Source organism: Lemur catta, chromosome 14 (assembly GCF_020740605.2).
Source record: "Lemur catta isolate mLemCat1 chromosome 14, mLemCat1.pri, whole genome shotgun sequence".
In the NCBI taxonomy this organism is placed as follows: domain Eukaryota; kingdom Metazoa; phylum Chordata; class Mammalia; order Primates; family Lemuridae; genus Lemur; species Lemur catta.
This window is the reverse complement of record NC_059141.1, coordinates 7,955,385-8,179,502: the sequence shown is the minus strand read 5'-3', so window position 1 is coordinate 8,179,502 and position 224,118 is coordinate 7,955,385. Positions and strand designations below refer to the sequence as shown.

Here is a 224,118-nt window from a genome sequence, read left to right as displayed (position 1 = left end):
CGAGGGCCCGGCGCGCCCCGGACCGAGGATGCCGCGGTATCCTCCGAATAAGGCCCGGGCCCGCGCCCTGCGCCACCTCCTCCTTCCCTCCCTGGCGAAGTGGGCCGGCCAGCGTCTCCCGAGTGGCTGCGTTACGTTGTTTTGTGTCGAGTTAGAAAACAAATGACACAACGCTCTCCCCCAAAGAGACTAAAAGGCGTCCGCATGGTGCTGCGGGGGAAAAACTTAATGACTTAATGCAACTGAAGCTTACAGAGGAGAGGAAGCAACTTGAGAATATTTGCAGGACAGAGCATTTTTCTGTCCTTCTAAACAATAGAAATGAGGAGGGGGAACGGATTATTTATGGAGGCCCTACTATGGGCGGGGCACACTAAATAGATGATTCCATTTAATCTGCACGACCACCTTGCAGAGTAATAGTCTCAGTTTCTGATTTAAAAAACTGAGGATCAGAGAGGTTAAGTAATTTGCCCAGAGTCACACAGCTGGCTACTGACAGAGCCTGACTTTGAATGTGGCTCTTAGAAAAAGTCAAAACCTGCAACAAAAATGTGTTGTTTAGTAATACAAGTTTGGATTAATAAAAAATTCAAAAGTCTAAAGACTGAACTGTGCCATAAATAGCTGTATGATCTGGAGCAAAGCAATTCCTCTCTCCGAATCTTAGATTCAAAATCTTAGATGCAAAATCCAATTCTTCAACTGAATACCAAGCTGTAACTGGTGAAAGTTCATATTTTCCTTTTACCTTTTCACTAAGCTGTGTCTTTAGGATAATTTATTTTTAAATATATTTTTTCTCCTTCATCCATCCCCTGATCAGTCAAGCTTAGGTTCAAGACCATATAGATAAAAAACCTTAATTATTTTTCTTTAGAAAAGGTCTCTAAACCCTAGATGGAGCAGTGAGAACAAAACTAACCTGGCAAATTGACTTTCCTGCATTTAGAAATGCAGTTGCACCTGGGTCACTAACATTGCACACTTCATAATATTGACGGAAATATTTTTTCAAGGCGCCACCTGATTAGAAAATCATTTTTATTCACAATACAGCATAGAAAACTTACATGCAAATGACTTAAAAGCCAGAAGCAACAAATCCATTGAAATGCCTCAAGCAAACAGTTACGAAGTTGTATTTTGGAAATTGAACAACAAAAATAATAGTTTGATTCTCAGGCAAATTTATCCATATATATGCTTGGTGGGAGAAGGATGTTCTTGCTCAAGTCCTCTAACCTGGATCAGTCCCAGAGCCTTTTAATTAACATATACCTCAGCCGGTGACACTCGGCTATTCTCTCCCAGCTGGGTGGTTCTGACCATACCCATGTGTTTTCGAAGTCTCAGAAAGGGGACATGGCTGCATGTCTGCCTGCTCAGAGGCTGGCACCTACTTCTTTACATTTCCCACCAGTGGGAAACTCCGTGTCCCAGGGCAGATTCCTTTCCCATCCTGCAAGAGCCCATCAGCCATTGAAAGTGCTGTTAACACATTCTCACATAAATTAATGGTGCAGGAAGCTGCTGTCCCTGTCCCCCATTCATCAATGGCTTTATACGCTGAATGGAAAGGAAGCCTTCCCCTGAAAATGACAAATAAGAACACCTACTTTAATGTCCAGACACAGTTTGCAGAATTTACCCTTTATAGAGAGGAAAAGACACCAATCCATCAAGAGCCCCTTAGTGTCTCACAAGCGCTCATTGTGACGGGAGGGACACCCGCAAGCCCACAACAGGAAACTCTTCAGTTTTGAGAAAAACAAAAGCATGTTTGGAATTATTTTTTTAAAAAATCAATTCTGTCGTCATATTCAGTCTTCAAGTGACCTCAGACGGTCCAGGAAAGTCTTCACACCAACGAGCCTTCTGAATGAGAAAATAATCTCTTTACAGATTTTTTTCTCTTCCCTCTTCAAGTAGCTGGAACCCCTTTTGTCAATGGCCTCCCATGAATGGTGTTGCTAATAAGCCTATTAATGAGCTTCCACGGCGGAGTGTGAATAGGTAAATAAGCCCCAATCTGTTGAGGTTCTGGGGAGAGGGCAGAAAAGCCAGCAAGAACTAAAGGTGACAGTTTGAACTGAACGACGAACGCCAGCACCAGGTTTCAGCTGAAAGAACCGCCAGACAAGGCCACATTCACAGCCCCTGCACCCCCTACTGAGGTCCCTTTTCTTTGCAATTTTCCCCCCTTTACAAAATGTCTTGAGTAGTCACCCTTTTTTTTTTCAAAAGCCCTCGAGACGCCCTTCTTTTTTCACTCTAGTAATGATACATCAATGGGAAGGAAGAAAAATGAGGACACCAGAACTCTGATGTCCCGAAAGTTTCAAGAAACAAATTGTGCTGCAGGCTCATTGGTTATGGGAAGAGAAAAGGGAAGGGGTGGGAACGCTCGCTGCCACGGGCCTCTCTTTTTTAAAGATTTGGAATTTTTCTTTTAATAATTTGTTTTTTAATGGGTGGCTGTTCCTTCACCCGAGAGAGAGAGTTCGATGAATAAAGGCTGCTGACATTAAGTGCTCGTGAGCCTTCCAATGTGGACTCGAGCTCCCTGCAAACCTAGGAATTCCATTCTTTAAGCTACAGCTCAATAATGTCCACGGCATAAAAGAAGCTCTCAAAAGGAGGGGTGAAGAATATTCCAAGGACTATGGTACGAGTCCCCTCATTCCTGGGATGAGCAGAGGGGCTGGATCCCCTGACAGCCAGGGCCCATCTTCAGAGAGCTTGTGGCATTTAACTGAAGCAAAATCATTGAGCCCTCTACCGAACATCACCCAGATTCTAAACTTAGAACAGGGCCTGAATCCCAAAGCCAAGGCTTCCCTGGAGACAAAGTCCTTCTGGAAGTACCGCCTCCCTTTGAGGTGAGGGGGCAAGGCTTTCTTTAGATGAAAGGTTAGGTGCCACCATGCTCTTCACTCAATAGCTGTGTGACCTGTGGCCAGTTTCGTGAGTTCTCTTAGTCTTCCACTTTCTCAGCTGTAAATGAGGAAAATAAGAGTTCCTATCTCGTAGCTATTTAATAGGATCACTAAGAAGATTAAATGAGTTAGGACGTGACAAGCACTCAGACATTTTTATTCAGATGCTCCTCGTGGTTTTGAGAAACTTCTGGGCTCATGAGAAAGGCTGTGTGTTTTCTCTGATTATCGTTAGCTGTAGACAGGGGTCCACCCTTCCGTGGACTTCCCCTTTGCACGGTTTCAGTTACCCTCGATCAGTTATCCGAGGTCAACCGTGGTCTGAACACAGTGAGCACAGTACAATAAGAGATTTTGAGAGAGAGAGAAAGACCATATTCACATAAATTTTATTATAGTATATTGTTATAATTTGTCCTATTTTATTATTAGGCATTGTTATTAATCTCTCACTGTTTCTAATTCATAAATTAAACCTTACCATGGATATGTGCATATAGGGAAAAGCACAGTATATACAGGGTTTGGTACTATCAAAGGTTTCAGGCATCCACTGGGGGGTCTTAGTATGCATTCTCCAAGGATAAGGGGGGACTGCTGTGTTATTCTTTCCACCTCCTGGGCCCACTGGGAGGACTAAAGTGATTCAGCGAAAAGCCTAGAACCTACTAGCACCACAATACCTGGTTGTTATTATGGATCTGGTTTTAACATAGTCTGGAGCCATTACTGCTGACTTCCCCATCCCCTCTCGTGGCCCAGCTGAACGGCCTGACAGTGTCTACCCAAGACCCCCGGAGAAGAAATGCATCCTGGGAAGGCAGTCTGAGTCGTCCAAATGGAAGGCACTGCAGTGCTCTCTGGTCCCCACTGCGCCCCTGGGGATGGCGAGGGTAGGGCCGAGCAGAGGCACTTTTCCCACTGGAGGACAAGTTTGTGCTCAAGGAAAGAGCTTCTTTAAAACCATGAGGAACATTTGAATAAGAATTGCCAGTATGCCCTGTTATGACTGTTCACTGGATTTCCCAGTGGCTTGAGTGGCATGGGTTGGTATTCCCAAGGGGAACAGGCCAAACACCGAGGAAATGCATGTTAAATCTGAAAGAGACCATCAAGTTCAACCCCTGAATTTTACAAGGAAGGAAAGCAGAGCAGAGAGGGGACACAATGGGCTCAAGGCCACTTCGCTGGTTAATCGCAGGGAAACCCAGAACTCTGCACTCCTGACGGCTGGGGTTCACTGCAGTGGCCACTAAAGCAAGTTAGCCATGCCAGGTGATCAGGCTCCTCATAGGTGATTCCACTCCTGCAGAACAGAGATATTTTGAGTAGCAGTCATTACCTCCCAAAATGTTACTATTTCCAGAAAATAATTCCCTATACACCATGGGTTCAGCCCACTTCTCCTCCTTCAAATGCTCCAAAAAGAATTTGTGTGAGGGTTATTATTGCTGTTACTGTTTCAAAGAGCTTTCAAGTTCAGGTGCATATTCAGGTGCATAAGATTCTCAGACATCTCTTTCACACACTTACAATTTCACCAGCTGAATTTGCATAGTCTTCAAAATAGGGGAAGAATTCAGGGCCAATTTGTGGTTCATTTAATGATTCTTATGAATAATATAAAAACAAATAGAAGTGGAAAATTCTTAAAAATTGCTAAGGCTTGCTTTAAAAACAAATGGAAGTGGAAAATTCTTAAAAATTGCTAAGGCTTGCTTTTGAGAAATTAAGACTTAAAAGTCTATGACACATTTGCCATTTGCAAATGCGTAATTGGGTCTATTGCTCAAAATGCAATGGAAGGGCAATTTGGGAAACTTGATTACACTCTAGTTCAAAAAAGTGAAAAATCACTATAAAAGATTGTGGGGAGGAGATAACGGGGAAAATTTTTATATGGGCCAGATATGAGGTAATATTAATATTAGTGATTTTTGCTAATTTACTTAGGTAACACTATGGCAGGTTGGTTTTGTAGGAAATTTTCTCTGTTCTTAGGAGATCCGTGCCAAGGCTTAAGGAATTGAGTTTCTTGGTGTTTGTAATTTACTTGCAAGTAGCTCAGAAAAAAAGGGCATGAACACATAGATAAAGTATGGCAAATTATCAACTCTTGACACTATATAGTTGTCAGCATACAATGCTTGTTACACTATTCCTTCAACGTTTCTGAGTGTATAAATAATTTCACAATAAAAACCTGGGAGAAACTCCAGTGGAGGATATTACAGACTCTGGCCTCAGCACTGCCATCCCTTGGTCACAGGCAAGTTCCTTCTTGTGGCTCCTGGAATCTGCCAATCTGAACATACGAAGGGAAATTGACTGGTCTAATATCTGTTTGGCCAGACCAGCTAGATGTAATGTCTACAATGCCCAAAGTCTCAAAGCGTCTGACAAGCAATGCAGTGCGGCAGAAACAGCACTGGCCTGGGACATCCTGAGTTTTCATCCCAACACTGTCAAGGGTTAACTATGAGATTCTGGCAAAGTCACTGAACATGCCATGCCCCACCACCTCCCCTGGCCTCACCCTCTTTTACTTAATCGTGGTGTCCCCCTTCTAGCTTAAAAGATAAATATGTCTATGATCTCTGAATATTCCCTGCCTCCACTTAGAGGTCCAAAGAAGATAGGAGTTGTCATTTACCCATAACTGAGGGCCGAGCTGGTGTTACAGGAAGTCAATGTCTACTTTAAAGTATTTGGAAACCATAGTCCAGGCACCCTGCTGCTGACCTCTGTCTACTGGTAACGAGTATCTACCGGAAAAGTCCTCTAATCCCTGGCCCATTGCTGTTTAAGGGCAATTTATGGCATGTCATTTCTTGGCTGCAAGACTCCATGGCCTTCCATCAGCCCCGCCCTCCACACATCGTGACCAGCTCCACCACCGCAAGGCCTCCCAGCGCACTGCAGAGAAACTATGCAAGTGGCTTCAGCCAGCGAGGGGCAAATTAGGATGAGACTAGCAATGACGTCTCTTCTGTTCCCACCCCACTCGTGCCTACATCGCTGCCTGGAGCTGCGCTGTCCCATATGGTGGCCACTAGCCAATGTGATTATTTAAAGTTAAGTTAATTAATATTAAATAGAACTTGAACCTCAGCTCCTCAGTAGCACTAGCCTCCTTTTAAGTGCTCAACAGCCACACAAAGCCAGGGCTACCAAATTGGACAGTGCAGCTATTATAAGGCATGTTCACCATGGCAGATGCTGTGTTGGGCTGTGTTGGAAAACGCCCCCTGTTTCCCACCTCCTCCTCCAAGAAGCCCTCCATAGTGGGAGGAGTCCTCAGGAACAACTCCTGCCTTCCTCCCCTGGGTCCCAGCGTCACCGTGCCCTGGACATGGGCATCTTGCCTTACCAATGGGGTAAGGGACGAGAACTCTACTCCTTAGAATGAGAACAGTGCCGGAGATACACAGAATAGGTCTCTGTGCAACACAGACAATGCTTACTGTTGACTAAATGAAAACGATTTGGCCTGCAAAGTCGCTTCGTGATCCCGGGGGCCCCCTTGAAGCAACCCCTGTTCTCAGTGGAAGTTGCTGTGGGCCCTAAATTCCTCTCTGCAAGGATTACTGCTCTCTCCAATCCTGAGAAACTCACAGCTGCGAGCTCTGAGCTGTGAGCCCAGAGGGGGAACAGCCTGCTGAGTCAAGACGACCATGCCCTTAGGGAACGTCCAGTAGAAATTGACCTTGGAGCACAATTGTGGTGGAAAGCAGTTCACTGGGGACAACAAAATTGTAAGACCCAGAAAGGCCCAGCCTCCGTCTCCCATTGCAGGTTTCCCAGGGCCTGGCACTGCCTGGGTAGTTGGGGGCAGTTTACTGAGCTGCATTTGGATGTGCAGGCCCTCAGCAGGTACTTGCTGATTGCTGACGACTGTAACTTGGCCTCTTTGGGGGTTTCCTAATCAGGGCAAAGAAGCACAATCACAGGGTTTTGCATACAGTCAATGAGGTCTATTTAGAAGTTAGGGAATAAAAGCCATTTTGGGGCGAGGCCAGTTCAGCTGCGTGTGGGAAGTTACCTTTCCCTGCAGGGACCTGATTTCCACGGTGCTTTCCTTCCTCTTTTCTCTTGATTTCTGCGTTTGGGTTGTTGCACTGTTTCCCGAGGGCGTGTGTCTACCCCGTCCAAATGTGAAAAGAAGTTCACTTTAATAAACCAAAGGGGAGAAAAACGATGCTGCCAGGATCCTGGTAAACTCGGGGAAGGAGCGGAGAATACAGAGCAGCACACATCGTAAAACCGCAAACCCAGTAACCCTTTTAGAGTCCCAGAGCTCTTGTATTTTGTCCCCAGGCTGGGGAGAAAGGCCATCAAGGGGGAGCGATTTCTTTAACAGATTTCTAAGAGCAACGTTGAGTAAAAATTAACTCCTTCGCGGGGGCCGGATGCTGGCCTGGCGCTGGGGCCCGGCGCCCGGGAAGCAGGTGGCTCCAGGTGAGGGAGGCCCAGGTCCCCGGGCTGCCTTTGTTCTCCCGGCCGGGCGCGGGGAGCGCGGCGGGCGCCAGCGCCCCCGTGTGGCCGCGGGCGGCACGCGCGCAGAGGGCGGGTTGAATCCGGGGGTGGCCGTGCCAGGGCGAGGGGCGGTCCTGCCGGCCCCCGGCCCAGCCCCGCGGTCGTTCCGGCGGTGCAGGCGATGAGCGATCGGGTCGAGGCGTATCTGCAGCAGGCGTCCAGGTGCTTGCCCAAGCACAGCTGGGACGGAACGGAACGTCCTGCCCGACCGCCGGAGCGCAGGCCCCTGCGGGGACCTGGGGTGGCAATGGACTCCAACTGGGCCTGGCATGGCTACCTGGGGCTGCTTCTCTGTCCACAGTGTGGAGACAGCCCCGCATTTTCAGCTTGAGGAGGCATCTTTCCACTTGGATCAACAGCAAGGCTGAGACACCACTACCCCCACCCCCAGCCACCGTACCCTCCCACCAAGGCCAGTGAGTGCCCAGCTCTGGGCCGTCCTCTTGTGAAAGCCACCACACCTCCATCCTTCCTTGGCTCACTGAGGCTGTCCCGGATAGGGACCTGTAGGCTTCTGAGGCAGCTTCTACCTCTGGTCTCTTCTCTGCGGGTCACCCTGCCCAGAGGTCCTGCTCGTTCATCAGGCCACTGGGAGCTTTGGGGGCTCACCATTTCCAGCGCAACTGCCCTCGTCGCAGAGTGGGTGCTTGGTGGCTGACGTTTATCAAGTGCATACTATGTTCCAAGCAACCATGATCCCAGCTTTTAATGGGTTGTCACATTTCAATCACAAGAAGTCTGAGAGAGTCCTACCATGACCCCCATTTTACCAATTGTGCTATGGAAACACTGAGAGCTGGTCCAAGTTCGTCCAGTCCCCAGGGTGGCCGCCTGCCTTTGGCACCTGTGCTTAGCCTCATGCAGCCAGTATTTATTCCCCGAGTGAGTGATGGGGCCCGGGCTAGGGCGGGGCAGTGGCTGCAGCTGAGGAGTGGTAATGTAGGCCAATGGGGCCGATACTTCTGAACCTTCAGAGAAGTTGGCCATCCCATCCAGATGGCTACAATTGTTCCAAGTGTTAGATGTTGGCTCCTTTTTTAAAAGTGGGCCTGTTGGTCTGCAGGTTGCGTCCTCTGCTGTCCTATAGTGGGGTATGCAGTCCAGCCACCTGCTAGGGGCCTTATGTCAGCTCCTTCTTGCCACATTCTTATCTGTAGAATGAAGTGATCCCTGCTTAACAGCGTCTGTGCAGACTGAATGCAATACTTCTGGTGACGCAATTGGTTCGTGGCGTGTGATCAATACGTCTTGGTTGGTATTATTTTCTCCAGAGCAGAGGCATGTAGACCTCCCGCTCTGTAGCCCTATCCTAACCCTGGCTTTATTTCCTGCTACTTCTCCTTGCTGTGTGACCTTGGGCAAGTTACTCAGCCCTTCTGAGCTTCTGTGTCCTTATTTGTAGCCTGTGAATATTATCTGTAACCATCTTCAAGGTTCACCCCCATAGTATTGATTGCAGTAGAGCTTACAGTGTCCAGGGCAGAGTACTTGCTCTCTGTCTTCTAAAGGCCCTCTCAGTATCATTCCAGTGTGGGCTCGTCTTGACAGACAGCAAAGTCTTCATTTTATCCAACTGAGGCATCGTTTGCTTTAAATTCTCGTTTGTCTCATCCTGTGTGGACAAGGAAAGGATCTTGTCTCTCTTTGTTTGTAAATATCCTCTCTGTGCTTCAAAACAGGAATTAGGACAATTGTTACCCTCATCTCCTCCAAATAAAACAAGATACCATTTCAGAACACTGCTGGGTTGGGGTCGCCAAATTTAACTGATAAAAATACAGGATGCTCAGTTAAATTTGAATTTCAAATAGATGACAAATAATGTTTTATGTATAAATAGGCCCCCAATATTGCATGAGCAAATATTGTATAGGACATACATATATTAAACATTATTCATTGTTTACCTGAAATTCAGATTTAACTGAGTATTCTATATTTTATACAGCAACCCTATGGCGGTGGAAGCCACACTCACAGGCTGACCAGTTGCGGCCAGTCCAAGGGCGGCAGGCATTCTTCCGGCAGAACTAACTGCCTTCTCCTTCCTCCCGGACCTATGCAGGGAAAAGTCTCTTAAGGATGGGGAGGGCTGACCAGAAACTCTGTAATATTTTCCTTGGGATTGGTTACCAGGGCCACTGTTTGGCAGCTTGGGCCTGTTTTGTAGTGGTTAATTTGTGTATTGACAGAGCTATTTGAATATTTGGTGGTAATTATAATCATCTGTTATACATCTGTGTTTGCCCCTGAATGAAGTAATGACCCCACACGGTTGAGCCCACGCTGTGGGGAATGATACTCTACTTGGTCATCAAGTGTACATGTGCAGTGTGCAGCTGTGGTCAGTTCCCTGGGCAGTCTTGCCACAGTGGACCCTCTCCATGAGACCCCGACCATTTAAGGCACCAGTTTCGCCAGGAGCCAAACAGAGCGGTCAGAACCAGCAGGCTGTTGGCAGCTGGTCTCTGGTGCCTGCTCTGGAGTGGAAGCCTGGCCACCATCCACTTCTCAGAGCCCAGGGACCATGTCACCGGGAATGGTGTCTCTTAGGCCTTCCTGGTTTCTGCCTTCCTGCCCAGGGTTAGCGTGAGGGTCTTGGAGGGGTTGGCAACCAGGCCTGTGATAGCAGCCACCTCTGCCACTGCGGCTCCCTCACCCCAGTCTCTGCCATCCTGTGGGGAGTTGCTGGTTGAAATGGAACCTGTGGTCCAAGATGGAGGCGGACAAGCCACCTGCTGCAAATGTTGCCCCCTACTCGCTCTCTGGCTGTCCTCCAGCTCCAGCCCTGCTCTCTGCTCCACCCCAGGGATTTCTCAGGACCAGCAATCCCTCAGTGTCAGCTGTTGGCTGTTGGTACCACCCCTATGCCAGCACTGGGGGCCTCAGACACCCCTGCCCACCCCTCCTTTCCTCTCAGCTAGCTCCCTGTCATGTCACATCAAGTGCCACGCTCCGTGTCTGGACTCTGTTTACCTTTGCCGCACGTTCCTTCAGCTTCAGACAGGTAGGTCGTGTGGACTCTGGGTTCCCATGGCAGCGTCTCTGCTGACCAGCTCTCTGACCTCGGGCAAGGTGACCTGCCTCAGTGCCTGTCCCCTGTTGCTGCATGTGTTTCATGGATGGTTTATTCCTCTCCTACAACACACATTTGTTACCTCACGGTTCCGCAGGTCAGCAGGGCTACGTTCCTCACCGTAGGCAGAAGCCATTCCTGGGCAGTAGAGCTCAGGCCCCGCTTCCCTGCAGGTGTCAGCGGGGAGCCTCTCTCCGAGCTCCTCCTCCGTGTTCAAACCCAGCGAGGACGCAGAGAGCCCCCTCACACTCCGAGTCCCTCTGACTTCGCATCCCTCCTCCAGCCAGAGAACGCTCTCTGCTTTTAGGGGCTTATGTGACTAGATTGTCTCCACTCAGATAATCTCCCTGTTTTAAGATAACTTTAATTCCATCTGCAAAGTCTCTATTACCAGATTCTGGGCACTAGAGCAAGGATGTCTTTGGGGGGCCGTTATTCTGGCCACCACAGATGGGGTGACAATGTTGTAGTATAAAACAAGGTGTATCAGTTGTCCAAAGTGACACAAACCGGGTGGCTCAAAACAATAGCAATGTACTGTCTCCTAGTTCTGGAGACTAGCAGCCCCAAATCAAGGTGTCGGCAGGGCCACACTCCTACCGAAGCCTTAGAGAGGGACACTTTCTCTCCTGCTGTGGCTTCTGGGGGTTGCCGGCAAGCCTCTGCGTCCCCTGGCTTGCTGCTGCTGCATGTCATTTGCTGCCTCTGTGGTCACCTGGCGTTCTCCCTGCGTGCCAAGCCCGAACTTCCCTCTTCCAGTAAGGACACCAGTCGTATTGAATTAGGGCCCACCCTAACGACCTCGTCTTAACTCGATGACATCTGCCAAGATCCTGTTTCCAAATAAGGTTACATTAGATACTGGGACTGAGAACTTCCACATACATTTTGGGAGATAATTAAACCCACAGCACAGGGAATGCTGGAAAAGCACTTAGCACGGGAGCCTGGCCTCTGGCTGGCTTAATAAACAGTAGCAGTTGGCAATGGGTGAGTCAAGTCTCATCTCCTCTCTGGGTCGCTGTGGGCAGGGATCCTGATAGCAAGTGCATGTGGGAGAAGGGCTTGGGACACCATGCCTCCCCTGGCCTGCCTTCCTGACTCCCCGCTTCCTGCTGTGAGCAAATTCACCTCCAGCCCTTTACTCTGCCTGTGCCGGCCTCCCCCTTCTCCTGGGCTTCCAAATCCACATCGTGGCCACTCTTCAAGTCTCAACGGCTCTGGGAGGCCACCCCTCATGGACTGCACCATTGGCAAGGTGGGCCGATTAAAGACGGGGTGGAGGGGCTGTGCTACTCAGCTAGCTGGAAATAGAGCCTATTAGGAAACTCAGGTAGAAAACTCAACTCTGCCAGGGAGAAGTGAAGATAAAGCCAGGTGCCCAGGCCATGGCTGGAAGTTTCAGAAGAAGAGCAATTTTCAGGCAAGAAATCACACACCCTCTGTCTCTCTTGGTGTGATAACAATCTGCCTTGTAAACATGAACTGCTCTTCCTAGAAAGAAAAACAATAACATCCAAGCACTCTTGCCAAGTTAGCCTTCCAGGGGCTATCATTCTTTGGGGTCTGCATTGCGTGGAAGATTCTGGGTATTGGCTGATTACCACCCTTGTGCATTCATTAGGTCGGCCTTAAAATGCAAAGGAGGAAAGGCTTGCTAGTTTCCATCAGCGGTCCAGGAATCTCACTCTGTTTTTTTTAACACCTCCACATTTAATAAATTCGAACACGTGCAGACACAGAGCAGTCCCCAGCCACAGGCAGAGTTTAGCAGAGAGCAAAGGCCTCAGCAGTCGTTCTGTAGGATGTCTTCCAAACACTTCAGCATCCTGACCTCTCCTCATTTCCGGAAAAGTCCTTAAGCTCACTTCCCCAGGCACAGATGGGAACAGAGCTTAGAGGACAGGGGACAGCTGTTGCTGCTGGGGGAACGGAAGCACAGGCGGGCTTGTTTAGGGTTGAAAGATGCCCCAAGGGATGTCACCGTCCCCCTCAGGACACTGCCCCTCCAGGCTCTTGCCTTGGTGGTGAACGTCTCCAAGGGGCCGGTTTGATCACGTGGGAATGGCCAGAGTCTAACACGGGGCCTGGGAAAGATGAATCAGGTTTTGAATGAACAAAGAAATGAAGACCTGGAAGTGATTTGAGGCTGCCAGAGAAGATTCTGGAAGCCGCCCCCACCTGCAGTTGAGGCTTGATCTCAACCCCACCCGGGTAAGCAGGCTGTCTACCTCCCACAGGCTCACCCCAAGGCCCGGCTAAGGGCAGCGCCTTCAAGAAAATGAGGCCACCCTTCCGCTGCAGAGCGTGCGGCCCCGCGGGTCAGAGTTTAGATGGTGTGTATCTGGAGGATAAATAAACTTCATTTTCCAGGGCTGCCAGTCTCTAAACATGCAGAAATATACATTCGCTCAGAAACTTAAGAAAATAAACAAATGTGGTGATGTTTGACTGCATCTTCCTAGCGTCAAGCCTGGCCCCGACTCGCCTTTCAGCTGGTTAATAAACCTGGTTTATGGATCCCTCCCACGGGCCGGTGTGTAAAAGTTCTGCTCTGAGGAAACGCTCCCTGTGAGGACGTGGGGGAGGGAGAGTCCACGCAGCAGATCCTTCTAGTACAGCAACCGGCTGATTCCAGGCAGGCCGGAGGCACAAGCCAGGTGACTCTTCACATGACCTGGGAGAGGCGGCCCCCAGCCCCTGCCCCCGGCCTCATCGCAGCCGAGTGCAGGTAGGCCAGGTGAGCCAGGTGAGAGGCTCCCTGAGACTGTTAAGCTGGGATTGCCTCTTTACTGTGACTCTGAAGGACCTTAGGCAGGCATCTGCCACCTCCCATGCCTCTGTCCCCTCCTGGGACACGCAGAAGAAGAGGAGATTTGGTTCTAGGCTTCGCCCTTTCTCAGTCTCAGGGTGGACGAAGGTACCAGGGGACTTCATCCCTTCCTGCCTTGATCTGAGCCACCGTGGAGAGGGTACTCGTATTCCTGCAGTGCCACTCACAAGGTGCCTTCCCCGAGCCCCCTGGGAGCCCTCCAAGGCAGCCATCCATTCACTCGTTCGTTCACTCATCGGGTGCCCGCTGGTGCTGGGCCAGCTCTTGGTGCTCACTGGTCACGCACTGGTGAGCAGGACAGTGGCCGCCTGCCTTCAAGAGGCCTGCAGTCCAGGGGGCACAGGGGCCAGGTTTCAGGAAACGGAAACCCAGAGATGTCTTGGGGTCTCACACAGTAGGTGACAGAAAGGGACGCAGAGTCTGGGTCTGGTTCCGGGTGGAGGGTCATTCTACCATTCACTGGGGTGGCATTAAATTACAGTTCAGAGTTTTGTGCCAGGAAAGGGTAGAGAAGGGAGGGAGAGAGGGGGGAAGAGAGAGGAGGGGAAGGCAGGAGGGAGAGAGGGGCAGGCAGTCTGAACGTCATCCTAGGCCACAGTCTGCCCTGCAGCAGTGACAGAAATCGGGAATCAGGGATCACTATTCTCTCCAGCAGGTTCCTGGGCGCTGGCTGCAGTGTCAGCACCTTGGCACTGAGGTGACAGGCTGGCTCCCGCGTCAAACCAGCCACTGCACTGGGGCTCACAGAGCGAGATCAGCTCCAGCCTGGAGGAAACCCTGGCAGTGGAGGGCTAAGGAGAAACAGCACTGTCTCCAAAGCCTCTCCAGAGAGTTCCAACAGTAATTCTGACTGAGCAAGGTTGTTGCCTTCAGTGCTGACCTTGGACCCTACCTGCTCTGCCTCCCACAGGAGAAAGGGGCTGCTGTGCCCCCAACACCCTGAGAGAAGTCCGGGCCTGTTACAGTTCTCACGTGCCCTCTGCCAGGAGCCCTGAGAGAAAAGATAAATGGCTGTGACTCCCGAGCTCCTGGGGGTAAGGAGCTCGCCCTGCCAGCTGCTGTGAGAGCTGGTGGCAACCACTCTCTGCCAGGTCCCTTACGGGGCATCCCCTCTGCTGAGGAGAAACCCCTGCCCTTCCCGAGGCCCTGCCTCCTCCCAGGACAGCCCATGTCCAACGACACTTGTCCATACGGTGACCAAAACTGTCCCAGTTTTGAGACTGAAAGGCCCATGTCCTGGGAGCCCTCTCAGTCCTGTGACAGTTGGTCACCCTAGTTGTTGGGGTTGGGTGGGGGCACAGAAAGGCCTGGCCCCTCACCCCAAGAGAGACAATTTTGAAGATCCACAGTAGTCCCAGGAGTGCCTTTGCTGTGACCAAAGCACAGTTCACTTCACTCCTCCATGGCTGGGGATCCCAGGAAGTCCCCCCAGGGAGCTCCCTGTGCACAAATCTCCACCTCAGAGTCTGCTTCATGGGGGATCTGCCCTGAGGCAGTAGCAAAAGTTGAATTTTGGTTTGGTGGCATCTGGCTTCTTAAGTTTGTTCAGCAGAAGTGGCAGCCAGGCTCATCCACAGCCAGCCAGTGGCCGAGATCCCTGTGCACACGTGTCCCTCTGTGAGAGGTTTCCCATCCATCCCTCAGGGCCTCCCTTCCTGCCCCAGTGATGGAGGTTTGCTTGAAATAACAGTGGATTAACATCCCTTTAGTTCCAAAGGCTCTAGGCATCCCTGGAATGGGCAAGGATGCTGGGGTGTTGCTAAAATGGGGCTCCCAGATGTGAGGCTTAGAGCAGCCACAGGGAAATCAGCTGTGGGAGGCAGCCTGGGTTCCCCAACCCTCTCTAGACTCTCCCTCATGTCAAAGATGAATAAAGACAACCTTTGGCATTTTGTCCATATGAACCAAGATTTGACTGTAAAAAGCATCCAGATGTTGCTGGTAGGTTGGAGGTGGAGGTGGGGAAGATATGCAAATAACATACAATCCACACCATGAAAATAGCTTGCGAAGATCACCAAGGGAAGAAGGGCTTTGTAATGCCAGAGTGAGGACAGGGCTTGCCAGGTTATGTAGGGGAAAGGAAGGTCACCTGTCTGTGAAATGAAAGGTAGGTAAGGTGTCTGCTAGGGTCCCTTTGGTTCTAACATTGAAGAAATCACCAATGAGGTCCAGTTCTCATTGGAAATTTACTTCTTGGCCAAACACTGCACTTTATAAGAAATGAGAAAAATACATTCTCTGTCTTCAGAAATCTTGTTAACAAACCCATCTCTAAGTTTCATAGTTATCCATTCTTTTATAACTCCTAAAACATAGTAGCTTAAAACAACCGCCATTTATTATCTCTCACAATTCCGCAGGTTGACTGGGCTCAGCTGGGTGGTTCTTCTGTGCTATGCTGGTGTCACCAGGGTCTGCATCATCTGGAAACTCAATGGGCCAGAATGACCACTCTCCCATCTACTCACATGGCTGGCAGCTGAGAGCTCAGGTGGGCTGTCAGCAGAAACACCTCAGTTTCCCTCCATATGGCCTCTCTACCAGGCTTGAGCTTCTCACAGCATAGGGCTGGGTCCTAAGGAGGAATATTCCAAGCAAGTGAAAACAAAAGCTGCAATCTCTTAAAGCCCAACTTTGGAAGTTACCCAACATTACTTTTGGCACATTCTATTGAGCAAAGCAAAGTTAGAGGTGGAAAGAGCCTTCACACCTTGATACCATCTTTAATTCACCACAGGTGGTCATGGTTAGGAGGATGGAGAATGATATTCCACTCTGGCCACATCATTATGGTGCTAAAGACCCCAGTTTGTGGGCTGAAGACAACAGGCTGGGCAGGAGGATCAGTCACATCACAACTGGCAGGGAGAATAACAACCCGGGGCACAGAGTTGTGGAAATGGGAGAAACACCTTCCTCATGTGAGAGACTGTGATGGGGTGGGGGCTTGGTTTTGAAGTCCAACTGACCTGGTCTAGCTGCCTTTTTCTTTTCTCCTTTTGAGTTTGGATGTCCCTGATGCAAACAGAAGTCTTCACTGATTGCAAACTCCTACTTTGGGTCTCCTGGTGAGACCAGACTAGGAAACCCACGTCCTCTCTGTAGCTCTCCAAGCTCCAAACACATTGTTCAACACCTGTTTTCCATGAGAAGTGACAATGCTGTGAACTAAATAAAGTTGAGCTTAATCCTGTGGTTTAATTCACATGTAAGTTAAGGCTACATAGGTAGAAAACACACAGGAAAGAGAGAGACACATACTTTTATTTTTTAACTCATCTTTTAAAACCTAAAAAAAATTTTTTCCACCTACCCCTGCCTGATTTCACATACCTAGACTGCAGATCCTACATCTTTAGCCCAGCAGGCATCTCCAAGTTGGACCCCCAAGCACCTCCCTGCATACCTAGGCAGCCAGTTCCATCAATTCCTTGGGCAAGGAGGGGGAGGGGTGTGGATGTCAGAAATAGCTTTAAAGCCTCCCCACCGAGTAATGTGAAACTACAGCAGATTTCCAGAACACAGTCTCTCACTGACAAGGCGATTCCAGTGCACATGAAGGCAAAGCTAGAGCCGCAGCTCCACGGCACTCGTGCATCTCCATAACGTAGCAACCAGCTGTCTCCGCGTATTTTTCTGCTTTCTTTCGCAAGGTGTTCTTAAAGCAAATTGAAAACCAAGCAGAAGGAAACGGGAAAGATGGTCAGTTTCCACATCAGGGCACGTCAGGGAGGTTATTGGAGCATTTGATAAAAAGACATTGTGTGGACAAATCTGCAATAACTAACCAAGAAACTCCAGACAAGTTTCACCAGATTGTATAATAGATTTGTTTGTTCGTCCATTCAACCAACATTCATCAAGCACCTGGTACGCCAGAGCCAGGGACAGCAGCCAGTGGGAGTCTTGGAGTGTGCAGCCGGGTGGGAACACAGGTGTTGAACAGGCGATTACAAGTGTGAGGAGGGCCATAGAACAGGCCCCTTCCCGCAAACGTGACCATGTTATCCATTTTGTGTATCAGGAAAAAGTCACAGTTTTGATTCTGCAGCTGTCAACCAAAGTCCTATCTGAAAGAGTATTAATAATATATTATGAACAAATGATTCAAGGGCCAATGCTGTCTGCTGTGGTGTTTTGACTGCACACGGTCCCACACTTGTGATGGTGACCTCACCACCAAATACCTACAAAGAGTTGTCAGTAAATGGACACTTGACCACAGAGAAAAACAAGTCACCCCTCCGTGACTTGGCCCCTCGAGCCCATCAGTCTAGTGACTCACTGTTGCTTAGCATTTTTCTTTTGCCAAAAGACAGGACCAAACTAGGGTGGGGGGAGAGCCTGCATCTCCCAGGGGATGCAATTGCCACCCCAGCTCAGCCACTGAGGAACCAAAGGCAGGTCACTGCCCCTCTCTGGCTTTGGTTTTTCCATTTGTGAAATTGGGTAGGAGGGATTTACTGGCCCTGCTTTCTTCAGAAGCACCAGGGAGGTGCCTGGGGCTGGGCAGTGTGGGCAGGGAGATCCCCTTAGGGAGCAGGCTCTGGTGTCCCAGCCACACTGCAGTTCTAGGGACCCTGCGCTGTTACCTATTTAGCAGGACAAAAAGCTCACCTGGTATGGGCCAGGGAAGGTTGCTGGGCTCCAGGGAGGACTCAAGCTGCTGCCCCCATTACTGCAAGCCCAGCCCTGTTGGAGGAGCATGGTTGGCCATGGCGTCACCATGGTGAACCATCGAGCCCCATCATGACAGAGGAGATGCAGAGAGGTTTTGTGCGTGCATTCTAAAGAAGGTGAGAGTCAAAACAAGAAGGATGGAGGTGAAGGGCTGCCAGGGCTGGCCCCCAGAGCAGCCCAGGAGAAGGACCCTGTCCCCATGCAGGTCAGTTTTGGGGGTGACCCCGAGCCGGGCATGTCAGTGTCTCCTGATCTGGAACCGAAGGCAATGAACACCCAGTTACATGTGTCATCTAAGTCGGGTTTTTGCATCAGATTTAATTTACAAAAGAGTTTCCCTGCTAAAATAAATGTGATAACCACAGCGCCAAGTGACTGGAGAATTCTTCCAACAGCTCTACACCCCTTCCAGTCACACTCCCACTAATGGTAGCCTGTGCCATTGGAGTGCACAGAAGAGTGACAATGACAACAGCAGCCTGGACGGAATTCAGGACAGGGACGGCCATTGTGTCCGCCAACCCGCCCACCTCTTTCCCTCCTCATTCCACTTTCTCCATCTTCATTTGTTCATCCATTCATTCATTCATTCACTCAAACCACCAGCCAATCTGCTAATGTTTTTTGAGTACCTGCTTTTGCAGGGCTCTGGGGGAGGCTCCAGGGATTCAGCACTGAGCAAGGCAATGTCTTTGGCCCCCTAAAATTTACATTCTGGGGGAGACAGATGACAAACAAGTAAATAAACAAGACAATTATAAATTACAAGGATGAAAGAAACAGGAAGTGATGGAGGTTGAGAAGAGGTGAGGGGCCTCGTCCTTCTTGGCCTTGGATCCTAACCGTCTACAGTGGGCAGCCGCGGGCCAAGGCCTGTCTCCACTCAAACTTCAGTGTGTGCACGGAGCTCGTGGGAGCCTCGTGGGAATGCACAGGCTGACTCAGTACTTCTGGGTGGGCCTGAGATTCTGCATGTCTAACTGGCTCCCGGGTGGTGCTGGGCTGCCAGTCCAGGGGCCACAGCACATGGAATACCCCTTGCTGAGCCCAGATGATGACAGGCCCTTTCCCTAAGGATGGCATCTAAGGGGAGCAGGGAGGGGCCTGCAAAGACCTGCAGAACTTCAACCCCACGGGCAGCTGTGCAGCTCGACCTGCAAACCCAACCGAGTGGCTTCCGCAGGAGCTGTGGTAGAGCTCAGAGGTGTCTCGACCAGCTGCCAGAGCGGTCATGAAACCTAAGCAAATAAATCTGCCTCTGCCATTAAAAAAAAAAATTCCCTTCCAACAGGGCATGCGGTGTGACAGGGACAGGACAGCTCTAGGATGAAGCTGGGTTTGAGATGGACTTGACCCGAAACCATGAGATATGTCTCTCATCCAGCCATTTCACACACCTCGGTCCCACCTCTTCCTTCCTGAGTCCCTGAGAGCTGCACCCAGCCCTCAGGTCCCCAGGGTGCTGTGGAAGGAGCACAGGTTTGGATGCGATGGCACCTGAGCCCTGGCTAAATCCTAAAGAATATCTACCCCCCCATCCTTGGTGGTTCCCTCTGTGCACGGGGCCAGCAACGCCTGCCCTGCTTTCCTTGTGGCCCCCTGATGGTGACCAGAGGAAATAGATGGCGTTAATATAATGACCGTATCAGATCTAGCAGCCTGGAGTTTACCCAGCCTTAAGATAGACAGACCAAAACCCTTAGTTGCGGGTTTGGGGGGAGCCCACCGAGAGTGGCCTGTAGAGTGGGGACTCGAGACAGCGTCTGCAAAAGTGCAGCAGTGAGAGCGAACGGTAAGGAGTCATGGAGAACGAAGCCTTCAATAAATATCATTCAAAATCAGTGTCTAGAGCAGCGCCTGACACGCAGGGGGCTCTCCTTAAACAACCACAGGTGAGCGCAGAACCTACGCCTCCCACCTCTCTCCCACCCTCCGACAGGATGCCTTACTGTGCTCCCTTGTCTCGAAGTCCCTGCGTTGAGCAAAGCAGTTGTGCCTGGAAAGGCTGTGCTGCCTCTTCGAGCCCCTCGCAGATCTCTGGGATTCTTTGGCATCAGGGTTGGGCATCTCTGGGAATCTGACCCACATCTGTGCAGGATAAAGAACAATTATCAGGCCGAAACATGCCCTGCACCCAACACACCTACTTAATTGGTGCTTTCTTAAGCTAATGTTTCAGATTAGCTTGGCCTCCCCAAAGTATCACGTTGAAAAGGCAAAGCTGGTTTGCTGCGGCGCTGCCTGGTGCCTGACGAGCCGTGTGTGCACCGCACATGCACGAGCGTCTTCCAGTGTGTGCCACGGGCATGGGCCTCATTAATGATGCTTTTAGCTTATTAGCAATAACCAACTTCATATGCAGAACTTTTTGAACTTGTTTCTGGAAAACTCTTCTGAACCACAGGACTAGAATAGAATAGCAGACACTCTATAAATATTTGCAGAGTGACTAAACAACGCAGAGGTGGTAAAGCGTAGTGGCTGAGAGGGGCTAAGACACTGGCGTCAGGTGGATCTAGGATCTGGGTCTGTGAATCTGCTCTATTTGTGTGACCTGAGGTGTCTAAACTTATGTCTTCGTAAGCTGAAGTGGTTAAGTACAATCATCTTTATAAAGCATTTTATCTGGTAAGGAGGAAGTACTTGAAAAATGTTAGCTGTTGAAGGTGACCACGTACACTATTGCCTAACAGGGACACTTTCAGTAGTGACTAGGGCACTATAATAATTAGACCAGAACAGCAGATATATAAACCAGGACTGGCCCAGCAAATGCAAATGTGGTCAGCCTAGCTATTGTTGAATAGAGGAAATCCTCAAAGGTCATCAGACCCAACCTATTTATTTGACATATGAAGCTAGCGACCCTTGAACAGGTGGAGAGTGAACTGAGTCACATTGCCTATCAGTGGAACACTGGTTCAGGGTCACGTTGGTTTTGACCCCGGGCTCAGGGTCGCACTGCGGGTGCTAAGCTTCCAGCTGTTTTCCCCATGAACACTGCTGAAAGGGGGTATGAGGAGGTGGCCTCAAACCCCCACCAAGATTCTGTAAGGTCCTAATTTACAAAAGATGGCAGTGAACTTCAGAGAAGTTAAAAAACTTGACTGGGGCCACACAGCAGCAAGTGCGGTTGCCGGCATTGGAGTAGTTTGTCTCCCTCAGGCCAGAACCATGTGGTTTCTTACACCATGGATGGTGGTTAGCATCCTGATTTTGGTGATACCAACAACTTACTTTCAGTTCACCTGTCTTCTTGCAGTGTGTTTGTGTCAGCGCTCACTGGTTCATCCTGATTATTGCCACACGATGCCAACATCAGGGGCAGAACTAACTGCTCCCGTTCATGGCCCTATCATAGTATAATGACATATTTATGTCTGTTCTAGGGACTCAGCTCTTTGGGGAGATGCTGTGCCTGACACAGTGCGTGGTGCACTATGGCTCCCAAATAAACATTTGCTGAATGTCATTGTTCCCTACCTGTCATACCGCTTACCATCCAGTGGGAACTAACACTGATCTAACTTCCCCTGTCAAGACATGAAAACCCTCAGAAGGGACCCAAAACATCTCTGCTGAATGAAATGTCCTGCCTCCAGTGAACAATGATGAGTGGCAGCACCTGCTAAATACCTGAACCTAGTTTCCCCCTAATAGGTTTCCCCATTCACGTGCTTTTCCCTGAGATGCATTTCCATGTCTCTTTTACACCCAGGAGAATCGCTGTGTATCTTGCACATGTGCTGGAGCAGAATTCAGCTCCCCCTGGTTCACAGGAGCCAACTGTATGTGTCTCTTGCCCAGGCCACGTTCAGGGAAGTCACACGGATAGACTGAAATCGGCCACTGCGGGAGTATTTACACCATGGAAATTGGCAAACGCTACAAATCAGGACTTTTTTTTTTTTCTTAGAGAACCAGGTCAGCATTTACCAGCACACCACTGCGTATGTGCCACCAAACCCTCCTTCTCCTCACTCTGCCTGCTTGCGTGTGTCTTAATTCTCTTTACCCATCACTTGGTCTCCCCAGTGTCTACCACTCCATCCATTCTCTCCCAAGACCCACCTGGGTGCCTCTCAGCTCCTCTGCTCATCCCTGGCCATCGCGGGCAGGCAGCACACCGCGGTCACAGAAGAGGTATTATCTGTAACAGAATTTTTTACAACCAAGTTTCCCCCTGAAACGAGTCAGCTCAGTATGCCACTTGTAAAAATGTGTTTACAGAATTTCTTTCAGATCTATGCTTGACACGTGCCTTTACTTGCTAAAAAATTATCCAATTCCGCTCCACTCGCCCCCTCCCATGTCCCAAACAAACTGTGATCATCACATTTTTTAATCTCCAGCATGCCCTGGGTCTTGTCAGGCGCCCGCATATGGACTGAGTTTCTTTTAAACAGGCTAAAGTTTCTCATCTCTCAATTTAGTCTTTATGGATCTGACAAGGGCAAAAGGCATCCACCACTTCCAAGCCAGGCTGCCAAGAAAAGGCTCGGCAGAGCCCCCCAGCTAAAAAAAAAAAAAAAAAAATGCCTCCTTTTGGGGGATGCTGATTTACAGAATTAAGTTACTGCCAGACTTCTCAAACGAATGGTCACAGACTGTGGCAAAACTCTGAGGCTGAAATGTGAGCTGCCGTCCTGCAGCATGTTGTGATTTTTAGCAAAGCCGGCTTAAATTGGGAAACTCTCATTGCAGCCCTACCTTTTGCTTCCATCAGTTTCCACGCACTGGGGCTTCTTTCTTTCAGGAATGATACGTAAAGCCTGGGGCTTTGATCCGTTTTCCCCATTGACATTTCTTGACAATGGTTTTAAAAATCAGAAGTCAAGTTTTACCTTGAAGAAAAGTCTTACATAAAACTCTATTGCCCTCACTGCTCATTCCAACTCTGCTACATGAGGACTGGTTTGAGTCCTGCATGTTTCCATGAGAAGATGCAAGCCTCTTAAAGCCATGAGATGATCACTTCTAATTAATTTAGCTGTAACTCAATTATTTTGGAAACAAAACAAAGAGAGACTATGGAAAATCTTGCTAAAAATAGTCAATCAGTGAAGTGGAATAGTTGGTTTTAAGACAATTAATTATGCAGCAGTAATGTTCTTAATCATCTCTAAAGGAAACTATTTGCTCATAGTACTAGAAGAAATCAAGCAAAGACCTTGCCAGGCACCCTCTAGTCTAACCTCGTCACACACTGCCTTCTGGGCCTGCTTGTGACTTACTGGTCTCACTGCGGGAGTCCCGGGGCAGGGACAAAGGGAACTGGAAGCCATATTTTGGCCACCTGGGTATTGTGAAGAAGAAACACTCCAAGCAAGTTTCTTGAGTTGGTGGCTCCCTTCAGCAGGGAGGACAATGCTAACACTTGTCCGATTTTCCCAGCTTGTCACTGCACAAAGTTCCTGTGCTAGAACACACAGGCAGGTAGACTCTGCTTTCAGGAATTGATGTGCGTGTAGTGAGTCAGGGACCCACAGTGCACACACCCAGGAGAACCCAAAGTGCACACAGATTCTGAGCTTTACCATAGATCTTCACCACTATCTGGTTCCCACTCTTCATTACGGAGATGACGTGCATTTATTGAGTGATTGCTGCATGCCAGATATTATAGAATTCTAAATGCTGTACACACACCCACTCTTTTTTTATTCTGTGGTCTAGCCCTGCCCCAAACTGTCCAGGAAATAGTTCCTGAATTAGTGTTCTGGGGTAAAGTTGTGTCCCCCTCACAAAAAGCAACATGTGTTATGACTCTAAAGCAGGACTTGGCAAACTTCTGCAAAAGGCCATTAGAAATTATTTAGGCTTTGAAGCCACATGGTCTCTGTTGTAACTAATCAGTTCTGCCCTTGTAACAAAAGCAGCCATAGACAATACGTTAGTGAATGAGCATGGTTGTGTACCAACCAAACTTCATTTATGGACATTAAAATTTGAACCCATAATTTTTACTGTGGCAAAATATAAATAACATTTTATCATTTTAATAATTTTAAGCATATAGTTCAGTGGCATTAAATACATTCATTGTTGTGCAACCATCACCACTATCCATCTCCAGACATTTTCATCTTCCCAACCTGAAACTCCGTACTCATTAAATACTAAGTCCGTTTCTGCCTACCCCCATCCAGTCTATAAATGTGACTATTCTAGGCACCTTATATAAGTGGAATAATATAATATTTATCCTTTTATGTCTGGCTTATTTCCCTTAGCATAATGTGAATTTCATATTCCTTTTGCATGTCACAAAATACTATTCATCTTTGATTTTTTCAATGATTTAAAAACACACAACTATTTCTTACCACACAGGCTGTACAGAAGCAGGTGGCAGGCTGGATTTTGCCCATAGACCATAGTTTGCCTCCCCTTGATCTAAAGGTTTTCACCTTAAATGTGAATCTGACCATCTGCTTTTTACAAGTGTTTCAACTAAAGCACAAAGAGGCTAAGCAACTCATCCACAGTAACAGAGCTGCAAAACAGCCATACTCAAACCACAATCTGGGCATCTACACCCCCAGTTTGGTTTGGGAACAAAGGAGTCAAGCTCAGATCCCCCAGTGTTTTCACCAAAAGTGGTTCCATGCTGGCTGACATGGTTAGAAGTCACCATTGTTGCTGGTGAACACACAGAGGAGGTTTCTACAGCTTCCCATGCTGGAGAGGGGCTTGGCAACGCATTAGACACTCTACATTAGAAGAAATGTCAAGTATGCACTCGTCCTCTGACTGTCGTTCAAGTCAAACAGACCGGGCCAGACAGTGAATAGTCCGCTTTATTCACTCAAGCCCTCCTTTCATTGGAGCATGCATTACTTTTATATACGGTGACTTGCCAAATGCTTAAAAGACACATTTTAAAGAATAACAAACACTACTCTGTTCCTTTCTGGTGGCAGAGGGGAACTTGGGTTTACAGCACGGGGCTCTCAGGAACTCCCGGCCATGTTCTTTCTTCTCCCCGGGAAGTCAGAACTTGCCCACGTGGGCTTTTCTCCAGGCTGGCCCTGTTGATGGGACCACAGGCAGGGGACCTGGGGAAGGCCCACTGAAGGGCAGAGGCCAGTCTCACCCAAGACCATGCAGCATGCAGCCTGTGCTAAATATTAGCAATTGCTGCTGCTAATCCTGTAACTATGCTATGAATGTGGTCACACGTCATCCTGAAGGGTATTCCTTCTGCAGGAGGTGCAAGCCAAGTCCTGCATCAGGTGCTCAAGGGATTCTAAGGTGAGACTGGCCCATGGGTTTACAGTCCAGGAGAGAGACGATGCCTGTATATTAACAGCTGAACACAAAGCAACGTATTAATACGCTGAAGAGCAGCAGGTACAGTGCTGGGGATGCTCTGAGGAGGAGGGTGCCCCAAGCCTGGGGAGGGGTAAGAGAAGGGCTGGAAAGCTACAGGGCCAAGTGGCTCTCGTGTGAAGTCCTTTCTGGCAGCTGGCTGTACCCTGACCACCCCCTGGTGCCCGGACCCAGGATGGGACTCTGTTGCTCAGGATCAAGCTTCCTTAACACTCACTGTCAGACCCTCAGCCCAGGGCTCTCGGCTGACCCCACAGGTCCTGAAGGACCAGAGCATCACGTCACTTGCCTCAGGCTTCCCAGAGGTAGAGCCCAGACCCAGGCCACACGCCCAGATGTCAGAAATGTCATTCCAGGCACCCACCTGGAAGAAAGGCTGCCCATGCAGGAGACTCCTGTTGGCAGCTGGGGCAGCTTTCCCAGCCCATCTTAAAACCCCAGCGCCCTGATGGCTGCGCCTCGCCTGTCCGCAGGGCCTGGTGAATCGCAGGGGCCCCAGACAAGAGGAATGGATCACGGCAGGTCACAAATACCCCAATGCAGGGGAAAGACAAGAGCAAACTGCAGCGAACCAGAATAATCTGAAATCTCAACAGGAAGAAGAGTGCCTAAAAGTCAAATATGGGGCTTGGTAAAAAAGAAGTCCAGTGTTTGAGCTTTCCCATTTTCACTGCAATGAAATAGAAATTTTTGTGTATTGCACTATGTAATGATTCTTATGTCTCTTAGGAGAATTTTGACAAAATTGGCAACAGAAAGAAATAAAACTTCTGCACAAAGAAGATCATAATCCAAATTAAATGTCAAGCCAGGAAAATGATCTATAAAATGCATAACAAAGGGTTACTATCTTTACCACGAAATCAACTAATTCCAAAGCAAGAAGAAACAGATGCTCAATTTTTTTAATGGCAAAAAACATGAAGAAGGAGTTCTTAAAGTAGAAATAGAAATGACTGATACATATTTAAAAAATCAACTTCCCTAGTAATCAAAGAATTTCACGTTAAGGCAACTTCTAGATACAATTTTTTACCTGTAAGAAGGCTTAAGAAACTAAAAAAATACCTTTTTAGCAAGTTGCAGGACAAAAAAAACACCCATATATCTCTGGTGGGACTTAAATTTGGTCAACCTTTCTATTAATAGGTGACAGTTTTCAGCATATGTCAAACATCTTTCTAAAATGTGTTTAGCTTTTGTCCAGTAACTTTACACATACGATTTCTTTTATGGAAAGACGTATGGGTGTGCACAAGAATTTATATATAAAGCTACTCACTGCATTATAGATTATAACAGAGAAAGATAGGAAACCACCTCAATGACCAACAGTGAATTAACTAAAAATAAAGATTCAAACAATAAAACAGTACATACCATTAAACTTTTGAAAAAAGTATAATGACATGGAAAGATGTTCGGAGTAAATTAAGTAAAGAAAAGCAAATTGTAAAACAGTGTGGTATGGTGACATTTTTGTGAAAAAAGAATCCCAACTGGTATTTATTAATACGTAGAAAAGCATCTGGAAATATGTACTCTAAGATGTTAATGGAAGTTTTTTCTGAATAGATGGAATTGTGAATTTTTTTAATTCTTTTTTTCTATTTATTAATATTTATATTATCTGATATTTTGTCATGATTGTATTTTTTTAACAAGAAGAAAAGATTATTTTAATAATAAAGATATATATACAAACGAGACTGGGAATAACATTTGCAGCAAAAAAAGTGTTGAAGACAGCAATGGTAAAAAGAGCACATACAAATGCATATGAAATGAAAAATTACATAACAGACATTTCAACAAACATGAATATATTCCTAGTTAACAAAGATATGGAAAAACATTCAGCATCATTAGTAATGAAAAAAGTGCAAAATGAACAAATGAGAAGGAGTAATTCTTCAATTTCCAATTAGTTAAAACCCTCAAGTTTTTAAAAAAATATAACTTTTTAATTGGAAAAGCACTACACATGTGCTTTATTTAAAAAGTTTAAGCAACATAAAAGGTTCAAGTCACATGTTAAATCCCACCACCCAGAAATCATAGCATTAATATTTTGTGAACATCATTCTGAATTTCTCTAAGGAATGAATGAGCTAAATAGCACCTCATGATAATGGCATAGAAGAATAAAAAGAATTTAAGCTCTTTTTAAAATTTAAATGAATTTAAATTTTATGGAGGATAAAAAAGCTGAAGGGATTTCTGAACTTCAAATAAATTTTTTACTTTGAAAAGAAATATGGTCAGCCTTCCATACCTGTGGGTCCCGTATCCGTGAATTCAACTAACTGAGGAACAAAAATATTCCGAAAACAAGAATTCCACAAAGTTCCAAAAACCAAAACTTGCATTTGCCACGAGTACTATGTCGAACCCATGTAAATGATGTGTAAGCATTGTATTAGGTATCATACAATTATTATACATTATTATGCATCTAGAGATGATTTAAAGTATTCAAGAGGCTGTGCATAGGTTATATGCAAATACTATGTCATTTTATTACCGGGACTTGAGCATCCTTGAATTTTGGTATCCGAGGGGGCATCCTGGAACCAACCCCCCACAGACACTGAGGGACAGCTGTATTAGTTCTTAAAAAATTCCTCCATGGTTTAAAAAAATGGTGATTAAAAGTCGTGAAGTGATTGGAGTCATTAAGCTTTTTTCAAATTTTTAATTTTGATTTCTTATTTTTAAAAAAGAAAAAAGGAAATTTATCCTCATTTTCTCCCATCCCCTTTTCCCCACTCCCTGGATTTTGTTAAGTGTATTACATTTCCAAGTTTTAATTCCTTTGAATTCACCTTTCTGGTTGGCTGGGCTTTTTCCCAGAGGGGTACCTGGGTGCTAAATCCCCTGACTTCTTCCCTGTTTCAGTGTCTGCCCGCTGCTCTTTGGCTTCAATGACAACTCGCATCTGTTTAATATTTTTGGATTTTGCTTTCTTTCCTTCAGAACCGTCTAGACATTGCTCCATTGTCTTCTCTTAACGAGTCCGGGACACCTGACTTTTTTTCCCTTGCAGGCTGTTTCTGCCTGGATGTCTGAAGAAGTCTTTGTTTATCCTCCAAGTTCAATATTTTAACCAGGATACAGCTTAATGTCAGTCGTTACATATCACTTTTTTTCCTGATGCCCTTTTGATCTAAAGATTTGTGATTTATTTCTGATGATCTATGTCTCTGAGCATATTTTTTTCCTATTTTATTTGTTGAGTCCCTAATTCAGACACATCAATTATCATTATATTGGATCATCATTGTCCTCCATAACCATCATCTCCTCTAACCCACTGTAACCTTTGCCTTTTTCTTGAGTATCTACCATGAAAAATTTCAGCAATTCTTCCCTGTCAATAATTTGATTTTTCAGTGGTATCTTTACTATCCCTTACTTCTTATTTATGCATTAAATCATCAATATTTTTTGAGCTTATCCATGTGTTTCCTTTCCTCTGAAATCTTTTTAAATCTCATTCTATTATTTTATATCATCTCACCTTTGAGGGCTTGTTTTACTGAACTCATAGTCTTATTATTAAGTGCTTCTATTATACAAAATGTTTGTAGGTATTTCCTGGAATATGTTTCCATCCAGGATGGGTCTTCACTGGTTTTTTGCCAGCCCCGTTCCCTTTCTTTCATTTGCTGCTGCTGTTTTCTGTGATGTGTTTGCACGATTGTCATACCAGGTCTTATGTCATGTTCAAGTTTAATGGATGCAACTCTGTATGCATCTCGTAACTCTGAAACAGTGGGAAAATCTTCCTTGACACCCCTCTCACGTTATCTGGGCTCAATGTCATCTGGGCTACAGTGTGGAGTGGATTTTACTAATTCTCCACTCTTTCATAGTCTGGGGACAAGGAAATGGGGAAGGGGCAGGTTATGGGGGAGGGGGCTTGGCCAGTAGCCTTCTCTTGGAAGCTTGGGCTCTGCTCTCTCTTTTGGGATTCCACTAAATGTCACAAATTAAGGTCCACTCCATCCAGCCAAGGCTGTGTGACACTTCTGTGCATTTTGGCTTCCTGAACAATGACAAGCTTGGCAACCCCTTCTCTCTCCACTAAGGTTTCCAGGTGACATTTAGGGCCTTCCAAACTCAAGGGCTCTTTCCCCTGAACTTTTCACAGGGCTGCCTACTCTTGTCCTCTCTACTAAAGATCCTGTTTCTCTCTAGACTGAAGAATATCAGGAAGAATGCGCTGAATTTCATCAACCCTCTTTCTTTTTTTGAGAGAGGGGTTTGAGCTCAGGAGCTACATTACATCAGAATTTCCGGAGGCTCTCCAAGGTCATGACTTTTCTAGACACAAAGGAAATTCCTTGTTTGGTTACCATTTGTGCTTTTTTGTTGCAGTTTTGATTTTGTTTTTGTTTATTTATCTCACTAGGAATTTGTGAAATTTGTTTATTTCACTAGGAATTGGGGTGGATGTATATACAGTCTTTTACCTTCTGGAGCCAAAAATCCATCCCTCCTTTATCCAGCAGAACATACTGAACATAACTTTTCTGATAACTCAGTGGCCTCCTTGACATAATAATCACCATCCTTGATGTGGCTGCAGCCCCAGCTGTCCCTGAGGCTGTCGTGGGAGGTAGTGAAGCTGGGGCCTCATGACAGGGCCCAATCTTTGATGCTGGCAGCTTCTCACTCCTTTTCCTATCTCATACGGGTGAGACCACCCTGTAAAACTACATGCCTCTCTGACCAGGGGGGGAAAAGGGTACTTCCCAAATTTATTGGAAAAGTCAAGCAGAAGAAGCTTCATTCCCAGGGGTTTTCCCACTGCAACTCATCATCCTTACCCCCGCTTTCAGGGTCGTTTGACGCATCACCGCTTATTAAGGAGTGATCAGTGATGCTGGCATCACCAAGACAAGCAACTGAAGCTCTTCCCTGTCACCTGCTCACTGTCTACTGCCACAGCCCTAGCAGGTGAGTTGCACCATTTTGAGACTCGAGGACGGAGGCTCTACCAGTTAGGGTTTCTTGGTTGTGAGCAACAGAGAGCAACTCTGGCTAACTTAGCAGGGACAGAACTCATTTGGAACTTAGGGTGTCCTTTATATATTTAAAGAAAGACTGAGAAGCCAGGCCTAGAAGACAGGGGACCAGGGAAGCTCCAGGAACCCAACAGGCAGGACACGAAGGAGGCCCTCTTCTCAGCATTGCTGTCGAAGGGAATTGGTGCAACCATCCTCAGACCTGATGTCGATCTACTCAAGATTTAAGTTTGTGCAGAGAGAGGTTCTGACAGCCCACCCTTTGATGACGAGAGAGCAGAGCACTTGGAGAGAGAGTCCCTCACAGCAATGCCCAGTTGCTGCTCAAGAGAAGAGGGCCTGGATGCAGGGCAGGCGGAACCACAGCCGCCTATAAACTTAGCACCAGAAGATGTTAAGTAGCGGCTGGCACACCACCAGGCCACTTTTCCCTTCCGAAAGCATTTGACTTTTGACAAAATGTGAGACACAAGAAAACAATAAAAATTGCACTTGCAATATTATATGATCGGTCGAATTTTCTCAGAAAATTCTAAGCTGTGGTAACATTTTCTAGTGGGAATAATACACCCTGGTGCTTAAGTTAAAGCAGGGAAGGAGTCTGCAAAGAGAGAAGGCTAAAAACCACTAACCTTGCCTTTGTAAGGGAAAATGCCGCACCAGAGTTTAGCACCAGAATAGCTCGTCCACCAGCAGATAAGCCAAGAACTCTGCAGAGCAGAAAAACGTACCCGGCCGGACAGGTGCTCTGGGCCCCTTGCTTGCTGCTCGGTGTGGTCTGCAGAGCAGCCTGTCAACACCGCAGACTCTCAGGTCTCACCCCGGACCCACTGGGTCAGAACCTGCATTGTGACGAGATCCTCGGTGACCTGCACACACGTGAAGAGACGAGAAGCACAAACTCAGAGAGCAAACGCTGGCGTCGGGCCGCCTGGGTCAGCAAGCCATTGATGAACACAGATCGGAAGGACAGGACGGAAAGCCACCGTTTGGCTCTCCCTGGTGATATAAGGGACCTTGACAAGACGCGTCATGGCTGCTAGGACAGGTAGAAGACACGGTGGGAGCTGTGTGACGACGTGGTCAGGCTGACACCACCTGACCCACTGGACAATCCGCACATCTGACACGGGGTCACCAGACGGCCCGTGCGCTAGGCAGGAAGAGTAGCACCAGGAAAGATTCCTTCCAGAAAATTCAACCTGAATCAGATCCACCTCTAGCACCTCTAGCTCTAACTCCCAGTCTGAAGGAAAGATAGCGGACAGAGGAACATGCCAAATGGTACCACGAAGATATAAACAGCAAAATCCAGAATACAGAAATATTTACAATTAAAAGGCAGAGGGACAAATGTGGGGAACTGCTGGGATTAAAAGAGACTGAACACATGGAGCGAATGCAGCGCTGGGCACGTGTACCCCGAATCCAGCATACCAACGGCAAGAGGACGTGTTTAAGGCAATTAGTGAAAACTGGACATGGATCGGGGATTAGAGGATGAGAAGGGATCATTTTGGGGGTGCGATAACAGTATGATGGTCATATGAAACAGAAAAAGCCCCTATCTGTCACATATACTTATGAAAGTATTTCCAGGGGAAAGATGTGATATCTAGGATTATGATACTCCGGAAAGCAACAACAAATGTGAAGGAGAAAAATAAAAGAATGTTGATAATTGTTCAAAGCCGGTGATGGACACATGGGGGTTTATTATGCAATTCTCTCTATTTTTATATATGTTTAAGATTTCCCATAATATAAAGGTTAAAAAAAAACTTCCTGGGCTCATATCCCAGCTCCAACAGTCCTTTTCTGTGTGATTAAGTTACTGAAACTTTCTGGGCCTCAGTGGCCCCATCTATAAAGTAGGAACAATAATAGTACCTGCCTCACAGCCTCGTCGTGAGGATTGCATGAGGCGATACCTGTAAAGCACATTCAACCATATCCAGCACATAGTAGATACTCAATAAGCACCCACCATCAATTCAATATTAATGAACCAGCTCAGGTTCTGCACAGCGACAGATCCAGACAAGGCATCTCTGAAAGCCCTGAGTCAATAAAATCTTCTAAAGGCAAAGCTCTCACCCTATGGGGATATCAGCAAATATAAAATCTTTCAGCCTGATTTGATTCTGCTTAAAAGCAGAGGAGCTTGAGTCACCATCCCCTATCCATTAAAAGGTGACATGTACCGTTTGTACATGCTGATTCCAGAGTTATGAAACCCTTCTGGGTTTAGTCCATACTCAGAAATCAGTGGCCTGAAGAATCCACAGGCTGCTTCTCGGGGTCATCGACTGCTATTTATAGCGCTATCATGGATGGTACATCTCAGTTTGTAACACCAATGGTTCTTTCTGAAAAATGGCCACCAGCACATAACCCAGCCATGTGGCCTCACCCCACTGTGCCCCATCTGGAGGGCTCGGCGAATCAGAGTGCTAGAGATGCATTCTATCTTTGGGTAGCCATGCCATGGCTTTAGATCACCGCATCTGTCAAGGAGCCTCCATTTTTGCATCTCTAAAATGGGCACAACATCCCCTCTCTTGCATGGTCTCTGTGAAGATTGAGGAGCATGCCTGTGAAGCTCTCACATCAAGGAAGATCCTTGGCATTGGCTAGTTCCTTCTCAGAGGTCAAACCTCCGCTCCTTGGACTCTTTTTGCCCTGCCCTTGCTCTGGTAAGAAGCCCCACATCTCATTCCCACCAGCCTTCACTCTGGCAACTCCGCTTCTATTTCCCACCAACCAAGGAGGTCCCCGAGGGGCCCCAGCATATCGGTGCAGCCATCTCCCCGAGCCCTCACACCCTCCTACTGCCCAGGAAGCCTCCCACGGCCTTTCTCTCACGTCTCAGTCCCTAAAAGTTACAAAGCATAGTCTGTAGGGTTAGAGTGTGTATTCTCTTCTGTCTTTAGAATGTTCCCTATGCCTTAGTGCCCTTGGTAGTCACCACAGTGAGACCACTCTTACGTAGACGCTGCAGCACCAGCTGGGGCACAAGATGTGTCAGGATGTGGGCAAGGTGGCCCCAGGAGGGGGAGTTTGTCCCCCTGCTGCCCCCCTGCAGCACAGAGCAGCCCACATGGCAGGAATGTGAGACCCAGAGTCACGCTGTTTCCACGTGACTGAGAGCAGAGACTAAGGCAGAGCAAGAGAGGCCCCGACCCCACACCCTCCCCTGATCCCCCCAAGCAGTCCCAAGCTCCACGCAGATGGGCTGAGTCCCCCCACCAGCCTGCGCTGTGCCCACGAGGCAGGAGTGGCTCCCATAGGCTCAGCCCACAGGGCACCTTCTGTCCCATGTCACTGGCCATTAGCACAGCAAGGTCATGGCTCCTCCCTCTGTCGGTCAGGCTTGTCACAACAGCTGGGATGTCCTATCCTAATGCCATCAAGGAACAGGGTTCTACACCAAAGGGGCACTAAAGAAGCCCTGCTAGGCATTTTCTAGATGCTCCCCATGAAGGCTGAGCCGGCAAACACACGGCCCAGCAGGGGAGTAACACGTGCAGGGCCCTGGGCCCCGGGAGTGAGCACCGGCAGCCCCGGCCACACCCAGGAGCTTATTAGAAACACAAATCTCAGGCCCCGCCCCGGATCTGCAGAATCTGCCTCTGCACTTGGACAAAATTGGCAGGTGATTTGTAAGCACATTAAAGTTCAGGAAACACTAGTTTATGAAGTTTGTTGCGTTTCAGCCAAATCATCCAAGGTAGCAATCAGCTCCTGCTGTGATATCATTTAAGGAGAAGTTGGCTCTACCTCAAAGCCACTTGGGAACAGGATGTGGGGAGGGGAGCCCTGACAAAGGTTGTGTTTGGTTTGAATCCAGTTAAATGTGGGCTGCAACCCGGCGCGTGAGCACCAGCTCCTCTGTGTCTGTGGCCGATGCGGGGGTGACAGCAGCGCGGTTCGTGGCCTGGGTGCCACAGGTGGCCGGCTGCGTGGTGCCACTTAGCTCTAAACCAGACAGGGCCTCGGTTCCCAGCTCCGCCCCATGCAGGGAAGCTGGAATTCACTCGGCAGACAAGAACAAACCAGCCACATTTTTGTACTGCTTTTCCAGTGCACTAAATTATGATATTAATAATTATAGTTATTGTTATCATAGTATTAACAGCTACAGTTACTGAAAACTTACCATGAGCCGGAAACTGTAGGAGATTAACTTATGTAATTGCCCCAGGAGCCCTGGGCCACTCACCCTGGTTCATACCGAGCATCAGAAATTTCCACGTGGCAGGTGGAGGGAAAACAAGCTGGAAAACCCAAAGCTGGATACCAACCCTGCAGCGGCCAGTGCTGCAGAACGAGCACGAGGAAAGCAAGGGCCGTGGGCCTGCTGAGGAAGTGGGCAGATGGGACGCCATGGGGCATCTCATCCACAGAGCCGGGGTGAGGAAGAGCCCTGAGGGGGACACGGGTAGGGAAGACAATGAAAGCACTGACTCCATCTGCAGCACTGGCTCCAACGAGAGCAGGTCAACCAGATGACTGGGTCCAACCAAGGGCTCTTGGGCCACGCACCCAGCCACCTGCCAGGGTTCTGAGGGTCCTGGGACACAGGACAGGAGAGTTCTGACCAGCAGAGGGGAGGGGAGAGACCCCAGGCGAGAATCTGAAGGTGACGCTGCAGTGAGGGCTCAGGGCCGGGGGCAGAAAGGAGGATGGGGCACAGGCTGAGGGTTGCAAAGGAGGAGAAGGAAGGAAGTGGGAGGGGGAGAGAGAAAGAGAGAAGGGGAGGAAAGGAGGGAAGCAGCCGTGACACTCACGGCCCAGGAGCAGCCTGTGCAAGCCCAGGGCTGCCATCCTCGGCTCCCTGCCCGTCACTCCCTCTGTGGGGACTCAGGCACGAGCCCCACGCCCCATCCCTCCTCTGCAGCCACGGCTGGCACCCCAGTGCTCAGGGTGTGAGACAAGGGGGCAGCCTCCTTGCTGGCACCAGAAGCCACACACAGCCAACTCACCACTGCCCCTTTGTGTGGGAACAGTGGGGCCCCAAAGAGCCAGCCCTGCCAGAGAGAAGTTTCAGGACAGTGACCCCCTGCCCCCTCTCCTTATCTGCCTGGAAACGGGGGAGGGAGAGATCCTAGGGTTTTGAGGTCTCAGTGGCGCTGGTGACTCCAGCAGACCTGAAATCTTACCTGCAAGTTATAATCCGTGCCTGCCAGGTGCTCGCCTTGTCCCGTCTCTGCCCAGGGCGCCAGCCCCACGGACTGTACCTCCAAGGCAGGGTCCTGGCGGACGCAGACACCGCCTCCCACAGCACAGGCGTGCACCCTGGCGTGCTCGGCCCACGCCCCCACCTCCGCACTCCACCTGTGTCCAGCTGGGGCTTTCTAACAACACGCACCTGCGTCAGTCTGCCGGGGCCTCCAGCACAGAGGGCTCAGGGTAGGAGCTTAAACAACAGACAGTGATTTTCTCCCAGTTCTGGGGGCTGGAAGTCTAAGATCAGGGGGTCAGCAGGGTTGGTCTCTCCCTAGGCCTGTCTCCTGGGTTTGCAGACAGCTATCTTCCTGCTGTGGCCTTTCCTCTGTGCGCAAGCACCCCCGTAGTGTCCTTCCCCTTCGTACAGGGACACCAGTCCTGCTGGATTAGGGCCCCACCAGGATGAGTTAATTTAACCTTAACTACATCTTTAAAGATCCGGTCTGCAGACACCGTCACACTAGGGGTCTGGCTTCGGCATAAAGTTGTGGGGACTCCATCCAGTCCTTGACATCTCTCTGCATCACTGGTGGTGCATGTCACCTCCCCAGAGCTTCTTAGCATGGTCTGCAGAGTTCCCCACACCACAGTCCTCATGGGACACCTCAGCCTCATCTGCTGTCCCGTCTTTCTCAGAACTCAGCACTGCCGGGCACTGTGGTATATATATCCTGACTCGCTGTCTGAGCCCCTCGACTGAAACGCAGACTGTCTAGCTCGTGCAGCACAGAACTCCCCGGAACAGGGCCTGGCACTCAGTAGGCGTCGGTAGATATTTGTGGAGGGAAGGAAGGATTCTCCCGCTACTTCCCACACTGCACTTTGCTCTCTTCCTGCCTTCCCTGCCTTAAAACTCTGAGCTCTGTTCACACTGTTCTCTGGGTCTAGAACACTCTTCCAACCCGTGGTCGGCCAAGGCAGCTGTGTGATCTGTTCTCCAGGATCCAGCTCCAGGGCTTTCTCCTCCAGGCACTTGCTGTGCAGCCCAGTGTGGCCTCAGTGCCCCAGGACAGGCCAGCCAATGTGCCATATTGTATTGAAAGAATCTGCTCAGACACTACTGTTTTGTGTCCACTAGACTGGAAGCTCCTCGAGAGCAGGGCTGTGTCTTTTCTGTCTCCACAACCCCCCCCCCGCCCCCCACACCTCACAGGAGCCTGGATCTTTAAAGCAGCATAAATCTTTTTGGATGTGCATTCAAATGAAATATCATGACTCATCTAAAACCTTTATTCTCTCATTCATTTATCCAACAAATAATGACTGAGCACCTGTGACAGAGTTTCTTATCCTGGAGTCGGTGGATTTGGGGAGTCCGTGAATTTGGGTGGAAAGAATTTACATCTTTAATTTTACTAACTTTGAACTAACATTCAGCATTTCCATAAATTATGAACATAGACCCCAAACCACAGTAGTATTAGTAGTTCCTGTGACTTTTGTCACCAAAAGAAATTTCAGTTAGTTTCATATCACATTACAGTTGTGGCAGACATTGTAAAATAGCATTTCCTCTCTCACCACCTTGAAATTTCAGTAGCTATTACCCTTGGATGGATCTTGTTATTTTAAGTGTTGATAATGTAGCATATACATATGATAGCACTTTTTTATATTTTGATAACTGTTTAAATTATTATATATTTTAAGATACTTGGTTTCCATTCCAATCCTATGTATTTTACTGTGTGCATTAGAGACATCATTCTGAGAAGGACTCCACAGGCTTCAGCAGGTGACCAAAGCAGTCCCTGACCACAGGGGCCAGCCCTCTCCTGAGGCCTGGTCTACAAGCACGCACCAGACTGAATCTCTGCTCCACAGAACTGCACTCCAGCGGGCAAGACGGAGAACACACATGTGTGCAAGTGAATTCATAGTAGAATCTCACATCGTGGCTGCTATAAGGAAAATACAACAGGGGCAGGGGTCCAGAATGACCGAGTGGGGGACGAGGGGCTGTTTTGGTGGTGTGGCTGGGACAGGCTCTCAGAGGGGGTATGTGAGCAGAGACCTAGATCCTCTGAAGCCCTGCACTGTCAAAGTCCCCTCATTGGCCACGTGGCATGTCCCGCCTGCTCTGCTGGTCACCTTCCTTGCATTCGTCCCTCCTCTCTCCAAGTGGTGTCCGTCCTTCAGGGGCAGGGGTGGCTCCTCCCAGTCCTGCTATGCCCCCTCCCAGGTGCACCGTGGCAGGAAGGGATTCCAGGGCGTGTCTGGATGGATCTCAGATGTCATCCCACAGTAAATCCGTGAGTGTCCTTGGGGCTACCAACAGCTGGAGCCATTGGTTTTGAAATCTTTGCTTGGTAGTCTCCCAACTTGAACATTAGTTTAAAAATACTGAGTTATTATGAAATATGACATTTTAGAGTGTTTGTGAACTTCTGAAATTCTTTTAAGGGTATTCTGAAGCCATTTAAACCAGAAAACTCACCACTGAGTTCCACGAGCAGCACAGATGGGTGCAAAACCAAGGTACAGCTTGGGTGTAACTTCTTCGGGTCACATTGGCAAGACAAAATGGGGGGTTTCCTTTTGAATCTATGCCTCCGGGTCTACTATGTCCTCGTGGCAAGGGATGGGATAGATGGTTCTCCATGTCTCCAGAGATGTTGGTTTCATTCCCTCATAGCGACCACAGGACACAAATCCTGGAGATTAGTTCCATGTAGTAGTCTTTAATCACAAGGGTGTCTCAGTTTTCCATAAACACTGCAACGTGCTTTTCATGCTCAGCATGGATATTTCCAGTTGCCTGCCAGATTAGAAATGTACAGCTTGCTCTCAACAACCCACTACAATTTTTGTGGTAAAATACAACCCTAAGAATTGAATGCTGGCAGGAAAACCAGTAAGTTCAAAAAATGCATTCTGTTTGTACAATAAGAACTCCCTTGCACCCCATCTCAAGTGTCCACAGAGCTCTGAGCTGGCTTTGGACACACAGATTCAACATGGAAATAGAGCTGCTTCCAAGGATTAAAGATGGGATACTGTCACAGCAGCTCTGTAAACTGAGGCACGCTTCCACCCAGTGCTCTGAACTGGTCTCTGATGGAGGGGGAGGAGGGCTATTAGAACCATGGCTCATTTGTGGATGCAGCACTTCTTAGGCCCCTCACCCAGGGACAGTGTTTGGGGTGGGGCAGGTGCCAAACTAATGGCTTGTTCTCCTGCAATCGACTCTCCCTCTCTATAGGAGGTGAGAGAAATTCACCAGCACCTGCTTCCTTGTGCCGTGGTGGGGATGGACAATCGCTGGCCCCCTGCCCGGTGATGGAGAAGGGCTTCCGGGAGAGCCTGGATGAACATGGCAGATGCGATGATTCCGATTCTCACCTCGGTTTTGATGGATCTTCAAAGTAACATAAAACCAGCACAGGCTTCAGAGGAAGACACAAGCAGATTAGAACCCACAAAGCCCATTTTTGCCTCGGGCAAGTTTATGACCTCTCTGAGTCTCAGTTTGCTTATTTGTAAAACAGGGCCAAGACCTTTGGGCCAGTCTGAGAAAAAGACTAAACGGTTGTGTGTTCAGAGAACCATGCCTGGCACACAGCATTTGCCCAATAAATGGTAGCTATTAATATTATGAAGCAAGATCCAAACAGTCATGGGAAGATGTTCGGCACTCCAGAGCCGCACCCAGAGAGGGAACGGCGGCGTCTCAATCGCTTGGGGCAACCATGAGCACCGGCAGGCCTAGAACGATCCCAAGGAGATGTATCTGCTAGTCTTTTTCATGGCTCACTCCTGCTATCATTTCGCAGGCCCCTGTGTTTGAACTGTGCACTGACCCGCCCGCCACCAGGCCTGTGCTGCGCCCGCAGAGCCGTGCAGAGCGGAGGGGAACGCGAATGCCAGGGAGAGGGGGCATTGATGGATGTGAGGGAGACGGAGCTTTTGCAGGCCAGATAGATTTTTGCAGCCTATTGATTTTGGAAGCCCATTTGCAGAACTCATTTGAGGGCTTGTCCAGGAGGCCTGCCCATAGCACGGCGCCTGGAAAAATGAAGCAGAACACTTGTTAATTCCTTCTGTGGCTCTGGGGCCACCGGGCTGTGCCAGCCCCTGCTCCACTGACCGCGGGGCCCATTCCACTCCTCTGCTCCTCCAGGCTTCCGGGGGGGCTCATGTGGGGCAGCAATTCCCTCCCCAGTTTACAGAAATGACAAGTATACAGACAGGGAAGCTGCTGGGCTGTAAGTGATGCTTGATTCCATTGTTTTATCTGCATTTTTCCCTATGCATAAAAATCTGTTCCCTAATATTTAAGAGGGGAATAGGACAGGGAGTCTGATAAATCTTGTGAACTGTTTGGACCTTTAAAATATACCAATCACTGAACCCAAGCCATCAGCACCCATTTAGAAGAAGGACCCCCTTGGTCAGTCATGCTGTTGTCACCCAAAATCTAAATTCCTATTAATACATATTTCTGTAGGGATGCAGCAGGTTCAAGTGAAAGGCAGCTGAGATCGTCAGATCCATTCTAGGTTTCAGCTGTAGACTGTAGTGTCAGTTATTACCTCGGACTTGCCATCTTCGAAAGAGGCATTTTTGCTTCTATTAGCTAGTTAGTTAATCAGACCTAGGGTTAAAGCTTAACTTGGCCTACTAACTGTTTGATCTTGAGCAACAAAACCTCTCTGTGTTTTGATGTCGTCATCTGGGATGGTTGCCCACTTCATAGGATTGCTGTAAAGCTTCTGTCACTGACTCTAACGGGGACCATTATTGACCCATTATTGAACTAAGAAAAGAAATTGCTATCAATCAGACCATGACACAACGTTTTCTTATCACTTAGAATCGGGGTTGGCAAACTATTTGGCCTGGTTGATTGTCATATGGTTCATGAGGTAAGAATGGCTTTTAAATTTGTAAATGGCTCCTCCAAAACCCAAGAAAATGATACTATTTCGTGATACATGAAAATTATATGAAATTCGAATTTCAGTGTCCACAAACAAAGCCGTATTAGAACAGTCATGCTCATTCGTTTACACAGGATCTACAGCTGCTTTTGCGCTACAATGGCAGAGCTGAGTAGCTGCCACAGAGACTGTCTAGCCCACAAAACCTAAAATATTTACTTTCTGGCCCTTCATAGAAAAATTTTGCCAATTCCTGGCTTAGAATATGTATTTTATACTTATTAAGAGAATTCTTTCAGACTTATTTGGACATAGTTTTTAAAAATCATATAATACTCTTTTACACTTTTGATGAAATGGGAAATAAAATTGGCTGAATTAAATTGGCTAAGGTAATCCCAAACCTCCTTCTCATTCAACATCTTATTCTTCTCGATCATCATTTTTTTTTTTTTTTGAGACAGGGTCTTGCTCTGTCATCCAGGATAGAGTGCAGTGGCATCATTATAGCTCCCTGCAACCTCAAACTCCTGGGCTCAAGCGATCCTTCCAAGTTGTTGGGATTACAGACGTGAGCTACGGTGCCAAGCTCATCAACCATTGTTTTAACTAAGAGTTTTCCATGTTTTGCCACATACTATTGTCCTCTGTGCCTGCTGGAGATATAGCATGCTCACTCTGGTGGTGACATAGCTTTTCTTAAAAGAGTGCTCCTCTATCATCTCTGGGACTTTTATCCAAGTCACTGACCACACAAATGTTGACATTCATGCACAGACAGTAACATCTGCATCTGGTGTGAGTGACAGCTGGGATAAAATCATGCCAGGTTTTGAAAAGTTAAAATGTGTGTGTATTGGGGGAATGTGCATGTTGGAATCTATGAAACACAGGACTCAGCACATTGCCTGGCATGGAAGAGTATTTGATATGCGTAAGGGTCCCCTGTCTTGACCCATTTTTACTGTCCCCATGTCTCTGTTCTTAAAGAAAAGTAGATGAGATTCTTTGGTTGCAAGCAAACCAAGTCCAGTAGACTTACGGAATTCTTCATCAGCTGGAGGGGTTTGCAGAACTAGAGGACAGGCCGAAGTTGTGAATGTTGGACTGGAACCAACTCAACTCTTGGATCTAAGGAATGAAGGCCAAGGGACGTTCACTTGCTGATGTCACATCAGCCCATTTGTTCAGACCTGATTCAGGTCAGAGAGTGGCAAAGCAGGGCCCCCACTCGGGCTGTGGGTGGGAGAGGGAAAACGGACACATCTTGGATGAACAGTCTCAGGGGGATCCTTGGCCTCCCACTGAGGGAGCTGAAAGAGGACGCCCACGAGGGCATCTGATTCCCCAGTGAGCAGAACCAGCTCCGTGGGTCACACGCACTCTGCAGATTCAAGTGATGGCCACAGGCAGGCCTGTCTGTCTACAGCAGGGTAGGAAATAACATAGATAAAACGACCTGGCTGCAAATGTGATCAATCATCAGGAAATATGATGATAGCATTATGGGGTTCCATTCAGTGCCCTCGGGGAGCAAAGAGACCCCCCACCTGGAAGCAGTTTGTACCTGGGCAAGATGGCAAGGTGTCCTTCTGGACTTAGCCGTGAAGCTGTCCTGGCTGGGTTAGAGGGCTCTGTGCTCCAAAGGCACCTTGTTCTTCCTTCACTTTCCATGTGGCACCATTTCTGTGGACTGACCCGGCTCCCTCATTGTATTAGTCAGACATCTCCAGAAAAACAGAGCCAGTAGGATATGTGTGTGTGTAAATAAAATAAATATATATAAAGAAAATAAAATAAATCTATATGTAGAGATTTATTTTATTTTAGAAATCTATACATATATATAAATACATATACAGAAGGAGGGAGATTTAATTTATGGAATCGGGTCACACAGTTGTGGACGCTGGCAGGTCCAAAACCTGCAGGGTGGACCAGCAGCAGAGCCCCGGCCACGTCTGAGGCCACCTGCTGGCGGGGTTCCTCCTGCCCAGAGGAGTCAGTCTTTGTCCCGTCAGGCCTTCAGCTGCTGGGTGAGGTCCACCCACACGACGGACGGCATCTGTTTTACCCAAAGTCCACTGACATGCATGTTAATCTCTTTCAAAAACGCCCTCACAGAAACATCCAGAATCGTGTTTGGCCCTGTATCTGGGCACCGTGGCCCAGCCAAGTTGATATATTAAATTTAGCATCACACTCGCCATATTGCGAGGACTTGTCTGAGGGCGGGAGCCAGGAGACCTTTCACTCCACACGGGTGGGTAGTTGCTAGCTTGGGGTGGGCGGTTGGGAAAAGTGAAAGGAAGAATACGTGTGGTGTGTCAGACCCAGGTTCCGACACCCGCCGCCGGGTCTCAGAGCAGGGAGCAGTTCCTGGGGTGCAAAGGACTCCAAGAAACCTTCACGTAGGAGGGAGCTGGCCCTGGGTTTTGGAGGAGCCCTGGGGTTCAGGGAGGTCGAAAGCACCCACCCCACTGGAAGGAGCGCATTCCTGCAACGCCTGTTCCCTGGGTGCCTACCACGTGCTGGGTGCTGTGGGACCCCCGGGGGCCAGGATGGTGGGGCGGAAGGAGATACGGGCGTGGGGGTGGAGGCCAGCTTCTGGAAGGCCTGAGTGTAAGCTGGAAAAGTTCTCCGTTTTTACAAACAGAATCCCGTCCAACGCTCTAGAAGGTTTGTTTGGTTATTCTGGCCCTGACTTTCCTCAAGCTGGGGTAGCCAGTTTATTGGGTGGACCTCCAAGGCCTGGTCTCCTCGGCTCCCCAGATGGTTCCTGTCTTCAGACCCGATTTACAAGCCTCGACGAGGGGTGTGTGGACGCCCACTCCTGCCGCAGCCTCTGAGAGGCAGAGGCTGGGCCCCCGGGAAGGACGGCTCCCCGGGCAGGAAGATGCTGGGAGGCCCGGCGGGCGGCCAGCCTGCCTGGTGGTATGAAGCAGCCCAGAATTTCCGTGCAGGGAGCCAAGTCTGGAAGCAGCCCTCGAAGCGTCTCTTCCAACCGTTTGGGCAGCCAGGGAGCACGGTGCCAGGGACAACACTGACAGAATGACCCAGAGGAGCATCGGAATCAACACTCGCCCCAGGGGCCTGGCCGCAGGTCAGCAACAACACAGTGGGTGCGATCGATCGCAGGAAGGGGCTGGGAGTCCGGGGGAGACTGGAAGCCACATCCGCTGAGCCCACGCAGGGCGCAGCCTCGCGGGCGGGAGGTGCGGGCTCCCTCCCCATGCACAGACCGTCTTTGTGCCACTCTGAGGGGCGTGCTGTTTGTCAGGAGCACAGGTGCTAACCTTCACAGGCTTCTCCGGGGAAAAGGTGTCTTCTGGTACAAAATGCTGCACATATTGATCCAATTCCATTGAGAAGTGACTCCTTCCCAATAAGAGTAACATTAAAGCTCTCATCCTCTGTTGGCCCTGCAATGCAGGACACACCAGGCAAACCTGAATTTATGGAAGCCCGGGCCACCCCCTGGCGCTATCTTGGTCCCAGAACTGGGCAGGGGCACTGCTGTGTAAACCATGCCCTCTGGAAAGTCACAGGACTTTTCTCTTTGGCTTCATAAAACTTCCTCCCAAACCAGTCTCTCCTCCTGATTCTCCAACTCTGTTAATTCAGTTCAATTGGTTAACACGTATTTGTGGTATTTGTCGAGCACCTACTACGTGCCAAGCACTGTCGTGCGCTTTTGGCATACACCAGTGAACAAAATCGATAAACAGGTCTGCCTTAACAGTGCTCGTCTTCTAGCTGGAGGTGGGGGCGGGGGAGACAAAATGAAAACAAACATAATAAATAAGTAGATCATACAGCCTGTTAAAAGACGATAAATGCATCTGGGGTACTGGGACAGGGAGGAGAGGACAGGGCAGGTTGTATAGCAGAACAGGGTTGGCAGGCAACTGTGAAATGCGCATCTCAGACACAGCTGGGCTCTGAAATCCACCTGTCTTCGGGACAGGCCTCCCACTGGCTGCACTAGCCCCGTGGCAGGGCTATGAGTCAGGCCATTCCTGGGAGACGCAGGGCCCCTCTGATAGGCCACTTTGGCTCGAGGGTGCCCCAGGGCCTGGCTGACTTTCTCAGAGCCACCTGCAGATTAAGACGCCCCCACCCAGCCTTCCTGTCTCTCCTTGCCAGCGTTGCACTCCCATGGTGGTCTGACGACACTGCTCCCTGCGCCTGCCTCCCTCTCCTCTAGACTTGCTCCTGAGAAATCTCTCAGCAGCCAATCCCAACCTGGCACCTGCTTCTTGGAGGAGCTGGCTCCCACATCGTGTCGGGCCTCGCTGAGAAGGTGCGATTGGAGACTGGAGCCCATGCGTGGAGCCAGGGATTAGCCGAGTTACCGTGCCACATCCTCCCGGTGGCGATGGAAGCTGCTCCCCGGCTCCCTGCTCTGCTCAGGGGTAGCCAGATCTTGTCCCTCACCTCTGAAAGGCATTTAACCCCTTTGTGCCTTTCCCACCATCATATCCCTTCAAGGGTCCCAGTGTGTCCCCTAGACCACTGCCCTGCCACCATCCTCCTCCCCCTCATCCCCACGCCTTGCTCACTACTTCCAGGTGACCGTCCTAAGTCATGCTCTGATCTGGGTGCCCCCCTGTTTGGACCCCTCCAGTGACTCTCCAGAGCTGACGGGAAAACCCCAAGCAACTTACCTGACACTTGAGGCCATCCACAATCTGTCCCCAGTGGGCAGAGAGACACAAGCGTTAGGGCTGGAAGGGATGGGGCCACTGAGTCCTGCCGCCTCTATCCAACTCCTCCGCATTCCTGCCAGGCAGCCATCAGGTTGTGCTCAAATGCCCTCCGTGACGGGGACCTCACTACTCCCTGCTCACATCTCCCTGAAAAGTCTTCACACCTTGGGCTGTGAGGAAGAGGACCCCTGGCCCTCCCAGGAAGCCAGCGGGGCATCCCTTCTCCGGGGATGACCTGCCTGTGTCAGCTGTGTCTCCCGTGGAACCCTGTCAAGTCCTGGCCACACTGGCTGCTCTCCACTGAAGACACTTGTACCAGTCGGCTCCGGCCGCCTTAACAAAGTCACAGCCTGGTGACTTAAGCAACAGAAATTTATTTCTCACAGTTCTGGAGGCTTGAAGTCCGAGACCAAGGTGTCGGCAGGTGTGGTTTCTCCTGAGGCCGCTCTCCTTGGCTTGCAGACGCCACCTCTTGCTGCGGCCCCACATGGTCTTTTATGCCTGGTGTCTCTGCATGTCCAAGTTTCCTCTTGTTATAAGGGCACCAGTCATATTGGATTAGGGCCCACCCCACTGGCCTCATTTTACCTTAATTCCCTCTTCAAAGGCCCTGTCTCCAAATGCAGAGTCTGAGACACTGCGGTTAGGCTTTGAACATATGAATTTTGAGGGGACAAAATTCAGCCTTTAACAGATCTCTAGTCCGTGTGCCCCTAAAAGTGTAGCACCCCAAAGAAAACGTAGCGACCCAGGTGGTTGCCAGTGTGACCAGCCAGGCCTCTGTGTTCTCTCTGCACAGCCAGGCCCAGGCCTGCGTCCAGGGCTTCGGCAACCCGCCATCCTGAGCCCCAGCTGACCAATGGTGACCCAACTGTGGAGTCCCAGGGACACATCTGAGCCTGTCGCTTCATTCCTACACTGGAGCAGTGAGGTTTAGGTTTGGGGCCATGTCAGAAGTCACCTTGTTCGTGGGCTGCCTTGCTCCTGCACACCTGGCTCTTCCTGGATCCGGACAGGGTGCTGCAGTTTCCCAGCCTCGTCCTCCCAGCTGACACCACCCCACCTTGAATACGCACGTGCCACTAGGTGCGGTGTTGAGGGTACCAAACTGGAGGTCACCCACACAGGCCCTGGGAACCCCCTCCAGACTACCCCTGGCTGTGGTTCATCAGCTAAGAGTCCAGCCAGCCACTCCCTATTATGCATGGATCCCCCACCCAGACAGACCCCGTTACCAGCACCCTCTGAACACTCCACCTGCCTTTCCCTTTCAGGGCCTTGATTGGAACAGGCCTTCTGGGAATTCCCAGCAGAGGCCAGGGCTCAACAGGACATTCTCTGGACTCTGGCTCCCTGGGTTCGTCCCATGTCTGTGCTAGAGTTTCCCCATCTGTAAAATAGGGACGATAATAACCTCAGGGGGCTTTTATGAAGATTAAAAGAGTTGACACCTGTGAAAGTTCTGGAACCATAACTCTTCATACTGAGCACACGTTAAGCATTAACTAATGTTATCAGAGGCAGTGAAGCACAAGTGCTGGGCAATCAGCTCTGGGCCCAGACCGCCTGGGTTCAAACCCTGCCTCTCTGTGGACCACCACAGAGCCTGGGCCATTTGTTTACTTCCCTGGGCTCAGTTTCCCATCTGTACAATGGGGGCAATAACAGCACCTGCCGCATGGGACTGTCACCGAGATTAAGTGAGTCCATAAGGAAAAGCCCTTAGCACGGTGCAGGCACATTGCAAGCCTGTGATTGTTGGCCAGTGTCAGCGATGCCCTTTTCTCTCCCTGTCGCTGCCTGTTGAAACCGGAGCTCTCCTCAAGGACTGGCTTAAATGTCACCCCAGCAAACACTAAATGCCTACTTTGCTCAAGGTGCTGTGCTGTTTGCTTGTTTGTTTTTAACTTTTTATTCAGAAATAATTTCAAACTCACAGTAGAAAAGAAAGTTGCGAGAATAATACAGAGAGGACCCTCATGTACCTGTCACCCCCATTCATCAGCCTTTGCCACTTTGCACTTTCATCTCTCCCGCCCCACCCCCTCTTTCTCTCTTTCTCTCTCTCTCTCGATTGCAGGCATCATGGCCCTTTGCCCCGTGCACCCATTTGTATTTCCTAAAGAATAAGCACATCCTCTTAGGTAACCACAGGACAGTTGTCAAATTCAAGAATTTAACATCGATGGGTTTTATCTAGTCCACAGCCCATGTTGAAGTTTTGTCCACGTCCCAACCATGTCTCTCATGGCACTTTTCCTCCAGTCCAGAATCACCCACTGCACTTGGTTGCCACACGTGTTAGGAACTTGTGATTCAACCACGAACAAGGCACAGAGCCCGTCTCTAATATTTACAGCCCTGGGCAAAAGCGTACTGAAGGGGATCCATGCATCATATGTTACGGTTATTTTTTTAAAACTGTAACTGAAATTATGATCTCTATGCTCAAGAGCTTCAGTCTAAGGGAGAGACAGATAGTTATAATCCCGTGGGTTCGGAGCTCAGGTGGAGGTGAGCCCACACCTACCACACGCTCAGAAGGGCCCTCTGCTCCCGCTCAGCTGCTAGTCCTTCGCCACTCCTCCCCCACGGCAGCAACCTTGCCGTCTGCACATGAATATTTGTCCGTGAACCATCGCCCTCCTTACTGGACTCGATGGCAGGAACCACGCCTTTGTCTCTGCACATCTTAGCACTTAGTGCAGCGTCTGTCACAGACCAGGCACTCAGAAAACAAGGACCGAGTGAATGAACACGTGCACAGCTGGGTCACTGACGGGGCGGGTGGGTGGGTGGATGAGTGCGGTGGGTGGACGATTCGAGAATGGTCGATTTGATCTTTCCTGAAGAGCACAACAAGGGAAGGGGAATGAAAGCCCTGTCTGACCTAGGAGGGGCCTTGAAGTGTTTATGTGACTGGCCAAAGTCACCAGAGGATGTCAGCGGCAGAACTGGAATGAGAACCGAATGTTCTTGACTCCAAGAATCATGACTTTTGCTGTGACATGGAGCAGCTTCCAACCTACAGCACCGTAAAGCCTGGTCCTCCCCTCCCCGCGCGTACAGAACCTTCCGCTGGAGTTGCCAGTGTTCTCCTGGCTGCTGTGTCCATGACGTCCCCCTGTTTTGTTCAGCTCAAGCACCCGTCTCCTCTGGGAGCCTCCACCGACCACCCCCCCTCTTCCGGCCACCCACAGTGGCATGTAGGCGTGAGCATTGCTTTCCTGAACCCCCACTTAGCGTGGACACCTTTATTCCCACTATCCACCTGCACACTATGTCTTATTTTCTCAACTGGACAACAACGACTGTGTCACCTGTAGCACCTTCCCCAGAACCTCCCACCTGCCCTGGGCACAGCCAGTGCTCCGTAAACCCTTGATTGATTGGGCTGCAGAACCAGTCAGGTTGCAACTCCACGGGGCGCGACACTGGGTCACCTACAATCCATCTCTCCAAGTTTTCAAGTGAAGCCTCCTGCTACACGCCTAAGAATTGCAGCACTTAAAAAAAGAATTCTCATTAGCCATCCCTGCCGTGGCAGCTTTCAGCAAAAACTTAGAGCATAAAAGCCAATCTACCACATGCTTCAGAACGATTCACAGATTCGAAACAGCAACAAAGACTGGGAACCGGCCACGTGCAATAAAAAAAAGACAGAGAAGATTAATTGCCTTTGGAAATGAAAGATAATCATCGCAAGCACAGTGATAGTCCGCGCCAGTGGGAAAGCATTTTCAGAAACACCATGTTAGTCATCACAGAGAGCTGGGCCGAGGCTCCCACTGTGACATCAAAGGGCCGGTAACAGGGATGGGGGGAGAAGTTCTAATAATAGTCCTGTTCTTGCTGGCTTTGCACATTTTGGCATCAAAATGTCCTCACCAGGGGTTGCCCCTGGGGAGGTTGGCAAGCAGCCAGGTGACTCCTGCCACCTGCTCAGCTTAGGGGCTTCTCGGGCCTGGGGTAGGACTGTGGGCCTGGGGGACAGGGCGTGGCAAGTGGCCCGCATGCTCACCCAGAGAGAGCAAGAAAAAGCAAAAAAAAAAATATATATATATATATATATATATATATATATATATATATAGAGAGAGAGAGAGAGAGAGAGAGAGAGAGAGAGAGAGAGTGTGTGTGCACACGTGCTCATGCACACTCCAAACTCTCTCCCCTCCCGGATCCCTCCCAGGTCTCTGGGCCAGGTCTCCCCACCCCCACTCCTCCCTCCCGCTGGGACTGGCAGCCGCTCTCCAAAGAGCAACCGCGCAGGAAATGGCTGGGTGCTGGAAAGCTGGGCCACAGGAGGCTGAGCACGGGAGGAAATTTGTTTGGATATGGGACCCAGATGGGGTGGGGATGGGGGGGGTGCAGAGGACAGTGAGGCAAGATAAGAAGATGCTCTGATTCAACTGGAAAGGAGGAGGGTGTTGGGGGCTAAGAGTGCTAAACCGCTCTCAGCAGCTGCCGCAGCCCCCTTTCCTCCCTCTGGAGCCTGCCCCACACCTGAGCTCTCCAGGACGGACACACCATGGCTGCACGGGTCTGTGGTCTGTCACTGCCCTGTCCAACACAGCAGCCACGAGCCACATGAGGCTGTTGAGCATGTGAGATGTGCCTCATCTGAATCCAGATGTACCGAGTGTAAAATACACTCCGGTTTCAAAGAACTAATATGGAAAAAAGAATGCACAACATCTCATTAATAATGTTTGTATTAATTACACAATGATAATATTTGCATACATGGATTAAATAAGAGACATAAAAATTCACTTCACTGTTTCTTTTTACTGCCTTCAATGTGGTGACTAGAAACTTGGAGATTACACGAGTGGCGTGTATTTGTGGCTCACATTATATTCCCACTGGTCAGTGCTGGTCCTCATTCAATACTTCCAGCCCCAAGTTTCAATGATTCCATTCAATTCAATAAATACCTGGTTGCAGGGTACATTGAGGATACGAAAATGTTCTCAAAATGTCACATATTAGACTCACCTATGGAGTTTTTAAAATTACCCCTGCCTGGCTGCACCCCAGACCGATTATGTCAGAATCCCAGGCGTGGGGCCCTGCATCAGGCTCTTGTGGAGCTCCCCTGGCGATGACAACGTGCAGACTGGGAAATGGGGGCTTCACATAGGGGACGGCCCCTTGGGAGCTCGGCATTAGGTGGGACAGACAGATCTGAAGTACCAGGGGAGGCAGCCACTGCAGGGGGAGTGAAGAGCCGGGGAGGATGGAGAGGAAGACACAGCTCTTGGGAGTTACGGCCAAGTAGGATTTTGATACAGCCTTGACTTGGGAGCTGTGCAGGTTGTGGTGGGCTGAGGGTGGGGCGGGCTTCTGGGAAGAAGATGCCACGGACAAAGCCCCCAAGGGAGGAAGGACAGTTGGGAGGACAAGGAGCCTCTGGTTTATCTGGAGATCAGGCTCATGGAGGATGGAAGCTGGGAAGGCCGCGGGGCAGCTCCCAAAGGCCTGGAAAGCTGAGACCCAGGGCTGCGAAGGCCTGGCGAGGCTCTGAGTGAAGGAATTGTGTGACTGGATCATGACGTAGAAGGTGGCTGATTTGGGGGACAGGTTTGGTGGATAAGAGGAGAGGAGAGGATGGGGGCTGGGGGAGTGTCAAGAGCCAGCGCCCCTGTGTGCAGCGGCCTCTGGTGAGGTGCTGCCGGCCTGGCCCTCCAGCTGGGCCATCGCCCTTGAGGGCAGTTCCAGCAGGCACCTGAGAAGTGAGCCAAATGCTCAGAGTTCCAGAGATGCGCCTCTGCAGCAGTCTGTCTCCCACCTGCCCCCACAGGCAAGGAAAGGTGAGAGTGTGGCCTTCGGTTTGCCCAGCGTTCCCGGGCTTTTCCCTCCATGAAGCAGCCTTTGAATGCAGCAGCGTTCGTGGTGGTCCGCTAAGGGTCCACCACGGCTCTGAAGGGCAGGCCTCACAATGGCGCCCTTGCCCTCCATGTTGTGGTCCCCACTGGCTGCTCTTGGCGCTGCCGGAGCACCACGATCTCCATTTTCCAGGGCTTTGCTGCTTGTCCCCACTGGTGGCAAAGCCAGGTCTGCCCATCCCACCCTGTTCCCCAGCTCTGTGTGTCCTGACTTACTGACATGTAACAGCTCATCCTGCCATAAAATAGCCCATTTGAGTCCTCTGTGCATAACTTTGATGGCAATCAAGGCATGAAGGAACTCTCTGCCCCAACTTGTCGACGCATTTAATAACGCCTCTTCCAAGAAAAAGGCCTCAGTGGGTCTCTAAAGGCGGCTGTCAGTCCACCTCAGGGTAAGGCCCGTTCCAGATGGACATGGGCTCTTCCGCTGCCTCGGGGCCCAGCGAGCTGACAGCTCTGGCCCAGCCTGAAGAAGTAAATGCCAGACCTGGGGGTCATTATGATCTTTAATGAAAGCTTGTTCCTGTAACCCATGGGCTGAGTTCAAAGAAATATCTATCAATTGTAAATCTTTTGCTGAAACAACCACTCCCCTTGGCGGCAGGCTCTCTGCCAAGGAGGCATTTATCATTTCTTGAATGGCAGAATTCCTCTCGGAACACCTGGTTTTTTTCCGGAGGAAGCCGAGTCTTTTCCTCTGAAGCTAGCCCCTCTTCCATGCTGGGTCTCCAAGGCCTGAGCAGAGACCCACTCAGGGAAGTGAGTCCTGGGGGCTGCTAATAGGACGTGGCCTAAAGGACAGAGCCCTTGCCACGGGGGCCGAGACTGGCTGCCCGCCCTGGTCTCAGCAGTCCCGGCCTCTGGCTTTCCTTTCTTCCTCTCTGTTTAATGCATTGGTTGCTGCAGCAGAGAATGGTCAGGGCCGGAGCAAAGGAATTAACTTTAAGCCACTCAGCCCCAGTTAACAGTAAAGGAGTCACTGGGGGAGGTTGGTATCATCTACTAAAGCAGGGACAGGGACAATATTGCAATTCCATTTGTCCACGTTCTACCTGTGTCAGAAACTGAGACACAGATGGAGCCAGCCGGGTTGTCCCAGGGCACAAGACATAGCCTGAGAAATGATCAGTCAAATGCACAGATTCTCAGCCCATGTGCCCCAGGGACGGAATTTAAACTCAGAATATAGCTAACCTAGTGAACTTTCCTTGAAGTGATTTACAAATACAGCTGATTCTTATTCTTACTTTATAGATGGGGAAACAGCTTGGAGAGTTTCCCGTGGTTTAACTGAATTCACACAATGCAAACTGCCCCCTGGCTGTCCAATCACCACTTATTTGCAAACTGACGTGATGCAACGTTGTTCCTTCTCTTTCAACTCCTTCTCTTGCTCTTTTCCCTGCTCTATCAGAACTGCCTATGCAGGGTCAGCAATGCTCACCGCTGCAGGGTGCAGTGCCTGCCAGGTGGCAGTCGCTCAACAAACGTTTCTGAATGAGTGAGAGAGAAGACAGGGTCTCAAAGACCAGTGAGGAGGGGGCATATGAGCAAACCACGGCAACGCAGCGTGGACGGTGCTGTGGCAGGGACGGCCCCAGGCTCCGAGGGGAGGCAGGAAAGGCTGCCCAGAGAGGGAATGGAAGCCTGGCGTTGGAGGTACTATAGGAGTTTGCCCAGAGCTCAAGGCAGGAAGAGCATTCAGCGAGAGGAAAGCAGCTGCCATGGCCCAAGAAAGCCCTCCAGTTTCAGCCAAGGAAAGGCAGTTGGTTCCCACCTGTGATCATTCACTGGGGCCAGCGTCACCTTCCGAGAGGCCCAAAGCATGAACGGCCACTGTCATGAAGCTCTGTCTAGGCCTGCTAATGTTCAACAGTGCACTGGAGCTGATGCGGTGCGTGGCCAATAACTGACTGCAAGGAGAAGGCAATGTGCCCCGTCTCTCCAAGGGCACCTCTGATCTCCGCAGGCCTCAGTCTGCAGACTGTGCGGGCTCCAGCTCCTAGGAAGACCCCTCGTACGCCAGGTAAGACCCCACTCACCTGGCCCAGGCTGTCCTTCTACTCTCACCTCAGGTCCTCCTGCCTGGTCCCCTCTGGCCTGGGCACACAGCCAGGCCTTGTGCTCTTAGCTCCATCACACTCCGGCTGGTTCCTGGGCCCAAATGCCTGCCCTGGCTTCTTTGCCTGTTGAATAAGCTCCTGTTCCTTCTTCAAGGCCCATTTGCATTTAATCTACGCTCTGAAGCTTTCCTGAATCCAAGATCAAGGAGCAGGTTCCTTCCGAGCACCGTGGTGAGGGAAGGACCTGTTCCACGCCCCTCTGCTGGGCCTGCAGGTGGCCGTCTCCTCCCTGTATGTCATCATCTTGTCTTCCCTCTATGCCTGTCTCTGTGCGAGTCTCTCCTTTCTATAAGGACACTAGTCATACTGGATGAGGGTTCACCCAAATGACCTTATTTTAACTCGATTTCCTCCATAAAAACCCTATCTCCAAATAAGGTCACATTCTGAGGTGCTGGAGGTTAGGACTCCAACATGTGAATTTTGAGGTGGACAAAATTCAACCCAGAACAAGGGCTTTACATGCTGCCCAGGTGCTGCTGCCCTGCAGCCAGGTTTAGGATCTTGCTGTACGCTGAGGTGACAGCAGCACTTGGAGCACGTTGCTGGGAACACGCAGGAACTGTGTCCAGCTCTGAGAACCACAGCTTGGCTCAAACAAATTAGGTTTCCTTTTTCCTGTCTCCAAGAAGTGCAGAGGTAAAAGTCCTGGCAGAAATCCGTTAGACTTTGGGACCCCTCCCAAGATTTAGTGATTTCATTTTATGTTTTGTATTTTTTTCCTCAAAGAAGGCCTTCTACTCTGTAAAAGCCACAGGCCCCACAAAACCTGGATCTGTGCAACAAAATGGGTCCAGAGGAGGTAGGACCACTTCACAGCATCCTCAGGGACCCTGTCTCTTTCTTGTTCTTCTGGGACCACCCCCAGTATGTGGCTTTGATCATTAGAGTTGGTGTATCATGATTCTGTTCCCATTTAAGCAGTCTCCCCAAAAGCCCCACCCAAACTTGTGTTTAGATCTTATTAGTCAGAACCGGGGCACATGGCTCCCCTAGCTGCAAGGGAGCCGGGGACTGGACTTGTTGCCTCCCTGAACAAAATGGTAGACAATTAGCAGTGTCTGCCACAGTGCTCCACGTCTGTGGTGTCTGGTTGGTCCCTGCTCATTCCCTGGACGACACAGAAGCCTACCTAAATGTGACCTGTAGCTGGGAACTGAAGAAAGGATAGCATTTTGCCACATAACTGAGCCTAAAATCTTGTTCACTCCCTCAGTTACTCATTGTGTATATCGTATGGAAAACACACCCAGCCTCATTTACTATAACATATAGACCTCCTGAAGGTCTATATTTGGGAGGAAGGGAATATTCTATGGGAATAGTTTCTCTATTAAGTTTATTACCCTCTACATTTCCCTCTCTCCCTCTCTCTCTCTCTCTTTCTCTACACACACACACACACACACACACACACACACACACACACACTTCTGATGACTTAGAGAGCAGAGAGTGGCTTTACTGGCTGGATGTGGCTGGACTGATCACTCTCACCTGACAGCTTTCTTGGAGCTGAGCCATCAGCAGAAAGTGCTGCAGAAATTGTGGGAAGTTAAGGTAGACCAAGGACACAGCCAGGAGGCCAGGAATGGGGCACAGCTCTGCTTTGGTGGGGAACAGATGTGGCCTGGCTGGTCCTTCAGCCTGATGCCATCTCCCCATCCCAGCTCACGGCTGGGCCAGAGCTAGGCAGGTGCCCAGCCAGGCAGCCTCAGGAAAGAGCCAGATATTATAAAAACTTTCAGTAATCTCCTCCCTGGCTGAGGCCTGAGATGAGCAGGAAGGTAAGGCACACCTGAAAAGGAGAGGGCTGAGCTAGAGGCTCACATGGAGGGCCTGTCCTCAGGCTCCTAGGCTGCCCAGTGTCCTGGGGACCCAGGACAAAAACTGTCCCACACCAGGCTGAGTCATCGTGCAACTTAGGTGGAGTCAGAAAGTCTCCCAGGAGGCGGCTAAAGGCAGAAGCAGGTACTAAAAGGGTTCTCTCTCTCCCTCCTCCTTCAGAGCTGTCTGCAAGTTGGAGAGTTTCCAGGAGGAGTGGAGCAAAGCCTTCCCCCCTGGACAGGCTGCTCTGACAAGCTATGAATTCATATGCTGAATTCCAGGGAACACCAGGGGCGCCAGCAGGGCTGAAGGGAGAAAATACCCCTTTTATGGTATTCTCGTCCTTTTACAGACAGCCAAGCTCCAGGGTGCCCACGCTGCCCATTGGTGAACAGGTGCAAGGGAGTGCAGGTGAATGCGACTCCGGAGCAAAGGGGCTCCCCTCAATGCTTAATGCAATAGCTCTTGCAGCCACCATGCGAGGTAAAACTGCCCCCTTGAAGAACATCACTGGCAAGTGTGGCTGTGACCATAAGACAACTCAAGATGGTTCTTCCTGGCTGAAAATGCCCATATTCCAGAGCCAAGGCCTCTCCTACACTCACCAGCCTGAGATGCACTTGCCTACCCACCTGGGAGGTTGTACAGCATGAAAGTTATGGCCTGGATTCAAATCCTGATTGCTGCTGTGTGATCCTGGACTCCTTGTTTGACCTCTCTGTGCCTTGGTTTCCTCATCTGTAAAACAGGAGCTACAACAGTACTGGCTTCACAGGATGTTGAGCTGATCAAAGGCAATAATGCATTTAATGTGCTTGGCATACTCCCTGGCACATGGTAGATGCTCCCAAAAAAATTAGTTGCTATTTTTATTAATACTATGTTAGAGAATTTGAGAGATGCCCTGGCTTAAGGAAAGAATTTTCTTCTATGGAAGATAGATGGCCAATTGTACAATCCTGCCAAGGAGCATCTCTCCCTGTTCCTTCTTCTAACTCGGAGGATTCTCCCAGCCCTCCTGCAAGCCTTCATTGGCACACAGCTCACACATCAACAGCTTTCAGGGTTAAGGAAATGTGAAGGTGTCTCCCAACACAAAGATCCAAAAACCTGGAAGCAAAGACTTGTTCAGCAAATGCACAGAGAAGGCATATAAATGATTTCACTTAAATATAAAGAGATTCTCAACATCCGTCATGAAGAAAAAAAAAGGCACATTTTAAATTATGTTAGACGCCGTATTTCACATTCCAGATTAGCAAGATTCAAAAAGGCTGAAGACCATGTAAATGTCCATTTAGGGCTGGTTAGTCCATTATGGGTCACACAGACCATTAAAAAGAATGAGGGAAAAAAATGTCTGAGGAATTTTCTTAACAAATCAAGTGCAAAATCCTAAGTATAATACGCTACCATCCAGGGAAAAAGGGAGGAGGAGGATGTTTACATGTGGGATTGAATGGGTATAGAATATCTCTGGAATAGTCCCCAAATCAACCAGGAGCAGTTACGGACCAGGTGGGTCTGCATACTCTTTGCTGCCTCTTGGGTTTCTCCTTTGCAAACTTTTATCTTATTGCACTGGGTGGTGAGATAAGAACAATTTAAATATGTTAACCTATGACAGCAGTAGAATAATAGAATGAGCACAGAGCTAGATTTCAAAACATGAAACCCTGGGTTTCTTTGGCCAGCAAAATAAATATGACACAACAGCCTATTCATGTACTGCAAGATCAAGTCTGTGCCAAAACTCCACTTCCTTAACGTAAAGTCTGGCAGGCAAGAAGCAGAAACCCCTCGCCTTGGGACCAGATGGAAGTTTCTACTTTAAACTCTCCCCCAGTCATTGTGAAGCCAACTTTCGAACTCACATGGGGCTGGAGGGTGACACAAGATCTCGAGTGTTTTCCAAATCCAAGCAAAATACAAGCTGGGGCACTGGGAGAGATCAAACCTTCAGATTAGTCTTGAGGATTGGCTGGCCCTGCCACACCCACAGGGACAATTGTTTTAAGTCCCCTCACTTGTTAGAAACTGTTGCTGTCATGACCACAAAGTGTTTCTCTAACTTCACTCTTAGCTGACAGAAAAAGCTCGTCATCCAACTGGCCTCTCTGCCTCAGGTCCCTCTCCCAGGCCTCTCCTACCCTGCCCGTCTGGGGGCAGGGCCCATCCAGCCTTGAGCCCAGCAGAGCCAGATGCTCATGCAGCCAGGCCTCAGGAGCCCAGGGCAGCCCCAGAACAGGGTCCCACTGCTGCTCCCCCACCCACTGCTGGGGTCACTTCCCTCCAGTGAAGTCCTGTTAAAAGAACAATTTTAGACAAAATAAATTTAACAAAGGTTTGTTTTGTTTTGTTTTGTTATTTTTGAGAATGAAGGGATTCATGAATCGGGCGGCACTCAAAACCAAAAGAGGTTTAGAGAGCTCTGCTGCAGCAGCCGCGGGCAGCATGCATTTATAAGCTGAATGCAGAAGCAAAGTAATGGAATCACTTGATTGGCTACAGTCCACCGGTTGCCTTTCTGATGGGAAGTTCTTGGCTAGAGACTGGTTGGCTGTTTCTGACTGGTTAAACGTAAGTTTCATTTTACTATTTCCGTTAGGCTTCGGTTGCCCACGTAGGAACCCAAGGCACAGGAGAGGACTCAGCCTAATGGCCTCCCAGTTAAATTTTTTTAACAGTTCCAAAAGGTGGAACTCTTGAAGCCCATAAAAGCTACGGAGGGAGAGAGAGAGAGAGAGACAGAAAAAGAGAGAGGGAGACGGAGAGAGACTCAAAGTTGGCGTGCCCCCAGGGAACAGTTTACCTTCAGGTGTGTGTGGATTTGTGGTTATCAGAAACATTTTGAACTTCAGAGCAAAGACCCAGAGATCCAGGGTCACTTTGGCTATGCCAGCGTTTCCCCCAGTGGATCATCCTGAAGGACGTTGCTTTCCTCTGACTTGGCAACTACTGGGGCTGGGGGGAGGTGGAAGAGGAGTCAATGAGGACCCCAAGGTTCCCAGCCTTCACCAAGAGAATGGGGGTGGGAAGAGGAGGCAAGAAGAAGCCACTGGTTTCCTGGGGATGGAGAGCGGGTGGGAGGTGGGACATGGGCGTGGCATTCAAATCCAGGCACGCGGGTTAAGGTACTGGGCACGTCAGGATGGTCAGGGAAGATACTCAGTAAGAATCAGAAAAATGCGAGGCAGCTGCCCAGAGGCCACCTTGACAGGCGTGGACTGAGGCCCTACAAGGGGTGGGGACGCGGCCACCTCCAGCACAGCCGCCGGGGCAGAGCAGGGCCCACGACGGGGATCCCCTCCCCAGCCTGCGTCTCCCAGCCTCTCCCACTGCCCACCTCTCCCTGCCTTCCCTCCACTGGAGAACCCCAAAATAAAGAGCAGGAGGAAGGAGCAGAGAAACCAGAGCCTGAATCCTGCACAGCCCCTGGCCAACCTCTCTGAGCCTCAGTTTCTGCACCCATGATATGGGCATAAAAACATCCTCCCCCAGAGAGTATGAGGTTTAAACCAGTTGATGTATTTTAAAGCATAGTGTCCAGGACTTAATAATGGATTAACAGCTTAACAAAGATTTCCTTACTATTGAATGATCAATCACTGCATAGTGGTTAAGAAGGAAGACCCTAGAGCCAGACAGTGGGCTCAAATCCTCTTGTGGTTAAATCTCAGTTTTCACCACTCTGTGCCTCAGTTTCCACATCTGTGAAATGGAGTCGTCATGAGGATTAAATGAGCCAATGCGTGACAAGCCCACAGAGTACAAGTGCTACCTAAGCGTTAGGTAGAGTTACTGAGCCATGTGCTCCCACTCCAGAGAGTGAAGTCAGACAAGGGCTTTAGCGAGAAGAACCCCCCAGCTGTCTGTGTGGCCACCCTCCACCTCCGGAGCGTGAAAGGCGGTATGGCCTCCCTCTCTCTCCCACCAGTTCTTAAGCGAAGTTGGGCTGGTTGGACAAAGGCCCTACTTTTTTTCCACTTCCTCTTCCTGGGAACATCCCACTGCCTCCTCGCCCCATGGGGATGTGCCTGCACCCTCCAGCTGCCTGTGTCCCCCGGACTGGGCAGCAACCTGAGGACAAGGTCTGTGGTGACCAGCCAGAGAAAGTCCCCGCTGCAGGTGTGCCCTCGGCACCTCCCGGTCAGGGAATCCTGGCCATCCTGCTCTTGGGGGGCTTGCGGTCCAAACCAGGAGCCTTTGAGGGGGGGAAATAAACACACCAACCTTTATCCCCAAAACACAGCCACGCCACGTGACAACCAGTCAGCCCAGATCAGAGGCCGAAATTCAGGACACAGCGTCAGAACAGGTGCCTGGCCATCGGTGGGGCAGGACTCACAGGAGGTAGCCCAGGCTGGGCTGGGAGAGGGAAGGATCTCATCACCTACCAACCAACAGGCAGAGAAGAGAAAGACAGTGAAAACGGCTCAGCGTGGAGAAGACAGGCGGGGCCGCCGAGGCATCCACATGCACTGCTCTCCAGGAGCGCAGAGTTACCCTGACAACCCCACAGGACAGCAGAGGTGACACGGGGGGGAACTCTGGACATCGGCACTTGTTTCCTGGAGCAAAAAAACTCCCAAACACTGAAGCCGAATCTGAGTGAGCTGGAGAGGAGGGTGTCCCGCTGATGAGGAAACAGCTCCCTGATCCCTGGCCGCTGCCTCTGGAATTCCTGGGCTCCTCTTCTTGCGGGTAGGGGGCTCATCCAGAAACACTGTGACAAATCAGCCCGAAACCCCGAGGCATTCCAGCCAGATCTAATCCACACGGCGTGTCTGCTCCGCAGCTGAGCCGCGGCGCGCCAGGCGAGGGATTTAATTACCGGTGTCACGATGCGCCATCGTGGTCTGCTGCCCCTCTGGAGAGGCCCAACTCCAAAGGCTGGGATTTGGGGCAGAGAAATAAATTAGGATCCAGAGTCTTGGTTAGGTAAAGGCGGTCAGGCTAGCACTGTAAACGCACCCCCTGCAGGCTGGCCACATAAAAAGAAGATATTTCACAGGCTTTTCAGAGCCTTCTGAAGATGACAGCCTCATGTGTCTGGAGCACGAAGAAGGATGACAGACTGTTTTGCTGCAGCCCAAGAGCTTCATTTCCATATTTACCACAAGGCCGGTTGCTCTGGGTCTCCAAGTGCCTGGCTACAACCCCTTCTCCCCGCAGTGGTCCCCACGCAGCCCCTCTGCCCCGCTCACTAGCTGCTCTGTTGTGCACACTGGCCCACCTGTCCTGCCTCTGAGCCTCTGCTGCTGCTGTTCCCTCCACCTGGGGGTCCCTTCCCCACCCCCAGAGACACCCACGATTCCCCAGTTAAAGCCTTCCTGGGTTTCGGGAGAACTGGACGAAATAGCATACGGAACTTGCCCAGCGGGGGACTGATCTGGCGGATTCCTGAAAGGCCAGGCTGGGGGGCCGTGGAGTCTCGGGCTGAGTGTGCTGAGATTTATGAGAAAGTAACATCAGGGCTCCTAAGGAAGCAGCTTCCAACGTCCCGGCTCCAGAGCAGGAAAGAGAACCCCAGTCGAGGGAAAAGGGCGCAGGGGTGCCCAGCGAGGGGTCAACCTTGGAGGCTGACAGCGGGCTCCTTGCGGGCGTCAGCTGGCGTCCACGCTCTCCAGTGCAGGGACACACAGCGCGGCTGAAGGAGCAGCTGCAGTACCCTGGCCTCTTAAACAATGGCGTCTTCAAAAATTTTTTATTTTGAAATAATTATAGATTCACAGGAAGTTGCAAAACTAATGCAGAGAGGCCCTGTGTACCCTTCATCCAGTTTCTCCCCTACCCACGACGGTTACATCTCACTAAAGCACAACATTGAAATCAGGAAGCAGACACTGGGAGAGTCCACAGACCTTATTGATTTAAACAATGGCATTTGAGCACCTGAAAGTGCTCCCAAACACGGTATCACCGGGAATTCCAGCTCCGCTCTCCAGAATGGTCTGACACAGTGATCAGGGCCCCAGCTGTTCAGAGAGGCTGCGCCTCCCCCTGCCATCTACCTCTGACAAGAGCCGCTCAGGCAGGTGGGAAGAGACAATTCACAGGGAAGCCAAGGAGAGCAGGGGACAGAGGAGCAGAACGAGAGCCCCAGACAGAGCCAGGCAGCAGGGTCTGCCTGCCTCGCCCCGTCCTTTGGCGGACTGTCTGGGCTTTATACAAAAATAACAAGCAGGGGACATGAAAGTGGGGTTGTTTAGTCTCATCACCGCTCCTTAGGAAATGTCCCTGGAGTATGTGCCATTGCCTTTAGAAGGGCCTGTGCCCCAGTTTTCTCATCTGTAAAATGGGCCCATAACCAGAACCTACCTGACAGAGTTATTAGGGAGCATTCAGTGAGGTGACATTTGTAAAGAGGTTGGAACATGCTTGGCATACAATAAACCTACATCCGTGTTTGATAAATTAATACTCGAAATAAAATAAAATAACTGTAAATGATTTCACAGGAAAGCAAAGCTGGTCCCAAGGTTTTTCCAAGTGCCTGGAGTGCATGCAGCCTTTGAGAAGCATGGAGGTCTTTAATTTGTATGGGGGATGCTTTTTGCATGCAAAATCAATTTGATATGCAAATAAACTGGAGTTGATTGAGGACTGTTAACCACTGCAGCTTTGAATAGCGGTTGTGTTTGAGAACAGCCGTCACCCACCCCCACCCCCCCACCCCCCCCCCACCCCCCCCCACCCCCCCCACCCCCGCCACCAGGGCCTTGTTTTTCTCCACATCCCAGCCCTCCTCCTTGTGGGTTTAGTGACACCTAACCCCGCCAGGTCTCTAAAGTAACCGCAGGTATATCCGCAAGGCTGGGGCTAGATTTGGATGGTTGTTCAACACTCCCTCGTTTCACTGTTAGAAATTCTGCAGGCCTGAAAAGAACACTGGCAGAGCGTTATTGGGGAACGTGTAACTGTGAAATGAGGAACCCTTTCAGTGACCATCTCGGGACAACCTGCCAGAACTCTGTCCCCAGGCAGGAGGATGGCTAAGACTTGCTGGAAGCTCTGAGGCCGGGTCACCCCCTCAGCTGGGCTACACTCGCCCTGGGGCCATTCAGGAAAAGCTGGAAATCTTTTTCTCCCCAAACCACCACTGCTGGGACAGAGAAACGGGAGGTTAAACAGATTATGGGCTCAACAGCCAGGAGCGACTCATAGCCTATTCAAGGGGACATAAGGCCCAAGGATTTTGTACTTTATTATGGAGGTTGGAAAGAAAAGCTGAGATTTGTGTGTGTGTGTGTGTGTGTGTGTGTGTGTGTGTGTGTTAAAATGTATATAACATAAACTTTAGCATTTGAAGCATTTTTGGCTGTACATTTCAGTGGCATTAAGTACATTTATAATGCTGTGCAACCACCACCCTATCTATTCCCAAATTCTTTTCATCACCCCAAACAGAAACTCTGTACCCAGTAAGCAGTGTCTCTCCAGTCCTCCCTCCCACTTGCCTCCTGGAAAACCCTGATCTGCTTCCCGTAGAGACAGAAATTTTGTCTACACTGGGTGTTTCATATAAGTGGAATCTTACAATATTTGTCATTTTATATCTGGCTTATTTCACATAGCAAATTTTCAGGATTCACCTCTGTTGTACCACGTATCAGAATTTCTTTCCTTTTTAAGGCTAATATTCCACACATGGCTGTGCCGCAGCGTGTTCAGCTGCTCATCCCCTGATGAACACCTGGGCTGTTTCCACCCTTGGCTATTGCGAACGGTGCCGCTATGCACACTGGTGCACCAGGTGTGTCTGAGTCCCAGCTTTCAATTCTTTGGGGTATATAACAGGTCTGTCCAAAAGTATCCAGCCATAATTCTCATAATGTTTCATATTGCATGGCTGGACACTTTCCAGACAGACCTCGTATACCTGCGAGTGAAGTTGCTGGGTCACGTGGTAACAGCTGTGCTTTTGCTTTGCTTTCTTGGCTAAGGCCGGGTCTAGCTCACCTAACAGGAGCCACGTGGGCCACACGTCCTACTGGCTGTGCTTGCGGAGCCATTGTTGTAGTAAATGGCACCTACCTTCTGCTTTGACCACAGGATGAAGGAGAAAAGTGAACAAGGTGAGGCAGGAAATGAGGGTGTACATCTTCCACGTGGGCCTCGGGCACAGAGGTGGGGTCAGAAGCAGGGTCCTCTGCCAGAGATCGAAAGGGTAGGCACGAGTACTCCTTAGAGGTTACTAACACTTGTTTTAAAATGGTCATTATCTTGCCAGCGCCATCTGGCTTTGTTTCACTTATTGAAACGCCACTCGTTCGTGTGCCACTTCACGATTTAGGCTGAGGGGGTTGGTCTCGATCTGTCACTGAGCACACCTGGCGCTTCTTGGATAGGACAGTCCTTCCAGGTGTCTGGGGATAATGACGTTGCCTTCACTTGCACTAAATGAGTTCATTGATTAGAAGCACCTAGAACACAGCCTGCACGTAAGTGCTTGATGAATGTTCTCATGGGGGAGATGACTATTACTGAAGGGACACAAAGAGAAGCCAGGCCCCTGTTTTCCTGGAGCTCACAGCCTAGGTTTCTGGCCCAGAGTTGAGGAATGTTTCAGGAATCACCGGAGATGCAGCATTTGAGCTGGATCTGGAAAATGGGTGGGATTCCAGGGGGCTTAGATGGACATGAAGCCCAGCCACAGGGAGTGGTGAAGGAGCCTTGGGGTTGGGGGTGATACATGTGTCAGAGTGCCTGGGGGCGTGACTGATGGGCAGACTCCCTGGGCCCCTCCCCAGAGGGTCCCATTTAGGTGCAGAGTGGGGCCAGGAGGCTCCAATTGTAACCAGCTCTTCAGGGGCCTGGTGCAGGTGGTTCTCGGAGATGGTTTAGGGGGTTGCCAGATTGGAGGGGAGAGAATCAGGAGGAATCAAGTTCAGATGAGTGAAGACCTCATAAGGTCTTGAACCTGAGTGAAGGTGGGAATAGGAACAGAAATGCAAGGAAGACAAAATACCCTCAACTCCAGAGCTTGGGATAATTATTCAGCCATAAAAAGGAATTCCTATTTGATACATGCTACAACACAGATAAACCTCGTAAACTTATGCTAAGTGAAAGAAGCTGATCACAAAAGGCCACATATTGTACAATTCCATTAATATGAAATATCCAGAACAGGGAAATCGTAGAGAAAAAGCTGATTAGTGGTTACCAGGGGCTCAGGGGAAAGCAAAATGGGGTGTGACCGGTTAATGGGTGGGTACTGTGTTTCAGGATTAATAAAAATATTCTGGAAGTAGACAGTGGTGATGGTTGCACAACATTGTGACTATACTAAATGTCACTGAATTGTTCGATTTAAAATGGTTAAAATGGTAAATTTTATAGTATGTGTATTTTTCCACAATTAAAAACATGGTAGCTGAGCATATACTCATACGGATTCCCTTTACAATGAGTAAAAGCTGACTTTTCCTCCATTCCACCATCGAAAATGCAGTTGGGGGTCCCAACCAAACAGTGCTGCAGTGTGTTTTAAATGTATTATTTCAAAAGTGGTTTCTCAGGACCTCTGCAACAGACTTTTCCTGCAAAAAAAAAAAAAAAAAAAAATTCAAGAGAAATAATGCCCCGGGTGTGAAAGGTACACCGAATGCATCACAATGCACACATGAGATGTGCACAATCTCTCAGCCCTGGCACACGGAGCTGTCGAGAGGGAGGTCCAGCATCAAAGCCATTTCCCTCTCGTGTTTTCACTGGCACGAGAGAGCAGGAGGTGGAGAGGAATAAGAGCAGGCTTCGGGGCCTTTCCGAGCAGAGCCAGCACTCTGGTTAGCAGCGAAGAGGGGAAGAGATCCTGGGCGACGGAGGCCAGCCCGGAAGCCTCCAGGATGTGGCTCTCGGAGCTTGGGCTTGCCACCAGCCCACCAGCCTCAGGGGCTAACGCTCCCACTTCTTTGAAGGGAGCAGAGTAGAGGAATCCATCCCAAACCAAGATGCAACCCAGCATCTTACAACCCAGCAAGAGGAAACCCAACTAACAGCCTGGCCCTCCCTCTGCCCCAGCCCTCATGGCAGATTCTCAACTGCCCAAGGAGCCGGCCAAGACAAACAGCTCAGGGGGCTTTCAAAGCAGCCTCTAAAAGCCATGTGCACAAAGCGCCGGGTTCCCGTGCCCACCTGAAGGTGTGAGAGCTCTACCCGCCACCTGGGGAGATGCTGCTCTCCCACACCCCCACGCGCAGAGGTGGGCTTCTTCAGGAAGGAATGCGGCCAGAAATATTAGTTTAGCTGCGGGCCTCGAGGGGCAAGAATGCTAGAAAGCTCAGTGGATAGAAAGGATCTGTGTGTTTTCTTTTTCTTTCCCCACTGTAGGATACAAGCTCTGATGAAAGGGTGGACTTTGATCCCGCTCTCACTCAGCCATGCCTGGGGAAGGAAAAGCCAAGGAGATCTACGAGAGCCAGAAAAGCCAGGGGCCGCCATGGACCATGCAGAGTCAGCACAAAGCGGTCTCCTCTGGATGTGGAAAGAAACTGTTACGTGCGACTTACTGAGCCCTCTCAGAAGGTTACCTGTTAAGAACTGCCATGCCTGAACGTTCTGCTTTGGCCCCAGAAACCCAGAGGAACCCTGGCTATGCATTCTTCATTTCAGAGGTTCTCAAACACTGCGGAAATGGCTTGGTTTGACCCAAATTCATTCATTCAGGGTCCGTGGAGTATGTTCTCTGTGTGTAGAACTGGGGGCCCAAACCCAGAACCACACTCAGTTCCCATGAACAGAAGACACTAAATAAATGTCTGTTGAACACAGTAATGAAGGAATGAAACTTTACCTTCAAGAAATTCATGATCCCTTTTGGATGGCCAAACATACACTTGAAAGGTAAATGATATGAAATGAATAAAATCATGACACGGAGTTTATGGTGAAGACTCAAAGCATGTATAGGTAGTGTACGCTTGTGAAAGAGAGTGATGCTGTTAGCTGATGGAAGAAAAGCGTAATGAGAGAGCTTAACCCTAAAGGAGTTGCAATGTGGGGATGGGATGACGGAAGGCACATGAGGATGAAGACAAGCATGGCATGTTGGGGAGATAACGATGGACCAGTCTGGAGTAGCAGGTGTGAAGAATGTGCGAGATGAAATTAGGGAGATGGGAGGGCAAGAGTGCACATCTCCTGCAGGCAGGGCAAACACGAGAGGCTGTTAGACACTACAAGACATGAAAATAGGCTTCGGCTGGATTACGCTAATGCAATACACGAGATGGGCTGGACGAAGAAAGAAATGGAAGGGAGGAAACCACTCAGGGTGATGGTGGTGACTTCTTGGCAAGTCCCAGACTCCAGTGAGAATCCATTCAGAGCTGTAAGCCCTCTCCCCACCAACATAAATCTATGCACAAGCAAAACTGTGCCTATGATCTCATGGGGTGGTTTGCAGCCCTAAAACCCATTCCAGGACTTTCTAGCATACAGGTTCCCCTCTTTTGGGAGAACTACCCTTTTCTGAATGCCTATGTGATCCAAGTTGGATTCTTTAGAGGGGGTTTTGAGAATGATTTTACAGTAGGATTTATCTGAGGGTTGAAAGGGGAGGAGCAGATACTAAGGCTTTTTGCACTGTGTGGATCAAAGCATGGGGAGCTCCAAGAACAACTCACACGGGCCCAGTGCCTGCCGGCCAGGGTGGGACATGAACAGAAACATCACGGCTCAAAACAGAAGATGCTAAGGGCACTTTTGCCACAAAGCCTGCAACACAGAACTGAGCAGGGCACTTTCTGGGCAGGACTGGGTAGAAACATACAACGTTAGAAAACAGGAAGACATGATAAGCGTTACGCATGTTAAAAGGTAAAACTATTGAACATGTTGTCTTTTTGTTATTAAATCAATGCCATTCTAGGTAAATACTTTTTCTCAAATGCGATACATACTTTTTTTTGGAGAGTTTTTTTTTTTTCCTGAATAGCCCAGAAATCTCTGTGGAAGTTTGGTTATTGTCTAACATGTACGCCCACGTTATTCATGGCGTTAGGGAGAATAGTGTGGTGCATGGTGTGCCCAGACATTAATCAGTACATAAGGACTTACTCTAAAAAGAAGAATGAAAGAGTTTAAAGTTACCCAGTTCATATATAAGCCCACAAAAAAACGGGTAAGAAAAGAGCAATAAACTAGAATTACACATGCACAGACATACACAGGAAGAGCAGATGGATTGATTGCCCACTTGCTTTTTCATTGCATTTTCCTTTTCCTTCTGATTCAGAGGCATGGGGGTATATCATCTCATGGGGAAAAAGTAACTCATACAGGGGTTCAATCGATCATCGAGAATTTATTGTAGTTTCATCTGCTACAAAAGCCTGTGAGGGTCTCATCCCTCCTGGACTTCTAGAAAAGGAGGCTCTGACCAGCTGTCCATCACGTCTTAGGAAACCCAGGCAGCACTTCAAGAGGACGCCATAAAGATAGCATTTAAGAGAAAGCCCCTTTACCTAGAGGATGCACAAAATAGGTTCCAGCAGCTGGTTTCATGGCAGACCCAGCTGGTTTTTTATACAATGCTTCAGCCAGCAAAGCCTCGCATCAGAGATGGGCAGGCAACCTTTGAGGTTGGCTGTGTTTCTTTGGGTGGCTTCGATTTTCCTGGGTGACCGATTTTCCCATATCCAATCTTCTCGTTCTAACTTGGCCTCCACCAAGCCAGCGACTCAGGCTCTACCTTGTTGCTCATTAACTAGGAGGAATGCCTACGGGGCTTTTAGGTGCTTTCAAGAACGTTACCATTGTAATGAGCTGATTTATGGTCCTGCTTTTATAGCTCCAACTTGGTTCAATTTGCCCAAAGAATCAGAGGTCGTGCTCCTGTACAATGCACTGATTAATCATGGATCCCAACGAGGAACAAAGGAATGGGAAACCATGAGGGTTTCTTCCTTCTCTCCGAGCCCCAGAGTCCAGGATAAAACCTGGGTAATGAAACTGAATTCTGTAGAGGCAGTCACCCTATGGAGAGCCTTTTTCCTTAGTGCGCATCTCTGCCCAGGCTGGGAGCTGAGGACTTTGTTGACGGTGTGTGCAAATGCAATTCTTCTACATGAGAGCATCACTAAAAGATCTTAGGGAGAGGCGTGGGTGATAATGTAGAAATCCACACCCCAAGGCAACTGAGTAACGCAATGGACAGCTAGATAGCATCTAGTTATTACTAGAATGGTGACAATTCAATACATTCTTCCAGAAAATAATAAAACATGCTCCTCACCAATGCGAGAAAGTCACTGTCACTTGCACAATCAATATTTTCTTCTCACACTGCTTGATTCCCAACACCTTGTCTGTTAAATTTCTCTGCATTTGCAAAGGGAGAAATAAACACGACTTGGTTCTCAGAAGGGAGAGGAGCAAATCCTCTTACGAGCTGCGCAGGTTTCTTCTGGGTTAAAATAGAAAGTCTAAGCGTAGAAACCAAGTGAGAATCAAGTCTGAATGGCTGCCTGTGTCTGCATGGGCTTTGCTGGCTTTGCATAGGAGACATTTACGCTGAGCTGATCTTGCGCCCGCTGCTGCTTTTGCTGTTTTTTCCACAACTGAAAGGGCTTTTGGATCTTTCAAAGGCATTTTTAAGGAGTCTTACTTAAACACCAACCAAGGGAGCTGAGATGACAAATGCTTCTACTTCTTCCTATTATTAACCATCAAGATTTTAAACCTTTGTATTTGTGAGAGTGTGGGCCATTTTCTACCTTTATGTATTAGTGTTATTAGAAATGAACTCTTTCCCTTTTGCTTTTTAACTTTTAAATTTTTATAAATTTTTTAAATTAAAAAAAAAATTTTTTTAAGCACAGCATCAATCCCAACCTTGGACCCTAAAGGCAAAGTGGTCCCACACACAAGACTAAGTCTCCCATGACCACGCCTTCCTCCTCCCCCACTTTCCTACAGTGGCACACTGGGGACAGCACTGTTTGTTACAGCCTTTAACTCCAGGTACGAAAATCTTGAACAACTGCCCTTGCAGGTGAGTCTAAAAACTGCCCGAGCTTGCCACATGTGGCAGGGGAAACCAGCGCGCTGCCAGCTTCCTCCTGGAGGGCATTAAATTGCAGCGATGAGGACAAAGGAGGCTTTGCTCGGAGTGCAGACCCCAGTGCGCTTATGTTATGTTATATGCCATGGACCCCTTACTATTTTTGATTTTTAAAATAAATAGCCCTGAGGGAAAAGCTGGCTTTACATCAACACACAGAAATTTAATTTTAACTTCCATGAATACAGCTATTAACAAGCAGTCCCTTTCGGGCAGGAAGGGCTCCTACCAGCAGAGACCTTGCCTATGACTTCAGCTCATGCGTTTCCAGAACAGTCCACTGTGTGTGTCTGAGTGCATGTGTTTTTTAAAAAGAAAACAAAACTGCACAACATAGTGCTTTTTGTTTCTCTGTCTCTCTCTCCCTCATTTGAAAAATTCTTTCCAGCTTACTTAGGAAGTCCTATCACCTTAAACAAGGGAACTGCTAGACCAGAAACTTCCAGTGCTCCAGAATGGAAAAGCGTATTGGCGACCAACTTTGTGGGGGACATTCCAAGACCACTGCACTGAACACAGACTTCTGATTAGCGAGTGGCGGCCATGAGGGCAGATCGCAAAACGATGCTGCCACCAGTGGCGCCGTGCCCGCAGCCCATCGCAGAGCGTGGCGGCGGCGCCCATCCACATGAAATGATTACTCAGAGGGGCGTTTGGGTGGAAGAGCAGTTAATCAGGCCAAGATGAGGGGACTCGGCAGCGTCAGGAGCTTGCATGTCAGACAGGGCCCACAGCGTGTTCAAGGAAGCTGGCACAGCGGAGAGACCTTCCTCCTCAACGACAGTTGTCGGCAGCGTTCCCTCACTTTCAATTTTTAAAAAAGTTCCTGAGCGGCAGAAAGGAAATCTCTCTGTATGTCTCTGATTCATTTCTACTTTGCAAAAATACTGTTTTTGTACAAAGGGCTGATCTCTTGTGCTGTGTCCCCCCCACCCCACTATCAACTCCACTATCGAGGGTCCAAGGTTTAGTTCAAACCTATGAAAGAATGTACCTCGAGTGGATTTGAAATCTCCCTCAACCAACAAAGTCTTTGCTGTGTGATCTCTGGATGTGATCAACACGTTGGCCCGGTAGGGCAAAAGAGGCCCCCGTGGCTCACACAACGCAAACCACCTTCTCTTCCCCACCTCCAGCCATGACAGCAGAAAGACTTAGTTGGCTAAGCCGAGAAGTAGGAGTGTCATCACCATTCATTCCAGTTTGTGGCCTTTCTTTACGAGCTTGGGCAAGTTAATTGACATCTTTGAGTCCTGATTAAACTTCTCTGCAAAATAGAGACTTTAGAACTTTCTGTCACAAGCTGAGAATGATATGATTACAATGTAAAATAACATTTCCTTGTAAATGGAAACTTGTGAGAGTAATTTCTTTGTTCCCAAGACTACCCTGCTCCAACCTGCCTCCCCTTAGCAGAAAGCCCCAATCCTGCCTCTCAGGATCAAAAAGAACTTCCTTTTTCCTTCTTCCCTTCTGTCTCCATCCTTTGAAGCTAGGGACACTTTAGTTGTTTTCACTAACTCATCTACTGATGTCTAATTTATAACCACACCAGCACTACCCCTGGCATGGCCATAACATGACTGTAAGAAATGGTTATCTAAGCTAGAGTGCATAACACAAAGACCCTCTGCCTCAGTTTCCCATTCTGTAAGGATGTGTATAACTCAATTTTTTGTGTGCATACAGATGGAGCCATTTCTATAGTGGTTCTGCATTCCTTGGAAGGTGCTAGGCTCTTATTTATTTTTAAATTTTTTATTACATGTGTCATTTCAGAAAAGGAGTAGGAATAATGAGAACAATAGAAGCTGGGGGTGAAATTATAAGGAAAATGACAGCAATTCCTGCATACCCAGATCATTACTCTGGAAAAGTAGCTGAGGACAAGATTTAAGATGATGAAGCTTTTTAAGTCTCCTAAGTGCAACTCTTTGAAATTCACTATCTTTCAAAAACATCGTAATGATCTTACAATTATGACTTCAAACAGTCTTAATGAAACCCGCAGAGAAAGGCATGCACAACTTAGTGGTGAGGAGAAGAGATTCATTTAGGAAATTAATAGAAAGTAGACGAGTCCTTACATGTAGCCATCCTGCCATCCTGTTGGGACAATAATTTATTACATTGTTGAAGGCTTTTATAAAATTAGATACCTCAGTAGCAAGAAAAATGAAACTCTGTCTCATTTATCGGAAGGATCAGTAGCAACTGAAATAACTATCTTGGGAGAGGATTAAATTCTAACCTTTCCAAAAAAATGTCATTTAAATGAAAAAGCCCATCTAAGATGCTGCTTCGTGCCGGAGCCTGAGTCTGCCTCACAGATGTGGGCTGGTGATCGGCACTCTGCTGGCCTGTCCCTGCAGATCCTAACGAGATGATGTCTTCCTTTTCCACCTGCTTGTCTCACGTCCAGGCCGGATGACAGCTAATAGCCAGCAGCTCAGAGCAGGGAGCAGCCTAGCTGGCTCGAACTAGTTTAAAATGACACAAGTAGCTTCCTTATCACACATTTTGATAGGTTCGCGGCTCCCATAACAGATACCCAGGGAAAAATATCTTTGGTATAATTTTAAATGCTTAACTCCCCCCTTAAGGAGCCTTATCTACCATCTCAATCTAATTAAATTCCAAAGAAGACTTCTGCTCTGATCCCCCCCACCCTCCACCAGACCACTGAGCACTGGGTGACGCTAGCTCGCTGTAATTTGGTTCATGTGCTGGTCTTGCCTAGACTAGCAGATCTGTACTGTCTGAAATTCTTTGATGGTTGATATTCTTTCTTCTTGCTCAAAAGAACCTTTGCTGAAGTAGTCGCCTTTCACATCTCTCTGCGTGCAGGGCGTGCTTGACAGTGAGCACAGCCTGGAACACGTCTGGACGGCTCCCCCATTAATGGGCTTTGTGCCTTTTCTCATAAAATGTCCTGGAAGCCTTCTTCTCTGCTTCCTCCTTGCTCTATGGGTGAGAAACGACCATGCAGAAGCCCAAATCCTGGAACTGCAGACACCAAAGAACTGGGGCTTTTCCAGGAAAATTAGCTAGAAGAGACCTTAGAGGCAGCTCAGGCAGGCCTCTCATTTTGTGAGTGAGAAAACGGAGAAACGGAGAGCTCTTGAAACTACCCCATCAAATTGTGTCACTCCCCCGCCTGGAACCCTTTGGTGGCCTCTCATCCCACTTGACATTCATGGTGGAATCAATGCTCCCTGGACAACCTCGACCCTCGGCAGTGAGAAGCCCAACCTGGCTGTGTGGAGAGACCCCATGGAAGAGAACTAAGGCTGGGGCCAACAGCCAATGACAGCTGGCCAGCTGAGCAAGCGCGTCTTAGAAGTGCTTCCTCCAGCCTGGGTTCAGCTGCCCCAGTCAAGCCACGTGGAGCCAAGATAAGCTGTCTCCACTCAAACCGCAGAATCCTCTACCCAAATTGCAGATTCATGAGCAAATAAATGGTTGTTTTCAGCCACCCTGTTTGAGGGTGGTTTGCTACACAGCAATAGATGACCAACATCCTCTCTGAAAGGACCTTATTCTTACATTTGTCTAGAGTCTGCTGCCCCCTGCCCCATTCCCTCAATTAGGACAGAAACTCCACGAATGTATTGATCTTCTTCATCATGGGGGCTCCAGTACTCACCACAGTGCTTGGCCCCCAGTATGTGCTCGATAAATATCTGTTATAAGAATAAATAAATGAGAAAATTCATAGGAGTTTTGATCATTTAGCCCCAGAAGCCCAGTGTCCTGCTCCTAATCTTCACCCTATCTGTTACACCGAGGCACCACTGCTATGCTTCTTTCTCCCTCATATGTCATCCTTGGTCCTTTGTAAGGATTCAAGTCCCAGACTCTGCCTGGTTTACTGGAGAATATGTCCTTAATTCCCAGGGAAACATGCTCAAGGCCAAACACATCTCTAGCTAATCAATCAAAGATCTGATTACCTGTGGGTACTCACAGTAATTATTATGGACATTTATTGAGCATGTCTATGGGCCAAACCCTGGGTATGTATTAACTCATTTAATCCTTTTTGTAACCCTATGGGACAGGTACTATTACTTTCACGAAGGGAGACACTGAAGCCAGGAGAGATTCAGTAATTTGCCCAGTCACTGGCCTAGAGCCTGGCACACCTGGGCTCTGAGGCAGGGCAGCATGCCCGGCAGGGAGCGGGAAGAGGACCCTTCCCCCTCCAGCCTTGGAGACTGAGTCCTCCTTTGCTGGTTTGATCAGCACTGACTACAGCTGCGCATCTCTCTCTGGTCTTGCTCATTAAGCAAACGAGATGGCCCCCAAGGGGTGGAGGATGATGTTATCACGGGGCTGCTAGAGTGGGGACAGTCCTGTTCTCAAAGGCTAGGAAGGTAACAGAGCAAATATCTCACCTTCTGCTGCAGCTACAAGTATCCAGCAGAAATGCAGCCCCACTGTGAAGGCATCATTGCCTTTTGGCAGAAGCCAGTGTCTGGCTGAGGGGAAATGTCTTAGATCCCACACAGGGAAACTCGCCATTTGAGATGGAGTCCCAGCCCAGGTGACAGCTGAACAGCTCCCCTCCGAGGGGCCTGGTCTGCTGTCGACCACTCTACATGCAGTTCGGTGCTGCCACGCTCTCCCAGGCACCCGTGTGACCTGGGCATTGTGCTGGGTGAGACCTTGCTCTCGACCGTCGGAAAAAGGTTCTGAGAATAACGGCGGCCAGAATAACGGCGGCACCCAAGTCCTTGCAGGCTGGATGAATTTATTTCCAAGGAATCTGAAAAAGCTGTAGGTCCCTACACTGAGAAAGCAAAGAAAATTTTCCTTCTCTGTCTGGTTGACCTGGTCTCAGGCAGAAACCCTGCTGAAGGGCACCGTGCTTCGCTTCGGAGCCCTGTGGCCCTTGGGACTTAGCGTCTTCTAACAGATGTGGGACAGCAGAGGCAGCCACCTGGCCTGGCCCAAGCAGAGCTTCCCAGGCTTGTTCGTACCAACCTGGGTGCCTTTATCTTTCCCGGCGTGTGGTTCCTACCCATCCTAGGGCCCACCTTCTCTCTCTGCAGCCAGCTTCCTGGGAGTGGTAGGAACCACACGCCAGGACGGAGAACGGGAGTGGGGAGCAGCGCTTCCCTCTGGGCTTCAGGTCATAGCGAGGTCCCCACAATCAAAGGACGACAGACAGACGCCCTGGTGTGCTCTGGGTGGGGAACAGCACCACGTCAGGAGCGGACCTGTCCCGGGTGCGTGCCACGCGAGGGCAGGGCGAAGGGAAGCGGGCTGGGCGGACGGGGCTGCTCACACACGCCCTGGTGCGGTGGCCCAGGCAGGCGGTTGCGGAACGTCACGAGAAACACCCGCAATCCCTGATAAATGTGAGTAAACAGCAAGCGGTGCCGGAAAGAAAAACCCGGCTTCCCCAGCACAAGTTCCCCTTTAAAAATGGTTCAGTGTCCTTAATTAGCATTTTAAATCACAAACAAAAGGAAGGCAGTAACTATCCTTGTCTATTCCTTAATGTCACACTTATAAACACACCATCCTGAGCCACTGACAAGCACCGCCAGGTGCTCCAGACAGACAGTAGGACCTTCCTCTTTATCGCTTCCAAGCGGGGCTGAAAAAAACGGTGAAAGTTTGAAATCTTTTACAGATTTGAAAAGTGAGAAGACACTTTTACCCCGAGCCTTGTTATTTTTAGCCCAGCAGAGAGCTTCGATTCCCAGGTTCCAGAAATCATCGGAACTGGGCTGCGGTCCTGGCTGTCACTGCCCAGCCGGGTGACTCAAGGGAGCTTCTTGGCCTCCCTCACCGGCAGGCTCCTTTTCTACCAAATGTGGACAATCGTGTGGATGACGCCGAGGGCATCCCACAGAGCCGGCACAGAGGCCCCGGTGTTTGTTATCTTTGTAATCATTCTGCCTCCAGCAGGTTGAGGGTGACCCAGGGTCTCAGGACAAAGAACAGTTGCGTTCACTGAATTCCCTGGAGCAGGCTTGAAGTTTCACCTTTGAGGTTGGCATTACTGTGCATTTTTTATCCAAGAGGAAACTGAGGTTGAAACAGTGGGGAGGACTTGCCCAAGGCCACACTGCGAGGGAGTGGCTGCAGGGTGTGCTAGGCAGAGTGGACATGTTCCGATTGCTACTCCACAGGACAGGGTCCCCGGTGGGGCAGACCTGCCAAGGGGGAGTGGAGGGCAGAGGACAGCCACTTTAAAATACATTTCCAATCCTCAAAGTTGTTCCTGCTGAGTAAGTGAAAATGGATAAAGTAGTAATATTTTTGTTAATTTCAAGTTTTAATTGAACCAACTCTAGTATGGCTATAATTTACAGATAAATTTCAGGAAAATGTTTCTGTTTCCTTAAGAATGGTATTCAGACTACCTTTTTGTTCCTGTTTTTTAAAGTAGAACTTCTGATTTTTAGCAGGACACCAAGTTATTCAGAATGGAAACTACGTCTCCCTAATTCCTTTGCAACCAGGTATAGCTATAAACTAACTTCTGCCAATAAGATGTAAGAGGAAGTATAGTGTGCTGTTTTCCCCTTTGACTGATAGGTGACTGAGATGGCTGGAGCTTGAGCAGCCACTTTGTACTGTGAGGTGCAAGCTAAGATTGGCAGAAGGAGCCTAGACTGCCTATAACCTTGGACATTTAAGGAGAGGAAAGTAAACTCCTCTCTCATAGAAACCCATGTTATTTTGGGTTTGCTGTCACTCAAAGCCAAATCTAATCCTGTCTCATCTCTCCACATATTCCTGATAGGACCATCTCCAGCCACCATGACTTCTCTCCCCCTATGTGACTGGTGTTCTTGCTTTCTGACTTTATGTTTTTAAATCTCCCTTTACTGAATATATGTTTATATTTCAAGATGCCAAGCTCTGGAAACAGTATATAGATGATAAATCCACATGGCAGTAATAAAATCCATTAACCTGAGTATACTAAGTAAACTCCTTCAGAGATTTTTGTGGCCTTAAAAGAAAGTAGCTTTGAAGATACTTAAACAACAGGCAAGTGGAATTCATCTGTTATGACGCCTGGGTATAATAGCTTAAGCCCTCTTAGCTCAGAGGTTTCCACAGTCCCCCCAAAATAAGTGAACAAGAGTAGAGCCTGTTAAGAATAATCATGGTGTCCCCTACGAAAAACCAAATCGCTTTAACCAAGAAGTTTAGACACTCTTGGTAGATTTGTGTTTGTGTTTGCAAGATCCTCAGTGAGTTGAAAGGGAAATCTTGTGCTTCATCAAATTTCTTAGAAAAACTTTTAAACTTTACCTAGTTTTTAAATACCCTATGGAAAACACTCACCCATTGCTTGTGCTACCACCTGAAAATGAAAGAAGATTGATGTGTCAGGTAATTTAACTGATGGGACCAAAACCTGCAACTTTCTCCCATTTCTCCCCCTTCCGGGACCTCTTGCAAAACAACCACGTTTCCAGACATACCTGCAAAAAGCACAAAACAACCAGCATTTCCCCCCTCGTTTTCGGATGACTGAAAGAAGTTCTGTGCTTCCTGAAGTTCATACAAATATCAAAGGCATTTTATTTAACAAATAATTTTACCTCTCCCTGCAGCCTCCTAAATAAAGACCACATTGACCTTCCGTCTCATTTGCAGGGACGGGCTGCTTGGCCTTCACCCCAACACTTGCTGAGACTTTTCCTCTAAAGTATTGCCAAGGAGGTGTTTGCCATTTTCCAAAATGCAACGCTGACAGGAATTACCGAAAAGTAAACTAAATAGAAAATAAAATGTCGGAGCTTAAAACTTTCCAAATCCATGACCATTTATCACGAACTGACTCTCCTCAGAAAGAAACAGGCACATAAATAGCCTCCTGTTCACACACAGTCTCTTCACCACCCCAAATATTCATGCGTGCGTGTGTGTGTGAGAGAGTGTGAGTGTGTGTATGGGTGTGCGAGAGTGTGTGTGAAAGTGTATGAGTGTGTGAGAGTGGGTGAGTGTGTGTATGAGTGTGCAAGAGTGTGTGTGAGTGTGTCTGTATGAGAGGGTGTGTGTGTGTGTGAGAGTGTGTGAGTGTGTGTATGGGTGTGCGAGAGTGTGTGTGAGAGTGTGGGTGTGTGAAAGTGTATGAGTGTGTGAGAGTGTGTGAGAGTGTGTGTGAGACAGTGTGTGTGTGTGAGAGAGTGTGGGAGTGGGTGAGTGTGTGTGTAGGAGAGTGTGTGGGTGTGTGACTGTGAGTGTGTGTGTATGAGATAGTGTGAGAGTGTGCGTGTGAGTGTGAGAGTGTGTGAGAGTGTGTGTGTGAGACAGTGTGTGTGTGAGAGAGAGTGTGGGAGTGGGTGAGTGTGTGTGTGTATGAGAGTGTGTGGGTGTGGGACTGTGAGTGTGACAGTGTGTGAGACTGAGTGTGTGTATGAGATAGTGTGTGAGTGTGAGAGAGTGTGAGTGTGAGAGTGTGTGAGTGTGTGTGAGTGTGTGAGAGTGTGTGTGAGACAGTGTGTGTGTGTGAGAGAGTGTGACTGTGAGTGTGACAGTGTGTGAGACTGAGAGTGTGTGTGTATGAGATAGTGTGTGAGCGTGAGAGTGTGAGAGGTGTGTGAGTGTGTGTGTGAGAGTGTGTGAGCGTGAGAGTGTGAGTGTGAGTGTGTGAGAGTGTGTGACTGTGTATGAAAGAGTGTGTCAATGTGTGAGAGTGGGTAAGTGTGTGCGTGAGTGTGAATGTGTGTGGGAGAGAGAAGCTGTGTTTGGTTTGTTGATATCAATTTGGACAAGTGCTCTAGAATTTTTTTGCTGGGAGCTATTACAAGTTCCACTTTGGGCTAGAACGATTTTATGTCCAGTGCTTAAGCTCTCACTTCCTCCGCTGGTGACCGTGTGTTTAGGCCCCGAGAGTGGAGTCTGGGACAGTGCCGGTGAGGTCGGCGGAAAGAAAGCGCCGTCTGGGAAGAAAGGTTCCAGGCGCGCCGGGCTGATGCCGGCTGGAGAGGACGGGGAGGAAAACCTCAGTAACACCCTTCAGGCTTACGGGACTCCCGAAAGGATAAGAGTCCTCATCCACTCTCCCCCTTGAGAGGAGACGTTCACAACAGAAGGTTGGGAGCAAGAAAGAAGAAGGAAGGTGAGGGTGCAGGTATAATTTCAGGACCTGTGGAATCACTGGTCGCGGGACAGGCAGCCTGACTCATTCTCTGCACGTCGGTTGAAGGACAGAGGCCATTCACAGGCTCAGGAGATTCGGGCACGGAACTCCGGAAGGCCAGACAACCGAGTGAGGGTCCTGTTGGACATCCCTGCTTGTGATGTGGCAACAGAAAGCCAGTTCCTAACCCAAGGTGACATGTTCTTCATCTTCTTGGTGTGGGCGGCTTCTGGAGGCGACGTGTGTGAAGTCTCTGAATGCAGCAGAGACGGCTGATGGGTGAGCACCCAGCATCGTTTATGGTCTGTGAGTTCCCAACGCGACCGAAGCCCAGAGCTCCCACCACAAGCTGCCTGGCACCGACAACAGCCAACGCTACAGTGATGCAGCCCTTGCCTAAAAGCATTTATTTTAATGAAAAATAAATACTGTTTGGTAAACTCAAACAAAATGCCATGCTAAGGGGAAACTATTCCATTTATTCCAATATCTTTCTGAAAATGGTCACATGGAAAACTAGGATAAAGACATGGAATCTCCAAGAGATCAAGGGCGGTTTCAAGGCCTCATAAATGGTAGCTTCTTTCTCTCGGTTCCCCTTATAGACACAGTTTGGGTTCTGAGTGTAAACCGGCCGCTAATGCGCAGTTACAGCCGATGCTATTACAGATGCATAAGAGTGAGGAAATTCGAAGTTATGGTTCCCATTGCCACCGTAACTCAACCGCATCGTGCAATCTGTTTGTAACTCGTACTACCGAATGTCGTGTTAACTTTTACGGCCGCTATTACATATGTGTGATGTGAAAAGGTTATGGTGGGAAAGGGAGCCATAATTCTGAATTTTCTGATAGTTATGACTTTAAAGTGAGTTTAAAATGACTACTCTTTTTCATTTGACTTTTCTTGTTCTGGCTGAGTCTGTTTCTCATTGAATCTTGGATTCTTGAGACTCTTCTGGTGGATTCTTCATTTCAGTACAGAGATTGATTAATTACCTCAGCCTAACAAACACTCATGGAGTGCCTATTACGGGAAGAGGAGTGGGTGCTGCAGGAGATACAAAGGGTGCTAAGTACTGACCCTGTTTTCAATGTCTCCATCCAGTTGAGGAGTTACTGAGCACACAAATGTCACAGCACACAGTAGGGCCACGATGGACACAAGCAGGTAAGAAGAGAGTCATTCCTGATGGTGCTTTAGACTTCTTGGAGGGCGACAGAGGGAAGGGAATTAACAGGTATTAACCCTTTACAACACAGCAATATGCTAAGCAGTTTATGGCCACTGTATTTGCTCCCCGACATTTGAGAAGGCACTGGCCCGTATTGCAGATGGGTACCCTGAGACTGCTAGGTGCAGGGGGGTTGAATATCTAACACTCACAATCTTCTCCTACCATCCTAAGTGAAATTTGAGTTAGGTCTGGAAGAATATGCATATTTTATGTTTGAAATCTTTTTTCCCCCTCCTCATTAAGGCAAAACTGTATTTGATATTAAAAATTGGGGGAACCCAGAAGTAGAAGGGGAGGAAGCACATGCATAACTCCATTACCCAGAAACTAACACTCTGAATGTTTTAGTGTCTTTTCTTCAAAGATTTTTTACTGAACAAGAGTTGGTGATTTTTTTTTTTTTTTGGTCTACTTATTGTTTACTGCATGATTCTTTTTCTTTTACACGAATGTGTTCATGGCTTTCTCTTTTCAGAGATTATGAACTGTCCCAGGCTGGGGGGAGCACAACAGGGGGGCAGGAGGTGAAGCAAAAGTGTGCAGGGTGGGGGCACAGCCAGGACAGAACCTCAGATGACCCCAGCAAGACACAGAGTGACTGAAGCATCTGAGAGCCATGGAGCCCACTGGATGCCTGGCTTGGCCGTTAGGACTTAGTTCCGTAAGCCTCATACGTGCGCACTGCCTAGTGTACAGACAGCAGCTAACATGTGGCAGGTCAAACACACCCGAATGGGAAGATGCTGGTCACTCTTGATCGGGGCAGTGACGTGACTGCACTTGTGCATTAGGACCGTTATTTGGGTCATAGTGCAAGGTGGGTGACAGAGGGCGCTTGGGGGTTCCCACAACATTGGAGAATCTGAATACAGACAGGTGCAGGGGGAGGTAGAAGGAAGATACAGAAGAGTGAAACACAGACATTCTCCACGAAGCTGAGCAAATATTGTGATCCCAAACTCCAAAACCAAGAGACCGATGAAAGCTTTGGGTCGTAAGGGCAGAAAATATAATTAAACTGTTTCCTGTTTTGTCTTTAGATTCTCTTTGAGACCAGTTTCAGGTAGGAGAATCTCACGTTACCATCCTAAGACAAATTTACAATATATTTTATTAAATGTTCACGTTTTTACCACCTCTACTATATAGTGCAGGTATCTATATGACTACATCTTGGCCCAGAATTCTCTTTTTCTTCCTCCCTAAAGCTGGAGTCAGACGTGGAGGTCACCCTCGCACACTGAGGCTGGACTTCACAAGTGGTGGATGTGAGAGTACACAACCTAGCCATGGACCATGTAGCTGGTGAACAACCCCTATGTGACTGTGTGAACTTCTGTCATGTTCAGATCACCTGTGTTATAAGTATTTATTTCCACAGCTCACTACTTTAGTAGATTGCAGATTCCCTGAGAGCAAAGCAGAAAACATGTGTTGTCGTTATATTCTAAGCACCTGGTGCAATAGCAAATAGAGCAAGTGCTCAATAAATGGATCTTTAATGAAGATTTCAAATGCAAGAAATGGTGTATGCATGTGCACATGTATGTATTATCATATATATGTATACATGTGTGGATATGTGCATATATTCATCTACAAATGAATATATAGAGATGTGTTGTAGATATTTGTGTGTGTGTGTATTCATCTATTGAGTTGTCCTTGCCCTCCAGTCAGGCTATCCTACTCCCATTCCTGACCACAACCAGTGTAAGAACGAGATTGTGGTTCCTCATCAGTGCCTTATCCTCTAAACAGGTGGACCTTGCTTCATGCAATTGATTCTGAAAGAAATTTCCTGCAAATCAGATTCTTCTACAGTGAATCCAATTCTAAATTTACCTAAGGGATCTGTATTTAATGTAGCCTTCACATATACTTTTGCAAAGTGAAGATAAAGTTAATCATCAACCTTAAGTGTATCTGTTTTGAGGTCCAAATTCAATATATCAAGTCTGCTTAAAATTGGGGCATGCCTACCCCCTCCACTTCGACCTTTGCTCACCTCCATGGTAAACGGGGGTGAGGGTTTCCCTTGCTCACTTGTGCAGTGTTGGAGTGTGCCGACTTTGCTCAAATGACGGCATTTCTGGTTTGGGATTGTGACTTGTGTTTCTCTCCCAAGGGGCAGAGAGAGAAAGGGACAAGGAGATTTTGGCTTGTGGCCTAGGTTACCTTTTCAGGCCTTTGTACCCATTCTTCTGACATGTGGTTGCTTGCCAACAAATTTAGCAGAGTTGGAAAATGGTCTGGGGAGACGTATTAGTTTGCTAGGGCTGCCATAACAAAATGCCACGGACTGGGAGTCTCAACAGAAATTTATTTTCTCATAGGCCTGGAGGCTGGAAGTCTCAGGTCAAGGTAATGGAAGGTCGAGAGAGCATGACTACAGCTATTTCGTCTGATACCAGACTCTAACCACCCTGAACAAGGAAGTCGCTAGCATGTGGTTGCCCAGGACCACCTGAGGATAGACAGGTCACTAAGCCGATGCCTTACACACTGCGCTTACCTCTCTGTGACAGCGGCTTGTGAATAACCTTTATGGCCTGGCCACAGACAATGCCGGTCACATATGGCTATTTCCTAATGGCGTTTTTGAACATTTAAAAACATTATCACTGCCCCATAGGGGGTCCCCCTCCTGCTCGGGAAAGGACCCCTACTCTGTCTGTGGAGTAGGGTCTGTTGTCTGTCTCTCTCCGTAAGCTTTCTATTGTAGTTGATTCATTCCTGAATTTATTCCCACACGAAGCCAAGAACCCACTCGGTGAGTTCGGGGGGACTTCCTCCCATCACTGGGGCACCCCCTGCAGCAAAGGTGTTGGCAGGGGTGGCTGATGCTGAGGCCTCCCACTTTGGCTTGCAGAAGGCCACCCTCAAAATGCACCCGCGTGGTCTCTCCTGTGCTGTGCATCCCTGGAGTCTCCCTGTGTCCAAATTTACTCTTCTTATAAGGGCAGCAGTCAGGCTGGATTCAGGCCCACCTAATGGCCTCATTTTAACATAATCACCTCTTTAAAGACCCAGCCTACAAATACAGCCACTCTGAGGGACCAGGTGAGGACTTGAACATATGAACTTGGGGAAGGGAATGCTATTCAGCCCATAAGAGGGGATTACTTTGCACAGCCTTAAACGCAGCACCCCTCCAAGTTATGTGGCCCACGTGGCCCAGGAGACAGAACCATCTTCCTCCCACTTCTTTCTTTCCGCCGTAATTACCAACTGGTCAGAAAAAAGGTCTGCTCTTGCATCATCCGCACCCCAGGCCCCAGCAGTGGGGCCGTGAGCCCAAAATCTGTTTCTAAGCTACCAAGTATCTGCCCAGGGAGAAAAGCATCTCCCCTCAACCCCATGTAATTAATTCTCCACGCTGAAGGTCTTCCCTGGTGTCGATTCCCACTGCCTCGTCCATCCACCTGTCCCCCGGTCCTCAGAGGGCACGGTCAGAGCAGGCTGAGGCTGACAGGCGATTATGCAGATCCATGAATTCATAATTCAAAATAAACCCATCAAAACATTTGCTCTTACTTTTAACCCCATTGTTCCCCAAGTGGAAATGTTAAGACACAACAGCAGAAGAGATAAATATGGCAGACAAAAGTTTTCCCACAGCCTTTAGCCCCTTAAACATTCTAATCCCATTGAGGTTATTTCTGCCTGGCCAAACACCGGGGCTGGGGGCTGGGCTCCTGCCGGCGCCCCCTCCCGCGCCCGCCAGCTTTGTAGAGACCAGCTGCCTGTTGCTATGGCGATTTGGTTACAGAAGGGCAATGCAGGGCACCTAACCCAAGTGCTTTTTTAACCAAACCACATGCTTATTAAAAGAAAGGAGAAAGTTTCCATTAAAATATCTGGGCTGATTACATTTGGAAACTTAATAACATGTGTTGACTCAAATAACTCCCATTGAACTGAACCCCAGCAGGGCTCAGAGTTCACCAGGGGAACAAATATCTCTGATGAAGCTTGGCATCTTAACCCTGTTTAACATTTTAATTAAGAAGGGAAAATTCGGTGTCATTTGCTTTTCTGTGGTCTCCAGGAGCGGCAGGGGACACGCTTGAGAATTCCTCCAAGAGGACAGCAGAAAGAAATACATTAGCTAATTAGGGATGGTGCATAACATCTATATACAAGATATATACGCTCCTTCTCTGTTTTCTTGGCCAGCTTTTTCACTGCCTTCCTCTTTCCAGATGGATTTCTTAGAAGAGGATGCATGAGTATACCTTCTCTTTTTTTCTTTTAAATACTGTTAATTGAGAGTTAAATTGTGGCTTGAGTCTTTTACTCTACACAGCCAGAGAGAGGCGAGAAGAGAGGCACCAGGCTACAGCCTCACTCTTGGGAAATGCTCAGAATTTAGTAACTTCAGAAACTTGTCCTCAAATCCACATTTCATAACCATCTGAACTCGTCCTTTTCATTAGCATTTCCTTTTTCTAGCCAGGTGGGCACCCTGGGGACTGTGTCTTCTAATGGCCCCAGTTAAGTAGAAAAATCTTATCTTCCCTCTTTTCCAAAGGAGCTTGTGAAAGGGAGTCTGAAACTGCAGCCCAGGGGAGGGGCCGGCATGGGGCACCCAGAGGCAGTGGTGTCTACACACACCCTACTGGGCTACTGGGTTTGCCCCCATTAGGGGGATAAAAAAAAAAAGCAAATTGAAATAACATATAGTAGAAAAATCAGTTTCACTAGAGGATGTGTATATTTTCAAATTCAAAAAGTGACCGGCAGAGGGTTTTTCTTTGTTTCAATTTGTTTTGCTTTGCTTTGCAACACTCAACCCCCTCCCTGCACACCCAGTTTTCCGTTAACTTTAAGCTGGGTTCTCCTTTTGACATCCCTTCATCTATAATCCAGTCCTGCGCTGCTGCGAGTTTACTTCCTGGGAACCCTCCCTGCCCTGTTTGGCCTGCTGTCTCCTTCGGGCCCCCGGGAAAGCAATACCCCAGAGCCCCCTCCATCCCCGGACCCAAAAGGGACGGGAACAACTCAACTATGTGTTAATTGCGTTAAGGCGCTTTCTCTAATGAAATAGTGGCTTTCTCCATAGCAACGGTGATTAAAAGATGCAGAATGGCGGGTCTTCCAAGGCCTGTCTGTCTGGGAAGTGATTGCCACTTTACAGAACAATTCAGTCCAGATAGAAGTTTATTGTGCACACTTCGCCTGAGCTGACTGCTCAGGTCACACTCCCCAAAGGCTCTTTCTCTCAGAGCGCAGTTTTCAGGCTGATCTGGGGGAGGGAGTTGCAGGATATTCGCCCGCCTGGCTGGGGGTGGTAGATGAGAGCGGTTCGGAGCTGGGGGTGGGGTGGGGACGGGGAGAAGAGAGCTGCTCCACTCCGTTCAGGGGGTGGGGGAGAAAAATTCCAAAGCTTGTAGCCTGAATGTAAGTCATCTCTAAAGAAGCCCCATGCTTCATTAAGCATCTTTAAAAATGCTCATTGAGATGCCCAGAGGGGGTAAGGTCAATCCCCTCTCCATTTTTGTGCATCTTTCTAAAGCACACAGCACTCCTATTTTATACACTGTAGGGTAAGTGATTTTCAAAGTTGGAGGGAGGAGGAATTAAACATTATCTGGACTAAAACACGCAGAATGGGGCGAGGCGATCGCCCTGGTGGATGGCAGAAGCTCCAGCGGAGGGGTGGGGGGCACCCTGAGTCTGCTCTCCCTTCCTTCTTTCCTGCCCTTGTTCTCTTCTCCTCTCCTGCCCGTGGGGTGAATCAAAAGTCCAGAGGCTTGGATCACCCACAAACGGGCGAGTTGCAAAGCTTGCACAGGCTCAAGCTTCTCATGCACAAATAAGGAAGAACTGACAGAGACGGTCCTGCTTCAGCCACCGGGAACTAGGAGTGGCCAGGAGGCACTCCAGGGATTTAGAGACATAGGCAGGAATATTAAAAGAAACTGAATATAATTGTGATTTTAAAATCCAGACTCAAGCTTGAACACATGCTAAAATACAAATACGTTGTTATCTTAGAATAGAATCAGATTCAAATGTGTCCAGTTTCAGATCCTGATTCCCGGACCCTGAAGGCCTAGGTTTCAATCCTGACTCCGCGGCTTATGTGTGACCTGAATCTCTCATGGGGTGGCCTCAGTTTCTCTGTTTGTAAAACGGAGGTGAGAACAGCACCTACTTCAAGTGATTGTTAAGAAAATTGAAGGAGAGAATTATGTAAAGCATTTATTTCCTGGGACATAGCAAGTGCTCAAAAATTATAATCATAGTAGTTCTCATTATGCAGAGTGCTCTACACATTTGTATAGCATCTAGGATTCACAAAGGGCTTCCGCTTACCTTATCTGTCCTAACCTTCCTGACAACCCTGTGCTATTCCGATAAGGTTGTGCCTTGCTGGAGGGAGGTCAAATCCCCTTCCCCAAGTGCTGCCAGGCCAAGTAGAAAAAGCCAATTGCTGGGTATAGAACAAACCAAGAAACCTACATTCCAATCTCCAGCCCTCGGGACTGGGAATGTTCCAGGCTATGGGATACGGAGGTGAATAAGCCAAGACAGTCCTGCCATCCTAGGCTGACAGTTCAGCTGCCGTGAAGGGCGAGGCAGGAGTACCTAGCACAGGTGGCTGCCCCAGGCCCACGGAGGCTGGGCTTCTCAGCATCTTTGATTCTATTTTTATTAACAAAATTTAAAAGATGTCATGCTTAAAGGCCTCAGAGTGCTTAGATTTCTCTAGGAAATGAAAATGCTATTTACTCTGGCATAAAAGTATAATTTTTCACACTTTTGAAAGTGTTTGAAAAAAATTGGATGAAGGCCACAAATCCAAATATTTACAATGCCAAGAAATTTGTGTGCTAATATGATTTGTTTTCTACTTGAGAAAATAAGTCATTGGTATTATTGTTATGCTAGTAATACTATTACCCAAACTTTCTGGTCTTAAGGAGAACTCCGAATTCTAAACAAAAGCTACATACAAATTAATTTAGGCAAAGAGCCTTCTAAGTACACTTTGTGCTTTGGCCCGTTGTGTGGGTATTTGATATGAAGATGCAACATCCTGCAAATGCTTTTGCCCAAATGGCTGCAGAAGCTGTGAGAACAGCTTAATGAAGCCTCAGCTGCCCACAAGGCTGGGCCACCCCAAGCAGACTGTCCCTCCCGTCTACACCCTTCAAGTGGCTATTCCAGTGTGGGCCAAGAACCAACAACATCAGCTTCACCTGGAGCTTGTTAGAAATACAAGATTTCAACACTCCACCCACCCACCCACCCAGCAGTTTACAAGAAGTACAGGGGAAAGAGGAACATGTTAAATGATGTCATGGGGACACAATTAGCAAAATCTGGAATTTGGGAAACTGTACAGGACAAATGACCAGATTTCTTCAACAAACAAGTTGCGAGGAAAAAAAAATGAGGTGCATAGGGGATTTAAGGATTAAAATAAATTTAAGAGATGGATTAACTGATTATAATGTGTGGACCAAATTTGGATCTGAGTTTGAATAATTAGTAAACAAATTTATATGATAATTGAGGAAATGTGAATAGATATTCAATGGTAATAGAGAATTACTGATGACTGCAAAAACTAGAGTCGTGGTAAGGAGTGCTAGCGATTTTATGGTTATTTTAAGAGCCAGAATCTTTTAAAGGTTCATACCGCAATATTTCTTGATGAAGTGATATGACGTCAGGGTTTGATTCAAAATCACTCAGGATAGGGGTGGGGAATCAGAGTAAGGGGGAATAGATGAGCAGCCCTGAGACAGTCACGGTTGAGGCTGTGCAGTAAGTACAGGAGAGTTCATTGTCTTAGTCTCTCTAATTTATGTTTAAAATTTTCTTTAAAAAGGTTTCTGTTTTTTTTAATGGAATAACTAACAGTCCAAGGATGCTAATCTCTGCTTTCTGACCTGACATGGAGCACCTTGAGTGATCCCATTGCCAACAATCAAAAATGCCTGTAAGTTATTGACAGTATTTGAAATGTTTAGGCACATAAGGTTGACATTCCTACAATGTGATGGACTGTCACCATTTCCTCTTAAACAAAAGCCTCTTTGACCTAAAGAAATTGGCTCTGACCAAAGATACCCTGAGAAAGTCCCCTACTCCATATGCACATTCACACAGCTCTGGGACAGGTAGGGATGCCAGGACAAGGGCGTTATATTGACAATTGTTAAACTTCAACACCCTGCTTTTTACCATCAGACTCTAAAACCCACACTTTCCTCCTTTGGGAGTCTCATTGCTAGAGACATGACTGTGTCGTTCAGAGAGTAACAGCACCAACAGTGTTTCAAGAGGTTTAATCCGGCCTTCAGCGTGGATGTGTCACATAGGGTGTGACGGCACACACAGGTCCTCGGAGGCCTTCCTGCCACCCTCAGCCCGTGCGCCTTTCCTCTATGCTCTCTTCCTACTGCCAGGTTTCCCGTGGGTTGTTTGGCTAACGCTGTGGAGGGGAATGATGCACAGCAATGTTAGTCTACAAGCAGGACATCGTTCCTATTGCTATAGGGTCTGTGTCATAACTGCCCCATTTCTGCAGAGGGACACTTTCTTGGTGACTGCTCCCTGTGAAGCTGCACTTTCAAAGAGATACCTTAGAATCAAATGAGCATTCTCGTTTATCTCTGGCCATTTCAATTCTTATAGGGTATTGATTGATAATATAAAGTCATATACAAATTCCTCCCATTTTAAAGGGTAAATAATAATCGATTTATATAGGCTGGTTACAGTAAGTTAATTGTGTTCTCCAATTCTTTGTAATCATCAACTTTTTTTTCTACTGAAAAGTAGAAAAAAGTGGGAAGGGCTGACTTGCTTAATTGGTGATAAAAAAAAATAAATGAGTCCACGCTGCCTAAATGCACTCACTGAGCGGCCCTAGACTGGAAATAAAATTCTATATATAGAAAACATTATTGGGAAAACTGGTAAAATTTGAAGTCATGTACATAATACTGTTATGTCAATGCTTGATTTCCTGAAAGGTACGCAGTGGTTCTTTGTACTACTCTTGCAATTTTTCTAAAAGCTTGAAATTGTTTACAAGAATCAAACTTTGAAAAGTGATGAGGAGCCTGACACCTAGGCACTGCCGACACTAGGACCCGGCGGTTGCGTGTGGCAGACCCTGCGGTGGGTCAGCTGAGTGCCGCGTGTGCCACGCTTCCCAGGAGCGATGCGGAGCGTGTGACTCGAGAGAGGAGAGGACCACAGGGCCGAGGAAGAAGTGGTTCCTGCACGGAGTGGGCGAAGAGCCGCGCCGAAAGTTAGAGCCGTCAGCATTCTCTCGGGCCAGATGCCTGGAGACTCTCATTACCAAAGCAGAATAACAGCGATCAGAACAAAACAAATATTCTGTACAGTTTAATCTTTATTTTTACAGGATTTGGCAGGAGCCGTAAGGTCTGGAGCAGTAGGCCTTTTCGGGAACTCTGTATTTATTAACATGGTCTGGACACTGGTTCTTATTATTCTTTCTTTCCCTTTGAAATGGGAATGGAAATTCTCCTGATACACGGGCAGAGGCAGGTCCAGATTCTCGTCCTGACTACCCTCGTGCTCCTCCTCATACTCCAACACCACAATGTGCTCCTGAAATTCACTTTCTTGAGACTCTAGGTTCTCAGTTACCTACTCAGTTACTTGCTGAAAATGCTGGGCCAATAGAACACGTGGACTTTTCCTTGATCATGCTAATAACAGAACAAGTTTCAGTCAGAAAGCTTGGCCTAAAATACTCTTTAAAATATTACGAATTTTCTATACAGAATCTAATTCATACTTCTTAGAACAGATACGGAGTTTCTGCCCTCAGAATTTATTCTTTGTTATTTTACAAGTTCTACATTTCAAGGTTAACTTCTTTTGCCAAATACCGAGATTCATCTTTGTGAAACAGTACAACAGGTGACTAGGCTGCTATGTGATAATGTAAGCGTAATTTAAAAAATATTTAAATTGTGGTAAAATACATATAACATAAAATTTACCATCTTAACCATTTCAAGTCTACTGTTCAGTAGTGTTAGGCAGATTCACACTGTTATGCAACCAATGTCCAGAACTTGTCCATCTTGTAAAACTAAAATTCCATACCCACTACACAACAACGCCCGTCTGTCCTCCCCCCGTCCCTGGCAACCCCTGTTCTACTCTCTTTCTCCACAAATGTCACTACTCTGAAGTGGACTCAGACAGTATTTGTCTTTCTGTGCCTGGCTTATTTCACTCAGTGTAATGTCCTCAAGGTTCACCCATGGTGTAGCATGCATCAGAATTTCCTTCCTTCTCAAGGCTGAATAACATTCCATTGTATGTACATGCCACATTCGTTCAGCCATTCATTTGTCCACAGACACCTGGGCTGCCCCCATGTCCTGGCTATTGTGAATGATGCTGCCACATGCTTTGGGTATACAAATATCTCTTCAATTCTGCTTTTAATTTCTTTGGATCCATACTGAGAGGTGAAGTTATTGCATCATATAGTGGTTCTATTTTTAATTTTTCAAGAAACTGCCATACTGTTTTCCATAGCGGCTGCACCATTTTACATCCCCATGAATAGTGCACAAGGGCTCCAATTTTTCCACATCCTTACCAGCACTTAGTATTTTCTGGGTTTTGTTAGTAGTCATCCTAAGGGGTGTGAGGTTAAAATTTTAAGTTTAGCATTTAATTGTATAGTAAAAGGCTGATTCTGTCAAAGAAATATCTGGAGATGATGAAAAGGCAAAGAAAGCACTATCTTATCTTAGAAAAATGTCCTTTTCCTATTACTTAGCAAAGCGTCAGCTGGTTGGAGAGAAAAGACTGAAGCTGGAGACCAGGAAGGAGGCTGCTGCAATCACTGCGCAGAGAGCCACTGTGGGGGGACTGACATGATCCCAAGGAACCGAAGGATAGAGACGCTAGAGCTACTTTGGAGGTGAAGTTGACAGAGCTCTTCAAGTGACTGTGTTGGAACAGAACAGAGAGGAGAGTCAATGACAGTACTGAGGCTGCAGATGCGGGTAGCGGGGAATCGATGACACACATGGGACAGGAGAGAAGCAGCAGGAGCTGGCGTGTTGCAAGGAAGGAGCTCAACAGGAAATGGGAACAGAGGTGACAGGCCTGGGTGGGGACAATGACAGGCGGCCCCGTGAGAGTGGATGACACTGCTGAGGAAGTAAGTGGAGAAATTAGGGGGCCATTGCTAGAATAAAGGAGTATTCATTAACCTGTTCCACACAGGTTACTGCCAACTGTTTTGCCCCAAACAGAGCCCAAAACCCTCCCTGACTTCAGCTGAAACTTTGCAGCTAAGGATGCAAAACGACAGGTGGGGGTCCTGGGCTGGGTACTCCACTCCCCGGCCACCACCGGCAGGGGACTCTCAGCTTGTCCTTTTGCAAGATAAAATCCAATTGTTACAGGGGGCTTCAGGCAAAGGCATTTCTTAGAAAATCAGCGCGAGTCTCCTGCTACCACTAACACAGCAGCTGTAACTCCTTACTGCATTTAAAAACAAAAAAAGCCATGCATTTTCCCCAACTGCAAAGCAATGATTATAATTCATGAAGGTGAAATATAAGACATTTGGAAGTATATTTTCAAAGTTGAAAATGCATGTCAACTGAATATGGAACTAGCTGTCCTTCTGCAGAATATAATTTGGTGATAAAGTCAATGTTTTTCAGCCACAGCAGGGAAGAAAGAACATAGTGTGCAAAAATTATTCAAGTCCTGAGCATTCTGTCTTTAATAGACCCGTCAACAAGTTTACATTTCAATTACACTAACTACCCCTGACCTATCACACATAATTAATATTTGCAAAGTTGTGGGTTTTAAGCTATATCTACATGGGCTTGCATGCAATGCAGACACATTTGGTTTTGATTGTCCTTGACCTCCTCCAAGGGTAGTAAAAGACCTCTTTCCCCTGGAGATAATATGTGGGTCCGCCCATACATTTCCAAACACAGCATGCGGTTTCTGTCACATGTCTCTTATTAAAGTCAATGGCATCTGTGTGGCTCTGCCCTGGGAGCCTGGGAATTCTGGGCCCTAAAACTCCCTGAGGAAATGAGGTGCTAGTACCTTACAGTGGAAGCAGCATGTCACGTGATGTCTTATTCCCCAAAAGGTCCTCGGAGCCCTGATGTTGGTGACATACTAGATTCCCCAGCCCTCACAAGACCCGGCCTAGCAAGTCTGTATTTAAAACGGAAGCACATTGTCCCAGCCCATCTGTGCTGCTGTCACAGAGGACTTGAGACTGGGCAATTGACAAAGAAGGTGTTCCTCACAGCTCTGAAGGCTGGGAAGTCCAAGATCAAGGCACCTTGATCACTGTGTCCTCACATGGCAGAAGGGACAGGGGCAGAACTAAGGGGCCACCCTCCCTCCACCAAGCCCTTTTATAATCATCTATCCATGAGGGTGGAGTCCTCAAGATCTCAACACCTCCCAACGCTGTTGCACTCGGAGTTAAGTTTCCAACAGATGAACTCTGGGGGCCACATTCAGACCGGGGCACACATTAGAAGAGGTGGCACGGACACTGGGGAGAGCGTCTGGAAAGGGACCTGCACCCCATCTGCAAGGACACCTGCCTTGCAGACAGGAAAATTAAGGCCCAGGCAGTAGACGGAAGTCACCTCGCACGTAGGAAGGTTGGTGGGGGTTTTCCAGTTTTCTTCGCACAGTGGTGGAGACGGTGGGTGGGAACCAAAGCCACAGTTTAAAGAAAACAAATATTTGGATTTTTTTAAAAAACCATTTGACACATGAACTGATTGCCTTGACTATTACATTTCCACACGTCTAAAGGAAAACACATTATCTAAAATGGATGTCCATATATATATTCTCAAAGGGAAATATGACGTGACCTTAGCTGAGAATGCCTATATTATTAATAATAGATATGGGTATAATTTAATTATTTTCCCTAGTCCTTTCTCACTTGATTCTTCCTTTGTCCTCAGGAAAGGTCTATTCCGTCTTTCAGGAAGTATTTCCAAAGCTGGCCGTGGGCAGGTGCTGTCCAGCCCGTGGCGAGGGGACAGCGGATGGGCCAGAGGGGTCCCTGTGCTCGGGGAGCTGGCCTTCCGGGGAGGGGCCGGGAACAGCGATTAAACAAACAAGGACAGCCGTATAGAGAGCGAGGACACGCCGAGGATTCTGACAACGTGCTGATTGCTGTGTGTGGCTCGTTTAAGTAGCGTGCACAGAGGCCTCTCTGGGAGAAGCCCGCAGGGCTGGGACACAGCCCTGGGCGGGAGGAACAGCTGGTGCCCTGTGTGGCGTTTGGCTGTCAGGCTTTTCTGGCTGGGTCTGGGGCGGGCAGGATGCTTGTCCAAGTCCCGGGGCTCTTTGAGAGAGCCAGGGTAAGAGCTAGGTCTTCCCTCCCTGCCCTCCCCGTCGGCCCAGGCAGACGCTGGCTGTCTCTGCCCTGTGTGCGTGTTTTCCTCCCGCCACCGAGGCGGTCCTCTCAGCCTGGCCTTCTGTCTTAGCGCCAACATGCCTCACGCCTCTCAAGCCATCCTTTAAATCTTTCCCGATCACCGTCCTACCTGTATCAACATGCCCTCCCAGCTCTTACAATCGAATTCAACTCTTCTGGAGTCTTCACACAAGGCACAGACATAGTCCAAGGGTATGACCACCAAGTGGCGGATGGTGGCTACTGGCCCCGGGAAGAGGAGGGCCGGGGCCCATCCGAGTGCTCAGGAGTGCAAGATGGGGATGTGGAGGTGGCGTGCAACTTGGCTAGTGCTTCTGAGATTTCTGCACCTCATCCACAGAAACCACTGCCCTCCCTCTCATTCCCAAGTCTGACATTCGGTCATCAGTGGTGTCTGAGCTCTTTGGTCACAAGCCCCATTGGTAAATTTTGAGCCTGGTGGTAGACTTGGTTGTGCCCCGCCCAGATCCCAGCTGCAGTGAATGTTGCTGCCAACAGCTGCACCCCCCACCCCCACCCAGGAGCACTGCCCTAGGCTCCCCAGGGAGGTTACTGACCCACACCTGAGCACCCCACCCCCACCCTGGGAGCAGCTCATAGCCAATGTCCAATGAGAGAAGGACAAAAGGCCAGTCTATTTCCTCCAGATGAGGCCATCTCTGCGGTGATTTCTGCTCCTGAGCTCCCTGCATTCCGAGGCAAGCCTTCCCTCCTACGAACGGTCCTAGGATTTCCTCGGTACTCTTAGACTAGCTTTCATTCCAGCTCATAGTTTTGGGTCTGTCCTCTGAGACTCTGAACAACTAAAGAGCAAAGATCATGACTGTCCCACCTGTGACCCTCCAGTAACTCCACGTGTTCCTGCAGTCATCCTTTCAGCCCGTCGACACACACTTGTTGCCACTGCTTCAAAAATGCCATCCCTGACCACCCCGTCCAAAGTGGGCTTTCATACTACTGAACATAATCTAACATTCTTTTTATTTATTCTTTTACTTGTACATTGCCTATGTCTCCCCCCAGAATGTAATTCCAATCTCTCTTGTTCGCCTCGGTGGCGAGCACAGCACTTGGCACAGATTAGGTGCTCAGACCGTTGTAGGATGAGGGTATCAGTCAAGAAATGAATGAATGTATGTGTGACTTGGATCTTACACACAGAGTTTTCAAAGACCAAGCAGGCTGAGAGCCCCAGGCCTCTGGGACAGGGTCTGTGGCCCCAAGGGGTGCTGGTTAGTGTTCGGGCTGTTCGCTCCCAGCACACGGTGGGCCAGCCCTCTGTCAGGCTGGTGGGAATGGGCATGTTCTGCCACCAGATGATGTGGGGATTCTCTGCAGACGTCATCGCGCACTCGCCTCCCTCCATAAGCACGTCACAATCCAAATGACATGAACAACACATCTCCCAGTGGGGCCTGCCCCTGAATGCCTTCCTAGCTTCAAGGAAAAGCAGCAGTCTCATGAAAGTTGGGAAGAACTAACAGAATTTAAGCACAAGTAAAACAAAATAGCAAGGAAATCTTCACAATCATGTTTAGTCTCACTTCGCCACCCCTTTTCCCAAACATCATCGAGGAATCCGCGGATGTGTGAAACCCTGAAGGGAAGGTGAACTTTTATGACAAATGCCACTTGCACGGCAAGGAGAGCTACTTGCAGAGATTTGTTTGCGAGGTTTCTCCCTCCTTCAGGATCTCAATTAGGGGCGAGTGGACTATTCCCAGGGAGCAGAGTGATCGGCATGTGTGAAAATGCCTTTGTGTCCATTATTGGAATGTCTTACCATTCGCAGAATGAATTTAAGGGGAAAGTCCAAATTAAATAGGGATTACACTGATCCCTTTAAGAATTTTCAATGCATATTGGCGCATTCTATTTTTTCTGGTGTGTGAGCACTAAACCAAAAACGGTCCTGCCACAAGTCCCGGGATCTACATACCCATTAAGCCAGGAATTCATTGTACAAAGCAACTGCTCCTTCTACCACCAGCCAGAGTCCCCAGACGAGTCCCCCACATGTGCCCTTCTCTGCTTGGAGGCACATCAGCCCCCAGGTGTTCACGGGATCCTTTATTTGTTCTTTTCTCTCGCTGTTCCTTTGGCAGTAGGTGACCACGACGGTACCTGCCCAGGCACAAATATCCACACAAGCATCATCTTCACCTGTGGGGACATTCCCCGTGCACCTGCTCATCCCACAGCCGCCGACCTCTCCGTTAGTGATTATCCTTAGTAACTGCACATTAAAGAGCAGACTAGCACTTTTCTAGGGTTATAAAGCAAAACTCATTTATATACCACAGATTTACAACTCTTTTTTACAAATGTTTCTGTTGTTTTTAAGGTGTTAAGAGCCTGCAGAGTTTGACATGGTCCAGTTTGGACTCGATTCTCAGAAATGCTTCCTAAACATTGCCACGGAGTGCTGAGGAGCTGAGGGGCAGACCCAGCTGGGTCGTGGACACCGGGTTTTCAGCATCCACACAGCACACGGATCCTTTCTCTACAAGGATTTTCAAATGAGTCTAGTCTTTGGCTTACTTGACTGAGACCAACCTGCCTCAGTCTTATGGCCCCAGTTGTGCTGCTGGTTTTCTAGAACCTTATAAAAGAAATGCCAAAGGAAGAAAGGGTTCTGATACTGCAGGAAAGGTGCTAATTACCAGGTGGCACCTGACATGGACCTTGAAGATTGGAACCTGTGGAGTTTGAAGTGGTTGGGGCGTGACTGTGCGGGAAACAGACTATGCAGGAAACAGACCCAGTGAGGAAGATCAAGAAACAGGAAGGAAAGAGCGGAGGCTGGAGTTTATGGAAGGGTGACAGAGGAGAACGGTTTGAAAGGTAAGTCGGGGCATGCCAGGTGGGGCAGTTTAGACTCACCAGGCAGGCAATGAGGAGCTACCTGAGGTTGGGCCAGGGAGGGACGGATTGGCCGGCTGGTGCGTGGGCAGATGAACCTGGCGGCACCTGTGCCACGTGGCTGGGGGAGGCAGGTGGGTAAAAGGCTACTGCAATAATCCAAATGAAAGGTACCGAGGGCCACACTTCCCAGCCAACCAGGGCGGGCGGAGACTGACGCAGGAGGCTGGGACGCTGTGTCAGGCGTGGGATCGCATAACTAGACCATTAATCAACAGAAATTGCTGCTTATCTGAATAGGTCCCTCTCACAATTGCGTTAGTTGCAGAAGGAAGAATTAATTCAAAGACAACCCAAATCTGACAAAAATCAATGATACGGAAAATATAATTTATAGCAAAAACATTGATCTGATGGACAAAGAAGGAAGGGTTTGCCTTTCTATGTATATTAAGTCAGAAGTCCAAAAAAAAAAACAAAAACAAACAAAACCAAGCAAGGAAGCTTCTTCTGCCCCCTGGTGGCTTTCAGGCAAACGTAACCGACAGGGCGGCCGGCGGGAAGGGGATGGAGGTCTGCACTGTGCCCCCAAATGTCCCCTGAGCAAACACTGCTGCCAACAACAAGGCAGGCATTCCAGAAAGCCTCTTTCCCCACCGTCACTTACTTTCGGTCAAGGTCGGGTCACAGCCAGTGTCCCCTCTGCTAGGGCCGCTCTTGGACAGCGGAGTCACTGCTGCGGTTCCAGCCCCTCCTCCATCAGGCTCTGGGGACAGCGCTAGGACGTGACCTGGGAGCAGAGCGCTTCCGACCAGGCTCGGACGCGGCGCGAGCGCCCAGGCCCCCTGCGGGACGCGCGGCCACGCACGCAGCCGAATCCACTTTTAAGGTTTAATGAGACCGCGGAAAACTGCTATGCAAATATATAAACTTTTTTTCCTGGTAAAAGCTACGGAACTATCTCCAAGTATCTGTCTTCCAGCCCGTTTCCCGCCCCACCCCCTCCTTAGGCAGCATCCCAGAGTACTGCACAATGTCGCTATTTTTCTATTCCCCAAAACTCGCTTTTGATTTCCTAACCTACTGGACGACGGTTTCAGGCTATCCTGTGCGGCTCCGTGAAAAGCCCATTTTAAGATGCCATGCCTCCTCCAGAATCTGCCTTCATGCAGAAAAATCCTGCAGGAGGAGGAAGAAAAGCCAGCGCGGCTGGGGGCAAGATGGAAACAGTCCAGTCATTACCAGTCCGGCTGTAACTGGATACGGCGACCTGCCGGGCCAGGCAATCAGCGCGGCCCGGGATATGCCCCTGCTTTTCCAGATATCCTGTTGTTTAGTTTTGTCTCAAACAAAACAAACAAAAATGTGCATAATTGTACCGAGGCCCCAACCCCATTTTATTCCCCCATTATACTAAGGAAATCCTGAATGGCGGCCCCACGGGAGTGAGGCTCCCTCGGCGGGTCCCTGTGAATCATTGTTTATCCACATTCTATTAGAGAAAGGCGGCCAGCCCAGCGGAGAGTTTTCACCGTCTAACACGTTCCTTGTGAACGGGTATTTCACATGGATTCTAATTCCACAGTCTTGAAGGTCTTTCTAACACCGTGAATGTTGCAGATTACTGTATTTATCCAGTAATAGAAACTTTTTATTGCTTTAACTATGACATATTTAAATTGCATTATACCATATAATGTAGCATTATCATTATCAATGTCAACTGTCCGACTGGCCTGAAACTACTGTGGGCTCGGGGCTGTTGAGATGTTTAGAATTCCAAGCCTTGGGTTGGCAGGGTTTACCTATTTTTCTGTAATGTGTTTTAAAACTTAAAAATGTTTCTAGCGTTTTGTAAAACTTGCGTTTTATTAATATTACCTTTCTTTTTGGTAGACACCTGCTTTGGGCAAGGTATACCGGGGTGAAGAGCAGTGGGGCAGCAAGGCCGTGCGCTGAGCCCTCTACACTGGCAGAGCTCACTCCTACCAGCCTGCCCAACTCACCACTCCCGAGGAGAAGATGAGGTTAGCTGACCTTACGGCCCTTGCCCAAAGTCACAAAATCAGTAAGTGATTCTGGGACTTTGAACACAGTCTGGTTGGCCTTTCAAGTCCAGGTTCCGCCCACCTTTTATTTTTCTTTTAATTTACTGAGGTTAGTAAAAGGATGCAGTCGCTCGTGGAAGGTGGTCAGAGGTTTGCTCCAGGCTGACATCGGCGCTCCCCTACTGACCGTTGTCCGCCGGGCACACGTGCTGCTGGCAGTGCGGAGTGTTGTCGGCTGGGCAGGCAGTGAGAGCTGGCCAGGACACGACGTGCACCCTTCCCCTAGCATGTCATTTCCAGTTCGCCTTTTCCTTTCACTCTGGTGCCAAAAATTTCTTCAGAGATATGGCTCTACGAAGCCCATGCTCTTTCCTATACCACATGGTCTCCCAGGAGCAAGGCAGCCGCCCAAGTGCGTGGATTCCAGCCCACTCTAGCCGCTGAGCGGCAGTTGTTTCCTTCCTGCCCACCTTCCATTCTGATACTGCGTCTATGTTCCAGATGGCGAACTGGCCAGATAAGCAGCCGCAGACAGGTGGGTGCACAATTCATCACACCCCGATAATGCTGACATGCAAGTTAGCGTATCTTTACGGAGGCAATGAATGGGCGACAGAATTGAATAACCCACTCATTATAATGAGGTCAGACCGTTGTTCTCCCATTTTCCCTCTAAACCTGGTCCCTTTATTTCCAAACTTTCCCGACAGAATCGTTAGTGCCTTTATCACAAATAGTTACTCTGAGCATAACCACCAGCTGCTGTAGATGCCAAAGACTTAATTGCATACAGTTTGCCACACACTGATTATGTTCCTGGACTTCTCAGTAGAATAACAAGTGTAAGGGTATTAAGTAAATTACCACGTGGCTCTCGAGAACAGGCAGAAAATCAGGATGACTAGAGACGGTCATTCTTACTTTCTGTAGGTGTTGCCCCGATGCTTGTGCAGGACTCCCATGGCCACTGCTGGTCATCAGGGACTCCTGCAGATCTCCCACCACTGCAAACCCCGCTGGCAGGGTAGGGGACCAGGGTGGGGAGTCTGCAGCCAATTTTTGGTAAAGAGGTCCTAACCTCTCGGTATCTAAATAACATGACTCCACTGAAATGCCAAAAGATCTGTGTTGAGGACATTGACAAGTAGGTTAGAAGTAGCTAGTAGACTAGAAGTACTAGGAAAAAAACCTAGTAATGAAAATAACCCTAAAAAATTACAATGATAAAGGAATAAAAAATCTTTAAAAGGGTAGGCTGATTTACTCATGTGAGTTATCCACCAGCTGTATGTTAAACAGAAGTAACCAAAACCGTAATACTCTGAAATTAAAAAAATGTAATGTTAAAAAGAAAGTAACATTTATTACTGTTATAAATGAATTAATAAATATTTTAAAACTTTGGGGTAGACTTCTTTTGAGAGATGCATTAAAATCATTGCTATAAATTCAGAGATTGTTACTGATAAATTTATAAATATTTTTTTCTATTTGATTAAAATAAACATGTAACTAGAATAACTAGAAACTTGGAAGAAAATTTAAGATGCAATATTACAAAATCAAAATAAAATAGCAGGAATACTGTGTAAATATTTCTGAATTAATCTTTCTGCCAAATTGTTCTTTAAGGAAGCATCATGTCTGTACATAGCTTAACTGTAAATCATAACAATGATTAGGAAGCGGACACAGTAATGAGATACTACAAATGTACACATATGCATAACTGCACTTATAGGTGAAACTAGATTGCACAATGGAAACTGCATACAATGTCAAACCACAAAGTCTGAAAGTAAATTGCCACTAATGTTCCACTGGTGTTTTATTATACAGAAACCTAAAAATGTGCCAAAGCATGACACATTTTAATTTTTTAAATTGCCTTACTGCAGTGCTGTCCAATAGAACATACTGTGAGGATAGAAATGTTCTGTATCTACACTGTTCAATGTGGTAGCTGTCGTGGGTTGAATCGAGTGCCTACAAGAAATGTGTAGGTCCTAACTCTAGATACCTGTGAATGTGACCTAGGGTCTTTGCAGATGTATTATTAATAAATTGAGGTCATACAGGATTAGCTCTAAATCCAATCAGACTGACGTCCTTATAAGATGAGATGATGCAGAAACAGAGAGAATGGCCATGTGAACAGAGGGGCAGAAACTGGGAGTGATGCAGCTGCAAGCCAAGGCACATCAAGGATTGCTGGCAACCAGCAGAAGCAAGGATGAGGCAAGTAGAGTTGTCTGGGTGCTTGAGAGAGAGCACGGCCCTGCTGACACCTTGATTCCAGACTTCTAGCCTTCAGAACTGAGAGAGAATAAATTCCAATTGTTTTAAGCCACCCCGGCAGCCCTAGGATAGACTGACCCAGTAGCCATGGCTGGCCACACGTGGCTACTGGGCACCTGAAATGTGGCTAGTGAGTCTGAGGCACTGAATTTTAATTTTAAATTTTAATTAAATACACACATATAGCTAATGGCTACCTTATTGGACAGGGCAGCCTTGGCAGTTTGTGTGACTCTCACTATGGGCTTAAAAAATCCAAACCCTTTATTGAGTTGATTCTTTGAATCAAAACTGAGAATAAGTCATACCATAGCTTTAATTAAGCACACATTGTCTCTTGCTGTGCGTGTGCCTGTATATGAAATATATACACACATGCACGCACACACACGTTTCCTTTAAAAGTCATGAATTAACTCACATCAGCAACAGTTACCTTCCAAATTGCAGTCTGGCTATCTCTCAATATTTTAAAATATGCTGGACAAACACGTAGAACTTTCCACATTCAACTGAGCTAAAAGCCTTAAGCTCTGAATTCACAAGCCTCAAATAGCTGTTTTTCTTGTTTCATGATCAAAAAGCTCCATTAGTAGAGAGATGCTATTCAGACTTACTGAATACTGAATTAACAAAGTGTGATGAATTGGACTTCATGAAGTATTCATGAGTTTTCATTTAACACTAATTAAATAAAAAAGGAGCCTATGTTAAATGATTTTAAGACCCTGGCATAGACTGACAAGCATGAAAAATTAAGCTTCAAAAAAAATTCAATCAAAAATCACATAGTTGAATTATACAAGAATACAACATTTATATCTTTTTCTTATAATGGCTCTAGCCTGTAATATTAAAATAAATAAAATTTAAAAACCATTGAATCCAACTCTATGATCAAAGAAACAATATTTGTGCTAGTCCCCAAGAGGCTGCATTATGCATGCCAGACAAGTGAAGGATGCCCCCTCCCTAAGGGGGCTGAAAGAAACACTTACTTTTGAGTGGTATCAGAAATGTCACGACAAGAAAAAAAAAAAAAAAAGAAATGTCACGTACCAGTGTTTTTGTAATAGCACTTTTATTTGGAATTGCTGTTTCATATTGCAGGTGAAGAGGCATGATGAGGAAACAATGCCACCTGTGTTTGCAAGCTATTTTGAAGCTCTAAAAGAATAAAAATTTGGGAAACAAAATATATTTAGACGTATGGTCTTGCTGAAATAGTTAATGGGCCAATATTTTCTGGATAGGACTGGCTTGAAGAGACCAACTGTGACAACCAACTGGATATAATAATGCAATTTTACTTAGATTGAATCTCAAAATAAACAGCCAATATATTTTAAAAAGTAAAAAGCTTAGCTAAGTTAGTAATAGTGATATGGTTACCTATCCTTTCTAGTAAACCCATTTTAAAGACCTCTGTTCTATAATCAATAAACCAGAACCTTAATTTGTTTTAAATAACCTTAAGCTTTTAAAGAACATTTCTAATTGGAAATTTTAGAGGTATGCAAACTGTAAACACAGTAGTGTAGGTCTCCCAAAAAATATCTAGTGGAAGGGACAATGAGAGTTTTAAAAGCTACATGTTCCCTGAACCTTCAGTTAAGGAGAAAATTCCTACTGTCTGGTGAAAGGCAAAGGGAACCGGGGATGAGAATAACGTTAACAGCTGTCTTAGACTGTTCAGGCTGCTGTAACAGAATGCCATAGATTAGTGGCCTGAAAACAACAAAAATTTCTCACAATTCTGCAGCTGGGAAGTTCAAGATCAAGGTGCTGGCAGATTAGGTGTCTGGTGAGGGCCTGCTCTCTGGTTCACAGACAGTGCCTTCTCGCTGTGTCTGCACATGGTGGAATTTCAATATATGAATTTTTTGGGGGGGACACAAACATTCAGTCTACAGCACCAATTGTTGCAAAGAACTGATAAGAAACCACTAATGCTAGTTAATTACAACTCCTACTACCCATAAGAAGGGGCCAAAGTCTTAAGGCCTATTTTCCAAAAGATTATGGATATAGTTGAATATTATGCAGGCATTAAAAAGATTATGTTCTTCCTCATTTATTTTCGTGTTCACAGTATATTAAGATGTTCACAATATATTAGATGAAAAAATAATGAAACAATATACATAGTATGATTCCATTTTTCTTTAGAAATAAGACATATACATATGTGTAGGCAGAAAAAAGTTTGAAAGGAAAAATACCAAATGTGAATGGCAGTCAGTAGCAGTAGTCAGTGAAGGGATTAAAAGTGATTTTTATTTTCATCAGTATTCTTTCCTATATTGTTGAAATGTTTTCAGATGAACCTACTGTCCATTTCCAATAAGAAAAATAAAGATATATACATTCTGTAACATTTAAATCACTCAGAAATAGGATTCAATTTATCACAACCTACCATGATCTACTTCATTGTAAAAAAAAAACACTAGTAAATGTATTCCATAAATATATGGTAAATTATTATCAACAATTAAAGCCCACTTTGCTTTAAGAGATATTTTTCAAAATGTCTGTGTAAACAAAACTTTGTAAGAGAAATTATATTTGAGTTTGCTACTTAAGTCCTATTTTCAATCTTTTTGGGTAAAAAAAAATGTCTGTTCTCTAATTTATCTTGCAAAAATCCAGACATTTTGCTTAGAGTGAAAATTATTTTACTCTATTTCTGAGAAAGGAATCCACCATACTTTGATTTACGTAACCAAATGGTCTGGAACTCCAACTACTGAAAATTAAATTTTATGATTCATATAGCCAATGTTTTATCTCTGTTCTACATATTCACTGCAGGTGAAATGTATTAAAGAATTTGAAAGATGAAAACATATGTCTTTTAAGTAATGACCAGCAAGAGCCACTGCAGATAAAAACAGCTTTATTTTTTCCATTCAAGTTTTATCAAATGGATTATTCAAAAAGCACGTACAAAAACAAGAAACATCACATGCAATAGAACTTGTTTTGCCTTATAGTCATTGGTTTTCTTTTGGAAAAGAATATATACTTGAATAACTTCAAATTCAAACATTTCCCAACTGTTTCCCCATCATCTTTCCTTCCTTCCTTCCTTCCTCCCTCCCTCCCTCCCTCCCTCCTTCCTTCCTTCCTTCCTTTCTTTCTTCCTTTCTTTTTTTTTTTTTTTTGAGACAGAGTCTCGCTCTGACACCCTGGCTAGAGTGCAGTGGTTACCATCTTAGCTTACTGCAACCTCAAACTCCTGGGCTGAAGCATTCCTTCCACTTCAGCCTCCCAAGTAAATGGGAATACAGGTGCACGCCACCACCCCCAGCTAATTTTTTCTGTTTTTAGTACAGTGTCTCACTCTTGCTCAGGCTGGTCTCAAACTCCTGAGCTCAATCAATCCTCCTGCGTTGGCCTCCCAGAGTGCTAGGATTATAAGCATGAGCCACCATGCCTGACCTTTCAAGTTAACAACACATTTTAGTTAACTGTTCACCATATCTTTCTCATCTTTATTCATACTGAAATCGTACAATGTCTATAAAATCAATGTACTCTCTAGAAATCTGAAAAGATTCTTTTACATAATAGATTCTGACATGTTAAGAAACCACACATAACTATTTGCAAAATGGATGAAAACAGGATAACCCATTTGAAAGTGAACATAAACAATAATAATTTCTTATCTAAATAATTTTAATTAAATGAATATATTTATCTGATAATAGCCTCTATCTTTCAGAATATAAAAAAAGTGCTCAGATTACATTTAAAAAATAACACAAATCTCATAGAACTGAATAATTTAAATAAAAATGGTAGCACGGGAAATCAAAATTATATCTTTGCTCCCAATAGGGAAAGGTAGGTGTGAATTTATTTGCAATCGGAAGGGGACACAACACTAAGATTGCAAATGCAAAAACTTCCTGCCTTGAAAAGATATAAACTGTCTTTTGAAAGGTTCTCAGGTGTCTTTCTTTAGATGAAAGCCATTAACATAAAATTGTATCTGTCCACCAGACTGCTTGTCAACTAACAGAACTGGGTCACTTTCTTTGACTGTCCTTTTCTAGCCCACTTTTTGGAGGATTTCCACTCAGGTCTCCAAATAATAAGTGTCCTTTGAAGACACTTTGGCTACTGGGATCAATACACTATTCTCAAAAAAACATATGCATGAATATAGCAACTGAGTTGAAGAATCTTCATGACCAAGTCACTCTGAAGCTGCACTGGAGCCAACCTAGAATGCCACCCTCAGGGACAGCACAGTGGTTCACAGACAGGGATGATAAATTGTTTTCCTGTGAGGGAATCCAAAATGGATTCTGCAGGAAGAAACCAGAGCCGTGGTAAGATATTAGATTCGAGCTTTCTCAAGAGTTGGGATCTTTATGAATGCTGTGCTACAAGCTAACCGCAAAGATCAAAGTAGGATGTGATGCAGCTGAGGACATCAGCGTGGACATCCAAATGCCAAGGGAACCAAGTACTGATCCTACCCTACTTATTTTAATAATACTGAGATTATTTACCACATTTTCTAAAGTCTTATTTTGAAATTTCCTTCAAATTTCAGATATGTCTATAATTTACTGTTGAGGAAAACAGCATGTAGAGCATAATTCTATCTATATTAAAATTATATATATATGTATATATAATAGCTTTTTCTCTCAGTATGGTAGGATTTTAAATTATTCTTTCTTATACTTTTCTTAAAGTTTTAATTGGTTACAGTATCACTTTTGTAATCCAAAAAATCATAAAATGAAACTACCTTCATTTTAGAGAGATAAGAAAAAAAAAAGTTCTATATATTCTTAGGGAAGCTCCAAGAAAAAGTTTCTCAAATGCTCTTAGGAGACCATTTTGAAGGTCAAAAATTCCAGAAGAACGTAAAATCTTTATGATTAGAGAAAGTGGCTCTGCTCACTACTCTGTCCCAGTTAGCAAAGTACCCAGCACACAGCAGGTGTGAGAGACATACACAGAATGAAGAAATACGGTTGACTTGGACTTTGAATTTGTAGACATTTGATTTTTAAAACCACTGTTTTATGATCCTTGTTTTTATTCTAGCTAGCTGAAGGCTATTCTCTAAATGTTTAATTGAAATTCAATGCACTTTACAGAAAAGTTTAAAACTTTTTTTCAAAGATTCAAACTGCTAAGTTTTATAATATAACTTTTAAAAAGCTCAATCAAGAAAAAACAGAAAAATGGGCAAAATGGGGACTGAAAAGGGCTTGGTGGCCAAGCAGCTGGCAGCAGAAGAGGGGATCAGCTGAGAAAGAGTGCACAGGAAAAGAACCCTCCTCTGTTCTCCATCCTGTTTCCAAGACAACTTGATTGGAGCTGAGAATTGACGTGTCTCATTCTCTTCCTTGTACCTGGCATGGTGCCTGCCACCATGACAGCAGACACTCTCTGAATGAGCAAAGGGCTCACTAAGAGAAAGTGAGAGGGACAGAAGGGGCTAGCCTGGCTGCTGCTTTGAATCACCAAGGACAGCATCTACTCTCTGACTCTCAAATCAATGGGCAGGAAACGGATTGTTCCACCTCTTCTCCTGGAACACAGAGGTCAGCATGATTCCTACGTAAATGTGATTTGTGGCACAGCTATAAAAGTAGTCAGATATTTACTAATTTTCACCAATAACCAAAGATAAGTGTCCTGAATTCTAAGGAATGAAAAATTGGTTCCTATTTCCTTTGGCTGAGGCTTAGATCAAAGCAGGAGCCAAAATTTTTCTTTAAAAACTCCATTTCTTAGATTTTTAGAAATAAAGCAAATAATATATAACTAGAATAATTATATATTTTATTGTCCAAATTTGGGATGCTTTTGAGAGTAAAAGAGAGCACATAACAATTATTCTAGGGAAAAAAAATTATGCCAAAACAACAGACATGAACAGGACTGTCCCGAACAAATGGACACCCGATGCTAACACAAGATCCTTTTTTTAATATTTATATTTTCTTTTTCAAGTTCTCTATTAAGCTACATAATAGAACATTTGGCAGCAACTTAATATTGAACATTGCATAACAGCACAGGTTTGTTCTCTTGAGAAGACAGATCTAAGTGATGAAACAGACTTTACACCGTCCCCACACGTAAGGTTTTCTAGCATAACCTTGTGTTTTACGTGGGTCTGAGGATATAGTCTGTTTTAATTTGTGTAACAGAACAAAATAAGCACAACTGTGATTATATTACTTAGATTCACTTCTTAATTTTACTTTCCAAGATACTAATGAGAAATTTAGCATATCTTGTAACAGAAACAATCCTCCAAAATGATAAACCCAACGATGGGGCTAGGTTGTAACACAGTTTTACATGTCTATAGTAACCATGAGATTCTCACAAATACATTGCCACAAAATATTTTTTAAAAGCCATAGGATAGTCAAAATAAAAAAGTCTAATTTGTGGCTGGTTACGCTATTTCCCCAGAGGTGTTGAGCACGTACCGTGTCACAGATCAGCACACGAGGAGCACGTGGGCTGGCAGGGCCTGCCCTGGGCTCAGTTTCTGAAGAGCAGCATCCGTTCGGAACACGCCTGCCCCACCAGGCTCGCGTACTGCAGCACCGTGGCCTCCTCGCTTGGGTCTTTCTGGTGTTTCTTATAAACACCGTAAGGCATGATGGCTTTCTTGTGAAACACCTGCAACCGGTCAAGTTCCTTACAGCGACCTTCATCCACTGCAAGAACAAAAAACACTGGTTAAAAGTCACGTATCAAATTACTTTTCATTTCCTAATTAAAAAATTTTTAAGTTGAAATATAAAAATTAGGTATCAAGATGTCCTCTTTGATCAGTATGTTCAAATGAGGATGGTTAGCATTAATATTCAGACTAACTTGAGTATGTTAGCAAATAAATAACGAACGCCACACTGAAAGGTAATAAACGACAGCTCAGGAATCAAGCAGAGACAGAATTGTACGCAACTTCAAAACTGGCCTTCTACACGTTTATTATTTTCTAATACACAATAAAGTTTACAACTCTTTAGCATCTTTCCTGAGTCTGATTTAAATCTTCTTGGCCTCTCCTTGTGCCAACATATTGTCTGAAGTTTTAATCTCTGCACTAAAGCTTTTGGCTGACTGCCAGGTTCTGACTGACCGGGTTTGGGCAACGGGCACCTGTGTTCTTGGGTAGGAGCGCAGACTCCTAGAGCTTTCATGGAAGACACGGCAGAGACTGCTGGTGGCTGCCACTGTCATTCCTCTTCTCCCATTAAAAGAACCCCTGGTTTTTATCAGGGCACACAGGTCTCCCAGAGAAGGCCTGTGTTTCTCAGCCTTCCTTGTGGCTGAGTGTGGACTCATATTCAAGTTCTGACCAATGGGATACAAGTCCAAGCGTTTTATGGGAGTTTCTAGGCATCTTTTTAAAAGGATAGCTGACCTACACTTGTGCCTCTTTCATTTTCCAACCTTTCCCTTACCCTGCTGTCTGGAACATGACTGTCATGGCAGGAGCCCTATCCTCTACCTGGAAGCTTACCTTTAGTTCAGCAAAAACAAACACTGGAAGGAACCTGGGCAACTGAGGACTCCATGGAACAAAACTGCCATACCAGCCCTGGGTTGCCCATATTTAGAAATTTACATAAAAAATAAACTATCTTGTTTAAGCCATATTTATTTAGGCTTCTATTATTGGCAGTTACTACTAACCCTAACTAATACAGAGGATAATGTTATAATAGCTACTAAAATTTACAACATTTTTATCATTGACTCAGCAAGTCCACTTCTAAGAACCATCCTACGACGGTGGTTCTCAAGCCCAACTATATATTGGAATCATCTGAGGAGCTTTTTAAAAACATCAAAATCTGGATCCCTTCCCCCCAGGTCCTGACTGAAACACAGTTCTGAACAGAACCTGAGCATCAGTGTTTCCTTAGGAGTGGATTGAGAACCACTGTCCTAGAGAAACACCCATACATTTTTACGTATGTATGAGGATGTTTACAGTAATTCTCCAACACTGGAAAACTGGGAACAACCTGAATGCCCATCAATGGAGAACTGGTATTTGCTTTCATCTTTATTAGACCTCCTCACCCCCACTTCTGTGCAACCAGTCCAGCGGAATGTTTCATGTAGTACTTCAGAGCTTCTGCTGTGCTTTCATTAGTTCACAATTGCTTATAATGGAATCCATTTGTTACGCGCTGATTCAAATCTCCCCAAATGACCTAATGCTCTTGGTTTTCGTTTCATTACGTTGCACCTTTCATGTATACTTCAAAGCAAAATGTTTTTAACAGTGAAAAGGTGTAGGGGGCACTATCTTAAGAATATTAAAACTCCATTCTTGTCATCAAATAAGCCAACCAGCAACCAAGTCAATAATAGCGGTAAAAGAAATTGTTTTGTTCCAGGGCCAATCCTGGAACTCTCTCCTGTGTCTTTCAGTTCTGACAGATTTTGACACGGAAACTGAGTCCTTGTCTTTACAATATGCAGCTACACGATTTGTTCACAAGACCATAAAGGTTGAGACTTTCTAAAGTATAGTTCAGCTTTTCATGGTTTAAAACAAACCTTTAAGAACTCCTCCTATTTCCCAGTCATTTCTTCACAAGTCTTGAACCTGTTACCTAACAGCAGCGCAAAAGCTACAGAATCAGAAGGCCCTTTATTATACGGCAGTAGCCCTTTTAATCCAAATGTGTTTCTGTTAATTATTTTTTAAGATCTCAACTATTCCTTTAATGTGTTTTGAAAAATACAAGTATTGTGACTAAGAACAAATACAGCAGTACTACAAAGCGCTTTTTCATCTATGCATACTCCTTGAAAAATCACAATTTTAAAGCACTATTTGTTTTCAAAAATACTTTCAAAAGCGAGCACTTATTAAAGAAATGGCTGAAATTTGTAGTTTGAAGCCAGGACTATGCTCCAAAAGTAAGCCCTAGTACCACTGCAAATTCAAAACACGCAAATGTACTTACTGGTCTCTTTTATTTTTCTTGCTGTCTTGAATGCAGTTTGAGTATTTTAAGAAAACATGTTCAAAAACCCTAATTTTGGGCTAGGGGGGTGGAGAGGATAGGGTCTTGCTATGTTGCCGAGAGGCTGTCTTGAACTCCTGAGCTCAAGCAAGTCCTCTTGCATAAGCCTCCTGAGTACATGGGATTACAGGCTGACACTACAGCACCCAGCTTCAAAAACCTTAATTTTAAGAATGACAATATAACATAGTGGTTGACTAGCTGTATTGCAAAAGAGCCTTTGTTTTATCAAAGGATTTACAATAATGGATTTTTGAACAGGATGCTTTTAACACATTAACTGCCATGTGAGTCGTATTTAACTCACACCAGTTTTGAGCCGGGGGCCTTGTGAAGCACATATAACTCACACATCTCTACCTTGGGAGCCACATGAACTACTTTTCCAGTTGCATATAACTCACACACAGAAAACAAATAACAATTTTTTCATTAAATTAGAAAGGATTATTTTGTTTTTGAGGTTTGTATTCTTTTCCATAATAAAACACTGTAGTCCCAAGGAAAAAAAATTTTTTTCTAGTGTGGCAGTCAATGTGTTTAAAAAAAAAAAAAAAGAGACATAAAAAATACAGTTCACTGGACTGCATGCAACTTTTTTGAATGCATTATTTCAAAAAACAGGGATTATGCAAACTTAGTAAACTAGTTCAAATGTACTTATTTACATTAGTCAGTATATCACAGTATCTAATCTCCCCTCCTCCCAACACTCTCTAACTTCAAAGTCTGCACAGGCCAAGGTCTGAAAATTAAGCCATGTCATTAACTTGGAAAAAGTTTTCTTGGTTTAATTTGAAGGTTTGAGAAATTATATGACATTACTTTAAAATGAAGATCAAAGCTCCCATATGAGCAATCATTTGCTCTGGATTTATAAGGCTGGTAAAGATGGCAGGTGAGAAAAATGCCAATGAGAAAGTTCAAATAGCACTAGTATTATTACAGAGCTCTACAGAACATTTTCATTACATTTTTTTTTAAGCAATTGTCACACTTCACAACTTATGATCTGGAAGAGATAGAAAACTTCTTCTTTCCTAAGGGAACTTAACTTGGATCTAAATGTGACAACAGAACTCAAAGTTCTTGACATTAAAGGTTCATACTCCTATATTAAATAAACTTCTCTGCTGTTGCCTGGTCATAGAAATTATCTGTGCAATTTACAATTAAGTGACTGAAAAAGAAATGAAGAGAGAAAAAACTGAAATATATTTATTTAAAATTTCCCTACCACACTCAAATGCATCTTTGACTATATAACAAAATAAATGAGCATGGTGTTTCAGTCCAGAGTTTGTCCAAGTATAAGCCTACAAGGTCACTCCTCTCTCAAAAGGCAGACACATCTGGACAAACAAGACACTTGGCAGACAAAGCTAGTTACATTGCAAAGAAAACAAAAGCAAAGAGTTATTTTTAAAATAAAGCACACAATTGTGTAGTTTGTAAAACATAGATGATAAACAATGATATCGTATGATATTACAGAACAGAATTTTGTTTATTTTTGGACAGTTTTCAGTTAAATATCTAGTTGAGAACATAATCTTTGTATGCACTTGATCAATAAAACTACATAAATAGACCCCAGTAAAATATGCAAAATATTAAAATCCTGACTAACATTGACAGTAGAGTCTCTGTAAGAACATAAAAATTTGTGCTATAGTCCTAAGTCTAAATCTACTGTAGAAGAGGAGGAAAAGAACCAATTTGGTACCTCACCAATTTACAAGTGACATTTCTTACCCAAAGCTTATATGTATGTCTACACAAGAATAAAATGCACAAAATGAAAACCATGTGCAAAATTTATATTTCAGTTATTAGTACCTCTAGAATTAAGAAACAAGGGCCTATTAGCAATGAACAAGAAAAGCCCAGAAAAGTCACCCTCATTGACTTCATTTGTCGTCGTAACAACACTGAGTCTGCGGTCCTGCACGTGGTAACTCCTTCCACTGTTCAGCTCTCTGAGCAATGCTTTGTAGTTTTCAGTGTAGTGGTCTTGTATGGCTTTTGATAAATGTTTTCTAAGTACTGTATGTCCTTTTATTTTTTTGTAAGTAGAATTTTTTAAAAAAAATTTCTAATTGTTTGTTGCTGTTATGTAAAAAATACAATTGACTTTTGTATATTAACTTTATGTCCTGCAAACCTACTAAAATTCACTTACTAGTTCCAGTATTTGTTTAGTGGACTCCTAAAGATTTTCTATGTAAACAGTAATTTTTCCTATTCGTGACTCCAATAGAAAATACATAATTAAATAATCGATTTAGACTTGTGATTTTAAGTAAAAATTTAGGTTTATTGTGTCTATAAATGTAATTTACTAGGTTTATAAGAATACTTTGTCAGATAAGTGAATTAAGAGGAAAAATGAATACATTAAATTTATTTTTAAAAAGCATAAAATGTTTAAAGAAATTTAATTAGCATTTTATAAATGCAAACATTATTCAAAAGCCCCTTAAAAATAATTGCTAATATCTGCAGGACTTCTACATTAAAAATAAGATTTATAATTTGCATTCAAACCCTTAAAGAAAAAACAGATGTTACTTTAATAGACTGTTACTTTAATGAACTGAATACTAATTTCTAAAATCGAAGGAACCTTGGAATCATCTTTCCTACTAACAGGAAATATGCTCATGAGCACCAAAAATTTCACATTTGACAGTTAATACCTGCACACCCCAAATTTGGAAACCTAACATACGTCTTTGGAAGTTGAGATAAACCAGTGTCTTTCAAACTGCAGGCTGAGATCTTTTAGTGGGTTGTGAAATCAATTTACTGGATCAAAACAGCAATTTTCTTTTTAATAGAATAACAACAAAAATGGGGTGCATCGTATTTACTGAGGATAAATACTATTTTATGAAACTTTGATTTCATTGTTATACCTATACATATATACTAGGTTGAGATATAAAATGTATTTCTTTCTGCAGGATGTAGTTAAAACTGTTAGAAAAACAGTTTTAACTACATCCTGCAGAAAGAAATCACCAGCAACACAAAATTATCTTTTCCTAAAAAATTATATTCTGTTTATTCTCTACAATATATTGATATTTGTAAGGAGGCACTTAATGTTCATTGAGGGTTAACAGTGTTAGAGCTATTTGGTAAATACTTCATTTAGGACATCACCATTCTTCCTTTTAAATGACACCAAGAAATAAAAATCTTCTGACAATGTAGATGCTGCCTTGGCTGTTTCAATGACCTTCAGGTTAATTCTACATTAGGTTTCCAATCCCATGGCCATGGCTTGTCATACCTCTGAAATACTAATAACAAAATTAGACACTCCCTCGGAGCACCATTTCCCACCTTTCCAGCTTGTTCAGTTATTCCACTCCCATAGTTCTCAGAGACCTCCAGTCCTTTGACCCTTCCTATGACATCCTGTTACACTCATCCTCTCTTCAGGTCCTTCCTAACTGAATTCAGATCCATTCCATATTCAACCATTTCTTTGTCAAAAGCCTTAAATTCCTGCCCTTCCACTGCACTGGCCCAACAAGTTCCCAACTCCGGAACAATACAACTGCAGCAGCCAGGCTGCCAAAGCAGCATCGCATCTGCATGGACTTTATGGCCACCAGTCTCACCCAGGTCTGGCAAGGTCCTCTAGCTCCCATTCTCAGCAGCTACTCAAGACACCTGCTCCAATCTCTTCTCCTGCCACCTCCCTCCTCACCTGCACCTACTTCAATAGGAACAGAAAAGGCATCGGGTGAGAAAGTTCTCAGCTTACCGCAGGAACACCAGTCTATTTATCCTCACTTGTAGTAATGCTTAGCTTTACTACAAGTGAGGATACTTAGGAGAGGGACGCCCTCTCCTAAGAGAGGAATGGTCTTGCTTATTACTAAGGCTAAGCGTCCCACTGGTGCTCCTGAGCTTTCTCATGCTCTTCCCTTTTCTCGGAGAGCTTGACAGATTGATTCTCACCCCTCTTCTATACCTTTATTTGTTCCTTGCCCTCACCCCCATCAGCTTCTGAAAATGCTCAAACCTCTCCTCACCTCCTCCATCAGACTTACCTCTCTAGCCAGTGTCTTCAAAATTAAACTTCATTATGGTCCCTTTCTTAACTACCGCTCCATGTGTAAGCCACATTCCATTCCCATCAAAACTAAAGCAGGTCTTTGGATGCGTCCTTCTCTCAGGTCCTTTCAGCAGAATCTGCCACTGATACTACCTCCTGCTTCTTGAAAATGCTTCCTGTGGCTTTCTTGATCCCACGATCTCATGGCCTCCTCTTACCTCTCTGGCCTTTAGTGGAGCTATTCCTCTGCTCGGTCAGTACAGGCTGGGGCCAGGGCTCTCCTCTGCTCTTCGCTCCGGCAGGCAATCTCATTCACTCTGGAGGCTCCCATCCAGGGACTGTGCCTGCCACATCTGTGGCTCCTTCCCAGACCTTTCACCAGATTTTCAGACCTACAAGTCCAACTGCCTCCTTGACACCTTTATCAGATGTCTCAAAAACACCTTTTATTCAACATGTCCAGAACTGCACTCACCATTCTTCTTTTCTGCAAAATCTGCCCTTCCTTCCAAGTTTCTCATTTCAGAAATAAAGCCAGCATTAACTCAGTTTGTGTCAGAACCTACACGACTCTCTTGACAACTCTCTCTCCCTTACCCTCATCACACACAAGTGACCACCCCTCATTGTTACCACCCTAGATCAGGCCACAGTCATCTTCTACTTAGATCACTGCACGCACAACCCTTCTACCTGGTCTCCCGATCTCTGGTATCAACCAACTCCCATTCGTTCTCCACATGTGGAGTAGAAATGACAAATCTGCTCATGCGCTCCGGTGCTTAAAACCTCTTCACAGCCTTCCATCACTTTCAGGAGAAAAATCTAAACTCCTTATCATGGTTTACAGAACCCTTCATTAATCAGCTGCATCTCTCCCCCTGCCCCCACTCTAAATACTAGCTGCACTCTTTGCTACCAGACCTTCTGAATGTGCTCTTCTCTCTGTCTGGAGCACTTACTTGTGTTCCTTCCCCTGTTTACATCTTAACTTAGAGTACCTCATCCAAGAAGCTTTCCCTGACCTCCCATACCCCATCCAACTCTGGACTGAGGACCCTCCTATGTGTACTCACTGCCTCTTCTAGTTCTCCATGTGAGACTTACCACACCTTACTGAGTGTACCTGATAACTGTCTGTCACCTCCACTAGGTTCCCTGAGGGCTGGCCCTTCCCATTAGAAAGCATAATACACCTGCATTAATAAATATATGTTGAGTGAATGCACTGACAAATTCTTCAAACTTATGTTACTAATTCCTGGATTGTTCTGCTATTTCAAATTAAGCTAGCTTTTTGTTTGTTTTTTTAGAGTTCAATACCTTCCCATGTTTTCAGTCCTTATTTTATCTGCCCCCATGCAACTGGCATAGTCAACTGACATCAGGCAACATGCTACCTCAGTCTGCACTTTTTCTGTATTAGACACCTTTTGGGCATTGCCTCTCATCCCCTTGGCCTTACCTCTGACTCATGCCACAGTTACAGTGCACTGTTCTGTGAATGACAGGCAGGCAAGGTCTGTCTCTCTTGCCTCCCGCCTTTCTAATGCAGCAGCCTGGTGTGCATGTAGGAGCCTGCTCTGTGTTTATGCGTGTGCACACTGAAAGTGCACAGGCATTAACGCCCAAGGGGACAACCATCAGACAGGGGAAAATGGAAGCCAGGAGATAAGTACTTCTTCCATTGGTCCCTTAAGGGCCTATTCTGAGATGTACACATCTCAAAAGGACAGAGCTCCAGTCCTTGAAGTAGTGAATTACACAAAAACATATCCTTCTGTTGCCTTTTCTTCCTTCCCTGTTTCACTCTCCACAGTCTCTACTCCCGTTCCTTGCCTTGGGACCATTTCCCAAATAGATTACCTGAATGCCAGTCCATGTTTCAGGATCTGCTTTTGGACAGAAACCAGGTGAAGGCTGTCTCTTCAGCATTAGAAGTGCTCAGAACTGTACTCTGGTTTTCTTATTTTGACAGGGGAGAGTAAAGTAGGTAACTTTAATTCTTTTCCTATTGTTAACATGTCCTCCTTATTTTCAGACAGATTTCATTTTATCATCAGTGAACAATCCACAGAAGCACCAGCAAGTCAAGTCTCCCCTGAATGATATCTATTTCAAATGAATAGCATATAGGAAAACACATTTCTTATAAGAAGAGGAATTTTATCCCAGTTTCCATATTTATATTAAAAACATTTTGCTATCATCATATAAAAGAACATTCTCATAAAATAAATAGACCTTCTCAAAGCTTCATGGCATAGCCTACTTATTTTCCTGCAAAGAGACTAAATATTAACATCCACAAAAGAGAATCTAAACAGTTTGAAAATACCTCACAGGAAAAATGCAGAGACCCCTATCCTCATACTGAACTTGGGTGTGAATGATTTAAGAAACCCTTGGATTGTTCTGTCTTTGGGTCTGTTCCTCCCATAACTAGTAGACATTGTACTGCATATCAAACGATGTAGGCTCCAAAAGACAGTACCAAGTACCCTTTAAGAATTTCTCTCAATTAAGCTAATGATTCATGTTCTGTCACTGTAAAGTCACAGCTAAACCAAGAATATTTACTGGGAATTCATAAGGTAGGAAAATGTCCGATCAAATGCGATGATTTTAAAGCTGATGAATAGCTTGATGCTATCCTGGGATACCATCTTTTGCCCCTTTATTTATTTAATGTTTAATCATTCCATGGATTGTCAGAGATCTCTAAATCTATTGGCTAAGCAAAGTTTTAAAATTCTCTATATTTATTGCCGCCTTTCAACATCAAACAATTTTTTTTAAAAGTTCAAATTTTTTTATAAACAGGCTGCACAAAGATCATTAATATTTACAGAATTTCAATGCTTTTTGGGTAAAAAATTTTTACTTTCATTACAATAAAATATCCTTGTGAAGTAGTTACATGCCTTCTCAAAATTTTTAAAGCACAGCACCAGTACCTAGATCAGAGTATTATAAGAACTCTATTATTATCGATAATGGTAATATTATTTTTATATAAAAGTATCTGGAATCAATGCCCTCAAACTCTGATACATAGATGCAAACTCCATTTGTAATATGTTTAATGCTTAAAATTAAGACGTCATAAAACTCCCATACAAAAAACAAGTCTCCTAAACAGTCCATAGCTTTGCCAAGTGTTATAGAGTACACAGACTGAACCATGATTCTTCTATATTAAGATTCACATTTTTACACAATTTGATATCTCTGGAACCCATATGCATCTTACAACTGATGGAGTCATGGTCTAATTGGCAACACTTTTTCTTAGTAGTATATAAAATAAAAAAAACTTAAAATTGGTGATGTCTTATATTCAATAGAATATTATAGTTCACCCAGTACTTAAACAGCAGGTATGGGCTTTAGTTTTATTCTTTAATTGGCATTTTGGACAATCCCCTCATAATATAAAAAATGTCATTTTTTTATTACAAATAAACAAAGCAGCACTCTAAGATGTCACAAAGCAGGCAGAACTAACATTTATAGATATGTTCCAAAGCATCATATTTTTGAGCTTGCCAAAATGATACTGAAATAATTTTTATTATTTACTACCAAATTAAATAAAATTAAAAACTGGGTTACTGTAAAAGCAATTGCTTATTTTGAATTTTTAAAAAATCTATTCCACAAGAAAAAGAGAAAGGGATCAGAGAAATATTTCCTTACTAGCTAAATGGAAATCTTCAGTCTGCTTTTCAAACCTTTTAAGAAATATTTTAGTCTGTCTCTGGCTCCAGCAGTTTTCAGTTGTTGGCTTACTGCTCATGCATGGCTTACTGAGAAAAGACTGGGTGGTAAAAATTCATAAAACAGTATGTTTTAAAATTTCTCAGCAAGACTGGGTTTAAAATACTCTTTAAAAATGAGAACAGCCATTGATAGCTTTCAAAGTTTACCTTAAGAAGTCTTAGTTTTCACATTTTTTAAATAGAAAATGCAAATAGTATAATACTTCAGTCATATGCACAAATATTATAGGAAAGACTTGTTTTTTTGTTCCTTGGTGTCTTCATTAAAAGACCATGCAAATTAGGGAAACGAAGTTTATAATTTTTAAACCAGGAGTCCATATTAGCACTATGCTAAATTTTGGATAAGAAAGTATATCTTTGAAAGGAAAATATGTGGGAAAAAATAGTAACAATATAACAAAGTGAGATTTTTAAGTGGATACATAGTAAATTGAAAAATTAGGAACCTGTAATGTTCTACGTTCTCCACATTAAAACAGTCTCCAGATTCACCAAATAAAACAGCCATATGTCCAGGATATTTTCTTGTTTTGATACCTGTTTCTTTTGTGCCATCCAGTAGGGTACAACTGTTTCTACCTACAGCTGGCTACATCTAAGCACCATCACCTTTACTGGCAATAAAGAATATATATTTATTAAGTATCCAGCAAGCAACATCATTCATTTTGCAATTTCAAGTGGTAATTCAATTTCAAATGTACATCTGAAAACAATTTTACCCTTAGAAGTATTAAAAGAATAACAGCTACAGCCTTCATCTAAAATAATTAGGAAAGATACTGTCCACTTAGTCATAACGTATCACGGCAGTACATTTTTAAGAGGCCCTAGGAAGTTTGTCCTAGGAAATTTGGTTTCTCATTAGGCATTGTTTCCCAGGGATTGAAATGGCATTTTGGCTGAGGTATACCCTTTTGAGGGACCATAAATACAGCATTCAGGAAGTGATGCCAAGCTTGGAGAAACAAGCAAGTGGATACAGGACAGAGCGCTTTCTGAACCTGTTTTTTCCATAGACAGTCAAGGTCAGAGTAAGACTTACTTTTACTATGGGCATATGCTAGAGAAACTATAGAAGTACAGAAAAAAAAAAAATGCCAGGGACCATGCCAACAAGAAAGAAGAATAGAGTAAACAGAGAAGAAAAGAGAGCAAGAGCCCTTTTGAAACAACATAAAATAACACAGTTTGGAATCTCAGAGCTTCAGGGACCCAAACTACGAAAAAGCTCCTTTATATTAGTTTTGATTGTCAGCAACAGCTGGAAAGAGTTACAGTGTCCTAGAAATTCTTTATCTTCAGAAATATAAAAAGCACTACGTCAAAGTTAGATACTTTTACTTTTATAGCAAATTTAAGTTTGATTCCCTTACTAAATCATCTATGATTTAGTTATATTAGAGACAAATTAGGAAAATTTTTGCAAACATTTCAAAGTATGTATAGAAGAGAATGAAATCCAGACTAATCTGTGGTAAAAATACATATATTACTATAATTAGAAATAGAAATAAAAATTATTCTAATTAGTCCCTTTAAAATGAATATTAAAAATAAGTATTAAAATTACAGAGTAATGTTTGAATTTAAATTACTTTTTATCCTCTGATAAAAACAAATGTTATCTGTCATTTTTGCAATAAATAATATTTGAGGGGTCAACACAAAACATTCAATTATGTTCAGAGGATAAAATGAGTAATGGGAATATAGGATGGTGCTTGGGAAACAGTATATGTGCAACAAGGTTTTATTTCTTATAAATCTAGAACCAAGGCTTTTAATATCAATGAGAAATAATACAACATTTGTACAACACTAAGAGTCAAATCAAATCACAGTTTATCATGGTTCCAACACTAACTCCAAAATATAGGGGCTACCCTTTCAATGATGCTTTTCTGTAAAATATCTACATTAGACACTGCCTGTCACATAGTAATAGCATTTATTTGCTGAATGACCAAATTAATGGTCAAGGAGTTTTTAGCTTCCAAAAGTAAAAAGTAATACAAAGTAAAAACAACAACAAAGCATGCAGCATGATTCTTGTTTTGTTTTTTTAAAAAATACAGATATATGCACTGGAAATAAAAAGACTATGAGGAGAGCATAAAAATATTAAATAATTATTCTTGCTGCATCATGTGACTATGGGTCATTTTACCTTTCTACTTAGTACCGGTTTTATGCATTTGGGCAAATTTTCTACTAGGTTTCTCAGTAAATATTTTAAAAATAATAATTTACACAAAAAAGGTGTGACTGTGATACAAAATTTTCAAAATCTATGCATAATCAACTATCAATTTAAAAAACAATCAGAAACAATCAGACTTTAACTTAAAAATCATTTGAGAAACTTCTGAACTCCTTTCTTTGGAGTAGATAGAAGTCCTGAATTGAAAAACAAAAGACCTATTTATGAACAAAAGGATCTCTTTGGAATTTTCTAAGTTGTCTCAGTTTGTCAATCTCTCCTCGCTTAGTATCACAAAGCAATAAACACAAAAGGCTTTTACAGCAGAAAACCATGGAACCCAAACCTCCACAGAGGAGGGCGGGCCAGGGACAGACAGTCAAGGGCAGGGAGGGTCTCCAGAGGCTCACAGCAATTCGGATGGAGGAAACATGATTTTTCTTACAACTGGCCACTGATGCACCTTGAAGCCACATTTTTTCTTACTGAGGCTTATGGTGTTCAACTGTGCCTGTTACAAAGTAATTTAGCTACTAAACAGGAGGGAGGAGAAACAAGATTTAGTGAAAAAAGCACCATGCTGACTAATAATATTGCCCATATTAAGCTCTGTATTTTCTCTGAGTCAGAGTTTGGGTCGTGTAAAAGTAAAACTGGCCCCAGAGAAGAGAACCGTTTCTCACAGATTGCCATTTAAACCTCCAATGACCATGTTTCACAGCAGGCTCAAAGCATTCCAGCATGTAACTGCATTTTAATTTCCTAAAACCACAGGATAGAAGTCTGATTTCACATACTGTCTGGACTGTGATATTCAATACTGATAAAACTGTACTATTCTCTTGAAAGTTTCAAAAATTTAGCACATGAAAAAGGATCTTCATTTTCTTCGAAGCACTATTCTCAAAGAAATTTACTCCTGAGTTTTATAAATGAATTCTTAACCATGAATATTAAGAGCTAAAGCTACTGCCATAAGAAATGCAACAACATGGGGTGGGAGAAAAAATGTAATTTACTGGATTACAGAACATGCAATATATTCATCATTCACCAGGATATACTATGTTCTCAACAAAAATGGCTGTTTTGAGACTTAAAAATCTTCTTTGCCATGAAATGCTCATTAGTGCTTTTTGGAAAATAATTTCAAAATCTATTAACATGAATGAATATTTACTTGAATGTCCATTCAGTGCATGGAAATTATTCAGCCACCTTCTCAACTTTATAAAACTAGGAGAACTTGGGATCTCTCTAATCACCAAGCATTAGATAAGAGAGGTAACCTTTAAAATAGATCAAGAAGGAAAAAGAGAAGGTGAAAGAAATAGTGTCGTAAGATTGGGAGTTAGAAATAAATTTAAGATCATAATTCTACTCTGTTGGAAGGAACTTATGAAGATAAGCTATCATACGTGAATATTTCAGTAAGATGTTTAGCAGTTTTCTCCATAAGGGACTGGTCTGACCTGACCTTGAGAAAAGCTATGAGGAAGATTTTTTTTTTTTTTTTTTTTTTGAGGGGTGAGAGGAGAGTCCATTAAGCATATGCCTTCCTCTGTAATACTATTGCCTTTGGCTTTGAGCCTAACTCCAAAACTGATTGACACATTTAATGTTTGTTTTTAAGCAACACATCTGTTTGATCAAGGAGGTGTAACTTTACTTAGAATGAAATGATAAGATTCTGATTAATAATAAAGCCCTGGTTATTCTACGGAACCTAAATACCTAGGAAACCTGGGGCTAACCCCAAGGTGCCTGGCATATGAGTTGGCTGGGTCCCTATGGCCACTTGTCATCAGATTCTATGGTACCATTATGCATGAGAAGGAGCCACTCCTGATTTCATAACAGCTTTTCAAGGAGATAACAAAATACAACATTACATGAACTAGTTTTTTTAATAAGAAAAATGATTTGTGGAAAAATGCACATCTCAGAACTGAAGAAATGACTGCATTCCTTTCTATGTGCCCCCTTATTTTTCTTTTGCTTTTTTCCATTTATGCCTTTCGTCTCCCCCAGACTCTCCATTTCTCTTTCCTTCTTTTTTTCCAAACTTAGACCACAAGTGGTAAGTAGAAAAATGCTTATATTCTTAAGAAATATGTATCAGGCATCTCCTCTGTGGTGGGTTCTGTGAGGACTCAAGGCTCAATTAAGCACAATTCAGAACATCAAGGAACTTTAGTCTAGGGGGAAAGACATGTCAACATAATCCAACCCAACACGAGAGCATCAAAACTCGTGCCTGCTGCACAAAGCCACAGTCGGATGCCGTGAGGATTAGGAGGGCTGTGTGGGGAAGACTATTTTAAACTGTGAGTGGTACTTAGGCTATAGGGAGGTAAACAGAACTGCACACTTTTGCAGAGAGAAGGATCACAGCAGGTAAAAGTAAATGCAGACAATGGCCTGTGGCATATATGGGATGCAGCATTCTAGTCTGGCATACCACCACTAAAACAGCAATAAGAGGGGGCTATTCTTCGCATGTTTGTCTTATTTTAATCCTCATTACAGCTCAATAAGGTAGTTCTTATTATTGTATTAAAGGTAAGGAATCTGAGGCCAGGGAGATTATTAAATTGCCTAAGGGCACAAAGTTTACCAGCTGATCATGGAGCCAAGATCTGAATTCAGGAAGTCTGACTCCAGGGATATACTTTTAATGTCTGTACATATTATTAGTGCACAGAATATCCAAAGGGGAATAATATGAAACAAAATATGGCTGGAGCTATACTGGGCAGGAGGTGGAAGAGGGAACAGAAAAGGAAACACAGCAGAGATGTAAGAAGAAAGTCAAAAAAGTATTGTCACAAAACTCATCACAGCCTATTTGCCTCCATGAAAACCATTCTACAACATTATTCCATTCAGTTAGTCAATATCTCTATCTTCTCTACATTGACTAAATAATCAATCTACTGGACAATTTTTATGTACTATGATAGCTGTAAAAGAAGTAGATAATGATGTCAGCCCCTCAAAGGATGTAAAAACTAACCTAACGGGAGAAGGCAGGTCAGTAAGTAGCATAAGCACATGAGGTTTCTTAATTTTATGCCAAACTATGAATGTGTGTGTGCCTGTGTGATGTCTTCTTCTATCTTACACACACACACACACACACACACACACACACACACACACATACACACTGCAATATATAAGAAGCTACCTGGTCCCTGTTAACAGCCACGCACACATGGATTATAAAATAAAGCCAATGATTTCCTCTGAGCTCTGCTCCAAACATACCTGCTTCTGGGTCCTGGTTGAAACGGCAGTATTTGGAGTTTTCAAGTGAAGGCAGGCACTGTTCAATGGGTACCCAAACATATGTTTCAGGACACAACAAATCAGAAGGTCTATACTGACCCTAGAGAAGTGAAGGAAAAAGACACAGGCATTACTAACACAGCAACTCCTGAGATACAGGGTTCCAGAGCTCCAGGAAAGGAGCTTTTTCTTCCACAAACTTAAACAAAAGTCAACCAGAAATAGCTTTATTGTAAATACTAAGCAACCCTTTTAGTGATTGCTTTCCCATCTCAAGAACGCACATTTGACTTAAGGCTCCCAAAAAATAACACATTACCATTTATGACACCTGTGTTGGTTTGGCAGATTAGAGTTGGGTTTTTTTTTTACTGTTTTTTGGAAGAAATATTTAACATGATTCTTGCTAAACTGACTGCTAAGAATAACCAGCTTCAAAATCAAGTTGTCTTATAAATGCTAGTTAATAACAACATAATATTTCTTTTCATTTACAGCATTGTAGAAAGTGGACTTATTTTCCAAAATGAAATTTCACTGTACTTGATTACAAATTTAAAAATTTGTGGTTAACCTGTAGACTCAGTTGACAAATTCATTCCATTCTAATGTATTAAATCAACATACTTCTTATCAACATACTTCTGTAAGCAATCTAAACTGATAAATGTACAATAAACTTTAAAAAACAGAACAGAAATTTCAGAGAAACATCTGTAATAATCTGCTCAACTTTCCAAAAGATGCTAAAGAAAAAAAATCATTCACTTATAGGTAATGTGGTAGATAACCAACAGAGAGGATGGCAGAAATTACATGAAAGCATTTAGTGACATTTTTCATAAATACCAAGGTTTTATATTCTTTGAGTTTAATTAAAATTCCAAATGTCCCTTCTTTAAATTTTAAAATTCATTATAGAGGAATGAATAGTGTTTTTTAATGTTTTTTTTACTATAATCCACAGTAATACATTCTACATCACAACCTAGTAAACACATATGTAAATAGAAACAAAGCTTTCAGTATATGATGCTTACCCGTTATGTTCTATTTTGTTTCATTATTTTAAAATGATGCTCTTGAACCACCCAAATTGCTTTCACAAACAGCAAATGGGTCACACCACAGAGTTTGAAAACCACTGTCTAGTGCAAAGCCAATTACAAAAAATACTGCTCCCAGGCTCAGCACTGTGAGGTTGCTTTCATCAGAAAGGCGCTCTATGATAAGCCTGCTATATGTGAGTCACTACACGAAGCATCGCAAATACACGGTAATGACCACACCCCACCAGCACTCGAAGATCCAGAAGTCTGTAAGCTAACGGGGAGGCTGCACATGAACAAAATGTGAGGAAACATTATTTCCCACTTGAGTGGCTGGGAGAGGGTTCAAGGAGGACACGGAGTTTTACTGGGGGCTTAAAAGATTGATGGGATTAAGTCTAGGATAGGAAGAAAAGGAATGAGAACAATTTCGATAAAGGGAACAGTATAAACAAAGACGGAGCAGGACTAAGTAGAAGACAACTCTGAGTAACAGGATAGAGCAAGGCAATGCAGCTAAGGAAAGGTAGGCTGGGATCAGATTCTGGGGGACCTCAAATATCATGTTTGGGTCTTTATTCCAGATGAAATGGAGAGAGGGAGAGTTTTGTCCTATATTCCAACAGGAGCAGGTAAAAGGATGAAGACCAGAACTCAGGTCTTCGATTCTAACTTTCTTGGAGCATTCACTGTGTTGCTGATGCCTTACTGCCCTGTAGCAGTAAAAGGCCATCAATAAGGGGGGCAGCTCCAGGTGGTCTACACACTTGTCTAACATTAAAATTCATAACATAGGATTAATTAGGAAAGAATTAATAATGTACTTAGGAAGTGTAATAAAGCCAGATATTCTACTGCTATCTCTCTCTTCAAAAGTAATGTCATTCTCTCCATTAATTCAGAAACTGTTTTATTGGGGGAAAAGGACAGCATGATGGGATACTGTCCATATTATTAACAAATCTGAAAAATTAGACAGTATCCCAAAGCAGTGGTTCTAAATCTTCTTTTTCCTTCTTGGCTACAGACCATTTCAAAAATCTGAAGGGGAACAAAGCTAAATACAAAAGCTAAAGATATAAAACTTCTAGAAAAAAAGGACTAAATTTTCCTGACCTTGGAGTATACAAAGATTTTTTAGTAAACTAAAAGCACTAACCATAAAAGAAAAAACTGATGAATCATACTTCATCAAAATTACACAGTCTTAAAAAAAATTAAGATAATAAATAGACAAGCCAAACACTGGGAGAAAATACTGACAAAAAATTAGAGAACAGACTTGCATCCAAAACATACAAAGCATTTTAACAATCAATAATAAGAACACAAATGATTCAATTTTCTCAGAAACGCAAGTGATTTAGGCAATTCACCAAAGATATATGTTAAATAAATGCCTAATAAACACATAAAAAGACATTCAACATCATCAGTTACCAGAAATGCAAATTTAAACCATAACAAGTTACCACTGCATAGCCACTAGAATGCCTACATTTAAAAACATGGAAAAAACACATTTTGGCAAGGATTTGGACTATCTGGAACTTAGATATTACTTGTTTAAAATGATAGAGCCACTTGATAAAATACAAATATTCTTGTACATACATTATTTGTGAATGTGTCTAGGATAAATTCCTTAAATTGGAATTATTGGGTAAAAGGGCTTTAACTTTTATAGTGCCAAATGATTTTCCGTAGACACTCTGCCATTTTACATTTTTATCAGCAATGTTATGTTTCCAAGTTAATTTCCTCCACATCCTTACCAAAACGGTACACTATCATAACTTTCAATCTTTGTCAATCTAAAAAGTGGCATTTCATTGTGGTTTGAACTTGTATTACATATTTTCTTTTTCATAAAGTTGGCCCATTTTGTTGTTAGACTGCTGGTCTTATTGACTGAAAGAACTCTTTATATATTAAGGAACTCTTTATATATTAAACCCTTAGTCTGTAAAATACATTGTATCTTTCAAGTTTATCTGTCTTTTGACTTTGTACATCACCTTCTTTTGCCATATGGAAATCTGATATGTGATCAAATTTATCATTTTTTAAAATGGCATCTGGGTTTTGCCAAATATAAAAACATACTTTCATTGTTTTTTTTTCTAGTACATTTATGGTTTCCTGATTTTACATTTACATTTATGCTCCACCTGGAATTTATTTTGTTATAAGGAATAAGGAAAGGATCCAACCTGGTTTCTTTCAGATGTTTACTCAGTGGCCTCAGCATCGTTTTTTGAACAATCTTCATTTCCCCCACTGATTTAAAATGCCTCTTTGATAACTTACTGAATCCACATATATAGTGAGATCTCTTTCTGAGCTTTCTACTTATTCTGTTATACTGATCTATCTAGTCATGTGCACTGCCACACAGTTCTAACTATTAAAGTTTTACATTATATTGTAATACCTGGTAGATCTAATTCCCCCTCATTACTCTTCATTTGCAGAATTTTCTGGCTTTGTTTGCTTAACTGTTCTAGGATTCTAAATTTGGTACAAAAATACCACTAACATGACAAAGGAAATAGTAATAAAAATGGAATGGTATATCTTAACTATTGTGATGGCAAAACATAAAAGAGAATCCCAAGAATGTCTACATCTTTTGTTAAAAACAAACTAAGACCTAAAACATACGAATGACACCATTCACTACTTTAAGGTGGAACTGTGTATGCTGGCTGGCTAATATGCACAGGTCAGGTACTGGGGGTGGAGATGGGAGCAATCAGGCCTCAACTTTTGAGTCCTTAAGGTTAAAACAGACCCAGTTTTCCTTATTAACATATTCCATGCAGATTCATCAACAGCCACCAGAACCCAGTGCCTGGATTTAACAATGATGCTCACAATCAAAAAACTTTAGTCAATGAACATTAAATAAATTCTCACTATGTGACAGGCACTAGATCCTGGGAACAACAAGATGAATGAATGCTTGCCTCTAGATAATTCACGATCTATTGGGAGTGACAGAGCTGTACGAAGATGAAGTAGACATCAAATTATATTAAGTATGATAGTGGACAACCGTCCAAAGTTTCTAAATTTTCACAATGTTCTTTGAAGGTAATACCTGCTTATACAATGATTTCTTATTTTTAACTCTTTAAATACTTAGTTTATTTCACTGAAAGACCATAAATATGCACATTTTAACTTCTGCTGATCATCTGAAATCAAATTTTTACAAGTTAAAACATTTTTCTCCTAAGTACAGGCTTCATTTCAGCGCTTTAAATAATCTTGCAAGCCATCAAAGAATTCAGAGTTTTATGAAATAAACCACTTTGAAATGTTATGCTTTCTAAACTAAGCTGGTTGAGAGTTAAATGACAAAAGTGCTTAAAGCTCAATTTAAAGTCACTATCACACAAATGAAAAAAAGGGGGTTGAAAGCTACCCTGCCTTTTCAGCTAATATAAGAAAATGAGAAATGTTTGTATTAAGAATGTAATTACTTAAGGATTTGGACATAGTTGCCCAAGGTCAGAAGAAAAAATATTTAATCAACCTCTAAGTACATTCATTCAGATTGGAACAATAAGGTAAAAGCAGATTAATTCTTTCCTAGGGTCCTGACTTTTTGTAAATAAGAAGAAATCTGAGTTACCACAGATTTCTAAAGTACTCAAAATTTTGAAAATGTAATTGTTCTGACAGGGCTTATCTCACAATTTTTTTGAGAGTTCTTTCAATTTGATCTACAATTTTAGAAGGTGAGCTCTAGACTCCCTCTGTAACCCCTCAAAAAAGCCATCCAACAAGAACAAAATGAAATCTTACCCAGCAAAGGCCCCGATTTCAAGAGGGAAGGCTATTGTATAGCATAGCGCAGCTCAAGGTAAGATGCCCGAAAAAGTTAAAAGCTAACTTTTAAAAATCCTAAAAGTAGGGGATGCTTAATTTTTATTGTTAATCAAACATTTTTCAGTGAGAGATAACCACTCAATTGAACGTCTGCAAAGGAAAATAAGTTCATCAAATCCTATGATTTTTATAACTTCACCAAACTGTTACAACTTCTGCAATTATTTACAAACTGTTTTAACTGACAAGCAAAAATAAAAAAACCAAACAAACTGGCTAAGTGCCTCTATATTTTGAGTTGCCATACAAGATTTAATGTTTTGCTCAAAGTAGACCTATAATAGTCAATGGTTTTTTTCTTTAATGAAAACCACTTAGACTATTTGTAAAACCCAAATTATACTAGACTTCCCCTCACCAAAATAAAGAGGAAAAAATTAAAATATGGCCACATAATATTTCAATCAATTTTACTAGGTTGTCATAGAATGAAAGTCTAGGAAATACCAAAATTAAATCTATAACATGGAAAGGAAAAGAAAAAACTCTAGCTAAACACATTTCCTGTTTTATGTCTATTAAAAAAGACTGTGTCTTCCAGAAGGGGAGATCATGCAATTTTGATTTTTGGTCAATTGAGTGAACAAAGACATTCTTCTCACTTGCATGTTTTAGACCATAATTTGAAGAGCATTAACATACTGATTTTATTTTCTATCCTATAAAAGAATCACAACATAAGTTATAAGGAAAATATCTTGGTTTAACAAAATGTTATAGCAAGAATTCAGCCTAAAAACTACATTCATTTTGATAGCCAGATGTTAAAATCATTTCACATTTTATCTTACTGAATAACAATGAACAGAGGTATTTAAAGAGTATAAAAGGATACATTTATGTTGAAAAATTTGATTTCACAATCAGTAATAATTTCAGCAAAGATACTTTAAAATTTTAGATGAAGATCTTTTATTCTACTAAAAACTAAGCAAATAACATCAAGAGACTTTCCCTCAGTTAAGATATAACTATTTAGAAATCTGAATTTTCAAAGGCTAAATATACTACTGATACAGAGGAGAAAAAATGGTTCTAGCAAGCCCTAACAATCAATTTTTTTACAATGTTTTTGCTGCTGTAATTCATATACCATAAAACTCACCCTTTTTAAAGTGTAAATTCAGCACTTTTATTATATTCACAAGTTTATACAACCATCACCACTATCTAATTCCACAATATTTTCATCATCCCCAAAAGAAACTCCAGTACTCACTAACATTCACTCCCCAATCCCTCGCTCCCCAGCCCCTGGCCACCAGTAATGTATGGCAGTCCACTTAAAAATGGAGTATTTCCTCATATTGTCACACTTCCTATTTGACTCAGAGTAAAACTCAAAGACACAACACAGCCTATAAGGCCCCAGGTGACATGGCCCATGTTACCTTTCTGGTTTTCTACTGTTCCACCTTGGCCACCCTGTTTCCACCTCAGGGATTCTCACTGACTATTCTCTCTTCTGGTCATACAGATATTCCCGCAGCTAACTCTGTCACATCCCCTAAGTTTTTGTTGAGTGTCATATTCTCCACCTATCTCCCAATTATTCTTCCATAGGGCTTACCATCTTCTAACATTCTTGTTAATTCCCTTATTTATTTGTATCTGTAGGGAACTCCTTGTTAGACTGTAGGATCCAGGATTTTAGTCTGACTTGTTCACTAATGTATTCTAAAACCTGCTCAGTAAATAACTGACAGATTGATGAACAATTAATCTAGCATACTCTACTTATACAACTTCTACTTCTTTTCCCTAAACATAGTCAATGTTACTTTAATACCTTGTGCCTTGCATATTAATATGGCACACATGAATCAATCAATATTTGCTGAATTCATATTTATTATGCAGTTCCACTATGTTTTTATTATATAAGAATAGTTCCCAATCTTTGGGAATTCAGTGAATTAACACAAAATGCAAAAAGTATATGATCATGAGATGGTCTATAAGAGTTGCTGAAATCGTAAAGGGTGTTTTCACACTAAAGGAGGTTAGAAACTACTGGCTCGTGTCAATTTAGTTTTTTTTTCATCAAAGCTGAGAATATTTTCTATTCAAAAGAGAGCATAGCTTTTCATATTAAGTTTCACTTAGGAAAACAAGAAGAGGGAAATGTGACTTGAGAAAGGACCTCTTTATCTGTTAGCAGAGTTGAGCAGTGCCACTTTGGTTGGTAATGACAATAATAATTATTTCCCCCTGCGTTTGTTAAGAACATAGTTCTCACAACAATTCTGTATATAATCTAAGTTAAATGTCACAGTAACTTAAAAAGGTAATGAGAACAGACCTCCCCTGTACAGAGAAAACAGTAAGATCATGCAATAGTAGTGATGAACTCAGAACTAGATTCGTGATTCCCACTCTCATGCCATACCTAAAGCTAAAAATATTCACAATTCTTTTGTGTATTTTCAAAATAACTTCTAAAAATCTTAAAGATCACAACTCAGTTCAATATGCACAGGAACTCCACTTGACATCAAGGATGGAAAGTGGAAATAAGCCTGGTGAGGTGCTCATTATCTGCTAGGGGGAGAGGAGGTAGCTGTGTCCCAGTGCTGCTCACAGCGCCCTGTAACTGCAGGGTGGGGGGGCCCAGGGCGCTGGGGAAGCACAGAGGAGCTGCCACTGACAGCAGTACTGACAAGAGCAACAAGGACTATAACTGAGCTGTTGGTGGCGCTCCAGTGAAAGCTGATTCTTTCACCTTTGTGTTCCTCAAAAAATGTCCCTTCTGCAGCATGCCTTAAAGGCTGAGTAGCAAAAAAAAAAACAAAACTAGGCACTCACTCACCAACACCAAATACAGGTCCAAGACCTACAGAGCTGTCGCTCTCCTGAGCTCCCAAATACATGTCCATCAAAACTGCACCAAATAGGAGATGAAATGAGAAACAACTGTTTCATCTTTGCAATTAATATGTGGTCCTGTGTCTATGGTTTGGGGAAAATTCAAAAATAAATGTATCTTTAACTTTGCATTCAAAATGTTAATGTTAGGTTAGTTATAAAGAGGAACTCCATCTTTTCTCTGAACAAATGCCAATTTCCCTAAATTCAAATTTATTGCCAGTATCTTCCCTCTTAATACAGAACGACGTATTTAAAGCAACTTTCAAGTTCAAGAATGGATCCAACTATGACTTGGTGTTATCTGGAGAAATATTATGAAACTCATGGTTTTTAAATTATATTATGGTTTCTTTTATCTCACTACAACTTCCTATCTTTCTACATTTCCACAGAAGTACTTCTTATAATTAAATGTACAACTGGTCAGAAATAAAATAAAAATTTTTTATATTATGATGGAAAATTCTATAACAACCCCAAAGCACTGAAATTACTAACCACTTCTTTTTAAACAAATTCACATTAAAAGGTCCATTCTTTGATTATAACAAATCCAGAAATACCCGATTTTAATTTTAAAGGGCTTTAATATCTTTTTTTAAAAATCTTTTTTCTTTTTCTTTTTGGCCTTTATAAGAAGACATATGTGAAGCCCTATGTATTCAGAACCATGTATGTTTACAAATCTGACATATAAGAATTCCCTTTGAATATTACATTTTTCTTTGTATAAGTTTAAATAACATGGAAATGAGGAGTTATTTCTTTAATTAAAGTTAAAAGATTTGAGACTTTGTTGTTTTTCTCAGAAAAAAAGTCAGAAAAGTGAAGAAATACTTTCATATGACATTCACCCAAGTTAGCATTCTTGGCTTTTAATTGGAAACATCTGGGGATGGGCTTGGCAGATTGCAATAAAATTGAAGTTACCAATTCACACCCTGACATTTTGAGGGTATTTTGTTTTTACAGTTTGCAAATCAAAACCAAACGGTCTTTCCTTTGAACTCTGGTCCTGAACCAAAGATCTTTATGAGATTTCACTTTCAAGAATACTTTATAAATATTTTGAGAAATAGGAAGGATTTTGTGAGTATTAGAGAAGAGCCTAAACCAGCAGTTTGTTTTGAAAGTTCAAGTTAAATTAAAATATAAGTACACCAAAAAGACAATATTATTTAAATACACACACACACACACACACACACACACACACACACACACAGGACACCAGTAGCACTGAACAAAAAAGAAAGATTAACTAGACATTTAAGTCTTTTATTGGGTAAAGTTGGTATTGGTATCCCAATTTTTCACAATAAAGCAATTGATTTTACTAAAACCAATTGCTTAAAGAGAAGCTCTAACACTACATAAACAAAAATAGTTCAACATAATCCATTAGAGTAAGCTGTACCCCCAGAGAAAGAGAGTAAGAATAAGGGCTTATTAAATCCAGTCTTTTCCCTGAAAGACAACACCAATGGAATCCCATCCGCAAAGTACTACAGCAGACCCCTTGCTCCCTGATTTCATTACATAAACAGAGATTGACTTTATCAGTCCCCAAGAGAGTGCTTTAGAAGTAACTCTAGCTGCCCTGTTTTCAAAAACTGTGTTTGGATTGTGCCATGCTCAGTTGGCGAGGTGAGCTGAGACCAGTAAAGACAAAGGACCTAAACATCTGAATCCGTTTGTGTTCCTCAAATTCTGAAAGCCAACAGATGTACTCCATGTGCTGCTGGGCTAAGCTTTGAAAATTTAAAAATACATATTTTTTCCACTGACAAACAGAAAGTGATGGTATTCTGTGTTTCTTTAATTAAAATCCAAGGGCTCTCAAAGGCTCTAGGACTTACTTTAAAGCTTCTTTAAGACTGACCTATTTATTTTACTATTAACAAATAATAGAGAATAAAGAATTTAATTCAGTTTTAATCACAATCTTTGCTTTTATTTTGGAAACACTGACTTAATCTTTTCTCTTCTAAAAAATACAAAGAAAGCTTGTGAAGAAAAGATTCAGGGAGTCGACTTACAGCCCAAATTTAATTTCAGACTGAAGGGTCATAAGTTGAAAAGGATTAAAAAAAAGAAATAGAATAAAAGATAAAGACAAAGAAGATAATATAAAGAGAAAAAGTAAAGCCCAAAGCTTCTTTAATTTCTGTTAAAGATTAAATATACATATACTTATGTGCATATATGTATAAATCTGGCATTCTCCATGTTGGTACGAAGAAATCAATTTAGGTGTTTATTTGCTTTTTAGGCTATGACTTAGAAAATATGGCTTAGAATCACTGGTTCTGCCATTACCCTAGTTGAGGCAGATGACAGTGACAGGGTCTGATTTCAAGTTCTCCCCCTCGAATCCATCCTTCTGCTACTAGAGAGACCTGATCCTGTAAATTCCCTACTTAAAACCCTTCACTGGCTCTCCAATACCCATAGGAAAATAGAATGATCCCTCTTTAAAGTAAAAAAAAAAAAAATTCATGGGCCTCTTTTGTAACTTCTGTTCCAGCTGATGAGAAATTACATGAGATAAATACCAGTACAAATTCATTAACGCTTTTAAATGAGTCTGGATATTACTAATCACAACAGAACCTGTATATGATTGTAAAGTAACAGTACTGTACTCACATGTGTATTTCCTTAGTCTATATCCACAGTGTGCAATGGATTCATAGACCTCTTGCCAGAGCTCCCTGGTTTAGAGATGCCTATACCATGAATGAGTGCATGGCAAAAAATTTGTTTTTCAGTCTACTTTATTACCCCCCAACACACTCACCCAAGGCACTCACAGCTAGACACAGGCTATCTCCTGCCTGGTATGGCTACCTATTTGGTCTGAATGCCTATGCCATTTTCAAAACCTAACCTACATACTGCCTACTCTTTCTTTCCCAAGCCTTCCTTGGACTCTGCTTCACCTCACCACCAACTGCTCCCTTCCCCAGGCTGAATCATACCCTGTGCTGTCATTCCTACAAACAGCCTACCATCTTCCAGGCTCCATGCTAAGGTGCTGGGCATGCCACGGTGAATAATAAAACTTCCAGTTTCAGTTCTCAGGGACCTTCTAGCTCAAAAGGGGAGACAGACTTTTAGGAAATAATCCTACAGAAACACATTATTACAAAGTATGGCAAATGCTATGAAGAAAAAGTATACCAGTGCAATAGGAAAATCTAATTTTAGATGTCAAGGTTGACATCTTTAGGAGATATCTGGACTTCCACAGAAGCCTGTTCTAGAAATTAATACAATCAATTGGAGTTGTTTATATGCAGTTTCTCTTACTTTTGCAATATCACACCTCCCCCTCTGCTCCCTACCCCAAATCCAACTTGGAGTTTCCTAAAAGCTGGGAGCACATCATTTCTATGGATTTCTTATGCCTATGTAGAATTCCTTGTATGGACTGAGTTCTCAATAATATTTACTGAATATTTATTGAATTAAACAGAATTCTGTAGAATTTTATTTTTAAAAAAGATAGAACCAGAGAATCTTAAAACTAGAAGAACCCAGACCTCCCCAGTTAGTATCCACTTTCATCTAAATATTTTAAAAAAGGAAGAGGGGAGAGACAGAAAAGTTCAGTGACTTGATCAAGGTTAATTACTAGTAACCTTGATTACTAGAACCTTGATCTTAATATTCTTTCTCTGTTAAAATTCCCAAGCTAAAATCAGATACAGTATGAACTCCTAAATTGCATCAGCAATGTCCTATGTTCCTGTTTTTGAAGATTTGCCTAATCAGAATCATTTGGGATCTTGCCCTTTAGAAACATTATTGGTTTTACTTTTCAACATTCTTTTTAAAATTGACATGCCTTGAATCAAACAATGCTAAAAAACAGTTCCCAATAAATATACATCTTTAATAAAGTCAGTAAACTGTCTTTAATCATGTATCAACTGGAGCTATTATTTTTTCCAGAATATGAAAACAGAAAACATTTTTCAATTCCTGAAAACCTTAATCGTAAAGGTTTGTTTAATTACACCCCTGAGGGAAATAAGAAGTTAGCTATAACCTCATATTTATCCCAGGGGTGTGATCTTTGGTAATCAGTCCTTTTTTTCTGCCTGATGGAAAATTCATCACAAATGACTTAAATGCTTCAAGTTTAAGGATAACCCTTCCTCCCTCAACTGTGCAGCAGCAGGGATTCTGGGAGAATTTACATCCTATCCCCTTGGATGCCATCAGCATTCTGTGTGTTTCTGCAAGGAAGCACTGGGTAGAAAGTTAATGTACCAGGTTTTGTGGAGCACCTACCTTCAGCAAGTTCGCAGTATACCTAGCAGATTATTTTCTCCTTTTCTAAAAATGGTCATTCATGTAACTATGATAAACATGACATCTGCAACTTATTCAAATCAATTAATTTCACAGAATTTTAAATTATTGTGAAAAATGTACTATGTTACAAACACCAAGAAATTTTGGATGACAACTTGGAAAACCTTACTTCTTCACTCCTTATGTAACATCCAGCCTAAAATACCATATTTGTCCAAACTCAATTAACCACATTGTTAGCATAGACAGAATTTACAGTTATAAAGATCCTCAAGATCGTATCATTAGTATCTCTGTAAATGTTGTAATTTTGTCTCTTTTTTAGCTCAATACAAAACCACATACGCATCAAATGCAAAAAAACTTTAAGATGCAAGGAGATGTAAAATCTTTAATATTTTCATACATGATTTGAAAGTGTTACTTAGGACTTAATTTTGGGCTTAATTTTAAACTATATGTGTATGAAAGGAGAGTTTTCAATGGCTACCCCACTAAAATAAAATTCTTCTATAATGGCACCTATCTTGTACTTTACACAAAAAATGCACTTCCCTAAAATTTTAAGGAGACAGTCATCACCCTTCCATCCTTTAACAAAATAGTGTAATTATCAGTTTACCACATCAGAACTCTCTGAAAATAGTATAAATGAAATGGAAGCTGAAATCTACAACTTCCAGATGTGGTAAAGTGTAATTCTGATAAGTTACTGTTATGGAGAGCCTGAAATTATGGTATTAGTCAGAGAGATGATTATAGTTTTGAGCTTGAAAGTTTGGAGCATTGAGAATGTTTGGAAGCAGTTGAGCTACAGGCTGGTGCTCTATCAGCCGTTGATCTATCAGCTTCTGGTGGTGCAGCACTGAAGTAATACAACATGGTACATAGCACACATTCTAGCAACAATTTTTTAGTATTATTATGAGCTCTAAATCTACAGATATTTAATGTGTTTGAATCTAGAGTAGTTTATCCTTTTTGATGCTCAAATCATCCACATTTTCGCCAGTGGGAGCCAAATTAAGTTATCTTCTGAGTGTTTCTAATATAACCCTAGTCGTTTATGATCGCTTCCATGCTTGGTAACTTCTTTTTTATCTTCACAGAAACTATTTATTAAAGGAGTTTTAACTATCCACAGACTTCACTGTGTTTGTGAGCAATGGATCTGAAAATCTATCACTAAATAAATAAATTAAGCTTACATCAGTTATTTAACTTTAGTCTCCAGGAACAGTATGATCTATGAGCATCTGTGTCTCCTCTTTGTGTAGTAACAGCATGAAACACTTACACCATGCAAAGAATCACACAAGACACAATTAAAAGTAAGCTTTCCAAAGCACTTTTAGCAAAATATCTAGCCCTAATTGAAGGGCATATTAAAAAAATATCTAAAACCTAGAATAAATCAAATGTATTGGGAGCATTAAGTCCAAATAAAATAAGCAAGTGTTTAATTCTTTCTTTCTATAACGTGAAGTTACTAATTTTAAGGAAAGATTATATTTATGTATGTAATTAAAATAATTTCAGTATTAACAAAATAACAATAAGCTACTATTTACTGAGTGGTTACTAGGAGCCGAGCATTACACTAACTGCTTTACATGTGCTACCTCATTAATCTTCATAATTATCCTATAAGGAGTGATGATTATTATCCCCATTTTATTGATGAAGACACTGCAGTTTATAAGAGCTGTACATAAGCCATGAAATCAAGATTTGAACTCAGCTCTTCCATGTCTGAGAACTAGGTCTTAACTCTCCTTTCTCCTGGTAAAATGGTAAGTAAAAATGTTTAAATTCTATAAGAAAATGTATTTACAGTCCAACTTTCAACAGTTTTTAATTAAAATAATGCACAGATATTTATTTATATACTGTTTTTAAAATTTTTATTATAAATTTTTTTTAGAGACAGAGTCTTGCTGTGTCACCATGGCTGGAGGCAGTGGCCTGATCATAGCTCATTATAACCTCGAATTCCTGGGCTTAAGCAATCCTTCTGTCTCAGCCTTCCAAGTAGCTGGGACTATAGGCACACATCACTACGCCCAGCTAATTTTTTAAAAAAATTTTTCATAGAGACAGGGTCTTACTATGTTGCCCAGGCTGCTCTAGAACTCCTGGCCTCAAGCAATCCTCTCACCCTGGCCTCCAAAAGTGCTGAGATTACAGGTGTGAGTCACTGAGCCTGGTCTTATATTTTAAACATTTATAAACAATGGGAATTTAGAATGTTTTAAAAATCCTAATGTTCAGGAGAAACTATGAAAAACAAAAATAATCTACCATTGGGTAAAAGGTTGTGGGAAAACCCCACAGATGACTTACTAATTGCAAAGCGAAAAAGCAGCTTTAAAGAGGAGGGTCTGGCAGATGCCACCTTAACCAAGTGAGCAAATGTAACATCACTGATACTGGGACAAACTGACAATAAGGGACTCCTAATGTGATGTCCTGAGACTGACACAGCATCAGCTGGGTAGTACTCCTGCCAAAAATGATTAACCTGAATAAAATTATGAAGAAAAAATCAGACAAATTCAAACTATGGGAACTGAACTCTTCAAAAATGTTGATGTTGTGAAAGCACAGAAAGCAAAGTCACAGTTCTAAATAATGTAAAAAACCATATATTTTTTAAAACCATAATATTTTTTAAAAAACCATAATAAATGAACTATGTAATTCTTGACTAAAACCAGGATTGAGGGGAAAAAAACAAAGGGCATTACTGGGGCAAGTGAAAAATTTGAATATGAACTATAAGTTTGATTATATTATTGTAGGGATATTAAGAATTTCTTGAGAGTGATAATGGTGTTGCAGTTAAGTATGAGAATATCCCTGTTCTTAGGATACCATGCTAAAGTACTTGGGGATGAAATGTCAGGATGTCTGAAACTTGACTTTCAAATGGATTAGCAGAAAAAATACACACAAACACTTATATGTGCAATTTATACAAAGAAATAAAGCAAATGTGCAAGATGCTGATAACTGGTGACTTCAGGTGAAGGTATATGGGTATTCACTGTACTATTCTTCCAACTTTTCTTAGGTTTGAAATTTTAAAAATTTGCAGGGAACAACAGATTCAACAAATACATACTTCTCTCTACCCTACCCTCAGCACACATCCATGCTCCTCAGTATTTTGTTCTTTTTTTCTAGAACTTACCAATCCAATATTGCAAGATATTTTTCAAATCTTTATTCTAAGAACTCCCTGAAGACAGGGCCTATGTCTATGTCATCAGCACCAATAGGGGGATTAACACAGGTCCTTAAAGTGCCTCATACACAGCAGCCTCAGTAAATGCCAGCTGAATTAAATATTTGCTTTTTCTATTATAAGATACTATCATGTAGGTGACAATAAGTAGCTTTTAGCAACTTTTTAGCACTTTAAAGCACTCAAAACAGAGTTATTTTGTGACTGACAAACTATGCTATATAATCCTTTAAATTCAGAATAATTTTAAACTGGTTAAGTATCTGGAAAGTTAAATTTAAAAAGAAAGGAAGAGTAACCAAAGGTAACCAAACCACTGTTTAGTACTTGCTTCATATAGTATAAATTTAAATGTAATTTATGTAGGTAAGAGTCCATTTAAAAATTTGTATCCCAAGTTGGTAATACATGTTCTAGAACACCAGGGCAATTTTATCATTGAGGTTCACATAACAAATTGTCCTTATAGTTGAGTTTTGTCATTGTAGAATAGCTATAATGTACTAGATGATGACGACATTAACTGAGACATGTATAGGCTGGATTCACAGAAGCCGAAAGTAGGTAACAGCAGACTGTAAAGTAAGAGACAGCAAACTAACTATGGCCTATGGGCCAAATTTGGTCCGCTGCTTGTTTCTCTAAGAATGGCTTTTATATTTTTTAATGGTTGAAAATAAAAAGAATATTTTGTGACATGAAAATTATGACATTAAAATTTCAATGTCCATAAAGTTTTACTGGAACACAGCTATCCCCATTTGTTTATATACTGTCTGTGGCTGCTTTGGCTACCATGGCAGACCACAAGGCTGCAAAGCCTAAAGTATTTACTATCTGACCCGTTAGAGAAAAAGTCTGCAGACCCCTACTATAAAGGAATATAATTGCCAGGGAGAGAAATTTCAATTCCCAGAAGACAACTGGGGACCTATGAGTCTGTTTATCTTGTGATATTCATAGAGATATACATTTGTACACTTTTCCATGCTTATGTTTCAATAAAAATATTTTTTTTAAATTGTCCTATTACAATGAATTTATAAATGTACAAAGAAGGTAACATTTCCCACAATGTTTTCCAAATTAAATATATAAAATGTGATGTTTTTAAAGCCATTGTCCCAATCTGAGGTTGACTTGTGTGTGACAAACAGTCCAGACTATGGATGGCCAGATATCCAACTCGGCAGATCATCTAGAGAAGATTCCAGAAAAGAACTAGAAGCAGTCCAGGCAAGTAGACAGTAACAGCAGGTTACAACTCAATCAATAGCAACTCCAACAGAAGACGGGGTCCAACAGCAAGATTCTAGGATCTAAGAGGACTAGAAGAGTGAGGCACGTTAATATGGCCTGTGATTTAACACTGAAGTGGCAACCATGGATGCATACGAGCATGCATTCTCAAATCCTACTAATGCAAAGAGATTGAAGGCTTGTAAACTGTTTGGTAATACTGTTAGACCTATTTAATCATAACCTGCTTGGTATCTTCAACTATAAATATTGTAAAATAATTTATAGCAAAAGCCACCTTCTCCAAAGTAGACAGGACTAGCAGTGGTGAGTTCATAGAAAATGCCCATTATAGTATGTGGGAAAATTCATACATCTACACAATACAGTTGCAAAAGGAAGGAGTACTCAGTAACCTTTTTATGTAACAGTAAATATTCTTGGATACCACATCAAAATTCCACTAGCAGTTTCCACGAATAATATCTTAAAGGTTATTTACAATGTAAAATCTAAAGTTGTATCGATTAACTTTTTTCTACTCTATTATACTAAAATCTTTTAATGTATCTTGCACTTTTAGCTGATCTTTTACCTGTTTATGATCTGTAACATAATGTAGCAGTCATTTGAAAAATAATGATTTACTGAGTTAGGCAGATCTTCCAAATGTTGACATGTTTCAATGGTCAGTTATCAATCACGTTTTCTAATATCATCACTGATCTCATCACAAGAGTCTTTAAGTACTGGAAAGGGTCAGGTCCACAGTGAGGGATACAAGTTCTTCAATACTTAAACACTGATAAATGACAGCTCAAATTTGGCAACAAACACTGTCAACTGTTTTCCTTGAAGTGACAAATTCACTTCATTCGTTTTGAGAAAAACGTCTGCCAAATAGCCAAGTCTGAATATCCAAGTCTGTCAGTTGTTCTTTCAAGTAAAAAAGGCATTCAGGAGGGGCAGGGTGGCTCACACCTGTAATCCCAGCACTTTGGGAGGCCAAGGCAGAAGGATCGCTTGAGGCCAGGAGTTCAAGACCAGCCTGGGCAACAGCAAGACCCCATCTCTACAAAAAATTAAAAAATTAGCAGGCAGTGGTGGTGCATGCCTGTAGCGGGAGGTTGAGGCAGGAGGAATGCTTAAGCCCAGGAGCTTGAGGTTGCAGTGAGCTATGATGACACCACTGCACTCTAGCTTGGGTGACAGAGACCCTATCTCAAAGAAAAATAAAAAGTATCCAATGGCAAGAGCAAAGTTCACCCTGCAACTCAATTGCACAAGTGCTTTTCCTGAGACAGGTTTTGTACTCTGGGATACAGCAGAAATGCTTTACACATACTACCCATTTCATCACATAGAATATATAAAAAACCATATATACTTTTAATTAAATAAAATAACTTTTACTGCGCTTCATCAAGGAAATTCTTAAGTAAAACTGGCATTATTTTTATTGCAAGTGTACCGCAACTACTGGTCATGTTTCCATGCCTTGGCACTAACAGTTTCCCCCAATTGCCTTTGTATACTCAGTGCAAATGTCAACAGGGAAAAAGGCAAATAACACCTTAGCATCATTATGAAGACAGTTTTGATCTCTTGGACACCCAAAAGGTACTTGGGGACTTACTGATCAAGAGAAAAAGTTATGGAATGAAGTGGAAAAGTATGGACACATCGCTCAAGGGGCAAACAGGAAGGGCTGGCAAGGATGAGAAAGAGCAGCCACAGAAACAGAGGGAAACCAGGAGTGTGTGCAATTAGGGAAGTCAGGGAAAAGAATGTTCCCCGAGGCTAGCGGTCAACAGCAAAATGCCAAGAAAGATTAAGACTGGAATGTCTTCATTGCACCTAATGTGAGGAAGGTTTACTTAAGGCTGAACCAATGATGTCCAATTAACCAGTAAGAACCACAAAAAGAGTGGACTTTCTAAAAAGAATAACTGTTAAAAATGTATGCTCAGTATTTTGGATAAAACAAGGTTTTATTACAGAAGAATTTTGATACTTTCTTAAATATCTATTCCTTTGCTTAATAAGCATACATAAATTATTTGGTCCTATGTAATGTAATTTAAAAATCCTGTTCAAAGTTCTTCAGATTTTGGGGGCAACTGCTAAGTATGTCTTTTTAAGAGCAAAGTTCTGGAATATTAAACAGGATTAGTAGAACTGAAACATCAACACCTTCTTCCTATTTAAATCAACATCTCTCCATTTAGTGTATAACCCTAAGATTAAAAATTTTTTTAAAAAGTCTACCATTTAATGTTATAAAGGACACTATGGGTCAAATGACAAAACTGGAACAGTAACAGTAGATTAAAGTTTTGTACTGATGTTAAATTTACTGAAATTGATAACTATAATGTAATTTATAACAGAATTTCTCCATTCTTGGCAAATACAAATTATAATATTTTGAAGTAAAGGACCACAATATATTCAACTTACTTTAAAATGGTTCAAAAAATAGTATGTGTGTATGTGTAAGTGCACAAACACACACATTCACATATCTATGCATATAAACAGAGGGGAGGGGAAGAAGAGAGGGGGACAGAAGGAACAACAGATACAGCAAATGGGGTAAAACATTACCAATAGGGAAATCTGAGAGAAGGGTATACTGTATAGGTATTCTCTGTACCATTTTTATTCTTGTAACTTTTCTGAAAGTTTGAAAATATTTTCAAAAAAATAGTGCAATAAAAGGAAGGCTATTATTTGAATATTAATTGAAATGTAATAATATGGAACTTATGATCTTACTTGGAATATTAATTGAAGGTCTTGGGCCAGGTCTGAGAATGGCAAGGTTTCCCAAGCAGAGGAGAATTAACAAAAGCAAAAATATACCCCATGTTTAGAAAACAAGTAAAACTGCTTACCAGACTCTCATACAAGATTTACCAACCCTACTAAGCTGACCCTAACAAAGAATTCAATAAAGCTCCTGGGAATGGATTTATTAGATTTAGCCTAAACTAAGGCAATAAAAATACTTAACCATCTCTCTAGATTCTTCTTTCTAAAATCCCATATCCCCCAAAAATATAAAAAAGATCTATCTTTCTCATGGTGTTTTCCTTGTGAGCTAGGAGCAGTACAACTACATGGTGCTATACTGCAATGTAAGACCTTGAATACAGAGAAGGCAGAAATTTCTCTTCTCTGAACTTTATTCCAAATTCTTAACTAAAATATGTAGCTACAAAATGCTGACTCCAAGACAACATAAAAGGCACACAAGTACCCCACAGGTGTCTTTTGTAACTTTTCCTCGGTTTACACAAAACAGATGGGAAGAAAATTTTTTAAAAAATCAATAAATGGTAACAAAGAAGAGAAATACAGGGGTAGAGGGGGAAGGTCCTTATTCTTCCCAAACTCCCTCTAAGTATTGCCTATCAAGGTGGCCAAGCAGCACTTAAATTCTTCCCACTGAGAGAAGTATAGCCAGTTATGGTTTAAATAAGTTGCACATTTCTGACTTTCATGTTTAAATTTATTATTATGGCTCCTTAAAAAATTATTAATGAAAACAATAACTTTATTTGGGAATTAGTAAAAAAACAAAATACATATTTTCTAATATTTGATTTTCTATTCTCTCCTTCACCATAGTTTTGTTTACAAAACAAGTTCAAAACTTTGGTAGCCAAACATGCAATAAGCAGCAGCAAGTCCCTAGGAAAATTACTGCTCAAATAAAATTAAACATGGATAGCTCCAACTTACAAAAGTAACTATTACCTGTCTAACAAAAAAAAAAAAACTAAACTCATTATCACCACCTTGGTCTCAGTTTTCATAGATTTAGGTCAAAAAAGCTGAGATGGTCCACCCTCTCCCTGTCTCTGAGGTATGAAGGTCATATACTTCTTTCATGACAATCAACATTCTCTTTGTCATTGATTTTGTTTTTCAAAACTCTCAGGGAAGAAAATCCAATCTGTTTCAGTATTTTCAGATAATATAATATTTCCTATCATCCGCTCTTATCAATTTTAAATCAATCCTTTTATATAGCATTTATCTCACTAAATACTAAATCAAGCCCAAACACAAACATGGTCCATCAACCACTCTTCTGAATTCTCCATCACAATTCTAACAATATCTTAGAAATAGAGGATGGACTGTTTTAGTGCCTGGGAAAGATAAAAACTATTTCTGACATGGGATCTTATCAATTCCTGTTCCTACAGAATATCTCACTAGCCCTTTTCCTCTTCATTCTCCATCTCAACCTTGGTAAGTAGCTCATTTATTATGTAAGTACTGACCACAAAACTGAGTGCCCAAGGAAAGGGATCACAGCCTCAAGGGCACAGTGTTACCTTCCCCAAATGCATCCATGCTGCTGGTAGATGAGGTTGGTACAGTGGCTCTTTGGGTTGAAGAAACAAAGAAATTCACTCAGGTGATCCCAGTAAGTGGCTAGTACTAATGGTGACAGGGAACATAACATTATATAGGGAGGCCCATCAGGAAATGAGGGCAGAAATATTAGCCATGTAGGGTCAGGCCTCCGGAGAATCCCAGGTTATATAGGAAAAAGAGGAAACCCAGGCTAGATGAAGGCCTCATGGATTAGAGATCATAATTCAAGAACTGGAAAGCAGGTGGGACAAGAGGTTATTTATGTCCCCTCAGCAGCAGGAGGCCCTGGCCTGTATTTTTATCTGCTATTAATATTTGCAGTCTCTGCTTTTGCTCCCCTTCCCCTCTCCCTGCTCTCTCATCTGGATATCTTTTGATTTACAGACCCCTTTGAAAACCAGATGAAAGTAACCTACAGACTCTATCCTCGAGATACACGTGCTTGTGTACAAAAGTCTGCTACAATTTCAACCTTCTTGGATCCATGTTTATGAGGTCTTAATCTCTTCCACAGAATATATGAGAAGAGCAACGTCCCTCAGAAAAGAGGCGTGGCCATGGCAGACACCTGAGCAAAACGGACTTCCCTGTATAGGACAAACATAATAGAAAAAAAATGGGGGATTACAATGCACATCACTACACAGGTCACAGGTTAGTTATAAATCATATATATACTATATACATACACATGCATGCACACACACACACTCAATTGACTAAATAATGGCTGAAGGATGCCAAAGAAAAGGATGGTAAAAGTTGAGGTAAGACAAAATTTTATCTTAAAAGAGAGGAGAGAAATGAACTGGTAAAAAGAATGAAAGAAAGCACACCTGGATGAGCAATGGTGTGTCTAAAGGCAGACAGGGAGGAATCAAAAGAAAAGGGAACCCTTGAAGATCATGCAAAAGAGTCTAGCTGGCTTTCAGAGAGCTGTGTGAAACACCATAGATTTTCTAGCAAAATGACCCGCACAGTGTAAATTGTTCTTAACAGGAGAACAGCTGACGTTGGACACAGTACGGCAGGAGTGAGGAGATGGGTGATGAGTGGGAAGGTCCTCCAGCAGGAGCCACCAGGCTGCCACTGCTTCTCAGCACTGCTGTTTCCAACTAACTTCCTGCTGTCTATCCAAGATAATTATGCTACTCAAGGTCAAGTCCCATTAGCCAATGCCACAAACTTGGACAATAAGGTGCGTGAAAGTATTAAGCATGAAAAAAATCATACAGTTGCCCTATTTTTACAGAATGAAGATGAAGATGTAAGAACAAATATAACAGATACAGATATGAAGGAAAGAAGACCTAAGCTGTGATAGAACATCCTAGAGGGTGGGGGAAGGGTGGAAAAACTGGCTTTCCTTCTAACATCAACAGCAAAGTAGAACACTGGGCAAGAAGAACAAATCAGAATAGTAAAGCACATGCAGATACACGCATTTCTCTAAAACAGCTTAGTTCTAACCACAGGGATTAATGCATATGAGCGTAGGCTGTGCCACACACCTCTGCCCCAGTAAAACTGAAAGTGAGTATAACCTCCCATCCTAAAAGACATACGCCAACACGGTGTTCCTTGTACTAAAAAAGAAACACTGATTTTAGCTGCTAGGGTGAAAGTAATTCAGCTTACTTGGTTATTATGATGCCATCAAGTTTCTTTTTATTTCTATAATGGCAAGAAAAACAATGGTTTGTAAACGTAAAAATCAGACCCTGCCAAGCACCTCAAAACTGGAAAAAACAAGCACCACATCTTAGGAATTTTAACCTTATTTTTTGTTGCTACTGCTGCATGTAGAGGACCTCAAGATTTGCAAGACATTAGGAGAAACATTAATTACCTGTAAGTTGACATGAAGGTCATACATAAGCCCCCTCAAAGAAAATTTAAGGTAGTCCTGTGGTCATCAGTGAGTTTATGGCTGCACAGCGTCATGAATTAGACACAAGAAACTTCTCTCTGGTGTGTCATATAGGATGGTTTATTTCCAGCTTGTTATGGTAAACTCAAAATTAATCTTTCTATAAGTTCCTTTTTGACAGCAAGAGTCAAATTGCCCACAGTAATTCAGCAACTGTAAAGCCCTACATACTTCAACAAGTCAGTAACTGTTTAAATAGGGTTTTTCAACTTGGGCACTATTGACATTTTGGGCCAGATAATTCCTTGTTTTGGGGGGACGTTATAAAATGTTTAGCTCCCCTCTACCCACCAGATGCCAACAGCACGCACATCCTTCCCCCATTAACCCAGTCATAACAACCAAAAATGTCTCCTGATATTGGGGCAGGTGGGGTGCAAAACTACTCCAGTAGAGAACCACTATTTTAGGGCAAGTGGGAGAATAGGGACTCAGAATGGGTACTTATTCATTTCACTTCACTGCCCTACTATAGCTAATATGTTAGATCATGAAACAAATTAATGTTATTTTGTTAAATGAGTGCTTAGATTGTAAGTTTATATTATACAACTATCCAAAATTATCATACTCAAAAATTATTTTATACTGTATTCTATTAGTTGTTTCAAGAGTTTTACTTATAGTGGATTTATTTAATTAGATACTGCTATGATTTGAATGTGTCCCCTCCAAAATTCACATCGAAATTTAATCCCCATTGTGGTGGTATTAACAAGTGGGTCCTTTTTCAGGAAGTGATTAAGTCATGAGGGCTCCACTTGCAGGAATGGATGTTATAAAAGAGCTGTATGGAACTAGCTTACGTCCCTTTTGCAGTTCCTCATGTACATAGTGTACAATAAGGTGTCATCTTGGAAGCACACAGAGCCAGCCCTCACTAGACACAGAAATTGCTGGCACCTTGACATTAGACTTCTCAATGTCCAGAACTGTGAGAAATAAAACTCTATTGTTTATAAATTACTCAGTCTGCAGTATTTTGTTATAGCAGCACAAATATAGTGACAGAAATATCTCTAAATAAACTCATTTAAAAACAAACCTTTAATTCAAATAAAAATCAAATATAAACCATGTATAATATTATACAGGACTATCTTTTCAGAATTACAAATGTTCGAAATTAATTATTTCCAATGTCTGAAAAGAATTTGAAGAAAAATGCAACGTAAGGGTATTTCCACTGGTCATTTATCTGAAATTCAAATACAATAGCTTTCTCTTAAAAAAATACTTTTAATAAAGTTATCTTTCATTAATATTGCCAAAATTATAAAAGATCTACCCTTTAGAAATGCCAAACAATGCCGCTTTATTTGACATAGATATGTATTTTCCCCAACCAGTGGCCGAATGATTCATTATCCTCGTATTCTATTTCCATGCATCCAAAGATTTATTGAACACTTACTATAAATCAGAGATTGCTGCTAGAAAAAATAATGAGCTCAAATTCCATCTCTGCACAAGTTTAGAGTCGAGATGGATGGGAAAACAAGTAGTTGTAACACAATGCAATAAATGTTGATATCAGCATATAAGTTGCAATGGAAACAATATACTTGTGTCAAGGAAAGTCAGACAAGGTTTCTATAGTGTTAGAAGTCAGAATTGTGGTTATTTTGCGGGGTGGGATAGTAATCAAGGGGGGCATGAGGAGTTTGCAGGGCACTGGTCATGTTCTGTTTCGTGTTCTAGGTGCTGGTTGCGCAAGTGTGCTTACTTTGTGAAAATTTATCCAATTGTACACTTAAGATTGCTGCACTTTTCTGTATATACAGACACACATACACAGACACATACATATATTTATCTCACAATTCAATAAGTTTACCTTAAAAAAGAAAGAAACTACAGATAGGTAGGAGAGAAAAGAATTCATGGAAAATATAAACTGTACCACTGAAATAGGTCTTTTAAATTTTTCTAAGCCTAAAGTTTCAATTAGAACCACTTGTTTGTGCACAGTACTCACTACTTTCCTTCATTTCCCAGTTTTATGCATGCAGACAGATGTCTGCCTTCCACACACAATGCATGTCAAAAAACCCACTGAGCACCTTCTATTAGCCAACAGATATGCTGCACACTGGGGACAGTGACAGATATTAATAAGAGAGTTTGCTCAGGGATGCACAAGCAGTGACCATGTCTGATCATCTTCCTTTCATTTGCCTAGGCATCTAGCATGATGTTTTGCAGAGTATGCCCTCCAAAAACACTAACTAATCACATATACCTACGAACAACTAGAGACCAAGAAGAGCTAGAGATAAAGCACTTAAAAATGAGAAGAGTTCACAGAAGTGAAGAGATTACCTCCAGCTTCAGCACATAGGGAGGAAAGAAAGTGGGGTAAAGTGGGTAAGACACAGAGGATGACTTCATGGAAGAAATGGAGCGTGAACTTGGTTTGGAAAAGAAGCTCCGACTTCCGCATGCAGGAATAAGTGAAAGACGTCTCAGATACAAGAGACAAGACAGCTCAGAGGTAGGAAAGTTTAAGGGTACATAAAATAGTACCTGGCCAAAAATCCTTCAGTAGGTCAAAATAGAGCTCATTAGTACTTTTCAAAAGCTCCACAGATGACTGATATTTTTTAAAGGTTGGGAAAAATATGGCACATGATTAAATGTACTTTTATTCTCCAGTTAACATTTACCTTTAACTAATATGGCAAGCATTTTAGGATACTCCAAATTAAAAGTTTTATACACCCCATGATAAATCTGACAAGAAATGCCATTTACATGAATTTCAATTCTTAAGTTCAAAGTCTCCTTAATAGCGCTAAAACTAAAATGTGAGTTAATGCAAACTCTGAGCAAGTTCACCATCTTGAGCTTCAATTTTCTAATCTGTAATGAGAAGTTTAGAACAGACAGCCCTTAAAGAACTGCTTTTGACTCTGATGTGGCATAATTCCACATATGACAATTTTAGAAACAATAATTTGTGATGATCATGAAAATTCTTTTTACCCCCATTGCCTCTAGGAGGCATCAAAAATCCCTTACTAAAATTATTCTGTGGTAATTTTCTTTACTGACTTTGTGTAATTCATTGGACATTTGACATCAAGAAAACATGCTGAATCAAAAGAACCCAGTATTTTGTTCTGTGCTGTGGGTAACTGATGAGATCATTTATATTCTTTTCAGCCTAGCAGTAGCAAAGTCACTACCACGTGTACCCAAATGCATCACTCTGGGCTGCAAGACAGTAGTAAAATAACATTTACTAATCTGTTCGGTCAGGAAACTTTGAAAAGCTTGGGGGTTTCACTAGTGCATGATTTTGCAGATGTAGCTCTGTTAACTCCAGATTTTTTTGATAGGTGCTTTTATAAAAGTAATGCTAAGTATCTCCTTTGGGGCAAACATTTTCAGAATTCCCAGGGTGCTGTATGACCACAATCAAGCTGAAGCATTCGGTATAAGAATGATTAATCACAGATGAATAAGCCTTTTGTTTCTTTTCTACCATTTCAGAACACTTTCTGATGTTTCAACTATCTGATGTCTGGCCATGTCATGATACCAAACAGACTGCCTAAATCACTGTTTACTTTGGCCTACACATAAATCTGGATAAAGAATTCGGTCAAAACACCTTTTTCAGATCACAGAATGGCTTTATAACAGCACTCTGAGAGGTAACATGAAGGAGAAATATTAAATTATATCTAACAACATTTCTATACACTTGAATTTTCATTTTCAAATATAATCAAATAGTTTTGAAACGTATGAGAAGGGGGTCAAAAAAGAATATAAACTAACCTTTACATGCAAATAATAAACATTTGGAAAGCACAGGAAAATCCATTTTTTAAGAAAGCTTTAGGAAAAAACCTAAATAAAAAACTTAAACAAAAAAATAGCTATTTTCTAGCATAAACAGAAAGGAGACAAGGAAAAGGTAAATAAAGAGAAGAAAAAACCCTATACATAAAATTTTGAGAGGTGAAATTAACTAAACATAGGATTAATTTAAAAAGAAATAATGCTACTGATTTCTTTTAGTTCTGCTCTGAGCTTAGTTATTTCTTTTCTTTTGCTAGCATTGGAATTGGTTTGCTCTGCCTTTTCTAATGCCTTGAGACAATTCATTAGATTGCTGATTTGTGATCTTTCTGTCTTTTGAATGTAGGCATTTAAGGCTATGAATTTTCCTCTGGGGCTGCTTTTGTTGAATCCCATAGATTTTGATACCTTGTGTCCCCTTTGTCATTTAGTTTGAAGAATCTTTTGATTTCCATCTTAATTTCCTCCTTGAGCTAATAATTGTTGAGTATAATGAACAGAAGCTTTTTAAAAGGAGATAGACTAATGACCAATAAACGTATGAAAAAATGCTCCATGTCTCTAATCATCAAGGAAATGCAAATCAAAACCACAATGAGATATTAACTAACTCCAGTGAAAATGGCTTTTATCAAAAAGTCCAAAAACAACACATGCTGACATGGATGTGGAGAGAAAGGAACAGTACACTGTTGGTGGGACTGCAAACTAGTACAACCTCTATGGAAAGTAGTATGGAGACACCTCAAAGAACTAAAAGTAGACCTACAATTTGATCCAGCAATCCCACTATTGGGTATTTACCCAAACGAAGAAAAGTCATTTTATCAAAAAGACACTTGTACTCAAATGTTTATTACAGCACAATTCACAATTGCAAAGATGTGGAATCAACCCAAGTGACCATCAATACATGAGTGGATTAATAAAATGTGGTATATGTATACAACGGAGTACTACTCAGCCATAAAAAATGGTGAACTAATAATACCTTTTGTTACAATCTGGATGGAACTGGAGATCACTCTTCTAAGTGAAGTATTGCAAGAATGGAAAAAAACAAACACCACATGTACTCACTATTAAATTGGAACTAATCGATCTACACTCATGCACACATATGGAAGTAAAACTCAACAGAAATCAAACAGGGGTGGAAGAGGGGATGGGTAAATTCACCTAATGAGTACAATGCACACTATCTGGGTAATGGGCACACTTATAACTTTGACTCAAACTATATAAACTGTACAAAAGCAATTCATGTAACTAAAACATTTGTACCCCCGTAATATTCTGAAATTTAAAAAAAGAGGAATAATGCACCAAAGATGGAAGTATAAGAAATAAAGTGAGATTAATACCATTAATATTACTATGCATAAAATTAAAATCTGAATGAAGGCTGAAAGAACTCATTTTTAATAAAGGTTTATTCCTTCCACAACCATACAGATTACAAAGATAACATATAAAAACAGAAATATCGGCCGGGCGCGGTGGCTCACGCCTGTAATCCTAGCACTCTGGGAGGCCGAGGCGGGTGGATCGCTCGAGATCAGGAGTTCAAGACCAGCCTGAGTGAGACCCCGTCTCTACTAAAAATAGAAAGAAATTATCTGGCCAACTAAAAATATATATAGCAAAAAAAAATTAGTCGGGCATGGTGGCACATGCCTGTAGTCCCAGCTACTCGGGAGGCTGAGGCAGTAGGATCGCTTAAGCCCAGGAGTGTGAGGTTGCTGTGAGCTAGGCTGACGCCACGGCACTCACTCTAGCCTGGGCAACAAAGTGAGACTCTGTTTCACAAAAAAAAAAAAAAAAAAAAAAAAAACCCAGAAATATCTTTAAACCAATAGATCAGTTAAATATACATATATATAATGAATATATATAAACCAACATCTTTTTTAAAAAATATTGGCTATTAGGCAAAATAAAAAAAATTTTTCAGATATTCACCCTCTGTACTGCCACGTGGTCAAAGAGGCAGCTCCTCCCATTACCAATCATACTTGCCCTGAGTTACTTCCAACCCCTTGCCAGTGATTAGCTCATGCACAGACAAGAGGCACAAATAACAAATAAAATGTATGAAGTCTGTCGGGGGCTTCTTGGAAAGGGTGTCCTTAATCTTAAGAAGAAACACAAACCACCTTACACCCATTAGAATAGCTATTATTAACAAACAAACAAGCAAAAACACAGAAAATAACAAATGCTGGTGAGGATGTGGAGAAACTGGGACCCTTGTGCACTGTTGGTGGGAATGTGAAATGAGATACAGCCACTATGGAAAACAGTACGGTGGTCCCACAAAAAATTAAAAATAGAATTACCACATGATACAGCAATTCTGCTTCTGGATATATGTGCAAAAAATGAAAGTAGAATTTCGAAGAGGCATTTGTACATTCATGTTCACAGTAGCATTCCTGACAATAGCCAGGGGGCAGTGGCAACACACATGTTCGTGGACAAATGCACAGATGGATGAAAATGTGGTAGATACATACAATGGAATATTGTTCAGCCTTAAAAAGGAAGGAAATCCTGACATAAGCCTCAACATGGATAAATCTTGAGGACGTTGTGCTACGTGGAATAAGCCAGTGACAAAAAGACAAATACGTTATGATTCCACTTATATGAGGCACCTAGAGTTGTCAAATTCTTAGGGGCTGGGAAGAGGAAGGTACAGGGACTTATTTTCAATTGGGTACAGAGTTTCAGTTCTGCAAGACAAAAAGAGTTCTAGAGATGAAAGGTGGTGATAATTGCATAGCAATGTGAATGTACTTAATATCACTGAACAGGAGAGGAAATTATTCCTTTCTGACTCTAGTCACTGCTGATGGCCTGTGATGCCTGAATGGGCAGCAACCACGCTGGGAACAGTGAGAGGAGCAAAGCAGGAAGACCAGCACCACTGACAGCAGCAGAAAAGCACACTGTCCCCTCCTGCTTCAGCAGGCGGAACTCCTCCAAGGAGAAACTATTCTCAGTTGAAAATATAATTTCCACTCATTTCAGCCAGTTCCTGAGTTACACTAAAACAGCATCAAGTCCCATTAAAATGGCCACAATTACTATAATAGTTAATGTGAGCAATAAGAACACAACATAATCAAGACAATTCACTTTCACCAATGATTCTATCTATCAGCTCTCATTAAATTCTTTTGTGACTATCCTGTGCCTTACATCTAAGACTATGGTCACAGACAAAACATATCTGACCATGTAATATAATGACTGTGTAATGCAAATCAGCCTTTATTTAAAATGCACATGCACACACACACTGAACAGTAAAAATAAATAAATTCAATAAAAACATTTTAGGGAATATGGTGTACAAGAATATATCTGCTATAAATTAGCAAACCATGAGTACTTAGGAGAATTTATTGCAGTACATGCTGTCTACACAGCTATTTTGATGACCACCTAGTGGTTTTCATCTTGCAATGCTCACCATTAGCAAGACAAGCAAAATCAAAATTTGTTGACATGTTAAAATGCCTTGTAGGCTCAAGTTGGGGTATTAAATAAAATGCCTTATAAAGACAAATTCTCACAAGCCAAGCACATTTCTAGGTATGATTAAATAAGGAAATTAAGTGACTTTGCCAAACTCTCTCACACTGAGCCATCAGAAACTTCTCACATCAGTTCAGCTCAATTCAGGACATGAGCCTGCACAGCACAACAGAGAATGAAGGTGTGCTTTCCACCTACACCACATGTTTCAGTCATCCATTGCTGAGTAACAAACTGCCCCAAAAGTTAGTGGCTTCAAACAATAATTTATTATTCCTTATGATTCTGTGAGTTGGCTAGAACTCAGCTTGTTATTATTTTTTGCTGGTCTCTAGACCTTCAACTTGCAATCAGACACATTCATGCTTGCACTAACACCTACCTTAAAATTTTGGACAGTGTATTTTCTGACTGAAAAGAGCCATTTTAATAATATGTGCTATTCCTTCATAACTGAGGGTTCTCATTTACTCAAAACATAATATCTGCTATGGTGGTTTGAATGTGGTTTGCCACTGCAAAAACTCATGTTGAAATCTGATTCCCAATGTGGCTGTGTTGGAAGATGGGGCCTAGTGAGAGGTGTTTGGACCATGGGGGAACCGCCCTCATGAGTTGACTTATGCGGGCTTCCAAGAGTGAATGATTTCTCCCTCTCATGGTGATGGATTAGGTCCCAGAGAGCAGGTCGTTATAAGTGAGGCTGGTCACTCCTGCACCTCTCTGCATTCATCCACTCCCTCTTCTGCTTCTCTGCCATGTTGTGACAAAGCACGAGGACCTCACCAGAAGCCGGTGCCATGCTCTTGGACCTTCCAGCCACCAGAATCGTAAGCTAAATAAACCACTTCTCTTTGTAAATAATTAAGCCTCAGATATTCTATTACAGCAACATGAAAAGAACTAAGACAATATCCTTAAATGAAATTAAAATATCTTTATTCTCTCAGTTACCTAAAATTACTTATTTTCAATCATAATTCAATGGAAAGTATTTTTCTTAAACTAACAATATAAAATTTAAAATCAACATGTTCTCAAAGACCCAAAAGTGTTCAAAACAATGATGCCAGAAAACTGTTGGGTTTCTAAAATTAATTTAATATTCAAAAAATTTTATTATTACCTCACAAATATTTACAAAACCATTAACTATACTACAGATTCAGAATTCTCTCTCTCAAGAAGATATAATGTGAATACAACATAGTAGAAAAAATTTAAATGGTTGTTTAAATGGTTAAATTGAGTCTCAGATTTTCTTTCCACTTTGGGCTGTAACCCAGTTTTACAGGTTTTGATAGTGTTTCCAAAATCCAAACAGATATTAATTTTATGGATTTAGGAATGAAAAATTAGAATTCCTGAAATCATAAGTTATTCTTAATACTTCCAATATTCTTCATACTCTTTACTCAAAATGGATATCTTAAAAATTATTTAACAAAGAAGAAATATTAAGTTTAGCAGTATTTATAAAGAACTTTAGCCTGTAGCAAATATTAAAACACTGGAAAACTCCAAAGAACATTATTAGATACCATTTCAAATAACCTAGCATTTGGATCTCTTAGCCAAGTAGCAGCACTATGCAGAATCACAAGTTGAAATTGCCAATTTATGAACTTATTTTGGTTCCAAAGCTTGTTATTTCTTGGAACACTACTCATATACTTTGCATATAAGCTTATTAATATTTATTATATTTACATTGTTACTGACATCGTTAACGGCAGACAGGGACACACACACACACCACATTACACTCCATAACAAGCAACAGCTACAAGGGAGGCTGACTGATTAGACCGTGACTGCTCCCTCCTCTGTGCTCCTCCCCTGCTCCCCCCAAGTGTCAACCTTAACTGTCAGCTCCACAGTCAGGGTTTCCTGCCCTTTCTTTTGACTTGACATCAGTGGATTTCTTCAAACTAGTAACATTTCTATGTTGAATGTTCAGTTTTAATACTTGCGGGAAAATTATAATACTTTCCCCCAATTTCCTGGTTTTTCAACTGACTTTCCCCAAGATTCATGATTTGAAAAAACATAAATTTACCCAAGAAAGACAGGAAGAAATTCTCACACAGAAACATTAGTTTTCATGTTAGCTTTACTCTATTAAAAGACCAATCTGCATTTGAAGTGATTTCTACCAACCCATACCAGCTATATCCAGCTATATACCAGGAAATGTATATAATCAGTTATCTTTTACAATTGCACTTGTTGCTCTCAGTTCTTCTACAGACATAGTAACTTACTATTTTGAAAACAGGTATAAAGTGGCAATAATCTACAGTGACCATAAATTATTCCAAATTGCCTGTCTTTAACCCTAAGTAAACAGGAATCCCATTCTTAGCTTCTGATGTAACATTTGGAACAGGAACTAAATGAGTTGATGGTGGTATTCTGCCACACACCCTGATTAGTCCCCCTCAAATTCAGTGGCTCAGTTTGTGGGATAAGAAGGAATATTACATTTGTGCTAGCATGTAAAAGATGATCTTTTCTGATATAAATGCCCTTGAACTGAGTATTAGTCAGACTGCCATCAATGATGATATATAGCACAAACATACCAATATCTCCTCATTTCAATGGAGTAAAATAACCATATTATTCAGCCAACAAACACCAGAACTCTAAGGGACTTTTTTTTACCCTGAACAGATAAGGCCAAAGCTGACAGACACCCTGCGGCACAACACGGGATTCATTATTGAAAGGTTCATCACGTTGTGGCACCATCCCTAACAGAGCTCAGTGCCACTGCCCTCTAAGCAGAAGGTAACAGTCCAAATTCTGGGAATTTTCAGAGAGCCAGTACTGATGGGCACTAGCACAAGCCTCTCCTTTCCCCCAACATCTAAACTAAACTAAGAAGTCTGGCTAATAGCACAAGCAGGCCATTTGGAAGTTTGAGTGCCATTTATCAGTATGCAAACAGAACCCTGATGCACCCCAACAGAAGCACATATAATGAGATTACAGACGCTAACCAGTTGGGTAGATGCTATACTGGAATGGAGACAGTAACATAATATATCTCATTTCTACATCATTCCCACTTTACAATTGCAAAAACTGAGACCAGCTGTAGTTCATTATCAACTTCTCCAAACTGTTACACATTCCTGTGTACCACCTCCCTTTGCTCTGGGAGTATTTACCAATACTTAGCACTATCCAGTCACAATACCTAACACATTCTGTTAGAACTGTTTGTTCTAACAGAACTGTGTCTGTTACTAACCTATTTGCAAAGTAAAAGCTGTCCCATTCATGCTTAATAAATATTTGTTAAATAAATGAAGGAGTTTCTCACTACCCTACATACTTCTTCACCCTCTGCATTACTATTTCCAGTCATTAATTCAACAAATGTGTATGCAAAGGAGATAGTCCAGGGAAGAAATGTCAAGTGCTATGAGGTAGGTGGGTGAATAGTCAGATCTAGTCTTAGCACGCAGATTACTGGAGAAAGTGATTACTAGGCTGAGAAATGATGGATGAGGAGTTTATAAGCATAGGGGATGGACAGAGGGAGGGAAAAAATGAGACAGAACAGTATGGGTAAAGGCCTCAGGTCAGCCTCCTATGTTCTCCAGGGCACAGATGACGAAGTGAAGATATGAACTTCCTCAATCTGAGTAATTCTGAATTTAATAACCACAAAACAACAAACTTTAAAATGGAAAATAATCATCTTTCCAGTTCCTCATGAGACTCTCAGACGTGAAAAAGTAATCTGGTACAGTGACTCTCAAGTCTGACTTCACATCAGAATCTTCTGAGTATTTAAAAAAAAAATCTGATATCCATGGATGATCCCAGACCAATTAATTAAAATCTTTCAAGGTATGGCCCAAGCATCAGCATTCATTCATTATTCCTTTTTGAGACACGGTCTCGGCTCTGTCACCCAGACTGGAGTGCAGCGGCACGATCATAGCTCACTGCAACCTCTTGTTTCCAGGGTCAAGCCATCCCTCCTGGCTCAGAATCCTGAGTAGCTGGGACTGTAGGTATGTACCACCAGATCTGGCTAATTTTTAAAAATTTTTTGCAGAGAGGGTGTCTTGCTATGTTGCCCAGGCCGGTCTTGAACTCCTGGACTCAAGCAATCCTCCTGCCTTGGCCTCCCAAAGTGGTGGGATTACAGGCGTGAGCCATCACACCTAGCAGCATCAGTATTTTTAAAACGTTCTCCAGATCATTAAGTGCAGTCAAATTGATGACAACAACAACTGACAGGCTAAGTAGAGATACACTAGCTGTTTCCTGAGTCTCTTTCTGAAATGACCCTAAAACTTGGCATTGGCTGACTTCCTGACATTGAAATCTTAGCCTAAACATCAATCCTTGTAGGCCCCTCTGACCTCACAGTCTAAAATAGCCACACTCACTTAATGTCTATCACATCATACAGTACTTATCCTTAACATTTGTCTTCTTTAATTTATTGTTAGTTTCTCCACTAGAATGGAAGTTCCATGAGACCAGGGATCTTGCCTGTATTGTTCACTACTGTTATTTCCAGTGGGAGCTCGACAAATACTTTATAGACGGAGGTAGGAAGCCAGCCAGAAGGCTAGCAGTCATGGGGGCACCTCTCCTACAAATGGAATTAAACAAATAATATCTTAAAGCTATAATTCTGATGGATTTAGGTTGGATATGATTAAGCTAGATCGAACAGCATGGAGGGCATTTTAAAAATCCTTAACTTAGAACTAGACATGGGCTGACCTTCAATTTTGAAGCAGAGTTCTACCTTGGAAGGAGACTAAAAGATTTAGTCTGGACTAGAGTCAACCAAGGTGTGAGTTAAGTCTTCATGAAGAAAAAAGGGATGATGAAACTATATTCAACATTTCCACTAATGATAAAAAATGGTAAGAAGTGGTTTAAAATACAGAGTAATTTTGAATTTAGCTTAGCCATAAGGAAAAACTCGCCAGGAAAGTCTCATTCTGTGAGACTAGAATGACCATTAAAAATGAGAGGTATTAACAAAAGTGAAATCCTGCAAGTCCCTAAGTATGGTGTAATAATACTTCTGTTTGAATGGGTCATGGACAAGTACTACATAAAGGAAGATTAATTATATGGAGTAGAGGTTTCTTTGAGTCTTATGTCAAAATATCTTAAGTACCTGAGTTTTCTACCCTGAACTAATGAGATCTAGGACCATGAAAATGAGCCAGAAGGAGAAAACACTAGTAAAAACATAACCAAATAAATGTTTTAAGGCAAAAATAAATATGCTCACGCTTTTCTTTCTGCATAGAACATATATTTAGGCCTATCAATTAAATTAATAATTCAGGCATAAAGGACATTTTTGAAGACAACCAAATTCGTAAGTTATCTATCTACAATGTACACTTAAATACGAGCTCAAAAGAGAACTCCAAACGCCAGCAGGATACTTTGCTCAGCTTATCTGGACTGTGAATGTAAAACCAGCAAAGTACTACGTTTTCACCCTTCTCTCAAAGCCAGTTCTACTTTTAGAATCCATAATTTCTGATAATGGAATCATTACTTCTCCAGCCATTCAGTACTTGACCTCAAAGTTTTGGAACTATGATCATCCCCTCATTTAGTTAATCACCAAGTCCAGTGAATTATTCTTTTGTAAGAAAGAAAAAAAGGGGAGAGGTGGGAAATTTATGGATTAAAGAGATTTAAGAGACACATCAACCAGATATACTGTATGAATTGAATTCGGTTTGGGTCCAAAGTCAAACAAACTAACTGTAAACAAGATTATGAGACAATTAAGGAAACAGGAACACCAACTAGATGTCAGATGATATTTGGAAAATTTTAAATATTTTCCACGTACGATGATGAGACTGTGGTTATGTTTTCAAAGTGCCCTTATCTTTTAGAAATATACACTCAAATATTTACAGATGAAGTGATATCCTTGATTTGCTCCAAAATAACTCAAAAGGGGGTAAGAGGTGGGAATGGAGTGAAGGAATAGATGACGTAAAATGTAAGAAAATTGCTAAAGCTATGGTAATGGGTACACAGGGTTCAAATATGCCTTTTTTCTTTAATTTGGCATGTTTTAAAAATTCCCATTATGAACATATTTTTGACCTACACTGCTCTGCTCTAAAGCCACTGCTGACTCCCGGTTGCCTAAGTACCCTAGCCTAGCTATCAAAGTCCTTCACAGTCCTTTGGTTATCCTTTTATCTATGAATATATCAGGAACTACCTCCCTGAATCCTTACTTTTACTGCTTCTCCTCCCTGAAATGTGCTTCTCCATCACACCTACTCTTTTCTTGAACTACTCCTACCTTTTGGTTAAACTCTTTCCTCTTCCACACCCTTGTGAAGTAAAATCCCATGTCCTCCTAAGCCACTTACCAGACCACTATTTCACCTGGTTTTATGTAAAATGAACCAAATCTTCATCTAGATCACAAGTTTTAAGTAGAAGATTCAGGTCTGCATCTTCAGAGCTTAAAGCACCAGGCTAAGCAAAGCAGAGGTGTTTGGTTATTGTTGTCACAGTGGGTGGGAGGCAGGGAGTCTGCTCCTTTGCACTGTTCTTTACTCTCGAGAGTTTTTATAGCGGGCTACAAATACGTAGAAAACATCAAAGAGTTTCATTAAAGGGAGTCATAAAATCTTTCTTTTTAAAGGGAAATTCTGAAATATACTTAAAGCTCACAATAATACAATAGATTACAAAGTAAGAGCAGTAGAGGCTGTGGTTCTCATTACAGAAAGCTTAATTTCTGACCCAGCAAAGAGATTTCCTTATTAACCCATTCGTCCCTCCTTCAAAGCTCCAAAGCCTGTGCCCTGAGATAAAAATTTTATTAAAGATTCATTGTTCAATAATGAAAACAAACAGATGTAAAAATCAGTTGTACCTTATATTTCATCTTGGGACACGAATGAATGTAGAAACCCATGTAATAATAGCTGAGTTGAGACGCTTTCTCATGAAGTTGCCTAGTAAAAGCAATTTCTCTGCCAAAATAAGAAAGATGAAGGTAAAGTTATTGCTGGTTCCAATTTTTAAAAAACTTTGAAATTTGATGACAAATATTCAACATAGTAAGATATTAAGCTATCAAAAAATCCAAATATTAAAAGAAAAGTGATCTTTAAAATACTATAAGATGATTTTTACCAAAGAGACACCAAAACAAAAACCAAAAAACTCTCTCAATTATTTTGAGAAAGGCATCTGAGTTCAAACTTCACTCTTTATTGGGCAAAGTGGCTGATCTAAAATTCAAGTACATGGCTGGGTATGATGGCTCACATCTATAATCCTAACACTTTGGGAGGCCAAGGTGGAAGGATTGCTTGAAGCCAGGAGTTTGAGACCATCCTGAGCAAGAGCAAGACCCCGTCTCTACAAAAAACAGAAAAATTAGCTGGGCGTGGTGGTGCATGCCTGTAGTTCCACCTACTTAGTAGGCTCAGGCAAGAGGATTGCTTAAGTCTATTGATTATGTACTCCAGTTCTCAAAGAATCTGGTTAAAAACAGTACAGTAAATTTTAGAAAACTCAAAAGCCAATATACTTCAGGAAGAATAACTATTGTTATGACCATTTACATGGACAACACTTTCAGCCATATATGATATATAACTTGTTGCCGTATCTAGGAGCAAAGTTAATATTTATTTCCCCTAAGACTACAGAGGGGAAAATACTATGTTACCTCACCATGTTTTGATAACTTGAACAAAGAAGTTGTATCTTCACTGCAACACCTATGCATGAAATGGTTTCAATTTGTATCCAGATAAATCTTGACACAGAATTTCATCCCACTTGCCCAGCTGAATGACTGGTTGTGTCTGAGTTTTAAGTAAAACCAGTACATTTCTAAAGTACGAGGAAAGCTGTTTTGTCTTTATATTTGTTTCTTGAAGGCCTTCTTTTCTACTAGCAATGGATGCTTGAAATTCAGGAGAAATGTATTTTTTAGTGGAATATTCTGTGTATTTTTCTAGTTCAAATTTAAATCCTTGAAGAACTGCTACCTTAAAAATTCATCATTAAATTAAAAGTATTTCTAAGTCCAAGCAGACTAAACATCATTATCCTATAACAGAATAAATCCTAGTATTCCTGGAACTAATCCACTCTCAAGGTTCAAATGAGGGAAAGAATGCACAGTAAAGCCAAGGTAAGACCACCCAACTCCAACAAGGCCTGCCCAGCAACAGAGACTCTCAATGGCTCTCCTTTGCTTGATCCTGTCCATCTCAGTTCACTTCATCATTGCTCCCCCCAGCTGTTCAGACCCCAAACCTATGGATCACTCTTCACTGTTCTTTTCATCTAACCCCATGTCTAACCCATCAGCAGGTCCTTTGGGCTCTATCTCCAAAATATGTCCTAAATTTGACCATTTCTCACCTCCTCCACCTCAGATATTCTGGCCCAACTCACCATTACAGCTCTCCTGGACAACTACAGTAGCCTTCACCTGGCTTTTCTGTTTCCATTCTTGCTCCTCCATAATCCCCATGTAACAGGCAGAGTAGTCTCTTACAATATTAATCAGACCAGGTAACCTCTCCAACCCTGCCACTAGCACTGGGCTGGTATCACACGTAGGCAAAGTCCAAACTCCCTACCATGACCCATAGCCCTGCTCCATCTGCCCCCTCCTCCCCACTTCCATCTGTCTCTCCACCCTCCTGGTGGAACACTCTCTATGTTCCTCCCTATATTCTAGCTCATAAGACCTTTCTGTTTTTCCCAACCACTTCAGTCCACTTAGACTTACTACCCTTTACCTGGATTTCTGCCCACAGACTTGTGCATGACTAGTTCCTTTTCTTCCTCCTTTGCTCCTCACATGTCATCTGTTCACAGAGGTCTGTCCTGGCCACTCTATGTAAAATGGGCCTTGGTACCTACCACCACTGCTGATTTTATTTTAGTCACAGAACTATGGAGTATCTAGAGTTAAGCTGTTTTCTGATTTGCTGTCTGCTTTGACAAACTGGAATCCCTGTCTGTTTTATTCACTTCTGTGAACAGAATTATATTTCTAAAATTTATCTTCCTAAAAATATGTAAATAAATGCCATGCTCATGACCCCCAATACAAACATTTTTTAAATCTGCAGACTAGATTATATACATCTAAAACATCAAAAATATAAAACTACATTGATTGTAGGACTGCTTACATAACTGAAGAAATTGAGGAAAAATTACTTAAACAACTTTCACCAAAATAAATGAAAATCAATAATAACATTGGCAACTTGTAACCTACTCTCCCCAGTTTCACTTTATGATGCCAATCTCCCAGCTGCCTTTCCTCATCTATGAACTCAGCAACTCACACTCTCAAGACAACAAAAGTAAGTGGCAAGACTGCAGTACAGTGGCAACCTCTCCACTCCCAACAACCGTACAGGCTCCTCTCCTACTTCCTCACAGCCCTCCAGCTCTAGAATGTGTAAGAGATGCACCAAGTGATCAACAAAACTCTTTCTAATTTTGCTGGCAATTAATTATTTACTATCTCAATATCTAAACACCTCTCAGTTTATGGAGCCATGAAATATTTCACATATAGGCTAGGGCTTATTATGTAGGAATAAATCTCATTCTTAATATTCATCTGAGAAGTTTAGAAAAATCTATAAATATACACTGTACAGTGATAGATATAAAAGTAAAACAAGAAAGAAAATAGCAATGATTTGAAAGTATTCACTGATTTCGGTATAAATAAAATACATATTTTCTAAAATAAACAAACTTCTATATTTATATGAGTAAATATGAAATTCTAAAGTCATAAAATGTAAATGCTTTAAATTATCAGCTCCAACTTCAGTGAGATTACCAAGAGCCATGAATATTTTTGAATTACTTTATACAAAAATGCAATTAAATACATAAGAAAAGTAAAAGATTCTTACAGAGATCAGTTATAAATAATATATAATTGTGAATCTGTTATAAATTGGTATTAAGAGAAAAGTCAGGTTGAAAATACCAAAATGAAGAACTTCTTTATATTGTGGGCTATTGAAACACACAAAAAAATCAATTATGGACCAGATTTTTTGAAAAATCAAATTACTGATTTAAAGAAAATTTCAACTCTTCTACTTTTATAATTCAGGAAAAAAAGCACACGCACAAAAAATAAAATAATCTGGCAGTATATTTTACCATGACATGAAAATGTGACCATAAGACATAAACACTGAGAAATGAAAAAAGTATGACACAATAAATAACATTTAAGGAATATAAGTGGTTCTGACAGAGGAGCTTAAATAAATGCATAAATTAAACAACAAAAAGCATCCCACAAGTACAATGACTTTTTATACACTAGACTAGATGGATACCTTAAAGCGCTAGAGAATTACCATTAGACATTGACATCAGTTCTAAAGGTGATAACTTCTAAATACCAATATATAACTACTACATATTATATATACGTTATATATAATATTTATTTATATATTACACAGTATATATAATATGGTATGTAACTATTAATATATATCTATATAATTATGTATAATAGTATATGTTATATAATAGCATATACTATATATATTATAGAATATAGCATATGTAGTTATATATTACTTATAATATATACTATATAATATACTACTATAGCAACAAATTATTATAATATACTGTCAAATAGGATTTCTACTGTTACATAATGAAATATCAAATGAGTAACTATTTGAAGTTCTACGTAGCCCATTATAACAACCACAAAAAAAGCAATCTTACCGTAGTGCAGAGTAGACACCCAAAGACAGAAATGAATAATCAGGATCGTAGTACAGATATACAGATGACACACAGTATGGAAGGATGTCAATCACCCCCACAGCAATGATCTTTCCATCAAGCCAGTACTGCTGGTGAAAGGAGCCGTAACCGCAATCCGGTCCATTATGGGAATTCTCTGCCTATGAAAAAGTAGACACACAAACATGAACCATTTGACATTTTTTTCCTTATACTAAAAAATCTTATTAATGTATTATGCTTTTATTTTACTTAGGTTAAGGTGTCCTAAAATTTCCTGTTTGTTGCCATTATCTTCCCTAGTCACATCGTAGGTTAAGTTGCAGGATTTTTTCCTTGTAGAAGCACTGACCAGATATAAGAATGAAAAGGAGAAATCAACTTAAGTTTTCTTCAACTTACTTGTTTTAATATCTGACAGTAGCAAATACAACATTTTACAAGATAAATCACTACTTCCTCTGTTTCACACAAAGATTAGGAAAGAAATGATGTGTGAGGAAAAGACAACGAACGTAAAAGGAAAGGGTTGGGTGTGAAAAGAAGAAATGTCCCCATACTGCCGGCCAGGCCTGTTCTGTGACTGCCCCAATACTGATAAGGCATATGATTCCATTATTTTTTCTAGGTAAAAGTTCCTGTGTAAGTACAAACAGCTCTGACATTTCTCCTTGTTAACTAAAGAAAAATAAAGTTATTTCCTCATTACTATCTTAATGTAACTATAATCCCACAGAAGAAATCTAAAGATTTCAGAGTATAACTATTTCCTGTATATACAGATAGTTAGATGGCATTTTTCATTTTAAAATTCAACATGATTTTAAATATAACTGCTCTTAAATAAAAACCATAAAATGTAAATTATAAAGCAACATAAAAAGGCTTTACTAGAGATTGAGTGGATGTTAGAGATTAACAAATTAGTGAACAAATACAACTTGTACATCATTTTATACAGCTAAAATCAGAGAATGTATATGAATAAAGGCCAGAAGAGAATGAAGAAAAATTACAACAGGTTTGCTAATACCAAAACCAGAAAAAACAAAAAAAAAATCTCCAAACCATTATCTCTCATGAACATAGACACAAAAATCCTCAACAAATAACTGAATCCAACAATGTATAAAAAATTATATACTATGACCAAGAGAAATTTATTCCAGGTATGTAAGGCTGGTTTAACATTAGAAAAGCAATTTTAAAAAGAAAACAAAGAGAGAAAAGTAATTAGTGAGCAACTAATGTAATCTACCACATCAACAGGGTAAAAGACAAAAAATCATGTCATCATATCAATTCATGAAGGAAATGTATTTAGCAAAATCTAACACCTATTCATGTCTAAAAACTCTTCACAAACTAGAAATAGAGGAACATTTTCACAACTGGATAAAGAACATATACAAAAAACCTACAGCTAACGTTATTACTTAATTGTAAGAGGCTGGATGCTTCACCCCTAAGATCAAGAACAGGCAAGAATATCCTCTCTCATCACTCTATTTAACATCATACTGGAAATCCTAGCTAGTGCAATAAGACAAGAAAAGGAAATAAAAGGTATACAGAGTGGGAAAGGGGAAAAAAAACTCTGTTCATAGATGACAGGATTGCCTATGTAAAAAAAAATTAACAAAACTGGAACTAATAAGCAATTATAGCAAGATTCCAAAATACAAGGTTAACATTTAAATACTTAGATATAAATCTAACAAAATATATACAGAACCTATGTGCAGAAAACTATACAACTCTGATGGAATCAAAGAAGATCTCAATAAATAGAAAAATATTGTATGTTCATGGATTAGAAAAATTGATATTGTTATCACATCAGTTCTTCCAAAGTTGATCTATAGATTTAATGCAATCCCAACTGAAATCACAGCAAGCTATTGTATGGCTATCAACACACTTATTCTAAAATTTATATAGCGAGACAAAAGACCCAGAATAGCCAACCCAACACTGAAGAAGAACAAAGTTGGAGGACTGACAGTTCCCAATCTCAAGACTTGCTATAAAGCATAATAATCAAGATAATGTGATATTGGTGAAAGAACAGATAGATAAATGGAACAGAATAGACCTACACAAAAATAGTTAAACGATCTTTGACAAAGGAGCAAAGGCAATTCAATAGACAAAGAACAGCCTTTTTAACAAATGGTTCTGCAATAATTGGACATCCATATGCAAAAACTGAATCTAGACACAGACCATACACCTTTCACAAAAATTAACTCAAAATGGATCCTAGACCTAAATGTAAAATGCAAAACTATAAAACTTTTAGACGATAATACAGAAGGAAATCAAGGTGCCAAATTAGGTTTAGCAATGAGTTTTTAGATATAACACCAAAGATACAATCCATGAAAGAAAAAATGTGGTAAGCTGCACTTTATTAAAATTAAAAACCTCTGCTCTATGAAAAACATTGTAAAGAAAATAAAAACTCAAGCCACAGACTGGGAAAACATCTTTAAAAAGATGTATCTGATAAAGGACTGGCATACAAAATACAGAAAGACTTAAAATTCAACAATAAAAACACAAACCACCCAATTTAAAAATGGGCAGAAGATATGAAAAGAAACCTCACCAAAGATGATGTATGCATGGCAAATAAAATTATGGAAAGATGCTCAACATCACTTTTTATTAGGGAATTGCAAATTAAAATAATGACATAGTATTATACAACTATTAAAATGGCTGAAATCCAAAAACTGAATATCAGATGTTGGTGAGGATGCAGAGCAAGAGGAACTCTCATTCACTGATGGTGGGAATGTAAAATGTACTGGTACAGACATGTTGAGAGTTTCTTATAAAACGAACATTCTTACCGTACAAAACAGCAATCACACACCTAGTTATTTATCCAATTGATGTGAAAATTTACGTCATACAAATACCCCAAATTCCGCAAGTGAAGTTTACAATAGTTTTATTCATAACTGCCTCAAATTGGAAGCAACCAAGATTTCCTTCAATAGGTGAAAGGATAAAGTGTGGTATATCCATATAAGAGAATATATTCAGCAATAAACAGAAATAAATATCAAGCCACCCACACAAACAAAACAGAGAAACTTTAAATATATATTACTAAGTGAAAGATATCAGTCTAAAAAGGCTTCATCCTGTATGATTCCAATTACAGGTATACCTCATTTTATTGCACTGTGCAGATAACATATTTTTTTTCAAACTAAAGGTTTGCAGCAGTATCTGGCTGCATCTGACAAGTATATCGGCGCCATTTTACCAATGGTTATGTGCTCACTTCATTAGCATTGTTAGCAATTAAGTATTTTTTAAGTAAAGTATTTTTTTAGACAATTCTATTGCACACTTAATAGACTACAGTATAGCATAAACAGTATGCACTGGGAAACCAAAAAATTCATGCAACTCACTTTATTGTGATATTTACTTTATTGTGATGGCCTGGAACTGAACCTGCAATATCTGAGGTATGCCTGCACATTCTGTAAAAGGCAAAACTATAGAGACAGTAAAAAGATTTGTGCTGCCAGAAGTTTGGTGGGGATTAGGGGAAAGATGAAAAGATGAAACACAAAGGACATTTAGGTGGTGAAACTATTCTGCATGATATTGTAGCATTAGGTAAATCACATACATTTATCAAAACCCACAGAACATTACAACACAAAGAATGAATCTTAATGTATACAAATTTTTTAAAAAATCATTTAGGAGGTTGGAGGATCCCAGGAAGGAGCACAGGTTGTGACAAGAGAATCTGACTATATTACAATGCATCAAACAATCCCACTGAAAGAGTTGAGGGGAGAGAAAAGGTACTGACCTAATGAGTTCAGAAATGAAAGGGATCTGTAAGAATGAAGGCAAAAGGAACTCTGCACATAAGCACTGTATTCTACTTGATGAAGTTGTTTCCCATGGGGTTACTGATTAACAGTTCTGATACCGCTATACATGTATACTGGAACTGAACAATTAAGTAAATGGATGGCAAATAACAGGGATCAGGTTTCTCACTGCTAGAGTGGAAATTCATAGATCAGTAAGGGAAGAAGGCTAGAATGATTCATGTGGTAATGGATTAGAGTTGGAGATGTTAGTTAAGAACTCATGTTTAGCATAATACAGACACAGATGATTACACATAGAAATATTTACAGATATGTATATATTATAACTATGTGCACATGTACATGGGTTAGCATACACACACATCTCGTTGTTCTGTCAGCTGAGAGGGTCTAAAAGAAACAACACCCCAGTAGCAATGAGCATACCTAGTGCCCAGATCTTGGTGTCTAATACCATCCTGCAATGAAAGAAACCAGGGTTCCCAGGAGAATTGGCTGATTCCAGGACTGGGGCAGGAAACAGACAAGATAAGCTTGGAGCATCTTTAAGTGCTCAGAAAGTAAAAGTAGTACTCAAAAAAAAAAAGAAAAAAAAGGCAAAAAAACACCCACATTGATGGGGGTATATCAAAGTGACACAGGAGTCAACTAAAAGAGTTTCCAGTGTCCAAAGCTGGAACAATTTGAACAGCAAAATAAAACAGTATTTATCCCAAGTATAAAATAAATATCCATTAGTCCATACTGATATATTAATATATGACTGAACAATAATAAATGGGGGGAGAGACAAATTTCCTATGAAGAATAATTCCAAATAGTTTATGTAGACACTCTGCCCTAAAGGGAGGGAGCATAATTCCCTAATACTTAAGTACTTAAGTCCATTCCAAAGAGTATGGTAGGGAAAGAGGAACAACTGTACAGGTGATCAAGGTTAACAATCACCATCACAAGTAGGAGAGGATTTACTAAGGTGCTGGCAATATCAATGACTTCTAAAACTTCCATTGCTATTGTTAAAATGTCATTTGGGCAATAAATATACATCTTTAAACTTTTAAGAGCTTCTACCAACTATAATAATAAATTATGTCAAAAACCAGTTTTAGTAATCACTGTCATACAGCACTGTTCTTAACAAAAGTCATTACTATTTTCCTAGATATGGATACAATATGAAGAATAGAACAGGTTAACAAACAAGCACTAACCAAAAAGAAATAGGAAAAAATATTAAACTGTTATAACTACAACACCCAAATCTACATCAATACTCTGCAGAGCTAATGGACTTGAAGTCTAATTACCCATCTCAGAAACTAGAATGCTCCCACTGTGTAACAGGAAATAAACAAGTTCCTCTATATAACTGAATTTTATGAAAACCACCTTTTAAATGTAAGCCCTGAGGCTTACAGGAATGAAGCTCCCTGTCTTTAAAAATACTCGTGAAGGAAAGCAGCCACTGGAGTGACATGGAGACAGAGAAAAGCTGTCAGTTCTTGATATGCAAGGTAGGGAGCCTGTCAAATGTCAGCAAAGCCAAATCTAATTAGAGGACTTTGAAATGAATCTAAATCGTTCCATGATTTCAATTTAGGACACCATTCTAGGACTCATTAAATCTAATGTGTTCATTCATTTAATAAAAAATGTATTTATCAAGAGCATAAGTATGAATTCACTAAACATATTCTCAATAAACAAATAACCAATACATTCTATTATCCATAAATATAAATCAGGCTTACTTGTACCAGACTAAAATATTTTTCTGGAGGCTGCCACTGCCTTCTCAGTTTCTGATTTTCATCATATCTCTTATCCTTGGACCTCCTACCATTTGGTAACCTGGTTCATTTACTTCACAGGTTTGTTCTCCTGTGAGTCCAGTCGTAACCAATTTGTCCTACCATAGGCACAATTCATGTGGAAGCTGGGGTCTTCCCCTCTGCAAGCACTTTACATAGATTTGGGCTGCCTCAATTACGTAGGACAAAATAAGCTATATACCTATCTACTCTGATGCCCATCACTTCACAGAGAAGGAAACCTGAAATCCAAGAGTCAATTAAGCAGTACAATGATCATAAAACCAGGGAGTTATAAACCAACTCACACACTGGCCTCCTAAGCTCCTAGATCAATGCTATTTTTACACTATTATAAGAAAATCTGCTAATCAAATACATTTAAGTAAATTCACTTTTCAAAAACCTCTAGTATATCCAAGTCAGTAAATACAACAACATCAAAAACAGTATTTGAATGCATTTTTAAAATTTTCTTAAAACTTGCTCTGCTGTACTCTTTTTCAATATGTTTTCTGATCATTAAAATATATGAATTATTCCCTTTTATCCCTTGTATGGTTCTCACCTACCAGAAACCATATTTCAAAAATGGAAGATGATCCAAGTAAAACAGATAAGCATCTATTTTCCTAAAAGTATATCTGGTCATCTCAGCACTGTTGGTTAATAATGATCTACTGTTCTCAATTTGGTTAGTAACTCAATCAATACAAACTTTTTCAACAGGTACATGGTGGCTGTGGAGAATGGGCTAGAGGTAAATCTAAGATACCTCTACCCTCCTGGCAGCTGGAGCAGCCAGAGCCCAGATCACTCACCTCTAAGAAATTCAGAAAAAATTCAGTGCCTACTTTCCAATACCATAAACTAAACTGATAAAACAAACATGTCTGATGCTTGTCTATAAACACACACACATCTGCTCAATCAGTTCTATCCTTCCACCTGACATAAAACTCCCAACATCAATGCCTTAATTCAAATTATTTAACACTGGAAAACACAGAATGGAAAAGTTAGAGGGACGGAGTAAAGAAGATAAAAATGGAAAGAACAATAGTTAAATTTGTGAAATCAGCAGAACTCTTGGTATAATTTCCCAATCATTCAATAATATCCTTGAAACCCACTCACTGAACTTTATCATGCCATATGCTTTAATGTGCTATTATTTGGACACCTGTTGATTACAGATATGTTCATGAGTAGCAACTGGAAATTATTTCTATTGCAAATTTATAAAATTAACTATCAGCTAACATAGATGTGTCAAACTATACTGCCCATTCTAATATGAAAACATTTAAGTATTTCAAAACAATCTTTTTGGTAGTTCCCAAATGAGTTGAAAACTTATAGCCACACAAACACCTGCACACAAATGTTTACAGCAGCTTTATTCATAACTGACAAAACTTGGAAGCAACCAAGATATCCTTCCGTAGGTGAATGGACAAACAAACTGGTACATCCATACAACGGAATATTACTCAGTGGTAACAAATGAACTAGCAAGTCACAAAAAAGACATGGAGGAACATTTGTTAAAAGCACATTGCTAAGTGAAAGAAGTTAGCATGGAAAGGATATATACTATATAATTCCAATTATATTACATGGTAGAAGAGGCAAAACATGGAGACAGTAAAAAGACCAGTGGTTGCCAGGGGCTCAAGAGGAGGGAGAGAGGCGACAAACAGGTGGATCACAAGGGATTTTTAGGGCAGGGAAACTATTCTGTATGACTCAGTAATGTTGGATACATGTCATTAGACAAAGAGTGGACCCTAATGTAAACTATGGACTTCAATTAGTAATAACATATCAATATGGGTTCATTTGTAACAAATGTACCACACTAAGATATAATAATAGAGGAACATAAAACTATTCTAAATAAATAAAGTCTATTAATTAAAAAATTAATCTTTCATGAAATAAGATGAACAAAATGTTGATAATTGTTGCTAGGAGATAGCTTATAGTAGTTCACTATATTATTCTACATATGTTCAAATATATCTGTTCTTTAAAATATAAATCTTTCAAAACATAAAGTTTCATTTTTAGCTATATCCATTGATACATGTTTATTATGATGTCTCATTTAGAAAATCTATTCAGAAATACTAACTTAAATTATTAATAGCATTCTTCAAGAACTATTCAGTAATATCCTAGGGGGGAATGTTAGCACTTTTATCACAACCTGGAACATTAATATCTGTGATTATAAATGTCAGATATTATGTGTAATATACATACCAGTTTCAACTTCTAAATTTAAAATTAAACCAATTTTAAAAAGAATGTATCAGAGCTTAAAATAACTTATCCCAAACCAGAAATAGATTTAAGCGAGCCCATAAAAAAGAAAAAGTTTGGGGGAAAAAGGAAAAGACAGGAAGAGGTTAAGGATCACAAGTTTGAATTCTGGCAAACTTCACCAAGCAAAACTTAAGTTGTAGTTAGATCCTAGAGAGAGGAATTTCCCAAAATCGATTCAGAATACAAAGTTGGGTGGGATCATAAGTCAGACCAACGGTCACAACAACAAAGGTTAAGAAGTGTAGAGGCCAACAGGCAGACTAGATCACATTTTCTCTCCTTCTAGGGGAATCTAGACTGCTGTGCTACAGGCATTTATGTCCATTTGCTCCATGAGCCAGCAACATGTGCATCATCTGGAAGTTTGTTAAAAATTGAGAATCTCAGATCGCAGACCCCATCCAAGACCTACTGAGTCAGGAACCTGCATTTTAACCAGATTTCCAGACAATTCATGTACACTTCTGAGTCTGAGCTACACTGGTCCCTATGATAAAGAGGCAAGCCAAGCCCACAGGATGCAAAACCTGAGTAAGGTCAGGAAGCCATCTCATGCGTTGTTTAGCTATTATTTCTTGAGGAAATACAGGTTGCTTCTTTTCCTCTTCTTTGTCATGTGCCTCATCAGCACTATGGCATTAATTAAAGGTACCAAAATTATAAGAGGACAGGTATAGGTCCAGAGCAGGGCCCAGACAGATGACAAGTCTTACCGAGAGATCCCATGGACACAGATCCTCAGTCCAGCACTGGTCTAACTAACGGGCAGCCCAGATTTCGAAGGCTTCCCTTCCGAAATGCGATCTGGGCAACCGCTTTGCTCCTCATCACCTTGTATCTTTCTCTACATTCAGCTAAGCTTTCTCTAAATTTTCAACCCAGAATGAAAGAAAAACCATGATAGAAAATACAAATGTCTTATTGGAAAAGCCAATGTAGATTTAACTATTAAAAAATCTTTAAAGTTTTCTATGATGACAACAATGAAAAATGAAAAAACCCAACATACCCAAACAAAAAAACCCCCAACATTAAATGACAATCATGTGTGCACCATACATGACAAAAGGTTAACATCACATATATATCCCTACCAATTAATAAAACAAATATCCCAACAGAAAAACATAAAAAGGATATCATAGAAAAAAAATACAAACTGCTTATAAGTTTATGACAAGATGCTCCAATGAAATCAAATTAAACTACTACATACTTCTTGTTTTGATTTCTCAGATTGCCAAAAACTATTAATAAAAAGACTGGCAATACACAATGCTGGCAAGCCATTCTTTTCTTTTTATTTTGCTTTTATTTTATCTTTAATCAACATCTAACAATTGTACATATTTATTTGGCATAGTGTGATAGATATTTCAATACATGTATATAATATGTAATGATCAAATCAGGGTAATTAGCATATACATTTCTTATATATTGTTGGTGCAAGTATAACTGGTGTACTGTTTTGGGGTGGCAAAATCTGCAAACTGTATCAATTTAAAATAAATGTACCTGGTTATACTTTAATCTTTTTAAAGTTAAATATAAAAAGTAATAAAACATATCCTTTGAGACCCTTCAATCTCACAACTAGGAATTTGTCCTTTCAGAAGAATCAATACAAAGATTTATGTGTGAGAATGTCCATGCAATATCATTATGGTAAAAAAAAAAAAAAAAAGTGGAAACTAAGTCCCTTAACAAATAATGAATTGGTGAATTACCTCAACTAATCTGTATAGCCACAATCAGCAGTCCACACAGCAATTAAAAATAAACATTTCTTTATATGTCCTAACACAGAAAGATGCTCAAAAACATAAATTGATAAAAACAGGCTGAAGAATGATCCTGTTTTTATTATTAATAACAAACAAAAACAAAATAAAAGCTAACCAACCAAAAAAAACAAAAACCAGAAAATATGTGTTTGTATATTTGTGCATTAAAAAAAATTCATAAGGATTTCAGAGGCCGGGCACGGTGGCTCATGCCTGTAATCCTAGCACTCTGGGAGGCCGAGGCGGGTGGATCGCTCGAGGTCAGGAGTTCGAGACCAGCCTGAGCAAGAGTGAGACCCCCATCTCTACTAAAAATAGAAAGAAATTATCTGGCCAACTAAAAATATATATAGAAAAAATTAGTCGGGCATGGTGGCGCATGCCTGTAGTCTCAGCTACTCGGGAGGCTGAGGCAGTAGGATCGCTTAAGCCCAAGAGTTTGAGGTTGCTGTGAGCTAGGCTGATGCCACGGCACTCACTCTAGCCCGGGCAACAGAGCGAGACTCTGTCTCAAAAAAAAAAAAAAAATTGTAAGAATTTCAAACATAAAATTTGGTTTCTTCCAGGGAGGTGAATTAGGAATAGGAGATAGAATGGCTGTCACACTGCTTCTGAAATATCCAAATGAAGTCAATGAGCACACACTTTTGCAACAAAAAGAATAAACACTAAACAACACATCCGCACAAGTTGTTTAGTGCACTGGAGAGAGAGATGTCCCCCAATTCTCTGTACTCTCCTCTAGTACCTTCACCCCAATGAGGTCAGAAACAGCTATGTCTTTCAACAGTCCTGTATCTTAATTCTACAGGAGACTCAGTGCCCTACTACTAGAGACGCCTCCCTATAGTCACTGACCATTCATTCTCCATTTACAGCCTTGAGAATTCTACTTCAATACATGGGATTACTGCATTTCTTTAACCTCTTAGTTAAGTCCTTTTAATTGTTAACATTCTGCAATGCCACAAACACAGAAGGTGATATAATTACATATTGTGCAGAAAAATACATACTCTTTGGGAAAGGGAAAGTAAAAGATGTGCTTGCCTTAATAATGCAGGCATCCTGTCAATCAACAGGTTTCAAACTTCTTGGTCACGAAACCCCTTTAAACTTAGAAAGTTACTGAGGACTCCAAAGAGCTTTTGTTTACTGGACTACATCTGCAGATATTAAAACTGAGATTTAAAAAATATGTATTTATTAATTCACTTGAGAATAATAATAGACCCAATAATTTAACATATCTTCTGGGGAAAAAAACTTAATTTTTCCAAAATAAAAAAAAAATTCAGTGAGATAAATGGCATTGTTTTACATTTTTGCAAATCTTCTTAATGCCCAACTTAACAGAGAACAGCTGGATTCTCCTATCTGCTTTTGCATGTAATTTGCTGTCATCATGCAGCCTCCAGAAAACATCCTTGCACACTCATGAGAGAATGAGAGTCAAAAAGGCTAATAATGCCTTGGTATTATGAAAATAAGTTTGACCTTGAGGACGACCTGTGAAAGGGCCTGCGAGAAGCCCAGGAGTTGCCGGGCCACACCTTTAAGAACCACTGATATAAATCTATTTTTAAAACACAGGTAGAAGAGAAGCCTGTAAACTGTAAGCTAAAAACAGAAAGGGAGCAGGTTATAGTGACTTGAGTCCAGGATTCACAGTCAAAAGATGTGGATTTGAGCCCCAACTCTACTGTATACTTTCTGCCTATTTGACCTAAGCAAGACAGTAATTTAACTTCTTTTAAAAGTTTCAATGTCTGCATATTTAAAAAATAGGAATCATGCTACTACTTACCCTCAAATGTAGCAGTAAAAAACAAATGTACAAAAAAAAGCACTTTGCAAACTGTGAGAAAATTTGGGTCAGATTTTGCTTTTGGTTTTAAGGGGTCTCAATGGCACATCCTAAAAGATTGTGTCTACAAAATTACATCAGTAGTTCATTTAATAGAATTATTTAACAGCAGCTATCTTTAATTTCCTCATAAATAAGTCAGTGATGTGATCAGCAATATTTAATAGTTTGTATTTACCAGCCTGCAATTTGCACAGAGTTTTGGATATGTGAAAGAATTAATTAGCAAAGCTATTTTTCAGAAGTTCCTCAATTTCAAGGATTTAACTGATAAGAAAAAAATAATAAAGCTCACCTCTAGCTATACAAAAGAAAAACCATCTTATATGTTGGGGAAGGAAGGCATGGCCTGGCCTCTCTGATTAATGAGCTATGCAGTACAATCAAAGGCATTATATGGATATGACATCAATACTAATAGGCTGATTATGGCTTTCAGCCAAACTGCTCCCAAAATGGATGCATATTTACTCTGATAAGGTACATCTGTCTCCTCCCTCACCTTTCCCCATGTACCACAGTTATACTCAAACACTGTTATGGCTCAAAGGAACACATGAAGGGGAAGTCATATGCCAGACATCAGCACTTAAGGGGATTTAATGTGGAGTACAAAGACAGGAGGAGTGAAAGTCTTCAGGGGCTTCAAGGAAGCAGAATCTGAGTTCTCTTCCCTTACAAGGCAGCCAAAAAAACCTCTCCCAAAGTGTACCTGTACAACACAAAAATCTACAATTGGACAACTAATGTCCTGAATTTTTAGTGGACAACAGTTTATGGAGGTCCCCAAAGATAATCATTTTAGGCATCTGATAAAAAGTCTGCATTGTTTTAAAATAACTTATTCCTGCAATTGCTTTGCCTTTTGTTAACAGGTTCATGAAACACTTGACCAAAGTCTGGATTCCTTTTAAAAATAGAAACACAAAGATGTACTAAGCTATTGTGGCATCAAAATTGACATGATTTCTTAAAACACCAAAAACTAAATTTGAAATAAATAGAGTATAATTAAGACATGAAGAAATAACAAAATTTGGAAAATGCAAATAGTAATACATGAGTATTGTTAAGATTATCACACAGTTTTATATAAATGATTTAAAAATCAGCCAATTTTGAATTTTCTGTAAGATAATCAGACACTAAAGACAGGGAAAATAAATTTAATATTATCAGTAAAGAGATTATGAATGATTTTTTTCTTTTTCTCCATTTTCCATATTTAGTAAGTATGTATTAATGTTATAATCAAAAGAGTTTTAAAAACACAAGGCTGAAGAATTACTAGTACAGGCTGAGCATCTCAAATCCAAAAAACCTGAAATCTGAAATCCTCCAAAATCTGAAACTTCTGAGCTCCAACATGACATTCAAAAGAAATGCTCACTGGAGCATTTCAGATTTCAAATTTTTGGATTTGAGATCTCAATAAATATACTGCAAATATTCCAAAATCTGAAAAGAAAAATCCGAAACACTTCTAGCCCCAAGCATTTTGGATAAGGGATACTCAACCCGTAACTGTTAAACAGAAGAGGTGGTATAAAAAAGATCACTGGTGTCTTATCTGTTCAGGTTGCTGTAACAAAATACCTTAGACTAGGGTGATTTATAAACAATAGAAATTTACTGCTCATGGTTCTAAAGTCCAAGATCAAGGTGTCAACAGATTCAGTGCCTTGTGAGGGCCTGTTCCTCACATGTGGTAACTTCTGTGTCCTCACACCGTGGTAGGGGCAAAGCAGCTCCCTTCAACCTCTTTGATAAGGGCACTAATCCCACCTCTTAATAATATCACAGTGGGTATTAGGTTCTCATATTTGAATTTTGGAGGAACACCAACATTCCGACTATAGTACTGGGTGTTCTTTCAGTGGGGTTCTGGGCTTGATTATCTATTGTCTGGGTCACTTTACAACTTGGTAGGGGCAAAGGTTAACTTGTAGATTTCTGTCCAGGAGAACAAATAACTGCAAAGGTTACGGTTTACCACCTGTAAGACAATAAGCAGTTGTTTTTATATAAACTAGTAATCTCAACTCAATCTTGTATTTTATTAAATTGTATGCATATCTATATCTATATAATCTCAAACACTCTTTGCACCAGTTGTAAGGTCTTACTGGTTTCGTGTTAATCAATGAGTCAAATAAAATTTGACATGTGTTCATGCTTTTATTTGTATCAAGGTCATGATTTTACCTTCTTAAAAATTATAGTTAAGAGCTTTGGAGGTCATCCATGGAGAAGCTCAAGTGGACTCACTTGAGGTAAGTAATGAGAAATGCACCTCACAGTCTGTTAACTCTAACATGTTTTTTTCTTGCTTGTCATTTCTTGGCCCCCAAAGAGATTCCCACGCAACAACAGAGCTCTAACTCTGCTCACTCTGTTATTCTACGTCTTTTTCTTCCTCTCTACTAAGTTTGTGCCTTTGTGATTCTGGTTCACTCACAAACAGTAAATTATCCCCATTGGTGGATGTAACAGGTGGATTTGATTTATGGTCTCTTTGGATGGATGGTAAAGATCTATTCTCTGCTGAATGACAGATGATAGAGAATCTGGTGTATTAGTCTTTTTGTCTGTCAGTATATCTGTGAAGTCAATCAGTTAAGAACAGCTCTCTGAGATCTGAACTGATGAGTTTCTGCACTTACTTTTGAGCTGTACCTAAAGTTGTAGAACTGAAGCTAGTAACGCTCTACGTGTCTGTGCATCTATAATTTAGAAAAGCCTTTACTTCTCATTGTGTGTGAAATATTTTTCAACCTCCTGCAGATATTAATAAATTACATTATTATATCTCTTAAATAGAGCAGCTCTGTAAAACTGATTTATAGAGATAAGTAAACATGTATATAAACTAGATATTCTCCAAATTCACAGAAAATAAACTCCTTATAGAAATTACTAGCTGAGAAATATTTTTAAGAACCCCAGTATACATAACTAAGGTGAATCTTTGGATAAATCAAACTGGTTTAAAAATTTTGGTTTAAGGTAGAAAAAAAGTTATGTCTTTTCTCAGATTAGTATTAAGTATAACACCTGAGTGGATTTAAAAAATAATACAGGCATACCTTGCAGACATTATGGGTTTAGTTTCAGACTATCACAATTAAGTAAATATCAGAATAAAACAAGTCACACAAATTTTTTGGTTTTTCAGTGGCTATAGTTTACACTCTACTATAGTCTATTAAGTATGCAATGGCATTATGTCTAAAAATACAATGTACGTACCTTACTTAAAACATAATTTATTGCTAAAAAAAATGGTGACAGGAACACAAAGTGAATACACACTGTTGGAAAAATGATGCTGACAGACTTGCTCAACTCAGAGTTGACGCAAACCTTCAATTTGTTTAAAAACTAACAAAACACCAATATTTGAGAAGTGCAATGAAGTGAAGCACAATAAAGTGAGGTATGCCTGTATATGGGTTTATTTCTAATGAAGAGAATAGTTCAACTGAAAACTTCTCGTTGGTTTACTAATCAAAACAGTTAGCATTAACAGTATTCCTATATAATGCTTAAGATTTTGAAAAATGTAAATTTGTGTTCAACTAAATTGAATTATAATTCTGACAAACACCATTTATTTTTTATTATGGTAAAATATATATAAAATTTACTATTTTAGACCAAGCATGGTGGCTCATGCCTGATAATCCTAGCACTCTGGGAGGCTGAGGCAGGAGGATCGCTTGAGCTCAGGAATTTGAGACCATCCTGAGCAAGAGCAAGAGCAAGATCCTGTCTCTACAAAAAATAGAAAACTTAGCTGGTCATGGTGGCGCCAGACTGTAGGCCCAGGTACCTGGAAGGCTGAGGCAGGAGGATCCCTTAGAACCCAGGAGTCTGAGGTTGCAGTGAGCTATGATGGCACCACTGCACTCTACCCTAGGTAACAGAGCTGGTCTCAGTCTCACAAAAAAAAAAAAAAAATTACCATTTTAACGATTTCTAAGTGTATAAGCACATTCACATTATTGCACAACTATCAGCACAATCCAATTCCAGAACTTTTTCATCATCCTATATGGAAATTGTAAACTCATTGAACAATTAACTCTCCATTCTCCCCTTCCCACAGTCCCTGGAAACCATCACTACACTTTCTGTCTCCATGAATTTGACTATTTCTAGGTATCTCATATAAGTGGACCATACAGTATTTGTCCTTTTGTGACTGGCTTATTTCACTTAGCATAACATCATCAAAGTTCATCCAGCAAGTGTGAGAATGTCCCTCCTTTTTAGGGCTGAATACTGTTCCATAGTGTGTATATACTGTTTTGTTAATCCACTCACCCACTGAGGGACACTTGGCTTGCTTCTACCTTCTGGCCACTGTGAACAAGGCTGCTATGAACACTGGTATACTGTTCAAGTCCCTACTTTCAATTCTTCTGTGTATATATCCACAAGTGGAATTGCTGGATCACTTGTTAATTCTATTTTTAATGTTTTGAGGAACTATTATAATTTTTTCCACTGCAGCCGCACCATTTTATATTCCCACCAGCAATGCACAAAAGTTCCAACTTCTCAACATCCAAGCCAACAGTTTCTGTTTTCTGGTTTTTTGATAATAGCCAACCTAATGGGTATGAAGTAATATCTCATTATGGTTTTCATTTACATTTCACTAATAATTAATGACACTGAACAACTGACATTTTTATTTATTATGTTTTGTGTTGGCTTAACCATAATTTAAAAATGTAAATTGAGGTAAATCAACAAATTTAACAAATAATCTTTGGATACCTGGAGAGCTTCAAAGAATGAACAAAAAAGCAATGAGCATAATTTAAAGTTTATGTACTTTTCCTTATCTACATATACTACAGAATGGCTTTATCTTTGGGGTATGTCAATAAACATGTTCATCTTTGCTACCTTAAGAAGGTATAAAAGGGATGTATAAGAAAGTTGTGACATTTGTGACATTCACACACTTTGCTAGGATGCTTTTATAAGAAAAGTTATTCTCAGCGATCTACTTCCCAGTTCCCTCTGTGAAAGAAAATGTATTATTTTATTAAGAGATATAACTAATATGGATGGTTGAGGCCACACTAAGGACAAAAATAAGAGAGATACATTTGTGTAAACTAGGTAATGGGAAAAGACTGACCTTTTAAGGAGAAAGTGAGTAAAATTATTCTAAAGTGGCAATTTATTACAGAACATAAAAAAGCACAGTGAAAGACAAAACTTGAGGAAATATAGTTGCAGGTTGGGGGAAATGATTTTTATTTGCCTTGGTTTATAACACCTGAGTCTGAAAAAAAAAAAGCTATAAAATATGTTAAAATACTGGCAAACTTTGCTTAGTTCTGAGGGACCTCTTCATCTGGGATACTCTTACTCTAAAAGTGAGAAAAGTAAGGGTCAGGGTGATTAAGGGACTTGCCCAAAGTCACAAAGCCAATTTAGGGGAATGCTAGGAAGGACCAAAACTTGAAAATCCTGACTTTTAATTCAGTGTTTTTCTCACTGGACACCACTTCTGTGGTACACCACAGTAAAATACAATCACAACGTATTAACGTATTCTATTCAACATAATGAGTTAAGAGATTTCAACAATTTACTAAACCAAAGGACAAAGATATGTATACCTCAATGACATAATCCTTAGGAATTTAAATGTTTCAAAGAAAGCAAAAAAGTTTACCCTAATAGTTACAACTTAAAACTAGAAGCACTATAATGTCAAAAATTTTAATTGAACTTTACAAAGCTTATGTAATTGAAGGATTTACAGCAAATATTTTTAATAAGTGTAACAGGAATAAGGACTTTATTTTGCATTTTTATTGCAGAACAAATAGATAAAAAATCAAGATATTAATGTTATTTAAGTGATTTCCTTTACTTTGACATTTCCTTTTATTTTAAATTCTAATTCTCCAACCAAAAGACTTTTAGTGAGGCAGTACCAAAACAGCTCACAAGTAACAAAATCCCACAGATGAGTCCACATCAGTTCTACAGATTAGGCAATATTTATTGAGTACGATAACAAACACCTTAGAATCCAGAGTACTATCCTTATATGAGCCCTTATTTAATGTCAGTTCAATCTGAGAGTCCTGCTTTTGCAATATTTCTTATATGGGGAAAATACATCCCACAGTGATAACCCAGACTGAGAACTCAATGACTGCCAACATCAAACAAGACTGACGTCCCCATGGAAACTAATCCACCCCAGGATTTACTATTCAAACATTTTCTGAAGCATTCATGCACATCTAATGGGCAATGAAAATTGTCAAGGCAGATGACCCTAATTTCAAGCATAGCTGAAAGGTCCTTAGAGTAATGATGAATACCCATTATTTGTTAAAGGAAGACTGACCCAGCAAAAAGATCTCTTGAATGGACTTGGATTTTAAGATGCCTACACTAATCCAAGACCCAATGAGAAAAATCTTCAACAAGGAAATTTATAGCATTTTCCTATTTAATGTGTGGTTTTCTATTCCGAATGTGCTCTCTTTTACTCTCAGAATTAATTTTGGTATATTTATCATAGGGGATTGCTTTCCAGGAAAAGACTTCTAGTTGATATCATTTCACTATGAGATATACAGTTTCAATGAGCAGTGGCTCAACTATTCAAGTAATATCCAAAATCTACTAGGAAGCACTGTAAGTCCATTTAACCAACATTTACCGAGTGCCTCTGCAAGCCTGGGGAATAATACTCTGGCTAGCACACAAAAGATGCTCAAGCGACTTACTGAAGTAACTTACAGGAAAGGAACAATGTCCTCAGTTCAACTGATTTCTCTGCCATTGGCCTAGCCAGCAGCCCCACCCCAGCCAGAACTGCCCAACAGCCCTCAGATTCAAGTGAAAAAGAGACAACAATCAAATGACAATCCCAATAATTTGGCTCCAGATTTCTAACCGGTGCCTCTGGCCAACAGCTACCTTGCCTTTTCAAACCTCAGATTCCAGAGTATGGGACTCAGTCTGAAAACTACATGTTTCCCAGCCCACCTGAATAGAAAAACAACTTGTGTTTTCCGCTTTTGCCCAATGAATTAAGCCACAACCTAGCTTTCCACTTCTGAATACTCAGTAACAATAGCAGACTGCCAAATATTCTCTGAGGATATCCAGCCCTCCCTGTAGTTACCTCTTTCTGCCCTGGTTCTTTAACCACAGCTGGGCCTGCCAAGCATAAGACTAGAGAGCAGGTAAAGCTTCCCCCAGCTCACCAGCTCTGCCCTCTTCCTAGCCCATTCCAATTCATGCCAGCTGTCTGGGTATCTGATTCTCGGTGCTCTCCTTATTTGGTAAAATCGTTTGAACTGCTTTCCCCAGCTTAACAACTCAACTTTCTGCCCAACTCATCCCTCCACTGCTGCCTCTGCAAGCTGCCTTCATTTCTACAAGATCCAGTTTTGGCTAACGGTCATGTCTTCTTCCAAATTCAGGCCACTGGAGATACAATGATATCTAGAACCATCCCAAGAAATGATACTTCATATGCCAATAGAATTAAGAGATGGTTAGTTTTTTTCCTAAAAGCAAAATGCATACAATCACAGGCCAGAAAGCCAATAACTAGGATATTCCCACCCTTGCTACCTGCAGCTGGCAATCAATGCAAATATAAACACACACACACAAATGTATACACATTCTCTTCCAGTCATTCACAGAGCTTCAGGTGAGAAGCCAAGTAGTTCCCCACTCCAAAAAAAGCTTAGAAAGCTACCAAAAATATTTATGGCTCACATTATTTAATATTAAGAGTATTCATGGAATAGTTAATACTAAAACTACTAATTAAAACACATCTATTTCAATATGAAATATTATCTTAGTGAATACTAAAACAATACATAACACCTACACCACAACTAGCAATGTAGTATAGAATATACAAGCAGGATGCCAAATTGAGTGAGATCTTTTCTATGGTATTTTGAGAAATTAAAAGATGAAGAAGTGGTTCATTTTCTGTAGCTTTGAGATATACTTTATATATCATAAAATTCACCCATTTTAAATATAGAATTCTATGATTTTTAACAATTATAGAATTGTGAAACTATCACCACAATCCAATTTTAAAACATTTCTGTCATCCCCTCAAATTCCTTCTATTCCATCTGCAGTCAGTCCTCTACTCCTAATCCTAATCCCAGGAAACTGATGATCTGCTTTCTGACTCTACTTCATAAAATGGAAATACACAATATGTCGTCTCCTGTGTCTGTCTTATGTCACCAAGCATGACATCTTTAAGGTTCACCCATGCTGTGGCATGTATCAGTAGTTAATTCCTTTTTATTGCTGAACAGTATTCCATTGCATGGATTTACCATATTTAGTTTACCCACTCACCAGCTCATGAACCCTTGAATTAGTTTCAGCTTTTGGCTATCATGAATAACGTTGCTATAGGTTGAGTATCTCAAATCCAAATATCCAAAATTCAAAACACTCCAAAGTCTGAAACTTTCTGAGTGCCAACATGATGCTCAAAGGAAATGCTCACGGGAACATTTTAGATTTTCAGATTAGGGATGCTCAACCTGTAAGTATAAAGCAAATATTCCAAAATCCAAAAAAAATCTGAAATCTAAAACACTCCCGGTCCTCAGCATTTTAGACAAGGGATACTTAACTTGTAGCTATACCACTTTGCATTCCCACCAGCAATGTATGAGGGTTCCAATTTCTCCACATCTTATCTTTTGATTATAGCCATTCTAGTGGGTTTATTGTGGTACCTCATTGTGGTTTTAATTTACATTTCCATAATGAATAATGATGCTGAGGACCTTTTCATGTGCTTATTACCCATTTGTATGTCTTCTTTGGATGAAAGTATAGTCATGTGTTTTGTCCATTTTTACACTAGACTGTTAGTCTTCTTATTGAGCTATAAGAGTTCTTTTTGTTACTGATGCTAATTTAACTCCACTTTCATCACAGATTATTTAAATCCTTTTACATGTACCGGGATATGTATCATGGTCCAGCATATGATCTGTCTGGCTGAATATTCCTTGTGTACTTGAAAAAATATACATTGGGTAGTTGTTAGATACAGTGTTTGATAGACATCAGTTAAGTAAAACTGTGTGGTTGTACTGTTCAAACCTTCTGTTACTTCCATTAATAATTTCCTGTCTAAATGTTCTATATATCACTGAGGAAATCATCCTAAAGTCTCCAACTATAACTGTGAATTTGACTATTTCGACCTTTTGTTCTTAAATAAAAGCTAATATATTTTGAGGCTTATGTATTGTGAGGCTCCATTAATTGGATCACATTTTGAATTATTGCACATTCATACAATGAATTGACCTTTTTATCATTATGAAAAGTCCTTCTTCAGTTGTTTGTCCTGCAGTCTACTATGTCTGATATGAAGACAGTCACTCCAATTTTCTTATAATTAGTATTTGCATGGTAATGTCTTACTCTAGCCTTTTACTTCTAACTTAAATCCATGTCTTCATATTTAAGGTGGATATTGCTTTTTTCTTTTATCTTGCTGACAATCTCTAACTTGTAATTGGAATGTTTAGACTGCACTGTCCAATAGTACAGCCACTGGCCACATGTGGCTACTTTAAGTTAACTAAATTTAAAACATTTAAAATTCAGTTCTTAAAGAGCTCAGCAGCTATGTATGACCACTGGCTACTGTATGGACAGTGCAGAAATAGAACATTACCTGGCAGCAGAGTTTTGATTTAGACCGTTTATATTTAATATAACAATCAATATGGCTGAATTTAAGTGGACCATCTTGCTATTTGTTTCCTATTTGTCGCATTTATGTTTTGTTCATTTTTCCTTCTTTTTCTTATCTTTTGTTAGACTAAACACATTTTATCATTACATTTTATTTTCATGATTGGCTTATTAACTATATCTTTGTACTTTTTTTTTTAAGGCTGCTCTTGGGCAGTGATTTTCAACAGGGAGCCATTTTGCCCCCTAGGGACATATGCAAAGTCTGAAGACATTTTGTTCCAACTCAGTGGACAGGGGTGGGGGAGGAGATCCTACTAGCATGTAGTACGCAGAGGCTAGAGATGCTGCTAAGCTTCCCACAATGTGCAGAACAGCTCCTCACAAACAAAGACAAAGAATTAGTCCAAGATGCAGATGGTGCCACGGTTGAGAAATCCTGCTTTGGGTTTTACTAAATACTTCTCTAACTTATTACTGTCTTCTTTCAAATAATATGTCACTTCATGTAATGTTAGAATCTTATTGCAGTATCATTCCATTTCCTCCTTTCTTTCTTGCGCCTGTTGTCACATACTACTAGCTGCGATACTGAGCACCTAATCTACCTTCCTGGGTTCAATTTTCTTCATAATAAAATTGGGATTATATACCTCATAGATATTCTGTAAGAACTAAAATAAGAAAAGTACTAAGCATAGAACCTGTACACCATAGGTGCTAAATTCTCAGTAAGTTATTATTGTAACTATTAACACAAAAGACTTTAACTGATCTGAAATGAAGCAATAGGACGTACCTGAAGAGAAACCTAAGTGAACCATATTCACACATGGTTTAATATTTATTATAAATGCCTCTCCTGTAGCTCTCTACCTCCAAAAATGATGATGAGACTGCACCCTACTGGACTGGCTGGCAAAGTTTGACTCAGAAGAGAATTTCAAGAATCTTTTGGCCTCTGATATATAATCCCTTTTATTTACTTACATTTAATCGAAGACATCTGTAAGTGGTGCCACACAAATGTAATTTAGACTAAGAAATGTCAATAAAAATGTCTGTAAGGCAGAGGTCCGATGTAAACCTAGCAGGGGAGTGCACATCAGCAGCTACAGAGCCACATGAAATTAGGAATATAATGGAAATATGTTGCCTGACTTGACGAGGTGATAAAAGCTCTTTTCCCATAAAGCTTAATGAGCTCTATTAGTCTTCAGCTTACAGGAATGTAAAAGGGTCAGCCCCACAGAGGGAAGTAACTGACTCTGCACACATGGTCCATTCAAATGACAACATATCAAATTACTGATGTAATTACTATAACCTGACAATTTCATTAGATTCATGTGGCAGTTAACTATTTAGGACTTATAACAAAGGGACATGGTTTATTCATAGTAGTTTTTGTGGAGAAAGTGAAGTTTAAAGTCTACTTTATTTTCAATTCCAAGTCTCATGTATTTTATTGTCTCTAACAGAATTACTTTTATTCAAAATTTTAAAAGGTACTGGGATTTACCATATTTGTAATTTTCTTTCTCCAGCTAAATTAGAAGCTTAATGGCAAAATCAAACATTTAGAGACTCCCAATACTCTTCCGCCTTGGCTTTGCATTGGCTCTCAGGTGTCACCACACGTGGTGACAAAGGAACAGCATCCTGAGGTCAGCACTGCTGGAGGAGATTTGCGGGTAGATGCCACTAGCAAAATGGTCCCTGTGGAATTCCAAACTAGAAAAATATCAACAGAAAGATCTCAAAGTATCTCCTATCAAGAAAAAAGAAGCACACTGGTCCTCTTTAATTTTTATTTCTCTTCCTTCCTTATGTCCATAAGCCCAATAATGAAAAAGATCCATTTAGCCAAGGTAAAATTCCAGATCATTAAGCAGACAAAGCAGAAAAGGACAGAAACTATCACTAAACTTTGAACATGATACTTTCCCTTCTACTTTTCACAAAGAAAAAAAGCTTCCACACACATATTCCCAATATCTAACCAAATAGTAAGACATAATTTAAAAATATGTATTTGTGGCTGGGTGCAGTGGCTCACACCTGTAATCCTAGCACTCTGGGAGGCCGAGGTGGGAAGACTGCTTGAAGTCAGTAGTTGAGACCAGCCGGAGCAAGAGAGAGAGAGACCCTGTCTCTACTAAAATTATAAAAGATTAGCTGGGCGTGGTGGTGCACACCTGTAGTCCCAGCTACTTGGGAGGCTGAGGCAGGAAGATTGCTTGAGCTCAGGAGTTTGAGGTTGCTGTGAGATAGGCTGATCCCATGGCACTCTAACCCATGCGACAGACCAAGACTCTGTCTCAAAAAAAAAAAAAAAAGTGTTTGGTACACTCAGGTGTAGTTGGTGCACTCCAAGCCCTATCTATCACTGAGAGCATCCAAAGATGAAAATGACAAAGCTTCCAATCTTAAGTAGCGACAATTTGGCTGGGAAGACAGACTGTTAACCATATTAAAATATAAATATTAGACCTTGTCTGCTTTCAGCTGAATCCTCTCAAATTATGGATATAATACTGCTACTTCCAGCCTCATTCATTTGATCATTCATTCATTCAACAATTATTTATTGAGTCAGTGCCTACTATGTACTACTTATTATACTAAGAATGGAAACACAAGGAAACAAAAACAGGGTCCTCTCTCATCGAGCTTACATTTGAGAAGGCTACTGATGAAGTCTATTTAGAAGCATTTTTGCCATTGGTTAGTAATATCTTCAAATTGTTGCTTGCCCCAGTGAAGTGGACATGAAGTTCCAACCTCCTTATTCAATCCCTGTGTGGGGAAACCAACCCAGCCTAATTACCCTCTGCTAAAAACCCTTATTCCTGGTCACTCCCCTAAACTCTTGCTGAAATAAGGGTCCAGCCTTAAACATCATCAACATTATCTCTTCATCTAAGTTCCTACCTTTTTCAAGGGTAGACCCTGTTTCTACATCAAATCAAAGAGACTTTCCTGATATACATCTATCAAACACTGATTACAAGAACCATGGCCAAAAAGTGACACAATATACCTCAATCCATTGTGGGCCCTTTATTGGAAGATTAGAGGATAAAACAATTTTACATTTTGTAGTTGCTGTTAACATTTTGTGTGTCTCCTCCAATTTGTGTGCTAAAATGGATTTTAAGTTGAGACCTACATGTATAATTTTGAATCCTACTTTTATTTCCTAACATATCGAAAGCATTTTATACTTACTATTCATCAACATTTACACATGAACATATATTCATAATCTCCATTTTAATGTCTGTAGGATGTTCTATCATTTGGCTGTGTCATAATTTATTTGACCTTTTCCTATTGCTGGACATTTATGTTGTTTACAATGTTTTTTACCATTATAAATAAAGCTATAATAAACATTTGAATGCAAATTTTATCTTCGTCTTGATTGCCTCTCTAGCAGTTATTCTTAGAATTATGTGACCACGAGGTATGAATGTATGTAAAGCCTTTAATGTATATAACCAAACTGCTTCCTATAAAGGATGAAGTTTATAAACATCCCACCTCATGACATCTTCTCCAGCATTCACTTAAAAAGAAAAAAAGATATCTTGACAGGTAAAAAATTGTATGTTGTTTTAAGCTACATTTCTTTGATTACTAATAGGGTTAAACATTTAAAACACATTTATTACCATCTGTATTTCATCTCATCAACTACCTGATAAAATGCAAGAAAATTTTATGCAAAAGAAATTAGCTTTTTGATTCTAAAAGGTTAAATACAATAACCCTTTTATCATACTTTGCCCAAATTGCCTTTTAACTATATTTGTTTTCATGTACAAAAATATGGATCTTTACACAATCATATTAATTTTTCATCTTTTCCTTTGTGATACTTTCCATTGCTTGTGTGGTTAGAACATGCTTCCTCAACTAAAGAGCAGATTATAAAATTTATATCAGCTTCAAGTTTATTATGGTTTGGTTTTTGCTTTATACCTATCTCTTATCTAAGATTCTATGTGGCAGGCATGGTGCTCAGTGTTTGCCACAAATCATCTCATTTAATTTTAATGACCTGTAAGTATTATTATCTCCATTTTTAGAACAGAAAATGGCAGCTCAGAAGGATTAAATGACTTGCCTATAGGCTACCCAAGTCCCTCTCATTTCAAAGCCCAGAATCTTTCCACTATGGCACTTTGCTTCCCCACTGATCCTGGACACCAAACCTAGATGGGACTAGCCTCCTGGTCTTGCCCATGTTCCTGGTGATCACTCAAACTGGCCACCATGTACATCCAACATGCCAGGGTGGGCCATACCTCATCATCAACGTAATATTAATAGCTTCAATAATCAAATGAACACAATGTTACAGAGGTAGAAAAGGAAACAATTGCCTCCATGTGAAGAGGTCAGAGATGGTCTCACAGGGAACACAGTACTAAACCTGTAGAGGAATATGATTTGAGCAAGTCAGAAATGGGGAAAGGGAGCATAAAGTGAAATAACAGACACAAAGGGAAGGAACAGAGTCTCATCATGTGGGGCTGAAGTGTAGCTTAACAGGAGAATGCAAACCATCACTGACTTGAATAGTACAGTTTATAACTGCTCCCATTTCCACTGCCTCACTTGACAGGTACAAATTATTATTTGTGTTTCAAAGATAAGAGAAAACTGGGGCTCACGAAAGTTGTGATTTGCCAGTGTCAACCTAGTAAGTGGACACATGCTCTTAAACTCAGGTTTGGTTCCAAGTCTTGTCACCTCCTCCCCTTCTCTAGGTCTTTTTCCAAGTTTCACCAATCATCTGTAAGTTTTTCTGCAACAACAGCTCACAGTGATATCTGGTTCTATAAACAACTAAACATTTTTCTTTATCTCACAATTTTAAAACTATATTCTCAGTTCTACTGAAAACCATGATGAAGATTAAATGAAAAAAGGAACCCAGAATAGTGCCTGTATGGCTCAATAAAGCTAAGTCCATTTTGCTCTTCTTTTACCAATTCATAGATTTTAAAATGGTCTTCCAAACCAGCAAAACTTCCTTGATGACAGCCTTTGCTTGTGATTTCTCTAGGTCTCTGTTAATATCAGGGCAATTTACAGAGAATAAGGCTGATGTTAAACAAAATGTTATGAGAGTTATAAAGATACAATGAGGCTCTTTAAAATGAAGGACTGATTTCTCTCTACATACTGAAGAAGAAATGTACTTATAAAAAGAGGCAATGACCTGTTATGAAGGAGAATAGCTGTAACTTCTAGGAACTTTTATTCAAAAAAAGGCTACATTTACCCCATTACTGTTACTGAAGAATATATGTGTCCCACCAAAATGATCACTCCTAAATTATCAAATAAATGTCTAATGAAAGATACCAATAGTGGTGTTCAATTAGCAATACTGATACTACAGTGAGTAAATTCTTACCTCCAAAGGTGAACTGCAAAGGAATCTCGTGAACTGCAGAGTCAAATTCAAACAGAATCAATTTCATCCAGGAAATGGACAGCAAAAAAGAACAGAGAAAAAAGGAAAAAGTATTACACAATTTTCTGATTAGAGCATTTAAAGTAAACCCAAAGATCTATATTAAATCAGTGTCTTCATACATTTGTATAATTCATCCACAGAGTATAGAAAGGTTCAACCTAGCCCATAGTACGTACACAACTATTTGAAGTAGTTTAAATAAACATTCTTAAAAATCCGTATAAAAGCAAATAAAGCACAATAAATTAGTCCTAAAATGTTTTGTTTATGTTTTATCTCACAACCCCTACATAATAAAAACACCCTGTAAGGGAGGAATCAGCAACCTTTTTTGACTCTAAATGCAACATGTAAAGTTTAGTAAATGCCAAGAGAGGAAGAAAATAGAAATCAAAGGTGGGGGCGGTGGATCAAGAAAAGGGAGAGAGAAAAAAGTCAAGACGAGTGGTTCATGGCTGTAATCCCAGCACTTCAGGAGGCCAAAGCAGGAGGATCGATTGAGGCCAGGAGTTTGAGACCAGCCTGGACAACATAGCAAGATCTCATTTTTACAAAAAATAGAAAAATTAGCCAGACGCAGTGTTGCACACCTGTGGTCTAAGCTACTTGGGAAGCTGAGGCAGGAGGATCACTTGGGCCCAGGAGTTTGAGGCTGCAGTGAGCTATGATGATACCACCGCACTTAGCCCGGGCGACAGAGCAAGAATCTGTCTCAAAAAGAAAAAAAAAGTCAAGACCAAGAGAGAAGGTTGGCTTAGAGAGGGAAGGATGAAGTTTATCTCCACAATTTGGCACCCTGGCTGTGACATTTACCCTGTTCTGTTCTTTCTCTTTTCTCAGTCCCACATCCCTTTCCTTCCTGCCTGCCTTCCTCTTTCTTCTCTCCCTCCCTCTCTCCCTTTTCCCTCACCTTTCTCTTTTTTATGACACTCACAGAGGTTTAAAGAATATCACCTGAAATATCACAGGCAGTTAAATGCTACCTGTTTCTCAGCACTTAAATAAACAAACAAATTGGAGGGGGGCATAAACAAACAACAAAGCAAACTGTAGGTTAGCTCTGCAATGAGGTCTGTCACATAACTTCATAATGTTTTCATAGATGTCATTTACAGAATCAACATTTCGAATCTTTTGAGATTTACTGTAATAATAAAATACCAAGTAATACAATTTCTTGATCTTTCTAAATGCAAATTAACTACAATAAAATGCAATGACAGGCCTGTTTCAAAGCACTTGTGACTTCCTCTCTACAACAAAGCTAGCTAGTACTCACAGGGAATACAAATAACTTGCACTCTCTTTTAGAGTTACACATTAAAATGTTTATCAATGAAATCAAATCATGTCTTGGATTTCCTTCCCAATCACTGGGGAAGTGGAGAGAAAAGGAATGGGGGGAGTATGTAGATAAAATTGGACATGATATTAAACTAGTAAGGACATAAGATGAATATATAAGGGTTCATTATACGATCTCTCTACTTTGTAAATGTTTAAAGTTTTCCACAATAAAATTTTAAAAATATATCAGACAGCCCCCCCAAAAAAACCTAAAAAATATATTTTGAAAATATCACTAATGCATGCCAAAGCCATGCAATTAACTAATATCATCTAGGCCCTAGATGACACATATATTAAAATACAGAGACTGTAAGAATTTTTTAATTTAAATATCAACATGCAGTTCAATTATATTAGCTATTAAGAGAACTTTCTGAAAGTGCAAGATATACCAAAATATAAAGTTTTCATAATGCTGATATAAAAGAAATAATTTTATTGAAATTGAAAATGCAAGCTTTGTGGTGCTGGATTCTTCTACAGTAGCTCAAACTAAGATAACCCCTACCTCTTCCTCCCAAGAGTAACAAGTGCCAGTTGAAAGTTTAGTCAATTTTATCACTGGAGAAAAATGAGGCATGGTAAATTTTTATTTTACAATCAGAAATTTGACATTGTAGGGTTTCTATGCTTTATCCCATAAGTGCATGTTAACTACATTATACACATAATTTTGAATATATAATTAACTCATGTTCAATAGTAACTGATGCATTAATTAGGATGGAAGTTACTTTAAATAAAAATAAAGAGAAGTATATATATATATACTCGCTAAAGAAACTAACATTTCTTGAAGCTCCAATAATTTACACACATCTTTGGCATGTGTATGTGTCCAACACTCATGTTGCTTTTTCAAAACAGACCTAAACATTCTTGTCCTGTTTGAAGCTGCCAAAATATGAAATACATAAATAAAAGCCTTCAATCCCAAAGCAGTAAAAACAGAATAACAAATCACAAGACACACATTCACACTCCTATTCCCCAGACATGAAAAAGATTTCAAAAAATGTCTCTTCTCTATTAGTGTGCCAGTAAAACCCGTTGCTATTTCATGTTTCACTTTGGTTACTTAGTGAATTCTTTCATAATGAAATTACACATGTTATATTCAGTCCAAATGATAATACTGTCAAAAAAGACAATTATAAAAAAGCAAATATGAGATTGCAAACTACATATTGTGTATACACTGCAATTGATAGTAGAGACAGATTCCTTTTAATAAATACTACCATGATGTCTGATCAGCATAAGACAAGACTATGGCTCAATTTTTCTGTGAACCTAAAACTATTAAAAAAATAAAGCCTATTTAAAAATAAAAAAGGACTATGGCCACAGATGGTAGTCCACATTAATACCACTTTTTTAATATGGCTATACTAATAGAGCTATTTAATAAGAAATAATGAGTATAGTTAATTGGTTTACAAAAGGAGCCTATTCAAGATATTCAGGAATAATATTGAGAAAACTAAAAAAATTTAATATGTTTTACAAAATATCTTACTGATTTTACAGACAGGAATATACTTCATCATTTCAGAAACAATCGGAGACAAAGATAGCCACATTCTTTCTTTTTTTATTTTCAGAGACAGGGTTTCATTCTGTTGCCCAGACTGGAGTGCAGTGGCACGGTCACAGCTCACTGCAACCTTGAATTCCTGGGCTCAAACAATCCTCCTCCCTCAGCCTCCCGAGTAGCTAGTACTACAAGCACACACCAGCACGCCCAGCCAATTTTTTTATTTTTTGTAGAGACGGGGTCTTGCTATTATTGCCCCAGCTAGTCTCGAACTCCCAGCCTCAAGTGATCCTCCCACCTCAGCCTCTCAAAGTGCTGGAATTACAGGTTTGAGCCAAAATGCCCAGCATATATTCTTTATATTTCTATGTATCAATTTTAAAGATTACTTCTAGGAAGTATCTTGATTTAATATAATTGAAAATGGAAATAAACTGCCCGATATTTGGCTTTTCGAACTTCACAGGAAAGTTTTCTGTTTGTAACAATATCAACAACTATCAATTTGATTCACTTGAATTCATAAAAATTCTAATTGAAAATTATTCTGTCAAGGTCTTGAATTTTTTAAAAAACATAAGGATTATGGTCTATATTTAGAATCTAGGCATAAAAGGTATCAGTGCCATTTTTAAAATCCTTTAGGTCTCTAAAAAGAAAATAAAGATATACAAAGATCCCCACTCATGTTCTAAAGCTACTGCTACTTACTAATCTTGCTTTTCTTAAAGCATTCCTTCTTACCACTCCTGGTACCATAACTCTATTCATCATTGGTACCCTGTCTCATAACACAACACCTTCTCATTCCCTCCTGAGAAGCCCTTAATGCTTACCAAGATTCTTTTTTTTTTTTTTATTTCAGCTCTTCATGGGGGTACAAAAGCTCAGGCTATATATTGTCCGTGTCCCGCCCATCCCCCTGAGTCAGAGCCTCAAACGTGTCTATTCTCCAGACAGTACACCTGGCATTCACCATGTAGTCATACCTCCATCTCCTCCCCCTTCATCTCCCCAAGTCAGCACCTTCAAGCATGACCATTCCCCAGACAGTGCGCAACGCACTCGTCATGTAGGCATACACCCATCCCCTCCCCCCACCCCCCATCTCAGTCTGATATCCAATTGGTATCCTTCTCCGATGTGCATTTAGGTGATGATCAGGGAAACCAATTTTCTGGTGAGTACATGTGATGCTTGTTTTTCCATTCTTTGGATACTTCACTTAATATAATGGGTTCCAACTCTCTCCAGGAGAACCAAAGAGATGTCATATCATTGTTATTTCTTATAGCTGAGTAATACTCCATGGTATACATATACCACAGTTTACTAATCCATTCGTGGATTGATGGGCACTTGGGTTGTTTCCACATCTTTGCGATTGTGAATTGTGCTGCTATAAACATTCGGGTACAGGTGTCTTTGTTATAGAATGACTTTTGTTCTTCTGGGTATATGCCCAATAATGGGATTGCTGGATCAAATGGTAGGTCTACTTGAATCTGTTTAAGGTATCTCCATAATGCTTTCCACAGGGGTTGCACTAGTTTGCATTCCCACCAGCAGTGTATGAGTGTTCCTGTCTCTCCGCATCCACGCCAACATGTGTTGTTTTGGGATTTTTTGATAAAGGCCATTCTCACCGGAGTTAAGTGGTATCTCATTGTGGTTTTGATTTGCATTTCCCTGATGATTAGGGATGTTGAGCATTTTTTCCATACGTTTTTTAGCCATTCTTATATCTTCTTTTGAAAAATTTCTATTCATGTCATTTGCCCACTTTTTGATAGGATTGTTTGATTTTTTCTTGCTGATTTTCCTGAGTTCTAAATAGATTCTTGTTATCAGTCTTTTATCTGATGTGTAGTAGGCGAAAATTTTTTCCCATTCTGTGGACTGTCTGTTTATTTTCGTAACTGTTTCTTTGGCTGTGCAGAAGCTTTTTAATTTAATCAGGTCCCATTCATTTATTTTTGTTGTTGCTGCGATTGCCTTAGGGGTTTTCTTCATAAATTCTTTGCCTAGACCAATGTCTGTAAGAGTCTTTCCTACATTTTCTTCTAGAATTCTAATCATTTCCCATTTAAGATTGAAATCTGTTACCCACCGTGATTTGATTTTTGTGAGAGGTGAAATCTGTGGGTCCTGTTTCAGTCTTCTAAGTGTGGCTATTCGGTTTTCCCAGCACCATTTATTGAATAGGGATTCTTGTCCCCAGAGTATGTTTTTGTCTATTTTGTCAAAGATTAGATGGCTATATGAGGATGGTTTTTATATTTGGATTTTCTGTTCTGTTCCACTGGTCTGTGTCCCTGCCCTTGTGCCAATACCAGGCAGTTTTAAGAACCACAGCCTTGTAGTATAGTTTGAAGTCTGGCAAATTAATACCTCCCATTTTGTTTTTATTGCTTAAAATTGCTTTTGCTATACGGGGTCTTCTCTGATTCCATACAAAGTGCATAATTATTTTTTCTAAATCTGTGAAAAATGATGTTGGTAATTTAATAGGAATTGCATTGAATCTATAGATTACTTTGGGTAGTATAGACATTTTAACAATGTTGATTCTTCCAATCCACAAGCATGGTATGGTTTTCCACCTATTTACGTGTTCTGCAATTTCCTTCCTTAGTGTTTCATAGTTCTCTCTATAGAGGTCCTTTACCTCTTTAGTTAAATATATTCCTAGATATTTTATTTTCTTTGTTGCTATTTTGAAGGGTATTGAGTCCTTAATTTGGTTCTCCGATTGAATGTTATTGGCATATATGAATGCCTCTGATTTGTGTGTGTTGATTTTGTAACCTGAGACTTTACTGAATTCATTAATTAATTCCAGGAGTCTCTTGGTTGAGTCCTTGGGGTTTTCCAGATACAACATCATGTCATCAGCGAAGAGTGAGAGTTATCTCTTCTGTCCCTATTTGGACACCCTTGATTCTGCTCTCTTGCCTGATAGCTCTCGCAAGGACTTCCAATACTATGTTGAAAAGTAATGGGGACAGTGGGCAGCCTTGTCTGGTTCCAGTTCTGAGTGGGAATACTTTCAATTTTTCCCTGTTCAGTATGATGTTGGCTGTGGGTTTGTCATATATGGCTTGTATCATTTTTAGGTAGGTCCCGTTTATGCCTATTTTGTTAAGCGTTCTTATCATAAAAGGGTGTTGAATTTTGTCAAATGCTTTTTCTGCATCTATTGAGAGGATCATATGGTCTTTATTTTTGCTTCTATTTATGTGGTGAATTACACTTATAGATTTTCGTATGTTGAACCACCCCTGCATCTCTGGGATGAAGCCTACTTGGTCGTGATTAATTATTTTTTTAATAAGCACTTGGATACGATTTGCTAGGATTTTATTGAGAATTTTTGCATCTATGTTCAAGAGAAAAATTGGTCTGTAGTTTTCTTTTCTTGTTGCGTCCTTTCCTGGTTTTGGTATCAATGTTATATTGGCTTGGTAAAATGTGTTGGGGAGAATTCCATCCTTCTCGATATTGGAGAATAGTCTACGTAGGATGGGCACCAGTTCATCTTTGTATGTGTGGTAAAATTCGGGTGTGAACCCATCTGGACCAGGGCTTTTCTTACCTAGATTCTTTAAACAGTTTTCCAAGTGAACAAAATTGCAGTAAGACTTCCTATCAGTTATTATTAGTAAGTTCTTTCTTTTTCCAAGTTATTCAAGGGACGGGGTGGGAGGAGACAAGGATTGAGGAATACATACTGCTAATTTTGTTAAAAGATCCCAGCAAAACTATAATCAATTCTTTTATCTTTATAATATAAAATATTCAACAGATTAAGTAATTTAAGCCACTATGTTCCAGAAATGCCTTTTCTTTTGTAACCATGGTTAAATTCCTATATTTTAAAGAAAAAGGAAACACTGAACATAAAAAGGCAATTTTTACAAAGGTAAACCACATATTATTTTCTTTTTCTAAACCAAGGAACATCAGTGAGGTGTCTCTATTTGCCAAAGTAAAATTCCAAGTCTTAGAACTGCTCATATCAATTATCCAAAATTTCTTTGCATTAACAAAATATGCTTCTGGTCATATTTCCTTAGCCTTTCACCTACTGCATTATACTGTCTTACAATTTGTCAGGGACAGGTTTGTTCTAGGCCATAATCTAATAAAATCTTTATTTAAAATTTTCAGTTATCAATCTAAATCACACTTCAATGTAAAATACTAAATTCTTCTATCAGGAATTTGGAAGCCTTAATTCAGTTAAGAGTCTAAATTAAGTTAAATAACACTTTAGACTCCCTTCCCATCCCCTGTACAATTTCTGATACATATTTACACTGTTTTAAATTGGCTATTCTAAGGCAGTGCAAGACCAAGTTTGATGTTAAAAATGTATCTCTCCTAAATCTGCAACTCTTAGAAATTAATTTGATTCCACAAAAGAAATTTTCATTGTTTCATATTTCACTTCAGAAAAATGAAACCTTCAAAAGCAGCCTGAAGACATAGCTAAAAACCATTAAAAAAGTCATCAACAGAATAAGAATTAAATCTCCACTTAACAGGAGTCAAAACTAACATTTGAGAACTAACATCTTGTTTATCCTATTAGCAGGGAATAAAATGGACAGATTCAGGTATTATAATTCCCTAAATTTATTTTTTACAGCTATTCTCTATTCCATTTATTAGTAATGCAGCTGAAAGGACTAACTAACCACTTGTACTGATTAGATCTAGAACCTTGGACAGGACACGAAGCTTCAATAAATCTTAAACGATGACATAAAAATCTTATTTACATTCTAACATATTTAAACCTATGTCTTCTGAGGCATTATATCTCCTTTTTGCCAGGGGAAAGAACAGTGATCTAAGAGGTAGACATCTTGGAATCTCACTAGCTCTACCTCCTCGAGTGAGTCACTTACATTATTTGGGCCTTGGTTTTTAATCTGCAAAATGATTTCAGCTTTCCCCTGCTTGTGTCCTGTGGTGTGCCAGGCTCCTGAGACACTCTCTGAAAAAACGATTCCGTGGCCAAGTAAGTTTGGAAAATGCTGCATACTCTAGCTGCCTCACCTTCCCTTTCTCCTCTTAAAGAATTACAAGGTATACTGATATATTAAAGACTCTGAGAATTCCTGCACTCACAAATAAAAACTCTTTAATTCCATTTCATCAAGTGCTTTCCAAAGTTCCATGACCAGGGATTTTTGTGTGTTTGTTTTTAATTTCATGTAACATCTATTAACACTCCACAGGATCAATTTTCCACAAAGCTCATTTTAGGAAACACTGGTCCCTGACAGCTCTAACTTGTTTTTCAAGTCCATACTTACTAGAAAACCTCACTGAAAATACTCAGTATGGCTGTCAACAGTGTCAGAAAAATCCAATACAAACTATTAATCAATCACTGGCCCCTTTTTGCCCCTTTAAGAGTTCTGGTTCCTACCCAATAACATCCCTGGTGAATGAGCTAATGCTCAAGCCAATGCCATAGAAGGAACTGTAATAAAATGCATCTTGAAAGATTCTGATATTTGCCCAGAACAAATATTCCCACAAGTACATGTATTTCCAATAATTTTTAACATTAGCATTTTAAGATTTTAAACATCAATGCAAACTTATAAAAAGAAGCTTTTAGAATTATTTTGAAATTCATTTTATGCTAGCTAAAATGCATAGGAATCATGTCTTATTCATCTGTGCAACCCCAGGATCTACCACAGCGACTGGAACATGCTACCGATTAAAACGCTTACATGATTGGTTGAATAGAAGAATCGAATTCCTCCAAAGCCCAAGAGAAGGAAGTATGGGAGCCATTCTAAGCATAAAATGTTGAGCTATTTCTTGAATGACTGTCACATGAAAGCCAACAAATGTAAATATATGTATATTTACAGGACTACATAAATATATTCCCTATTTTTAGATTGTGCTCTGGATAATCATATAGTATATACATATTTTTTACTTTTATAACTAACTACTGATTAGATGAAAATCAACTGCTTTTAATCATGCAAGCAGTTACCTAAAATTATTTGGAATATAAAATGAATGATCACAGCAAAAACACAAACTCTCCTTGTTTAGACTAGTCATCAATAGGTAGTATTGTTCACTTGGCAAGTCATTACCAGAAGGTCATAGAACTTGATGCTCCTCAGATTTGATGGAAAAAACAGACCTCAAATATAAAAGCTAAAGACAAATGGTGCTCACAGCAAGATTATTCTATCACATGAGCTTTGCACTCACTAAAATGTGCTTAACTCGTAGGTAAATTGCTCAACTCTCTCACTCAGGAAATTAAAAGCAGCTTTTACTTATTATAGCAGGACAACTGTCAAAAGCTTATGACATCATTTGAATTTTCCTTTTTGCTTCATGTCACAAGTTTCAAGAACACTATTTTCTCCCTGAGTAGCTTTCAATTTGGCAAAACTGAGTTCTCTCTCTAGCTGTTCCTTAAAAATAGTCAACTCAGCTGCTCATTCATTCAAGGAAATGTTCACTAGGCTTCCACTCCATTCCAGGCACTCTGCTGGGCATTGCATTTCCTCAGATTCTGGCATGGTACTTTCATAAGTTGGTGTAACAAGCACAAAGGATGTTATGGATTACAGGAATCCAATATAGCTAATTTATCAAAATGAGAAATCTATTCCAAGTATAATCAAGAAGCTCTACCACCAGAGTAAGAAAACCAGAGATAACCTATAGTTCCTTTGTCTCCAGCTCTAGGTAAAACAATTAAGAAATATACATATAGCCACCGGGCATGGTGGTGTCCGCCTGCGGTCCCAGCTACTTGGGAGGCTGAGGCAGGAAGATCAGGAGGATCACTTGAGCCCAGGTAGTGAGAGCTATGACAGCATTTGCATGGTGGGTCCCCGTCTCTTTAACAAAAAAAAGAAAACACACACACACATATAAATTCTTCCCCAAATAATACCTTTCCCAGATTTTATGTGGTATAGTAGGATGAATCAAAATAGTATTAAAAATTCTTATTTTAAAGACTAAAATTACATGTTGATATGCCAAACTGAGTGGTTTTGAATATTACTTTTTTCCTTTGAAAGGACTGATTTGAATTAAAATAGAAAAACAAGGAAAAATATAATTTCATTTGCAAATGCTGACTGGGTAACCAGAAGTATCACTTATTTGCCTTAACCTTAGTATCTCTGTTGAGTCCTAATAGCATAGCATCATCTATATCCTGGTAACTAAAGTGTAGCCAATTATTGTTTGGCGGAGCACCTTCACAAGTATGATCTCATTTAATCACCACACCAAATCCTGTTGTGGTACCCAGATCCCATGTTTATAAATGAGGAGCCTGGCGTGAAGAAAACTAAGGAATCGGGAACCTGCTCAAAGCCACACAGTAATAAGTAGGAAGCTGAGATCTGCAGCAGAAATGACTGATTAGAGTTCACACTCTCACTCTTGATGTTACTCAGCCTTCGCAGCATCAACATTCTGACCGAAAATGTATGGGACTGTAAACATGGCAAGTGCTGTTTGGTAGTACTGATATCACCTTCATACCATTCAATCCAAATAATTTATCACTGGGCACATTTGTTTTCAGGCAAGTGGTTAATCAAGAATCAACATCCATTTCATGCCAAACATTCCATTTGACACCTAACATTCCATTTCACTGTCTCATTCCTCAACTTTCAAAAAACAATATAAATGAACTATTGTCCAGGCCATGGGAAAAAAAAATAATTCAAGTATGTACAAATTAACCATAATAGTTATTATACTTATATTAAGTTACACATTAATAGAGGTCAATTATTGAGCTACTGCAGAACTTCAGACATTCAAATCAAAGACAAAACCCCCAGAGAAAATAATAAAGGGTAAAATGAGGAATGAGAAAGGTATTTCCTAATGTTCATTTGCCCAACTCACAGACGAATCCCTCAAGCTCCTTTTCCCATTTTCCTCTTGACTGTAACTTTACTAACAATAAACTTGCTGATCTAGTTTCCAAGCCAATAACCAACACTTCCAACCCTCCCTTGTACCTGCTCTACTTTTCCCATAACACCCCCTGCTAACCTATGATATAGTTTACTGATTTATTAGGCTTATTGGTTAATGACTATCTGCGACCATTCCCCTACTCCAGGACATAAGCTCACAAGAACAAGGGATTTTTGGTCTTTTTTTTTTTTAAGACACAGGGTCTTGCTCTGTTACCCAGGCTGGAACACAGCCTGGAACTCCTGGGCTCAAGCAATCATCTGCTGCAGCCTCCTTTTTTTATTTTTATTTTTTAGAGATGGGGTCTCACTACATTGCCCAGGCTGGTCTTGAAATCCTGGCCTCAAGTGATCCTTCCACCTCAGCCTCCCAAATTGCTAGGATCACAAATGTGAGCCACACCATGCCCGGCCTTGATCTTTATCTGATTTATTCACTGATTTGCTAACCACACCAAATGCCTCTTGAATAGCACCTGACACACAGTAGGCGCTCGATAATATTTTAACAAATACATTTAAAAAACTACAAATTAGAAAGAAAACAAATGCTAATACTAGACAAGCTAACACAGTAAGAACTGACTGCAAGAAAGATAAAAGATAAAAGGTTACAACGGAGTAACTTTAAAGAAAAAACAGCGGCATGTGGCACACTGAAATATAGCAGGAGCAGAACAATATTCCTAAGGGAATATGAGAACCATTATCAACAGGCAAGACCCGCTCAGCATTCTGTTTGAGAAGGCAGGAAGAACACGATACATTTTAGGAAGGTTGCCATTTTAAATTGGTGTACATAATATCTTAGCAATAAAAATGTTTCAGTTATCCAGAAAATCTGCTTACCTTGAAAACTTCATTCACTGATGTCAGTTATTCTGTATTAATTATTTAGCCCACTTTAACTCTTTCAAATAGCAACACCATGGTCTAGTGTAAAAAGCACTGAAATTTCTACACATTGTTCTGCCACTGACCACATGTTACCTGGGGCAAATTATTTAATTCTCTAAAAGAAGAGAAGTTAATCTATATAATCACTAAGATCCTTTCACCTCCAATGTTGTAGAATGCCATGATTTTGTGATCTGAGATAAGTTTTAGGAAAATTGTTGACCAAAAGAAACTTTAAGAAAACTATTTCCAGTGCTAGCTTTAACTTCACCCCTTTGGATTTCCCCAAAAAGTAACATTCTAGGGATACAGCAGTGCATCTGCTCCAATTAAGTAGGTAATTCAAAAGCTTTGTAATTTAACTATTAGTAACAAATGTCTTATCACAGACTACAATACGCCAGTGTGCCCTGACTTAAGGGTTACTCATAAAAAGTGGCTTTTTAGATTGAATTATACAAATAATTGCCTAAGCCCTTTACTTTATTCAACTAAGTTAGCCCTGTCCTTAAAAAATTTTTTTAGGCTGGGCACAGTGCTTATGTCTGTAATCCTAACACTTTGGGAGGCCAAGGTGGCAACAGTGCTCTAGGTCAGGAGGTCAAGACCAGCCTGAGCAAGAGCAAGATCCCACCCATCTCTACAAAACATAGAAAAATTAGCACTACTTGGGATGCTGAAGCAGGAGGAGCCCAGGAGTTTGAGGTTGCAGTGAGCTAGGATGACACCACTGCACTCTAGTCGGGGCAACAGAGAGAGACTCTGTCTCAAAATGTGTGTGTGTGTGTGTGTGTGTGTGTGTGTGTGTGTGTGTGTGTGTGTGTGTGTGTGTGTGTGTGTGAGTGTGTGTGTATATTTAAAATGTTCAGATCTTGCCATCATTCAAATTTAGAATTAAGTACTTGTAAATATTAAGCAAATCTAATCCAAAAATGCAAAATCCTCCAATCCTTTGAGAGTGAGGTTGGCATTCAAAAAGTTTCGGATTTTGGAGCATTTCAGATTATCAGATTAAGGATGCTCAACCTGTAGCACAGCAAGTCCTCGGATAGCATCCTTTAATTCATCATGATTTCATTATAACATTGATGAGAGGGGAAAAAAATCACTTCTTGGCCAGGGACACTGTCTATGTGCAGCTGACATGTTCTCCCCATGTCAACGTGGGTTTGCTCTGGGTCTTCTGGTTTCCTCCACACCCCAAAGATGTACATGAGAAATATCCTGTATAACTTAAGTCCTGTTTCGATCAATTAGCCTATGGTAAATGGGTTTCTTCATACATTGTTTCGCCTAAAGCCACAGTTTCCAAAAACTGTACTGTAAATGTCTATATGTGATTATGTGGTCTCTGTATAATCAAAGGAGAATGACAATTCTCTGATACACTGAGAAAGTAAACACACAAAAAGTAAAACTACTAAGAGAAAAATGAAGCTGAAAGCTTCTCTAGGTTAAGTTCCAGAAAATATTTAAATCCTTTAACAAGCAAAGAATCACTTGTAATTATCACTTCAACACCTCAATGAAAATTATTTACAACAAAATGGCAAAAGAAAAGCATTTACCTATCATCTCTAAAATAGAGGTTATGTAAAAATAAGAAGAAAAAGAAAAGCAAAGCATTTATCCATACTTCTTTGGATTGCGAACACACAGCTTGCACAAGCCACATAAGCCTAGATCTCCGGCACCCCCTGGTGGCTGGAGTGAGACAGTAATGCAGATGCTTCACTCTCCCTCCGTCTCCTTGGGGTTGGAATGGACCCATCATAACCTTTCCCACACTCACTGACTAATACGCCTGAGTAAGATAACTCTCTCCAAAATAAGTATCCCACATAAGTGGTCTCCTTATATTTCAGCTTTTGATAGGAAGTTCTCTGAACTAATTTAAAAAACAGTGCTTTCTGAGAAAGCAAGCACAGCAGCATGAAATAACCTTAGTCATTACAAGTTTTAAATTCATACAAGGTCACATGACGGAATCAAAAGCAACAACAAGCCAGGCACGGTGGTGCACACCTGCAGTCCCAGCTACTTGGGAAGCTTAAGTGGGAGGATCACTTGAGCCCAGGAGTTTGAGTCCAGCCTGGGCAACACAGTAAGACCCTGTCTCTAAAAAAAAATAAAATAAAATAAGACAACAAAGTATATTACAGTATAAAGGGCCATGATATGGGGGACTTGTTTTCAGATACTCCAACAAACAAAAGTGGCAAGAGGAAATGAGAATGACCAAGTGTCAACAGCGTTAAAGCTGAGCAGTGGTCACAGGGGGCTTTCACTATGCTATTACCTCCACCCCATGAAGGCCTGAAATTTTCAAGTTTAAAGTTTTTTAAAAATTAAAGTAAAAATATATAATTCAGATTTACTTATTAATCCTAGGGATATGACTTCAAAATAACATGTAAGCTTTTTGAAAAAAGCCTAAAATAGTTCTAAAAATTAAGTTTATTAATCTTTTTTTAAAGCCTTTTATAGATTTCTTTAAAACACAAATGGTGAGGAACACTGTGAACATCATGATTATATATCTATCAACAAATGGAGAAAAACAGTCCTCATGTTCAACTGAGTACATGTGGCCTTAGGATAACATTTCCACTAGCTTCCTCCATGGATTCAAAAAGAGTGCTGTGTTTCAAACAACGTGAATAGAAGCAAAGACGACATGCTCCGCAGCCTATCCCGGAAGACTAGCTAAGAGTAGGCTAAGCTATGATGTTTGGTAGGTTAGGTATACATATTTCTTTTCCATTCACTTCTTAAGATATTTTTGCCTATTATGGTCTGCCTTTCCCTTTTGATTATCAATTTCTTGAAGACAAAGACTCTTCCCTTTGTTCTGTGGCACACAACAGGCACTTGGTAAATGTCTGCTGACTTATGCTGCATGACAGAACATACAAATGCACTACATTCAGGTTCCTAGAGAGGACACTGAATAAAAACATACCCTGAATTTGCAATCCTTTTTTTCTAAGGATTTAAAATGCTCAAGGGTACAACTTGTTTTCATAAAAGCTCAGTAATATACACTCACAAGATCAGCTCTGCTTGACAGATAAGAAAATGGCTAAGAAGGTTATATAATATGCTTCTTCACAGATAACCTCATCAACACAGAAAAAACATTCAATGAACGGTACCTCAGTCTTCCCACATTCATCAGGCGGATCCTGGTGTATGGCCATTTGATACTTGACATATAAAGAAAAGGACTGGCTGAAGGACGACTTGAACTCTGGGTCCTCAAAGGAGACAGGTACTAACCTCACCTTCAGAGCAAGGAAAATACAAGCAAATGCCATTGAAACATCTCTAACTGATGATGTGCTTCTGAAGGTGAGGCTAGAGTAAGATCTCCGCAAATTCACTTCCAAAGCTCAGCACTGGAATTTGTCATAAAAAGAAGAAACCCTGGAATGGGATGGCTGGCACAAAGCCTGAAGTGCTAACTTTATACTAAAACTTATGAAAACATTAAACTCATAAAAGCCAGGACAATTTGTTTTTGCATGATTTTATTTATTTCTCTATCTACCTATTGTAGTTCCCTGCATACACTAGAGTCAATGGTGTTGCTAACTGTTGTCATGGCCACTACCTTTGCCACCTCTCCTTACATAAGGTGTTTTAAGCTTTTCTTCCTCCCAGATTTTTCTTGAGTCATTTGATTTATAAAATTATAAGCGTATGAGGAGGTCCATTAAAAAATTTAACTATCTTACTTTTCTAGTCCCACTCAGTTGTGCACAGCAGTACATTAAAAAAGAATAATTTAGCTATTATGAACTCTTTCTGCATATGACTTTTAAATATGAATAAAGCATATTAACTGTATTGGGTAAAGTACACCTACCATAAAAATAAAAAGTTTTTTGCTTTATATTTAAATTAAAATACCATATTTTAATTTAGAGCTCTATTTATTAAATGCATCTAAACATAGTGACTTTAAATAAAAATAATTTTACATGCTACTTTCCACTCTGAAATTACACATGACTGGGCACTTAATATGGCATTAGGTAAAATTTGCACTTTCAGAATGTCCAGTAATTCACAGTCCTATCTCTTGGCAAATATGCTGCAAATTGAATATAAATAAAATGCACCACAAATAAACCAAGATTTCACACCATGATATCAAATGGAGGGGAAAGTTCTGTTTGTACAGAAAAATTACACTTGGCCTGCTGACCTGGCTCACAGTTGGTTTATCAGGTGGGTCCTTGTGAATAACCATCTGGTAACGTTTATAGACCTGGTAAGAGTCTTGAAATGTGGCTTTGAACTGAGAACTTGGTGGAGATGATCTCACCAGCCTCACCTTCAGAAGGAGTTAAGAAAACAATGTTCATTAATTAATTCATTCATTCCATGGAATATGCATTACCAGTAACTGTTATCCCCAAAAAAGAAGCTTCAACACAAATATTAAAGCATAAACATAATATTTTAACATTAAAAATCAACCAGTTAGCAAATAAATTAAAAGGTCATAACCTGTAGACTCATTAAGAAGGCAGAGGAGGATCCCCTCTAAATTCTAAGCCTCAGCTTTCATGACTGAATTATATCAGCCTGCCTCTATTGTAAACGGGCAGCATACTTCCGGCACTCATGACACAAACACAAGTAAATACTCTTTAATTTTAGTTGTATACAACTCACCATCACTAAGTCAGTCAGACTAAAAATATGAATATATATTTTGCACTCTTTCATTCATCATTGCTAATGCTAAACTTACAACTTTATTTTGTAAGTATAAAAGACAACCCTCACAAAGTATTCCTATTTCATAGCATAGTTAAGAACTATGACTCTTAAGTCAGATCTCCCTTGCCCAACTCTTCTAATGTCCCCATCCGAGTCAGGAAAAGTAACCACTCTGTGCCTTAGTTTACTCATATGTAAAATGCAGATGAGTTTAAAAGAGTAACTGCACGTAGTAATGGCTTTTATTTTAACATTAATTATTTACTAACCAGTTAAAATGTGTTAGCAAAACACAATATCAAGAAAGTCAGAAATCAGAATATCAGAAAATCAAATGCAACACATGAAGGCATAACTGAAACTTCTCGTGTGTCCCATGAGAAGTCTTCCATTAAGAAAGAGCGACACCCAGTGGATACCAAATCTCTTTACACATCCTGGATATCATTACAATAAAAAAGTAAAATGTGTTACCAAGGAACTGTTATGTGAGGTGTGCTTGGCTCCCTGCATACACTACTTATGATCAAAAGACTTTATAAAATATTTTATACAGTGGGTACAAATCTCTTTACAATTTTTGAAGGAAAAAAGTCAGTATCAAAATCAGTAGCCAAGGAGTTATAAAAAGTTAAAATTTATGTCTGATAATACTGTCCTAAGGTATAGAATGCATCCAAGTTAAATTTTAGTATCGGTCTTTAGTGATAAGTAATATCTCAGATGACAGTAAGCTATAAATTCAAAGGCTAACCAATTACTAATCAGATATGAGAAAATTATTATGGTTAATGTTTTAGAACTACTTTACATATGAGAAACTAATACTGAGAAATCTAGATTTGATCTAGAAATGTAAATCAATTTAGAAAAAAAGAAGGAATTTGGTTCTAGAAGTATTCGTATTGCACGTAAATTGGTTTGGGCATTAATGACAGGGCATTTTAGTAGTAAAATTTGGCACCATTTAGATAATTCCTAACTACTGCCTTACATATGTGACATCATTTGCTGCCTTGGTCAAGATTAGAATATTATAATGGATAAAACAGTAATTTGCCTAGTGTGATTCTCTTTTACTATCTAAATCCAAACTGCCAAAAATAAAATTTTAAAGAGTACTTTTCTTTTACACTTTAATTACTAAATTTCAAGAGATATAAAATCCAGAGCACTCTGCACAAAATAACATGCTAAAATAAAAATTGTTTTCATAACTTTAGTAGGCAACTGCCTGAACTATTTTCAAAAAATCTTTTTAAAAACAGATTTCTCTCCAATATAGCAGTTAACTTAGCAAAATAAATGCTACTCCATCTCAATTCTCTTTAATTTCCCATTAATTAGCAAAATGTCAACTGATCAGTATTACCTACAATGAAAATAAATGAGGTACCCATAAAAACCAAAAAAATAAAACAAACAACAAAAACAAAACAAAAACCCTCCAAAGTACCTCTAACTTGTGTGATGCATCCTCTGGTAAAGATTCCAAAATTAAATCTTCAAGTGATTTGGGCTGGTTGGATTTAGCCTTTGGTGGGAACAAAGATGGTGGTTGACTCTGAACCTGGAAGCCCTCGAGTTCTCCAGCTGGGTTTTGCTGCATGAGTTTTAACCTTTTCCTTTCTTTCCGAATTTCCTTTGCTTTTCGGCATGGAGGCTTACTCAAATCAGCCCCTTTGCCTAAAAAGAAATTCAAAATATTAGACCAACCACATTCGACTCTAGAAATGTTTTTTTCAAGAGTCTCAAAGATTCCACAGAGTAAGTCCAAACAGTTCCAACAGTTAGGCTAGCTTTGGGGTGTATGCTTCAGAGGATCCTGGTATAAAGCTCTAAGCTGATATTAAAATTCTACCTTAGAAGCATGAGTTGCCAAAAAAAAGTAAATAGTCATGGAAACTTGTTAAGGCAGCTCTTACTGTTGAAAATCTTCTTTTAAAACATTCATCTATTTCTCTGCCTTTATAAGTAGGAAGAACATAATCAAATATCCTCTGCTTTAAGACAATGCTATCTCTGGCCAACATTTCTGAGGGACATTTCTCTGAAAGCACTGGTGACATCAATAAATATCAAACACTTAGGAACCACGTATAAATGAGTACTGATCCCAGAACAAACTCTGGCAGGTTTTTTTAATGAAAAAAAAAATCCTTGTTAATTGAAGGTGTCTGTGTCTCTCTCCAAATACTGCAGGTATTTGGGTCTCATTAGTTCAATGCTAATCAGAATTTTGTTCTAATCAAAAGATCAAACATCAAACTGACAGCCCTTTACAATATAAAAATTTTTACTGTTATAAAGTACAAATTTTTATGAGTAGTCTTTATTCTGGTAAGCCTCTTCAAAAAATATATCCTGAGAAAATCATAAGAGATAAATGCAAATAATGATGAATACAAACAAAACCTCAAAATAACCTAAATGTGCCTGCAAAAAAAATAAATAAATAAATAAAAATAACCTAAATGCCCAATTATAGAATATTTACACAATTTTTAGAATAGCTAAGCAACAGGATATCATACAGCCATTTTTAATGCTTTGAAATTTTAGAGGATTTCTCACTATAAAATGTTTAAAAATAATTCCAGTTATGTATAAATACATACATTAAAAATATTTAGAAAAATGCCTGGAAAGAAATGACATCATGTTAACAATCATTTTACTTGGATTTAGAGAGAAAAGATTTTCCTTTTCTTTTTTTGCAGTGTTGTCTTTTTTCCAAATTCTCTAACAACGAACATCAGTGTTTTGTTTTTTTTTTAAAAAAAAGCTATTAATGAAATAAAGAAATAAGCTATTTATTCCAAGATCTCAAAACACAGTATTCACAAATCATATAAAAGTGAGCAAAAGGAAGGTTTATGACTAGCAAATTCAGTTTTTAGAGGGAAGAAAATTAAGACCTAGAGTGGTTAAAGGACTTGCCAGAGACCAAGAACTGATCAAAAGAAACAAATCTGATGAGAAAATAGTGAGTTCACAAACAACTGAAATCATATCACAACTTCACTAATAAGTTTTCTGTCTAAAAGTAAAATTTACCTATTTAAAAAAGACTTTAAGTCTAATAACCAGGTAACCAACAATAGACTGATTCTACAATTGATCATTACTTTATTGCCTTACAGAATTATTTTTCGTAGGCCAGGGACTATGTCTTTTCCCAAATTTGTTCTGAAAGACACAACAGTTAAGAGCAGGCACTCTGACACAGGCTGCCTGAGGTCACGAACCAGCTCTGTCAGTTGGCTAGATGACACTGGGCAAGTTTCCTTACCTGCACAAGAAACACAAAAACCAGTCCTACCTATAGAGTTTCTGTGAGGATAAATTGAATGAATGCATGTGTGGCTTCTATAAAAGTATCTACCTTTCAATTCGGGTTACCTATCATTATGAGCTATTATTTGCGTCACCAACACCTAAAATGTTTTACCTATAGTAATAGGAAAAAGAAAACCCTGCGTTTTCTATATTTACTGAAAATTACATGCCCTAACCAAAGTTTTAAAATTAATGAATTTAAAAAATATAGAGAATGAACTGAGAAACACAAATTTTCTGTAATTTTATAAAAGACTACCTACGTCATCTTTACACTAATTCACTAGACAAAGCAATCCTTATCATGTTTTTCTCTACATACTACCACATTACCACATTACTAACTACAATGGACAAGAAATTAGGATTTCAGCATATTTAGGGGATACAGATCTCCCAGATGAATAAATACCTTCAACAGAATGGAAACAGATTATCTGAGGAAAATCAGTACACCACACCAACCCAGCCTCCACAGAGGTTCAAAGCAACTCAAGAATTCCAGATTAGTCCTAAGTGATTTGAATAGAGTTTAGTAGAGTTTAGTAGACCTGCATAATTTCTAACTAAGCCCAAGGGAATATCCATGTAGTATTTTTTAAATAGAATGGAAATGCAGGTTCCAGAGAATATCCAAAGATTTTAAAATAGTCTTGGATTCTTAGTGAGGGATATCCTAAGGAAAAAAAAGCTGTAAAAATGTTTAGTGTTTCAGTAATCATACTGCTGAAGGTAAGATTATTGTTACTCTGAAACTGTTGTGTAACGATACAGCAAATGGGTAACTGTGTGATGTTCTAACAGTCCCCAATGTCTGTGAGAACCTAGTTTCTCAGTGTAAAAAATATATAAATGTAAAACCAAAAAAAAGGAAAAAGATAAAAATGCTACAGTCCTGACTTTGAACTGGAAGTATCAATATGAACTCATAACCCCATAAGTCTGTTCAGTGAAAAGGCCTAGAAAACAATGATGAAGCCAGTGGCAATAATGTGCACCCCGAGTCTGGTTTGTCATCTCCAAATACCACTTCCCATTAAAAGGAATCAGACTGGCTTAAAGAAAGGTCTGTTTCTTCACAAGGTGATCCAGGAACATCATATCATACAAGATAGCAAGGAAGCTGTCAAAGACTACTAGGATTGTGTTAAAAGAACTCAGAAACACAGAAGGAAACTTAAAGAAACTCTCACAGGAGCAATGGACTGCAACACAGCAAATACGTTTAGATCCATGAGTTCACAATGATACCAAAACAAAACAAAACAAAACACCTAATTGGTCACTGTTAGAAGAGGCTATTTGTTTTTTGAGACAGAGTCTCACTCTGTTGCCCGGGCTAGAGTGCCGTGGCATCAGCCTAGCTCACACATACAGACCCATTTAATGTTGGAAACATTTTTTAAGCCTAATTCTTTTATAAGCAATAATATAAAAAAAAATCTTACCTTATTAAAGGCAAAGTTAAACATCAAAATCTGGACATTTTAAAATTAAAATTTATTATAATTATATAAAGAAATATAAACTGAAGAATTTTACAATGTCTGTGTCTTGAACATAATACCTACAATTTATGTAGTCTCACTGCCAAAAATAAAAATGTTTATCACAATACCTTTCCACTGACAAAAATTTGTTTCTTAAACCTCTAAGGCCATAAGGTAGTAAGGAGAAATGCAACTCTTTTAAAATGTCTGTATTTGGAGATAATAAGGCTATTATTTTAGGCTTTTTAAGTAGTTTTAAAAAGACATGATTTGGCCACCTAAATCCAGATAATAATAAGTCGTATGAACCAGTGTTCTATTTTACAGATTTCATAAGTAATTCATCTTTCTGGGTGATACAAGGGCCCAGGGTTTATAATGACTCAAGCAAAGAGAAAAGCAGTTAATATGACATCAGACTTTCACTACCTGGCTTAGGAACTGTATGAACTTTAACCAAATGTGATGGTTCACCAGAGCCCAACTTCTCTTCTACATCCTGTGACTGAATTAATTCACTAGATTCGTCTTTCTTGGAGTTTTTTCCTTTCATGTCTTCACTCTCAAAGCTCTCTTTGAGGTCATCACTAAACGTTTTGAGATCACACCGTATATCCAATTTATTTATTAAGGCAAAGTCACCCGCAACAGCATCATCCATTGTAGAATCCATGGGCTCATCTACAAATCAGAAGAAATGAAAGTCCATCAGTCAGGTTATTTGACACAATTAATATAAATGCAGGAATACAATGCCCTATTATCCATGGTGGCAGGGACTCCTGTATGTCCACCAAATCCATTCTCCCATCTTCTAAAGCAAGAGAGCTGAATTTAAGTCTGTGGCACCCTAGCAGTGGAATGCCCTGCCAGGCCCTTTGCAAGTGGTGACCAAGCTCCCACCACTGGAATATAACACAACTGATATGTCTAATTTTGCCTTACTTGTTTTAAAGGACATTTTTGACCCCAGACTTCCACACTTTCCCCCCACCAATAGCTAGATTAGTAAAAACCAGAGTAACCTAGGAAATCACATGTTGAAGAAAGTCCCAGAATGTCTAGGGGGAGCAGAGCCGCAGGCTGACCTGGAACACGCAGACTGAACTGTTATATGAGGAAAGAAATAAACTTCTATCATTTTTTTAGTCATTGCATTTTGGTGTCTCTTTGTCACAACTGTTTAGTCCTTTCTAAAGGAATGAATTAATGAGCTAAGACTGGGCAGGGAGATTCCCAGGATTAGGCATTTCCTATGGCAGTAGTAAAAAAGAACTCTAAGAATGGGTGGCATTCCCAATTCTTATGCTCACTTATGTGCAGTTAGTTACTCTTACAGGAAAACAAAAAAACCAAAGCAAAAACACCAAAAAAAAAAAAAACAGAAAAAGCAAAGTATCTGCAACTAAAGTTAGTTAACTACCAGCCAGGCATGGTGGCTCACACCTATAATCCCAGCACTTTAGGAGGCTGAGGTGGGAAGATCACTTGAGGCCCGGAGTTCAAGACCATCCTGGGCAACATAGTGAGACCTCATCTCTACAAAGAAAAAATTTAAAAATTAGCTGGTATGGTGGTATGCACCTGTAGTCCCAGCTACACAGGAGGCTGAGGAGGGAGGATCACTTGAGCCCAGAGGTTCGAGGCTGCAGTGAGCTACGATCACACCACTGCACTCCAGCCTGGATGACAAAGCAAGACTCTGTCTCTAAAAAAAATTAATAATAAAGTTAATTAAATGCTACTAATTATCTTTTAGGAAAATCACTCACAATTCAAAATTTATCAGCCAAATAAGAAAGAAAATTTCAGACAATATACTTTACTGAAGTAAAGGCTTACTCAAACACAGAAAACCTCATCTTTACTCAGCATTAGAAGCAACCATGCCATCTCGTATAAGCTACATGTATGCATCTGTTTCTCTAGAGATAATGCCACTTTCATAAGGATATTATTAGAATCAAGTAAGATAAGTTATCAAAGCACTTTGAAAACTGACATTTCAATAAACTCTGGGAAATCACAACATCTTTAAAATGATCCTCAATTTTCTTCCCAAGATAGACTCTCTTGGTATATATTTGCTATATCCTTGATTTGGGGGCCAGAGGTAACAGTAAGAGCATTGCCAATAGTAGTCATTGTCATAGTAGCGGAAGTACATGATTGTAGTAATGACTCCCTCCCCTACCTAACGCAAGACAACTGAAAGTGGGGCCCTTGGAAAGAGACATCGATTTAAAGTAAAGTTCATGACCCCATCTCATCTTACCCTCACAATTTCCTTTGGAGATTTCCCCTTTAGCCAGAAATTTCAACATTTTTTTCAAAACCTTCTTGTGAGATTTTGAAGGCTGAAAATGTAAAGGTCGGCACCTAGGAGAGCAAAATAAATATTTAAAAAGTGAACTCAAACTTGAAATAAAATCACCTCTGGATAGTTACCTATATAATGAGGCAAATCTTCTGCCTGAGATTACTGACTAAAGATGGGGTTTAATGTAGCTTCCTCTAATCCCACCAAATCTACAGTTAAGAGATTAAAAAAGAAGAAAAGGACATGAACCACCAGAAAAAAGAGAAGGGGAGAAGTGCTAGAAGTTGGAAAACAGATGAGTAACTGGCAAACTGACTTAACAGACCAAAGAAAAAGTTGAATCCTAAGCTAACAGTGGGAAAAACCAAAAAGATATCCAATTTTCTCTACATGACCCCTAGAAGTCTTAGGGATTGGTGATACCTGATACCTCTGGAAATATGTGTAAAGCTGGGTTGAAAAGTAAGAGAATTCCTTGTACGACTGTTTTCAAAGCAGTTAACATAGATGTCAGATCCCCTCTCCCACCCGCAGACTCCCTACTCAATCCAGCAGAAAACTGCAAACTTTCAGGAAAGAATAAAAAATAGAGCCTCTTACATGAGGGATAAGAGGCACGGTTGAAAACAATGGTACCGTCCCACAAAAAGAAAGCTTAAATCAAAGTGTACATACGGAATGTTGAGATCCCCAACCCAGCCCCAGAACTCATCAGCAGGCTATACCTTCTCTCCAGACTGTGATCAGACCTAAAAATACTAACATCCAGGATTCCCCAGAACAGCCCCGCCAGAGCACCCACAGTAAACAAGGCCAAGACATACCCAAAGCCCACAGTAAACAAGACCCACCAGGCACACAGAATTCCCAGTGGAACACTGGAAAGCAGGAATCAGCAGAGGCTTGAGGAGGGCCTCTACTACAAAGACAGGTACCAAAAAACTGGAGAAATGGAAGACTATGGAAGAAGAGAATCCTTAAATAAAAAACAAATCCTCAGAGATATCGTATTTCTCTTAAGCTATTACCATAAAATAATAGGATGTTATAAAAAGAGAAAGTCTATGAGAGAGAGAAAGTCTAAGAACAAAAAGACCTTCAGATATAAAAATATGATACAAGAAATTAAAAAACTAAGGAAAAAACTTGGAAAATAAAGTTGAGGAAATAATTTCTCAGAGGATTCTACAAAAAAGAGATGAAAAACTGAAGAGAAAAGAAAAAGTTAAGAGGACCAGTGTAAAAGGTCCAGTATCTAAATAAAGGCATTAAAAAAGAAAAGAAAGAAAATGGAGAAGATTAAAACAAAATTCAAGAAAATGTGCCTGAACTGAAGGAAATGATGGTAGGAGCTCTCAGATAAGAAGAGCCCCTCAAGTCCACATGCAATGGATAAAAACAGACACACAGCCAAACATACAATGAAACAGAAGAAAACTGAGAACAAAAAAGCTTCCAAAGATAAAGAACAAGTTTTGGACAAAAGTACAAGAATAGGAATACCACTGTACTTCTCAACAGTAATAAGACAACAATGAAGCAAAGGCTTCAAAATTCTGAAGGGAAATTATTGTCATCCTACACTTCTGTACTCAGCCAAACCATAAATCTAAGTAGTGAATTAAAACATTTTTAGACATGCAAAATCTCAAAAGTTTACCCCTCCTGCACTTTTTCTCAGGAAGCTATTAGAAGATGTGCTTCACTAAAAGGGAATGACCCAAGGAAAAAAGGGATCCAACTCAATTGCTACAGAGAATCCCCAAAATGACAGTAAAGAGAATAGCAGGATGATGGTGATGCTTCAGGTGTGGAGGGTAACCTGCCCAGATCACAGCAGGTCAGAAGGGTCCACAAAAGACTTTCAGGACGGTAAAAGTGATAAAGTACTCAATGCATCTAAACATTCTAAGAAGAAACTTACACGAATGGGAGAACATTTCAAAATAAACTGGTAATAGTTATATAGAAGACTATGATAATCAGTAACTCCAGAGAACAAAAACGTGTGCAGGAAGGGAAAAGTAATCATGGTATACCATATTGCTCAGCTGTGAAGCATATTTACAGTCATAATGATCTGAATACATTTATCCAAAATCATAATACTTCTAAATGGGAAGCTGGGGGTGAGGACAAAAGGAGCTCAATATGGCAGGGGAACAGAGATGAAAGAAAACTGAATCCTAATCTTTCATAGAGAGAATCCCAGAAACAAGGGAGAAAACTAAAAGAAAAAAATCAAATATTACAATTATATAAGCATGTTACTTAAAGACAGGACAATGAAAAACCAAAACAATCAGTTAGAACATTGAAAGATGACTGCCACTGGGAAATGGGAAACAGGAAACAGAAAAGGGGAGTTCAGGGACTGCTATTTTCCAAAATAAGCTTTATGGAACTATTTGACACTGTAAATTATGAGCATGTATAATTCTGATAATAAAAAAAAATTCATAACCAGAGACGCTCATCTTCATTTATGCTCACAGACCGGACAGCCCCCAACTTCCGCCTAACAAGAAGCTAAGTTGTAGGCTATGACCTCTTTTCCTGTATATAAATTCTCACTGTAACTACTGTAGTACACGAAGTAAAATAACCAGAAGAGTAAACCTGGAAAACGATTCCACAAAATGAAGATATAGAATGAAATTGTGTAAAGAGTAACAATTCAGAAAACTATGATTCCATGTTAAATACAAAAATCACATTTTATAACTACTTTGTTTTGCAATGTTAACTGAATCCCTTTTTATCAAGGCAGTATACCTAAAACAGTGCTTTGCATATAACAGGCACCAAATATATTTTGAATGCTTTATTTCTTCCTTAACCAACTGGAATCAGCCTTTTATGATCATAAAGATTCTCAGGGTTCAACCCAATCAACTTAAAACTTAAGAACAGAATCCTGTCCATAATCCAATTGCTATCTGAAGGAAAATGACTTCTGCCTTAGAAAATGTCTTCTCTTCATAACCACAAAAGCTGAAAGAGGACAACACAGGCTACTCTGTCATTCTATCCTTCATGTAACAAGATGATGTCAGCAAACCAGACACTCATCTTTTCTCCTTGTCATCTGCCAATCTGATGTCCAGTTAGGTAAGAGAAAGGCTCTTATTCAGGGATCAGTGGACCTCTGGAAGTCTGTGATCATCCTAAAATTAACATGCAAAGTGTTAGGTATTTGTGCCTATATGCCTTTGGCGGGGTGGAGAGGGGCAGAGAGAGGGTATAGCTTCCTTCACATTCTGAAAATGGTCTGCAACAAGAACTAAGGGAGATGGCTGTGCAGACCATACAAAAAGGTAATGGATACGACTGGGTCTGACTTTCTTATCTAGAGTACATATATACATTAAAACTGGAAACAAACACATACTTCAAAATGTTAATGTACTTTCCACATTTTCTATCAAAAAAAAAGAAAGAAAGATGAAGAAAACGATGATGACTATTATAACCAAAAAAGTAGAGAAAATTCTTCTATGTTAGGATGGGGCGTAGTGCATAGGAAATTCAAAAGATTATGAAAAACCCAACAAACACTCTGTAGGAAAAATACTTTTTAAGTTTTCCATTTAAGAAAACTGAACTCTGAATGTGCAGGTGGCAGACTAAGTTTAAGCCCTACTCCTAACAACTAAGTGCTCCTGTAGTATTGCTTGAATGCAGTGTCAAGCAATACCCCAGAATGCAGAAAATCCTAAGTCCTATAAAAATTTGACATCTAAAGGTAATTTGAACATTTACCAATATTTTCCCAATATTTCATGGTATTCACAGATGAGATGGCTAAATTAAGAAGGTATGTTTTCACATATTTATATCCAACCAATTAAACAGTATTATTAAAAGATATTGATCAACACATAAATATAGCATCAGTATGAAGAAAAGACATAACTTATTTGCTTTTCCTTAAAAAGAATGCCTTCTTGGAGTGGAAATTAACATTTTAAAAGGCACAAGAGACTACTAAAAAATTATACACAATCTTCATATTACAGATCCTCTTTCTAATTAAAATTCTTACCTTATTGTATACTGAGGACAACATGTTTGATTCATGACCGGTTTGTACACATATTTTCCACTTCTAAAATTACAAAAATACTTTGTTAATTTCTTATTTATTTTTCACATGTACCAAAATAGATTAGTAAAGGAGCACTTAATGAACTCAGGGTAAAAAATGTAATCAATAGTGTAAAAATGCATTTAGGTTTAATTACTCTTCATAAGCTAAATAATCTTCAAAGTGGGACTAGAACTCAGTCTTTTACTTTCTAAAACTTTATTTATGTCCTCTAAGGCTGCGGTCCCCAACGCCCAGTCCACAGCCTGTTAGGGACCAGGCCCCAGAGCTCTGCTGCCCCCACACCCGAAAAATTGTCTTCCATGAAACTTAGGAAAGGGGGGCACACAGCAGGAGGTGGGTGGTAGGTGAGGGAGCAAAGCTTCATCTGTATTGATCGTGTTCCCCAATGCTCACTTCACTGCCTGAGGTCCACCTCCCACCCCTCACCCACCTCCGATCCATGGAAAAATTGTCTTCCAAGAAACCAGTCCCTAGTGCCAAAAAGGCTGGGGACCGCTGCTCTAAGGCTAATCAGCTCAACTACCCTCACACCAGCAACTATGATCCCTTCCCTGCCTTCACCTGCCACCATCCTCAATACTACAGAGCAACGAGAGAAAACTGTGGGAATGATGTATGCTGCTGCCTGTGACACCCACATTTTGGTATTCCCCATGCACCATACAAAGCACCCAAAAACTAACCTGATTCTTTCCATGCATTCCCTAACTATGGTAATAACAGAACCATTCATTCAGTTCTCAAGCCAGAAACCCAGGAGTCTTTTTAGACTTCTTATTCACCTATACATTCTGTCAACAAGCTTTCCGCCTCTAAAACATCTTAAATTTGTCCCCTCCTCTGGCACCATTGCCATAAGAAGCCAGTCCTCATCATGTCACATGTGGATAGTGCAAAAACCTCTGGAACTCATCTTCCTGCCTCCATGACCACCCCCTCAACATCTCTCTACTGTCTGAACTATCTTTCCCAAATCTTTCCCAAAACTAACCCCATTGGATTTCCTTCTTACATAAATTCCTTCAATGGCTCCCTTCTACTTTCTAAATAAAAAAGTTCCTTATCATGGCAAACAAAGTCCTTCAACATCTAAGTTATGTCTACCTTTTGAGTCTCATTATTAAGCTTAAGGAAAGTTGTGATGCTTCAGCTGGTGCTCACAATCCCAAGTCTATTGAAGAGTATTGGCATAGAGTATTTAACATAGAGTATTCCTTATATTTACATAAGGAACTTTACCTAAGAGCTACTTAAAAATCATCTGCATAAAAATAACTACCCAAAAAGGCAATGTATGGACCTTAATGGAATCCTAATTCAAATAAACCAACTATTAAAAAAGAAATTTTTTTTTTTGGCCAGGCGCGGTGGCTCACGCCTGTAATCCTAGCACTCTGGGAGGCCGAGGCAGGTGGATCGTTTGAGCTCAGGAGTTCGGGACCAGCCTGAGCAAGAGCAAGATCCCGTCTCTACTAAAATAGAAAGAAATTATATGGATAACTAAAAATATACATAGAAAAAATTAGCCGGGCATGGTGGCGTGTGCCTGTAGTCCCAGCTACTCAGGAGGCTGAGGCAAGAGGATGGCTTGAGCCCAGGAGTTTGAGGTTGCTGTGAGCTAGGCTGATGCCACGGCACTCTAGCCTGGGCAACAGAGTGAGACTCTGTCTCCCAAAAAAAAAAAAAAAAGAGAGAGATTTTTGAGACGATCTGGAAAATCTCATCAAAAGTGGGTAACAGGTAGTATCTAAGAGTTATTATTAATTTTGTAAGGTATAATAATGGTATCGTGGACACGTTAAAAAGGAAAAAAACTTCTTTCTTAAAGATACATACTTATTATGGGTATATTGATATGATGATATCTGTAATAAAAATGTACAGATGTAATTTGCTATAAAGTACTCAGAGTAGAGAGGAGAAGGAGCACCAATGAAACGGGACCAGCAGGATATTACTAGTAACTGTTGAAGCTTAGCAATAGGTACATAAGGTTCATCATAATGTACTCTTTGCTTTTGTGGTTGTCTGAAATTATCCTAACAAACATTTTTTAAAAAAGAGAGAACAAAATCACTATACAAAAGAATATAATAAAAATGTTTTTAAACTTCTTTGCAACAGGAAAACATTTTAAAGCCATACCCTCTTTTTTAATTATAAGAACCACCTGAGTAATAGCAACAAGGTCTCTTTGTGTTAAGGAGCTTTACCTTCGCCATCCTCGGTCTATAAGATCCTGATAATCCCGTACTGTCATGGAATGTGCCCACATGCCTGAAAAAATAAGCAGTGTGTTAATTTTAGCAGACTGAACTTTTTTCTTTTTTAAATTCAAAGTGTTATTCTAGAAAATATGAGTGTTCAGGCTAAAATTCTAGAACACTCATATTGGAGAAATGAGTACATACTTCACATTTGTTAATCTGACATACTATACATACAACACAAATGAAAAGTAAGATTTAATTTTAAAAAAACCAAATATATCAAAGTGGTTACATTTAATTCAGGATAGTCAATAGTCTCTATGACATCATATATTAAGGTCCTCACTGCAATCAGACTGCATCAGACCTTCCAACTTTAATAATATCCCCAATGATTTAATACACTGGTCTCTTCAGAAAAATTAGAAAGCAAATTTTTTCATGCATATTCTTATTTATATACAGGTATATATATTAATATTTACAGGGCAATCTTGAATATTAAAATAAGACAAAAGTATATAACAATAATCTTTCTAAGTGTAAAAACTGAAAGTAACCCAAATGGTAAGGGAACTATGAAAAAAAAAGACTATAAGAAAACTTGTAAAGGTATATCTGAACTAATGTTAAAAGAGAAATGGATTTTTCCCTTTTGTAAACAGCAAACTGCATCAGAGATACGTAAAGATAAAGATAGGCTTCACAGAGCAGGATGTATTGAAAAAAATCATGGCACTATAGTCCAACAGAAATATCTGGACATCTGGCAGGTGCTCACTGATACCAACAAGTTACCCTATGAGCCTCAAGCTCATCATCTATAAAATAAAAATAAAAAAACTCACCTACCCAACAGGTGGGTGCCCTACAATAAAGGTTATTAAAATTAAAATTGAAATGACAGAAATGTACAGTTATCTTTTCTAGATGAAAAGGTTGAAGGCAGGTTTCTTCCATAAAACACAGGATATTTATACTAGCCAATTTCCTCTTACTAAAATTATTGGAAAAAAAAACTAAGGACCTATAAAAATATTAATTTTAGGCATGTTTAATATAACATATTACATATAGATATTATAGTCACAATACGAAAATTCTGAAAAAGATATTATACTATCTGGTGTGCTTCTCTTAGGCTTTTTTCCTCTCAGAACTGTAATCATGTCGCATATGCTATTTGCATCCTGTTTATTTTCTCCATTTAACTCTACACTGCATAATCATTTTTCCACTAGTTTCATAATCATCACTTCTAATGACTACATAACTGTCTACTCAAGATCGTTGCCCACAAGAAGCACCTCATAAACACTTTTAACGGATGAGTGAATGCACACACCATAAGCGGTCAAATCATTCCCCACTTAACGTTTTTAATAGAAAATACCTAAATTTATATCTTTGTGCATATCTCGTTTTCCACGATGCAGGACAGTTCTATTAAAATAATAGATTCTACATTCTGTATTTGCCAAATGCAAGACACTGCAGGAAATAAACACGATGTTTTGTTTACAAACAACAAATCTTCCTAAATAGACGTGAATCATGATGGAAAAACAAAACAAAATAAAACTATGGGCTGGCTTTTCTGTCACGGAGGTGGGTGAAAGGATAACATTGCATACAAGCAACTGGTAAAAATGTCAAACAGATCAAGACAAACAGGCCCCCTTGCTGGCAGCAAGTGTGGTCACCAGTTTCTTGTATATTCCTCCAGAGACATTTAATGCATACATGACTGTGCACATGTGTGCACACACTCACAGCTCCTTCTACACAAACACACCACACGCCCGCCCGTCCTGCACCCTGAGTGCACTCACTACAGGGATGCTCCCCCTCAGTACCTACATACAGGTCAGCCTCAGCCAGCAGCTATAGACTCTCTAGTATCACCATCATTTATTTAACCCGTCTCCCAGTAACGGGCATCGGTTTTCAGACTTTAGCAACATAATCACGGTCTCGCCTGTCCAAGCAGCTGTGGGTGTTTGGTTTTTTGTTTTGTTTTGTTTTTTGCCCTTTTGAAGAATAAGCACTGAGAAGCTTCCCCACTGAGTCAGATGTGAGGTCCGCCTTGAATTCTGACAGCCACGGCCCTCCCGGGAGCGCCCTTCCACCCCCATACAAGGCACGGAGACTGGCCGCCCGGACCACCAAGACCCAAGGCCGCGGCGCCAGGGCACCCACGCCCGCCGGCCCGGCTCGCTCACCATTGGAGCGACTGCCCGACTCGTTCTTGCAATAGCCGCAGCGGTAGAAGTCCTCGCCCTCGAAATACTCAACGATGCTGGGCGAAAGAGTGGCCCAAGAAGCCATAGCCGCGGCCCGGCAAACGCTCGGAAGCCCCGGCCCAACGCCAACACCGCCGCCGCCACCCCACAATGCAACGCGCCGCCCGGGAGCCCCCGAGGCTCGCGCGAAGCCACTCGGGCGCCCGCAGGCCCGGCCAGCCCCGCGCCTCTCGCAGCTGACGCCGCCCGCGCCATCTTGACCGAGGGCAGCTTTCCGCTATTTCCGTTCCTTCTCCGTGACGGGCCCCCATCGTCAGTGAGGGTGAAGCAGAGAGACGGAACAGGGAGGAGAACAGGCTGGAAAGAAACGAATGGGAAAGGGAAGTGGGAGCGGGAATGCAGGCCTGCTGTCCCGCCAGGGCCGGCCCGGGGCGCCGCGGGCGCCGCGGGAGTTGGGCACGAGGCGGCCCCGCCAGTCCCGTCGACGGGGACACTCACCGCACGACGCCTTGCCCTCCTTGGAGTCGCAGTAGCCGCAGTGGTAGCCGGCCTTGAGGCCCTTGTACTCCACCACCGAGGCCATGACGGCTGAGAGGGTCCGCTCGGGCGGCCACGCCTCTCGACGCCCGGGGCCGACCTCGGCGAGCGCGGGGCCGCGGCGGGGAGGGGTGGAGAGCGAGGCCGGGCGCGGGGGGGGTCCCGGCGTCGCAGCCCCGCGCCCCGAGACACGGCCTCCCGGGACGCTAGCTTGGATGGCAGTCGTGCTCCCAAGCCAGGTGTGGGGCCAGCCCTGTGCGTGCTCCTCCGTCAATCCCTCCCACAGCTGCGCATTATCAGCCCCATTTCACAGATAAACAAACTGATGGCTGGAGGTTGTGATTCACCCAAAGGCATTTACTGCAGGTCTCAGATTCAGTTACCCTCTCAGGCCGCCCCTGACCGCCACGTAGATAACTGGAGCTTCTTCCAAAACAGCTGGCACTCACTTAAATGCCCTAGATACTGGCTGGGAAGCAAGCATTCCATGAATGGGGACGGGTCGCGAATTGGTGAGCACTTAAGCTTTTAAAGGGAACAACTGTCAAGTAGAGTCAGTTGCTGCCTTGTGCCACTATAAGCCCGGTGCCACATCTCTTATAACTTTTAAAGAGAAGCTGGAAATCTAGATTTTTTTTTTAATACAAAATTTTAAAATATTTTTACTTTAAAAGAATTTTCTTTTAACTCTATAGTTCAAATAAAACATTTACAGAGGCTGAATGCAGCTGATGGGCTCCAGTTTGCAACCA

General features: G+C 41.6%; 1 protein-coding gene across 5 annotated transcripts; it reads right to left on the bottom strand.

Moving 5' to 3' along the window:
• Nucleotides 1-106,122: 106,122 nt before the first annotated feature.
• Nucleotides 106,123-223,468, bottom strand: ATE1 (arginyltransferase 1). Of its 5 annotated transcripts, none has more exons than XM_045567768.1 (13): nt 223,328-223,468; nt 220,590-220,653; nt 218,311-218,373; nt 214,221-214,324; nt 212,375-212,626; nt 208,573-208,802; nt 206,596-206,724; nt 205,541-205,669; nt 190,536-190,568; nt 163,660-163,841; nt 159,782-159,881; nt 122,556-122,676; nt 106,123-106,891 (listed from the first exon to the last, which is right to left on the bottom strand). In XM_045567768.1, the coding sequence occupies exons 1-13, from the start codon at nt 223,410-223,412 to the stop codon at nt 106,713-106,715; spliced, it is 1,671 nt and encodes a 556-aa protein (XP_045423724.1). In that variant the 5' UTR covers nt 223,413-223,468; the 3' UTR covers nt 106,123-106,712. The 5 variants fall into 5 exon arrangements, with proteins under 5 accessions (XP_045423724.1, XP_045423722.1, XP_045423727.1 ...); XM_045567766.1 differs by lacking the exon at nt 223,328-223,468 and adding an exon at nt 222,809-223,017; XM_045567771.1 differs by lacking the exon at nt 206,596-206,724.
• Between the last annotated feature and the right edge of the window lie 650 nt (nt 223,469-224,118).

What these genes read in the sequence shown, in the direction of transcription:
- ATE1 (XM_045567766.1), bottom strand. Translation starts at nt 222,914, where the DNA reads ATGGCTTCTTGGGCCACTCTTTCGCCCAGCATCGTTGAGTATTTCGAG. An exon ending in TGTCCTCAGTATACAATAAG is followed by an intron (nt 214,325 to 218,310) that starts GTAAGAATTTTA and finishes TTGCTCTCCTAG; the next exon opens with GTGCCGACCTTTACATTTTC. An exon ending in CAACCAGGACCCAGAAGCAG is followed by an intron (nt 106,892 to 122,555) that starts GTATGTTTGGAG and finishes TTGTTCTTGCAG; the next exon opens with TGGATGAAGGTCGCTGTAAG.